At 51.8% G+C, this 276,132-nt stretch overlaps 11 protein-coding genes across 19 annotated transcripts; 6 read left to right on the forward strand and 5 right to left on the reverse strand.

Moving 5' to 3' along the window:
* Positions 1–31,085: 31,085 nt before the first annotated feature.
* CRYGS (crystallin gamma S) lies at positions 31,086–38,091 on the reverse strand. Its single transcript, XM_048313754.1, has 3 exons — positions 37,714–38,091; positions 33,265–33,507; positions 31,086–31,414 (listed from the first exon to the last, which is right to left on the reverse strand). Exons 1-3 carry the CDS (start codon positions 37,732–37,734, stop codon positions 31,142–31,144), a joined length of 537 nt encoding a protein of 178 aa, XP_048169711.1. The 5' UTR covers positions 37,735–38,091; the 3' UTR covers positions 31,086–31,141.
* A 1,417-nt stretch (positions 38,092–39,508) lies between these two features.
* TBCCD1 (TBCC domain containing 1) lies at positions 39,509–50,310 on the reverse strand. Its single transcript, XM_048314449.1, has 7 exons — positions 49,960–50,310; positions 49,709–49,858; positions 48,080–48,446; positions 45,450–45,636; positions 44,307–44,804; positions 40,543–40,700; positions 39,509–39,991 (listed from the first exon to the last, which is right to left on the reverse strand). Exons 1-6 carry the CDS (start codon positions 50,302–50,304, stop codon positions 40,571–40,573), a joined length of 1,677 nt encoding a protein of 558 aa, XP_048170406.1. The 5' UTR covers positions 50,305–50,310; the 3' UTR covers positions 39,509–39,991; positions 40,543–40,570.
* Positions 50,311–50,642: 332 nt separating this feature from the next.
* Positions 50,643–62,276, forward strand: DNAJB11 (DnaJ heat shock protein family (Hsp40) member B11). Its single transcript, XM_048314450.1, has 10 exons — positions 50,643–50,771; positions 51,044–51,200; positions 53,975–54,072; positions 54,971–55,103; positions 56,032–56,174; positions 56,771–56,853; positions 57,372–57,429; positions 57,918–58,029; positions 58,572–58,731; positions 61,898–62,276. The coding sequence occupies exons 1-10, from the start codon at positions 50,704–50,706 to the stop codon at positions 61,960–61,962; spliced, it is 1,077 nt and encodes a 358-aa protein (XP_048170407.1). The 5' UTR covers positions 50,643–50,703; the 3' UTR covers positions 61,963–62,276.
* A 6,040-nt stretch (positions 62,277–68,316) lies between these two features.
* Positions 68,317–70,804, reverse strand: PROCR (protein C receptor). The gene is made up of 4 exons (XM_048315078.1): positions 70,624–70,804; positions 70,281–70,517; positions 69,108–69,374; positions 68,317–69,026 (listed from the first exon to the last, which is right to left on the reverse strand). The coding sequence occupies exons 1-4, from the start codon at positions 70,682–70,684 to the stop codon at positions 68,914–68,916; spliced, it is 678 nt and encodes a 225-aa protein (XP_048171035.1). The 5' UTR covers positions 70,685–70,804; the 3' UTR covers positions 68,317–68,913.
* Positions 70,805–73,075: 2,271 nt separating this feature from the next.
* Positions 73,076–79,368, forward strand: PFKL (phosphofructokinase, liver type). 2 transcript variants are annotated; one of them, XM_048314783.1, is made up of 22 exons: positions 73,076–73,193; positions 73,677–73,750; positions 73,842–73,919; positions 74,005–74,194; positions 74,365–74,530; positions 74,621–74,665; positions 74,751–74,859; positions 75,181–75,276; positions 75,356–75,448; positions 75,753–75,878; positions 75,966–76,030; positions 76,208–76,271; positions 76,358–76,504; positions 76,608–76,678; positions 76,766–76,853; positions 76,974–77,126; positions 77,265–77,429; positions 77,603–77,664; positions 77,997–78,108; positions 78,188–78,287; positions 78,392–78,497; positions 78,583–79,368. In XM_048314783.1, the coding sequence occupies exons 1-22, from the start codon at positions 73,109–73,111 to the stop codon at positions 78,728–78,730; spliced, it is 2,343 nt and encodes a 780-aa protein (XP_048170740.1). In that variant the 5' UTR covers positions 73,076–73,108; the 3' UTR covers positions 78,731–79,368. The 2 variants fall into 2 exon arrangements, with proteins under 2 accessions (XP_048170740.1, XP_048170739.1); XM_048314782.1 differs by having other exon boundaries at positions 76,766–77,126.
* Positions 79,369–82,742: 3,374 nt separating this feature from the next.
* On the reverse strand, positions 82,743–88,626 carry CFAP410 (cilia and flagella associated protein 410). Of its 2 annotated transcripts, XR_007205832.1 has the most exons (8): positions 88,513–88,626; positions 87,905–87,923; positions 87,280–87,326; positions 86,368–86,597; positions 85,346–85,517; positions 84,857–84,950; positions 83,258–83,683; positions 82,743–83,102 (listed from the first exon to the last, which is right to left on the reverse strand). XR_007205832.1 is itself a non-coding variant. In XM_048314908.1 (7 exons), the coding sequence occupies exons 1-7, from the start codon at positions 88,587–88,589 to the stop codon at positions 83,561–83,563; spliced, it is 762 nt and encodes a 253-aa protein (XP_048170865.1). In that variant the 5' UTR covers positions 88,590–88,626; the 3' UTR covers positions 82,743–83,560. The 2 variants fall into 2 exon arrangements, 1 of the variants encoding a protein (XP_048170865.1); XM_048314908.1 differs by having other exon boundaries at positions 82,743–83,683.
* A 10,288-nt stretch (positions 88,627–98,914) lies between these two features.
* On the forward strand, positions 98,915–114,428 carry TRA2B (transformer 2 beta homolog). 2 transcript variants are annotated; one of them, XM_048314128.1, is made up of 9 exons: positions 98,916–99,046; positions 105,247–105,380; positions 108,739–108,901; positions 109,162–109,350; positions 110,139–110,254; positions 111,094–111,177; positions 112,916–112,978; positions 113,432–113,505; positions 114,024–114,428. In XM_048314128.1, exons 1-9 carry the CDS (start codon positions 99,011–99,013, stop codon positions 114,032–114,034), a joined length of 870 nt encoding a protein of 289 aa, XP_048170085.1. In that variant the 5' UTR covers positions 98,916–99,010; the 3' UTR covers positions 114,035–114,428. The 2 variants fall into 2 exon arrangements, with proteins under 2 accessions (XP_048170086.1, XP_048170085.1); XM_048314129.1 differs by lacking the exon at positions 114,024–114,428 and having other exon boundaries at positions 98,915–99,046; positions 113,432–113,513.
* Positions 114,429–120,041: 5,613 nt separating this feature from the next.
* On the forward strand, positions 120,042–143,507 carry IGF2BP2 (insulin like growth factor 2 mRNA binding protein 2). 2 transcript variants are annotated; one of them, XM_048314197.1, is made up of 17 exons: positions 120,042–120,353; positions 120,833–120,893; positions 130,403–130,451; positions 130,784–130,835; positions 131,319–131,382; positions 132,742–133,014; positions 136,695–136,829; positions 136,981–137,103; positions 137,675–137,810; positions 137,982–138,110; positions 138,852–138,875; positions 139,449–139,517; positions 140,263–140,379; positions 140,645–140,719; positions 140,943–141,074; positions 141,354–141,467; positions 141,957–143,507. In XM_048314197.1, exons 1-17 carry the CDS (start codon positions 120,164–120,166, stop codon positions 142,050–142,052), a joined length of 1,839 nt encoding a protein of 612 aa, XP_048170154.1. In that variant the 5' UTR covers positions 120,042–120,163; the 3' UTR covers positions 142,053–143,507. The 2 variants fall into 2 exon arrangements, with proteins under 2 accessions (XP_048170154.1, XP_048170155.1); XM_048314198.1 differs by having other exon boundaries at positions 138,855–138,875.
* A 791-nt stretch (positions 143,508–144,298) lies between these two features.
* On the reverse strand, positions 144,299–154,594 carry SENP2 (SUMO specific peptidase 2). Of its 3 annotated transcripts, none has more exons than XM_048314200.1 (17): positions 154,452–154,594; positions 152,782–152,834; positions 151,987–152,117; positions 151,701–151,767; positions 150,939–151,017; positions 150,186–150,315; positions 149,936–150,030; positions 149,432–149,520; positions 148,767–148,824; positions 147,655–147,718; positions 147,161–147,304; positions 146,867–146,998; positions 146,315–146,518; positions 146,130–146,209; positions 145,373–145,457; positions 145,029–145,124; positions 144,299–144,519 (listed from the first exon to the last, which is right to left on the reverse strand). In XM_048314200.1, exons 1-17 carry the CDS (start codon positions 154,565–154,567, stop codon positions 144,442–144,444), a joined length of 1,701 nt encoding a protein of 566 aa, XP_048170157.1. In that variant the 5' UTR covers positions 154,568–154,594; the 3' UTR covers positions 144,299–144,441. The 3 variants fall into 3 exon arrangements, with proteins under 3 accessions (XP_048170157.1, XP_048170156.1, XP_048170158.1); XM_048314199.1 differs by having other exon boundaries at positions 149,936–150,039; XM_048314201.1 differs by lacking the exon at positions 147,161–147,304 and having other exon boundaries at positions 149,936–150,039.
* Positions 154,595–165,669: 11,075 nt separating this feature from the next.
* On the forward strand, positions 165,670–173,399 carry AMOTL2 (angiomotin like 2). 3 transcript variants are annotated; one of them, XM_048314842.1, is made up of 10 exons: positions 165,670–165,758; positions 166,754–167,553; positions 168,882–169,104; positions 169,588–169,732; positions 169,872–169,964; positions 170,596–170,891; positions 170,994–171,286; positions 171,414–171,625; positions 171,923–172,066; positions 172,236–173,399. In XM_048314842.1, the coding sequence occupies exons 2-10, from the start codon at positions 166,841–166,843 to the stop codon at positions 172,292–172,294; spliced, it is 2,178 nt and encodes a 725-aa protein (XP_048170799.1). In that variant the 5' UTR covers positions 165,670–165,758; positions 166,754–166,840; the 3' UTR covers positions 172,295–173,399. The 3 variants fall into 3 exon arrangements, with proteins under 3 accessions (XP_048170799.1, XP_048170800.1, XP_048170801.1); XM_048314843.1 differs by having other exon boundaries at positions 171,926–172,066; XM_048314844.1 differs by lacking the exon at positions 169,872–169,964.
* Positions 173,400–194,047: 20,648 nt separating this feature from the next.
* RYK (receptor like tyrosine kinase) lies at positions 194,048–249,780 on the forward strand. The gene is made up of 15 exons (XM_048314553.1): positions 194,048–194,351; positions 211,665–211,786; positions 213,481–213,580; positions 213,899–214,033; positions 216,260–216,316; positions 216,965–217,109; positions 221,027–221,127; positions 223,952–224,086; positions 226,550–226,636; positions 239,647–239,716; positions 241,165–241,297; positions 242,075–242,184; positions 244,118–244,277; positions 247,715–247,851; positions 248,749–249,780. Exons 1-15 carry the CDS (start codon positions 194,063–194,065, stop codon positions 248,858–248,860), a joined length of 1,893 nt encoding a protein of 630 aa, XP_048170510.1. The 5' UTR covers positions 194,048–194,062; the 3' UTR covers positions 248,861–249,780.
* The last annotated feature ends 26,352 nt before the right edge of the window (positions 249,781–276,132 follow it).

Genomic DNA, 276,132 nt, shown 5'->3' on the forward strand with positions numbered 1-276,132 from the left:
CATTTTATTGGTTTCCATTGGTCTTGCTCCAGTTTGGCAGCATCTTTTGTACTGGGGTCCCCAAACTGCCCACAGTATTCCAGATGTGGAATACTCACACTGTTGAAGAAATATCCCTTCTCTTGACCTGCTGGCCATGGCAACATCCTGGGACCAACAGCTTTCGTGCCTTACAAACTAAATTATGGCCAAGGGCCAGATTGGCCTCCAGACAAGGCTAGAATACGACTCTATCCTGCTCAGGTTCCTAATTTTACCATTACATCAGTGTTAAAAAACAAAACAAAACAAAAACAAAACAAAACAAAAAAAAAAACAAAACAAAAAACCCACAAAGAGAAAGAAAGTCTTTGATAACTGTAAAAACATTCATAACTAACTCACATTCAGAACACAGTGAGAAGGAAAGACTATGCTTTGAAAATCTACTTTTTGAGATTACAGAATAGCTCCTCTATGCCTTCCCTGGTTAGAAACCAGCCAGGCAATAACAAAGTTTTTCCATGGTTAACAGTTCCCTGTTCAAAACGGAGCTTCTCCTTTCAAAAGTATCCTATTCTCACTTGAATTCGGCTTTTCCCTTGAGGCACGAGGATTCATATTCTTTCCAAAGGGTATTTATGCTGGGATTTAATCCTGTCCCTTGCCATTTGAGTGGCTCTTATAATTTAGACTAACACACAGCACCCTGCCCTCCCAGCTCTGGGATGGCCCTGGCACAAGGGAACGTGTTATGAGATGTCTGAAATCAAGTTATTATCTCTTCCATGAATTGAAACCTTCTCAGAGACAATGTTTTACAGATAAACCTTATTTCCAGGTTTCAGCTAATATCCTAATACTATTTTAAACCCAAACATTCTTAATTCTCCCTTTTCTTGTAGATATTAGCAACTCCTTTGTCCTTAATGCCACTTTAATAACACCCTTGTTTTAGAATTTCCATGGGGTTTAAATATTGTCTTTAGCATTTTAAGCCAGTCTCCAACACTTGCCAGTGTTTCCCAGCTCCTGGCAAACCTCCTGGGAATCTTGTAGAGTCAGAAATGAGGGTGTGATTCTCACTCCCTCACCCTCCCCATCCATCCCTACTGGACACAGGTGTCCCATTGCTCAGTCCAGGCAAGTTTGTGGCACCAGTTACAGAGGTTTTTTTGGCCAAGGCAGGAACCGGTATGATTTGGGCACAAATTGGCCAAGCCAACCTGCAACCGCCTATCCTGCTCATTTGGACCTGGATGCCCCCAGAACTGCCCACCTCAGGAGTTGGCAAAGGCAGCTCAGCAGGGAGGTACAAGCAGAGCTTCTCTGCCCATAGGCAGGTGCAGGGGACTGAGGGGTGGTGTCCTTTTTGGGAGACTGGACCAGGATGTGGGAGGGCAAAGGAGGTGTCCAAAGGATAGAATCCTTTAGGTTGGAAAAGACTTCCAGGATCAGAGTCCAACCATTCCCCCAGCACTGCCAAGGCCCCAGTGACCCATGTCCCCAAGTGCCACATCCACACGGCTTTTCAATCCCTCCAGGGATGGGGACTCCACCATGGCCTTGGACAATGTTCCCAGGGGAGGTGTCATGGGATGCCCAGGAGAGCTCAGCACATGGACACAGCGTGTCTTTTCTTCTTCCTGGGAAGGGTGTGAGCAGTTCTCCCCGCCCATGAACCGGCAGGAGACCCAGAGGTGCCCTTTGATGCTCAGGTGAAGCCACTGTCACTGCAACTCAATTTCTTCATCTCTAATTAAGAGCCTCGAAGCTTCCAACCCCCCTCCCACCATCCTGGTGCCTGGCGATGTATCAGAGGTGTCAGAGCAGGACAAAGCTCTCTGGAGCCTCCTGAGCCTGCAATGCAGGCTCCTTGTCAGCCTGGTCCCATTTTGCATGATGCTGTGATATGTAAATCAAACAAAAGCAGCCCTGGTTTGCAGGCGCACTTTAAATTTAGTATCTCAAGAGCATTGCATTTAGGCTTAATAAAAGTTATGATACGTTGATTAAATACCAGCTGAGGGCTGAAAGAGCACTTCTTGAGCTTTAGAGGGCTGCAGGCAATAAATTGAGTTGCCACCTAATTATTCTGGCTGACTGGGATCTCCACAATGGATCACAAGGCATATTTGTCACAATGCTGGGGAAGGAGGGCGCCGGCCCTTTTAAACTTTAAATTTTTGGGGCCTGGGCTCAATCCTACTTCTGCCCAGGCCATAAAGCACAGAGACCTGCCTGCTCTGCCAGGTTCCCAGCATATGCACTGCAGAGCCGCCACATCTTGCATGAGTTCCCTGGGAGATTTATGCAGCCCATGAATTTCCCACCCCGAGCCAAAAACAGGACAAATTTTGTCCGTAACAGGACAAATTTGAGCCCTGTGTGTGACAGAGACCAGCAAGATGTGTGTATCATCCACCAGCTTCCTGAGAGGAGACAATAAACCTTCTCCACTGCAGAGAAGGGGTGGAGCAAACCTCTCCCAAAGCCCTAACTCAGGGGTGGGCAAGGATGAGCATCCCCACACACTGACATCACACCCTTAACACAACCAGGAGCTCTCTTGGCAACAGGGAAGTTCTGCAGAAGGAAAAGCCTATAATCCATCTGGCTTATCCAAACAGCTTTCTGTGATCACTCACAATCCAAATCCATCTGCCTCAGACTCCGAGGAGAACATTTCTTTGTGGGATGGACCATGTTCAGCAGGGATAGGAAAGCATCTTGGAATAAAAGTTTAAGACACTGGAAACAGATTCCAGGCACAACTCAGACTCACTCTTGCCCTTGGGAAGTCATTTATTCTTCTGAGTCCAAACTTTCCCCAATAAACCTGGTTTTATTCCTTAACATATTCACGGGATAGAATTCCTTAATATATTCAATGTCAGAGTTGGAGTTTTTCTGCATGTGCAGCCCCTGGGACAACAGGGACCCAACCTGTTATCCTTGTCATCGGGGAAACAATTTATCCTGGGCATGCAAGATGATAGAAAGAGTTCTTTAAACAGGGGTACAAAGGGTTGATTCATCCTGAATGAACCAATCCTTTCTTTATTTGGATACAGCTGTGAGCCACTCGTTCCATGTAAGAAATCTGCAGCACACAGGTGAGTGCCAGCATCAGCTCTCAAAGTACTCGACACTTTTAGACTCTCCATGGGGAATGTGCCTCCAGATACATGGATCCAGCCTCTTTTCCACACAGAGCAACCCATTAATGCCCAGCAAGAGACGACTCAGCATCCTGCTTGGGAAGCTTTTGGGATTAGCCCATGACCAATGAGCCAACAGTTACGATGGATCTTCATCCCTTCTCATTTATTCAGGGCTGGGAGCAGCCAGAGGGAAGAAGGGAATTGGTTTGGGTTTTTAACACCCTGCAATAACTTCCACATTCCATGTGTCATTTCCAGGTTCAGGTAAGCGGGAGTCTTTTTCCATCGACTGGCAAATCATTCAATCCCTGAAATGCTGAATTAAAACAATGCCGCAAAATACCATGCTGGTATACATATATATATACATATACACATAACATTATCCTGGATTTTCAAGTGCACTCTAGCAAGGGTGAAAAGTGTAAGGTGATCCAGAGCTGGGTGTCAAGCTCTGCCACAATAGAATTCAAAATAATTGTGCTGTTGTTTGACAGGCAGTAAAATTCATGGTGGTCTATTAAATCAATGGCAATGTAATGTGGAACACTACAGATTAAAAAGAAAAAAAAGGCAGAGTTCACAAAGGGAGGCCATTGGAAAGAATCCCTTTGGAGCTTCTAATAGGGTTGATTTGTAGCAGGAAAGGCTGATACATGCAAGACAGAATAGAGAGAAGGGAAAACAAGACTGGGAGAGAGAAGCAGAAAGAGAAAAAGCAAAATAAATGTAAAAGAGGAGACGAGAGAGGGCGAAATGGGAATGAAATAATTGTAAAGAAAGTACTAACAAGTAGTTATCGTATATAGACACGTCGTTCTTAGCACCTTTCACACCTTGTGCCTGTTTTGTTCTGCCAGCTCCTGGATACAGCCTGCTCCAGCTGCCAGGAAGAGACCGATGGATTAAGGTCAGAAAGTGGAATCTGCCTTTATTATCTTCAGCAGAATTCATCCCAAAGGCAGGAAACCCCTCCAATTTTAGAAAAGGAACTTAAAACACTTGTCTCAAAGCCAGGCTGAGGCACAGTGAGTGTAGAAGTGGTGTTGGAAGAGTATGACTTCCCATGGCTGGATGTATCTTCTCCTGGCTGGAGGTAAGTTTCCAATCCTGATAAGAAACCCAGAGTGTTCACACTCCCAGGGCCAGTCAGGCATTACAGCCCACTTGTGCCATAACCTATTCTAAAATGCAACAGGGGCATCTTGCACCCAGGAATTCTGGTGGCTCTAGGACCTGGGAAATCCCTTTGCATTAAACCACAGTGGCATCATGAGGTTTTCCTTCCCGGTTCCAGGGAAGCAGCTGTGCCAAAGGCGTTTGTGAAGAGGAGTGTGGGTTTGTGCCTGGATGCATTCATTACCTGGAGTGAGTGGGAGCCAAGCCTGGAGAAGGCTGTGCTGGCCATGAGGAGTTCCAACTCCCAAGTGTAGCAGTAGAAGGATTTCCATTTCCTTCAGACACTTGGAGCCTGTTCCACAGCAGTGGCTGAACGGGAGGGAAGCTTTCAGAGAGCCCTTTCGTTGTGAATTAAGAGGCAAACAGTCCTGAGGGATTCAGGAGAGGCCGCTCCAGCAGTTAATTGCTCTCACTGTCAGCATCTTATTTTCCTTGGGAATTTATCACACTTCAGCCCGATCAAGAGCTCCCGTTAGGAGCTCTCAGTTCTAAGAGTTCAGTGGGAAGTGCTGGGTCTATTAGAGCAAAGATCCCTCTAGTACCTGGTGCAGGTGCTTAGAACATCCCACCCCATCATTCCTGCTCAGAACATCCCACCCCATCATTCCCAGTTAGAACATCCCACCCCATCATTCCTGCTCAGAACATCCCACCCCATCATTCCCAGTTAGAACATCCCACCCCATCATTCCTGCTTAGAACATCCCACCCTATCATTCCTGCTCAGAACATCCCACCCCATCATTCCCAGTTAGAACATCCCACCCCATCATTCCTGCTTAGAACATCCCACCCTATCATTCCTGCTCAGAACATCCCACCCCATCATTCCCAGTTAGAACATCCCACCCCATCATTCCTGCTTAGAACATCCCACTCCATTGTTCCTGCATAGAACATCCCACCCCATCATTCCCACTTATCCAAGACTCTTCATCTCAGGGGTGTTTTAGTCTCCGAGTTCATCCACTTGACACAAACTGTGCCAGCTCTCACATTTCCCTTGGTCAGAGAGAATCCAGAACATGACAACATAAAAGAGCCACTTTCCCAAAAGAATAAGCCTCACCATGGGGTAATTACAGCATCATTTAGGAATTAGTGAATTCCACCATGGTTCCTGATGGGACACAGCACCATTGCTGGGAGCACTGGGAGACACGAGGGAGAAGAGATGGAGAGAAACATCCCACTCCTGACACAGCAGAGCGAAGACCAACCAAGACTTTGGGTCATGTCCCCAGTGTAAAAACTGAGCAATAATTATAAATCCCACTCAGTTTTAATAATCCCAGCAAAATGCAAGTCCTTCCTTTCTCACCACAGGATCACTGAGGTTGGAAAAGACCTCCAAGATCATCGAGTCCAACCTGTGTCCAATCCCCACCTTGCCACCAGCCCAGAGCACTGAGTGCCACGTGCAGGCATTCCTTGGACACTTCCAGGATTGGGGACTCCCTGAACAGCCTCTTCCAATGCCTGATAAGTTTTTCCACACAGAAACTCCTTCTGAAGTGGAGGCCTGACCCAGAAGACTGGGACAACCAAGGTTTGTCCCCTTTTCTGGGACAAACAGTCAAGGCAACAAAGATGAGGAGATTTCTACAGCCTCTCTCAAAGACTTAAAACCCTGAGCTGAAAGAGAAAGGCACCAGCTGGAGCTGCACAATGGTGTGAGCAAACCCTTCTTTGAACAGACCCCACTGCGCTCTCATCTCCAGTCGTGAAATAAAACCAGGTGAAAGGCTGGGAGAGCTGGGATTTTTCCGCCTGGAGAAGAGAAGCTTCAGGATGACCGAATTGTGGCCTTCCAGTGCCTGAAGGAGCCGACAAGAAGTAAGGAGAGAGATTATTTCCAAGGGGCTGGAGTGGTAGGACAAGGGGGAATGGCTTCCCACTGCCAGAGGGCAGGGTTAGATGGGATATTGGGAAGGAATCCTTCCCTGTGAGGGTGGGCAGGCCCTGGCACAGGGTGCCCAGAGAAGCTGTGGCTGCCCCTGGATCCCTGGCAGTGTCCAAGGCCGGGTTGGACAGGGCTTGGAGCAACCTGGGCTAGTGGGAGGTGACCCTGCCCATGGCAGGGGGTGGAATGGGATGGGCTTAAGAGCCCTTCCAACCCAAACCCGTAATTCTATGACTCATTAGACTTTCAGCACAGGACCTCCAAAGAAACAGTTTGCTTTTGATTGTTACATCCCATGATTTCTGAGAAAATTTGGTTTGCAAGACTTTCTTTTAGACTTCCGTTTAGACCTCTGCTGAAAGCAACCACCATGCTTCAAATCTGTATGGCCCTTTTACTGAATTCCCTACAGATGAACTTTAAATCCTCCCAAAACTATCATTAACTTACCTGTGGGGACACATCCAAAGAGGTCTCAACACAGAAGATGCTTTGTCCTTCCGCAAACCTCCAACTCATAGGTTCCAAAAAATCAGGATTCCTATCAAATCCACACTCTGCTTCTGCCTAAAGGCTCTCAGGATCTGATGGTTCATTCAACTACAAATTCACTTCTTCACCTCTTATTTCTTCTCACTCTGAAGGACAAAGCCCCAAGTTGTTCAGGCGAGTTTCCTCGTTTTTACAGATGTGTTACATAAAAATTTATGTAAGACTCAACATTACTCCCAAATAGACATATTTGGAATAAATGCACTTGAAATACATTATCTGACTGCTGCTATTTCCTTTGACCACCAATGAAAATGGAAATCTGGAGCTTCCAACTTGTCAAAAAAAAAAAAAATTTAGGAGCAGTTCAACGAAGGATTTTTTTCTTCTGCAATTGTTCAATTAGGACATCATGGACAAGGAAATACAGCTGGGTAGAAAAAAAAAAGACGTCAAACACTTTTAGGATTAATAAATAGGTGTAGAATGAGGATTTGCCTATTTTGTAGACTTGAAAATCAGTGGAATAACCCACCTGGCAAAGCTTACAGGATATGTATGGATCAAGGTATTAAAGATAACCAGATAGGAACCAAACAGCTCTGGTAACTGTGTGAGTCACTGTGTGAAGAGTCACTTGGGATTATGTATTAGGACTGTGCTGTGTCACCCCCGACTAAAGCAGCAGTGTAACTATCCAAGGAATGTTGAAGAGACTTAACACTGTGGATTATAAAGTACTCCTACTTTTGTCTCTCTGGGTTTTTTTTAAATGCATCTTCAGGCGTGCTTAATTATATCATGTTTAAAAGTCAGCCAAGTCTTGAAGTTACATTCCACAACAAAAAAAATTAGGAGTTTAGCAAATGAATGTGCTGTCCTTTGGATCCCACTGTAAAGAATTCCTTCGGTTTGAACAGCGCTGTTGTCAGCTGAGAATCTGTCACTCGCTGGCGGTGTGCTTTCACCACCTATAAAACACAATTCATACAATAAACCCAGGTATTGCAGTGGTAATTAAAATCCAAAAGCAATTAGCCTTTTGTTTATTTCACTTGGGAATCTGACTAAAACCTAAATGAGAAAACCAAAATAAAAAAATCTCCAGCTTAGGCATAGTCCCAGATGCCTGAGTGATGTCCTAATTAAGCTGTATTACAGCATCACAACATAAGCCTGCCCACGTATGAATGTATAGATGTACGTGTGTGCACTTCATTATGTGCTGCGCAGCCCTGACAGCCTCAACAACTCATTCTCACCATCCCAGCAGTGGCAATTGAGGATTGAAGCACCAGAGGGGAAAAAACACCAACCAAGTAACCTGCCTAAGGCTTTCCTAGAAGGACTTGGGAATGTGCACGTTCATCTCTGAGGATGCAAAGGCTCTGGAAGCTCCTCTTGAGGGAGATTCCTGTAGGATTGCAGGTGTTGAGGTTAGAGGCACCCAGGTTGTGCAGAATGAGGGGATGATGTGTCCGAGCTTGAGCAGGGAATTGCCCACACAACCTTCATCGATTCAGAAGGGTCTCTCGTGGCCTGAGATTTGCCCCTCCTGACCCACAAAGGGAGGTGGAAAATCCTTTCTTCAGACCCTCAGAGGCGACCCCTTCAAAGAAATTTCCGTCCTAGAATGGTTTGGGTTGGAAGGGACCTTAAAGCTCATCTCACGCCACCCCCTGCCATGGGCAGGGACACCTTCCACTAGCCCAGGTTGCTCCAAGCCCTGTCCAGCCCAACCTTGGACACTTCCAGGGATGGGGCAACACCAGCTTCTGTGGGCACCCCGTGCCAGGGCCTCCCCACCTTCTCAGGGAAGTGGGTTCAAAAGTCCTTGGACATCATCATATGAATGAACTCCAGTATTGTGGAGTCAACTCCCACAGATTGCTGGTTTCATCCTTCCAGAACCTTTTAAAGTTAGAGCAGACCAGGCTCTCGGCAGGAGTTGGAGACATCCAGGATGAGGTTCTGGCCACGGGTGCAATGCCTAAATGGAATCAAGATAGGAGAAGGGCTGTTTTCCAACTGCAGCTGTGCAGAAGTACAGGCCTGGGAGCAGAAAAAAGGGAAATTAATTATTTCTGAAGGACACCAGGCCCAAAAACCCCTCTGGAAATGCTGTACCCAGCCTCAGACTAAATAATACATCGATGACATCAACTGCTTGACTGTGGATTTCAAAGTCACACACAGGAATATTCCTATGCATAAAAATAACACCCAACCTCTTCCTTGTGCATTATTAATATCAACCCCCTTGATTTGCATAACTGCATCGTCCACGTGTGTGCATCCACAAATTCACCTGCAAATGTCTCCAGGAAAAATGGCAGGATCAGTGTTTGCTGTCAGTCTGGAGTGAGGAGTAGCACCCAACTCCAGCAGTCAAAGGAGGAATAAAACTCGGGACTGTTAAACCCAAACAGAAGCATTCAGGGTTTGTATTTGTTTGTACACTATTTAAATAGTTAAACTGCAGTTTATAAGGCACAAGTAAAGGGAACACCTTCAGCTTTACATCATTCTTTCACGACTTTCACAGATGCCAAGCAAGGAAGGCACCAGTGATAAACCATGGGAGAGGTGGGAAGTTCTCGGTCTGTCCTGTTATGGCTGGAAAATAAAGAGACAGGGATGAAGTGTTGGATGTGGGCAGCTGGGAAGAGTTGGACTCGCCTGATTAACCCCCCAAATAGCCACTAAGGACCCTTTTTAAGGAGCTGCCTCCCCACATAGCAGTTTGGTGACAGATTTTTTGTGTGCTGGATCTACCCAACCCCACGGGAGAACACCCCCAGCCCAGTGCCACGTGTGGCACACTGGTGACGCCTCCAACACTCCACTTGGGTGCCACTTTGCAGAGCAGACACTGCTGGCAAAAGCACATTGTGTTATCAGCTCGAAGCCACTCTCAGACCCCCCAGCCAGGAGTTTGGCCCTTGTGCTCCAGCCCTTTCCATTCCCCACCACCCTCTACCTGTGGCAGGCATCCAAAACTGGCAGCAGCATTCCAGAGGGGGAGCGTCCGCCTGGCTTTTCTGAGGGGTTTAATCTGTTCAGATGCTTTCCAAGAAGTCTTCAGCAGCCCAGACAAGCTTGACTCTCTGGTTTTTCTAGATGTGCCCCAGCTACAATTCCCACTTCCAGCCATTTTTCCCTCTCTGGGGATACTGAAGGAGCCTTCTTCATAACTCGATTCTCATACGATTACGTTGATGCTCATAATTTGTGTTGAAACCAATCGATTCTTTGTCCTATTTGTTATAATCCCTCCTGACACATCCTTCCACCTCTTTCCCTGTCTTCTTCCTGAGTTGCCCTTGAGCTGAGAGGTTTGGGATGCAGAAGCCTGCCCAGCTCTGAGCATGGACCCACGTACAGCCCCACAGAAGTCCCTTGCACCCTGAATTATTTTATGACTGGTATTAAATAAATCTCAATCTCCGTGTAGCACCATCCAATGAGAAAAAATAAAGTCATTTTCCCTGCAAGGCCAGAGACTCTGTGTTTTCCCTTCCTCTCCTGGATGATCAATCCCACTTTTTTAATGCTGGGAGCATTTCAAGGCACAGGAGAAGCCACCAGCTATAACAAGAACATGCCTGGTGAAGCCTCCCCACCTCCCAGCCAGCTGGGAGCCCATGCAGCAGCTAAGCCCTATCCAGGGGTTTATGTGGAGCCTTTGTGCTCCATTTAGCTCACAGTGAACCTCCCAAAGGACATTTTCAGGGAGTAAATGCACCGAGAGGTTCGTGTTTGCAATTCCATGAAGCCCAGGCTCAGGGATCTCACAGCACTACCTGCTACTCCCCATCCAGAGCTTTATTTTCACGCCCTCTAAAATGTCAAAAAATTAGCATGAGCTTCCACTGCCCATGAAAGAGTTAATCCAAATCACCTGGATGTGAGAAAAAAAATCCCCCAAACTCCAAAAAGATCCCAGACATTACTGCAGCTTTTCCCTTTTCTGTTTCTTCCATCTTCCTCCACCTCCAAAACATTCATTTTGCTCTTCTCTTTGATGGAAGAACAAGCTCAAGCTGAGAAAGGGATAAAATAAACCCAAATAAAAAAAAAATAAAGAAAATAAAAATAAATCCATAACAAACCCCTCTCAAATACTCACCCTTCAAAAGGATAAAATGGTTTCAATTTTGGGCTGTCTCATTCACTTCCCTCCCCCCTCCCTCCCTAGGTGTGTATCCATATCTGCAGATTTAGAGAGGGGTTTTTTTTAGTATTATTATTTAGTTAATATGAATTACAGGCCTCAAGCTGCCTCCCCTCTAAACCCAAAATGAAGCAGCTCTCTTTTTTCTCTCTTTTTTTTTTTTTCCCCCTCTTCTTTCCCCCTCACCAACACGATTTACATTCTCAATGTAATGTATTAAAAAGTTGACAGGGCCGAAAGGATTCACATGATGTCGGCTAAGAAACCCAATTTCCATGATGAATTGCCCGGAGCCCCTGAATCACAAACCATTTTTTCCGCTGCTCAGAAGTTGATTTTTTTTTTTTTTAAATCTTCTTAAAGCTTCTCTCCTAATCTTCGGCTAGAAGAGATGGGTGAAAGGATTTTTTTTTCTAAACTAAGGAAAGTATTAGCATCTTGGTTGTTGTGCATCAAATTTGAAAATGCAAGGTTAGTAATATTTCAAATCGGCTACGGTCCAAGCCACTTGATAAGTGTGCTTGCTGTCTCTGCCTGGCTCTCCCCCCTTCCCAAGTTTCTCTTGGCAGGAGCACGGCGTTACGGCAGCGGCCGCATGTGCGAGTGTGCGCCGGGCGTGGGGTGGGGTGCTGGGAAAGGACGGTCACCCCCCACTCCACCTCTCCCTCCTCTTGTTTTCCACGATTTCCAGCACAGGAGACCCATCCCCCATGATTTGAGACATGGCAAATCAAGCGGCACCCAAAAAACAGCCAAATGCGCCTAATGAGGTTTTCCTTTCGGAAACGAGCGCTGAGCTCTTCCCTGGGTGCTGGGATTGAATCCCGTGCTGGAGCAGCGTGTCCTGCAGGCACGCTGCTGTGAATATTTGTTTTTAAATGAACTCCTTCCCTCCATGGAGTTCCTGGGAAAAAAAACCTGCAGAGAGGAAACGAGTCATTTTGCCCACTCTAATGAGCTATCCAGCCATTCCCAACAGCAAGGTCTTTAATGAGATTTCCCTCCCTGCTCCCTGCCTTCCCCAGCATATGAAAAACAGGAGGTGATCAAGGATTGACTCTGTGGATGAAGGGAAGGACAGTTTCTTCCCTCAGTGCTGCCACTTCCAAACTGCAGCGTTCCCGTCTCCGTCATTTCTAGAGCGCTCCTGCTGCTCCCCCAGGCAGGAGGAAAACCTTGGCAGCCAGAAGATGGAAATGCTGCCCAAATGCTTGAGGCTCTCAGGAAATGGCTCACGCCCCTCGTGCCAGATCCAAACCCCGGGAAGATGAAGCAGCACAAACATTAAGGACTCCCAGCAGCAAGTTCTGCATACAAAGAGCAGGGTCAGGGACAGGGCTGGCACAGCAAGGCTTTCCCAGGGAATGCATTGCACTTTCCCCTTTATGGTCCAAGACAAAAGGGGTTTGAGGGACACTAAGAATACTGTTGGGATCTAGTAGAGGCCATCCCCTCACGCCTGGCTTAGCAGAACAGTAGCTCACAAAGGTGGCCCAGGAATTTATCCAGAAGACCCAGCACAGACCTGGGCTGACCATCCAGGGCCATCAGAACCAGCAGCTTAAATACACACAAAGGAACACGTCCTGCTCTCCATTGTCAACCTGCTCCCTTCCTAGAGTCTCCTTGCATCAGAAGAGACCCCAAATTCCCCTACCTTTGGGATACAAAGGTGGTGCAAACCCACTCCTGCAGTGCTGTCTCACTTTGGCCACAGCTCTCCACACCTTCCTCCCACTGCATTCTCAACCTCTTTTAGCTCTTCCCCTACATGCCTAAAGGCAAGGAGTCAATTGTAATCCATCATTTTGCATATAAATTTCTCCCCCTGTGGAATAAACAACACCTCTGCTGTGCCAGAAAAGCAGCTGCCTCAAATGCCAGGTTTTTCTTACTGGGAGTGGTTCTGTTATGGTGTTATTGGCAGGGAGGTGCTGGAATGGGGTGAGTCTCGTGACCTTGGTAGAGCTGCCACACGAGCCTCCCCTACCTCTGGGTCACAATTAGCCTTTCTCAGAACTGATTGCACCAGCCTATTTAATTTTTACTCATAAAATCCCTCCCTGGTCACCTCCAAGTCGGGATCAGCTCTGGGAGCAAAGCCAGAATCTCAGGCGGTCGCCATCCTTGCACAGAGACCTCAGGGCATCACAGATTTGCTGCAGGTATTGGAAACAAGTCTGAGGACATGAGAGAGGCCACGGTGGCCTCTGGGATCCATCTGCAGTTGAGCAGGAGGGATTGGAATCGATGACCTTGGACACCTCTGCTCATCACATGGGACCTGTGAGTTGAGGAGCTGGAGAAGGAATGTGCAGCCATTCCTGTGTGCTGAGAGCACGGCCTCAGACCCTGCAGCTCCTTATCAGCTGTTCTCCCACTTGCCCTGTGGACTCCAAGACTCTCCTCTCCCTTCAAATACCAGCCTTCCTCATGAGGAAAAACATCTCCTTTTCTCCCAAATCCAGCCTCCGTATTTCAGCACCCATTTCGCCCTTCAGCACCCAAATGCCCGAGTTTTGGAGGTTGATTCCTAGAGTATGTTGACAAGACTCTGGACTGAGGCACCCTGGAGCTTCAAGCAAGCCTGGTTTTCTTTGCCAGAGCTAATGGTTGGACTCGGCGATCTTAGAGGGGGTTTCCAGTCTCTGTCTGCTGGTCTCATGCAGAGCTGCAGGATCTGTGCCCAGCAATTGACTCAGCCTCTTTCCCTGGTGCCATCATTACAGGGAGGTGATCCCGAGGATTAGGTCCCAAACATAACCCTGATATTCCTTTCTTGCAGGGTCAGAAGCTGGTTTTAATGCACAGCTGCCCAGATATTGGGCAGGTCTTCAATTCAGGAGGGTCATGAAAAATTCCAGCCCTTACAGGTTTAGGAAAACACAGGAATTCAGCAACCAGGCTTAGGAACTGATCAAGCTGAGCTCCACTCCTGCAATCATGACACTTCCCTGGATTTAGCACCAGGAACATGTTTATGAAGCAGCAGCAGGAGAGCTATGACCCCCTAAGCATCTCCAGGAGCTAATCCAGTCTCCTCGGGCTGATGAAGGCTCCCTCCTGTGCCCTGAGCTCTCAATCCTGCATGGTTCTGCCCTCATCTGTTCAGAGGGTTTGGGTGACACTCCATATCCCACTGCCCCCTCCTGCTCACAGCCACCCCCACACCCAGACAAGGGCATGAAAGAGCTGATGCACATCACGCCAAGACGATGCAGAGGCTGAGCTTGAGAGGACTGTCAGGACACCTAGAGAAGGTGAGAAAATTCACCTGTGATTGCTGGAGCACGGCAGACCCCATACATTGAAAGCATTTTATTGGGAGCCATGAGACCTGTGTAACTTAAGGAGTTTTCCTGTGTATTCCAAGGGCTTGAGCAAATTATAACAGGCAAAAAAAGCCCAGAGAACTGGTTCAAATGAAGTCACCAAAACTCCAGTTATAGCAGGGAGAAGTATGGAAGCGTTTTTCTTAAATGTAGTGTGTGCTGCCATCTTTCAGGGAAGCTGTGCCTCCCACTATCCCAAGAGCCAAGCAGGTAAATGCACATTCCCAGGACCCTGACAAGCTACAGAACCTTCTCAGGACATTTTTTCCTCTATGGCTGAAACATGTTCTGGGATTTTTATCATTTGCCTGCTCTGCACTCACCAAATCCATGGAAGCTCTTAAAAAACAGCACATCATTCCCTTCGTCCTTCTCCAGACAACGCCACAGAACTCAAATGGCCTCTGCTCCCTGTGGGATGTCACCAGAAGCATCACACTTTGCAGCCAAAAAGCAGCCACATCATGAAAGCACGAGTGAAGCCATGTCCATGGGAGAAGTCAGGTCTCTCCACGTTTTAAACTAAATAAGAGATATTTGGATTGGATATTAGAAAGGAATTCCTCCCTGTGAGGGTGGGGAGGCCCTGGCACAGGGTGCCCAGAGAAGCTGTGGCTGCCCCTGGATCCCTGGAAGTGTCCAAGGCCAGGTTGGATGGGGCTTGGAGCAGCCTGGGCTAGTGGAAGGTGTCCCTGCCCATGGGAGGGGGGGTGGAACGGGATGGGATGATTTTTAAGGTCCCTTCCAACCCAAACCATTCCATGATCTTATGGCTGGATGTCCAGCTCGGAATTTGCTTCACACCCAAGCTTTAAATTTAGTTGCTTTCAGAGCATGTTCCATCTGGATTATGGTTTTCATCCATGAATTTCAGAGTAGCAGAAAGGCTGACGACCAGCAAATCACACACAGCAGGGTCATTGCAGTGAGGTTGCCTCTGTACCACACAACAGGAAGCTCCACTGCTGTCCAAGGTGGGATGAGCTGAGAGCCAAGGACAATATCAGCACAAGCAGTGCCCTCACCAGCCATGGCACAACCCCTCAGCACCACAGAGCCCACCCAGTGCTGGCACGGGCTCCACCAGCAGCCCCTGACGCGAGGAGCTGGACCAGCCCGAGGCCCATCCTAAGAGACCCCTCAAAAGATGGGGCAAAGACAAGCTAAACACAACAGATGTTCCAGGCCTACCCAGGAGAAAGGCAAGACTGGAGACAAACAAGGCTGCAGCAGGGACTATGCCAGGAGCAAACACCCAGATCTGGGCTTCAATGGAGCTCCTGAGCCCATGGGCAGCTGGGTGTGTGTAGGGCGGGTTCCCAGGTGAACCTGCTCAGGGCAGTCCAGAGGCATCAGCACACTCAGGGCTCTGCCTTTATGCCAGGGCTGTCCACAATACCAGCGCTGACTCCCTTTTAAACAGTTTCTAAATCTATAAAAACGCACAGAGAGCATTGAAAAGTCTGTATTTCTTATAAGAAACACACCTGGGCACTGAGAAGTTGGAAGACCCTCCTGCTTCAAAGTGTGGCACAGAAATGCCTCTTCCTCCCCAGGAGACCAGGATCCCTCCCCAGCTTCTTGCCCTCCTTTCTATGAAGGACAGAAAGACAAGGCAGGAGGATGTTTCCCAGCTCAGCCTCGGGCTGCTGGAGGAGAAGCAGGAGCCTCAGCCTCCTGTCCAGCCATGCGGGCCAGGCAGAGCTCCCTGGCTGCTCTGGGTCCGCAGGCAGCTGCCGGTGACTACAAAGACAGCAGCAGCCTCCAGTGGCCAGCTGGCAAACGACACCAGCGTGGCCAGTGTTCCACACAAACGCCAGCGTGGCCTGGTGGCCAATGTCCCATGGTCAGCACCAGTGTGGTTTCATCCCCAGTGTCCCATGGCCGCCACTGTGGCCTGGTGGCCAATGTCCCATGGTCAGCACCAGTGTGGTTTCATCCCCAGTGTCCCATGGCCGCCACTGTGGCCTTGTGTCCAGTGTCCCACAGCCAGCACCAGTGTGGCCTTATGGCCAGCGTGGTTTCATCCTCAGCACCCCACAGCCAACACCAATGTGGTCTTGTGTCCAGTTGTCTCACAGCAAACACCGGTGTGGCCTCACACCCAACACTCGAGTCCAAGGTCCCACGGCCAACACCAACGTGGCCTTGTGTCCAATGTGCTATGGCCAGCACCAGCGTGGTTTCATCCTCAATGTCCCACTGCCAGCACCACTGTGCCTTCATGTCCAATGTCCCGTGGCCAACACCAGCGTGGTCTCATGTCCAGCATCCCATGAAAATGCCAGCGTGGCCTCATGTCTGATCACCCACAGCCACCATCGGTGTGGCCTCACACATGGCATCACACAACACCAGCGTGGTTTCATGCCCAGGGTCCCACAGTGAATTGCAGTTTGGCCTCACATCCAATGCCCCAAGACCACTCTCAGTGTGGCCTCATGTCCAACATTCCCTGGTGAACACCAGCGTGGCCCCATTCCTGACATCCCACAGCAAACACTGACACGGCCTCACACCCCAAGTCCCACGGCGAACACAAGTGTGGCTGTGCACCCCGTGTCCTCCATGCGGCACGTCCCCACCATCCCCTCCTCTAGATCCAAGCCCACAGGGGCTCACAGCTGGCCCAAAGCCAGGAAGATATCAATCATTGAATCATGGAATCACTAAAGTTGGAAAAGCCCTCTGAGATCATCGTGTCCAACTGTTCCTTCAGCGCTGCCAAAGCCACCGCTGACCCCTGTCCCCAAGTGCCACATCCACATGGCTTTTAAATCCCTCCAGGACTGGTGGGAACTCCACCACTGCCCTGGGCTAGTATGCCAGGGCTGGACAACACTTCTGGTGACGAGTTTTTCCCAACTAACCTATCCAAACTTCCCCTGGTGCAACCTGAGGCCTATTCCTCTTGTCCTGTCACTTTTCTCTGGGAGAAGAGACCAACACCCTGATGAAACCTTTTCTACCAAAAAGGCAGCTTTTTATGATGAAAGATGACTCCCAGTCCTCAGTGCCACCGTGTCACCAAGGCCCTCAGTGATCTCATGACACTGCTGTCCCTGCTCTGGGTCCCCAGGTCCTCATCCTGGTTTTCCTTCTCTGCTGCACAGGGAACATCTTGCAGAGGAGGAGCCCACCCAGGTGCCTGGACAAGCTGCAAAAGAGGAGTGGATGAGCTGTTTTCTTGTTGTCTGCTTTCCCTGAGTCCTTTGAAATAATCACAAACACAGCAATTATTGCAAAGATAAAATGCCAAGGATTACAGAATCCTCACAGGCAAAGCTCCCCATCAATTAACTAAACCAAGACTTGCTGTTAAATATAATCCGCTACAGGAAGCCAGAGCAAGAGACAATTAAAAATTTTTTTAAAAGGCACAACAAATAAATATTTGTGGAAGAAACAGATGGGAAGGAGAGAGGAGAGATTGTTTTCAGAGATCAGTATCATTTTGGGTGGTTGTATGTCACATGCAAGCACCAAAAATATCTCAGCGTGGGGCAAGCCGAGTCACAGCGTGAGGTTTCAGATGTAACTGAGGGACTTGGGGTGCTGTGAGTTTTGGGGTAACACACACAAAAAAGATGGGTCAGGGTTTTTAAAAGTAGTGTATAGAATTGGGGTACTCAGTCCAGTTTAGGGACTCATCCTGGTGTTTTATCCTCTCCTCAGTCCCCATGTCAGCGCAAACTGCGCTCCTCTCCGGGGAGGGCTGAGTCTGGGGCATGGTGGAGGGGCTCTTCCCCAGCCCCCCTGCTCTGCCATCAGGAACTGATTACTGCAGCCAGCTGAAGTTTCTCCCAGTTCAGCCCAATTTCTCCCAGCGTCATCATCCCCTTGGAACCGAATGAGCTGCCAGCCTCTCCAGTGCACTCCGTCTGGGAGCAGGGGAAGCACCACCCAAACCTCCTGCAGCAACCACAGGTTGAGTGATTAATTCCTATTTTAATTAAAGTTTTGCCTTGTGACTCTAGTCAGGAATCAAACATCGATATCATGGAATCAGAGAATCACGGAATGGTTTGGGTTGGAAGGGACATCAAAGCCCACCTCACCCCCCCCTGCCATGGGCAGGGACACCTCCCACTATCCCAGGTTGCTCCAAGCCCCGTCCAACCTGGCCTTGGACACTTCCAGGGGGAGATGCCGACATGAAGTGAACACATGTCCTTCTGGGGAGCCCAAAACCAACACACCTGGCAGTGGTGGGCACTGGTGAGCACCACGAGGCTTTGGAGACACGTCCATCAAAAGCTGTGGGCTCCTGTGGCATTTGGGATTGCACCTGTATGGAAGCCAGCTCGGGTGGATGTGCCACACAGCCTCAGCACCAGGTTGGCACCTGGAACAAGGATAACTGGCCCATGTGTGACCAGATTTGGGGTTATCGCTCAGATGAGCCTCTCGTTTCTCTTTCTCCTCCGTTCCTCTGTCCTCTGCCAGGTGTTGCACCACGCCTGCATTCTTCCTACACCCATGTACAGCGCCGAGCACAAAAACCCTCAGTGCTGGGAGAACCAGGAGAGCCCTGGGCTCTCCAGCCAGTTACAGCCACATCCCAAACCTCCTCCTCTGCTTTGCCTTCCTTTGGAAACCCCAAGCTCTGCTGCTGCAGCAGAGACAAACCATAAGGGACTATGAAAAAGGTGAACAAAAAGTTGGAAACGCTCTTAAATGACGGCTCAGGCTGGAAATGCAAGTCTTCTGTTTGTTTTTCTTTGTAGCCCACCCTGAATATCCCTGCTAATTTTCTGACTATTGCTGGAGTGTACAGAAGAATTGCTGAAGACACATTTTCCTAACACACACATTACACAAAAGGAGATTATATTTTAGCCTCTTTTAGAGACTATAAAATCAGATTCATCCTAACGAAAGAGCAAATAAAAAGGGGTTTCCCTTTTCTTCCTCAATCTCTTGGCATTTCTCCTCCTGTGGTTTTATTCCTCTCCTTCCCCCCCCCCCCCCCCCCCCCTTCTTTCTCCCTGTTATCTGTGTTTCTTGCTCATTCCAACTTGATGACATGTTGCTGGGACAACTAAGTCTTGTAACCTTCTTAACTTTGCCATTGTTACTGCCTGGAGTGTATTTAGGAGGAGTGTTTTAATTTCTTTTCGAATGCGCAGCGCCTGCCCCTTTGGAAGATATTAGAAATGGGAAAAGGGGGGGTCGGGGGGGTGGAAAAGCTTTTCTTCTCTAAATGTCTGCTATTCAAATCACCTCTTTTTTTATTTCCTTTAAACCCATCATTTGTATGCTGTAGGTCGCTGCTTTAAAACCCGGCTCGCTGTTGCTGAAAGGATCACCCGTATAATGATGTCATCCATATTCAGCCGGAATCTTGGCGCCGCTGGAGCCCAGCGCTTCCCTCCTCTCCCGCTGGAAGCTCAGCCGCGGGCTCCCCACCGCTCCTCGCTCTCCCAAAATTTCCCCGTGGGAATGAGCGGGCTTGGATGGGGATCGGGGAAGAAGGGGGTCCTGGCGGGAGGTGCACAGGGAAAGATGCCGTGATGGACAGATTATAGAGCAGCAAACAGCACAAACTCCTGGTTTGGAGACTGTTCTGGTGGAAGGTCCTTCCTTGGGGTCCTGGAGGGTCCATCCCATGCTGTCACTGACACTGCAGGAGAGAGAGCTGGGGGGGTTCACCTGGAGAAGAGAAGGCTCCAGGGAGACCTCAGAGAGTCCCTTCCAGGGCCTAAATGGGCTCCAGGAGAGCTGGAGAGGGACTTTGGAGAAGGGCCTGGAGTGACAGGACACAGGGAATGGCTTCCTGCTGCCAGAGGGCAGGGATGGATGGGATCTTGGGAAGGAATTCCTGGCTGTTAGGGTGGAGAGGACCTGGAAATAGTTGCCCAGAGAAGCGGTGGCTGCCCCATCCCTGGAAGTGTTCCAGGCCAGGTTGGACAGGGCTTGGTGCAACCTGGGTTAGTGGAAGGTGTCCCTGCCCATGGCAGGGGGTGGAATGGGATGAGTTTTAAGGTCCCAACCCAAACCATTCTGAGATTCTACGATTCTGGGTCTGTCCTGGCTGTCCCAGCCCTGCCAGCCTGGGAAGAGCCAGGTCTCACACATGGAGCAATATCCCAAGCCCACCTGGATGCCCCCTGCCCACTCCAGTTTGTCTTTATTAAAATCCTAATTGTACACATGTCATGCACAAAATCCCCCAGCCCCTTCCATGTCAGCCCTGATGTTTCCCTGACACACTCATTGTACCTGGATCAATGCTCTGTTAGCAACTAATTGATCTTTTATTAACATATAATAACTTACTTATTAAATAGAAATTAAAGACTTAATTGCAACACTTAATCTAGAGTGGCTCGGTACATCACCCTCATAAGCATAATGTATAATTTAATTAATTGGCAGAGCTGATAATAGCATGTCATCTATCACCAGCTCTCCTGACCTGGGAGCTCGTTGCAGCCCGAGGTGTTTGCCACCGATGCAAATACGGGACTCTCCCAGGAATGGTGCCGTGGGATTTGGGATATTCTGGCACAGACACCTGCAGGTGATCCCCATCCTACCAAAATGCACTCAGAGAATGTGGCCACTGGCCAGGATCGATCACAAATCCGTTCTGAAGTTTATCTGTGGAGAAGGAGAAGGCTGATGGGATGGACCAGCTCATCCCAGTGCTCTCCAGTGCTGGCGGAGGAGGATGCAGGGACGTGGTTGTGCTGCCTCTCTCCTCCCTCCTAGCAGAGATTTCTCTCCAAAAACAGGATTCAGGCAGCATCCCCCAGGTGGGGAGGTGGCCCCACATTCCTTGGACTAACCAAACAGGGATTGATTTTCCCACTGGTCACTGTTCCTTCTGTGCCTGCTCAAATTTGGGTCCATGCACCATTTTTCACAGCCAGGCACTCACATCCTGCCCCCCCTTCCCTATCACCGTCTCCCAGCAATAAAGAATTTCATTTTAAAAACTGAAAGATTTAATTTAAAAATACAAAATGGCAAAGGGAGGGTTTTTTAAATAAAAAAATAAAGGTAAAGAGATGATGGTTGGAACAAAATGTTCTAGAAGAAAGCTGTTCCCTTGGGGTTTCTTTTCTTTAAGCTTTGCATATTACAATTTGAAATTTTTGTAAAGAGATCCCCATTTTATATTCACACTGGTAGCCTGAATTTAAATATCTCTCTCACCTGAGATTAATACAGGCTTCACCCTGAATTACTTCCCAGCTCTGAAGTACAGCTCTGGAGAGCTCAACTCTCCACAAATTCACTTCTCTTTTAGAAGCATAAAAGCTTATGAAATATATGAAATATTAAAATAACATGTGTGCCAGGGCAGAGAGGGGGAAGGGAAGGCTGGGTCAGTGCAGGGGGGCTCCTTTGATATGAAAACACACTCTTCCCTCAAATGAAACCACGGATCTGTGAGCGCAGGACAAGAGTCCCATGAAACACCGGAGGCGAAGATTCCAGCCCACAGGATGATGCTTCTCTTTATTTTATTTAATTATTAAGCCCTGCAATCCACGTTGTGTGGGGCAGAAATCATCATTCCCCTCTGCAATAGAAAATATCAGGTTTCTCTGGAGCCAAACAAAATATTCCCTGCGAACCAGGTTATAAACAAAGTTGTAAATGCTGGCTCCTTGTCAGGCCAACTCGATAATAACCAAATCCACCTGATGGGGGGGGAAATGCCTTGTTTAGATGCTGAGCACCCATTAGCTGATTGCCACAGAAATCCAGCAGTTTGTAGAAGGATTTAACCCCTGAGGAGCTGTCAGGCTGCTGGGAGAGGCTGGCTGGCACAGCAGCAGGGTGGGCAGGGCAGGGGGACATCCCAGTCTGCCCACATGGATCCCCTCTCCTCCTGGGCTGCGGCATTCCCTGTCTGCTGTCCTGGTTTTACTGACTGGAGGATGTTGGTGCTGTGAAAACCAGCACCCTGCTCACCCCGGGTTTGCTTTCATCCTCTGCATCTACAAAGAAATCAACTCCATCAAATTCGGAGTGAGATGATCTCTAAAGTCCCTTCTAACCCAAACCATTGCACGAAAATTAAGCTGTTTTCTTCTCAAACACCTGCTGGTCCCTGGTAGTCCCTCGCCCTGTCCCCACGTCTCTTTTTCCCCTCCTTGGTGTTTTTCCATGTCCTTTCCTCCCTGGCTGTCACCATCAGCCTGCACAGCCCAAAGCAGGAGTCCTGTCCCCAGCTGGCAGGGAGAACAGGAGCCGAGACAGGCGAGGTGATGCAAGGTGGGACCTCATGGAGACCCAGCACTGCTCAAATAAATTCCCAGGAGCTGGAAGTCCTGCAAATCCCTGTTTGCTCATGAGCCATGAGTGGAAGATTGTGGAATCACAGTCATGGAATGGTTTGGGTTGGGAGGGATTTCAATTTCATCCAGTGCCACCCCCTACCATGGGCAGGGACACCTTCCACTATTCCAGGCTGCTCCAAGTCCCATCCAACCTGGCCTTGGACACTTCCAGGGATCCAGGGGCAGCCACAGCTTCCCTGGCAGCTTCTCTGTGCATCTGCAGTGAGCACCAAGCCCAGGAAATGGTGGCCCATCTCCAGCCTGGGACATCCTGGATGTCCCCAAGGCAAATGTGGTGTCTGCCAAAGTCAACTGGACAGGCACATCTTGGGAGAAGTCATGATGACAACACAAGGTTTGCTCTTGATAGGACGAGAAGAAATAGTTTCAAGTTGAATCAGGGGAGTGTTGGGGAAGATGAAACAGGAAAGCCTTACAAATATGGTTGCCTGACAAAAGATTTTGGGAATATGAAAACTACAGGCGACATCAAAATGAAAGCCACTTTTGAAATACCAAGTCTTAGTTACTGAACAACTGGAAAACAATGGTATGGCCACTGAAGGTAATCCCCTCTTGATTGAACAATACCCTCTGCTTGCAAACAGGTCCAAGGGTCAGAGCAGACCCTACTAGCTCAGCAGAAGGGGTCCAAAGAGTAGTTTTTAGAAGTTAAGATGTAACACTCTATGGTAATATAAGAACTCTTATAGGCTGTATGTAAATGCTATAGGATTTGTATCTTGTATTAGATTGGTTAGTGACAATTAGAATATTCAGTACAAAAGATGATTTATTGTATTGTAACCAGGACTTCACCATTCCATTCTATTCTCATCACTTCTTCTTCACTCTCATTCCTCTCGCTCTCTCTCTCTCTTACCTGCTTACTCTCTTGCTCTCTTGGACCTGCTCAGAGCTGCCAGCTGCAGCTCCAAGCAGTGCCCCTGTACCCACGCCCTTTGCAATAAACCGCATGTTCCAAGATCTGACTATAGAGATCTCGTCACTGTCCCCGTCTACGCCCTGTCCAGACTGAACCCCAAAGCTTCCTACAGGGAGGTTCAGGTTGGATATTGGGAAAGGTTCTTTGTGGAAAGGGCTGTCCAGCCCTGGCACAGCTGCCCAGGGCAGTGGTGGAGTCCCCATCCTGGGAGGGATTTAACAGCCGTGTGGATGTGGCACTTGAGGACATGGGTTAAAGGTGGCCTGGGCAGTGCTGGGGGAGCAGCTGGACTCAGTGATCTCACTGGCCTTTTCCAAACTAAACCTTTCCACGATTCCATGATTCTACAGCAGTTTCTCCTCGCTGCAGCATTTCCCAGGCACCCGAAGATCCGTGTGCGCTGCTCCTTGGGAAGGTCCCCAGTGCTGCGGCAGAACGACTTCAGTGCAGCTGCTCCATTCTGCCAGCTGCAATAAATTCCTTTGCTGGCGCTGCTCGTCTGAATCGAATATAGTTTATTTCATTTTAAGAAGTCCTTTTGCTTCTTTTTTTTTTTTTCATTTCAGGAAAATGAATGTTAGAGCCAGATAAGAAACTATAGTCTGCTTTCAAGAAGGTTACAAGAAAACTGCATCTTGCATTACTAATCCTTTATCTTTCATGTTAACAAAAAGATTACTGACATATTTTTGAATGAAAGAAAATAAAATAGCAAACGCATCTAAAGAACTGTGTAACTTTCATGCAACACACAAATCGGTTGTTAAACGGGGCAAAAAAAAAGGAGGAGAATGAAGGGGAAATTCATAATACATTTCCCTTTGTAAAGTGAGCAAATCAACTTTCTGTAATAAGAGAAAACTAGTGGAGGACTAGAAGATGCTCCTTTCATGAGCAGAAAACCAGAAATCCAGAGGCTGGATTCAGGCAGCAGGGGAGGAAATCTCCCTTGCCCAGGTTTTCCAGGGAGGGGACCAGGAGATGCCAGCTCTGGCACAGCTGACCTGCTGCATCCCACAGCCCCTTCCAGCAGCTCTGGCTCCAAGTAGCTGTGGATGTGGCCAAACTCAGAGGGAGGGCGAACATGTCCCACCACAGGGACATGTCCAGGACAGACGGCCATCAAGGACAGCCGGGATGGTGGCAGACGGAGCTCGCTGCAACCGAGCCTAGTGGAAGGTGCCCCTGCCCACGGCACGTTGGAATGAGATGAGTTTTAAGGTCCCTTCCAACCCAGACCATTCTGGGATTCCATGACTCCATGATCTCCGTCCCCCCGCGCCAAATCCACCCGGGAGGAGCTCTCTGGTGCTTCTCTTCCAAACCTCCCCGGAAATCCTAGCCCTGATCCTCAGCCCTGCTTTGCCAGAAGAAAACATCCCCCTGCCTTGGCACAGAGTGATTCATTAGGAAACCCATAATTGAATTCCCTGACCATTCAGTTCTAAAACCCCTTTGATCGAGAATTAGTTAATTACATTGGGCCCGGTCTATTCCTTGTCACAAATTTCGCCCATGTCCCCCAGATATGCGGCGGCAGGATCCGCTCCGCATTGTGTCCTTTGAAATGCATTTAGGAGCCTTTGAAGCTCTCCCCCCTTAATGACGCATTGTTCGTTAATAAGTTGCCTGTAACGTTTCCCCATTAGGAAATAGCTGTCTGCGGCTCACTCGGGCTTCAGTGAGGAATAATAATCCAAATGTAATTGATAATGTTGGAGAGTAAATGGGGAGAGGCGCTACCCGGGGAATGGGCTCGAGCGGGGCGCACGGGGAGAGCGGGGTCCCCGCAGCCTCCCCGCCACCGCCCGACCTTGGGCGCGCTCGCCCCGCCACAAAATCCATTTGACTTTGAGACAGGGGCTCGATCAGGACTCACGGAGCCTGATAAGAGCCGGGGAGATCGCAGGTGGGGAGTGTGGGCAGCCGGCCCTGCCCCCAGCACGCTGGCTCTCTGGGAAGGTGAGAGGAGATAAGGAGCATCTGGAAGCGTGGCAGGAGAGGAGGCAGATCGGGAGATAACGCTGAGATGGGGAGATCGCGCCGCGCTCGTCTCGGCAAGGACGGGTTTAATGAGGCGGCTGGGGGGCTCCGCAGAGGAAGGTGGGGACGACACTTCTTCTTCTCCTCTAAGACCAGAGCCCAGTTGTGCTCTCTCCAAGCAGCAGCAGCTCAACAAAAAGCCTACCCCAGACTCCCAAAAAAACTCCTTTTTTCCTAAGGTCGCGCCCCGCAGCAGCAGCAGCACCTTGGTGGGGCTCTGCCCAAAGAACCGCCCCCAGCTGCTTCCTGGGGTGTCCGGGCCTCCTGGGCATCCTGCATCCAGGCAGGATCCTGCCTGTTCCCTGCCACCTGCAGCTCCCAGCCACAGGGATTTCACCCTTCCTTTTGAAATAATTGTTGTTCCCCCACCCCCAGAAAAGACCAGGTCTCCAGCGGGAATGTGCCAGGAGAGACTTCCCCGCTGTGTCTCTGCAGATGCCCTGTCCCGGCTGTGAGGGCAGCTGTAGGATCACGCTCCTGCCATGGAAAGCTTTCCTTGTTAAACGTCCCTGGGCGACTCCAAAGAGTTCAGACAACAAAAAAAGCTAAGAAACCATAGGGAGGTGACCTGGATATGTAGGAAATCCAGCTGGGAATACCTGTCTAGCCAGGCAGGAGCATGCAGGGAGCAGTAACAGAGCAGGAGAGGAAGCTCCTGCCTAAGCTCTGGCCCAGCAGCAGGACGGTGGAAGGGGATGCTGTTCCCAACTCTTCCCTGCTGCTTCCCCCCACAGCCTGCTGTGGTTTTGCCTCTGCAGGGAGGAAGGGAGCCCGTGGGGAGGGCCAGCCCCAGCCCATCCCTCCTGCCGTCCCTCCAGGTGGAACATAATCGGGGCTGGGAATTCTCAGAGCCTTTCCTCGCAGCATCATCCACTGGAGGTGCTCAGGCATGCAGCGCTTTTCGTAAAAACGGACCTAAAATCCAGAAAGTTTAAACAAAAGGGTTAAATATTTCCCTTTCCTTCTCCGTCCAACCCCAAAGCGATGAATTTAGGAGTTAGGAAAGCTTCGGTTTGCTTTAACTCCTACCAAAATAACCTTGAATTGCTCTGTTTTGCTCCGACCTCCTTCAGCATCCCCCCAGCCCTGCTCCCTTGCACAGCGCTCCGGGCGCACATTCCCCGCACATCCCTCTGCCCGTACATCCTCTTGCGCATCCCTCCGCTCCCAGGTCGCTCTGCCTTGGAATCTGCTCCTGTCGCGCATCCCTCGCAAGGTCTCGTCTCTTCCGTTTGCTTCTACTGCCCTCTGCTGGGCTCTGGCAAAGGCAGGGATGGCGCCCTGGGAAGTGCCCTCTCCCTCTTCCTCTGCTCTCCTGCCCTCTCCTCTCCTTTCCCTCTGCACTTCTAGGGGATCTCAGAGCCCCATTCGGGTGCCACCATCCCTCAAGCCCCTACACGCATCCTGGAGAGGCAGCTCCCTCCCACGGCACCGCTCACGGGCACGGCCAGCCCGGCACATCTGGGTGACAGGACGTGTGTGACAGTGGCCAGACACTGATGGAGTCTCCAGAACATCTGTGTGTGAGACATACAAACCAGCTCCAAAGATCCCCGCCCAGATTTGGGCCAGACTTTCCCCACAGGCTCAGATCAGGATGGAAGGAGCATCCTGGAGCCACAGCTCAGCTGGGGCCAGCAGGGAACGCACAGGGTGGGTCGCATATGAAACAGAGGAAAAAACAACACCTGGGAAGAGTTTTTGCCAAAACCAAAGCAAGCGGGGGCTGCAGTCACTGGGGAGGACCTCCAGACTGCCCAGGCAGGGGTTGAGGTGGAGCCTGAATCCCTGATTCAGGGACTTGGGATTCAGTGAGGAGACGGTGGGAAATGCAGGATCTGAAGTGGCAGGGCTCCAAGGGAACCAGATGGCAACGAAGCGCTGCCCTGAGTCACAGAATCACGGAAGAACAGAATCATAAACCATAGAATCCTGGAATCATAGAATCACCAAATTGCAGAATCATGGAATCGTGAAATCACAGAATCGTAGAATTGTTTAGGTTGGAAAAGTCCCCTGAGTTCCCCCAGCACTGCCAAGCCCACCCCTAAACCGAAAATCAAGACCTAAAAATCAAGACAGATCAAACAAAAAGATTAAACACCTCCTCTTCTTTCTCCATCCAACCCCAAAACCATTAATTTTTGAGTTTTGAAAGCATTGTTTTTCTTTAACTCCTACCAAAGTGGCGTTGAATTGCTCTGGTTTGCCACATGTCCCCAAGTGCCACATCCACACACCTTTTGAGCCCTCCCAGGGATGGGAGGGGAGGGACAGTGGCTCTCATTCAGGAGTGATCTTTGTGGCAGAACAAAGGTGCATCAAGGTGCTGATACCTCGAGACCAAGGAGCATCAGCAGGGCCTTGGGGAGCAATTTGGGGGAGGTCAGAGCTGAGTTTGAGTGTCCCACTGGGGCTGTGCAGCAAATTCCAGGCCAGATCCCACAGATGTGCTGGTCCATCGCAGCGACATCCATGACCCACACTGGGCCACCACCAGCCAGCTCAGGAAAGGAACAAATTGGCAGCATTCAGAGGAATATTCTTCATTTCCAAGCATATAATATCTGCCCTCTGGCAAAATAACCCCCCCTCAGCTTTTTGGCAGCTTTTGCTTTTCATCAGGCTGAAGTCAAGGTGGAAAAGGGAAGAAACTGGAGATCATTTGCCTCGGAGAACTGGGGAGATTTCAGCAGATTGAGGCTCCCCTGTCTGCCACCGCAGCTTGGAAGGGCCAAGGAGCAGGACAAAGAACAAGGATGTCCTGGAATCCACTGGGGATGACCAGCTCCAAAGGGGATGTTCTTTCCTCCTTCAACACAGAGCCACCTCCCACCATTGCCCCATCCCATCCAGACCTGCTTTCCGCAGCAGCTGGGGAAAAATTTTGGGGGAGAGTGGCACAGGAAGGAAAAGAGGGAAAAATTACAGCAGGTCCTTGGGCACCAAGGGGATGGAAATGAAGGTGACTTCAAGATTTCCAAGCCAGCCAGTGCCCCTCAGTCACGGCCGGCACTGGGCAGGTTGAGGGGGGACAGACAGACCTCCCTGCAGGTCTCTGCTTCCAGAAGTCCTCACACACCCACCGGATTACAGACGATGGAGGAGAGGAATGCCTTATACCAATTAATTCCCAAAGTGTAATTAACATCTGGGCCTGCTCCGTGTGATCCCCAACTGCTAATGAAGCATGGCACCGCTTTAATTCCTGCTACGCCGCACCATCTTCTCATTAAATCCAGGAGCAGGTTCCATCACATTTCCCTTAGAGGGAAAAAGAGAAAGAGAGAGAAATGGAGCAGGATTTGTCTCAATGAAATGTGATAGATTAGAGTTTGCTGGATAAAGAAAGTAGGGATGGGGGAGGGCATGGAATGGGAAATTTCATAGGTGTGTGCACGTGGGCATCTGGATATTCTCTCTCCCCATGACCTCCTTACACCCCATCCATCAGCCTGGGGTTGGCTTATTCCAAGCAGCAGAGCCTCTGCTCGTGTCTAACGGGCCCACCGGACACAATCTGCATGCCAATTACTGGAGCAGACCCCCTGATACTGGGAAATGGAAATTAGCTGTCAAGGAAAAACCGGCATCAGCATGGCTGGGCTTGGATTGCTGCGCTCCCCGCTCATCTCCACGGGCGCCCTGCTCCGTGTGCTGCCATGGCCAGGGAGCCCCCAATGGAAAAAGTCATCTGGAACAACAATAAAATAAAAACTAATGATAAAAAAACCACCCAAGTAGCAGTTTATTGTTATTTGTGTCGGTTGCAAACATTGAGGACACAACGTTCACCCAAGGGCAAGAGCCTGGAGGACGAGGAGAAGGGGGCAAGACTTGGGATAACTGGGTTTTAAAAGTGGGGAGATAAGCAGCGAAAGGGAAGGACATGGGAGAACACCACCTTGAGGGCAAACAAGATCCAGGTCTGGCTTCTCCAATGCTCCGGGGTGGATGCACACCAGCAGCAACAGAGCTGGAGCATCCCAAACCCACCCAGTGCAGGGCATGCGGGATGGGGACAGGGGGACATTCCCCAAAATTAGGGTGGGAGATGGCTGGAAATGCACTGGGTGGAGATTTTCCATCCACAGCAGGGACAGCAACAGGCTCGCTGTCAGAAAAAGCAGGAGTCAGGCTGTGCTCAAGTTGCTGCCCTCAGAGAGCTTGGCCAGGAGCCAGGGGGGAAAGGGGAGCTGGAGCTGGGGGCAGGTTGGTCCTGGAGAAATATTATGGGGGAAAATGCAGTGAAACCCAAGCGTGTTGCTGGATCATCTGCATCCTGCTGATCCGTGATGGAGAGGAGCGGAGGAGGGATGCAAGTGGGTGAAGATGCATCACCCTTTGCAGGGAAGGCCTGGAATGGGGCACGGGGCTAAGGGAGAGGGGCAACAGCAGGAGGAGGAAGAGGGGGAAGGAGAAGAAGGAAGAGGAAGAAGAAGAAGGTGACTTCAGCTCAGCTTTGTGCTGGGGGAAGTCCAGGGGGCTGGAGCTGCCCCTCTTGGCAGCTCCTTCCCACTCCCCAGCAGCAGCAGCGTTCCCGGGAGGTGGCAGCTCTGTGGCCTGACGAGCACCACTTACCCTGCTCCGTAATAACCTCATACATCAACGGGCAGAGCGTGCGGAGCGTGGCTGGGAGGGCTCTGCTTCCACATCCCAAAGCCCCTCGGCTCCAAGTGCAAACAGGCTGCAGGTCCCCAGGCTTCCCAGGGGAAGAGTGCCCAGCCATCAGTTATTCCTGAGTGCCTGGGACCTGCCTGACATCTGGCAGCATCGGGCAAAATGGGATGTTCCTGGTGGCAAACTGGGCTAACTGGGAGTCCCCTCTGCTCCCTGCACACCTCTGGTGTCCAGGGAGCTCTTCCTGCCCTTCAGGATCACTCAGCAGCCACCTCCCATGGCAGGGCAGCTCCCAGAGGCATTTGCTGCCTCTGCCCCACATCCAGCCTGCTCTCCTGCTTCCAGCAGCCTGGCTCCATGTGGTGCCCAGCCCCAGTTTAGGCAGCTGAATCCCCTGTCTCACAGCTACAGGGGACATCCTGTACCTGACACACTGGGCTGCCAGGGCCCCCAGCATTCCCCATGGATATTATGGCTGTCCCCCTCCTGCTCCATCTGGGATCTTCACTTTTTTCCCAGTCCTGTTGCCCCGTGCGTCACGAGAAGGACAAACTCCTCCAGTGCAGGGCACCTGCTGCCTGCTCAGGGTCTCCAGGAGGACGCATGGCGCTGATGGAAACCTCATCCCTTCCCGCAAGCCACCACGGAGCAGCAACAGAGCAGGCAGGGACTCCACAGGGACATGACAGACAGAGCCACCCACAGCCACCCCCCAAGACTGGAATCCAGGGATATTTGGTCCCACTGCTCCACCGGAATGGCCAAGCTCCAGCTTCGGGATAGCCTTTTCCTAAAGGAACAGTGCGACAGAGGGCAGGGCATGGGGAAGGGGGTGCCAACGAGCCCCTTGGGGCTGGCGGGGGGTGTTTTGCTCCGAGAAGGCTCCGCTCCACCCCAGCTCCCCCGAGGCAGGACAACCCGCACGCAAATCCCGGGAATAAAGCAGGACGAGGCGGAGCTGAGCGACTCAGTTGCTTTATTGGGGGGGTGTGGCAGGCCCGCTCACGGGGCTGGCTCACTCGGAGATGCTGCGGAAGGACTGGACGGCGGGGCTGGCCGCGCCCCACTCCACGGGCTTGCGGTACTCCCCCTTGGGCAGCACGTACTGCCGGCCCCGGTAGTTGGGGTGCTCGTAGAACACCCAGACGCCCTCCAGCACCCTGCAGGCGTGCACCTCACGCATGTGCCACTCCTCCATGATGGAGGGGCAGTCTTCGGTGGCTTCGAACATCTGCCCGCCAAAATCTCCCTTCTCGAACACCTGGATGTGGCCTCGGCCTCCGCTTGGCTAGAAGGAGGGAAAAAAAAAAAAAAAAGGGGGAGAGAAAAATCACGGAGTCGTGGAATGGTTTGGGTTGGAAGGGATTTAAAGATCATCCAGTTCTACCTCCCTGCCATGGGCAGGGACACCTCCCACTGTCCCAGGCTGCTCCAAGCCCCGTCCAACCTGGCCTTGGACACTTCCAGGGGTGGGGCAGCCACAGCTGCTCTGGGTGACTTCACTGGCAACCAGAGCATCGGATGGAGGCACTGACATGTCCCAGCTCTGACATGGGGGCAGAGTCTGGGCACAGCCAGACTCAAATCAGGTACCAACCACCCCCAGCACACCAGGACAGGGCTGAAATCTCACGTCAGCCCCCAAAAGCACAGGGAGAAGCAGCTGGGGTAAATTTTAACAGAGCATCACGTGCGAAGAGGGTACAGAAGAACCGAGCTGGAGCAGAGCAGCTCCGTGGGGAGGAAGGCAGGGATAAGGCTGAGGCAGCAGTGCCAGGCTCGCTATCCCGGGCGGGCTTGAACCCCTCAGCTGCTCCACATGAGCATCAGAGAGCCAGACTCCCTCCAGTCCCCGCTCCTCCGGGCGGAGAGGAGTTTAATGAGCTGCTGACCCCGGCGAGGCCGTGTTGCTGCAGAGGCAGCGCTGCTTCCCACCGGGATTGGAAGCGCTCCTTGCCCGAAGGCACCGCGGCAGCGTTTAATCGGCAGCTGCCTGGACACCTCTTCCCCCTCCTCCCCAGCCCGCTCCCTCCTTGCCAGCCCCAGCCGAGCTCTGCGAGGTCTTGGGGTCTCCCCAGGGCAGGAGGGAAAGCCAGGTACCAGGTGGATATGCAGGATAAGGCTCCCACATTTCATCCTGGTGGAGGAAGCTGTGCTGCTCTTACATGCCGCACGTGTTCTGGCTCCATGTCTTAAGCCAGATCAGTGCTCTGAACGCGCTGGAAACTTTCCCTGCCCTGTGCCAAGGGATTTAGACCCAGCTCAAAGCCAGAACAGGCTCAGAGGGGCGTTAGACTCCCAGGTGGAAAGGCAAAACGCGTTGTCAGCTGTGAGATCTGCTCCGTGCAGTGGGAATTCACGGCCGTGCTCCAAGTCAGCAACCCACAGATCACCAGTGTCTGCCCCACTGCTGGCAAAACCTCAGCAGCAGCTCTTCATCCACAATCCCAGTTTTAAAGGATGCTGCTCCCCACAGGCTTCCCAAAAGGATCCTTCCCTCTGTTCCTGTCTCCCCATCATCAGTTAGGAGGGGATGAGCACACCTCCTGTGCTCTCCTAATACCAGGAGGCACCAGGCTGCTCCAAGCATGGCCAAGGAGGGCTCCAGGCATCCCTCCCGTTTCTGGGCACTCCAGGGCTGCTCTGGGGTTGGTGTCTCCACGCCCAGAGGGGTTTGGTGACACAGATTCAGTTCCCTGTGTCAGAAGGGAGTCCGGGCTTGCTAGAGAGGAAACTGCCCCTCATTCCAAATGTTCCTGCAAAGTCTACATCCCACTGTTACAGGCCTTGAGCGTCTTGGATCAGTCGGTTACATACCAGGGAAAAGGCAGGAGGCAAACTTTGGAGCAACCTGCCTGGACACCAAAATCCCTAAAGGAACACGCCGATGAAACGACACTGCTGTTCCTATGGAAACCCACCCACACTCAGAGGGATCGGCCTTTTCCCACCGCAATCCAGAGCGGGAGAGGTTCACCTTGTCCTCTCACCAAACACCTTGCTATTCCCAGAGCGGGACTGTGGGAGCAGCCACCCCCTCTGCGGTTCCCCAGGAAGACAGGCACCGTGTTTGCCTGGGGGAAACCCTCCCACGATGGGTGGAAGTGCAAGCATGCCCTGGGGAGGGGTGACACCTACGATCTGGATGTACTTGCAGGAGCCCAGGCGGTCGTTGAGGCCCATCCAGTGGTGGTAGTCGGGATACTCCCCGTGGGTCAGCACGTACATGTTCCCAGCATAGTTGGGCCTCTCGTAGGCCACCCAGGTGCCTCCATCCACACGGATGGAGTTGCAGCGGCTCAGGTAGGTGTGGAAATCGGGGCAGTCGTTGTCGCACTCGTAGTAACGGCCGAGGAAGTTCTTGTCTTCGTAGAAGGTGACCTGAAATGAGCAGAGGGGGAAGAGTGGGGAGGTTCCTCATCCAGCACGTCTCTGTATTCCAGCCACACCACAGCAGGAAATATCTGAAAGCAGAGCCCTCGAGATATCAGAAGTCGTCAAGCCCAGCCATGGAACGGCACCAGCTGCAGTCAGTTCACCAGTCTGGCCCCAGTGCCTCCAGCTGCCACCAGTGTTCTGCCCTTCCCAGACCCTTGTTCTGTCCCAGTCCAACCCAACACTCCCTTGGAGAAGTCCCTGTCCTCTTTCCAGCAAAACACTATCAAAACAATTCTCTCCCACCTTCTCTAGATCAGGAGTTCCTAAATTACAGCCGGGGAGCTGCAAGAAGTCAATGGAATGTACAAAGCAGATTTCTGGGCACATGGGTGGGTCTAGCAGCGCTGGTTTAGCAGTTGGACTTGACACCTTTAGAGGGTTTTTCCAGCCTTAAAGATTCCATGATTCCCTTTATATTGGCTTACCAAGTGTTTGCAGCGAGATCTTTACTGATAAAGGGGTGGAGAAGCCTCTTTCTTCCCGGCTCATGTCTTCCAGCTCATCCTTGTTCCCGTTTGAACAACCCAAAACTCCCTGTCTCAAAACTCACTGCCCAAAGCTGGACATCACACAAGATTTGCCCATGCCAGGAGAAACTAAGAGAGCATTCCACGTGTGTGGTGGGTAGCAGTTTTATGGATATCCAAGGACTGTATCTGTGGCTTGGTTGCTGCAAGTTCATGAAACCTCTGACAAATCCACAATCATTTCTTTCCCAAGAGCTGCTCTATAGCCGGGCTGCTGACCCCAAAGCACTTTACCCTGCTTGATCACAACCTGCCTTGAAATGATCTTGGGAGCTGATGAGCAAATCCCATTCCTCCCACCCAAGGCAACACCCACCCAGCCAGCCCTGGAGAAGAGACCCAGTTTCCCTCAAAAATCCCTTCATGGAAATATTGCCAAGCCCTAGACCAGACCAGTCCTTTCTTTTTAGCTCCTCCCAGGTGACAGTTACTCATCAAGAGTTGCTCTTGTCCAAAAGGATTCCCAAACCATCGTGTCTATCTTGATTACAACACCAGAAGCTCTAAGGAGAATCTTTCTGGCCACACCCAACATGCAGTGTCCCGCAATCCATTTTTTCCCATAGTTGGGCTATTAATATCCACCACCACCACCATCTGCTGTACTTCACCCACAGCGCTGTGGCTACTGGTATCGACGTAACCTCCCTGCTCTTAAAAAAAAATCATCCATTGCCAGTGTTTCAACCCAAATCCAGGACAAGTCACTCACCTTTTATTTTTAATCATTTGTTTGGTGCTAAAAATTAAATGAGCTGGACTTTTGCTGGAGCTGGTTGGTCAGTGTGTCCCACCAGCCTGACCAAGGGATCTGGGGAGTCGGACTGATCATGCCAGAGGATTCATGCTCTTGATTTTGCAGCCTGCTACTGGACATTTATTAGGATAATTCTATTTTCCCCTTAATTTCAAGGACTGATCTGCCATCACAAAGCAGTCGGTGCACACAAAACAACCTGTCCCCCAAAATCCTGACCAAGCTCTTCCCACCTTCACGCAGTGGAGAGCTGGGAATCGCTCCGACCTTTCCAGCAGTGAATAAAGGCTGTGAAAGGAGAGCATTGAAGTGCCCAGTCCCTGTTTTCCCACTCTTGGGCAGTTAACCACGGTGGCCAGGTCTTCCCGGCCACAACCCACTGCCTTTTCCAGATCCTGCTTCTGGATCATTGTCCCTAAAGGTATCGCCCAAAAAAATCTGCTGGCCTGACCCAAAGGCAACACCGAAAGCTCTGCTCGCTGGGTTTGGCAGTCACACACCACCAGTCACTCTCTTCTTGAAGCCCTTGGTCAAGGAAGCCACAGCACCCTGGAAAACCCTCTGCAGGGATTCATCTCTTCCCAGCTCAGCATTATCCTCTGCTGGGATGGCTGATCCCTCTCTCCAACCTCTGTCCCCAAGCTCTGATCCTGTCCCGCTCCTGTCCACGCAGCGAGTGTCCAACATGGTTGATAATGAACTCTGCCCAATGTGGATCTGCTTTCTGGGCAGAGGGATCCTTGGAGGAGTTCAAGGCCAGATTAGATGGGGCTTGGAGCAACCTGGGCTAGTGGAAGGTGTCCCTGCCCATGGAAGGGGGTGGAACTGGATGAGCTTTAAGATCCTTTCCAACCCAAACCATTCTGGGATTCAGTGATGTTCCTTCCCCACCCAGCCTAACACAACCAAACCAGAGCCTGGCAAAGCTACCTGATGTTTCCAGGGAGGCATTTCCCCTGTACTTACAAAACCACAAAGCCAAAGAAATCCAAAGGCACATTAAGGATATGGCTGTTCCTACAGACCTGTGTCCAACCAAAGTGCTGCTCCCTGGTTTAATCCCAGAATTTAAGGGATCCTGCCCACCCCCTGTCCAGCACGGCCCTTCAGACACACCCTCAGCTCATTTCAGACCTTCGCTTCCCAGTTTTCCTGCATGGATTCAGGCACCAACAGAGCAGGTTGATGTTTTCACCCCTAGAATAACTACAAGTGAATTACAGATTCCAAACCCAGACTTGCAGCCTTGTTTCTGTCCCCTCTCACTTGCAGGGAAACCACCTGCCTTCAGCCATACCCTCCAGGAGCTCTGCTCCCAGCACTCCCCTGTTAACCTCTCCCTGCCCAAACCTTGCCTTTTGGGGATTTCCAGGCACACACCACATTTGCCAGAGCAGATCTTCCTTGCAGGACTGTAAAACTCTTGCTTTGGTCACCTCACCTGAGTTATCACACATTTCTTTTCAACAGCAGCTTAGTTAGAAGAAAACCCATAAAAAATATCCAGTAATGCTTCCTCTGTCAGCAGTGATCCCTTTCCAGAGCAGATCGCTCACTGGGGTTGTGAGAAATGGTGTTTAATTCCCTACTTTGCCCTTTTCTTCTCCCTGGAATGTGCTAAACATAAGAGAAATAGGAGATAACTCCTCCTGGCCATCCTGCTGCCCCTCAGCAGCACATACTCCGTGAATTCCCCGTAGCACACTCCAAGGGCACACGGCTTTTGGCACGGGGAAGGCAGAATGTGCTCAAGGCTTTCCAAGCTGAGAGGAGACTCGAGGATGGAGCAGTTGCAATTCCCCAGCACCTTTTTTAGGCACGGGTACAGAAAGTGTGCACCCCTGGGATCCAGGAGCCACCAGCACACCCTCCTCAGCTTCCCAGACCAACAGCCCAACCACTGAGAGCCACAGAGCCAAAGGACATGGAAAAGCCAAGAGCAGATCGTCCACAGCATTGCCCAGTGCCTCCAAACCCACTGGGCTTCCAAACCCCCTTGGGTCTTACAGTCTCCATAGGCAAAAAGGGAATCCAGCCCAAAAGCAAAGCTCAGATCAAGCTCTTCCCACAGCCTCCTAACAGGTGTTTGACATTCCACAGGGGACACTGGCCCAAGTCCTCGCCCTCCCTTCCTTCCCCAGCTGTTTCTCCCTGCCCAGTCCCGGTAGCAGTTCTGTGGGACCAGCCAGCTCAGCTTTGCTAAACTCAAGCCTGAGGAGCTGGATCCCCACCTGGGATGTCACTCCAGCTGAAGCTGAGCTTCCCGACCTACCTCCTCCTCCAATTTCAGTTCATCCCTGCCGACTGCACTGAATCTCAAGGCCTGTGGGCATCCTGTATGCATCCCTCAGGGAACACCATTCCCTTCGGTGCTACTGCCATTGCCCAGGAGCCCTCGTGTCGCAGCACCCCCTCTGCTCCACCATGGAACAGGCATGTGGCAGCTCTGCTGGTGCTGGGAGTCAGGCTCTCCCAAGGCTCCAAGAGAGCTTTCCGTGAGACTCCGCTCCGAAAGCGCAGTGATTCCCTGCTGGCACGGCCCCCTCCACCCCCTATTTCCAAGGCATCAGATCCTGCTGATTTAGAATCATTTCAAAATGCCCCCTCACCAGTCACTGCGCCTGACTCCATCCTCTGGCAGAGCCACACCTAGAGGAACCAGCCAAAATCTGGGAAAAGCCTTGGGAGGGCTCAGCTCCAGCTTCCTTCCATGTGAGGAGGGATTTCAAGCATCTCCCCCTGCCCACATGCTGACAGAGGGGGAAGCTGTCAGCAGAACAAAGAAAACAAAGTTTCTCCACAATTCATCCCTGCTAAATTCTGCACTTTTAGCCAAAATCATGAATACACTGCAAATAAACTTACCTTGGTTCCAGCTCTGGACATTTTCCGTTCCAGCCAAGCTCCCCTGTGCCGGAGGAATGTCAGCAGCTGTTACAAACAGCCAGGATCCGAGGTGCCCTTTTTATAACGGGCTTGTTTTAAACCAGACAGCCGCTTTGTCATGAGAATAGGATCCAAAAATTGAGTCAGTGATTCTGAGGCTATAGCCGATTTCCAGAAAAGCAAACAGGATTATGGAATAAAGGAAGGCTTCGCCATCCTCCCTTTGTTACCATTTGCTGAGTCAGAACACCAAAACTCTGCCAAATGCACTCAAAACACACAGCCCCCTGCCAAGTCTGGGAGGACGGGGGGGTAATTTGGCTGCTCCCTGCCTTCCAAGCTTGTTAAACAAGAAGGAATCCTCGTTGGCCCTTAGAGACCCCACCCCATTTGTAAGGAGGGCACACAGTATTTATCAGGGAATGTTCTGGTGCAGTGAAGGATGCAGTTAAGGAATGATAAACAAGTGCTCAGGGCAGACACCAGAGGCTCGCAAAAACCAGCTCTGCATAGAAAGCTCTCAATGGAAACATCTGTGGAGCAAAGAGGCTGCAGATTTTCCTGGGACACCCTCAGCTGGAGCCACACTGCTCCAAACACCTCCTGACACAGAGGGAAAGAAGGATGTGTGGCCACCTCCCCACCCCCCACAAAGCGAATGATTTCACACATCAAGCAATTCCCAGATTTCTGATTGTCTTCGCAAGTGTCACAAATTCAACTCCAAACTCTCAGCCCAGCACCTGAGGTTGGAGGAGTTTTCCCTTCGGCCGCTCTCCGGCCCTCGGAGCGGGGAGGCCGAGGATCGCTGGCTTCCACAGCCACCCCCCCGCCAGTGCATGATGAAAAACCACCTCTGCAGCTATTCAGTGCCCCAGCCCAAAGGCTTAGCGAGACAAAGGGACACGAATTTGGCACAGCAGCGCCCGAAACACGCAGCCCCTCTTTCAAATCTGTCAGGACAAGCACTCTCGCAACAGCAGCTCTGTAAATGCAGGCAGATGGGAGAGCCCGGGGCACACACGCTCAGCAGCTACTCCTCTTCCCATTTTAGGAGCCTTGAATCACCCAGAGCTGTTGCTCTCACTGAGGCCACTTGATTTAGTTTTTAATTGCTGAAGATCAGAGTTCAAGCATGAGCTGGGTTCTGTCAGCAGGCTCACGGCTCAAAGCTGTGGTCACTTTGCACATCCCTCCTTAGAGGTTGGTTAAATAGAATAAACTCATCTTACATCAACAGAATAAATATAAGAAACTCACCTCACCTGCCTGCCCAGGAGCCAAGGGAGAGCTTCAGAGGAATTCTGAGGCTGTGCACTCCAGAGCACTGTGCCTTCCCCTCGCTCTCAGCTTGGATAGCTCTTCCCAAGGCACCACCAGCTGCTGCCTCCACTCATCCATGCAATGCCTTTGCCTATTTTCCAAGCTTATTTAGGTGCTCAGCTATGAGCCCATCTCCCCAAAACACATCCCACCAGCACATGAGAATGGTGCTTATTCAAGCTGGTAATCTTTATGAAAATTATGAGATAGGAATAGGGCTTGTACCAAAACCTTGTGCCAGGACAGCCTTCAAAGCCTTCAGCTCCATGGCTGAAGCTTACAGGAGTTTGACTTCCAGCCTGGCAGGACATACATTCTTTTTTTGCCCCACTTTCCTCAAAAATTAGCACTTTCTCCCTCTGACAGGTTCACATTCATTAAGATAAAAGATGCTGTGTCCCTCTGAGATCAGCTGTACAGGTAAAACCCCTTCCCTAGGACACATGGCAGGTTTATCCAACAACTCTGGTTTATTGACATTTGTCAAAACAGTGCAACCATATACAAAAATTCATCTTCACAAAAGTGCTACATTCATATTAAAAAAAAAAAAACCTGTTGGATTTCATTCACAAAAAATTTAAACATTTCTTTTTCACATTCATAGAAACAGCACAGCTGGTTTGTACCATGAGGATGCAGGTGATGCCCAGGGCCTGCACCCAGCTTTGTCCCAGGAAACCTGGTGTGCTGGATACCTGCTCACCACAGGCACCAACTGTGGTGACAGCTCTGCAACAAGGCACACTTCATCTTCTTCCAGTGGCAAGCACCTCTCAGTCACCAACAGGATGGCTACAGCACATTCCTGGGAAGGCAGGAATGTGAGGGAATCCCAAGGCAGCCGGGTGTCGGATCCAGTGAGTGCAGGTGGGATGGCCACAAAGTCTTAATGAGAACTGGGCTGAGTGGGTCACTGCCCGTTCCCAGAGCTCTGGAATAGAATAAAAGGAGTCAATTTTACTTCTAACACCAGCAAAGAAAAAGGGAATTCAAAGGCTAAATCAAAAATAAAACAACTTTTTAATGGTTTGAAACATGCCATGGCAGAAGAGCACGAGAAGGGCAGGTCTCCAGCTCCTAAACCACTTCTGCTTGGGAAGAGGAAGTGAGAATTATCCAAGTCTCACTGAAAGAACTACCCAAAGTCTCACTCAATCCTCATTAGCAAAAACTGAGATGGGTAGACATCAATACACAGAGTTTCTTTGGAAGAGCAGCTATTCCAATCATTTTTATACCTTTTATCCTTTACAGTTGCCTCCAACAAATCAAACTTGACAACAAGGCAGTGCTGAGGACACAGATTTCAGCTGAAAAGGGGTTTTGACAGGAAAATAAGAACTAAACCCAAATGCCAGGCTCTTGGGAGAACATTCCCTCAACAGACTCCTACTTTTCCTACCTCTGCCTCGGCTGTGCACACAAACATGGGAGAGCTCTTGAGGAGAGAGAAGAAGCAAGAGAAGGAGGCCTTTTACTCACCTCCCCTTCCTTCTCCTGCCCAGGAATGTTATCCTGCTGCCTGCTTGCAGCCCATGGCAGGAGGGACCAGGCTGTCCAGCTGCTGCCAGTTCCCCGTCTGAACCAGCCACTCATAGAATTTGTTTTCTACCAACGTCTGGAACTGTTTCCTCTGATCCCTGAAATGGAAACATCAGCAGGGAAATATGGAAAGATCACATTTCTTTACAGTGTTATACTTCTGCCACCTCTGCACTATCCGAACAAGCCTCCAGATGTATCGGGAAGAGCCAGGCTTGGTTCCTGAACCTTGCAGGGACAGCCAGAGAAGGTTTTTACCCCGTGAATGTGATGATAATGAACCCCAAAGGCAGAACCTGGTGGAGTTGGAGAAGTCATACAAAATTCCCCATCCCACGACCACAACCACCCTGCTCCAGGGCTGCCTCCACTTTCCCCTCAGAGCACAGCTGAAAAACTGTCTGAAAAGGGAGAAAACTAAGATTAGCAACCAGTGCTCAAGCACTAAGGACACGAAATTCTGTTCCCACAGCACCCGAGAGGATGGAGATCAGGGAAAAAAATGCACCTATAAACACTCCTCACATCGTTCCCGTTGCTCATTATCAACTTTTGGGGTGTTTTTGGCCAGCCCAGCAGTAACAGGGTGGGCCACTCAGCTCAGGCTAACTGGCACTGGTCAGATGCCCAAAAGCATCTCCGGAACAGCATCCCAGCCCTCTGGGTTCAGCTCACATCTGGAATTTCTTAAGCCAAAGGTGGCACAGGTGTTGAGTAGTTTACACAATTCATTTCTGAACACCAATAAAACATGAACATTTTTCAGTATTCTGGAGATTTTATGTGGGTTTGCTTTGAACCCATTCCTAATTTGATGTGCTGACCCCATTCTGTACTGGGAAAAGCAGGAAACCAGCTCCAGAGGAGACTATGAAGGTGATCAGAGGGATGGAGCACCCCTCCTCTAAGAAAAAGCTGGGATATTTGGGATTGTTCAGCCTGGAGAGGAGAAGCTTTGGGGTGACCTAATTGTGGCCTTCCAGTGCCTGAAGGAGCTACAAGAAAGATGGAGAGAGAATATTTCCAAGAGTCTGAAGTGACAGCACAAGGAGGAATGGCTTTCCACTGCCAGAGGGCAGGGTTAGATGGGACATTGGGAAGAAATTCTTCCCTGTGAGGGTGGTGAGGCCCTGGCACAGGGTGCCCAGAGAAGCAGTGGCTGTCCCATCCCTGGAACCATCCCAGGCCAGGCTGGACAGGGCTTGGAGCAACCTGGGATAGTGGAAGGTGTCCCTGCCCATGGCAGGGGGTGGAATCTGGTTGGGTTTTTAAGGTCCCTTCCAATCCAGGCCGTTCCATTCAGTTCTGTCCCATGTATCCACATCCTTTTTTTAAGTTAAGGCTGCTGTCTGTATGTTCTCTTCCATTTGAGCCATTCCCCAGGGTTCTGGGACACAAACTAACCCAAATTCCTCCCCAGTGAACACAAAAGCAGTCACTTCTTTCTTCCCTTGTGGATTTATCTTCTCCAAGAGCTTTTTCTCTACCTTGATCTGCTACTGACCCTGAAAGACTTTCTGTCTGATACGCTCGGAAAATGAATAAACAGGATTTTATGCTTTTGCAAGTTGCTCCTCAAGCTGTCTTCTTGGTCCTGTCTTACGGGGGTTTTACTTTCAGCCTGGCAGGATTTACATTCTTTTTCTGCCCCACTTTCCTCAATCAGACAACTTCAACTTCTTGAAAGATGTCTTCTTATTTCTAACACTCTCTTTCACCTTCCCACTTGAGCACAGCAGCTTCTTTCTTCCTACAAGCCTGATATCCTGTTTGCTCTAAGCTTCCTACTTGTCTCCCTTCTTGTTTCCCTGCCTGAAGGAGACAACAGACTTTTCCCACTGCCAGCTGCCCAGTTTGTTTTCAACAAGCTTCTGAACTTGCCAGAGTTTTCCCCCTTTTATGGAATAAGCAGCGAGCTCTTGCCTCCTGTGACTGTGGCAGACGATGGCAAATCTAAGCACATCATCCCTATTTCCTCACATTTCTTTCACAGGGAGGTTCTGACGGGCCAAACACCTTCCCAAAACTGTGGTGGGAAGCAGCAGCCCTGGGAGAACAAGAGCTGGAGCAGGAAGCACCATGGGTGAGGCTGACAGACACAACAGATGACTCCAGCACAAGGGCTGAATTCTCTTCCCTCTCTGCTGCACCTGAAGATTCAGGGCTGGGAGTTGGGAAGGTTTTCTGTCCCCACTTCTGGGTCATGACTGCTCTGCCACCCTCCTCCTGTAGCAAAATCCCACCCTGGAATCCTTTCCCTCTCCCCAAAGTGCTTTTTCAAACAGCACCTTCTCTGCTCAGCACAGAGGCACCCGGATTCCAGGAAGGAACAAGGGAAGCCCAGGGAGCTCCTCCAAAACAAGGAGCCATCAAATGAGCCAGAACTCCTCAGCCTGGTACAATGGGAAGTCTTGACAGGAATGCTTTCCTATTCCATGTTTCCCACAGGATAAACTCCTCCAAGATCACTGCTATCAGCACCCAGTCACACACCCCTTGCCAGCCATCAACTGACACGGGAACAGAAAATCTCCCTAGTTTAGGCATGCTTTAGGGAAGAAAACTTGTTCTCATCAAGTCTTTACAGAGGGATGTTGGAAAAGGGGTTTTATCCCCATTCTGTGCTTGCCAAGGAAGCTGGGCAGAGGATTCCATGTGATCTGCTCCAGAGGAATTTAAAAGCTACTGCCCACAGGTGATCTGCTGCAGTGATCCGTGTGCACACTCCCAGCTCACCTCAGCAAGGGCTGGGATGGTCATTCACAGCTTCAATCCCAGGGTGAAGGCTGGGCTAAGAGGGACCCCAGGCAGCTCAGGGTGCACACCCAGCCCTGGCCCAATCCACTGCCAGGGTGGATCCCTCCCCTCGGCAGTATCTGGGAGTGCCTTTCTTGGAAACCCACAAGCTGGGAAAATGCAACCATGAGACAGCACCTCCTTCAGAGCAGCGTGGGCAAGGGAGGGGATCCTCCCCCTTCACTCCACCTGGTGAGGCCCCACCTGCAGAGCTGCCTCCAGCTCTGGGATACCCAGCACGACAAGGATGTGGGGCTGCCAGAATCCAGAGGAGGCCACAGAGGTGTTCCAGGGCCTGGAGCCCCTCTGCTCTGGAGCCAGGCTGGGAGAGCTGGGGGGGTTCACCTGGAGAAGAGAAGGCTCCAGGGAGACCTTAGAGCCCCTTCCAGGGCCTAAAGGGGCTCCAGGAGATCTGGATAGGGACTTTGGAGAAGGGACTGGAGCGACAGGACACAGGAAACGGTTTCCCAATGCCAGAGGGCAGGGTTAGATGGGATATTGGGAAGGAATTCCTCCCTGTGAGGGTGGTGAGGCCCTGGCACAGACTGCCCAGAGCAGCTGTGGCTGCCCCATCCCTGGCAGTGTCCAAGGCCAGGTTGGACGGGGCTTGGAGCAGCCTGGGATAGTGGAAGGTGTTCCATGTCAGGGGGTGGAACAGGATGAGCTTTAAGGTCCCTTCCGACCCAAAGCATTTTGGGATTCTACAACTCTGAGCTATGCCTGTGAGCATTACTCTTCCCACTTTATCAAGCAGAATCCCAGGATAGCTAATTCCTAATGCTCTAGGACTGCCCTGCAAGACATGGCTCACACAACCCAACCCACCCTTCAAGGATTTCTGTAGAACCCCATCCAACAACCCTCTCTGTCCACATGGCCGAGCTCTGCCCTTCCTGGGGGTCACTCACCTGCTCAGCCCTGCCTCCTTCACCATGCGCTGCCACACCTGGACCTTCTGCTCCCGCTGCCTCAGCACCTCCTGGTACTCCGGGGGAAGCCCCCCTGGTGTCTCCACGGTGTCTCCTTCCATCTCAAAGGGGATCACAAAGGTGTAGAAGTCCGAGGGGGGCAGGAGCCGGAAGACGCTCGTGTCACCGCTGTCCCCGCACACCAGCATGGGGCTGTCCCAGTAGTTTGGCAGAGTGGCCAAGCCCACCTGAGCCATGTGGTCTTCCAGCATGGGATAATGGGTGTGGAAAGGGGCAAAGCTGACTGCCTGGTTCCCCGAGAGGATGAGGGGCTGCGTGGGTGTGAGAGTGTGGAAAGTACAGCCGGTGGTGGACGAAAGGGACAAGCGATGGCAAACCACGATGACCTTGATGTTGTCACAGCTCTGGACGTGGACTGATGTCTCCACAGGGCCCAGGACAAAGGTGCTATTCCGGCACTTCTCGATGGTCACGGATCTGCCAAAGAACCACAGAACCAACAGGGTTGGAAGGAACCTCCATCCAGTCCAAGGCAGGGTCACCTGCAGCAGGTGATGCAGGACCATGTCCAGGTGGGTTTGGAATGTGTCCAGAGAGGGAGACTCCATGTCCTCCCTCAGCAGCTGTTGCAGTGCTCTGCCACTCTCCAGGGAAAGAAGTTCTTCCTCATACTGAGGTGAAGCTTGTTGTGTTTTAGTTTATGGCCATTGCTCCTTATCCTGTCGCTGGCACCTCTGAACAAAGCCTGGCACCACCCTCTGGCACCCCCTGGACATCTCTGCATGGATTGATGGGATCCCCTCTCAGTCCTGTCTTCTCCAGACTAAACAGCCCCAGCTCCCTCAGCCTTTCCTTGCCAGGGAGATGCTCCAGTCCCTTCCTCATCTCCACACCCTCCCCTGGAGCCTCTCAGGAGCTCCTTGTCTCTCCTGAGGAGCCCAGAGCTGGACACAGCACCCCAGATGTGCCTCACAGGGCTGAGCAGAGGGGCAGGATCACTCCCTGACCTACTGAGAACGCTCCTCCTAATGCCCCCCAGGGATCCCATTGGCCTCCTGGCCCCCAGGACACGCTCATGGTCAGCTGGGAGTCCAGCTGTGTGCCAGGAGAACCCAAACTCACCGCAGAGGGGACAGCAGGTAAATGAAGGACTCGTTGCAGCGATGGATTCTGACGTGAGCCCCCACCAGAGTGTCCGAGCTCTTGGCCAGGGTCTGCCTGTACACCTGGCTCATGATCACCATGGGGGACACCTCGGGCACCACCCGGGCACTGCAGGCAATCTTGGCTCTCCTGGTTGTTCCTTCCACTGCAAAACAAAGCCCACAAAAGTTCAGGGTCCAGCAATCCCCCGGGAAAATAATCAGTCCCAAAGTTCAAGGATGGTACTTGTCACACCAGTTACACCACCCCCGATGCCTCCTGGGCAGGTCAACAGCATGAGGCACCAGAAATTTCAGAAACCCAGAGACACTGAAGGATCAAAACCACTTCAAGATTACTTAGGAGCAGCCAAAGCCTCCCACAAGTTCCAGCCAGTCCCGAGCAAGGAACCTCTACTTCCACAAGCCTGTTCCTGAACACAAGACTCAGCTTAGCAGGAAGGTCCTCAGGGCAAGCTTTAAGCAGGAATTGTGGGTTTTAAAAAGGGAAATGCTCCCTCTAGGACACAATCCTTAAGCCCTTCCCCATGCTCCCTAACCCACTGCCTCTCTTGGGATCCTGCACCAGGGAGACAAAACATGGAGTTAAATTCCTTATCCTAAGGGGGAAAGGGCCTTGGCTCCACTGCCATGTCCCTGAAGGAGAGGGGCTGGATTGGAGACAAGGAAACCTAGACCAGGTCCCCACTGCCAGATCCCTGATCAGCAACAGCAGCCGAGTTCCCATTTCTGGGTTTTGGGGTTTTTTTTTTCCTAAATTTTATTTATACTATTCACCTGTATTTCTTTTTCTGTATTCCTGAATTCATTTCTGTAGTTCTAACTTTCTACATTTCTATTTTCTGATTTCTCTGTGTTTCTGTATTTCTATTTCTGTATCTTTCTATGTATTCCTACATTTCCGTATACTTCTCTTTCTATTTTTCCATATTTCCATTTGCCATATTTCTGTGTATTTCTACATATTTCTATTTTGCCCATCCCCATTTCCTCCACATCCCCATTCCCCCCCCACATCCCCATTCCCCCCCCACATCCCCATTCCCCCTCCACATCCCCATTCCCCCCCACCCCCATTCCCTTCCCACATCCCCATTTCCCCTCCACATCCCCATTTCCCCCCCACCCCCCTTCCCTTCCCACATCCCCATTCCTCCCCCACATTCCTCCCCATTCCCCCCCACATCCCCATTTCCTTCCCACATCCCCATTACCCCCATATTCCTCCCCATTCCTCCCTCACACCCCCATTTCCCCCATCCCCATTCCCCCCACACTCCTGTTTCCCCTCCCCATCCCCTTCCCACATCCCAGTTCCCCCCATTTCCCCCCACATCCCCATTTCCCCCCAACCCCATTCCCTTCCCACATCCCCATTCCCTTCCCACATCCCCATTCCCCCTCCACATCCCCATTCCCTTCCCACATCCCCATTCCCCCTCCACATCCCCATTTCCCCCCCACATCCCCATTTGCCCTCCACATCCCCATTTGCCCTCCACACCCCCATTCCCCCTCCACATCCCCATTTGCCCTCCACACCCCCATTCCCCCTCCACATCCCCATTTCCCCCCCACATCCCCATTTCCCCCCCACATCCCCATTCCTCCCCCACATTCCTCCCCATTCCCCCCCACATCCCCATTTCCTTCCCACATCCCCATTACCCCCATATTCCTCCCCATTCCTCCCTCACACCCCCATTTCCCCCATCCCCATTCCCCCCCCACACTCCTGTTTCCCCTCCCCATCCCCTTCCCCCATCCCAGTTCCCCCCATTTCCCCCCCACATCCCCATTCCCCCCCATCCCCATTCCCTTCCCACATCCCCATTCCCTTCCCACATCCCCATTCCCCCTCCACATCCCCGTTTCCCCCCCACATCCCCGTTTCCCCCCCACATCCCCATTCCTCCCCCCCACATCCCCATTCCTCCTCCACATCCCCATTTCCCCCCCACATCCCCATTTCCCCCCCACATCCCCATTCCCTTCCCACATCCCCGTTTCCCCCTCCACATCCCCATTTCCCCCCCACATCCCCATTCCTCCCCCCCACATCCCCATTCCTCCTCCACATCCCCATTTCCCCCCCACATCCCCATTCCCCCCATCCCCATTTCCCCCCACCCCCATTCCCTTCCCACATCCCCATTCCTCCCCCACATTCCTCCCCATTCCCCCCCACATCCCCATTTCCTTCCCACATCCCCATTACCCCCATATTCCTCCCCATTCCTCCCCCACACCCCCATTTCCCCCATCCCCATTCCCCCCCACACTCCTGTTTCCCCTCCCCATCCCCTTCCCCCATCCCAGTTCCCCCCATTTCCCCCCCCACATCCCCATTCCCTTCCCACATCCCCATTTCCCCCTCCACACCTCCATTTCCCCCCCACATCCCCATTCCCCCCCAACCCCATTCCCTCCCACATCCCCATTCCCTCCCACATCCCCATTCCTCCCCCACATCCCCATTCCTCCCCCACATTCCTCCCCATTCCTCCCCACATCCCCATTCCTCCCCACATCCCCATTCCCCCCACACTCCTGTCCTTCTAAGACCAACTTCCCAGCAGTTCTTCCCACCTTGCTGTGCCCACGCCAGCTTCTTCCCAGCCTTGAGGCAGACAGTCATTCCCAAGGGATTAGCGGTGAGGGAGGAGCGCAGCCAGCTCTCCAGCTTGGGCAGGGAGAAGGCTTGGGCCACCTTGGAATACCCATTGTGGCCCTGGCAGGGCTGCCTGAGGGCCAGCTCGTGGAGGGGCCAGACCGTGCGGGAATTGCTGTGGGTGCCCTCGAGCAGGAAGCTGAGGGCACACACGGCTTCGTAGGACACCAGGCTGCTGCAGCTGGAATGGGAAGAGGCTGAGAGCTGCTCGGGCTGGAGCAGCAGCTCCAACATATCCAACAGGTGACTCTGCACAAAGGCAAGGTGCTCCTGGTCGTTCCAGTTCTGGAAAACACACAAAGGGGGTGAGTTCTGGGAGCTGAGAAGCTCCCTGGACATCATATACACAAGTCCTTGCTTAGAATGCTGCTAAAAGAAGGAAATCCAGTCAGACACAGTGCTCATTCCTGCTCTGCTCTTCCGAAGATGGAGAGACACCTCCCCCCAGAAACTCAAAATAAAACATTTCATTCCAGCTCCAACACCACGTATTTCCCTCTAGACAGCAGCACCAGGCTCTGCTACAATCCCAGACAAATCCAGGCCGCTCCTGCTGGCACTGGAAGGCAGGAAACAAATCAATAACTGACACTCGAGGTCTTGGAGCTGCTCCATTGGAAAATCCCTGCGGCTGGGCCAGACCTGCGGCCAGGATTCAGTGCTGCCTTCCAGGATAAGAAGCAGAGGGTCATTTCTCCCCAGCGAGTGCACCAATAAACCAAACCCTCTGAAAGAACCCTTATTTCAAATTCTAAAAGGCTCCAGCCCCCCCCAAAAAAAAAAACAAACCAGGAGACTGGAATTCTGGCAGAGCTTAACAAAGCTGAGTTTTGCTGAAGGAACACACGGCTGTGATTACACCTTCTCCTCACCACCTTTGTTCAATGGCTCAGCATCAAGTTATCCAGCTCCTATTTTTCATGATTCCAGCTTGCCCCAAGCTGCATTTCATCAGCTCATCCTGCTCCGTGCCAGAATTCCAGAGGTGTGCATGGCCTTACAGAGGGCTGCAAATTGTGTAATCCATTCTCCCACACAGGGACACATCCAGCTCCCTCCTTCTTAATTACCTGGCAGTATTTTAAAAGGAAACAGCGTTTCCACGTGGCTGATCTACAGCTGAACAACCAACTCCCCTCTCAGAAACAGAGGGTGATGGCAGGGGACACCCTGGGATCCAAAACCCCACACTGGACCATGGGAAACACACTATGAGCATGAGGAAAGCTTCCTGCTTGACTAATAAAGCAAAGAGGCTGTTGCTTCTTAAAGGGAGACTTGCCAAGACTCTCAGGGAATTTTCAGTCGGCTTTGGACTCCAGGAAAGTCTCACGGAAAACTTTAGAAAACCTTTTTATAAGCTGCAGAGAACACGCCAACTTCACTTCGTTTACTACAGAACAGGAATTCGGCAACCGCACCCTTGCTCACACTTTGCCACGGGTGAAACCCTGCCAAGAACAAAGCTGCCCCTTTCCAAGCCCCCTCAAGGAGCTCCCCACAGCGAAGAAGCCCCTGCAGGCGGAGAATCCCACAGGCACGAGTACCTTATTCCCGCCCGCCGATTTCCCGGTCAGGCTGGGAGACTTGGTCCTGGGGCTGGGCCACTCGTCCCCGAGCAGAGACCTCCGCAGGGAAACCTTGTGCAGCTGCTGGACGTACAGGAAGAGCAGGAACTGCAGAGTGTCCACGGAGAGCTGGAGAGCACGGGAGAGACACAGAAGAGTCAGGTTGGGCCGGGCTCCCCTTTAGGCAGGGGCCGGGCTCCCCGTGCCTTAGGCCGGCTCAGGGCTCTTGCCTTGCTCCGCTCCCGCTCCAGCTCCTCGGCGCTGGCGCAGGCCGCCTCAGCCTCGGCCCAGCGCAGGCGGAGGGGCGGGGCAGGCCCGAGGAGGCCGCGGAAGAGCTCGAAGTAGAGCCAGGCGATCTCGCGGCTCAGCTGCAGCTTCCCGCACGCGATGTGCCGCCAGCAGGGCCAGCGCAGCCGCGGGAAGCAGCCCTGGTCCGCCCGCGCGCGGGCGTAGGCGGCCGCCTTGCGTAGGTAGTGCGGGGTGAGGCGGGCGGGCGGCGGGGCCGGCAGCGCTCCCACCAGGAACGGCTCCGTGCGCACCCACAGCCGCACCGGCCCTGCCGCCGCCATCGCCATCGCCGCCGCCGCCGCCACTTCCGGCTTCCGCCGCGGGCACCATAGAGACGGCCCTTCCCGCCCTCCGGGAGCCGCTGCCCATTGGCTGCGGCTACCAGCGCGGGGGCGGGAATAAGCAATGAGCCCGCTGATTGGCTGTTGGGAAGGAAGTCACTCTGCAGGGATGGCGGGGCGCGGCCGGCGCTCACGGCGGCGACGCTCCGGCAGGCGATTGGCCGGCGGCGGTGAAGTGTGAGCAGCCCATTGGCTGGCGGCGCGCGGCGGCGCGCTCCCATTGGCTGGCGGGGAACACCCCGCGCTCCCATTGGCTGGCGGCGGCCGCCGGGGCCGGGGCGCTGCGGAGCTGCCCGGACGCGCCGCTCCCGCCGCTCCCCCTCAGCCGGCAGGGCCGGGCCCGCCATGGCCCCCGCCTGGATCGGCCGCCTCTGCCTCCTCCTGCTCTGCCTCTGCGGGGAGGCCGCCGCGGGGTGAGTGCACCCGGGCCTGGGGGGTTCCGCCTCAGCACCGGGCCTTCCCCCTACTCAGGGTCGGCGGCCGCGGCGCTGAGGGGACCCCGCTCCCTTCCCCTCATCGCTTTCCTCTCTCCTCTTTCCCCTCGCCCCTTTCCCTTCCCGTCTCCCTCCCATTGTCCTCACCCTCTCATTCCCCTCTCCCTCCCCTTCTCCCTCGTCCCCGCTCTCCTTCACCATCTCCCTGTTCCCCTCTCCCTTCCCTCACCTTCTCTCTCCCCCCACGGCAGGAGAGACTTCTACAAGATCCTGGGAGTGTCCCGCGGCGCCTCCATCAAGGACATCAAGAAGGCCTATCGCAAACTGGCGCTGCAGCTCCATCCCGACAGGAACCCCGACGACCCCCGGGCGCAGGAGAAGTTCCAGGACCTGGGCGCTGCCTACGAGGTGAGGCCGGGAGCCGGGAATGTCCTGCCCGGGCTGGGGAGGGTGGATGGGGCTCGTGATAAAACAGGCTGGAGCTTGGCCATTGAGACTCGTGAGGATTCATCCTGTAACGTTCAGGGCATGGGGAAAGGAGGTTTGTAGGGAATGTGGAGGCTCTTCCATAAGGTGCAGCTGGAATCCAGCCTTCCCCTGTTAACACGTCAGATTCCATCTTCCCCCTGTTAATATATTGAATTCTATCCTGCACCTTTTATTATCACAGAATCCCAGGTTGGTTTAGATTGGAAGGGACTTAAAGATGATCACATTCCATCCCCTTGCCGTGGGCAGGGACACCTTCCACATCCAGTTCCCTTTGTTCCTTCTCCTTCTCATCAATCTCCATCCTCCCCCTATTACTGCACCAAATTCCATCCTGCCCCTGTTAGTACATCCAGTTCCAGACACTCTCCCAGAGGAAAAACAAAGACAGAGGGGATACCAGGTTGCTTGGAGAGCTCCTCCTCCTGCCAGAGGACAATGCAAACCTCGGCTCTCTCAGCCAGGAGGAAGCCAAGGCACCGGCTTAAAGTTGTTTGGAATTTATTGGCAGTTCCTCAAGGAACAAGTGCAGGTGCAGCAGCTCCAAGTGTGCGTAGGGCCTGGCTGGGATTGAGCTGATGGGAAGTGGAAGGTGCTGGCCTTGGGCTTAGAGGATATTAAGTGAGGAAAGTAATTGTGGGTCACAGGAGGATTCCTGTTATTCCATGATAATGTTGTGGCATGCAAATGATGCCTCACACTAATAGCAGGGTGCATTAAATAAATCAAATCTAGATTATTGTCTTGCCCAAAGGTTTGAAGCCAAATCCTGCTTTCCTTGGCTGTACGTAACACAGTGATGGAATGCAGGCTGTTTCTTCCATGTTTCCTGTCCTCCTTCTGTCACTGTTGGACTCCATCTGCTCCTGCTCTCCCCTGTGCAGCAGAGAGGCCCTGAGGTGCTGAAAAATTCCATTAGCAAAACTTCCTAGCGGTGACTTGCTCTTTGTGGGGGAGGTTGGGGTCCTTTGGGAAGAATCCAGCTGCAGGGGAAAGGGTTTGTAGCCTGGCTCCTGCTTCCATCCCTGGTGCTCCTCAGGTATGCAAATATTCCTCAAATGAGGAAGTGAGAGAGCCAGCTGGAGTTTATTTCTCTGTGTGGAGAAAGAAAACTGTTGACTTCAGTTGTGTCTCAGAGCTGGGACCCTTTTTGAGGTCCGACTTAAATAAACTGGCTTAATTATTACAGGGAAAACGAATGTAAAGAAATTTTCTGTGGATAAAAATAATTCCGTCATTTGCAGCACCTCAGGATTGATGCATGTGGGGCTGTGAGCTTGGTGCTGCTTCTGTGAGCTGGCATCTTGTTGGCACTTCATGCTGGGAAAGGATTTCTCTTCCTCGAGTTCCAGTTGATTTAAATCTTTGCCAGCAGTTGAGATTATTCTTTCTGTTTAAAAGCTGGGTGAAAAAATGGTTGTAAAATCAAACCAGAAATCCACTATTGATTGGGGGGGGGGTGGGGTTTGGAGGAAGTTTTTGATGCCCTGTGTTTAGCCAGGACAGCTTGGGAATACTTCTGCTGAATTAGCTGTGAGTACAGCGAGTTGATTTGATTGTTTTGGGCAAAATGGAGCCAGAATTGGGTGTCCCTTATAACCTAAACCAGAATTTTCCTCACCATAAAGCCTCTATTAACAGCACTGCTGCTCAGGGTCTGGGTAGCTGATTATGGCAAAGCTTTCTCCAAAAAATTGAGGGGAAAGTAGGTTAATGAACCTGCTCAGTCTCTTCATTTTCATGGGCTCTGTGATTCCAGCCTGGAGCAGCGTGGTCTGAATTCAGCTGTTTCAATTAGGAAGGAGATTGATCCCAGGGGAGGGAGCTGAGACTCTTCTACAAGGATGGATTTGGGAGGAGTTTCCATGGGAATCTCAGGTGGCAAAGGGAGAGCTGAACCCTTAGCTTCTGGGTGAAAGCAGTGAAGTCAACGCTGATTTTTTCCCTGTTGCTGGCATTTATCAGTGGTTATAATTCCACAGAACCTCAGGATGGTCTGAGCTGGGAGGGACCTTAAAGCTCATCCAGTCCCCTGCCATGGGCAGGGACACCTTCCACTATCCCAGGAGGCTCCAAGCCCCATCCAGCCTTGCCTTGGACACTTCTAGGGATAGGGCAGCCACAGCTTCTCCAAACACCCCAAATACGGCTTGTTTTCATCTTTTAGCTGCTTTTCCACCTGTTGAGTCACATCTCCACCTGTTCCCACTCCTGTCCAGCCTTCTGAAAGCCAACCTGGCAACTCTGGCCTTCCCAAATATGATCAATGGGACAGGAAGGGCAAGGGAAACTAAATGTGACCAGAGACTTCTGCATCTCTGAGGCAGGAAAGAGCAAATATCAAAACTCAGGAAATAGAATCGATGCTTTACAGTCTTAGAAGTCATGGCTGAGACACGGGGGTGGTGGTATGTGATTATTTGTTCCAGCATGTCCTGCTTTGTAGGATTTGAGTTATTCCTTCTGTTTCTTTTTTAATATTTAAGATAAGCTCAGTGTTTACATTTTCTGTGTTGCTCCTGCTTTTTTAATGACCGAAACGTGCTTATTACGGGCTTCACTTTTCTAGACAGCACAGCGAGCAGGGCTCCTGTAGTGTCCCCAGTGTAAAGTGCTGGGGGCCTTCAGAGCCTTGTCCAACACCTCCCCTCAGCTCCAGGTGAAAGCCTTTCCTACATCCCTGCCTTTTCCAGGTGCTGTCAGACGAGGAGAAGAGGAAGCAGTACGATGCCTACGGAGAAGAGGGCCTGAAGGATGGGCACCAGAGCTCCCACGGAGACATCTTCTCCCAGTAAGGAGGTTTAACCCCTTTGGGCTGTCCTACAGCTGCTGCTCTGATTCTGTGATGCTCAAGCACCCCTTTGACAGAGTTTTTACCTGGCCCAGAGTCGCTGATGTGCGAGTTGAGAATTTGAAGGAATACGTTTCCAGTGGGTATCCCACATGCAATTTCCAGTTTTGGTGTGCACCACTCCTTGCTGGAAGCAGGAACCAGTGGAGACTTCCCACGTGGGCACCTCTGGGCACTGTGGGTGATTTTTCAGGTGCAGCACCTGCTTCAAACATGTGGAAACTTTCTCAGGTTAGCTGTGTGTGATTGGGCTTTAACCTGTTGTCACACATCACTTTGGGGACACTTTTCCTTCTGTGTTAACTTGCACAGCACCTGTAGAATTTGGAGCATTAAAAACCAAAGGCACTTGCACATTGCTTGGACAGAACCTGATTTTCTGCCCCTTTGGATAAATTTCCTAAAATAATTCCAGAAGTTGCTCAGCTCCTGTAATGCTGGGTGAGGACTTGCACTGCTGCTCTGCTCTGTTCTGAGGGACGATATGCAAGATTCCTAGAGTGTTTTCCTCATCCTTGTTGTCCTCAAACTACTGATAACCAACTTGCTAGCAGTGACTTGCAGTGCTACTCAGAGTTTACACCTTGTGGTGGTGGCAGCTGAGCAGCAGTGCAGTGTGGAAAGGTCAGATTTTGAGTGTTCTGCTCCAAATCTCATTTTCCTTAGTGCAGAAAACTCTTCCAAAGTGGCTGCTTTGTTTGAAGGCTTTAGTTGTGTTCTGCAGGAGCAAAGTGAGGCTCCTAGGTTTACTCTGGAGCTCTGAGGAGGCTGTTCTTTAGTGGAGTAGAAGCATTTGCCCAGAATTCCTTCCTGACCTAATCAATGTGCTTAACTCCAGCTTCTTTGGGGACTTTGGCTTCATGTTTGGAGGAAACCCTCGCCAGCAAGACAGGAATATTCCCCGAGGAAGCGACATCATCGTGGACCTGGAGGTCACCCTGGAGGAGGTGTATTCAGGAAACTTTGTAGAAGTAAGTTCACTTATCTCGGTGTTTCCAAGTGTTCCCAGGTTTGAGGTGCCTGACCAAAGCTCAGAATATCTTCTCCCCAAAAATAGAGCTGAAATAAATGCTCTTTTTCTGTGTCTGGCGGTGCAGGATGTTGTGGTGCTGTTTCCTGTAGTTTACTGAAGAAACCACACATTTATTCACCTTTTGCATCTGGCAGTGTCTCCATAAAGTGTGATAACACTGACTTATTGGCTGTCAGTCACCAGCTCAGCTTGATTAGTGCAGCAGCCCAGTTGGAAGAGGTGGAAATTGTCCCTCTGTAGAATTTAGGGATATTTGAGGGGCTGTTCATAAGCTTCAAATTCACTTTGCAATTCTTGCAAAACCACGCTGAGCATTTTTCAGTCTCCTATGGCCAAACGTGTCACTGCAGGTTTCCAGATGATATAACTGAGAAGAGTATGTGGAAAATTATTATCTTCTTTTAAGCAAGCTCCATCTCTGGTGCTGACAATTCCTCCTGTCTGCATGTTGGCTTTCCACTGCCTGGTTTCATGTTGTGGCTGTTGGGGGAAGTCCACATAATTTCCCCCTTGTGTGGGACAAGGAAGTGTCATGACCAAAGCATGGGGTGTTCCATCCTAGGGTTACCTTTCCTGTGTGGAAAAGTGTGGAAAAGGAAAGAGAATGGCAAATAGTGATGTCAGAGAGAGCTTTTCTGGTGTTTAATGTGTGATCACAAGGTGAACACTTGTCGGTGTTTTGCTGAGGCCACATTTGGAGCTACTGTGGCAGCACCACACAACAACACGTCCCTGCCTGTGGCATGGGGCTGGAATTAGATGATCTTGAAGGTCCCTTCCAACCCAAACCATTCTCTGCTCAGAGGAGTCCAGACCCTTGTGGAGACCCAGGAACGCTGGCATCAACCTCTCCCTCTTCCCTGCAGGTTGTCAGGAACAAGCCAGTGGCAAGACAGGCACCTGGCAAACGGAAATGCAACTGCAGGCAGGAGATGAGAACCACCCAGCTGGGGCCTGGGCGCTTCCAGATGACTCAGGAAGTTGTTTGTGACGAATGTCCCAACGTCAAGTGAGTTTGGTGCTCTTTTCCTGCTCCACAGAACCATAAATCCCGTGATTTTATGTAGTAATACAGGCGTGTTTATTCCAAAACCCACCTCTAGGTGGGGGAACGAGCCTGTATTCCCAGGGAGAACTGGGGACTTCGGGAAGGCTTAACCCCGGCTTCTCATTTCCAGGGAGCCACTCTTTATTCTTCCAGCAGAGACGGCCACCTCTGTTGGGTGTAGAACTCCCCAATTTCCTCTGCCAGCCTTTTATTCCTTGCGCAGTCACACTGCAGTGGAAGTTCCCCAGCTAAATCTGAACGGGAGGCACACAGCTGGGAGCAGCTGGATGTGGAATGCCATGCTGTAGTCACACACCCTGATGCTGACTGTGCATTTGGGAGCTTTTAACTTCACCTTCTCTGCTCCCTGAGTCTCAGCTCACCCAAAAGGCAGCTCTGACCCACTAGGTTTAGATGTGAGCAAGGAGAGCACAGGTGTGAGCTTGCGGGGGTGTTCTGCTCACCCCGGTAACACAAATGAAAAGTTGAGGTGAAGTTGGAATAAATAAATAAATAAAGTTGAAAACTGAGTGCTGGGTTGTTCTTCCCACTTTCAGGCTGGTGAATGAGGAGCGGACGCTGGAGGTGGAGATAGAGCCAGGGGTGAGGGATGGCATGGAGTATCCCTTCATCGGGGAAGGTGAGTGTGTGCTCAGCTGTGAGCTGCTCCTCTTCCGTGGTTCTCTGGCACTGGCAGTGCCCAAGCTCCCCGTGTGGTTGGAAGTGCTGTGTCCTCTGCACGTGCTGAAATCCAGGAGTGTGTTCCTGAGTCGGGGTAACACAGTTCCTTAGCTGGGAGTGGGGACGTGCACAAAACCAGCTCTAAATCTGATGTTTCACATAACACTTGAGCAGGAGCATTTGTTCCAGGCTTGAGCATGTGAAGGCATCCCCTCTGCCCAAGGAGATGAAGCCCTTCAGTGACTGAAGGACATCATTAACATGCAGACAGCTCTTCCAGAACAGCAGAGCTGTGACCTTGCTGAGGCAACACTCAGAAAGTCCTAAGCTCTTTAAGCAGAATTTCAGTCATCCAAAGATCACTTAGTCGCTTTTTTTCCCTTTGGCTTGTGAGCTGCAAGTCTGTCACAGCCTGCTTGTCTCTCCACTTGTTCCTAACTGTTTCCTTTAAATGAAGCTTTCCTTTCTCCCCCACAGGTGAGCCCCACGTGGATGGGGAGCCAGGAGATTTACGCTTCCGAATAAAAGTCCTTAAGTAAGTCTCTGGCCTAGTTAGGCTCTTGCTTGGCTAGGTGAAGCTTGCCCTTCAGCAGGGCAGGTGCAGGCCTGGCACTCAGGGCTGTGCAGGATGCTCAACCCTCATAGTGCTGGAGGAGCTGGATTTGATGCTGTTAAAAGTGGAATTATGAAAGTATCTTAATTTTTTTGGCTTGAATTCACCATTCAGATGAAATATCCTCTTTTTCCTAGCACACAATCTCCCTGTTGTAAGGAAATGCACTACTAAAAAGATTGCTGTGTGAGTCAGGGCTTCTTGCCACACCTCACCACTCAGTGTCCTAGAAATAGAAAAGGCATTTATCAGTGCATATCTTACACAGGAAAATGAGGCTAAATTGGATTCATTCCTCACTTCCCTTCCTATTTATGATTTCTCCAAACTCCCAAACAGAAGGAAAGAAGCTCGAGGACCTGTTTCCCCTCTGGGGAAGGAGAAAAGTTCAATGGCTCTTCTTTCCCCAGGCACCCAGTGTTTGAAAGGAGAGGAGATGACTTGTACACGAATGTGACAATCTCGCTGGTCGAGGCACTGACAGGCTTTGAGATGGATATTGCCCACCTGGATGGGCACAAGGTGAGGCCCAGGGTGTTGTGTGTATCCCACATTCACCTGCAGCTCTGTGCTGAGGCTTGGCTTGCTCAGGGTCTGCTTATCTACAGAATTCCCTCTGCTAGAGCATTCCAGGCCAATTCCCAAGGAGCCAAAATGGGCTCTCTACGAGGGTTTCACAGTGTGTGTCTCACTTCCAGGCTGTCCCAGCAGTGGGTGGTGTTAGTCCTGGCACATGTCCACTAAAACTGCCTGGAGCCATGGGATATTGCTGGTTTTGGCAAGGAATCAATGCCAGGTTGAGCATTCCAGTGGGTTGGAAAGAGCGTTGGAGTGCTGGGGTGCACACACAGAACATGGACTGTCCAGGGAGGTGGTGGAGTCCCTATCCCTGGAGGTGTCCAAGGAACATCTGGATGTGGCCCTCAGTGCTCTGTTGTGGTTGATAAGGTGGGGATCAGTCATGGCTTGGACTCAATGGTCTTGGAAATCTTTCCCAACCCCAACGATCCTGGCATCCTGATCTTGTAACACTAATAATGTTCTCAAATTCCTTTTCTCCCCAGGTTCACATTGCCCGGGATAAAACCACAAAACCCGGCGCCAAACTGTGGAAGAAGGGAGAAGGTCTTCCAAACTTTGATAACAATAACATCAAAGGCTCCCTAATAATCACCTTTGACGTGGAGTTCCCCAAGGAGCAGCTGACGCCCGAGCAGCGGGAAGGTGCGTGTCCAGAGCCTACCTGAACCTGGCACAGCTCATCCAGGGGCTGGAGCAGTCAGGAGGGGCTGTGCTGTCCCTGTTCCCTTTGTCCAACATAACACAGTTGGCTGATGGCCTGTGATTAACTCCCACTTCCCTTGGAAGCAAGGAGGCTTGGCTGCCATGGTTGTGGCTGAGGTTGGGATGTGCTGCTGCTGGAATGTAGCTCTTGGCAAGTTTGCAGGTGCTTTGTTTTGGAGCTGCCCATCTGTTTGACCCCACAGCCTTGCTGGGCTTAGCCTCTGTCTGCTTTGCCTCGGCTGGAATGGGATCACAAAGAGTTTCCCAGCCCCTGCTGCTACTTTCTTGGAGGCAAGACTTGTGGAAATCCCTCTGCTGCCGAGGGTAAGGAATGTCACGCTGCGTCAGGAGGAGGGTTGTTCCTCCCCACAGCTCCTTCCACCCTCTAGGAGAGATCTGCTGCTCATCTTCAGTGCTCAGATGGAAACCTGATGAACCATGTAGGAATCCTGAAATGGCCAGGAGGGTAAATCCTGTACTCCTAGCTGGGAAATTCCTTGCTCCAGCAGCCTCTGCTGTGCCTCACAGCAGCTCCAGCTGCTCTGTGTCAGAGTAGGAATCAAGGGCCTCATCCTCTGTCACGGGACAAAGATATTGCTGGCATGTACACTGCAGCTCTTCAGGAAATCCCCATCCCCAGAGCTTCTCCCAGGGCTTCTTCTGAAGCCTGAATGCACTTCTTTTAGTGGATTTCCTGGACTCCTCAAGTTTGTAGTGAGAAGCCAAGCCCTGAGTGGGTTTTATTTCACCCTTGGCACTTGCCGCTGCCTTGGCCACACTGTGCCAGCTGCCGTGTGCAGTCCAATTGGTGGCTGCAGCTCCAGACGTCCTGTGGCTCTTCCTGCAGCTCTTTGGGCTGAGAGGTCTGCTCCTCTAGGCTGGGCTTAGAGTGAGGCTGGTTTGTGGGTTTATCTGGGCTTTCCCCCTTGTTCCACGAGTGTTGTGCAGGGCACAATGACCGCGTCACTGTGAGCTCTCAGTCCAGGCTCTGCTTCCCTTCCAAAAGCTCCATCAGGCAACAGCAGCTCTGAAACAGGTGTGAGGTTATTCCAGCTGTTGCTCTTAGCAGTTTAGAGGACACTGGGCAAGGAGCAGTGACAGAAGCCTCCATGTTTTTGACAGAATTGCTCACACAGCCCTACGGATATCCGGGAACAAAAAGATGATGGCACTGGCATGAGTGTGTCCAGGCACAGGGCCTTGGGTGTTCCTCTCCCTCCTAAAGCAATTCCACATTTCCCAGGGGAAGGTGACTGGGTAGGCAGTCAGATGCCTTTCTGTGTGCTGGGTGTCTCCAAACATCCGTGATTTCAGGAGTTTTATGAGGGAATAGGTCTATCTCTGTGTGAGGCAGCAGTTCAGTGTACACATTGAATGGAAAACTGTAGGCTGCAGAATTCAAAACATCCCTTTTTTCCTTGTTGTTGGCAGTGGCCCTCATTTCTTATCTCCTGACCACATGTCCATCTCCTGGGGCTGTCAGAAGATACTCTGGCTCTGAGAGCACCAGCCTGAGCTTTGGAGTCACAGAAATAATATCCCTTCTTTCCTGCACTGGGAATTGATCGCTGTTGGTCAGAGCTGCCTCTCCCTCTGTGCTGTAACCTGTCACTTTTTGTTGGTAGCAGCAGCATTTCAAAGGAAAAATTGACTTCAGGCTCCAGTAAAAGGTGCCTGAAGTGCAGTAGCACCAATTGTTAGGATTCCTGGTTGGAATTCCTGATTAAACCTCGGATACGTGTTGAAATATCCTGTGCACTACTGAGGATGTCCTTCAGGCAGCTGCCAGAGGTGTGGGAGCTGCCCGGAAATGAGGTGTGGGATGGTGCTAATCCCACTTTCTCCGGGGTTCCTGGAGCACACCTTTCTCCAGCTCCAGCCTTCCTTTCTAAGAACCACACATCCAGGAGCCACATCCTCTCACCCACCAGCTGGGAAGTGACTTGGAGCCTCCTCTGGATGCAGGAGAGGAAGCGAATTTGCCTTGGAAAATGACCTGTTCCCAATAATGAGCAGTTCCTGGACAGGGGTTCATTTTGTCCTGGTGTTCCTGAAAAGATTTCAGGAATCTCTGGCCATCAGGCAAGGAGCATGAGAAGTTCTTGCCTGGCAGAGAGACGGCCTGCTTCCAGTTACTACTTCCAAGACTGTTTTCCAGTATTTTAACACAGCTACTGTGACCCTTGTGCATCCCATCACTGGTTTTCAAGGACAGTAGAATGTGTAGCCAGAAAGGTTTAAGGATAGACAAGCAGGACAAGGGTTGCAGGGAGACAGACTGGTTTTTAGCAGGATTTCCTGAAGGGTTTGCATGCCTGAAAGGTTGGAATTTTCTTCTGTACAAGTAAATTGGTTGGTTTCATTACTGATAGTCGATCTAAACCTCCCCTGGAGCAACTTGAGGCCCTTTCCTCTCCTCCTGTCCCTTGTTCCTGTGAGCAGAGCCCGACCCCCCCCGGCTGCCCCCTCCTGTCAGGGACTTGTGCAGAGCCACAAGGTCCCCCCTGAGCCTCCTTTGCTCCAGGCTGAGCCCCTTTCCCAGCTCCCTCAGCCTCTCCTGGGGCTCCAGCCCCTTCCCCAGCTCTGTTCCCTTCCCTGGACACACTCCAGCCCCTCCATGTCCTTCTTTTAGTGAAGCTTATTTGAAAGTTACCCACAGTGCTGGGAGTTTCCCTCTGGTTTGGGTGCTGTTTTGGGCTCAGTGGTTTCTGAGGCTGCTCTGAGCCGTGTCCTGAGGGGTCCCAGGGCAGTGAGGAGTGACCAGGCTGAGTTCATCAGAGGGGACTCCCTGTCTAATCTCTGGAAAAACAGTGACACATCCATCCTTGCCACTCTGCTTCCTCTGCTCCTTGTGGACTTGCCCTTTAAGCAGCAGTGGAGACCTGCCAGCCCTGCCCTGTCGTGCCGACCCCAGGAGATGAGCTATTATGGATTTAAGGGCTGACTCACCCTTTTAGCCTGTTTGGTAAGAACTTGATACCGACAGATCCTTGAACTGCCAGTTCCTGGGAATGCTCAGGATTTCAGGAATGGGGAAGAAGCGTTGGAAAAGTCATCCTGACATCTTTGCTGTGCTCTGCATGTGACATTCTCCCTTCCCTTGCAGGTCTCAAGCAGCTGTTGAAGCAAGGATCAGTGCAGAAGGTCTACAATGGATTGCAGGGATATTGATGTGAGGAAAACTTGGACTTCCCTGGAAATGCAAAGTCAGATTTGTTCACGGTCTTTTCTCCTGCTCACTGTAGAAGGGGGAAGAGGGAGGGGGGAGATGGTTGAGGTTTAGCTCATTTTTGGTTTGTAAATTATGGAAGTGCTCAGAGTTTGAGGAAATACTTTTTCAGGACATAACTGGTGCTGCCTATCATGTTCCACGTCCTGGAACAACAGAGATTCCTTGAGCAGGAAAACATAGGTGGGGAAAAGGAGTTTTAAATTCCACACAGATTGGAATTTCTGGTTTTTAAATATATTTTGATGTGACTTTTCTTGGCCATCTCAACCTATTTTCATAGCTGCTCCTGCTTTTTATGTCCTTCGTGTAAATTTCTTCCAAATTCCTGTTGTTTTGGGGTGATATTTTTAATCCCAGCCCTTCCTCCCCTTTCTTCCCCTCTGAGTTCAGAGTCTGGTTTTGGGGCAGGAATATTGATGCTGTTGGGAGTGCACTGGGCTGTGTTAGGCCCCACAATTGGTTGGGAAAAGAGTCTCTCAAGGCCTCTGTGGGCTCTCTTAACTACCAAGTCCCAAAAGTCAACGCTTGGTTTGAAATTTGAAGTTGCACCAGCTTAGCAAAGACTCCTTGGTCATGGTGGAACTTGGGAATGGCTCCTCATGGCCTTGGTTGTCCCTCGTTGCCCCCACATGGAACCAGTCTGGAAAAGCTCCCTCCCCTCCTGCGCTCTGTCCTCCGTGAGGACGGGTGAGGCTGATGGGAATAAAGTGTTTGTTGGAGTTGGAATGGCAAAACCTCCCTGGTGATGTGTTTCTGGGACAGATCTGGGCTTCCCTGTGCCAGGCAGCAACAGAAATCATGGAATCAGTAAGGTTGGAAAAGCCCTCTGAGATCGAGTCCAACCATTCCCCCAGCACTGCCAAGGCCACCACTGCCCCCATCCCCAGGTGCCACATCCACACGTCTGTCAAACCCCTCTGGGAATGGGGACTCCACTGCTGCCCTGGACAGCTGTGCCAGGGCTGGACAGCCCTTTTAGGGAAGGAATTTTCTGTCAGATCCAATCTAAACCTCCCGTGGAGCAACTCGAGGCCATTTCCTCTTGTCCTGTCGCTTGTTTCCCTGCAAGAAGAGCCCAACCCCACCTGGCTCCAGGCTCCTTCCAGTTTCTTCAGGGATCTTGGGGGCTGTAAAGTGGGATCCTTGCAGCTTCTCCCTACCCCATTCCCTATTTGGGAAGTGGATGGGCTCTGGTTTGCCTACAGGGAAGTGTTTGCTGGGAAGCAGCAGATGCAGCCTCAAGGTGGTTTTGTTTTCAGTTTATTCCCTGTTTTCCTTCCTTGGGAGCCAGAAGCAGCTCAAGGTGGGCACAGCCCCTGTGTCCGTGGTGCCCTCAGTCCAGCAAGTCCCACCCACCCCTGCAGCTCCAGTGGGAGTGACGCAGAGGAAGCAGCAGCCCCGGGAAGATTTCCTGTTGGATCCTGTGTACGTTTGCCTTGGCAGAGCACAGCAGGGGCTTGGGGAGCAGCTGAAACAAACCTGCAATGCCAAACCCTTGCTCTCTGCTGCTCCTCAGGATCCCTAAGGATAACGTGGTAATCCCAGCTGAGGCTGCTCCCTCTGCCCACCATGCCCAGTCTTTTCCGGGTGCTGCAGGCAACTCTGCCTCTGCTCCCTCTTCATTTAAGTTCCTAGGAAACCTCAGATTCCAAAGAAATTCCTTCCTGTATCCCTGTGTGTGGGGCTGTTTCCTCTTACTCCAGCTCCTTGCAACCCTGCTCACCTGTAGCAATAAACCCAAAAAGCCAGGATTTCACCCCTAAATTCCAGGTTCTCCTGCAGGGGAAGGTGTAACCCCCAGCAGCAGCCAACAGGTTTATTTTGGGCCCGAGTCCTTGTTCCCACTGCTGCTTTTCCTTTCTCTGCTAATTCCTTTCCTTCCTGTGGTTTGTTTTTCTTGAATTGTGGGGCTGGACTCTTTGGAGAACACAACAATGGCTGCAGAGCCCCGGCTTGCACAGCAGCAGGGAGGTAAACAGGAAAAAAGCCCCAAATTCCAACCAAGTCCCCCTGCTTCCTTCCACCCTTTTCCCCCTGCTGTGGGGTGTGTTTTGGAGCCAGCACCCAACGCCTTTCCCACCTCCACACAAAGCTTCCAGGGCTTCCATGCTTTTGCCCAGCAGCAACAGCAGTGTTTGCTCAAACATTCCCACTGGTTTTGCTTCTGGCCCACTCACGCTGTGCTTTTTCTACGGTCATGGGGAAATATTTGTCCCCCAAGAGCTGGGGGTGTGGAGGATGCTCGGTGTCCATGGCATCCTCTGTCCCCTTCTCTGGTGACACAGAGCTGGTGGGAGCCAGTCATGGCACACATGGACTCCTTTATCCATAGAAATGCTTCCCACGAGGTTTAGGTGTTCACACCTTGGTCTGGCACCAAAATGTAATCATGACCGTGAACCTCCAGACTGGGAATTCTGTAATGCACAGCTTGAATTTCCAGTCCTTTCTAAGCAGCACCATTCCCAAACTGGAACAAATAAACCCAAATTTCCTGTGCCTCTTTTAACCTAAATCCTTGGAACAGAGGGGATTGTGAGGGTTCAGATGTAGGCATGCTGTTCAGTTCTTCTAGGAAAACACTCCTCCTCGGAATGCACTTCCAGATGTCCATGCTGCTTTGGGAAGGCCTGGCTGAAACGGGGTCCTGGTTTATTCCTGAAGGGAAATGGTTTTCAGCACCTGCAGGAGCTGCCTGTGTTCCTTCAGGGCCTCAGCACAGGCTGGCCTTTAGATGTCATCACCTCCACCAGCGCTGCGTTCCCACCCTTTGGCTGGATCCCTCCCGTCCCAGGGGAGGGGAAGGAGCAGATGGGATGAGGATTCCATAGCAGGTTGATGACAGGAGGGAGTACAGGGCTCAGATCCACGTTTCCATCGTGCCCTGCAGCCTTGTCCGTGTCTTCTGTCCCTCCACAGCCTGGGCTGGCTGCGCCCAGAGCCGCATTCCCCATCCCAGACTGGAGGGTGACGTTTTGGGGCTGCTCCAAGGAGTTTCAGCCCTTGGTATGGGGGTCTTGGGAAGGAGGGCTTTGCTCCCAATGGCTTCAGTCACACCAAAGGCTGCTCCCAACTCTGGGAAGTGGGTGGAAGTGTTCCCAAAGAGCCATTTTTCCAGGGAAACTTCTCTGCAAGCGCAGTGTAAGCAAGCATAGGTTTTTCCACAGAAAAATCTTGTTTTTTCATGTCCTTATCTCTGTCGAACCTTTCTGCCCCGGGGCTGAGCAGTGGAGGAAGGAGGGGGAAGGGGCTGGTGCCAGGAGAAGGCTGCTCTGAGCACACGTGGGTTTGGAGTGGGCCTCCAGCTGGGAAGGGAAGGTGAGGGGATGATTCCTCGCTGGAATCCTTCCTGTGATTCCCAGCCAGCAGCCCCCATCGCTGCTTGCCTGCACTGCAGGAGCTCCGGAGCGGTCCCCAGGGAGAGGGCAGCCCTCTGGGGCAGGGCAGAGGTGTGGGATGGGTGGTACCTGCTGCCTTCATCCTGCCTGCCCTGTATCCCTGCTCCTGGCCTGCAGCCAGCTCTCTCCTCCCGTTTCCTGCAGCTGACCTGGGAGGTGAGCAGGAAGGGAAGAGGGCAGCGCTGAGCACCGACCACCCTGCGAGGAGGGAGTGGCCAGCACGGCCCTTCTCTGTGCTGGGAGGCTTTTCCAGGGAGCTGCTTGCTTCCATGTGGGAGTAGGAGGCTGCTAGGAAGCAGATCCCAGCCTCCATCCCGAAAAAAAGCGGATCCCCTCACCCCAGTGCAGCCCCTGGGGTTAACAAGTGTGTCCCAAAGGCAGGAATTAAAACATCTGGGGCTGTGACCTCCGGGAATTTGGAAGGACGGTGTTTGTTTAGTCCTGAAAAGCCACAATGACACCAGTGCAGGCTCCGAGTGCGTAAGAGGTGTTTACAGGGATAATTCCACTTCCTTCCAGATGGATCCCATCAGCCCCACTTTCTTTTCCCCCTCCCACCCCAGCAGGCACCAGAGCCCGTCACTGGTTTTGGGCAGCCCCTGGAGCCATCCAGCCCTTTGTCCTGGGGCACAGCAGCTCCCAAAGGACATGGATGGAGATGTCAACCTTCCAGAGGGAGATGATGTCCAAAAGGGAACAGGGTGACCTGCCCACCCCATCCAAGTTCCCCATGGCATGGGGGCGAAGGGCTGGTTCCTGGCACATGGGCATTGCCTCACTGGAACGAGGATCGAGGCTTGGGCATCTTATCTCAGCCCTTACCCAAGACAGCGATAGGGGAGTGGGCTGAGGGAAACCATGCGTGGAGAACAAAGCCTTGCCCGGCAATCCCTGCAGATAACCGGGATGGGAGCTGGTTGAAGCTGCCAGAGGTTTCCTGCAGAACCCAAAAATCCTCTGAGGAGAAAATGAAAACCACCCCTCACTGATGGGATATGCACTGGCTCCTGTCCCGAGCTGTGATCCGGGGTGGAAGAGTGGCCAAACTTGGGAAGGGATGAGCCACGAGTGTGGCTGCCGGCTGCCAGGAAGCTGCTCCGTGTCAGAGCAGTGGTGGAACGGGAGCCCAGCTCCCAGTTCTGGGGCAGCCGGGCCACGTGTCCCCACCTGCCACACCCAGCCAGGCCTCGGTGGCCCCGCCATGAGGCACTTGAGGATTTTGGGGTGAGGAAGGGAAATGTTGGGGCAACAAATGGTGATGTTTGGGATGAGGAAGAGAAATTTTGAGGCTACGGCGTGCTGGAGGTGGATGTTGCCACCAGAACCCCTCTGCTGTTGGCCAGCACATCCAGGTCAGAGTCGGTCACTGCCAGGGATGTGCCTTGGGATGGAGGTGCCAGGTTTGGGGGTGTTGCCTATGGACACCGATGGAGATGAGGCTGTTCCTCGGGGTCCTGCACTTTTGGGAGATCCTCACTGCCCCAGCTCCTCATGGAAACTCGAGAGCAGCAGCAGAGTCAGCTCCGTTCTGGAGCGTTCTCCAGACACAGGGGGGCTTGAGGGCAGGAAAAGGTCTTTTCCAGAGCTGGTTGAGGTGGAGAAGCTCAGACTTGCTCCTCTGTCCAAAAGATGACACATTTCTGCAGCAAAAAGCAAAACAAGCTCCGCTGTTCCAGGCCTCCCCCCAGTGTCTCCCGCCTGGCTCTGTCCTAGATGCCATCCCCGCTCCATCACGGCCTTGGGAATCCCACAGCATCCACGCTCACCCATCCCAGCCGGAGCAAGGGGCTGCACCCCAGGGAAGGGGGACTAGCAATGGGAATCACTCCAGGTCTTGGGGACCACGGTGCAACATCTGCAGGTAGCAGAGATGCCCCAAGTCCGAAAGCCAAAGCAGAGCCGGGAATGCAGCGGTTTCTCCCAGCTGGAAGGGATTGAATCCCTTTGTGGGGAGCAAATGCAGCACGTGGGACCTTCAGCACTGCCCTGGTGTCCCCAGCACTGCCCTGGTGTCCCTGGGTGCCGGCAGCAGGGACACGGAGCGCTCGGCCCACAGCACAGCTCCTGCCAAGGGCGCTGCTTCGAGGGCCGAGCGATGACGTTCCCGTGCCTCATCCGTGTTGTTTTGGATTCTCCGGCCTCTCGGAGCCCGCCAAGGGTGGGGAGCGCCCCGGCCCCTGCCCCAGGAGCCCGGGGGTGGCTGGGGGCCAGGGTGATGAGATGTGGGCTTTGGAGACCTCCTCCTCCATCCCTCCAAGAGGACAACCCCTAAGGTCATCTTCCCATCCCTTCTGTCCCTCATCTCTTTTCCCATCTTCCCTCATCCCACCCTGTCTTGCTCGCAGGGTGTTTAGAAAGGAAAGAGCTGGAAGCTAATCCAGGAAAACCTCTCTCCTGTGCTGTCCCCCGCCAGCTCCTGGCTCATCCCCAGCCCTTCCTGCCGCCACAGGAGTGGAGATGAGCGGGAGAGCTCAAAATGCCCTTCTGGGTGAGAGGGAAACGTGGCCAAGAGTTTCTATCGATGCAATCAAAGTTTAAACAAAGAGTTTTTAGCTCAGATTTGGACTGTGGAAAAGCGAAACTGTCCCCTCACAGCTGTGTGTGCTTGACCTCAGCGTCTCACACCAAGCGAGGAAATGAAAAATGTTGGGAAAATGACTTAACTGAGCCAAAGCAAAGCTGGGAAAAGGTTGGAGTGAGCTCAGGAGGTGCAAAACCCTCCTGAAAACATCACCAGTGTCTTTCCAGAGGCCTGGAAAACTTAGCACACAACCCAAGGTCTGGCACAGGGGCTGGCAACACCAACGAGCCCACCCAGCACCAGCAGCCGTGATCCAGGATGGATCCACAGCCCCACATCGGTGCTGCCGAGGGGAATGAGAGCAGCCAGAGGTGTGGGGGGAGCTGATGGGTGGTTTTATTACACAAGGTGTGACATCCTCCCTCCATCCCCACTGGAACAGGGATAAATGAGGGTTTAACAGCATCCTTTTAACCATTCCATGGCTGTTTCTCCTGCTGCTTTTCCCCCCCACGTCCCTCCCCACCATTTTTCCATCCGTGCCCAGTGTTTCTGTGTGGTCTCAGTGCATTGCCCAGCATGGGGACCGTCCACAGGTCTGGGGGCTGCTGGAGGGGTCAGTGCAGCTGGGACAGGACTGGGAAGCCACTGGTGTCCTTGGGGAGCAAAGCCTGTGGCACTGGGAACGTGCATCCCTCGGGAGGGATGGCCTTGGTCCCTGCCTCCACGGGGGGATGATGGATCCATCCTCTGTCTCTATGCAGGAATGATGGATCCAGGCCCTGCCTCCCCAGGGTGATGGTGGATCCACGGAGAGTTGCTGGATCCTTGGGAAGATGATGGATCCATCCCCTGACTCCACGGGGAGATGATGGGTCTGTCCCCCGCCTCCGCAGGGTGCTGATGGATGCACAGGAAGATGACGGGTCCGTCCCCTCTGTCCATGGGGTGACATGGGCCAGCTGCCCACGCTAGCAGCTCCCTCCTGTGCACAGGAAGATGCCCAGGGCCATGCCCAGCAGGGCGAGGCTCCCCAGGATCAGCCCCAGCACCAGCGGAGCGCGCGATCGGCCGCTGACTTTTCCTGCAAGAGGCGAGAGGGACGCAGGTGACGACTGGGCCACGCCACCGCGTCCCTGTCCCCCACCCCGGCCCCACCACGGACCTGTCCTGGCGCTCTGAGCCTGCAGGATGCTGACACAGGTGGTGTTGAGGAAATACTGCAGGTCCTGGGTGGTTATGGGGTATTTCATCAGCTGTGCCTGGGCGAAGGCGGCCACCGGGAGCTCGCCGGGCCAGCGCCGCTCCCAGGTGGCGTTGGGGACGTGGAAGCTGAGGAACGCCGTCCTGTTGAGGGTCACCTCGTAGAAGCTCTGGGCTGTGCCGTTGGGGAAGAGGCGGCAGCCGAGGTGGCAGCACAGGTGCTGGGTGACTGCGGGGACAGAGGGAGGGGACAGGGTCACCACACTCCCACCCTCAGCGCCCCGTGGCCCTCACTGGGCGCTGAGTTCGCACAGCCTCAACCTCACACCACCCAACCCTCCCGCAGCTTTGCTTCTCCTCGGTTTGGTCATGGCAGTGACTTCCAGAGGCTAGGATTATTTTCTCTCCCTTATCTCCGCACAGCACAGCTCCGGTTTTACAGAGAGGGAGGGTTTGGGCACAGAGCTGCTCGTGGCTCTTGCGGATGGAGCACAGGGACACCGGCAGGGGTGGGGTGGGTCATGCCAGAGACCCCGCGGTGACACCGGGCTCCCCAAGGGTACAGGAATGTGGGGCCGGGGCAAAACCGGTGAAAGAAAAGGAAAAGGAAAAGGAAAAGGAAACGGAAAAGGAAAAGGAAACGGAAAAGGAAAAGGAAAAGGACACCCCAGGCAGGAGCAGCAGAGGTGACAGGGTTAATGGAGCGGAGCAGGCAGGAGCACGAAGCCATCGCCAGCAGCGTCCCACAGCTCCCACAAGCTGCGGGATGCAGGCAGGGAGCAGCCAGAAAGTGAGCAGGATGCAGGCAGAGTGCAAGTGGGGTCCAGGTGGGATGCAGGCAGAGCACAGGCAGGGAGCAGGCAGGGTGCGGGTGGGATACAGGCAGGGAGCAGACAGGGTTCCTCCCCAGCCCTTTTCCTGAGGAGCAGCAACAGGTTGAGCATCATCCCGTTCCCAGGGTAAGAAATTCCCGGCTCCACAGAAGGACTCCCTTTGCCCACAGAGTGGTTTTGCACATGCCCATGTGCCCATCCCTTCGCCCATCTGTCCCTGGAGAGCCACCCCCATGCCCCGGCAGCGCGGGAGAGGCTCCCCTTCCCCGGGGGCCCGCCCCTGTCCCCCGGGTACCACTCACAGTTGATCGGTCTCTCCATGTGGAAAAGCTTCACCAGCTGCCTGAAGTTCTTCAGGTAGGTGATCACGTCGTTCCGCCGCCGGGCCCAGGCGTCCGGAGGCTCCAGCGGGAGCACCTGGGTGACATTCTGCTCGTCCAGGAGGTGGCTCAGCTCCCCGTTCAGGCTGGCGTTCCCCCGGAACATGGCATTGCCCCTGTACACGCGGGTCAGCTGGAGCATGGTGAAGGCGAGCGGGGCTGCGGGAGACGCGGGACATCACCGACCGCCCGTCACCCGCCGTGAGCCCCGTGCGCCCCCAGGCCACCCCCAGCATCCCCGACCACCGCCGTGTCCCTGCCTCACCCGCCTCCTCCGCCCCGCAGCCCAGGGCCCCGCAGAGCAGCAGCAGCAGCAGCAGCAGCATCGTGGGGACGGGCACCGCGCTGGGGACGTGCTGGTAGCCCCACGGCTGGCCCGGCACGGAGTTCAGCGTGGGCACCGCGCTGGAGACGCGCTGGTAGCCCTACGGCTGGTCCATGGGATGTTAAAGAGGGCCGGGTAGGTGGGGCTGTGGGAGGAGGAGAGCGGGACTCCGGCCAGGTCTCTCCCATTTCCTTAACCCGAGCCACCCGCACCCCTTCCATGCCGGATATGCCGGGCCCCGCGGCGCCTGAGGATGCAGGATGAGGCTCCGAGCTCCCCCGACACAGATGGAACTGGGCGAGCAGCCAGCACCTGACTCAGTTTCCCCATGCCTTGGCTGGGCAGAGCCCCGTGCCACTCCCCTGGGGGATGTGGGAGACCAGGGGGACACTGTGATGGGGACCATTCCCAGGGAATGGGGAGGATTGGAGGGAGCAGCCTCGCAGCACCGCGCTGCACTCACCTGGTGTGGAGAGGGCACCCAGCAGCAACAGGACCTCCCTCCCTGGAAAGGGGTGACACTCTGGGTAGCTGAGCTGGGAGGTGGGGGTGAGAAATCCATGGCAGGGCTTCCTCCACAGGTTTGTTTTTTAATTACACCTAAAATAATTATAAATTAAAAATCTTAAAATGCGAAATTTCTAATAAAAGCTCCAGCTCATCTCATTGGCAGAGCATGGCACAGCCTGGGGTGGCACATAATGGCATCCCACAGCCTGCTATGGCATGGAATACTGTCATGGAATGGTTTTGAGTGGGAAGGGACCTGAAAGCCCATCTCATTCCACCCCTCCCATGGGCAGGGACACCTTCCACTGTACCAGGCTGCTCCAAGCCCCGTCCAACCTGGCCTTGGACACTGCCAGGGATCCAGGGGCAGCCCCAGCTTCTCTGGGCACCCTGTGCCAGAGCCTCCACACCCTCACAGGGAACCATTCCTTCCCAATATCCCATCTAACCCTGCCCTCTGTCACTTTGAAGCCATTCCCCTCTGTCCAAGCCCTTGTAAATAGTCTCTTCTCCAGCTTCCTGGTGATTCCTTCAGGCCCTGCAAAGCCACAATGAGGTCACCCCAGAGCTTTTCCTCTCCAGGCTGAACAATCCCAGCTCTCCCAGCCTTTCCTCCCAGCAGAGCTGCTCCATCCCTCTGCTCATCCTGGAGCCTCCTCTGGGCTCTCTCCAGCAGCTCCACGTCCTCCCTGTGCTGGGCCCCAGGGCTGGGGCAGCTCTGCAGGTGGGGTCTCCACCTGAGGGGGCAGAGGGGCAGAATCCCAACCCCTTTCCTGCTGCCCACGCTGGGGCTCAGCCCAGCACAGGGGGGTTTCTGGGATGGGCCATGGCCAGCCCTCACCAGCTGCACCCCCAAGTCCTTCTCCAGGGGCTGCTCCATCTGCTCATCCCCAGCCTGGATTGATCCCGGGAGTTGCCCCGACCCAGGGGCAGCACCAGCACTTGGTGCTCTTAAACCTCATGAGATTCCCATGGGTCACTTCTGGAGCTCTGGATGGCCCCTCCAGGGAGTGCCACTCCCCCTCAGCCTGGTGGCACCTGCAAACCTGCTGAGGGTGCCTCGAGCCCTCTGGCTGTGGCAGTGATGCCGATATTGAATATCACTGGTCCCACTGCGGACCCCTGGGACACCACTGGGCACTGATGGCCATCGGGAGTGGCCCTGAGCCACTGCCCCTCTGGATGTGACCATCCAGCCAATTCCTTATCCATCTAACAGTCCATCCACGGAATCCAGCTCTCTCCAATGCAGAGAGAAGGATGTTGGGTGGGATTGTGTCCAGGCTTGACAGAAATGTGGATAAATGACATCCATAACCCCTCCCTTGTGCACTGAGGGAGTCACCCCAGCAGAGGCGGCCAGGGGGCTGGTCAGGCAGGACTTGCCCTTGGTGCAGCCGTGCTGGCTGTCCCGAATCACCTCCTGTCCTCAGCAGAGCTTCCAGGAGGGTCTGCCCGCTGATCTTCCCAGGCACAGAGGGGAGGCTGACGGGCCGGTAGGTCCGGTTCCCAGGCTCCTCCTTTCCTCCCTTTTTAAAGATGGGGACAAGGACTCCTTTTTTTCCCAGTCACCTGGGACTTGACCGGACAGCCAGGACCTTTCAAATATCCTTGCGAGCGGCTGTCCAGCTCCATCAGCCAATTCCTCCAAGACTCTGGGATGGACACCATGCAGGATGGCGCGCTCCGGGATGGCGGGGCATGTGCCCACTGGCCGGCACGATATGGCACACCATGGCGCGACATGGCGCGACGCGTCACCCTGCCTGTCGCGCCGCCGCGGCGGTCGGGGCGTGTCCCGGGGCGTGTCCCCGCGGTCCGTGCGTGTCCCGGGGCGTGTCCCGGGGCGTGTCCGCGGTCCGTGCGTGTCCCGGGGCGTGTCCCGGGGCGTGTCGCCGGTGCCGGGAGCGCAGCGATGGCGGCGGCGGAGCTGGAGCGGCTGCGGATGGCGGGGGCCGGGATGGCCATCGCCGTCCTCACCAGCGGCGGCGACGCGCAAGGTGCGCCCGGCGGGGCGGGGCGGGGGCTCGGCCGGGCCCGCGGCCTCCCCGCGTGTCCGTGCCCGCGACCGCGACCCCCGGGGCCGGACTCCGCGGCCCGCGCTCGTCCCCGGGGCGGGCGGATGGGGACCCCCCTCCCGTGTGCCCCACACCCGCGCCGCTGCCCCGTCCCCGCCACCCTCGGGCCGTCGCCGTGGGAGGGCAGGGGCCCCACGGGGGGAGCCCCACGGAGGGGGTGTGTCCGTCCCTGTCCCCGTCGCCGTCCCCCCCCCCCCCCCCCCCCCCCGCCCCACCCGGGATAAGCAACTCGCTCCCGGGCAGTTTCTCGTCCCCAGGCCCAGCTGTGCGCTGAGTTTCCTCGGTCTCAGCCCACGTGGCTCCCCGCCCACTCAAGGAGACACCTCAGGGTCACCTATAGGATCCCATCCCATGTGGGGCTCAGGATCCCATGGGAATACTCCAGCTCACATATCACTTTTCCAGGCATGAACGCCGCCGTCCGTGCCGTCACCCGCATGGGGATATACGTGGGAGCCAAGGTCTTCCTCATCTATGAGGTTGGGGTACCCCTTGCTCCCCATCATGGTTGGGGGGATCCACCCCCCTGTGCCGGGGTACCCCTCACCTCCACCCTCTGCTTCTCCACAGGGCTACGAGGGGCTGGTGGAGGGGGGTGACAACATCAAGCAAGCCAACTGGCTCAGCGTCTCCAACATCATCCAGCTGGTGAGGATCACCACGGGGCTGTGGCACCCCAGATCCCAGCCCCCCAAACATGCGTGACGAGCCGCATGCCGCGTTCTGTCCCCAGGGCGGGACGGTGATCGGCAGCGCCCGCTGCAAGGCCTTCACCACGCGTGCGGGCCGGCTCCGGGCCGCCCGCAACCTGGTGGAGCACGGCATCACCAACCTGTGCGTCATCGGCGGCGACGGCAGCCTCACCGGCGCTGACATCTTCCGCTCCGAATGGGCTGGGCTGCTGGAGGAGCTGGTCCGAGATGGTGGGTGAGCCCCTCCCAGCCCCGGGGGTGTAGATGGAGGTGTTTGAGGGTGGTGAGGTCCGGAGGGTCACCCCGGTGCTGTGACCCCAAGGAGGGCTGGGCTCCGGCCCCACGATGGTGGGGACGTGAGTGCCCTGAAATAACCGGTGTGGTGGCTGTGACCCCCCCAGGGCAGATCAGCGAGGAGGTGGCGCGGGAGAACTGCCGCCTGAACATCGTGGGGCTGGTGGGCTCCATCGACAACGACTTCTGCGGCACCGACATGACCATCGGCACCGACTCGGCGCTGCACCGCATCATGGAGGTCATCGACGCCATCACCACCACGGCGCAGAGGTGAGCGGGACGGGGCTGGGGGCTGGGGGCTGCACCGCCCCGGCCATCACACCCACCCACCTCCTTCTCTTCCCACCCGGGTCCTTGCAGCCACCAGCGGACGTTCGTGCTGGAGGTGATGGGTCGCCACTGCGGGTAAGCTCCCGTGGGTGGGGAAGCCCATGGGTGGGACGGGATGCCGCGTTTCGGGGTCAGCGCTCCCACCACCGTGTCCCCCCAGGTACCTGGCGCTGGTGTCCGGCTTGGCCTCGGGCGCCGACTGGCTCTTCATCCCTGAATCCCCTCCGGAGGACGGCTGGGAGGACCTCATGTGCGAGAGGCTCGGGGAGGTGAGGGGGGGTTCCTAGCATCCCATCCCCTGTTCCCCCCCGAGGTGTCCCCGCAGGGGCCCGGGCTGAGCCCTGCAGCCGGTGCCCGGCCCCTGCGAAGCTTCGGGAGCTGCCGCCATTGTCCCTGTGAACCGGGGCACTCAGCCGAGCGCAAATCCAGCCCTCGCGTGCCAGGGGCAGCGCTGGCTCGGGGGCTCGGCTGCCCGTGACCTGAGCCACCCCCGGGGCAGCACGGATGGCAGGGAGGGGAGGGTGCTCACACGTGGCCCACGGTGAGCTCTGGCTGAGCCGTGGTGGCCCTTTGTCCTCCCCTCGTGCCAGACACGCAGCCGGGGCTCGCGGCTCAACATCATCATCATCGCCGAGGGCGCCATCGACCGCAGCGGCAAACCCATCTCCTCCAACTACGTGAAGGACGTGAGTGACCGCCCCGGCACCGCCCTGGCACCCACGGACACTGGCCAGTCCCCAACGTGATGTCCCCTCTTCCCCACAGCTGGTGGTGCAACGCCTGGGCTTTGACACGCGGGTCACCGTCCTCGGCCACGTGCAGCGCGGAGGGACCCCGTCCGCCTTTGACCGCGTGCTGGTAGGTCCAGGGGAGGACACGGAGAGGGGGAAGCCTGCTCCTGCCATCCCTCTGCCCAAAGGAAAGGATTTGCCAGCCAGGGTGAGGCTCGGATGGGCTTGGCCTCGCTGTGCTGGGCAGAGCTGTGCACCCGTTTCTCCTCATTTACTCCAAATTTAATGGATTTTTAAATAAAGCCATCGGCTTTCCAGCAGTGAATCAGCAGCCACGTGGTTTCCAAGCCTGTGGGAGGGAGCATCCCTGAGCATCCCACCCAGCTGGCACTGGTGGCCCCAGTGTCACAGGTGCCCCTGTCCCTTTGCAGAGCAGCAAGATGGGGATGGAGGCGGTGATGGCGCTGCTGGAGGCCACGCCGGACACCCCGGCCTGCGTGGTCAGCCTCTCCGGGAACCAGTCAGTGCGGCTGCCGCTCATGGAGTGTGTGCAGGTGGTGAGTACCGGGGAATTTGGGTGGGGGTCCCCCTCCTCTCCCTGTGAATGTGCGTGTCACGGTGCTGCATCTTTCTCCTGGCCCAAGACAAAGGATGTGCAGAAGGCCATGGATGAGAAGAGGTTTGAGGAGGCCATCCAGCTCCGTGGAAGGTGAGGAGCAGGGACCAGGACTTGGGGAGACATCCCTCTTGGATGGGGGCTTCTCCTTGTGGGGAAGCTGTTGGCTCCTGCAGCCAGAAGGATGTCCCCAGTCACACCCCAGGGGCACTGGGGAGACTCCCCCTTCTCCCAGATGTGCCTTGGGGACATGTCACCGTGTCCTTGCAGGAGCTTTGAGAACAACTGGAACATCTACAAGCTGCTGGCACACCAGAAGCCAGCTCAGGAGAAGGTGAGGGGTGATGGGGAGCAGCAGGGCACACCATGGCCACCTTGGGGACACGCAGGGATGTGCTGTTCCCATCCCTGTCCCCGTAGAGCCCCTTCAGCATGGCCATCCTGAACGTGGGAGCGCCGGCCGCCGGCATGAACGCTGCCGTGCGCTCGGCCGTGCGCATCGGGATCTGCCAGGGACACACCGTCTACGTGGTGAGCGACGGCTTCGAGGGCCTGGCCAAGGGGCAGGTAAGGGGACAGTGAGCCTGGGATTGTCCCAGGGGATGGGGTTGGGCTTGGAGGGTGGCAGGGGGGGCTCTTCCCACCCCTAACCCGGCGCTGGTGCCCGCAGGTCCGCGAGGTGGGCTGGCACGACGTGGCGGGATGGCTGGGCCGTGGCGGCTCCATGCTGGGCACCAAGCGGTGAGTGCGGCCCTGGGGAGAGGGGCATAGGGGAGAGGTGTTCCCACCATGCTCACCCCACCGTCTGCACCCCCTTCCCCACCACAGGACGCTGCCCAAGACCTGCATGGAGAAGATTGTGGAGAACGTGCGCAAATTCAACATCCAGGGGCTGCTGGTCATCGGGGGCTTTGAGGTGCGGCGGAATCCTCGGTTCAGTGGGGGCCGGGGTGGCTGTGGGCGTCCCAAAGGAATCTCTCTGGGATGTGGATCCGGCTGCAGGGCCAGCATTTCCCAATCCCTCGGCTGCTTGCAGGCGTACGAGGGGGTGCTGCAGCTGGTGGAGGCGCGCGGGCAGTACGAGGAGCTCTGCATCGTCATGTGCGTCATCCCTGCCACCATCAGCAACAACGTGCCCGGCACCGACTTCAGCCTGGGCTCCGACACGGCCGTCAACGCCGCTATGGAGGTGAGGGACAGGGACGAGGACAGCTCACGGGGCCGCCCCGCTCCACCACCTTCCATCATGGCCTGGAGTGGCCGATGGCCCGTGCTGGGGAAGCAAAGGTGGCTTGCCCTGGTGTGACCTCCCCTGCTTTGGGCACAGAGCTGCGACCGCATCAAGCAGTCGGCGTCGGGCACCAAGCGTCGCGTGTTCATCGTGGAGACCATGGGGGGCTACTGCGGGTACCTGTCCACGGTCACCGGCATCGCCGTGGGTGCCGACGCCGCCTACGTCTATGAAGACCCCTTCACTATCCACGACTTAAAGGTGAGTGGGCAGGAGCGGCTCTCTGGCTGAAATGAGAAGGAAAATTGGGGAAGGGAGGGCTCCAGAGCAGGGCAGGAGCTGTGGGAGCACGGCCATGCCGTGCAGATGCTGGGTGGATGTCAGGACCGGAGGGCTGCGGGATGGCTGCCGGCATCCTGGTGTTCGTCTTGCAGGCCAACGTGGAGCACTTGACTGACAAAATGAAGACAGATATCCAGAGAGGGCTGGTGCTGCGGTGAGTTGGGGGCCCTTGGGGACAGTCCCTGCAAACCCCAGCCCCGTGGCAGGGAGCAAGGCCAGAGCTGAGCCCTTCCCATGGCCAGAGAGGGTTCTTGGGCACGGTGAGGTTTGGCACAGTGGGCACACGCTTGGCCGTGGGGCCGCTGGATGCCTCCGCTGCTGTCCCCACCCCAGCCCCAGGGTCCTCTGGGGGACACAGGCTGGGGCTCTGGGCCTCAGGGAGAACAAAACAGCACAAAAAAGGCATTATGGGAAACAAAGGAGGACAATGCCCTGGGGATGCTGGAGAAAGGAGCAGCCCCCCAAGCCCTTCCCTCTGCCCCCCAGCAACGAGAAGTGCCACGAGCACTACACCACCGAGTTCCTCTACAACCTGTACTCCTCTGAGGGCAAAGGCATCTTTGACTGCAGGATCAACGTCCTGGGCCACCTCCAGCAGGTACAGGGGACGGGGTGACGTGGGCCACACTGGCCCTGAGAGCTGGGCAGGCCTGACATCCCCATTTCTTTGTCCCCAGGGGGGAGCCCCAACCCCCTTTGACCGGAACTACGGGACCAAGCTGGGAGTGAAGGCGGTGCTGTGGATGTCGGAGAAGCTGCAGCAAGTCTACAGCAAGGGTGAGCCGAGGGCTGGGGTTCCCACGGAGGGTGGGGGAGGCTGGTGGCTGCTGCTCCAGGCTTCCAGGCTTGGCCCCCAGTGAGGTGGGGTGTCCCCCTCCCAGGGCGTGTGTTTGCCAACTCTGGAGACACTGCCTGTGTGATCGGGCTGCGGAAGAAGGTGGTGGCCTTCAGCCCCGTGACGGAGCTCAAGAAAGTCACGGATTTTGAGTAAGTCCCCATGCCCCAGCGGTTCACTATCTCCCAGGGGACCCTTCCCGAGGTGTCCCCTCTAGAGCTGTGTCCCCCTGCACAGGCACAGGCTGCCCCAGGAGCAGTGGTGGCTGAACCTGCGGCTGATGCTGAAGATGCTCGCCAACTACCAGATCAGCCTCACCGAGTACATCTCGGGGCAGATGGAGCACGTCACCCGCCGCACCCTCAGCATCGAGAAGGGCTTCTAGTCCCACCAGCCTGACCCATAGCCCCTGCCGTGTCCTCTCCGTGCCCACATGCTGCTGGGGGAGCACTGTGTCCCCTCTGTTCTCAGTAGCCCTGTAGCTTTGCCATCAACCCCTTACAGCAGGCAGAGCCTGGTGCTGGCTCCCAGAATGGCACAATCCTGCCCCGAATCACTGCTGCGGGGTCTGGTCCCTGTGCGGATGCAGAAAAGTTGCTTGAGCCAGCCGCGCAGCCCAGACCCTTAATCTTCCCTTAATAGTTTATTATTATTTAATGATGGGGTATTTTGAGTCCTTATTTAGCGGCTTGACCGCCTGAGCCAACTGCTGCTGCTTGTAGTCGCCTGCCCCACGTGCGGGAGGGGAGTGAGAAGGATGCGGAGCCATCCCGGAGCGGGTCGGAGCTGGTCCCGGGGGCTTCTGGGTGCCCCTGAGCCCCGGTGAAGCTCCATCCCCCGTGGGGGTCTCGAGGGCTGAGCACGGGGGTCCTGGCGAGCCCCTGTCCCCTTGCATGACGCTTGGCTGCGACCGTGGCCGCAGGCGCCGTGTCCGTCACCTCACCGCTGCTCCGTGACCCCCGGATCCCGCACCGCCCGCGGCGCTGCTGCTCTCCTCTAGAGATAAAACCTGCTGGAGCCAAACCTGCCTCCTGGAGTGGTCATTGCAGGGGGGATGGGCGGCAGGATGAGGGCGGGGTGGGGGGGACAAGTAAAGCCCGATGGTTTTCCCAAGCTGGGTTAATGCCGGGCCAAGAAGTTTCCTGGTTTTGTACATCCTCAAAGCCTGGGAGAGTGGGACCACAGGCAGCTTCGGCTCCCTGTGCGGGTCGTGGTGAGTGCAAGGTCAGCATCCTTTTGCAATTGCTTCACAATTCCAGAGAAATATCACTCGTTTCCCACCTTCAAGGGAAGCACCCAAGTGCTTTAGGGTGGTGCTGTGCTTGTTTGTGAGGCAGTTTCTCAGGGCGCCGGCCAAGTGTGCTGGCCTGGCCGAGCTCCGCGCGCTCGGGCTGCGCCAGACAGTCACAGGGAGCCCCTTTCCCAGGCCATGTCCCTCCTGGGGCTGTCGGCTGACGGCTTCAGCCTCCGGGCCAGTGCCAGCACCAGGATGCATCAGAGTCTTTGGGGTCAAACATGCCGTTATTTTGTCCTCCCCATGGAGCTGTCCCCAAGTGAAAGCTCCCCCTGACCAGCCCCCTGGCCGCCTCTGCTGGGGTGACTCCCTCAGTGCACAAGGGAGGGGTTATGGATGTCATTTATCCGCATTTCTGTCAAGCCTGGACACAATCCCACCCAACATCCTTCTCTCTGCATTGGAGAGAGCTGGATTCCGTGGATGGACTGTTAGATGGATAAGGAATTGGCTGGATGGTCACATCCAGAGGGGCAGTGGCTCAGGGCCACTCCCGATGGCCATCAGTGCCCAGTGGTGTCCCAGGGGTCCGCAGTGGGACCAGTGATATTCAATATCGGCATCACTGCCACAGCCAGAGGGCTCGAGGCACCCTCAGCAGGTTTGCAGGTGCCACCAGGCTGAGGGGGAGTGGCACTCCCTGGAGGGGCCATCCAGAGCTCCAGAAGTGACCCATGGGAATCTCATGAGGTTTAAGAGCACCAAGTGCTGGTGCTGCCCCTGGGTCGGGGCAACTCCCGGGATCAATCCAGGCTGGGGATGAGCAGATGGAGCAGCCCCTGGAGAAGGACTTGGGGGTGCAGCTGGTGAGGGCTGGCCATGGCCCATCCCAGAAACCCCCCTGTGCTGGGCTGAGCCCCAGCGTGGGCAGCAGGAAAGGGGTTGGGATTCTGCCCCTCTGCCCCCTCAGGTGAGACCCCACCTGCAGAGCTGCCCCAGCCCTGGGGCCCAGCACAGGGAGGACGTGGAGCTGCTGGAGAGAGCCCAGAGGAGGCTCCAGGATGAGCAGAGGGATGGAGCAGCTCTGCTGGGAGGAAAGGCTGCGAGAGCTGGGATTGTTCAGCCTGGAGAGGAAAAGCTCTGGGGTGACCTCATTGTGGCTTTGCAGGGCCTGAAGGAGCCAACAAGGAAGCTGGAGAAGGACTTTGGACAAGGGTGTGGAGTGACAAGCCAAGGGGAAATTACTTCCCACTGCTGCAGGGTTAGATGGGATATTGGGAAGAAATTCTCAGCTGTGAGGGCAGAGAGACCCTCGCACAGGGTGCCCAGAGAAGCTGGGGCTGCCCCTGGATCCCTGGCAGTGTCCAAGGCCAGGTTGGATGGGACTTGGAGCACCCTGGGCTAGTGGAAGGTGTCCCTGCCCATGGGAGGGGTGGAATGAGATGAGCTTTCAGGTCCCTTCCCACCCAAAACCATTCCATGATCCCATGATTTCAGTGCTTTTCCCCTAACTGGACACATTTTAGGCTCTGGAGGAAGATGGTAACTATTGTTTCTTCCCTGGACCCCTGAAATAGCAGACCTTGGTGATGGAGGCAGCATTGCTGCTCTTGAATGAGTATCTGCTCTGGAGACCCCAGGCAGAGACTTGGGGTGGAATTCCTGGGTGGAATTGGGCTCTTCCACTATCCCATGTGCCACTCCACTTTGGGGGAACCCCAGCCCACTCCTTCCCTCCCTCCCTCAGCCACGGGCCTCACACCTGCCTCACCATCAGCTCTCAGAGTCCCTGAGGATGGTTTGAAGGGAAGTGGCTCTGCAGGGCCGCTGGCATTTTCCACAGCTGGGAATCATCTGCGTTCACCGCTCGATATTCCCGGCTGAGGCAGGGCAGGGTGAGAGCAGGTCACGTGGAAAATCTGTCGGCAGCACAGCTCTGCAGCAGCCAGGTTTAGGATGTGAATGGGGACAGGGGTGCCCCCAGGCTCAGACCAGCTGCACATTGAGGGACAGGAGTCACTGCAGCCCTCATACCTCATTTCCACCAAAAAAAGTACCTGGAGGGCCAAATTCCTGGGAGAAAATGGACAGGCACTTGCATTCCCAGGATGAGCAGGAGGGGATATGACTGTGCTCCCAGACTTCCCAGCACATCCAGCCCACCCTGAAAAGAGGGCAGAGCAAACCTCCAGGAGCATCCTGCAACGCAAGGCAGGCTGTCAGGGCCTGGAGGGGCCGGGCTCCCACCAGGGTTTGCTGGGATGCTGCAAGGAGCAGTTGGGAGCTCCAAGGGCAACACCAGCAGCAGCCAAGGATGACGAGCATGGCACATAGCCAGCGAGCAGCCCAGTTTCTCCAGAAATTGAGTAAGTGTGGCCTCAAGGGCACAGTGATTGCTCCACCAGCCCCATGACCAACAAGTCCCGATGGACGCTTCCTTTGATCACTTGCATCCCAGAAAAGCTGGGGGGGTCCAGCTCACCCCAACAACAGCTCCCCTGCTCCTTGACAAGGACAGGCCAGGGGCCTGGGAGAAGACTTGCACTCAGCAGGGTGAGTCTCCCAGGCCCTGGCTGTCAAAGGAAGTGTGGGACATCATAAATCACACAACTGCAGCTGGGTTTAACACACAAGGCAAGAACGAAGGTCATTCGAGGAGTTAAAGGCATCAGCAAATCTCCCCCCAAGTGACGAGGTTCAAACTGTGTCCCTTCCCACCAAGGTCAGGCAAACAGGCTTGTGGACACAGGGCTGTCAGCATCTCTGAGGAGCATTCCTTCCTGGCAGCACAGACATTGCACAAACAGGGCCAGGGGGGCCATGGAAAGGCCACATCGCCCGTGCAGCGCTGGGAGGCACGGAGGGCTCGTGTCCCGTATCTCGGGGCCATCGTCCTGCCCATCTGCACTGAGCTTTCCTCAGCACCTCTTTTGCTCCTCGCCTTTGCTGCGGTTGCCAGAAGGTTCCCAGACAGCCCAGTGCCCCTGCAAAGCAGCACTGAGAGCAGGCTCACCGTTCCAGAGGCGCAGTGAAGCGGGAAGGCGCGGGGCTCCCAGCCCTCCTCCTGCTCCGAAGGGCTCACAATGCATTCCCTGAACCAGAGGTAATGGAGCAGTGCCCCCAGCCAGGCCTTTGCTGAACTCCAGCCACCACTTACACGGCCTTGAGGGATAATTGGGTTTATTTGGTATGTCACAACAGTTTAGTTTGGATTTAACAGCTCTGTAAAACTTGGTAAATGCAGTTTTATCAGTTAAAGAGCAACAGCCACCCCTGATGCCTGTGCAAAGCAGGCAGCAACGCTCAGGGCATTTTAACTGGGATGTTTCCTTAAGCTGCTCTAATGCCTGCAGGGAACGTGTGGGTGAGAGGACAGCTGAGCATTCAGCACCTGGGAGTCATTTCTGGTTCACCTAGGCTGCTCCGAGCTTTCCTTTGGGCTGCTCTGAGCTTTCCTTGGGCTGCCTGACCACCACAGCAGGTGCTGTGTGCACCAGCAAGGACCTGAGAAGTCAGCCAGGAGCTGGAAGATAAATTAATAACTGGCCATTGACCTTCACCACCTGCACCAGACAGTTCTTGGTGACGATCTCAGGAAATGCCTCCCTGTCAGACTTCACCAAATCTCTGTGGTACAGAGTGCCCTCAGAGGTGCTGTGCTGAGGGTCAGAGACCTACCTTCCCAGCCATCAGCAGGCTCTGCTCCCCCTCGGATCACACAGCACCTCTGGCTGCAGCCTTGTTCCCTTCTGCTCTGCTGATCTGCCTGCAGCTCCCATCCAAGAGCCCCAGCCACACAGGGTACAGTGACAGAGCCTGCTGCACAAGCAGGAGATCTCCAGAGAAGGAGCATCCCAGCCCAGCCCCTTGCACGGGAAGCAGAGCAGGGAGCACCGAGGCTTTGGCTGCAGCCAGGGATGTGTGGGCAGGACAGCGCTGGGGGCTGGGGCTCCAGGGAGGCTGGAATGGGGGTGGGCGTTGTCACTCCTCCTGCAACTCCTTCTGGAAGGCCTGGAGCCTCCTCGCCACGGTCTGCTGGATGATCTCCAGCCCCTCTGCGTCCAGTTCCTTCATGAGAAGCAGGATGGCATTCAGGACATTGTTCTGTCGGGACAAGACAGACACTGCTTTGTACCAGCCAGCCAGGACAAGAACACTCGATTTTCCCTGCTCTTTCTAGGAATTCCTCCACCACCACCACGACCACCGCTGGCAGCAGTTTGGAACAGCCACCTGCAGCCACGGGAGCGGGACTAACAGCCGAGCCCTCGGGGCAAACACAGGCAGAAGCTGCATGCGGCACGTGACGAGGCTGGAATGCAGGACAAACCCATCCGCCCGGCCCTGCGCCGGCTGGCCACACGCCTCTGGCTGCCGGCCACGCTCCAGCCTGGCTTCTGTAAGGAAAGGCACATTCAGGAGCTGCCGCCCTCGCTCCCCAGCGTGTGTAGGATGGGAAAGGACAGAAGCCCTCTGCTCTGAGGAATGAGCAGAGCTGGTGCTCTGTGCAAGGGACCCTTGAAGGTCCCCAGCCCTGCTACCACCACAGGACCACTGCCAACACCGGGCCGTGGTTCTGTCAAACCATGTCTTGAAGAACTCCAGGGAGAGATTCCACAGCCTAAATAACTGTCCTTCTAGGGAGAATCTTTTGCCCAACATCCAACCTGAACCGCTCCAGCTGCAATGGGGGACCATTTCCCCCTTTTTTAATGGTCAGAGCCTGTGGTGCTGCTGTAAGCAGCTAAGGCAGAGTGAGGCAGCGTGGGTTAGATCTTGCGCTGCTGATTGATGTGATGGCACCAAGTCCAGCACTCAGCAATTCCCAGCTAATCACCAAAATCCAGGTTCATCCAAGGCCACACGATAGAGGGGGCTGAGCAACCACCTAAGCTTCCTGTTCAGCAGATCCTTCCCAAGGTTTTACCCTCCTCCTTCTAAAGAAACACTTCCTAATGTCCAGTCTGAACCTCCCCTGGCACAACTTTGAACCTTTCCCATGTCTCCTATTGCTGGATTCCAGGTAGAAGAGCTCAGCACCTCCCTCCCCACATCCCCTCCTCAGGAAGTTGCAGAGGGAGATGAAGTCACCCCTCAGCCTCCTTCTCTCCAAACCAGACAAATTCAGAGCCCTCAGCTGCTCCTGGACATTTCTTCCAGCCCGGCATCAGCTCTGTTCCCCTCCTCTGGGGGTCATCCAAGGTTCTTCACATCCTTCAATGCTGAGGCTCAGCCCCACATACAAGGAAAAGCAATTTGTCTTTAAAAGATACTCACTCTCTTCTTGTGGCTGCAATCTGTCTCTTGAGGGGAAAAGGAGGAATATTTATCCCTGGGAACAGGCTTCATATCAAGCTCCTCCTGAGTTTTGCTAAAAAAAGGGAGGAAAAGCAAATGTTATTATGACCGGCTGGGAGAACCTTCCTCTGCCAGGTCAATCCTTCCTCATCACAGGCAACCATGCAAGGAATAAATATCCAGCTAGAGGACTCCAGGAAATGGACTGGAGCTCCCAGATGAGAGAGGATCCATCCCTGACTGCACATGCAGCTGGTGAGCTCGAGTCACCCCCCCACAGCACAACCTGTTTGGCAGACACAGAAGCAGCCCCAGCAGTGCCACTGAACCAGCACAGCTCCACTGCAGTAACCAGAACAGGCCTGCACCGGCCTGCAATGCACCCTGCAATGTCAGGGTCCTTTCCTGCTACACGAGCTCAGCCCAGAAACGCAGAAACAGAAACACTGGCAGCTCCCCAGCCCTCACTTTGTCTCCTCCAGGCTGCAGCTGAGCAGCTCGCTCCGGGGCTCCGTCGTGGCTCCGGCAGTGCTGGATGTGGAGGATTCAGACCAGCCGTTCTCCACACTCCTCCGGGCTGGGGGGGCCGTGATCTCCACGCCATCCACCAGGGCCTGCGACAGCTCTTCCTCTGTCACAGCTGCAAAGGCCACAACAAACACCTGCTGCTATGAACTGCAGCAGCCCAGGGGAAGAGCATCTCTAACAGGGCAGGTTCTGCTGCTGCAGAGCTGTTCCCAAGGGGTTTGGTCCAAAAATTGTCTGGCATTTTGCTTTCACCCTCCTCCTGCAGTGAAACCTGTGCAGGAGAATGCTGGAAGCAATCACCAGCCTCTCAAAGTGAGAAGGGTATCAGGGAGGGATGCAAACATGCTTTGCTGTTTTTTGTCTCTGGAGAAGGCTCCGAAAGCCACCAAATTGCTGCTACCGGATGGGAAATAAAAAACAGAGCAGCTTTTCTACAGCAGCAGATGCAGTTCTAGAACCTTTGTCTGGCCACAGCAAAGAGAGAGCGCTAAAAACCACTAATTAGTGGTACGGTTTGAGCTATAATGAGGCACTCATTCCTGCTACAGTGGGGAAGGGATTGGGAAGGGAAGGGAAGGGAAGGGAAGGGAAGGGAAGGGAAGGGAAGGGAAGGGAAGGGGATAGGGAAGAGGATAGGGAAGGGGAAGGGAAGGGGATAGGGAAGGGGATAGGGAACGGGATAGGGAAGGGAAGGGAAGGGAAAGGGAAAGGGAAAGGGAAAGGGAAAGGGAAAGGGAAAGGGGATAGGGAAGGGGATAGGGATGGAGAAGGAAAAAGGGGAAGGAGGAAGAGGAAGCAGATGGGAAAGGGGAAGAGAAAGGAGAAGACAAAGAGAGAAAACAGCTTAGAAGCACTTAATCTAACCAACCCCTAACACCTCCTGACTCTAGGAAAACTCAAAGGACGCCTTTGAGAGCAGCCAACACATCCCCATTTTCCTGCTGCAGGTGACCAAAGCCCACCCTGGTTGTCGAGCTTCTGCAGGCTGGGCAGGTTGCGCAGCACGGTCATGCGGTAGCGGTGGGGGTCAGGCCCGCAGCAGGGGTTCTCTGCCAGCCACAGCACCCGCAGCCGTGGCAGCGCCTTCAGGTAGAACAGCTCATCCAGGCTCGTGATGTTGTTCTTCCTCAGGTACAGCTCGCTCAGGTTCTGGCACCGGTGCAGCGGCTCGAGGTCCGAGATGCCGTTCACGCTGCGGAGACACGGTCAGAGCCCACCGCGCCCTCGCTGCCCCAGCCAGCAGGGAGCACAGCACTTCCCTCTCCTGAAACTGCCTCACCCCAGCCTCACCCCAGCCCGTGGCTTGTGGCATTTCATCTTTGTCAACAGAGCGAAGAATTGGAAGGGGCATCACTCTGCTCTGCTGAGGATGACAAAGAGCCTCTGCTCCCCCCAAACCTGCCCCCTTTTCTCCTCAGACCCACCCAAGGAGAACCCATGTAAGATTCCCAAGTTAAAAGGCTTGGATTTGCAGGGCATTGGCTCCATGGGATCCCCAGGGTAAGTGAAAGTTGGGTGTATTATGGAAAGGAGAAGCTCAAAGAAATCCATGAAATATTTCAACAAGCATTTTGGAAACAGGCCACATACAGAGGCCAAGAAGATCCCTGTCCAAACTGTGGAATAGAACTTCAGGAGCAACAATCCTAAGGGGTTTTATCACTTGTCAAAACAGGGAGTATTTTCTCAAGGAGCACAGGGAATGGTGCAGAGGAGCTACTGAGGAATAATCATTTCTGTATCCCTGCTGCTTGAGAAGTGGGGCATGAAGAGCCAGGCAGCTCACACACACAACCCCAGCAATGTGGGAAGAAACCATCCCCAGGAAAAGGTGAATTCCTTGCCCTCTCCAAAGCTGGCAAACTGGCATTCACCTGAACGTGATCACCTCGATGTTGGGCAAATCCCGGCATATGGATATCTGGGCAGGAAGAGACAGAAACAACAAGTTGGCACTCGTGGGGGAAAATACAAATAAACCCAATAGAAATCACAAAAAGCACCACCAGGAATTTGGGTTTGCTTCAGTCTAACCCAAGCTTAACAGCACCAGAGATTTTCTGACACAGCAAGTGCAGCGTCAGCAGCTCCTCCGGCCTCTGCTCAGGAGTGGAAGTGCAGATACCAGCCAGCGTCCCATTGTTCTTCTGCTCCAGCAACTCTGCAGCCTCCACACGCAGGAAAGGCTCCCTCCCACCCCTGCCAGCCCTCCCTTAGCAACAGAACCTCATCCAAAATCACCACAGAGGTAGGACTCGGGGTCCTGCTCTCCGGGGCTTCATGCTGGGCCTTGGAGAGAAATTTTCCAATGTGGAAACAGAAGCAATCCCTTTTTTTTTGTAGTGTGAGACGCTAATCAACCCTGAGAAGCCCTGCAGCTCACAGGCAATGGGCCAGCCCAAAGCCAGGCCCTCCCCAGTGCCCTGCCAACCCCATCGCCTCCATGGTGTCCCCACTCCGGCTGCGGGCCCAGGCTCCTCTGGCTCCTCCAGTACTTACATCTGTCAGGTGGCTGCCCCTGCGAGAGGAGAGGGGGGTCAGGGAGAGCACAGCAGGGCTGAGCCTCCCCCTGCACCCCCCCCAGCCGGGGTCACAGCCCCAGCTCCCAGCCTGGCCCCACCAAACAGCTCCGGCACAGTCTGTCACAGGCCTTGTTGTGCCTCCCCTTCTCCAGCCCTGCCCGTTCTGCCTCACCGGGCCCTACCTGACCCCCCTCACCCAGCGCTGCCTGCTCCCCACTCCTGCCTGTCTGCCCTTCCCCAGCCCTGTCCCGCCTCGCCATCCCTGCCTGACACCCAGCCCCAGCCCTTCCTGCCCTCCCTCCATCCTTGTCTCCCCTTCCCAGCCCCGTCTGAACCCCCCTCTCCATCTCTGCCTGTGTCCCCAGCCTCAGCCCTGCCTGCCACCCCTCATCCATCCCTGCCCGTCCTCTCTCCTGATCCCTGCCTGTGCCCCCACCCCCAGGCCTGCCTGTCCCCTCTCCATCCCCGCCCTCCCTCCATCACTGTCCTCTCAGCCTCATCCGAGCCTGTCCTCCTTCGTCACCCCTGCCTGTACCCCCCTCAGTCCCTGTCCCCCGGCCCGTCCCTGCTTGTCCCCGCGCCCACCAGCAGTTGAGGCGGCGGACGCCGTCGAGCGCGGCCGCCTTGGCCTGTGCCAGCACGGCCGCCCGGCTCAGCCTCATGCCGGGCCGGGCCGGGCCGCGCCGCGGCTGCAGGGGCGGGACCCGCGGCCTCAGCCCCGCCCGGCCGGGGCGGCTCCGCAGCTCCGGGGCTGGATTCGCCTTCTCCCCTCCCCTCCGCGGGCCGGGCCCCGCCGCAGCCCCCGGGCCCCGCCGCAGCCCCCGGGCCCCGCCGCGCCCCGCCCGCCCGAGCGCCGCTGCGCAACGGGCGCGGGTTGAGGTGGTTATTCGTATTTACGGATAAATCTTATTAGTCGTTTAATTATATCTTATTAGAGAATGGTTTGTACACAGAGCTACGCCTTTGTGGGTGTATATTTATGTGAAGGGATCATCATGGAATCGTGGAGTGGTTAAAGCCCGTCCCATCCCGCCCCCTGCCATGGCCAGGGACACCTTCCACTGTCCCAGGCTGCTCCAAGCCCCAAGGTCCAACCTGGCCTTGGACACTGCCAGGGATCCAGGGGCAGCCACAGCTTCTTTGGGCACCCTGTGCCAGGGCCTCACCTCCCTCACAGGGAAGATTTTTTTTTTTCCCCCTAATATCTAATCTAAACCAACTCCTTCAGTTTGAACCCATTTCCCCTTGGAATAACACATAATGAGTGTGTAATTTTATATCTGACTTCACACATATACTCCCATATACCCCTGTATCTATATATGTATGAAGTGTGCATAAATAAAATAGGTCTAAATTTTCCGTAATAAATGTATCATTTGTGGCTTCTCACCCATCCCTGCCTGCTCCCCATCCACATCCCTGGCCCCCTCTCTCCTCAGTTAGTTCCTAAACATTCCAACAGGTGATAGTTCAGCCCCTGAAAAATATGTTTCGTACAAATAAGAGTTAATGACTCTCTCAAGAATGACTAATACAGCACTACAGTTTCTTACTCCTCTTATCCCATGGGGCAATAAGAAAACTAACACTCACCTTTGAACCAGCCTTTGGAGTCAAGCGGTGTAGGACTCGTTTTTACAGAGCCTAAGTCCTTCAGGAATCCTCTCCTGGACTGCTGGGCTTCTACACCACCGTCTGATGTGGTGTAGGAAAACCTCCAGTTTGTATCTTCAGGGGTGTAACAGCAGCAGGTGGTTGAATGGGAGAGCTGGAATAAAAAGGTCTGGAGAAGCGGTGTGTCCAAAAAAAAGGATTAATGCAGTGCTTCCCAGCATTTTTCTGAATGTTTCCACCTTATTCAGCAACAGAAACAACTGCAGGGTGGGGGTTGGGTGTTCCATGTTTGGTTGTGTGGGTGTTTGGGTGCTGCTGCAAAAGGAAGGGTTCAGGTGTGTGGATGGGACACTTAGGGACATAGTTCACAAAATCACAGAATCATTACAGCTGGAAAACACCTCCAAGATCATCATGTCCAACCTGTGACCGATCCCCACCTTGTCACCCAGCCCAGGTCACTGAGTGCTATGTCCAGGCATTCCTTGGACACCTGCAGGGATGAGGACTCCAAACCTTCCTGGGCAGCCCCTTCCAAGGCCTGCCCACCCTTTCTGTGAAGAAATTCCTCCTTGATATCCCACCTGAACCTCCCCTGGCACATCTTGAGGCCATTTCCCCTTGTCCTGTCCCTGTTCCCTGCGAGCAGAGCCCGACCCCCCCGGCTGCCCCCTCCTGTCAGGGAGTTGTGCAGAGCCACAAGGTCCCCCCTGAGCCTCCTTTGCTCCAGGCTGAGCTCCTTTCCCAGCTCCCTCAGCTGCTCCTGGCACTTCAGACACATCTTCAGTTCTGTTCCCTTCTCTGGACTCACCTCCGCCCCTCAATGTCATTCCTGGACAGAGGGGCCCAGAACTGGACACAGCTCTTGAGGAGCCTCAGCAGTGCCAGCACAGGGGACAGGCACAACCCTGGGCCTGCTGGACACACTCTTCCTGCTACGAGCCAGTGGCGAACGTGGTGGTGCCAGGTTAATGGTTGGACTCGATGTTAGAGGGCTTTTCCAGCCTCAATGCTTCCATGATTCTATGAAACATGTGGAAGTGAACCCTTGTTTGTGGTGATGGTGATGGCCTCGTGTGGGAGGAGAGGGGTGGCACTGAACTGCCTTCCCTCCTGATTGCCACGCTTCTGGATAAGGGAAGGGCCGAGGGATGCGTTTATTGGGATCAATGGGCGTGCACTTTTCAGGAAAAGTGTGGGATAAGCGGGTTAGGCAGATAATCCCACTGCACTTCCCTCTCTGTCTCAGCACTTAGCTGCCATCACTCCCACAGACAGCCAGGACGCAGGTGGTGCGTGAGGATTTTAGAGCTGGATTCGCAAGCACTTGGAGGCAGATGGAGCAATTCTTGGAATTCTTGGGTTTTCTGCATGCAGCTGTCCACAGGCCGGCTGGCATGAGGAAACTCGGATCTGGGCACTTGGGCCACGTGTCGCTGAGGGCAGCAGCAGGACCCGAAGAACAGCAATATCCATGCCTTTGTGGTACTTTTGTTCACCGAATCCCGGGCTGCTTTCACTTCCACTGGAACATGGAAACACCCAAGCATGATTCCAACCACTCAGCTCTGCAATCCCAGCCCCAGCCCTGCATTGCTGCGCTGTTGCCAGCCAAGTGTGTCCCTGAGACAGGTTAAGGAGATTAAGGAATCACCTCTAGATTCCACAGAGAGATTTTTGTGCTCATCCCACTGGAAAAAGCACAGGTCAGTCAGTTTTACCGGCACTGTCTGCTCTGACACCTCTCCTGAGACTGAATCAGACACAAACATTTATTTCATTCAGGTTAATTAAATAAAATCTATTTTAATCCCCAGTTTAATTCTGCAAGTAGTAGCAATAATCATCTCAGGCAAACCTCTGCCCCAGTCTTTTAAAAAGAGAGCAGTTAAATAATGCATTTAGGCTTGTGAAGTGCATGGAGAGAAGAACAGGAGAGCCTCTGAGGCCTGGGACCACGTGGCCTCTCCAGGCTGCGCAGGATCACCTACAATCACATCCACATCCTGCTCACAGCCCTGCAGTGTCACTAACAGATCTTTCAATGTTCCAGAGCAGGGGTCAGATCTCCCCACAGCCCTGATGAGGCCTCTCCTCACCCCCTAATTCCTGGTGGTGGGTTGTGGTCACTTTTTGAGTCCGGGAGGCAGAGAGCAAAAAGCTCCTAGCACACTTGGGCTCATATCTGAAGTACCTTCAGTCAGGTCTGTACTACGCAGCAGCCTCACATTTCCTTTCCAGCTCCATATCAGTGTTTTATAAAATGAGCCAATTAGAACCTGTTTAACGGATTGTGGAGGGCCCAGGAGAGCCATTTCCTGCACCTAATCCTTGTCTGTATTTTTTCCTCTCATTTCCAACCAGGACATTTGCTGTGATCTGTGATTCCTTTATGCAAGGTCTCACAGCTCACTTGTGATTCCCACAACAGCCTCAGAAGGAGAAGTTGGGACCCCCAGACTGTCCTGGCTACTGAACTGAACCACCTGAATGTGCTGTGGGATTGCTGTTGGAGTGTGAGTCACACACAGGGAATTTGAAAGAGCTGGGAGCTGCCAGGGATAGTGATGACTGCCCTTGCTGCCAGTAGCAGCCACACCTCCACACTGCTCTCCAGGCTTGTCACTGTCACCGATGGGTGTCTGCCCTGCCGGCTATCATGGAATCGTAGAATCACACAATACCCCAAGCTGGAAGGAACCCACAAGGATCATGGAGTCCAACTCCTGGCCTTGCACAGGACACCCCAACAATCCCACCCTGTGCCTGAGAGAGTTGTCCAAACTCTCCTTGAGCTCTGGCAGCCTTGGGGCCATCTGCGTTCCCTGGGGAGCCTGTTCAGTGCCCCAGCACCCTCTGGGGGAAGAACCTTTTCCTATTATCTAACCTAAATCTCCCCCCAGCGCAGCTTCCTGACATTCCTTCAGGTCCTGCATGGAGTGGTTTTGTCTTCCATTGGCCACATCAGATCTCACTAACACTTTGGGGAGATGAAGATTGGCAGGGCCTGTATGGACACGACCTCTTGAGTCCTGGCAGCTGGGAGGGCAACCAGAGCCACCTCTCCTGGTGCAACCCCACTCTGCCAACAGCAGTGTCATGTGTTCCAGAAGATAATCCCTATCAAGCACCATCCTGGTTAAGAAAAGCTGTTAAACACCATAGAAGGAGCAACATGGCTTTGGGAGAGGCATTCAGAGAGTTTTACCTTCCTGCTGTCCCAGAGAGGTGGTCAGCCCTCCTGGAGATGGGCTCTGCTCCCTGCCCTTTCGTTTTCCTCGGAAAAGCCCCATGTGTTTGAGAATGTCTCATTTCTGAGCAACAAGTTGTTCCTGTAACTGCTGCAGTGTGGGGTCACGGCAGGCTTGGCCATGCTGGAGTTCCGAGGATGCTCGTGGCAGCTCTCCAGCAGTTCTTCCACCCACGGGACATTCCCTGTGTGCAGCTGCCACTGCTCTAGGTCCAGAACACCGTGAGGGATCACTACTTAGATGTTGCCAGGAAAAGCCAGGGTTTGGCAAGAGCCAACAGAATAATCATGTCGTCGTGATAGATGGAGACAGGCACGTCACACTGGCTCTGTCAGTTTTCAGTTTGGGAAACATCCCCTCTTTAGTCCCTCTGAAGAGCCAGCCAAGAGGAACACCTGTGTCTACAAAACACTTCCAGAGCCAGGGAGGCAGATGAGCACTCCAGGGCCAAATTAACAGAGGAGCTTCTGCAGAAGTTTTGGGAAAAAAGCTTTGGAGAGGATTTCCAGGAAAGCTCCTGCTCCCTCTGGTATCCCCTATGACCACACCAGCACTAGCCCTGTATCACCAGAGAGCAGCTGTACAGACACCACAGCCACACCTGAAGCCACCTGGGGACACTGCACAGCTCCAGTGGCCTGACCAGGATGAAGAATTTCCCAACAGACAAGATCTGTCTCACCCAACAAGTATGAATTCCCACAACAGACATCCACATTAAAGGGAATTCACAGCCAAGTGCACAGAGTGAGTATTGAGGGGGCGGAGGTGAGTCCAGAGAAGGGAACAGAGCTGGGGAAGGGGTTGGAGCCCCAGGAGCGGCTGAGGGAGCTGGGAAAGGGGCTCAGCCTGGAGCAAAGGAGGCTCAGGGGGGACCTTGTGGCTCTGCACAACTCCCTGACAGGAAGGAGCAGCTGGTGAGGGTCAGACTCTGTTCCCAGGCAACAAGTTGTGGACTCAGCAGTGTAAGGTTTATGGGTGGGCTTGATTTTTCCAGCCTAAATGATTCTGTTCTGCTCTGCTCATTTCCATCTGCTCTTTCAGCAGGAAGGTGAGCTGGCACTTGGGGATAAAGGTTATTCCTAGCAGGATCTCTGCTCCCCTTCCAGCAAAGAGCTGCACAGGTGCTGGGCATGGCAGAGCTCTGGGCAGCACAGAGCCAGGAAGGGCTGCAGCAGGATGGCAGTGGGAGCTCACATGGAAAAGGAGCCACACACACTCCAGGGAAAAGCTGTTTGAGAGCCTGGTCCATCCCCCTTGGCAGCAGAGCCGCCAACGTTCACTAATGATTCCCAAGTAATGTGGTTCCTGTTGCTCTGGAAGCGTGTCCATGTGCTGTGTGGGTGGTGTGGGGGCAGAGAGGCGGAGGGGAGCGGGAGCTGCCAGGCTGGCTCTGCAGCCACACGTGTGTGCTGCTGGAAAAAACAAACTCCTTTCCATAACTTCCAGAAGTGTGGCTTTTTCAGCCTGCAGGTCAGTAGGCAAATGCCACAACCCCCACCTGAGCATCCCTGTTTGCCTTTTACATGGCAAACATGGCAAATATAGCAGGTGACTCATTCCATCGGTCCTGAAAAGAAACTGTGCAGGTTGGTTTATGAAACTTCCATGATGCACTTGGAATCAGGAATTTAAGTAGTTCCCACTTTTGTTTTTATAGGTTTTTTTTTTCTTTGGTTGGTTATCTGTTGAAAAAAAACCATGAAAATATTAACATCAAAACTCAATCTCAGGTAGCACAGATTAGCAGGACCTATGGATGGGCTTCAGCATTTGCTCAGCTGAGGAGCAGCCGGAAGGTTTCCACCAGGAGTTGATTTGGATGTAGTCAGAGCAGCCCAGAGACCTCAGCAGTGTAGGCACGAGCCACTCTTCTCCACTTGGGATCAATTTTGGGGATTACACATAACTGGATAGAGGGAAATTGCTGTTTTGGGAGCTGTTACAGCAGCTCCTTGCCACAAATGTTTTCTACTCATGATTTTTCACTCACTCTTTGTTCTTAATCTTTAATCTTCACTTAAATGTTCTTAATCGTCACTTAATCTTTGTTCTTGCATGACACTGACCTCCTAAGGGGGGATGTGAGGAAGGAACAGGATTAAGAGGTGAAACAACTTGGCTGCAAAGCAGCATTGTCCTTTGCAGATCTGGGTGGAGAAAAGTGCTGGTTCAACTCCCTGTGCCTCTTTGTGCCCTTCTCCAAACCCTTGTTAAATTCCCTATAACTCCCACTCCATTTGGGCTCCCTTCACTAAATCTTCAGAAAGGAGGAAGGCAAGAGGGAGCTTCCTGGCCCACCTTGACTCTAATGTTCTGCCCTTTTCCCATGTTTTTTGGTCTCTTCATAAGGGAGGGACATATCATCTTGATTCCTTCAGGCTCCTTCCTGTGCATCTTGCAGCATCACACGCTCTGCATAAAGAAACATCATATTTTACTTTGATTTGCAGATCAGCAGGATCCCAATTCCCATGTAAATGTATTCACAGGATGTGTGTTATTGGCAAAAGGAACTGATAACAGCTGTCTCTACAGAGCACTGGGCACAGTGGAACTTGCTCCTTATTTTAGCATTTCAGCCATAACCATGAGGCTGTTTCTTCTCATCCTGTTCCCTGGGAGCAGAGCCTGACCCCCCCCCGGCTGCCCCCTCCTGTCAGGGACTTGTGCAGAGCCACAAGGTCCCCCCTGAGCCTCCTTTGCTCCAGCCTGAGCCCCTTTCCCAGCTCCCTCAGCCTCTCCTGGGGCTCCAGCCCCTTCCCAGCTCCCTTCCTTTCCCCAGACATGCTCCAGCTCTCAATGTTTCTCTTGCTGTGAGGGCCCAGAACTGGACACAGCGCTCAAGGTGCCTCACAGGTCCCAGCACAGAGGGACAGTCACTGCTCTGGGCCTGCTGGACACACCATGGCTGGGACAGCCCAGGGGCCATTGGCCTCTTGCCCACCTGAGCACACCTGGGCTCACGTCCAGCCACTGTCACCAGCACCTCCAGGGCATTTTCCAGCTTGCCAGCCACTCTGGAGTTGCACAGGGCTAGTGTGACGCAAGGGCAGGACCTGGCACTTGGCCTTGTTGACCCTCACCCCATTATCCTTAGCCCATGGATCCAGCCTGTCCAGATCCCTCTGCAGAGCCTTCCTGCCCTCCACACTCCCACCCAGCTTGGTGTCACTTATGAACGTAGTGAGGGTGCCCAATCCTCTCGTCTGGATCATGGATAAAGATATTAAACAGGGCCCAACACCAAGCCCTGGGGTTCCCCAGTGGTGCCCAGCCCAATCTGGATGTAACTCCATTCCCACCACTCCCTGTGCCCAGCCATCAGCCAGGTTTTTGCCCAGCACACAGTGCACCCATGGAAGCCATGAGCAGCCAGTTTCTCAGGGAGAATGCTGTAGGAAACAGTGTCCAAGGCACAGGTGGGACTGTTAATTGAGCTGTACAAGGGGTTTTACAAACTCTGGCAGGTATATGTCTGTGGAGACATGGCCAGGAGGCCCCCAAATCCAGACTGACGTTGGAATACAAGCTGGAAGTGGCCTAAGCAAACAGAAGAATGTCTCTTCAATCCAGTTTCACTCCCTGCAGAAAAGGCTGCCTCTCTGGGTGCTGCTGGGAGCAGGGAGATAATCTCCTTGGGATCATCTCACACATCTGCGTCACTGCTGCAGAGGCCAAGCACTGCAGGCTCAGGTGTTCCCCAAAGGCAGGGAGGCTTCCCTAACTCATGGTTACCCAAATTTAAATGTGAAGGAAAGGATCAAAGCATGCTCAGACCAGCTGTTTCTTTTCCTCCATGCCCTGTTCTGCTCAGAGTATTTTCAGGAGCATTGGGGTGTCTGCCACCACTGGGACAGGGAAGAGGCCCTCATTCCAGGAAATTCCAGATGATTTCTCCCTGCTGGTGTCTTCTTGTCCCACTGGTGAAGGGGAAGATCTTGAGGAGAAGTGGGCAATGCCTTGCCCTGCAGTGAGGGTTGTAGGCAGAGTTTTGGGGTTTACAGTCTCTGAGGGTCGAGTACTGCCTAGATTTGTAAATATAGACCAAGGGTTGGAAAACAAACGTCGATTAAACTTCCTGCAACAAAGGCAGAAGGAGCTGAGGTCACTCGGTCTGTTCAGCCTGGAGAAGAGGAGGCTGAGGGCAGAGCTCATCAGGGGCTGCAGCTTCCACCAAGGGCAGCTCCAACCTCTGCTCTCTGTGACCACAGACGGGACCTGAGCTGTGTCAGGTGAGGGTTAGGCTGGGTATCAGGAAAAGATTCTTCCTCCAGAGGGCGGTCGGGCACTGAACAGGCTCCCAGGGAATGGTCATGGCCCCAAGGCTGCCAGAGCTCCAGGAGCGTTTGGACAATGCTCCAGGGACAGGCTGGGATGGCTGGGGTGTCTGTGCAGGGCCAGGAGCTGGACAGGATCATCCCTGTGGGTCCCTTCCAGCTCAGGATCAGTGTGTCAGTAACTGTGCTGTAACAGAAGCAAAGCATTGAGGTGAAACTATTGACATAAAAGCCCTCTGTGGTATTTTTATACCAGCAAAAGCTGCGAAAATACTGTTCACCTTCCTCTTTGGCTGATAAATTCACCTTTGTGTTCTGGGGCTGGCAGAGAGAGGGAAGGCAGCCAAACAACCGCTGGCTTGTCTCTTCTCACGAGTGATGGAAATGGAGCTGGGGTTCCCCCTGGGTGTCTCTGTAGTGATCACCTGGGAATGCATCAGCGATTTGCTCTCTTCCCTTCGCACTTTGCCTCCAGCCTGCTCTCCTGCCATTCTCAGCTGCTGCCACTTCTTCAATCTGTGTGGGGAATGGCACCAGGAATACCCCTGGCAGCCAAAAATCCCACCTAGAAGAGGTACCGACCTGTTCAGGTCTGGGCTTTGCTGCTTGTTAACAGCACAATGGGGCATGCAGGGCATTACCGAGCCCTCACTGCACAGGAAATGCATTTCAGTGGAGAAAAATAGTCACTACTGGGATGTCAGATGGTCACTTCTGGAGCAGGATTATGTCCTGCAGCAGCAGCTTGTGGGATAACAGGTGCACTTTCAATTTGAAAAAGAGTTGGTTTAGATTAGATATTAGGGAAAAAATTGTTCCCTGTGAGGGTGGGGAGGCTCTGGCACAGGTTGCCCAGAGAAGCTGTGGCTGCCCCATCCCTGGAAGTGTCCAAGGCCAGGTTGGACAGGGCTTGGAGCAGCCTGGTACAGTGGAAGGTGTCCCTGCCCGTGGCAGGGAATGGAAATGGATGAGCTTTAAGGTCCCTTTCAAACCGGACAACTCTGGGATTCACTGGGATGAGATGAGCAGGTGCAATGTCTCCTCCTGTCTTCCGACTCCAACCCCTGTGCAGTGTTGTGGTTTGAAAAGCACTGAAGAAGTCTGTATTTTGGTTAAACCACAGGTGTGTATTTTAAGTCCGAGTGGTCCTCTCTGTGTGGGCGTCCTTTGCTAATCCCTGCACAGTCCTGGCTCTTTGGGGCTGCCGGTGCTTTACTGGTGCTGCTTCTGACATAAAACAGATACAATGGAGAAGAGGTGTTTGAGACGCTCCTCGTTCCACATGTTTTATGGAGAAACAACGCCAAGGACGGGGGAAAACCCGCCGTTTCAGCGACGCTCTGCTGCCCTCGAGCGGGTGACTAAGAAACACGCCGCTCTTCCCTCCCCACGTGCTCTGAACTAATGCTTTAACACTCAAAAAAAGCCCCTCGCAACCACATTTTTAAAGGGTTTCCGCGGCCTGGGGAGGGCGAGGGCCACGACCTCACCTGAGGGGCGGAGGGGGCGGGGCCTCGTGGGGGCGGGGCTTCACGGGGGCGGGGCCTCGTGGGTTCGCCTCACGGGTGCCCGCGGGGGCGTGGCCTCAACTGGGGGGCGTGGCCGTCGTACCCAGGGCGGTAGCGGCTGAGGGGGCGCGGCCTCGCCGGGGGCGTGGTCTCTCCCCACAGGCAGCCTCAGCTCAGGGCGGGGGCGTGGCCTTTTCTTCGGGGCGGGGCCGTGTGGGCCGTGGCTCTGGCGGTGGGCGTGGCTCTGGCGGTGGGCGTGGCTCTGGCGGTGGGCGTGGCGTTCCCCTCAGGGGCGTCCCGCTGGGGGCGTGTCCTGCCGAGCGCGCGCGCGCGGCCCCGCGGTCTCGTCACTTCCCGCGCGGACGGCGCTGTCGCCGGGGTCGGTCGTGTCCGGTTCGGGCGGCGGCGGGAACGGTGGGACGGGACGATGAGCGACAGCGGGGAACAAAACTACGGCGAGCGGGTAATACACGGAGCCCGAGCGCGCTGCGCGGCCGGGCCCCCTTTCCCTCCCCTCTTCACACACCCCCATCTCCTTCGGGGGGCGCCGGCGCCCCCGCGTTCCCCCGTGTTCCCCCTGTGTACCCTTATGTCCCCTTTCGCGGGTGGCGGAGCCTCCGCGGGAGCGGAGAGGAGGGTGAGGCGGCGCGGCGGGGGCAATGGCGGAGGGGCCGCTCCCCGCGTGAGGTGCCCGGCGCCATCTTGGGCCGGGACCGCGCGCGCCCGGGAGGGACAAAATGGCGGCCCCGAGCCCTCAGGGGCCCCTCGTCCTCCATCCCACCCCTGCGGAAGGGGAATCCTGTTATTATCCTCTCTCCAGAGCCGCCTTGCAATCCACTCTTGAGTTGCTCTCTAATTTAGACTGCTGTTCACTGCCTCTCGCCTGTAACAATAAGTGCTCCTCGGGCCTGGCGTCCGGGTGGCTCGGGCTCTCCTCTAATTTAAACTTGATAGTTGGAGGCAACCCCTTCGCTTTGTGAAACCTGCAGCAGATACCTCTCAAGACTCGTAGTTTCGGCAAGATCTCACTGTCCGGATGGGCATTTTATTAATGCCGAAATAGATGACTTGCTAAGCTTCACGTTTGTGATGCACATGTGCAGTTGCTTTTTATTTAGTGGATCAACCTTGTTTGCCTTTGATGCCTTTAATTAGGGTCAGTACTGTGTTTTGGGGGTTTTTTTCAGCATAATTCAAGTATCTTGCAGCAGCATCGGAGGGAGCTGTGGAGGTGATAAATTCCTAAATTTTGAACTGGAGGGGGCGAGAAATAAGAGAACGTAGTAATTCTGAGCGATGTCTTTCTTAGAATACGATTTTATCTTATTAATTCGCTAGAAGAGGCCGTAGTAATTGGTGTTTCTACTTCAAGGTAGGTGAGATCAGAAAAATTTGGTCTCCAAGGGACTAAAAATGGGAATGAATGGTGAAAGACAGGGATTAAGGAATAGACTCGTGCCAGCGCCAGTGTTATCTTTTCATTGATATCTTCATTCACTCTGGCGTGTTTTTAGTGAGGGGCTATTTTTTGCTCAAGGTAGATTTTTTGTGTGTTAAGTTTTTTTAAAGTTGCTTTAATTGTTGTGCAAGTCGGACTGGAAGCCAATTTAGTCTTAATAAAGTTTGCCAGAATTACCTGTGTTGTGTTTTCAGTCAGAAAGAGTGGAAATAATAAAGCTTTTGTAGCAAAGTCTTTTTGCGTGGAACATAATCGTGCAGGGTATTGGGGCACAGAAATTGTTGTCTGCTCCTTTTTTATTTTTTTTAATTGGAAAAATGTATTAAAGCATTTATAGGCAGTCTTTGCCAGTGCCTAAAATGAGTTATGTCTGAACTTTTGTGACTTTTAAGTAGGTAAGTTTGTAATGGACTTGTAAAGCTGAAATGATAGAGCTACACACCTGCTATTCCAGACTGGAGCAGGGATTGGTTTTCTTTCTGCTCTTGCCAGTGTTATTTATGAGGGTTTTTTTGCTTACTTAAGGCTTATGTTTTACAGAGTCAATGGCTTTTCTGCTTTTCCAAGCTGGAATCTCTGCAGAGTAGAGTGTTTGGATAAATAATCTGGAGTATGACTACAACTGTCTTAAACTGTCCCAAGTGCAGGCTGCCAACAGGAATAGTGCTCCTGAAAACATGTTCCTGTTCTCTCCCTTAGTAGTGTTTGTTCTGTCGGTCAGATCTGGGAATTCAATCAGCTGGATCTTGTTTTACTCCCATTTCCAGCTGCATTGGTTTGCAGGCTTGACTTGATTGAGTCCTCATGGCAGTTTGTGGGATGAAGAAGAAATTCCAGGTGCTTTCACCAGGAATGGGACTTGGTTAACCAGCAGCACGAATTTACACTGGCTTAGGGCATTTTTAAAATGGGAGGGGGGCATAAGAAGATGAAAAAAATCCCCACTTGAATTCTCTTTTACAGCTTTATGCTCCATAATGGAATGAACTCTAGAAACTTTTTGACTGAAGAAACTATAAATTACGAAATGCTTCTAATAATTAAACACTGGAATATACTTAAGACACTGTTGTTACACTGCAATGCCATGGTTTTCCAACTTAATTTTGTTTTCATTGAAATTGTTCTCACTGAAGCACATGGGATTCAGGCATGGAGGGGTTGGAAAAAGACTAGTTAAAGGCTAAATTAATTAATCCTATCCTGTGAATTAGTTAATTATGACAGCAGTGGCTTGTTATGTGGTCAGAAGCTGTTCGTACCTGAGTCAGGGTGGGGGGGGTTGTTTGCGGGTTTTTTTTTTTTATGTATATATGCTCAATTTACAGATTGCTTACAAGGTATTTAATACCTGTATTTTCAAAAAGGAGTGATTTTTGTTACTAAATTGTGGGAGAAGGAGGTCTGAGGAAGCAGTTTGAGATTAGAGACAAGTTGATCACTTAGTGCCACCAAAGGGATGGACCATTCCCTGTGTTCCTCCCTCACCAGCTGGCACTTGATGGGACTTCTTGGGGAGCTATGCCCAAACCTGTCAGAAAATAATTTAGATTTTGCTGGTGGATTAATTTCCTGCCATCTTGGGGCACTGGAAGAGCCCACAGGGTCAGTGGCAGAGGTGGTGGGAGGAAGCTGTGGCCTGATTTTTCAAAACACACTGTGTTCTTTCTGTGTGGAGTTTGGGAACCTGTAGAAAGGGATGGTTCTGCTCTCCCTCAGAGTGAATCCCCAGCTCCCCCAGCAGTGATCTCGTGTCCCTCAGGGAAAGAGAGGCAACTGTTCCCAAATGGAGAGGTTGGGGAATGTGGAGTCAGCACAGTGACACCTTGAATAAAGGGGCTGCAGATCTGATAATGTCCTGTGAGGCTGCACCTTTCCTTAGGAAAACAAGTGGAAATACAGAAGTTCATAGGAGTTTATGATTATAAAACCTTAATACTTTTATTTCTCTGTATCTTACGTTACTGGCTGAAATTTGTAACTTCCGTTCCTGTGAGGAAAAACGTTTGGATCTCAGAAGTGCAAAGAACTGTGGCCATCACCTGCTTTTCAGCTGCTTCTGTCCATGGAAACCTTTCCTACCTACTGCCCCCCAAATAATCCTGCTTTGGGACATTCCCTGCTCAGAGTACATAGCTGTAGCACTCTTTGTGAATGTGCTTAGAGCTGTTAAAATCATCCCTGCAGTATTACACTTTGTCTGAACATGCTCAAGGTCTGGAAAGAACCATTTGGAATCCACAAGCCTGGACTTCAGGGCTTCCACGGGAATTCCAGAAGCACCCAATGAAGGGGAAGAGCTGTTGTTAAAGACCAAGGGATCTGGGGATGGGAGTTAAATTCACATTGGACAAACGTAACGTTAGGGGGAAAAAATGGTTATTGTTTAGTGAATACCAGTCTGGATCTGCTGACCAGCAGTGCTGGAATATAGGCAAGGTAAAGAAGGTTGTTTCTTACTCCTTCCCCATGTCATGCCAGGAGCACACTTTGGCATTTTTAAATCACTTAAAATTTACAGAGTGAAAGAGCAAAGAGTAGGAAAAGAAAATGTAAAGAACAACGAAACCAGATGGGATAAATGAGCTGTGGGAGTGACTGGTGTGAACCCTCAAGGGTGTTAATTAAATTTGCAGTGCTGCAGGCCCCTGGTTCTTGGAACTTTGGATAGGGAGGATTTCCTGGGGCTTGGGGTGGAAAAGGGACAACTTGGTAATTTTGGGGGGTTATCACCAGTCCTGGTGATACCCAGAGCAGGTGAGGTGCACTGAATTCCTCTAAGGTTGGAATAAAGAAGTGCCATCATCCTGTAAAGTTTGGTGGGTTGAAGGATGATCTGGAAAAGAAAGTGGATGTTTAAAGACTGGGAAATGTGAAGTGCAGAGGAGTTGAATGAAAATAGGCCAGCTGTTTAATTGTTTTGATTTAGGTAGATAGTTGTCTTAAGGACTTTCTCTTCCCAGGTTTCTGCTCAGTTCCTCAAGTGTCCAGATTCCACATCAACCTTAACATAATACAGCAAAGATTGCCTGAAAAATGTACCAAATATATGAAGACTTACGTGTTCTCTACTCATTTCTTCAAAGCTTTTTGACTTCTAAAAGCTCTGAAAAGGGTTTGGGGTCTGTTTGTGGGCAAAATCCTCCCAGCTGCTTCCCTCCAATCCTGCATTTCTCCTTTTCTTTCTGGTCTCAGACCACCTGTATTTGGACACAGCTCCTTCTGTTTAGCCCAGATTATCTTTTGTGAATTGAAGTGTATTTCCTCAAGTGAAGAACAGCCTTAGTTTGGGTTTTAGTCCTTCTTCAATCTTGCTTTGTCTAACTTTGTTAAAGAGCGAAGACTTCTTATGGCAAAATTAATATATTAACTCAAAACTCATCTCTGTGGAGTGTTTCCTTTGGAAGGTAGTAATGGGTTTAGGTTAAATTAGTTAATTGTAACTTAAATTGCTCTTTAATATTCCCCCTGCCCTTTGCAGTGTTAGTACATGGGGGAGCTGTAATTTAGAACAAGACTTTAAACATTTGTATTAAGAATATGGCCTTGATCAACTTTGTGCTGTTTCTGTTGCTCTTGGAACGAATTGCAAACCTGCTTTATCCTGTAAGTCGTGTTCCTTTCCCCTGTACGGTAGGGAATTGTAAACAGGTAAAATTCAGTTGAAGTTGAATGGATGTGGTTGAAGCATGATTAAATTTCGGGTTAGCAAATTAATTTCTGAATGCTTAGTGGATTCCCATTAAGTTGGTGTTCAGAGATGTTACAAAGATAAACCAGGGGATTTTTGAGAGAAATCTGGTACCCAGTGTCATTAGTGAGCTTTCTTCATCAGAATTTACACTAAATTTAGGATTGTTTTTAGAAAGAAGGATAATTCTGCTGAATTTAAATTTTTCTCTAATATCTTGAAGTTAAGAATACTTTCTAGTGTGTTCAGGTGTTTTAAGGTATATGACTAAAGCCAAGCATTATACTGACTTAAAAATACATAAGTTGAAACTGCTAATTAGGTCATGTCACTGCCAGAGAAGATTGCCAGTAATTAACAGAGCAGGTGGGGTGTTACTCCAGAGCAGTTTGGAGTGTGGGGCCCACAAGTGCAGTTCTGGTCGGTGGGAAATTCAGATTTCTGTAGAAGCACAAAGCCTGCACATGTAATCCCACTTGTGCAGGCAGCTGGGGGTGTGTGTTAAACCTTCACACCAGGGCTGCCAAACTGCAGGAGGGGCCCAAAATTCAGATAATTGTAGTTCATGGAAGGACCAACCACGCTGTGCTTTCTGCATTCAAAAGCACATCCATCAGTGACCGCAGCAGGACCTCACTGGAGTCACTCCTTGTTGATTTTGTCTCAGTGTGTGGCTGATAGTGCAAATTATTTTGAGTTTCCTGATGCTGCAATTCCTTAGTAGGTACTCAGTTGATCCAGTTGCACTTGCTATTAAATACAGGCATAAATAGCAAATTCAGCTACTTAGGGCTAAGTTAAACTGAGTTGACTGAACCTGTTGATAAAATTGTAGGGCTTTGGTAGATTCAATTCTTGAACTGCATTTATAGTAAAAGTCCACAACACTTTTTTTTTTCTAGTTTCAGTTTTGGCACTAGCTTTTATCCTGGAGTTCTTAAATATTCTTCATCCTGTTCTTTTTCTATTAAGGTTAATGTTGAAGAAGGAAAATGCGGAAGTCGCCATTTGACAAGTTTTATAAATGAGAATTATTTGAAGCTCAGGAATAAGTGAAGCTGAAATTTGAAAAAAAAGAAAGTGAATGCATGCTAATTATCAGACCAGAAGTCCCACTTGTAGAATATTGAGCAATTTGTGTGAAGTGGGGAAGATGAAAGAAGTCAGAATTTGAAACGGAAGAATGAAGAAAAGGAATAAAAATGAAGTTAAGATAAGAAGTAATCTGGAATCTGAAAGCACTACGCTAAGTAATTACTAGTCTGTTTATGTGTCCCTGTATATTTTGCTAAACATGCATGCATTATCTGTTTAATAGCAAAAGTACATGCAGGGTAAAGAAGTGTCTACCAGGGAAAAAAAAAAAAACTCCTTAAAAATCTAGGCAGTGCTAATGCCGACTGCCCGGACACATAGCTATGAATATTTACCATTTATTTCACTGGAGCTTGTTTACAGCCCGTAGGTGAACAAGGAATTGTGTACAAATTAGGCTTTCAATATCTGCGTGCAGGAATCCCGTTCTGCTTCCAGAAGCGGAAGTGCTCATGGGTCTGGCAAGTCGGGGAGGCACACCCCTGCAAGATCTCGCTCTAAGGAGGATTCCAGGCGCTCCAGGTCAAAATCTAGATCCAGGTCTGAATCCAGGTGAGTTTGCTTCTTTTACCTCTTCCTCCTCCTCACAAGTCAGATGATTGTCAGAGGTGGCCCAGCTTAGCCAGTTCTGTTTCCAGAGTTAGTGGATCTTCTGTGGACATGGAATACAAAGGGGTGTGTGTGGTTTCAGGATTGGGAAAGCCAAATTATATAAATTTAGATAATTTTGCTGCTTCTTCCAACAATTAAGTCAGCTGTGCAGGCTTGTATCCTTGCTGATACACTTAGGAAGAGCCTGCCTTTTTATCTCTTGGAATGTTGACTTGTCTCTGAGCATGGAGTACTAGGAACTCTAGGTCTTAGTTTTTCTGTGCATTAACAGAGTTTGGTGCGTGAGCACATTTCCCATTTTAAGTCACGTTTGTGTATTACGTTTCCTCACTGGAAGCAGTGATGTTCCTGGAGTAGTGGAAAGAAGCAGTAGAGATAAATGTGACTTTCACAGTCTGACATTTTATATACATTGATTTAACTTGAAAATTAACAGGGTAGGAAGCTTTGAATATTAGACTGCTCTGCAAGCTCTCCAGAAAAGTTGGGGAGAACTTGCTTATTGTATTTATGTGGCAGCACAAACCTCCACATGCCTTTTGCACTGTGTTACCTCTCCTGATACTCACCTGCCAATCAAGCTGTGTGCAGGGTCAGAATTCATCTAAAGAGAGTAGATAGTTGACTCCTGACTACAGAAATTAATGTTTTGATCATTTCTTTACTCATTTGTAGGCATTCAGGCTGAAAAAAGTAAAGTTTCAGCAGTGGGGTTGCCAGGTGAGCTGTTCACAACACACTTTTGATGTGAACAAGCAGTGAATTGCCAAAGCCTGGGGGGCAGGCTGGAGGAAGATACTGTGCTGTCAGCAATCAAAAACACTTTTCAAATAGTGTGTTAAATCTTGCAAAATCCAAGTGAAAGGCTTTTGTGGAAGGGAAGGTAGTTGGGAAGCTTTGACAGCAGGAGAATGGGGTTTTTTGTTTAATTCAGGCACAGTCACAAGTGTCATATCATGCACCTGGCAGTCCCTGTGGTGTAAGAAGAAACGTGTCAAATGAATAAATACTTGTTAGAGTAGCACCATCAGAGTGTGGAATTGGAGTGACCTGTGCAAGTGCCAGCAGCCAGAGATGGTGGGGCAGCTCAGGAAAGGTCCAGTCCCAGATCCTGCTCAGGGCACTCAGCTCTGGGCTCAGACCTTGCTGTCAGGGCTTTATCCAGTTGGGGTTTGAAAACCTCAGGGGAAGGAGGCTGCAAACCACATCTGGGGAACCTTTTAATATTGAAACAACAAAGTCAGGATGCCCTCCCAGCATATCCTTCTGCCCCTTAATCCGTATGACTCCAGGGATTCCATACTCTTTAAAGCACCATGTTTCCCGCTTGCAGAATAACCACAATACTGAGTAAAAATGCAGTCACAGAATGTGTACAATTCTGAAGAAGCAAATACAGTATGTGGAATTTATGAGAGACCTGGCAAATCTTACTTTTGCAATAAACTGTCTTTAAATAGTACCCTGGCAACTGACTTTCTACTTTTAGATGACTAAAAAGTAGAAGTTTATAACTACCACGACTTCCTGAGCATTTAACAGCTGTCTAGAAGATGCCTATGGCTGGAAATAATGGAATTACATCCCAGAGTTAGTGTTGATTATTAGATTTGGACAGAATTGTGTCAAGGCACATATTTAGAAACAACATACTTTAATCTCTGTTCAGTGCTGTCACACATCGGGATGTGGTCACGGGCAGATCATTTAACTCTGGCTTTCCCCAGAGAAATAACCCTGTGATAACTTCTATATTTCTTGGTAGTTTCTGTTGCAAATGTATTTTTGAGTTACCAGCTTTATAAATTAAACTTTGATTTGGGAACCAACCTGTGTCCTGGTGTTTTTATCAGTTGGGGTGTGGATATACTTGATTTTAAAATCTACTTTTACTGAAGTTTGTAGCTCCTATCTTTGGCTGATACCATTCTGGTACCTGAAATGTCAGTTCTGTGTTTGCCGTAATTATTTTTTTTCCTGTATCAGTGGCTGAAATGTGGCTGTGTGCATGTGTAGAGCTTCTTTTTTTATTGATATTATAATTTCTGTCCTTTTTTTACTGCTTTCCCAGCTTCAGGGAAGTTATCTTTTTGTTGTTGTTGTTGCCAAAAATAATGTTTTCTTTATAAATACACAGTAAGAAGTGCTGTAATGGGAATTAATTTCTCCTGGACATGAATATGTATTTTAAGTTGAGCTGCTCTGGCTCACTCCTGATGAGCTTGAAGGTGTTTTTTGAGGAGATAGACTGTACAGTTTGGCTGTCTGGTAACACTTGGTGAGAAATCCTGGAAGAAGCTGTTAAATGCTCAGGAGTAAAAGCAGTTAAGGTTCACAGCTTCCTTCATGCCAGTGTGGTGGTGCTGCTGTGGAATTAGAGGAAAGGGACATTTAAGACACAAGAGCCTGAAAATCAGCAATTTGTGACTCAGATCCATTGACTGTTACCCTGTTTATTGCTCTTCTTAGCCTTGCAGGGGTTTTTCTTTGGAGTGGTGTGAAATGCAGGTTATTCAGTGCAGACCAAGGTCAGGTGTAGCCAGTGCCCAGCTTCTCTGCTAGGATTGGCTGTCATGGGAAGCCTGAGGCTTTGAGAGAAGGAATTGAAGAGTTTCAGACCCTCCTGTCCACAGAGCTCATGATGTAAGAAAAAATTCGGGGGGAAAAAGGATTAGTGAGCAGTTGCACCTTTGCATAAATGCACTTAAGAGTGTGAACATGTAAATATTCATGAACAAGCAGTGCTAAATAACTGCTGAAATACGAGCAGGTAAATGAGCCAGCTCAGGCTTGATTTCTTCAGATTGTGTTCAGCTCTGTTTTGGGGGCGTTTGCCAGACTTTAAAGAGTGCATTTGTTTTTCAGTGTCACCCAAGGCAGCACTAAGGGAGTGCCCCCCTCAGTGGTGCATGCTTTGTGTTAAGGCATATTTACTGTTCCCCTTGTCTGATACAAGTGAAAAGAAAGCCCCCCCACTTGTTTTTACCTAAACACTGTGACTATTCTAAGCACTAGTGTGTCACACCAAGGTAGCTTTGTTGAAGGAAGAGCTGACTGTGATCAAGTGGAAGTTCCTGGGCTGCAGCAGGAATGCCCTGAGAGCATCTGCAGTAATCTGATAGTAAAGATTTAGCACGCAGTCCTTGAGAGTAGTGAGTAAATGGATTGTAGCTGAGGTATGTGGTACTGCAGGATTTTGGAAAACAATTACTTGAGCTTTTTGTGACTATCTGATGGATTTTTGAAATGGTAAACACCCAAACAAGCCCAGCGCTGTACTTTCTCGTCTTTCGCTCAGGTCTAGATCGAGGAGGAGTTCCCGCAGACACTACACCAGGTCCCGCTCCCGGTCCCGCTCCCACAGGAGATCCAGAAGTAGGTCGTACAGTCGGGACTACAGGCGACGGCACAGTCACAGCCATTCCCCCATGTCTACTCGGAGACGTCACATTGGAAACAGGGTACGTGTGTGAGCGATGAGTCACGGTCCTGGATGCATCCTGGAATCAGTCTCTGTTTTGTGAGAAACACAAAGGGGTTTTGTGAAAGGCTTATGTTCTGTAGGTTGAATTTATTACTATCTGTTAGTGCGTGACCCAAATCTCAGCCCCACCTTTGTTGTTGTTCATCTTGAAGCTCTGACAGTCACAACTTGAGAAATACCTTGCACTGCAAATAAACCCAATTTCATTCTAACATCTGCCCGTGTCCCTTCCTTTAGGCAAATCCTGACCCAAACTGTTGTCTAGGAGTGTTTGGGCTGAGCCTGTACACTACAGAACGAGACCTGCGAGAGGTTTTCTCCAAGTATGGGCCCATTGCCGACGTTTCCATCGTGTACGATCAGCAGTCGCGGCGTTCCCGAGGGTTCGCGTTCGTCTACTTCGAGAACGTCGAGGATGCAAAGGAAGTAGGTTGGGGTGCACAGTGTGTGCCATGTTTGCTGGGCTCTGAGATCCTGGGGTGTATGTTTCGTCACAGGGTATGGCCAGGGGAAACTCACAGCCTGAAAAATACTTGGAATCTCATAATCATGGAATTTGGGCTTAGAAGTGCTGCAGAATGAATGGGGAATTGTGTAGTCACCCAGCAGAGAATCCTACACTCACGCCAGTCCTTGTAGAGCTGCCCTTTATGGGCTGGAACAAGGCTTATATTCTGCATAAACTCCACTCCTGAAAGTCCAGTCTTTTTCACATCTGGCATGAAGGCTTCCCCATTGGGTTGGAGCTTGGGGTGTAGGTCCTGCTACTTGGCAGACAAAAAAACCCCAAAACACAACTGTTCTGGGTTTTTTACTTTTTATTTATGGCTCTGATATTATATTCAAGGTTATGGTAGCTTGAAGGATGTATTTGAATACCTTAGTGGTGTTCTTATAACTTGTAAATGCTTTATGTTCTGTGGTGGAGTAGTTACATCTCCCTGCATCAGCATATTCAAAGGTTGCTCTTAATCATGTCAGAGCTGGAAAAATTGCTCAGTGATGTTCCTTCCAGGATTTTAGTGCCACAGAAGTCACGTTTTTCAGTGGTTACTGGCACTTAAGTCCAGCTGGCGTAGAGTATCTTAAAAATTAGATTCGCTGCCTCCAAACTGAGCCATTTTAGGACATTTTAACGCTTAAAGCAGTGGTTAGAAGTTTGTGTTGTTGCTTAAGTTCATAGCTACAGCTAATGCTCTTCTATCACTCTTCAGGCAAAGGAACGTGCCAATGGAATGGAGTTGGATGGAAGAAGGATTCGGGTAGACTTTTCCATAACAAAAAGACCTCACACACCTACCCCTGGAATCTATATGGGACGACCCACTTAGTAAGTTTTATCTGCGGTTTTGGTTGTGTTTTCCCCTCCCCAAACCAGTACAGAATAGGATTCACTGTTCTGTAAAAACTCCTTGTCCCCTCTGAGAGACCTGATTTTGGGTGGTTGTCCTGGTTTCTTGGGCTTTTGCATTAATGCACAAGTTGTGTTTCCTTGTTTATGGCTGCTGTGCTGGACACTGAAAACACTACCCATGAGCATCAGTAGTAATGCATACGTCACCAAGAAGATACTTTGACAATTTATAAATTAGTTTAAGTAATTTTCCTATGTACCTTCAAATATTCATGTCCTTTGCAAGCTCAGGTTTTCAAGAATGAATGAACAAACACTGGTGTGTGGCTCAGTTAATATTTGGGATTAGCAGTTTACTGTGTTCACACACTACACTTCTGACTCCCAGTTACCAGTGTGTAAATTGTTTTCCCGAGTCATTCCCCAGTTCATTTCCCAAGACTTTTAAGCTTACTGGTGGTTATGGTGATGTTGTGTTTTTTAATCAGAAAGTTGATTGAAGGGGGAAGCATTTTCAGAGTTAAAAGTGAATGAAGACTTGTCTCAGAAGGGAATTCCTCATGTGCCTGTAATACCAAAAGGTGGAGGTTTATAGAGGTTGAGGAAAATAACTGAGAGTTCAAGCATTTAAAAAGCAATTATTTAAGTATTTCTGTTCCCACCTGAACTGGTGGGAAAACAGGAGTGCTCAGTCGTCCAGCTGTGAGGATGGGAAGTAATAGTATAACCCAGCTTAAATAGTGTGAATTTAACAGACTGCAGACAAAGTTAATGTTTTGTATCTTAGCAAGTGCAATTCTCTTCACTCCTTGCAGCGGCAGCTCACGGCGACGAGATTACTATGACAGAGGTTATGACAGAGGCTACGATGACCGTGACTATTACAGCAGGTCATACAGGTGAGCATCTTTGGAATATTTGATTGCTTTTTAAACTCTGCTCTCTCACCTACCTGTTCATCCTACATAACTATTCCAGAATATTGTTGCACTCGCTGTCATTCTGGAATCTTCCTGTGAAACGTTCACCAAAACGACTGCTCAGTACAAATCAAATTGGTTGGATTGGTTTAACCTGTGACCTGTCTTAGTCCAAAATGTTTTCTGAATCTGCACTAAGTTTTGAAAAACAAAGTGTTCTTTGTATTCTCATTTTAGAATCTTCGGTTGGTTCATCCTTTAGTACTGAAATGGTGCAGATTAATATTTGAGTTGGTATGTTTTGTGCACAGTGTAGTAGACAAAAAGTGGGACATTTCAGTGGTCCCCAGTATCTCCTGCTGATAATTATGGCACCTCAAATGTTGCCAAAAATAAGGAATTGGGGATTGGAGCATGACCTGTTCTGTATTGGACATCTGCTTTAAGAGGCTTTTTTAACACCCCCTGTCAGGTTGGTTGTGTGTGTAAACACGGTTGGGGGTGCAGTTGGCTTTGGTGATAGAGAAATTTGTTTCCTGCATTTTCCAGCAAATCCTTGTCCCCTGCAAAATCCTCACAATTTCTGGGACACTGTTAAATTGAACACAAAGATAAGAGTTGATTTTTTTTCTGTCTTCACTACCAAATGTTCCTGCAATTGCAGAATTCTGTGTTAAAAGTTATGGGCCCAAGTCTTCAGTGCTTAAGTGGTGCCTTTTCATTCTGACAGGGGTTTGTGGATTGGGTGATTGGGTCAGGAGAGAGCCTGTGAGAGTGACCTGCTCTAGTGGGAGGTGTCCCTGCCTGTGGCAGGGGTGCCCCTGGCTGGTGTTTAAGGTCCCTTCCAACCCAAACCGTTCTGGGATTCTGTGAATAATTATGGAGCCACAAATGACTTGTGTGTGGCTACTTGAAAAATGTCATGGTCTGCTCCTTTCCCCTCCTGCAGACACTGGTTGGTTGAGGGAGAGGGAAGTGTTGGTATGTTGTGAGTGCTTCCCTGAGGAAGGAAAAGTTGGAATTGTTCAAGATGCAGTGGAGCATTGCATACTCCACCCTAAAAATTCCGTTGGTAACAATTCCTTTGCATTCCCAGCCCTCTGTGAAAATAAAGCCTTAAGGGAAATGCAGTGTCAGATGGGAATTGTCCTGGTAAAACTTCAATTTCTCCTTGTTGCTGTGGGAGGCTTAATTTTGCCTGAAAAAGTGTCTGTAAATGAAGGAATAACCTCTAAAAAAAGCAGTCCCCCAAAAACAACTGCAGAAGACTTTAAACTTGATTTAGTCTCCTGGTAAAGCTTTGCTGATCTGAATCTGAGGATTCAGTCCAACCAGTCAATATTAATGCTGTAAGATGTTGTTTCTGTTCTCTGTAGGAAGTTACATCACAGTTCTTGTTTAAATGAGACTCTAAAGTGTTAAAATGTCAGGGTTGGGAGGGTTTTCCCTGCTTCCACCTTGGAATCAATATTTTTCCTTATGACAGTGAGTTGATTTTGCTACTTGAAAATATTAAGTCAGAAGGTTCTCCTTGAGTAGATAAGTGTTTAAAAATCAATATTAAATGAAGTAATTCAGCATCATCCAGTATAGGAACTAATGTTGTCTTTTCTTCCCATCATTTTCTTACTCTGATGATGGGGTTTTTTGTACAGTGAACTTTTTGTTTATTTTTTAAATTCCTAATAGTCGCTCTGCTTTTGTTTTGTTTTCACAGAGGAGGAGGTGGTGGCGGCGGAGGAGGCTGGAGAGCTGTTCAGGACAGGGATCAGTTTTACAGGTGTGTACTCAGTGGAACAAGGCAAGGGAGCACAAAACTTGGGGGTGCCTGGATTGGAGGGCTTTGGGGGTACCTGGCTGTAGCACTGACTGCAAGTCAAGGGAATCTTCACCTTGGACAAATAATTCAGTTTAAAAGTGAAGGTGGATTTGGTTTACCCTGCTTGTGTGGGATGCTCCTGGCTTCAGACTAAATTCACATGAGAGCAGATTGTGAGTGCAAGAGCTTGTATTAGTCAAAAATAATACTGGTAACAAAACCTGGTAACAAAAAAGAGAATTCAGATCTTTGCTTTGTTACCCTGTAGAAATGTTGATCAGGTCTTCCATGCTTGTTCACTTTCCCAAGTGCATTCCTGAGAGCAGGATGGGGTTAGAGGGAGCCACATAAAGCTGCTGCCACTCACCTGTGCAGGTTTTAACAAAAGGATTGTTTGTGTCACCCCTGTCACAGGAGGAGGTCACCATCGCCATACTACAGCCGAGGGGGCTACAGATCCCGGTCCAGATCCCGATCCTACTCACCTCGTAAGTAGTCGTGGACTTACAGAATGGTTTGGGTTGGGAGGGACCTTAAAGCTCATCCCATTCCACCCTGTGCCCTGGGCAGGGACACCTTCCATAGACCAGCTTGCTCCAAGCCCCATCCAACCTGGCCTTAACTGGGCCTGCCCCAATCACAGAGTTCACCTCTCCAAAGTAAGTTTCCCATTCCCTGAACTTCTTTTGAGCTTCTTTGTCCACTAAGATTGACTTTGGTGTGGATATTTTATTGAGCCACAGTTCCTTCGATGCTTCATTGAACAACTGGCAGCCTTGAGGACAGAGCAGATACTTAGTTTGGAAAAAACAAGTGATATAACAGCCCTTGTTTTGAGTCTGAGATCCTGTCTCTTCCTCCAGAACTCTGTTAATGAAGGAGTTTGGGAGTTTGGTTACCTCTAGGACATCAGGCTCAGATTTGGTGCAGGTTTGAAGATAGGCAGTGGGTTTAGTCAGGAATCTCTCAATCCTTGAAGTCTCACTGTTGGGTTTTTGTCTTTCAGGTCGCTATTAAAGCATGACACATAGAGGAATTTCTATCTACAGCCTTTGAGTTGAAATTGCAAGTTTGTGGACAATATTTTTTTATTGTCTCTTCTGTTTAACCAAGTGACAGTGCCTAGTGAATTAGGTGACTTTTACACCTTTTATGAAGACAACTTCTGTGGTGTTCAATGCTGTTTCATTCTGCATATTTGTGTAGTTTGGTGCTTTGTTTCCAGTTGTGTTTTGAAAGGAGTATGTTTTGCATGTATTTTTTTAGTCTCCATTTTGACTCCTGAAAGGTTTCTATTGTAAAGACAAAAACTGTTCAGTTAGTTTTTTCTACTGATTCCAAGTTATTCCCAAGATCCAAACCTGTGTAAAATGCTTTCCGAAAGTGAGAAAATAAAATAAAAAGAAGTTTGTTTTTTTCTTTTCCTACTTTTTTTGCCAAGAAAACAAAAACACTGAAGTAATCCCAGGGCAAGTGCTGTCCATTCCTTCCAGGAAGAACCAGTCTTTGGGTGTCCCACAAGTAAATTGCACTTGAGGTGCTTCTTAAGTCCATTTCTCACTTGTGAAATCAGCACTGAATCCCTCATTTGGGTGTTCAGCTGTTGCCTCTTGTATTTAAAAGATTTTGGGCCAACGCTTCATGGTGTATCTGTCATACCACGTAGTGAATTTGTGCTCTTGGATCCGTGAGCCAGTTATTTTTTAATCTTGTGTTGGAGGAGCTTTCCACATTGGTTTGTGGTGAGAATGTGGGGTTTTGTGGAAATAATGGAAATTTCTAGACTCAAACCTGATGATTTCTGTGGATGTAGGGAACAAAGTTTGAGGAATGGTGTCGTCATGCAAAGGAAGGGACTGAGGGAACAGGGCTTCAGCTTTCTGGAGAGGAGGTGCCCAACAGCAGCACAGCAGGTGTCTCAGGGATTTACAAATTATCCAGGTGTTTGTTAAAACTTCCCTGTTTCTACTGTCCAGAGTGGTCAACAGGACCATGGCAGTAATTATTTTTAATTGTCTGAGCAGTAACAGCCCATTCAGGGCTGAGTTGGTTGCTCGTGGTGACACATTTTTTGGAATGTGTCGCATGGCTCCTGTGCTGAGAGTGTCCCAAATCCCTGTGCCAGGTCCATGCTCAGTGTGAGCATTGGAGGCCATGGTGCATCACGGAATCATTTCATTTGGGAAAGCCCTCTAAGATGGAGTCCAAGCATTCCCCAGCACTGCCAAGGCCACCACTGACCCGTGTCCCCAAGAGCCACATTCACAGGGCTTTTAAATCCCTGCAGGCATGGGGACTCCACCACCTCCCTCAGCAGCTCCTTCCAATGCCTGACCCCCCCTGTCCCTGAAGAAATCCTTCCTGATGTCCCACCTGAGCCTCCCCTGACCCAGCCTGAGGCCGTTCCCTCTCCTCTTGTCCCTGTTCCCTGGGAGCAGAGCCCGACCCCCCCCGGCTGCCCCCTCCTGTCAGGGAGTTGTGCAGAGCCACAAGGTCCCTCCTGAGCCTCCTTTGCTCCAGGCTGAGCCCCTTTCCCAGCTCCCTCAGCCTCTCCTGGGGCTCCAACCCCTTCCCCAGCTCCATTCCCTGCCGTGGATGTGCTCCAGCCCCTCAATGTCATTGTGAGGACCAGGGGTGCTGGTAGGGCTCAGATGCAGGTGAAAATTCCGCCAAGGGTGCCAGAGGCAATGGGTGTTGTCCATGAGAGGCAGCTTGCTGAGGTGCACCCCACAATCCCCGTTAAAGCTCCTCCTGGGGTTTGTGGAAGCAGCTGCTGGAGCTCTGCTGTGGGGAGAGCCTGTTGTCCAGCATTTCCTGCTGCTGAATCATTCCAAGGGCGCTCAGTCCAGGAACAGCCCGGGCTCTGATGCTCCCAGGGTGTAGTGTTGCCCTGTGGCACGGCTGACCGGCTGCTGTGGGGTGTGGTGTGCTGGAACCCCCAGCTGCCTGGCCTGGTGCTGGGGCAGCAGTGAGGCAGGAATTACCCATGGGAGTGGGGAGCATACCCTGACCCCCAGCATGGATCCCACTAGGGCAGTGAGGAATTCTCCACCAAAGCAGCATCTGCTGGCTGGATGTGGCAGGCTGTGCCCTTTCCTGACCCGCTTTCCCGTCAGCAGAGGACAAATAAAAACTTTGGAAGCACATGGGGGGGAAAAAGGAAACCGGGAGCTGTTTGTGCCGCTGGTCTCTCCCCACATGTGCAGGTGCAATTTCCTCTGGGGCAGTTTGGGTCTCTCTCTGTATAGGAGATGCTCCTGTCCCTGCAGCATCTCCTGGGTTTCCCTGGGCACGAGGAGGGGCCCTAGAGGGATTGTGGAGCTCGGAGCTGCACAGTATCGGGGCAGTATCAGTTCGGTACATCCAGGCACAGTAGCTCTCTGCTCTTCATGGAATTCCATGAGCTTCTTTGGAGCGCAGAGAAGCTGATCCTTTCAATTTTCTGCTTGGACCCTCCTTAGTGCCCATCTCTGGCAGCTGCCCTTTGCTCCACACTTGGTTCCCAGAGATCCATAGCATTGACGTCACCTTGGGAGAGTCAGCAAAACTTGGAGCCTGTTGGGAAGGAGCTACTGGTGCCTGTCCACCGTTCCCATCGTTAATGTCTCGCTCGTGCTCGGCCCCAGTGCAGGTGTAATTAACACAGGCACTAATTTAATTATCCAGCCATGCCAGTGCCTCCACCTTGGCATTTCCAACTGTTACAGGCTTGGAAGCTTCCGAAACCTAATTTTCACTCATGTCGCAGCAAAGGGTGAGCAAAACGATTGAAACCAAATGGTGAATTATTTTCTCAGCTCTGCTCTTCCTGAGGGATAATCCCACCTCCCAAGGTGGGCTGCTTCCATGCCAGCTCTTCCCTCACCTCCTTAGTAGCTGCACCATTCTCTCTCTGGGAGGTTTCTAAAAGCCACAACCCACATTTCAGACGGTTCATCACCACCATATGAGGGACATTTGGGATCTGCCCAGCCTGGAGCTGCCTCGTGCCTTGCTCAGAGTGGTGAGGGGCAGGTGGGATCTGCTCCAGCAGCATGTCCCAATCCCACTCTGCTGCATCATGGCACAGAGTCACCTCTGCCACACGCTCGGGAGAACAAAGGAGAACAGACAGAGTCCTTTCGTGAAGGAAATGGGTTCATTTTTAGGACAGGGTTTGTTTTGGCACCACCTCCCCTGTGCAGTCTGCACCCAGAGGTGGGTCCCCATGGAGCAAGGAGCAGCTGTGTTCCCACCTTGTTCCCAATCCCGACAGTGCAGGGGTGGGATGAAGCTCTGCTGAGATTCTCTGCATGGTGAATAGTGAAAAATATCCTTAAGGATTCAGGGAAAACTTGCAGGGCCGAGAGGTGAGGCAGGTTCCTCCTTTTCCCACTGGATTACTGCAACTTCCTGGGGTAACTTCTGGACCCTCCACACCCATGCTGGCTCAAGGCAGGATCCTCCCTCCCCCTGCTGTCCCTTCTCTGTCCTGTTCCCGACACCCTCTGGGGATGTGGGATCCAAGGAGAGATCCCAACACAGGTGCTCCAGCCTGCTCCATTAGCAGGAGCCCAAACAGTGCCCTGAGTGCAAGTCCCAGTAACACCAGTCTGCCAGAACAGGGCGATGAAACCTCGTGGATCTCAACTGCCTGCTCCAAGACAGGCTTACCAAAGGCTCGGGACAAAATGGAGCTGTGGGCCAGGCTGTTTGTCCTGAGCTTGCAGGAGACTCAGGAACCTCCCCCAGGCCGGCACCAACGTGGATTTGGTAGTCCCAGATGTTTGCCCAACCTCCTCCCAAAACCTCCAGCTGAGGAGCAGCATCTCCTCCTCTATCCAATCAACCAAACACTCCGTTTTTTTCCTAGTTTGTCCTGTTTTTTCAAGGCAGCCCTTCGCACACAGCAGGTTATCCTGTCCTTTTCCAGACTAAACAAACTCTCCTTCAACCTCTCATGGCCTTTTGCTCATTTTATCACCCCTGCTGCCGCATTCCAGACTCATTCCATGCCAGCATCTCTTTCCAGGGAGGAATGATCTTGCCTACAAGGCTGCCCTTGGAAGATGTTTTCCCTTTCCTGCTGGATCGTGCACCAGTTTTAGGACCATTTTTTCCGTGTGGTTGCTGCCTCTCCAGCTGTTTTGTACCAGTGCTCTGAAATCTTCCTCCCCAAAGCACAGACTTCCCTTGAGCATCACATCTGGACCAAGACAGATCCACCAAAACTGGGAAACAGTATCAGCTCTGTAGGGCTGGGAAAGCTTCTGCAGAAGTTTGTTGAGCACTTTCTGCAAAGCCAAAAATCAGGGGCAGGAGGGATGAGCTCATGCAGGTAACTGCAGGAGACTCCTCTATTACATCCAGCTCTGTCAGAAGACTGGATTGGGGAGCAGTAAATGAGTATTGCATCCCATGGGCACTAATTAATCCCAAAATCTCGTGTTTCTCCCACTGCTTCCCAGTTGCAGCGACCTCACACAATGAACCAGCAGCTCCCTGCCCCATTCCTGTCGATAGCTCATCCCTGAGGAGGCAGGAATGACCTGAACAAGGGGAAGATCTTTAAAAAAGACTTTATCAACCCGTTTCAGCCTAAAATCACCCCAAAAAATGTGCTGGGGATGGAGGAGTTGTGAGCACTGGTGACAAATGACAGCCGGGCAGGAGCCATGCTGAAAGCAAAGCCGGAGAAATCGGAGGAGAAGGATTCTTCTGGCTTTGCATCATCGCAACCCAACCACATCTATTTTTGCTGTAGGCATGGCATCGAGCACCCGTCACCGCTATTCCTACTCCATCCATCTCCGTATGCCAGGGAAGACTGGCAGTGGGATGGAGCAGCAGGGGGAGCGGCGGTTGAAGTGTCCTTAATTGCCTTAAAATCTGGGGAATTCAGATTACTGCCCTTCACCCCCCCAAGCACAGGAAGGGACGCCTGGCCCTGGACACAACGCTCTGTTCCACTTGTTGCCCAACCAGCCAGGATTATTCTGCAGCTTATTTCAGTCTCCAGTCGTATCCTGGATGCGCTTCTGTGAGGATTAGGCTTTTATTCTCAAAAGGAGAGAGAAAAATGTCACTTAACCTGCAGGCAGGTGGTGACACCAGCTCCTGGTGACCTGAGGACACCCTTCAGCAGAGCCCCAGAGGCTGCAGGAGCCTTCTACCAGCGGGCTGAGACCGTGCACAGCTCGTGGCTGGAGTGTCCAGCACCGGCTTGGCTTCTCCTGGAGCCCTTCTGACAATGGGATCACACGCAGTGATGGCTGGTTGGATCTGGGTTGGGAAGGGTTTGTGCACTCTTGTTTTCCAAAAAAAGCATTGTAAAACATGTATTATTTATATTATTTATCATGTTTATTTATTTCTTCGTTTTAATGGTATTAATTAAATAATTACGTAAATAAATATATAGGTAGAAACAATTATTTCTCATTTATTTCTTTACTTTGGTTCCTGAGAGGAACGGTTTTCCTCTCCCTGAAGGAATTCCTGAATTCCTGTGGTGGATTCTGGGGCAGAGTTTGGGGATGGCTGGGGTCGTGGTAATGAGATCAGGGGTGATGGGTGCAGTGGGTTCCAGGGCAGAGTAGGGTTTGGGGGTGCTGGGCTGTGGTGGTTTCCAGGGCAAAGAGGTTGGAATGATGGGGGGGTGGTGGGTTCAGGACAGAGGGAGGGGTTGGGGGTGATGGGGTACGGTGGGCTGCAGGCCAGAGGGCTCGGGGGTGCGGGGAAATGGAGGTACCGGGGTTCAGTGCGCTCCAGGGCAGAGCGGTTGGAAGTGCTGGGTGCGGTGGGTGCCGAGGCGGGGAAGGGATCGGGGTGCTGGGTGCGGGGGGTTCCAGGACAGAGGGATCGGGGTGCTGGGTGCGGTGGGGCGGGGGCGCTGGGCTGCAGTGGGTTCCCGTACAGAAGGGCGGGGGGCACAGGGCCGGTGCCCCCCCGGCCCATCCCGTCCCCACGGGGGTCTGGCGGCTCCACCTGCCCCCCCGCGGGGCGGCCCCGGGGCCGGGCCGGGCCGGGCTCCGCCCGCTGCTGTCGGAGGCTCCGCCGGGCCGGGGCCGGTGGCGCAGAGCGGGACCCTCCCGAGCCCGCGTTCGTCCCGCTCCCGGGAGGGGAGGAGCCGGGGGGGCTCCCGGGGAGGAGCCCGGGGGGCTCCCGATGAGGCGCCGGAGGATGAACCAGCTGTACATCGGCAACCTCAGCCCCGCCGCCACCGCCCAGGACCTCCGGCAGCTCTTCGGGGAGCGGCAGCTGCCCCTGCCCGGCCAGGTCCTCCTCAAGTCCGGCTACGCCTTCGTGGACTACCCGGACCAAAACTGGGCCATCCGGGCCATCGAGACCCTCTCGGGTGAGCGACCCCCCCCCCCGCGCCCCCCGCATCCCCACCGCGACCCCCTCATCCCCTCCCCCCCGACGCCCCCTCCCCGGGCATCCCCCAGTCCCCCCTTCCCTCCCTCCTCTCCCTCCTTCCCTCCCTCCTCCCGCCCCGGCTCTTCCCAACCTCGCCTCTATTTTTCGCTGATTTTTTTCTCCGATTTTATTGGGAGCCCCCGGGGCGCGGCGCCCCCCGGCCCGCCGGCCCGCCGCCCCCCGCCGCCCCCCGGGGACCCGATTACGAGGTGCCCAACCCCAACTCCCCGGGGGCGCCGAGCGGGGGGGACCGGGGGCCCGGGGGGGGGGCGGGGGGCGCGGGGACAGCCCGGGGGTGCCGGGGGGGTGGGATACGATGGGATCCCATGGGGTGGGATCAGGTGGGCCGGGATTTGTCGGGGGGATGCTGCCCTGCCCCATCCCGGGGGGATGCTGAGCGCCCCGCTGTCTCCGCAGGGAAAGTGGAGCTGCACGGCAAAGTGATGGAAGTGGATTATTCCGTGCCCAAAAAGCTCAGGTAACCCCGCGCCGTCACCCCCAGACTGCCCCCCGATCCCTGTGTCCATCGCAGCGGGACGGGGGGCGCGCCGGGCGCTCCGGGAGCGGGGATGCGGGGGATGGGGGGGGCGGCGGAGCCCCGTCGGTTTTACTTTCGCTCCGGAGCGCAGCGCGGGGGGGAGGGGGGGAAGGAGCTGCCGGCCCACGGCCGCGTTCCCACGGGCGGGCACCCCCGTGATGCCTCCCCACCCCACGGTGCCCACCGCTCCCGGGTTAAACAGCCGCTTATTTAGCAGGAAAACACGAAAAAAAAACCCCTTTCCCCTCACTTTCCGCGGCGTGGACGGAGGTTTTTCCCAGCAGCGCAGCCACCCGCACCCTTAGGGATGTTATTTTTAGTCGGCAATTCATCAATTTCCCCTCTCCAAACACCTCATCCCCCCTTTTATCCAGCCGGAGAACCCCCAACCCCGAAGCATTTTCCACTTAATGCATCGCGGCGAGCGCGCCCTCTCATTTCCATCAGGTGCCCGAGGCTGGCCTGATGAGCACACGCGTTCCACAGGGAAAACAAACCCCGCGACCGTGTGGCGTAGCCTCATCCCGAGGTTTATTCCCCCCCCCCCCCCCCCGTCATGTGTCGGGATAAAAGAGGGGAAAACAAAAATAAATAACCCCATCGTCTGCTCCGGGCGGGTAATTCGGGGCCGCTTGGCGCGGAGGCTTGGCCTGGGCTGGGAGGTGGGGTACGGATTTGGCCCGGGATTGCTGCTGGGGTATTAATTTGGAAATGACGGGGGGGTTGGAAATGCTGTTGTGTAATTGAGGCTTACGGGGGGGGAATGGCTCGTGCCCGGCATCACGTGTGCCGGAGTGGGATTTCGTCTTCGGCAGGGATCGCACACTCCCTTACCTTCAAAAATCCATCCAAACGAGCTGTCCAGAAATACCCAGGTGTGACATTTCGAAGCTAAACCTCTTCAGCAGCCTCGGGTTGGGCTGCCGGGGACTTTGGAAGAGGGATGGAGCCAGAAATTGGGAGTTTGGGGCCGTAGTACAGAGCCAGGGCTCGACCTTTACCATGTAGCAGGGGATGTAAACAAGGAATTCATCTTTAAATTCTCCCGTCGGGGCTGGGGTGCTCCTGCTTTTCCTCCCAAGTTTTATAATTAGAAAAAAAGCCATTTAACCAGCCCAGAAATAAATACTGATTTATTTTACATCACTCTGTGTTCAGCTGGCTCCAAGTTTTCTATTCCCAAGTTTCTTCCGATTATCGAGATCTAATTTAAGCTGATATCTTTTTATGCCCAGCTCAAGAAATCTACCCTGCTTTATATTAATATCCCCAGTCTGGGGGGCTGTGCCCTGACTCAGTAAATTATAGATTTTATTTTTGTAATGTGATTTTCGGCAGGGAACGGAGACTCACGTGGTTGTGTTTATATCCCCCCCCTCCTTTAAATTTGTAGAAAATCCAATTTTTATGGTCGTGGTTGAGTCCTGGAGAGACGCTGGGATTTCAGAGAGTGAAATGGTAAAAATCTCCCTGTGACTGAAATGAATTTGGGGGTTATTGGGGTTGGGGAACCCGAGCTGCGTTGGCTCTCACCCCTGGGCATTCCTGCGTCACGGGGATGTGAGGAGGTGCCGATGCCCAGCGCTTCCCTCCGTGCCCGACTTCACCTGGAATGCTTAATTTTTATATTAAAATCTAGCACAGATCTGGGTTATCAATATATTTATATACCTATAAATACATTTGGATAAGGAGCGGGCTGGAAAACCCCTGGGACATCTGGCCACAGGAAGGAGGGAAGGGAATTCCTCGAGGGGAGGTGCTGGCAGAGGGGATGTTTCTGTTTCTCCGAAGGCAGGAATTAGATGTGACAGCGGTGGGAAGGAGCCTGAATCCTGCCCAGTCCATCCATTCACCTCCCACAAGTTTAAAACCAGCTCTTCTGCTGCCATCCCGATGATCTGGGCTCCTGCAGGAGGGATCCAACAGCCTCACAGTTGTTTTTTTCCCCTTGTATATGTTGGATTGTGCCTCGGGGAATTAAAGAAAAAAAAAAACCACTTTATTTTTTAATCAACATTTTCTATTTTTAAGTTTTTTTTAAATTGATTTTAAACTCAGCAGGAGCAGGGAATACTTTTATTTGCTTGAAGCAGTCCCACTCCACAAGTATTTTGCTCTTGGAGCGTGGCCGTGGGGGAAGCAGCAGCATCTTCCCCCTTAAAGATTGGTTGTATATCCCTACAATCGTTAAAAATCGTGTTAATGGAAAAGAAAGAAAAGAAAGAACATACAAAGATAGATAAAAAGAAAGAGCATTTAAAAAAAAAAATCAGGATTGGTTGTGAAAAATGAGAAGTAAAACTCGGCTACCCCAGTGCTGACTGTTATACAAGAATTGGATAAAAATGAGGAGTTTGAAAAGTAGCAGATCTCCAGTTATTGTCCTCAAACCAGTCCCGTTTTGGGGGTTCTGGTTGGGAAGGTGCCTTTTAATTTCTGTTTCTGCCGTCATTGTCAGAAATGTGAAAGGAAAGCACGTGGGAGATGGGAAGAGCAGGGAGAGGAGCCTGGAAATCACTGTGATGTGAAATGATTATCTAGAAATATCTCATTGTGTGTCAAACTCGGGTGGTTTTGCCCCAGAGGAAGGTGGCAGGAGGGGGAGTGGTGCCAGTGCCTGCCCGAGGGGCTTTGCTGGGGGTCATTTTATGGCATTTCCTCCCGTTTCAAAAAGAATTACCCTTAAATAATTCTCTTTTGAGCATCAACTCAATTCTCATTTCTTCGTGGTTTTGCTTTATTGATTATTTACTTATTTCCCTGTGTTTTTCAACCCATAAATGCTGGTGATGTTAAGGCTGGGGATAAACATCCAGGCCCTTTGTTCTTCCTCTGGGCACCCCATCTTTGCTTTCCTTATCAATAATTGCCTGTCGTTAGTGAGATGCTTAATTAGGAGAGAGGAGTTCCCGTGCACACCAGTTGCTTTGGCAGGAAAAGCCCCTGGAACCTCCCCAGGTGTGTCTGGAAATGCACACGGGGAGCAGAATATTGAATTTGGGGTGCTAAAAGTGGGGCTGCTCTCAGTCCTAGTCCTGTATCCTTAAAGAGAGATAGTTTGAAACTTTTAGCGTCTTACAAATTGATACAAATTAATAATGTATGGTGGTGTGTTTCAAGTATTTGGTAGCTTTTATGTAGATACAAATAAAAGATATTACCTGTATAAAAACAGTATATAAAAGCTACTTTATATATATATTTATATGCATAAAAATATACTCCTAATACATATTTTTATATGAGATATATGGACCAGATGAGCTCTAAAGGTCCCTTCCAACCCAAACTCTTCTATGATTCTATATTTATGTAAGTTGATATGAAACATTTATAAAAATATATTCGATTACATAAAATGCACAAAATATTCCTATATAACATTTTATAAGACGTATTTCTATACAAAAAAGAGACTTTATATATATATATATATTTATGTATAGACATACATATGAAGTTGCCAGGGCAATGCTGGTCACATCCAGGATGGGAAACCCCCCTCCTGCTGCCCACTGGATGTGTGCCCAGTGTCCCAGAGGTCTGGGATGTTCCCAATGGAGCTGGCCAAGAGAATCCCCTTGGAGTTGATCCTTTCCCAGACTCCAGTGCTGGCTCTGACGAGGGGTGACGCTGGTGCTCGTTTCTATTTTATTTTATTTTATTTTATTTTATTTTATTTTATTTTATTCTATTCTATTCTATTCTATTCTATTCTGTTCTATTTTATTATCTGTTTGCAGGTGTGGGTGAACTGGGAGTTGGTGGTGTTTGAGTTTTGGTTTTCTTTAGTTTCCTTTCCACTTGGGTCTTTGCTTCCATGAATTTTCTGTCCTTTCTTTCCCCCCGTTTCTTTTCCTCAATTTCCTTTCCCTGCTTTCTTTTGCCCCCTTCTTTTTCCTCCCATTCTTTCCCCCCTTCTTTTCCACCTTTTTTCTTCTTTTCCCCCATTCTTTTCTTCCCCTTTCTTCTTCCCCTTTTCTTTCCTTTTTTTCTCCCCGTCTTCTTTCTCCCCTTTCTTTTCCCCTTTTTTCCCCTTTTCTTTTCCCCTCTTCTTTCCCCCCTTCGTTTTCCCTCCTTTCCCCCTTTCCCCCACCTTCCTTTCCTTCTTCTTTTTTCCCTTATCTTTTTCCCCCTTTCCTTCTTTTTTTCCCCTTTTTTCTTTTCCCTTTTCCCTCCTTTATTCCCCATCTCTTCTTTTCCCCCTTCTTTTTCCCTCCCTTCCCCTTTCCCCCCCACCTTTCCTGTCTTCTTTTTTCCTTTCTTTTTTCCCCTTTCCTTCTTTTTTTCCCCTTTTTTCTTTCCCCCCCACCTTTCCTGTCTTCTTTTTTCCTTTCTTTTTTCTCCTTTCCTTCTTTTTTTCCCCTTTTTTCTTTTCCCTTTCCCCCCCTTTTCTCCCCCTTCTTTTTCCCTCCCTTCCCCCTTTACCCCCACCTTTCCCATCTTCTTTTTTCCCTTCTTTTTTCCCCTTTCCTTCTTTTCCCCCTTCTTTCTTTTTTCTTTCCCCTTCTTTCTTCCCCCCTCCTTTCTTTCCCCCCACCCCTCCCATTTATGTTTTCCCCTCTTTTTTCCCCTCTCCTTTTTTTTCCCCCCTCCTTTTTTTTACCACCTTCTTTCCCCACTCCTCTTCCCTCTTTTGTTTTCCCCCCTTCATCTGCCGGGGCGGTGACAGATGGGCCGCGATTCCCGATTCCCGTCCGTCCCTATTGTTGATCCATCGCAGCTCCGGGGGCTGGAGCGCTCCGGTGCCTCGGCAGGACGAGGCCGGGGGGGCTTTACCAACGAGGAATTTTAATTCCTTAAGAGCGTCAGGGCAAAGCCCCCAGGCTGGGAGGGGAACTGGAGCAGCAGCGGCCTCCACGCTCCTGGCAACTGGTGGAAACTGGAGCAGTTCTTTAATGCTCATCCAGCGCTCACAGAGCTGCTGCTCCGCAGGATCTGCTGCTGGGTGGGCTTGAGTGACAGCAAAACTCCTCCAGGACAACGCCAGGAGACCCAGAAAATAGATATAATAATGAGCAATCACAAATCCAACAGCCACTTCCTTCCCTGCCCGGTCAGGGGACTGTGGCTGGCTCAGGCTCCGAGCTGCTGGGTCTGGAAAATTCAGCTGGGACAGAGTTTGGTCCCTGCCTGATGATGGGAATCATTTTTTTGTAGATGTTTCCTTGCCTGGGACAAACATTTCATAAAGCAGGCAGAGCCCCCACTGGGTTTTCAGCATGTTTTCCCTTTGCTTTTTTCCCTAGTTCTCTTGAAAACTGATTTTTATGGAAAACAGGAGGTGGCAGAGAGTGTTTTCTCTGCCCTCAGTGCTGATCCGAGGTGGAAGGTGATAAAATCCCTTAAGCTTTATTATAGTAAGATATTACAAAGCTTGAGTAGGAAAAAAATCCATGTTTTTTAGGGCAGAGAGTGGTGAAGCCATCCTTTGTATTCCATTATATTAATTATATACCATTATATATTATTTTTCTTTATTATTGTTTGGTATTACTGTATAGTATTATATTGCTATATTATTTTTTTGAGGTTTTTTAATTATATTTCAGGGCTATTTAAGCCAGCTTGCTTCTGGTTCCCAAATTCTTGTGGGAGACAAAGCCCCTCTGGAGCTTCCCCTTGACTAAGGGGTGGTTGGGTGATCCGTGGGGCCAGCAGGGAAGATCCAGGGATCCATTGTGGATGTTGGGCAGGGAGCTGCTGGCATTTCACACCTTCATGTTGTTTTCCTTCTCGTCCTTCTGTGTCCCTGGATTTCAAGAGGGTTGTTACCTACTGTTTCCCTGGAAGCTACAGGAGGGCAGGAAGCCAGGCTGGAAAAAGTGGGGGGATGTGCCAAAACCCCCTCAATCCTCCTGATTCTGGGGAATAAGCCCTAAGTTTTAAGGCTTTTCTGTTTTACTGCCTGGTTTCAGCAAGCGCAGGTAGCAGGCACGTGGCAGCGGGGATGCTGGCAGGCGTGGATGGCTGGGGGCTTTTCCATCCCCTTTCCCTGCAGGATTGTGATGTCAGCCCTGTGATTCTGCTCTAATGGATGCCTGAAATGACACACAGCTCCGTCCTGGATTATTTCATGAGCCCACTTTACCTCCTCACTCACTGCTTGATCCTCCCTGTGCTGCCGGCAGCTCCCGGTACCCAAACCCCAGCTCTGGGGTGGAAGAGATGCTTCCTCCTCGAGCTGCTGGTGAGCAGGACCACTTTGGGATCAATTTAGAAGGGGAAAAAAGCAGGTGAACCTGGTTTCTTTAGCCCTTGAAGCTGGTGAGGCAGCGAGGTGGGTGTGTGGAGGTAGGGAAGAGCCAGAGGGATGCAACTCTCTGGGTTATCCGAGGGCACTCGCTACAGCAGAGCCAGTTGCATCACACACTTGAGTGTTTTTCTCCCAGCTGGTTATTAGGATTTCTTTTATTTTTTAAATCCCCACCAGTCTGCTGCAAAACAGGGTGGGTGAAACGTGGCTGCTGTGCCCTCATGAGCTCCTGTGCCGGCGTTTTGTGTGTGCCCTGGAGTCAATCCCTGGGGTTTGGGAGAGCGAGGAAAATGAAACTAGAGTCAGAATCAGAATAAAAATCAAAATAAAGGGATTTTCTGCCTCAAAGTTGCCCCCGGGAGTGGTGTTGGTGAAGAATGGCCCATTCCCCAGCCCTGGGAATAACACATCCATCCGTCCTGGCTCTGGATGTACATGCCTGACTCCATCAGTGATGGCTGTGTGTGGTCCAGCACTGCTTCCACCAGGTGTGCGATTCCAAGAGCCATAAACACACCCAATAGGAATAATAACCTTATTTTAAATGCTGAGTGGTGATGCTGAGCTGCTGGGAATGCTGCCCGTGGGAGCTGAAGCTTGAGTGCCCTTCGGGTGTCTTTAGATGCCCTGCACCAGTTTGGACGGACGCTGGAAGTGGGAATATGCCGCAGTGTCCCATTGGGAAGTGGGGTTATGTGGCACCTCGCTTGTGATCCTTCTGTTTGGGTGTTCTGGGAGGTGGGCCAGGAGGGGTGAGGCAGCACCTTGGGAGACCAGGGCTGCTGTGATATCTCCCCTGGCATCTGCCTTGGCAGAGGAGTAGGGAAATTATGGCCCTGGAGCAATCCAATTCCAGGCAGGGCTTTTCCAGGAGTGGCAAAGGGACCGTGTCCAGCCGTTGTGCTGGTTCCTTTTGGATGTGCCCCTTCCAAACGCCATGTGTCCCCTGGGCTCCTGGGCTTTGGTGACAGGTGGGCTGAGCCAAATGAGCCCCAAAAGGAGAGCGGCTCCTCCGTGGTCCAGCCTGGGGCATCCCGATGATTCCCACACTGGGAGAGGAGGATGGCTGCAGGGATGCTTTGGCTTGGAGCTGAGCAGTGGCACCTTGGGATGAAGGTTGGTTTGGGTCTGGGAGGTGGTGGGAGCGACTGGGCAGCGTGTCTGGCTCTCTCTGGTGGTTTGAGACTCGCAGGGATTTGTTCAGGCACTCCGGCCTCACTGTGTGGCACCCATCATCCCAGGAGTGGGATGTGTCTCTTGGAGCTGGCAGGAGCGGTCTCCTGGGAGCTGAGTATCCCGGCAGGACCTGGGCATCTTAAAATAGCCCCTCTGGGAAATGCTGGTGGGTTTTAAAAATGAAACATATCCCATTTTCTGGAGTGGTCCCTGTGGAATGTTTGTACTGGGAACAGCGTCGGCCACGGACGGGTGACAAGGGCAGGAGAAGGGCTCAGGCTGTTGGTGGACAGAGCAGGATCACCACTGCCAGGATCTCCCTTGGGCTGGCTCCTCCTTCCTGCCGTGGGTGGTCATGGCTGGGGGTGGGGTAGGACAAACCCTGCTCCTTCCCTCACAGGGATTCTGGGATTCCCAGCTGGGAAATCCCTGGTGGCAGCTGGGGACAGGAGCCTTTTCCTGAGCACGCCTGCTCAGCTGGATCCCAGCGCAGGGTTTGTTGTCCCACTGACCATCCCTGGCTGAGCAGCCCCAGGAGATACCAGGCTCCCTGGTGGTCTCACCTGCTTGCCCATGGTCCTTCTCATGGGATGAGCTGTGGGGTTTGTCTTGCCCTCACAAACCAGATTTCAAAAACCATCCTTTTCCCTGCCTTTTCCTCGCTGGCCCCAGTGTCTGGCCCCAAACTACCTGAGGAACTCTTTATCTGCCAAAATTGTTGGCAGGGGCTCAGGGTTTGTGAGAGCATGAGTTGTGAGAGCAAGGACCAGAGCTGGAAGGTCTTGTTTCCCAGCAGCTGAAGATTGTTGGTGGGATCAGGTTGTCGATGTCTTCTTCCACCTCCTCCTGCCTCCTTGTCCTGCGGGATTTGGCCCAAGGCTCCTGGGTGTTGGTGGCCATCAGCTGGGACTGCTTCTGCGTTCCCGTGGAACTCCCAGGCTGGTGGGACCTGTGCTTCCAAGCATCCTCCTTGAACTCATCCCAGGGAAAAGGAAAGCTTCACAAAACCAGCTTCCAGCTGCTGATCAGCTCCTGAAACCTGGCTCTGTGTGTGGGCATGGGGAAACTTGGTCAGGAAAGCCATCCCTGGTGCTGGGAGGGGTGGTCCAGCTGTGCTCTGCTCAGAGCGTTGGAGCTGGGCTAGGTGAGAACATAGGACAGTGCTGTGCTTGGAGCTGACTGGCTCCAGGCAGGCTTGGGAATGCTGATCTGGGTGGCTCGTGGATGAGCTCATGGCTTGGCTAGATCCTGCATGGACGGGGCTCTCACTGCCCAAGCACATCTCACAGCCAGGCTGGGGGGATGTTTGGGGGCTGCTGCCCTTGGCAGTGCTTCCTGTGCAGCCACAGCCAGGTGGGGAATGAAGCCATGGCCAGGTTAGGAATGCAGCCACAGTTTGGGAATGCAAGCATGCCGACACTGGGAATGAAACCATGTCCAGGTTGGGAATGGCACCACAACCAGGCTGGGAGTGAGCCATGGCCAGGCTGTCATGTGAGTTTGGAAGTGCCACTGGACAAGCTTGGGTGTGTTGGCCATCTCCAAGCTGGGGCCTCCAAGGATATTTATTTGGGTTTCCCCAAGGAAAGCAGCCCCATGTTGCTGGGAAGTGGTGGGCCTCAGCTGGATGTACTTTTGGAGAGCTCCCCTCAAGGTAGATCAGGGCAGGCCATGGTGGGGCTGGGGGTCCCGTTCCCAGCCCCGAGCAGCGTGGGCAGGGCTGTCCACGCATCCTGGTGTGGTCATGACTCTGCAGAGGCTCTTTTCAGGAGGTTTCCTTGGAAACCTGACAGCCAGCATGAGGAGGGAGCGTTCCAGAGAGAGCTTCAGTGCCTGTGGTGACCAGGGCAAAGCTGGGAGAAATGACTTTCCCTGGGGATGAGCTGCCCTGGCTCAGCGTGGGAAAGTGGGATGCTTTGGAAAGCTGTCAACAGCTGCTGTCTGATTCCCAGAGAGGCTTTTCCCTCCGCCCTGAGGTGCCTGCAGACCCTAACCCAGGGCTTTGTCTTTGCAGGAGCAGGAAGATCCAGATCCGAAACATCCCCCCCCACCTACAGTGGGAGGTAAGAAGTGGCTGATCCCAGAAACGTCCCGTTCATCTCCGCCTCAGGCAGCGTGAGCTGTGCTGCTGGAGCACGTGGTCTGCACATGGGCCACCCTGTAACTTCCCAGTAACCTCAGGAGGGAGCATGAACTGGGCTCCAGCTCCTGCCTGCTTGTGGGTAGCAGAGCTGTGGGCCAGCTTTGAGCGGTGGGCCAGCTTTGGGATGATGGGATGCAGGTGGGTGGAGGCACTGGAGTGGTTGGGTGGTGCTGGACGGTGTTTGTGGGTGGAGTGGGCTCTTGCCCTGCCTGCTTGGGGCCTCACCTGCCCGGTTTGCTGCTCTGTCCCCAGGTGCTGGATGGCCTCTTGGCTCAGTACGGCACGGTGGAGAACGTAGAGCAAGGTAAGATGGTCCAGCGTGGTCCTCATCCCTGCAAAATTCCCAGCGCTGCTCCCCAGCTCTGCCCAGGCTACAGGAAGCTCACTGGGATGAAACCTGATTATCCCAGTAGCACTGGTCTGAAATGGGTTTCCCTTTGAACACAAACCCTGCTGGTGGAGGTGGGGCTACCTGTCCAGTGGTGCGATGTCTTGGGCCACCCATCCTTCATCCCTGGGAATGCTCCTGGTCCCTGAAAAATGGAAAAAACTATTATCCCTGCAAGCAAAAATGAGCTGAGTGTAGCTTGGGATCCACTGGTGGGTCAGGGATGTCCAGCCTTGCATCCTGCTTGGATCCAGCCCAGTCCTGCAGTGCCCAGGCGTGCCATGGGACAGGCATCTCCCTCCCCCCATCCCAGCTGTAGCCCCCTCCGGAGCGTGTCGGGAGCAGCCGTGACACCTCTCCCATCCCTGCTCCAACTCTTCCTTCTCTTGCTCCCCGCAGTGAACACAGACACAGAAACTGCCGTTGTCAACGTGACCTACGCCACGAAGGAAGAGGCAAAAGTGTGAGTGGGGTTTGTTTGGCTTTGCCCGTAATTTCACACCACGCCAGCTTTCCCAAGGAATCCCAGCTATTTTCCAGGCTTCTCTAAGCTGTCCCACCACTGGGCTGTCTTCTGCCTTCTCCCCTGGCATGGGAGATGGGGTAATACAAATCAGGGGTTATTTCAGAAGGGGAAGGGTCATTCCAAGCAAAAGGTTTTATTCCAGGCTTGTAGAGACGTCAGCCCTGTGCTGGAGACCAGCCCTAGGAGCAAATATTGAGCTTATTATTATTATTAGCGGCCAGGGTGTTTTTGATATGATCAAGAGTAGATCCCAGGCCCCGGAGAGCTTTTGTGAGTCCATTTGTTGATGGACATTCCACCAGCTTCCCATCTGAGTTGACCCCTCATGGCATTGGGTAAGTGAGGACAGAGATGGGGACAGTGATCTGCTGGTCCAGGAGGGCAGAGGAGAGTCCTTCTTGTGCGTCCAGCCTCAGCTGGGTGTGCTGTGGACCACAGATAAACATGACATGAGTGTCTTAGAATCATGGAGTCCCCTGAGCTGGAAGGGACCCACAATGATCACTGAGTCCAAATCCTGGTCCTGCACAGGACAGCCCCAAAAATCCCACCGTGGTCTTGGCATGTGTGGCAATAAAGGAACACTAAGAGTTTCCCCAACACAGCAGTGCTCAATGCTTTGGGATAAGAGGCCTTTTTGAACTCAGGAAAGGGATGATGAAGCTGCAGAAGTCCTCAGAGGACGTGGGGTTCAGGCTTGGCAAGGAGCTGCTTGTGATCTGTCAGTAGCCAAAGTGGGATGTGGGAAAGCTGCAGCTGGCACCGGCGTGGCCGGACATCGCTGCTGAGCAGGGGCTTGGGGAGTGAAGAGTCCCAGTGCTCCCTCCCAGCCTCATCCAGCCAGGAAGGGAGTTGGGGTTCCCAACAGAGGGGGCACCACGTGCTGCATCCTTCTCCCTGGAGCAGCGGTGGTGGCTGGGAGCTGCCCTTGTCACCTTTCCATGTCCAAAAAACCTGTGAGACCATTCCCATGCTGTGTGGTAGCTTCTGGCAAGGACTTTGCCCTGGTGCAGGGGCAGGTCCCTGAGCTGCTGTCCCACCTCTGCTGGCAGGAGAAGTCATGTGCCAGCTTTGGCATGACCCATGTGGAAGGGGACGATGTCCCGCCAGGTTATGGGGCTTGCTCCTCATGGGAAACCTGTGGGGCTCTGGCTTCCCATGGCCACCTTCTCCAGACTGGGGAGGGAGGAAGACACAGGTTGGGAAGGGCCCATGTTCTACGTGTGGTGGGGGTACTGGAGAGGACCCCATCCCCGGGAGCCCCCTCACCACCGCCCGCATCTCCCTGCCTTGCAGAGCAATAGAGAAGCTGAACGACCACCAGTTTGAGAACTATTCTTTCAAGATTTCCTACATCCCGGATGAAGAGGTGAGCTCCCCTCCGCCCCCTCAGCGATCCCGCCGCGGGGGCCACTCTTCCAGGGAGCGGGGCTCCTCCCCGGGGGGCTCCTCGCAGCCCAAACAGCTCGATTTCCCACTGCGGATGCTGGTGCCCACGCAGTTTGTTGGTGCGATCATAGGAAAGGAGGGCTTGACCATAAAGAACCTTACTAAGCAAACCCAGTCCAAGTAAGTACTTCCAATGGTTTTGTTTCCTTCTGTAGGGTGCTGTAGGTCCCAGCTCGGGTTCTCCCTGCACTGGGGGCTTTGGAGTGCCAGCCACTGCTGATTTCTTGGGGTGCAGCCTTCAGGGGGTGGTGGCAGAGCTCAGGTCCTAAACCATTCCTGCTGGCCAGGGTGGCCTGGGTGCGGCAAGAGGGGGATGCACACTGGAAAAGGCCTGGGATGAGTTCCTAAAGCCTCATGAGAACAGCTGGGGGTGAGGCTTTAGGGAGAAATGGCAAGTTTGGGGATAAAATCCTAAAGGGGAATCCTCGGTGCAGTGGTCTTTGTCCTTGGGATTTGCTCATTCTGCAGCATCCCATATGGGCTAGAGCTGTTGAGGGGAGAGGGATGCTGTGGGAGCCCTGCCACGAGAAGGATGGCTTTTGTAACTGTTTGAAGCCTTTTTCAGCTATTAACGTGTTTATTTTTGAACTAAAAAAAGGAAAAAAACCAAAAAGTGGGATTGTCGTGCCAAAGTTTTCCATGTTTCTCATGTTGCTGTTCTCCTGATCTCACTGCTCATTCTCTGCATGGTTTTCCTGCATGGTTTGTTCCTGCCCAGGTGTGTTTGTGTTTAACCCAAAGCTGTCTTCTCCTGTGCTCATCATCCTGAACCTGGTGATCCCATGGGATGTAGGACTCCTGTCCCAGAGCATCCTAGTTCTCAGAGGAGATTTTAGAGGCAAATCTTTGGTAGTAGTGTGGCTGGAGGTAGAAAGATGGGCCAAACCCTGGCACTGGGTTGGCAGGAAGAGGTTTGTACGGAAAGGGGGCAGAGGAGTAGGGAGAGGAGCTCTTGGAGCCCAGCTTGCCCCAGGGCGTGGCCACCTGGTAGCCATGAGCAGATCCTGGTTGGCCGCAAGCTCTTCTTCTCCAGGTGAGTCCTGGTGGGAGATGAGCAGCAGGTGTAGCTGCATCCTCACCACCCTAAGCCTGGCAAGGAAGGTGGGAAGGTGCTGGTTTCTCCCAACCACGAAGCCAAACGCTGTTGCTTGGAGCAGTTTCTGCCACTGAATTGTCCCTCCTTGTGGACGAAGACCCGGTGCCGTGGAGGAAGGCCGTGCTCAGTGCTCTCCCCTGCCCTACACATAGTGGGGCACTACCTCTGCTCAGGTTTGGGCGAAGGGGACCTCAAGAATCCGTCCCAGGCAGCCACAGGAGCCCCTGTCCTTCAGCTTGGGTGTTATCTCACACTCCATCCCTGCCCGGGCCACCCTCATCCACCGGTGTGATGATCCGAGGGTGACATCCTGTTGCCCGGTCCCTGCTCCTCCCCAGAGCAACACTGGGTTCTGGATTCCTCTGGTCACGTTGGATTTCATCCCTAGTTCCACACAGAGAGATCCCAGAGATGCTTCTGAGCCCCGCGGAGCGAAACTGTCCCCAGGCTGAGCCATCTTCTTCTTGAAGAAGCCCAGACCAAGACCCCAGCCCACCAGGTGACCTTCCACAGCCCTTGGAACTCCATGAGGAGAGGATCATGGCTACCCAGCAGCCATGGGACTGCGATAACCCTACAGGCACACTGTATTGTCCACCTGGAGAGGGCTGTGCCTCGTGGCAGCCATTCCCTGACGCGTTCCCAGCACCCCGTGAGGTCTCTTGGAGGCTTTTCCTGCTGCACCATAGGCAAACCTTGTCCCCCCATCCCTGGTCATCCCTCCCGGCAGCACCTGGTGATGGGGTGAGGGTGCTGAAGGTCCCTTCTCCATCCTCCTGTTGGAATGGAGCAGTTCAGCAGTGGCACTGGGATGTGCTGGGAAGTCCAGAGCTCTCTCTTCTCCAGCTCTCTGGGGGGGTACGTGCCTCCTTCCTTCTTCTCTCTGGCGAGTGAGCTCGTGCCCACACATCCAGACGTGGGATGGGTTGGTCAGCCAGGAACCTGTCTTGTGCCCCTCTCTAAGGCTTGTCCAAGGTCCTCATCACCTCAGTGCCTCCATCCAGGCCTTTCGTGGCGCTTGGTCCCTCTCTGGCATGACGGCTCTGCTGTGTCCTCATCTCCACCAGCCTCAGCTGCTCATGCGTCCAAGGAGCTGCGTGGCTCCCATCTATGGGGTTTGTTGGGATTCCTCATTGATTCCCCCTACCTTGGGAGCACCAGCCTGGTCTGTCGTCGCCTCACGTGGCCATCATGACGTGTTCACCCTGCCCCCGGCGAAGGGGTGGCAGCAAGTGTCCCTGTACCTGCTGGGAACGGATCCTCCAGGCCAACCTGAGGGAGCACCTCAGAGGGCGTCACTCAGCACACGGCTGGGTCACCACGGGCTGTCGACATGGCCAGAGGGTGCCAGTGTTTCCATCATCGCTTTGCATGGTCCACTCAGCACCAGTCTCCTGCCTGAACAGCTCCAACTGAAGCCACGGGAGATCTGCAGAGACGGAGCCTACGAAGGGAATCGTGCTCTGTCTTCGCTCCCTGCTCAGTGCTTGGATGGAACCACTCTGGGGCCCCTTTGGAGCGGGTGGGGTTGGCTCTGCCCTTTTCTCGGGGAAGGCTCACCCAGCTGCTCCCCTTCCACTGTCCTCCGTGTTCCAACGTGCTGGTTCTTGAGCTCCTGGAAGAGTTGACCTGTGCAAACCCACCGGGACCCCGCAGCGTCCCAGTGTGGCACTGTGTGGTGACTCTGCCCTGCAGCCCTTGGCCTGGCACATGCAGCAGCACCCTGGATGATCCCGGTCGGGACGGGACGTCGGAGACATGGCCAGAGGGCACCCACCGTGTCGGAGCTGAGCGCCGGCAGCATTCTGGAGTGGCTGAGCTGCCACTACCACACCTGCTCGGAAGATCTGGCCCTGGCTGCAGCAGTGACAGGGACACCAAGGTGGTGGCCGATGGCAGGATGGCCGCACAGCATCACCCTCCGGTGGGAAGAGCGCACAGACTCGTGCGGAGAAGACGGAAAGGTTCTTCCCCCTGTTGTCCAAGGCGCGTGGTTGAGGTGCGGGAGTCTCCTACCCTGCTTTCCTCTCTCCCTCTCTCTCAGGGCTTTGCCAGGTACGGTTGAGCGTGAGGAGCGAGCTGGAGGCCGTGCCTCCTCCCGCCATGAGCTGAGGGAGGACCAGAGGAGTAGAGCACGGTCCCTGCCGGTGCGCACGGGAGCCTTCTGGTCTCCCCTGGAAGGGCGTGAGTACCAGCGCTGTTGTTGCCGGGTGCCTCCGTGTCGTGACAGACGCTGCCCATGGGTAAGTGCTCTCTGTCCCGAAGGACGTGGTCGCTGGACAGCCTCGGGTGTTCTGCAGAGAGAGGCAGAGGTCGGAAGGGACCTCTGGAGGCCTCTAATCCGGTCTCCTGCTCCAAGCGGGACTGGCATCAGAGATGATAGACCAGGTTGCTCAGGGCTTTGTCCAGTTGAGGATTTGTTCTGCCCCCTTGATGCATTGGTTGATGTTGTGACACCCCTCAGCTTCCAGGACCTTGGGTCCTACAGGCGAACGCGGCCCAAATCTGATCCAAACCACCCGAAACCAAACACTGCCTGGGCTTGTGTGAGCCGGGTGATGGTAGATGCACCTGAGACCCAGGTTCACCCCAAAGCTTGAGCAAGTGTTGAAATGAGTTTTTCTCAGCTCCTGAGCTCTCAAAACCCTCTGTGTGACACCAGACCCATCTCAGGGGCTCCTCTCTGCTGGTTGTTTCGCCGCAGGGTTGACATCCATCGGAAGGAGAACGCCGGCGCTGCCGAGAAGCCCATCACCATCCACGCCACGCCGGAGGGGTGCTCGGAAGCGTGTCGCATGATCCTGGATATCATGCAGAAGGAGGCTGACGAAACTAAATCGTGAGTGCTCCTGGCTCAGCCAAAAGCGTGGTGGGAAATGGTGGTGGTGGTCCTTCTTTCCACCACATCCTTAGTACCTGTGGCTGGAAATTTCTATTTCCTGCCTGGCTGAACCTTTAGATTTTTTTTTTTTTTTTTAATTCTATTTTAGAGCAGAAGAGATTCCCTTGAAAATCCTGGCACACAACAGCCTGGTGGGGAGGTTGATTGGCAAGGAGGGCCGCAACCTCAAGAAGATTGAGCAGGACACGGGCACAAAGATCACCATCTCCCCGTAAGTTCTTGTCACAGGACCAGGGGCAGTGGCTTCCCACTGCCAGAGGGCAGCGTTAGATGGGATATTGGGAAGAAATTCTTCCTTTTGAGAGTAGTGAGGCCCTGGCACAGGGTGCCCAGAGAAGCTGTGGCTGCCCGTGGATCCCTGGCAGTGTCCAAGGCCAGGTTGGAAAGGGCTTGGAGCCTCCTGGGCTAGTGGAAGGTGTCCCTGTCCATGGCAGGGGCTGGAACTGGATGCGCTTTCACGTCCTTTCCAACCCAAACCATTCCATGATGCCATGATGAAATGATTCCGTGAAATCCTGGCGAACACCAGGCCACCCCATTCCATCCAACATGGTACAAGCAGTGCTGGAGCCAAAAAACAGAGCAGCTGTGTCCTCCCGTGTGCATTCCCCATCCCGGGTGGATGTTCCTCATCCCACGTGGATGGTGGTGGCAGGCAGAGGGCATGTGGTTCTCACATGGTCTCGGGGGGGAACCCTCAGCTGTGATTTGAGTTTTTCTGGGGTTTTTCTTGACTTGAAGAAGGAGTGTAACCGTGTCTCTGGATTTTTCCCATGGGGCAGTTTGCAGGATTTGACCATCTACAACCCTGAGCGCACCATCACGGTGAAGGGCAGCATGGAGGCCTGCTCCAACGCCGAGGTGGAGATCATGAAGAAGCTGCGCGAGGCCTACGAGAACGACGTGGTGGCCGTCAATGTAAGCTCAGCCCTGCCACCAGGGCCGCTCTCGCTGCAGGTGGCCAGATGAGAACTCAGAGTGGAGGTCAATGTGTTACAACAAGGGTTGGGCCTCGCTCATCACATCCACACTGTTGAGAAGCCCAGGACTCCACCTTTCACACCTTTCTCCGTGTCTTTCCTTTCCCAGCAACAGGCCAACCTGATCCCAGGACTGAACCTCAGCGCTTTGGGCATCTTCTCCACAGGGCTGTCCATGCTCCCGTCCACCCCAGGGGCCCGAGGGGCTGCAGCTGCCACCCCGTACCACCCCTTTGCAGTAAGTGTGAGATGTTCCTGGTGTCTGGAGTGTCCTGCCAGAGCTGTTGGGTTTGGGTGGACACCGTAGCTGTAGGAGCCACCTCATGGGGAGCTCTGACTCTCAGCCATTTGGGGAGAATGCTCATCACAGCAGCAAAGTGGAGAGGACAGGGAATGGAGGTGGCTTGTCCCTGCTTGAAGATCAGCTGCATCCCTGTGTTGTGCTGAGCTGGGTTTCACCAGTGTTTAAGGACCGGCTGTGTCCCAAGGGTGCTGCTCTCTGAAGAGAGCATGGAAAAGCCATGTAGGTGGTCTTCAGTCCTGACCCCAAGCCCACCACTGGGTTGTGATGGTATGGAGTGGGTTGTGCCCTGTGGGTCTGGTCTTGGTGGCCACCAGAGCCCCCTCGTGTGGCCACAGGGCGTGCAGGGGACAAGCAGCCGCCCTGTGCATCCACTGCCATCAGTGGATCCCTGCCCTCGCATCCAGGGGTCTGTGCTCGTGGGGAGCCAACCTTCACCCCGCCTCACAGGGGAGGGTTCTCCTCCTTCTTGGGGTGCTGAAACCTGGGCAAGGATGTTCACAACCCCTGAGGTGACAGTGGGCAGGGATGGTGCCGTGCCAGGAGAACAGGATGGCCAAGGTGCTGATGGAGATGGTCCATCCCAGGTGCTGTGGGCTGTCTCCGTTAGTCCCTAAATAATTTATTCCGAGCTGTGGGTTAATTTACCTGTGCTGTTTTCTTTCCCTGGAATGTCAGCAGCAGAGCGGGCGGAGGAGGACGGTGAGTGCCAGGAAGGATGTGGGGGGGATGTGCTGGCTCTGGGGGGCTCCAGGAGGGTTGGTTGGTCACTCTCAGCCTGTGGAGGGGAGGATGCTGTGCCTGTATCCACAGCCTTTGGGAGACAGCTGTAAGAATTATTTATGGGTGTGATGGAGAGGAGCAGGACAGGTCTCCTGAAGCGCCTTTTTTGCTGTGGGGTCCTTCACCCCAAAGCTTTGTGTGGCCTTTTTCAAGCGCCCCTGGTGAGGTGAGAAGGGGACCTTTTTTCTGATACAACCGTTAGCAGTATGCAGCCGAAAAAATGCAGTGGGGAGGGACTGGGCTTAACTGGGAGCTCCCACCCCCATCCCAGCCTCGTGCTGTGCCACAGGCGCAGGATCCGGGCTGCAGCTCATCCTTGGATGTGCCTGGAGTCTCCTGGGGGTATTCAGGAGATGAGGGGTGGTCACTGTGTCCTTGTGTCGCTCATGCTGGTGACACACTCCCCATGTCGGGGTGGGGGTAGCTGGGAAGGGGCTGGCACCTTGAGGACGTCATTGATGTCACTGACCCTCATTTTCTCTCCCACCACAGGGCTCCTCAGCCTATCTGTCAGGTCTGTACGGAGCCCCCCCAGCCGGCGCCTTCCCCCATCAGCACCCCGTAAGTTTCCCTTCCCCAACAGTGCCCTGGCACCTCCTGCCATGAGGTCTTCCTTGGGCACGTTGTAGGAGGGCAGGCAAAAAGCAGAGAGTGCGTGCCAGGACCACAACCCGGCCCAACTTAACCCAACCCAACCCAATTTAACCCAGTTTAACCCAACCCCACCAAACCCAACTTAACCCAATTTAACCCAACCCAATTTAACCCAACCCAACCAAACCCAACCCAACCAAACCCAACTTAACCCAGTTTAACCCAACCCAACCAAACCCAACTTAACCCAGTTTAACCCAACCCAACTTAACCCAACCCAACTTAACCCAACCCAACTTAACCCAACCAAACTCAACCCAACCCAACTTAACCCAACCCAATTTAACCCAACCCAACTGAACCAAACCTAACTTAACCCAACCTGACCCAACCCAACTTAACCCAACTTAACCCAACCCAACTTAACCCAACCAAACTCAACCCAACCCAACTTAACCCAACCCAACCCAACTTAACCCAACCCAACTTAGCCCAACCAAACTCAACCCAACCCAACTTAACCCAACCCAACTTAACCCAACCCAATTTAACCCAACCCAACCAAACCCAACCCAACCCAACTTAACCCAACCCAACCAAACCGAACCCAACCCTGCCCACCACCTCTTCAAACCTGGAATGCTGGCAGAGGGAAGCGACCCCCTGATCCAGCTGTTCCCCTGACCCTCTGGCTCTTCCGTGCCCTTTCCAGCTGCCAGAGCAGGAGGTCGTGAACTTGTTCATCCCAACACAGGCGGTGGGGGCCATCATCGGGAAGAAGGGGCAGCACATCAAGCAGCTGGCACGGTTTGCTGGTGCCTCCATCAAGGTGAGCAGGACTGCAGGGCTGGGCCAGGGCTTTGTGCCTCAGTTTCCCCTTCCCACTGCTGAGGGCAGAGAAGGGAGCCCTTGGTGAATAGTTTTGCTCCCCAAATTAGTAGAAACCCAGTCCTGCAGCATCCTGATTGTCACCGCTGCTTGGGCAGGGGCGTGTCTCTGCATGGGAGGTGTCCCTGCATGGGGGCACATCTCACACAGGGAAGGTCTTGCCTGAGGAAGGGTCACACTCACACTCCTTCCTCATCCCTCCGCAGATCGCCCCGGCAGAAGGTCCAGACGCCAGCGAGCGCATGGTGATCATCACGGGGCCACCTGAGGCTCAGTTCAAGGTGCGGTGGCCACGGGGTGGGGGCTGGCTTGGGGACATGGGCAGGGGCAAGGTGAGAGCATCCCTTTGGTCCCCACCATCCCAGGGGGGGCTTCTCAGCTTGAGTACCACGGTTCTGGTGCTGCCAGACATTGGCACATCATTGCCTGTGGGAGTGAAGGGCCCAGCAGGCCACCTCCAGGACACTGCCCACCACCTTTATGTCCCTTTTGTCCTCTCTCCAGGCCCAGGGACGAATATTTGGGAAGCTGAAAGAGGAAAACTTCTTTAACCCGAAAGAAGAAGTGAAGCTCGAAGCCCACATCAAGGTGCCTTCCTTCGCCGCCGGCCGCGTCATCGGCAAGGGTGGCAAGACGGTAGGTGGGGGTGTGGGGGCTCCCACCTGCCTTGGGAATGCAGAGCTGGACCTCCTCTATCTCCCATCACCTCTGTCCCAGTGCTCCGTGATATCAGTGATGTCTCGGTCCCAGCCCCATGTCCTGGGGGATGGCTTGGGATGGCAACCATCCCAAGGGGGAGAGGGTGTGAGCCACAGCAGCCTGGTGCCACGTGCTGGCTCAGAGCTGGGGTGGCACCAGCAGTGGAGGATTTTGGCTCTTCCGCAGCAAAACCTGAATCTCTGTCGTTTGCTCCAGGTGAACGAACTGCAGAACTTAACGAGCGCAGAAGTCATTGTGCCGCGAGACCAAACCCCGGACAAGAATGAGGAGGTCGTCGTCAAAATCATTGGGCATTTCTTTGCCAGTCAGGTAAGGTTTGGCCATGGCTCTCCCAACATCCCCAGTTTAAGGAGAGCTGCCAAGCACAGCGTTCCCTGAGTGGCTCTGAGTGGTTTCTGTGCACCCAGGATGCACTGAAGGGGTTTTTGCCTGCATTCAAATTAAAGATTGGCTCGATTTAGCCAAAATCTGTGCCTGGGATGCAGGGTGGGAATTGGCTCCTGCATCCCAGCTGGGTGCATGTACCAGGCTGGGTTTCTGATTGCAGGAGGGTGGTGACACCCCAAAACCGAGGCTCTTGAGTGATGGAAGAACAAGTCAAGCCTTTGCTTTAGCACATCCTCATTTCTCACAGAATCACTTCTGTGCTTGCCCTGGGGTTAAAAGCTGGAGGGTCGTGATGCTGTTGCAGGGGGCTGACACTGCTTGGGCTGGGCTCGGCTCTGGTGTGGCTGGTGGTGTGGGGAGGGAGCCCAGCCTCTGGTGGCCTCCCCAACCCCCGTTTCTTGCCTTGCTCAGACTGCCCAGCGCAAGATCAGGGAAATCGTGCAGCAGGTGAAGCAGCAGGAGCACAAACACGCTCAGGGAGCCGCGGCCTCGCAGCACAGCAAGTGAGGCTCCCGCCAGCACTGCCCGACGAATGTAACCCCCCGCCAGCGCCGGACCCCAGCAGGTCAGGGGACAAACCAAAGACCCCCGAGCCCTCCTGCAGCCAGGCTGTGCAGAACCGGGGCACGGGGGGCTCTCTCCATCCCGCAGCTTCCGCCTTACTCCATCGCCGCCCCGCTGCTCCCCCGTCAGTTGGACTAACACAGGCAGAGAGAGGTGGTTTTTATTTCGGAATTCTCCCCCAACCCTGCCCCTTCCACCCAGGAGGAGCTCGCCCGGCCTGGGGGGCCACGGCGCAAGGCGCTCGTTAATTTAGAATTAATATATCGATAACGAAACTAACGCCGATTTTTAAGTTTTGTAAGATTTTATTTTTTAACTCACTTTTTAAAAAATTTTTGGGGGAGGGGGCTGTTTGTTTTTAGTAAAAGCAGGCTTTTCTAGAGGTTGAATGGCAGGAGCTGGTCCATTGGTTCTCTAATGCACCGTAGAGCAGAGCTGTCGGATCGCCAGCAGGGAAAAAAAAGTATTAAAAAACTGTTAAAAAGCGATTTCTGAAGGGCTTTGAGAAGAGCAGGGCCTGTAGGAGCCAAGAAGATTCCTCTTGTAGGAATTGTTCCTCTCTTTCACACCCCCTTTCCTCTTTGCTTTGGACTCCAAAAGTGGGGTTTGCATCCGTTCTGTCCCCCCTTTCTGTCTGTCTGTCCTCTCTCCATCACTGCCCAGCTCTGGAAAATGATGGGCAGCACCAGCCCTGCCCGCTTTGGGCTGGGATCTTTGGGGAAAGATCCCTGTTGAAGGGAGAGGAGGGGGAAATGGGTGAAAAAAATGGATTTCCAAGAGGTTGTCAGCCCAGGGCTGGAAAACCCAACCAGCAAAATTGGCTTCAAATGAAAAATAACCCAAATAACTGCCCCTGACACACACACACACAAAAAACTACCTCAGGTTTTCGTACCTCAGCACCTTGTGCTTGTGTTGCCCTTTTAGAGATTTTTGTACGCCTTGTAAAACTGATAGTTGGAGCATTTTTTTATTTTTGTAATAAAAAAAAAAACGAGTTGGAAAAATGATCTCGACCAAGTCAGCTGCGAGGTGGAAGAAGGAAACCATCCCCCGTGTCCCAGAGCTCTTCCGTAGTCTCCTGCAAGCCGAGAGCCAGTGGCTGTTCCTTTGGAGAAAGCTTAAAAAATGGTTAAAAAGCAGGAAAAAAAAAAAAAAAAAAAAAAGGGAAAAAATAAAAAAAGCCAAACACACACACAAAAAAAAGGGTTTAAGGAAATCAAAGTGCCGGATGGAAGCGGTGAAAGCCGATGGGCAAGAGCAGGGAGAGGAGCTGAGGTGCCGGTGCCAGCGCCGCTGCCCTGGGCTGCGAATCCGTGTTTTCCTCTACTGCAAAGTGTTCTGTGAAAACCAACCCGAGACACCGAGAACAAAGAGAAATATATCCAGCTAACCAGAGCCTGAGCCTGCTCTCCGTTGCCTTCTTTGGGGTCCCGTGCGCTGGTCACGGCTGGCAGTTCCTCCCTGCTGCCGGGGAGGGAAGGGCTGGATGGGGGGGAATTTGGGGTGGGGGAGGGTCATTGGCACTGCCAGAAGTAGCTTCACCCAGGGACCTGGGAAGTGTTGCCATCATGAAGCCACCTCTGCCTCCCTCCCTGCACATCCCTGGCAAAGCTGAAACGATGGAACATCAGTGGGGAAAGGCGCCAGATGGGGCTGGGATGGCCTGTGGGGCAGGGCCTGGGGTGCTGCTGGGTGCCACAATGAGGGAACCCCACTCCATGAGCCCCAGAGCTGGGCTCTTCCCTCCCACCCCTCCAGCCCTGGGAATGCTGCCATGGGAGAGTGGCTCTGGTGGCACCTGGGACACTCAAAACTGCAGCCCCAAACCGGGAGAAGCAAAGGGAAGGGGAAAGGACGCCTAAAACATTCCCAGCTGCTGCGTCCTCGTGCTCGGATCTTCCGCAGCCTCAGGGAAAATTAATGATCCCTGGTTAATTATTGGTAAGGATAAAACACGAGTGGCTTTGGCATTGTTTGTCCTTTGGAGAACCTGCCCCAAGGTTGTGGCAGCTTGAACCAAGCAGTGAAAGCAGAGACAGATAAAGCCCCGCTGCAGCTCTGCCAGGATCTTGTGGATCTTTGGGCCAGGAGCAACTCAGGGATGTCCCCAGAGCCAGCAGGAGAGGAGAGACGCCCTGTTCTTCTTCAGATGGGGAGCAAGTTAAAAACCACACAGAGACAGCAAATCGGTTTTCAATTAAAAAATAAATTACTCTATTAACAAGTAACGTTCCCATACAATAAGGCTCTTACATAAGTTAATATTTATCTTATCTTAACCTAACCAATAAGAAATAAATATACTACTCTTTTAAAGAACAGTGTTTTTCTAACAGTGCATGTCTCCCAGCAGCTGCTGATGGATTATTTCCCACACCATCTTCCTGCGGAAATAAGGCATGTGCTCCTGAAAGGAAACGGGAAAAATCCATCACATAGGAAGCCAGAGGAGAAAGAGGCAGGAAATCTCCATTAACACCCAGGGAATTCTTGAAGGGGAAGCTGCTTTTGAGCACCTGCCATTTGGGTACGAGGTGGGTTTCACACGAGGGTGACACAACCACCCAGCAAAACCCCATTTCTTTACAGGGACTTTTATTAAAGATCACCACACTGGAAAATAACCAGTGGCTGAGTGGTCTGAGCTGATCCAAGGGGGAAACCTATTTCTCCAAGAGACACAAAAGCCAGATATCCCAAACCACTGGCTGCAGCATCCTGGTGTTGGAATGAGATGGTCTTTAAGGTCCATTCCAACCCAGACCACCCTGGGATTCCCATGATTGAGCATCTTGCCCAAGAAGCAGGCAGCAGACACGAGGAACAAACCCTCAGGCCCTGCCCCAGCTGCTGTGCAGCTTCCCTGGCTCCTGCATGCGTGTGGGAAAGGCTGGAGTTGTTGACACCTCCTCTCACCGGGGTGAAGATGATGGGTTTGTCTCTGGTGATGAAATCGGCGAATTTGCAAACAAAAACGCCACAGTCACTTCCATTACTTTGTTGAGGGATTTCCTGAGGAATACAAAAAGGATGGAGAGACCTTTTAGGTGTCTTAAAAGAGCAGCAACGTGGTCGTAGCACACATTACCCACACCTACTCCTGAAAACCTACTTCCATAATCCATTTACCACTCCCAAACCCAAGGAATAGTCCCAGTTAACTGCACATCATCTCCCTCCTCTGCTTCCCTGGAAAGTGTTAAACCCTCTGTGACAAGGAGTTCCAGCTCCCATCCCAAATCCAGGCATTGCTCCCATACCTCTGCGCCCAGACTGCGAAGGGTCCACTCGGAAGCAGTCAATTCAATGTTTCTTTTTTCCTTGCTTTCCTCTTCCAGGTATTTTCTGTTGAAAACAACACACAATCACTTTTCACCTCCCAGATTTAGGGAAAAAACAAATGAACAAAAAAAGCTGGTGAAGGGTGACAGGAAGATAAATGGCAGTGAAATGCCAGAGGATCCTCACAGCAGTGGATTTGAGGAACGTGGAGGAAAAATCCCAACCTTAGAGACACAGTGAGAGGCTGTGAGTGGGGCTCCCCAGGGCCCAGCACTGTTTAATATCTTTATCCATGATCCAGATGAGGGGATTGGGCACCCTCACTACATTCATAGGTGACACCAAGCTGGGTGGGAGTGTGGAGGGCAGGAAGGCTCTGCAGAGGGATCTGCTCAGTGCTCTGGGCTGGTGACAAGGTGAGGATCAGTCACGGGTTGGACTCAGTGACCCTGGAGGGCTTTTTCAACCTCAGTGATTCTGGGATTTGTCTCTGTGGGGCTGCTCTCACCCTACAAAGCTGCTGGGTGAAGGGATTTTACTGACAAAGACACGTGAGGATGTGCAGCACATGTGAAAACCTGCACCTCTGACACTCCGGGGGATTCAAAACACTGAGCAGAACTGATGAGGTACAAAGTGAGGAGTACCATGTGACAGGGCAGAAACACTTTTCACGTGGGGAGGGGAAAAGGCCTCAAAAACAACCAAAAGGGATTAAAAAAAGCAGCTACTCACAAGACAGTTTTACAAATGTGGTCTCCTTTCTGTCCCAAGGAGTCGAAGTATTTGATGGCTTTCTCTCGGAGATCTACGACCTGGGGTTAAAAGGTGATTTAGACAAAGCACAGCCAAAACATTAAAGGACTTTGCTTGCTAGTTTTGTCTCCCCTTCCCCTAAATAAAAAGCCAGTGTGACTCACCAGCAGTGTCCAGTGAATTCTGAGGTGAATAGGCACCAAGAGGACATCGTGCTTGAAGATATCCACACCTTTGGTCCATTTCTTTACTCCCTTGTGGCTTGTAGAGCTTAGCTTGGAATAAAAGAAGGTATTAAAAGCGTAGACTGCTGGATATCCTTCCTTCTTGCTTCTTTCCACCAGAAGACTCATGTAGAAATTCACGATCTGGAGCAGAGAGAGGCAAATGGAGATGTGAAATAAGATACTGAACCAAAAAGACAGCAACATGTCTGCTGGCCACCCTGGAGCTGAGAGAACTCCAGCTGGCAGCTTTTGCTCCCAGAATTTTACACTGGGTGCCCTGTGCTGTTGGGTAAAGCCCCTGCACCCACTCCAGTAACCCAGACTGACTCCTGGGAGCTGCAGCAGCCAAGTGAAAGCTTCCAGAAACACCAGCCCACACAGCACCCAAAATAAGGAGTGTACAGCTATTTCTGGGCTGTGCAGTGCAGCTCCTGGAAGACTCCTGTGCCCAGGGAAGGGGGATTTCCCAGGAAGTGCAGGAGCACGTACGCTGTCGTTGAGCCAGCCCAGGGGCTGCAGGGTGCAGATGTCCTCACGGGTGACTGCGAGCTTGAAGGCCCTGCTCAGGACATCCTCGGGCTCACCACCGTCAAAGGCAGCAGAGATCTCGCTCTCCATGGCCTGGAACAAAGGATTTCATGGGGAAGGGTTCATGGAACAGCACATGGAGCACACCAGCCCCTCAGGCAGCCTCCAAGTGCAGCTCCACTGCCAGAGCAAGGGGTGTTGCAGGCCTTTTTGCTGAACCAGCCACAGCACTGGCTTGCTGCTGAGCCCAGGTACCTCTGTCAGTGGAGCCAGGTCGTCTGCTGGCCTTTCTGGGCATGGCAGAGGCTCGCTGTCCACAAAAAAGAGGTCTTTGGACAGGACAGGTGTCACATGGAACTGGAATAACTTTCCTTGGGGGACTTCAGCTTCACGCTGGCCCTGCCAGACACAGGGACAGGGAGTCAGAGAGAAGCACGAGGGGTTTGCTGGGGGACAGGGCAGAGAATCCTGCATAGAACTGGGAGGGTTTTGGTACACACACACCAGCAGCAAACCCCAAAGTCTGACTGGTGACTGCATTCCAACTGTGCCCGAGAGGCAGGACTTTCCTTGGGCTTGGACTAACATCCAGAACCCCAGCAAAGCCTCCCCACACAGGTAGCAAGCTGAGATCAAGGTAAGTATTTCTAATTTCCACACTTCCAGTTTTATTCTGGATCTCAATCCTGAGCAGAGATGAGTTCTGTTTTCCTAAAAACAAAGTGAAGTAAGGACTAACTCAAGCTTACCACTGAAGCAGCTCGTTTCTCTCGTTTCCCCTGTCCACGAGAGTCTTCTGGTGGTGTGTAGTAGCTGTCAGGAGAGAAAGAGAGGTGAGCTGGACATCCACACTGCCCCATGAAATTCCCCAAAATTCACCTTCAGCCTAAGAAATGCTTTTCCAAAGCTGATTCTGACACATGACAACACCTCAGTTTCCTTGCCCATTCCCAGATTAGGATAGATGAAGAGCTGGAAGCTTTGCAAACTTTCTTCCACCATCAGGTGCCAAACTCCTTTTGTTTCTCAGTTTTAATCTTTGGAAAACAGGGAAGCAACCAGCACTTCCTCAATCAGGTACTTTGTGATCTCCTGGTGACAAATCCCACTCCACCAGTTATTTCCTCTCTTCCCTTGAGCTTCAGGAACAGGGACAATTTAACTCAGGACAAACACACACCTCAATACAGTGCTCATGTCTAAGGGGGAAAGAGAACAGGGACAAAATCACCCAAAACCAGACCTGCCACAACCAAACCTCTCTCTGCCCCATCTGCACTCTCTCCTCTCTCCTCTGAGGGGAGGAAGAGGAGGGCACCAAGCTGCCACACCAAAATCCCTCCCTGGAGCCACAGCCAAAAGCCCCTTTCCATGCACAAGGAGCCTCCTGCACTCCCACTGTGCCACCACAGAGTCCACGGGCCCCTGATGAGGGAGCAATGCTCCCTTTTTGGTCTCCTACTCCAACCCAAGGCATCCTGCAAGCCTCAAAAACTGCCTCAGTGCCCCCAGGCTTTACAAGCTCCCTACTTCTTTTGCTGAGGATCCAGAGGAAATGCAAAGTGAGCTCGTTAACAGTGTGGCACAAAGACCCTCGGGAGCAAAAACGGATTCTGCAAACACAAGGACAACTTGGTGTGGCCACCACTGTCACCCTTACTTCCTTCTCCCAAAAAACACCCAGCACATCCCACAGCTGCCCAGCTGTGACAGGGGAGCTGATTTGAGGGACAACAGGCAGTGAGCAATTCCTCAAAGCAGCTGCTCCTCTCGCCCAGCACTGAGACACTGAGCAGGATTGGTCTTCTGGAGGCTGACAGAGCCAAAAGAAACAAGAGCCATGGTTAAAAGAGACTCTCACCTGATCATGACACCTCTCTGAGGCAGCTGGGGGCTGAAAACATCCCCATGTTTGACACCTGCAAGGAAAAGCAGCATGTGAGAACAAGGAGGTGACTTCCCATTGCAGCAGCTGCACAGAGCTCTCGGTTTCTGGGTGACATCACAGACATTTCATCAGCATTTTCAACTTAGAAGCTCAAACTCTGGCAACCTGCTCAGAAATCATTTCAATCCCCATATGATCATGTCATAAAGGCCAAGATATAAAAGAACCAGACGAGGGGATTGGGCACATTTAAGCAATGGACAGGGGAAAAAAAAACCAACCTGGGACAATATTAAACATGTATGTAATTAGTTTACTTGGTTTGGCAGCTCTGCTGTCATGGAAATAGTCCTGTCTAGCATTAAAAAGGGATTAAAGTGCAGCTCTGAGGGTGCAGAGTCAACTATCCCCCTCCTCTGGTACAAAAAAACCCAGGTAAAACAACCTTCTCCTGTGCAGTGGGGTCACAGCCAGCTACAAACTGTACTGCTACAGTCCCAGCTCTCAAATCCCATTTTAAACCAATTTTTCCCCTTCAATAAAACCCTCACAAACCCAGTTTAGCCAATAACTACTTGGAGGAAATGCCCTGTTTGGGCTGGACTTCCACCTACAGAGTGGATCAGAGGGATACTCACTGGTCTTTCCTGGCACAGGTGGAGAGGCACGGCTGGATTTTCGTTCTTTCAGGGGACTCCCAGTCATCCCTGGTTCCTTGGCTTGAACTCTTTGGTGTAGCAGAAGAAAAGGACAGAGTTTGTACAGGTGATTTGTTACCAGTGCCCATCAATTCACCACAGAGGACAGGGCTATTTGTACACAACTGGCTGAATGAAAGCAATAGAATATATGAAGTAAAATTAGGCTGTTTAATCCTTAACAGAACCGTGCTGTCACTGCTTCCAGGACCAGATGCAAAGGGCATTTTGAGGAGTTTACATCCAGAGGTTTGGCCACCTTCAACCCAGGCACAGTGAACATACAAGAGTCAGATTTGCTGTCTCCACCATTCCAAAAGAGGCTCAGTCATTACATTTGACTCTCTCCAGAGCTCTGAGAGTAGGAAACATCAACTCCCCTGCCCTTCCACATACAACAAACCCACCACCAGAAAAGTTAAGGGTTGTTTTGCTGATAATTACTTGTTGAGTCTTGCTAGCCGTGGAGAAGTAAGTTTTCCAGAATATTTTTCCTTGAACAGACTCAAGAGCTCTTTGTATTTCTTGTTTTCTGCTTGCTGAACATCCTTGCAGAAGGGAAGGGAAAAAAAAACTTTAGCAGGCATTCCCATCCCTTCCTTTTGTCTCAGCCTAACTGTGCAGGAACTCTGCAGCTGTTTCATCCCAAAGCAATTCCCTTCTCCCTTCCCTTCTTCCCTTCTCCCCACTTCACCTCTTCAGCAGCACACAAGGGCCTCCTGGTGCCGCTGCCTCTGGGGGAGTTGGGACCTGGCTCCTTAATGGGGGGCCTGGGAGTGACAGGACTCTCTGGAGCAGCTTGGATGTGGTTATCCCTGCTTGGGCTGAAAACATCAAAAGGCAGAAGAAATGGTATTCAGAGAACATTCAGAGCTCCTGATTTATTAATTAGGTTTGAATTAGCACTTCCTGATTCAAGGAGGCACAGAAGGCTGCCCAGGACCGTGTCCAGGAGGGCTTTCCAACATCTCCATGGACAGACTCCACAACCTCTCCAGGTGACCTGGGGCAGTAGCTGAGCACCCTCAGAGGGGAAAAAAAAAAAAAAGTGTTTCCCAGTGGAATTCTCTGGGGAAATGGGAATTCTCTGGGATTTTTTGTGGTTGTGGGTTTTTCTGGTCTCAGCCTCTTCCCAAGTTCAACACTTCCTCCTACCACAAGAGGTGAGAGTATTGACCTTGTCAATCTTCCTCTGATCTCCTGAGTCTATGAACTATCTGGATTTAAAGAGAACGTTTAAAATTGGTTACAGGCAAGACACAGCTGCCTCTCCACAACTGGAGAGCTCCCTCAGTATGGCTGCCTGGAGGAGTCCCAGAACACCCAGGAAAAATGCTGCTCTGTGGACACAAAAACAAATGCTGGGCAACGCAGGCAGTTCAAGGATGAAAGTGAAAGGCAAGAAACCCTTCAAAGGAGGAGTGAAAGGCAACAGAAGGATTTTTACCTCAGGTATGGAACTCTCTTGCAAAGAGAGGATGGTGTTTCCTCAGTCAAGCACAGCGTGGTGTCACAAGGCATTTCGTCTAGGAGAGAAGAGCACAAGCAGTCAGCAACTGGTCAAGAAAAAAAAGGAGTTCTACGAGTTTAAAGAGCTTCACCAAAGATAAATTACTTTCATTTTATCCCTCACGTCCTAATATTATTTGCGTTACGTTGCTTCAGGATATTTTCATATTGGCAACTACAGAATGTCACCCGCCTAAGCCTAATAAAAAAGGGTTCTGAGGCTCTACTACCTAAAATCAGCATTTATAACAATTTCCTTCTGGCAAGCTGGCAGTGGGACACACTAGAACTGCACCCAAGGCAGTTAATATCTGGGCTCCACAACCATGTGAGCATCCTGGGATAAATCCCAGGACATGCCGAGTTGGAAGGGACCCGCAGGGATCATCCAGTCCAACTCCTGGCCCTGCACAGACACCCCAGCAATCGCAGCCTGAGCATCTCTGAGAGCAGTGTCCAAATGCTCCTGGAGCTCTGGCAGCCTCAGGGCTGTGCCCATTCCCTGGGGAGCCTGTTCCCAGCCCTGGCTCCAGTCCAGAAGCAATACCAGGATGCAGGGAAGAAACAGAGCTCACCCTCCACTATTCCTGGATGCTACCCAGATATTTCACCTCCAGCAACCAGCCCCCAGCCTGGGCAGAGCTGCCCAGACACAGCAGCAGGAGAAAGGAATGAGTGAAGGACTTGCTATCAGCCTTACCAGGTTCTGTTACAGCCTCATCCTCTGAAGATGCTACAAACAAAGAGTCAGAAGAAATGTGCACAACCTGAAATAAAAACAAGCACCAGAATGAGCATAACCTGAACGTGAATCCAAGCAAACACCTCACCTTCCTGAAAGTCAGTCAGCTCTGTCTTGACATGGTTTTGCTGGGGTTGCAGCAGAAGGCAGGGGGACTGATGGCACCACTTCTGTAATACAGGCTCTCACACGTGCAGGGACAGTGGCAGTGATCCCCCGAGCTCCCCACAAAATCCTTGCTCACCTCATCTTCAGACTCGGAGAAGGAGAAGTCATCGCTCTCTTTTGTCTCCTGGCTTTTTCTCGTTGCCTCAGGTGGCAACTTGGCAGCCACAGAAACCTCTTTGGGCTCCTCGTTAGCCCCAGAGACACATTCTGGAAAAACCACACCACCAGGCCATAAAGAACGGGACTGGAAACAGGAATTGGGATTTCTGCTTGCACCAAAGCCCAACTCCTCGATCCCATGTGGAGCAGGTAACTCATTCCAACAACACAGCAACAGCCCAGCAGCACCCCCCACCCCATCACCGGGGACGTTGTTCCCAAGTAGGGATTAGGAAGCTCCACATCCCCCATGGAACAGCAACAGCCTTGATTTAAACTGCTCTTTGTGCTGCTCAGTGCCAGAGAGACCTGGGATATCCCGTGCCCTGCCCCAGCCAGGAGTTATCCTTGGTGCAAATACACGGCCCTCCTAGGACAGGAAAAGTTCTTCCCTGCTTCCCTTCCTCCCTTCATCTGACACTTGGGTTTTAGACTCACAGAGTCATTAAGGCTGGAAAAACCCTGTAAGGCCATCGAGTCCAACTGTTCCCACAGCACTGCCAAGGCCACCATTGACCCCAAGTGCCACATCCATGAACAGTGGCACACATCATCAACAGGCCCATCAACAGGAGACCCCCTCCAGCCACAAGAACGGCTCAAAAATCCTCAGTTCCAGCAGCAATTCGGAAGTACAAACTCCAGAGTTATCCAAGGCACCCCAAACCCAAGGAAAAGCAGGCACATTAACTCTCTCTGAGAGGGGCCATACCTGCTTTCTGCTTCTTTGCAGGAATCTCAGGATCTTCCACACATGACAGAACGCTGAGGGAAGAACAGACAGAACAACGTTTTGCAACCACAGCTCAGCTCCCAGCAGGCTGACTCCCCTCCACACGACCCAGATTTCCAAAGGTGGCTTCCCTATTTCCCCAGGATCATCTCCCAGAGAGTTAATCATCCCACTAAAGCAGACCAGGCCTCTTTTTCCCCTTCTGTTAATGCTTCCTCATGTTTGATGCTTGTTCCTATCACCAAAAAATTCTTTAATATGCAATGCTTTCCTCCAGGAAAGAAGCACTCCAGAGGTCACCAAGCTACCCAAGTTCATGTCACTACACTGAGTTGCAGAGGAAAGTTTAAGTGGAGCAGGAAATGAAAGGTGGGAAAGCCAGTTCTGCTTCCACCCACTCCATAGCTTCCTGCTGAGTCAGCGCTCAGGAACAACTCCTTGAAACAAATACCAGCCTAATCGTTTCTCAGAAGCCTAAACCCAAGTATTTTATCAGTTTATACCGTCATTAAGTCCGGTAAAAACTCCTCCTGCAGGAACTGAGCACAAAGAACATTCCTATTCTCTTTTCTATTTTTTCCCCCAAGAGTTAATTCCTTCTGAGCTGCTCCTCAGTGAAAACTGCTTGTGCAACACGTGGCTCTTTCCAGAGACGCTCCCTTGCCTCTTTCACTCTGGAATGGGACACTGACCAAAGCCTCCTGGAGTAAGTTCCTCCCGGAGGGAGCAACCACACTCCCCAGCCCACAGGATGCAATCCATACATTCCAAGCAGCAGGCAGGGAGATGGTTCAGCCATCATCACTAGGGACGAAGTGGTTAATGCCTAGGAAGACACCCTTCTTCCAGCCACTTCACATCTCTATCCCATGGCTTCCCTCCATCCAACACATCCCTATGGGTGTATATACCCTTCCCTGCTCCTCCAACACACCTGCTCCAAATCCCCACCCCTTTTCTCCTTTTCAAGCCCCCACCATGCAGGTGGGAAGGGAAGGAGGGGCCAATGGATTTATTGGGAACACCTGGGACACACAACCAGCTCAGCATCGGGAATTTATCAGGAGTATCTGGGACCCACAATCACCTCTACACCAGGGTCTGTCCACAGACTTACTGGGACTATCTGAGACTCACATACACGTGAGCACATGCGATTTACTGGGAGTATCTGGGACCCACAACCAGCTCAGCATCGGGGATTTATCAGGAGTATCTGGGACCCACAATCACCTCAGCATCGGGAATTTATCAGGAGTATCTGGGACCCACAATCACCTCAACATCGGGGATTTATCGGGAGTATCTGGGACCCACAATTACCTCAACATCGGGGATTTATCGGGAGTATCTGGGACCCACAACCAGCTCAGCATCGAGGATTTATCGGGAGTATCTGGGACCCACAACCACCTCAACATCGGGGATTTATCAGGAGCATCTGGGACCCAAAATCACCTCTACATCCTCATCTGCGGACAGACTTACGCGGAACATCTGGGACCCACACCCACGTGAACACCTGGGATTTATCAGGAATCTCTGCGACCCACACGGGGGAGCCGCGGGGGCGTGCGGACGCCGGCCGGGCCGAGCGGAGGGGCAGCAGAGGCGGGGCGCAGGCCGGAAGCGCGGCGGGAAGGGCTGACCTGGGGGGCAGCTTCTTGCGGAGCGAGGGGTCCGGGGCGAGTGCCGGGGCCGGGGCCGGGGCCTGGCGGGCGGCGTCGCGGAGGGCGCGGAGGACGGCGAGCAGCCATTGGTACATGGACCGCGCGCACTTCCGGCGCCAGGCCCCGCCCCGCGCCGCCGACGGCGGCCACGCCCCCGGCAGACCCCGCCCACAACCGGCCGGGCCACGCCCCCCGCCCCTCGGGCCACGCCCCCCGCCCCTCGGGCCACGCCCCCCCGCGCCCGTTGGCTGGAGCGATGCGCGCGTGCGTTTGCCAACACTCCGATGCCAAAATTTGGGCTATTTCTGCCCGTTCCGCCCCTATCCCGCCCCGTTTCTTCCCCCCACCCCACCCCAAGCGGGCACTGCGAGCGCTACCACGGCTGGGTCAGGGGCTTTGCCCTCTCCGAGAGTTAGGGGTTTTCCCTACTCCAAGAATCAGTCGCCGGGCTCTGGTGGAGACCTGGCGTGGGGAACTCGCCGGGGGTCCCTGCGAGGTGCTGGGATTTGCTTGGGCATTCCCCGAGGCTCAGGACCTGGCGTGGGGAACTCGCCGGGGGTCCCTGGGAGGTGCTGGGATTTGCTTGGGCATTCCCCGAGGCTCAGGACCTGGCGTGGGGAACTCGCCGGGGGTCCCTGGGAGGTGCTGGGATTTGCTTGGGCATTCCCCGAGGCTCAGGACCTGGCGTGGGGAACTCGCCGGGGGTCCCTGAGAGGTGCTGGGATTTGCTGGGCATTCCCGGAGGCTCAGGACCTGGCGTGGGGAACTCGCCGGGGGTCCCTGCGAGGTGCTGGGATTTGCTGGGCATTCCCGGAGGCTCAGGACCTGGCGTGGGGAACTCGCCGGGGGTCCCTGCGAGGTGCTGGGACTTGCTGGGCATTCCCCGAGGCTCAGGTGCTTTCCCGGGGCTCCGCGGGGCAGAACCCCCCAGCATCCCAGGAAAAGCAGGGACTGTCCCCTGGGTCTCCCCCGCCTCCCTCTCCCTGCCCCCCGGTGCGGAATCCCCTCCCCGGCTCTCACCGAGCCACGCTCGGCTCACGGCGGCGCTTTCCGCTTCTGAACATCGTGCTCGCCTGCTGCTGTCGCGACGGAACCGCGACCGAGCCGCGACCGAGCCGCGACTGAGCATCAACCGAACCGCGACTGAGTAGCAACCGAACCGCGACTGAGCATCAACCGAACCGCGACTGAGTAGCAACCGAACCGGGACCGAACCGGGACCGAACGCGGCCGCGAGCCGAGGCTTCCAGCGCGAGGTGCGCGCGGTGCCGCGGGGCTCGGCCGGTCCTCGCTGCCCGGAGCCCCGGGAGCGGCCGCGCTCCCCGCTGGGCGCTGCCCGCTGCGGCCCCGCTGGTAAATGTGTTGCGCATCCCTCAGAAGTCACGGAGAAGGGATTTTTTTGGGTGCTCGGGAACAACTCAAGGAGCCCAAGCCAGTTCAGGGGTCCTGTGGCCGACTAAAGTTACAGGTTTCCCGGGAATATGTAGCTCTTTCCTGATAAATTGGCATCTCCTGGCTAATAAATGCACGTAGCAACTTGAGTCCGGAGTGCGCGTAAAGGCGGAGTTATCCCTCGAGCATCCCGTGCTAGAATAAAGTGATGCCTGCTCCTTAATTGGTGTTGAGGCGTTTTATTCCCGAATTTCGGTGACAAAAGGGGTTTTTAATGCTTCTCCTGTTGTTTCCCAGCTGCTCGCTCCAGGCTGGCTCCAGCATTTTCCACAGGAGAGAACAGGATTTTTAAAGGGAGGAAAGCAGGGAGGAAAATGGGCAGATTAAAGCGCTTTGGGGTAGCTTTCCCAACAGGAGGTCCCGCAGGGAATCTAAGGGGTGGTGGGGTCCGGATTAATAAAAACGACCTTCCTGTATATTTTGGGAGTTTAATTCCCAGGCTTCAGGCCTCAAGGAAGGAGCCTGAGCATGGATGCAGAGCCCAGCAGAGGGCACGGCAGCCCCACGCAGGACCTGCAGAGCCTCCCGTCAGTCCTTCCCTCATCCTCCCGGGACGGGGGAAGAAGAAGGATTTTAGGGCTGTTAAATGATTTTTAACGCCTGTGATTGGATTTTTGTGAGCTGAGGACGTGTCCGCGGGGTGGGAGTCATCACTGCACATCCAAATCCCTGTAACCTGTGCAGCTGGAAGAGTTTATCCCAAACACAGGGTAACTAACACGGAATTACATGAGCTGGTTCTGTTTTCCGTGGTGTTGATACGCAGACTACCACGATCTCTGAAACAGCAATATCCAAATACACGAAAAAATTACAATTTAATTAAAATAATGCCACCAGGCTGAGCGAACTTTCTTCTTGTATTGCTTTCCATGCAGCGAAAGTTTCCGTTTTTTCCCGAAAAACACAACAACGAGTGTCTGCGTGTTGTAACTCCTGCCATGTCTTCCCAGAGCAGTTTGACGTCGGCTGCATTTCCCAATCCCTGTATTTCTACAGCTGCTGGTTCCCTCCATGACTTCACCCTTGCTCTGCCCCCGAGCATCTTGCTCAGAGCACTGACGTGTTGTGACTCAAAGTGATGACATTTGATGCACCCAAAATCCAGACTCCAGCTCCTGGCTGTTCCTGGCTAAACAGACCTGGATCACATCTGTCCCATCTCCGACCCCAGAGGGAGAATTTCCATAAATAATTATTAATTACGGCTCATTTTTTCTGCATTGCTCAAAGTGTCTCTGCCTTTAGTGTAGCTTCCATGTGACAGCAGTGGGGTTCCAGTACCTGGTGTTTCAAAATATTGGGATAACAAGGTAATTCCAGTGAGGTGTTAATTTGGGACATGATGGGTGATTTTAGAGATATAACAGCAAATAGGCTCAATCTGTCATTTAAATCCCTTTATTTTACCTGAGTGCAGGATGCCAGGTGGAAGAGCTCTGCCTGCAGGGTGGTGGTTAACCTGGATGGAGGGAAGGGGAAGGTGAGGAAAAGAAGGGAAGGGGAAGAAAAGCAAAGGAAGGGATGGGAATGCATGGGATGGGAAGGTAAAGAAGAGGAAGAAAAGGAAGCAATGGGGAGGCAAAGCAAGGGATGGGAAGTGAAGGCATGGAAAGGGAAAACAAGGCAAAGAAAGGCAGGGGGTGGGGAGGAATGGGAAGGCAAAGTAAAGGAAGGCAAGGCAGGACAGAGGCCACCTGAAGCAGCCTGGGTAGGTCTCCCAACCCCATTCTGAGGACAGGATGGGAAGTTCCACCTGCCCTAATATTTCCCCACCTCCCACTCCCAGGCCCTCCCAGCCAGGAGATGAGCCCATGGTGGGCAGAAGATGCCCAGGATGAGCAGCCTGATGCCAGAGGTCTCCTGGAAAGAGCCTGAAGGCATCTCCACTCTGAACTTGGGAGCCCTTGGGAATTCTGCTGGTGTGAAGACAGAGGCCTCCAGCCTGCCCAGTGTCTGGGCTGGGCGACAGCAATGGCCCTCCTGACACCAGGTCTCCTGAACCCCCTGCTCCAGGGGTTTATCCCTGACCCTCTTCAGTGTGAGTAAGGAATTATCCTTGACCACTTCCTTCCAGATCCACCACTCCTTATCCTGTTTCACCAGCAGCTGCTGGATCCCTGGACCCTCAGATCCCTGGGCGGTGTGCGGTGATCATCTCCCTCGGGATGGCTTCTCCAGTGACTTCAGATGGGAGTTGCCAAGCCAGAAGCCTCAGAGCACTTGGGAAAGCCCTGGAAAGGGAAGGTGCTGGCTTCTGGGAAAGGGCTGCACACTCAAAACAACCCTGGCAGTGTTCAAAGAATGCTGAAGCCATCCACATTAAAGCCAGTGTTTACTGGGACAAAACCAGCTCCTGAAGGCTGCATCCATGTCCCAGCCATGAGCTAGCTGCTGGAAGGTCCTGGACTGCTGCTGCTCTGCCTGATGATGAGTAGGGGAAAGAGAGCAGGAGCACAAGGAACTGCTTGCAGGAATGATGTGATGTACTGAGATGCAAACCCTCAATCACACAAGCCATGATCCCGCATCTGTATCCCATGGAGCATCCCCACAGCTCTGGGGAGCTCTGTGAAAGCTTGGGCTGCAGGAGGGGAGCTGGGGTGAGATTTTGGGGCAGGCAGCTCCACTCGTGCCTGATCATGGGCTGCACTTTGGGATAAGGAACAGGTTGCCTGGGGAGCTTGTGGCTTCCCCATCCCTGGCAGTGTCCAAGGCCAGGTTGGATGGGGCTTGGAGCAACCTGGGCTTGTGGAAGGTGGGTGGGGATGAGCTTTAAGGTCCCTTCCCACCCAAACCATTCCATGATTCTGTCATCTCAAGCACAGTCTTTCCTTTAACTCCCACCGTCACCAGGTGATTTATTTCCTTATCGGTCCCTCCACTGCTCTTCCAGAAACCATCCATGAATGCAAGCCAGAGCATCCTGCTGGGACAAGCCACCGGCAGCTGGATTTGGAGCAGAAGTGGACAAACCACGTGTACCAGGTGAGGTCCAGTTCCTCTTTCTGTGGTGTGGTTTGCAGAAAGATGAGACAGGAGCCTTTCTACAGCCCCTGACCCTTTCAGAGGGAGGGTATTTCCAGCTCACAGCAATTTCTGAGCCCTCTCATTTCTCACCCTGCAGGGACAGGACAACATCGCCCAGAAGAGGCTGCCCAGAGCCCCATCCAGCCTGGCCTTGGACACTTCCAGGGATAGCAGTTCCCTGCTGCCTTTCTCATGGCCCCTACAAAATCTGTAAACCAAAATGTCACTGTCAGACAGCAAAGCTGGGGCTTCTTCTGGGCTGGGACATGGGACTGGAGAGGATGGGAGTGCTCCTGCTCTCTCAGGGCAGGATGGGAGCTAACAGGTATCGACACAGCGTGCTGAGCACCGCTCTGAGCCCGGGGGTCTCGGGGCTGGAGCTGGAGCAGAGGCTCTCTCCGCTCCCGTGGGCTCGGATCCAGCACTCGGTTGATGCAGAGCGACCCTGCCTGACTCAGGCAGGAGCAGGGCTGAGTCTTTCCAAAAGAAAACCAGCATTAAACTCTGCCACAAGGCTCTGGCGACCATATGGAGCTGGGAGAGGGGTGGGGGCCAGGCCTGACCTTTATTGTAGGGAGGGCAGCGCCGCTGACCCTCTCCCTGCCCCCCAGGGTGGCTGTTCCCAGGCCGCTCAGGTTGTTCCACAGGGCTCTCTGCGAAATAAGACAATTAAATCCTTGAGCCCAGGTTTTAGTGTTTCCATGTGCAGCCAAGTATCTTAATCTGGGCTGTTTGGGGAATTTTTATCCCGTGGATCCCTTGGTATGCCTGGAATGTTTGCTTTTCCTACTGTGTGCGTGTGTTTGAGGCACTCCTGTAAAAACAAGAGCTTCCTGCCTGCCTTGTAAATCTTTCCTTGATTGGCAGAGTGGCCTTTGGTGATTAATCAAGGGGCACGACGGAGCTGACACCCTCCAGGAGCTCGCTCCTTGCAAATCCCCGCACGGCGGTGGGAGACCTGGGAGGGGACCCCGGGAGCTGGCTGCTCTCCAGAGCCACGTGGTGACATCGGTTTTCGGTAAGAGCCTGGGAGAGGAAGGACTAAACGGAAATTCCAGAGAGCTAAGGAAATGCTCCAGAGGGCCGGGACTTCAGAGGCATTTTCTATTGTATCATCAGGCTGAAACATGCGGCTCTGCTGGGGGGATCCGCTCGGTGGCCAGCCAGACCTTCCCACCTTGGCTGGGCTGGGAAGGAGGAACTTCATTCCAACCAAACCTTCCCTCCTTGGCTGGGCTGGGAAGGAGGAACTTCATTCCAACCAAACCTTCCCTCCTTGGCTGGGCTGGGAAGGAGAAGAATTGTCCCAACCAAACCTTCCCACCTTGGCTGGGCTGGGAAGGAGGAGATTTGTCCCGTGGGAGCCTGGTGGAAACTTGCCATGGGAGAGTTCAGCACTTGGCATTTTAGAGGAAATTGTGAGATTTAGCAGGAACTTTTTTACAATGAAGGTGTTAAAACACTGGCACAGGGTGCCCAGAGAATCTGTGGCTGCCCCATCCCTGGAAGTGTTCCAGGCCAGGTTGGACAGGGCTTGGAGCAACCTGGGCTAGTGGAAGGTGTCCCTGCCCATGGCAGAGAATTGGACTGGGTGACCTTTAGAGGTCCCTTCCAACCCAAACCACCCTGTGATTTGCAAGTTCTGGTCTTCCCACTTTTTCTCTTGGCTTTTGCCCACTGCTAGAGGCAGGACCTGTGCTGTGTGCCAGGCAGGGCCAGGGCCAGGGCCAGGATGAGGAGCTCCAGGAACAGAGCACTGTGAGCAGGCAGCTGAGCCATGGGAGGCAGGACAGGTAGGAAGGAGCAGGGGAGCACTCGGGACACGCAGGAGCACTCAGGACACACAGGAGCGCTCAGGACACACAGGAGCACTCAGGACATGCATGCTGGCTGCTCCCTGGACCACAAAAAGATGATCTTTAAGGTCCCTTCCAAGCCTTCCAACCCATTCTGGGATTCTGGGAAAGAGCATTTCAGCCACTCACAGCGGTGACAGTGTGGGCAGAGCCCTGCAGCCTCTCCCTGCTCTTGGACAAACTTCTCCCGAGGCCCTGCCCGTTTATCCCGCTGGATATCACAGGTGCTGATGATGGGTCCTTCTGGAGCCCGTTTCTCCACACCTGCAGGTTCATCCCTGCTCCATCTTTCCCAGGCAGTGTTGGGTTTGAAGGTGCTGCTCCACCCTCCACCTTTACACCCATCTGTGCTCCCTCCATGCACCTGCTGGAGGATGCTCTTCGCTGTCCCCTCTCCACACCTGTCCCGAGGCCACTCCAGCCTCTCTCCCAACCATCATCAACAGCAGAAGCTCAAAAACTCATGGCAAGAGAGTCTGTGGGTGTTTTCCAGGCATTTTGTGTCCCCAAGCAATGATCCCTGGGGCCATCCAGCCCTGTTAGCTGTGACCATCCCGGTGACACCCTCACTGCCACGGTGCCAGGGGATGTTCAGTGCCATCAAGGTCACCTCTCTGTCTGGCACGTTGTCCCCTCGTGTTCTTCCCACCACAGATCCCAGCATGGCTCTGGTGTTCGGATGCAGCTGGCAATGATCCCAGAGGTGACACAGGGCTGCTCTGTCCCACTCTGTCCCACTCTGCGTGGCCTCCTGGTCACCTCTAATTCATCACCACAGAGTGGCTGCAAGTCCCCAGCACTGGTATGAGCCAAAGTGAGCAGGCAGCAAGGGGGTGAAGCAGCAAGATAGTGACAATTCCTGCTGTCTTTGGGATCCTGGGATGAAGAACAACCCCTGCCCAGCGCTGCACTGGGGACAACCTGCCTTTAAAGTGTCATCACTGGGCACTGGAGTGAACAGCCCTTTTCTCTCTCCTCAACCTCTCCTGCTCTTCCAGTTCACTTGTTCTGTGTTAGGGAACACAAGGCCGAGCTGATTCTGCCCTGGCTGCATCCCTGGCAGGTTTTTCTCATAGCCAGGAGGATGTGAAATTCCTTAGGGATCCAGAGGTGTGCTGATTTTCACCCCTGCAGAGCAATGGGGACCGGGGTGTCTGGCGTCCCTCTGCCCCTCTGGGTTCTGCCCCCTCCTTCTGCAAGTGGTGGCTCCAAATTAGGGTGCAGATCCCACACATGGGCCTGGGGAGGGGGCACGGACCCATCCATCCACCTGGATGTGCTCCAAAGTCAAGTGGGCAAATGTGGCCAGCGAGGAGGTGCTGCTGGTGGCCACCTGCCTGTGACACTGTTTCGGTGTCTCTGTCACCCCACACTCTCACCAAGCTCTGGGGCAGGGGATGGAGCCTCCCCCATCCTGGGGGTTCCCTGCCAGGTGGGCAGGAAATCACACCCAGCACTTTGAATTTCTCAGGAAAAAGAGAAAATTCCTCAAAGGTGGCAAAACAGCAGAGAGGGGCTTTGCTATGGAAATGTGGGGCTGTGTCCCCTGGGGCTGGTGGCTCCTGGGATCTCGCTGGGCTCCACCTTTGTCCCTGCTGGCATCTCCTTGGCAGCGCCCTGGACAGGGTCCCACTGGTGCTGGCAGTTCAGGAACAGGGAAATAAAGGAAAGCAGAAAAGAACAATTTAACATCCAGGAATGGAAATGACTCAGGGGGATTAAAATGCAGGGAGGATGAGAAAGAGGAGGGTCCTGGCCGTGTTTTCAGCCACATTTTTCCCCTCACAAAATTCCTAAGAAGGGGCTTTGTGAAGGTGCCTGTGGCATCATCTCCCTGAGTGTTTGATCGAAGAACTGTGGCAGAAGTTCCTGGGAGTGGGGATGTGAGCATCACCAGGAGCATCTCAATCCCACCCATGCCCTCCCCAGTCACACTGAGGAGTGTTCCCTGTTAGAATTTTGGGACTGGAATTCACCCTGCTGCACAGCAGCACCCCAGGCTCCGTGGGAACACATTCCCAGGGTGGGATCAGACCTGGGACACCCCAAAATGATGCAGATTTCAGAGAGAGGACAGGGAAGATGAGCTGGCCTCAGGCCTGGCAGCTCATGGAGGTGTCTCCAGGAGGATGGGATCCATCTGGCTGGGATGCTGCCCATGGGGATCAGTTCCCTTTGGGGGCAGCCTGCGGAATCCTGGCACTGGGAAATGGCACTTGTGTGATTCCTGGCACTCCAACTCTCCTTCCCACGTGGTTGCACTTTGAATCCAGAGTTTGGGACGGAGGCAGGTACCTGGAGGGAGCTTTAACATTGCCATGGAGAGGTTTGAGGGGTTCATCACGGTCATGGGACACTGTCACTGGGGCTCACTGGCCACGGGACGCTGTCACCACTGTCACCATCACCCCGGGAGATGTGCTGAGGCTGCAAACCTCCTCTCCATCCCAGGCACCTTCCTCTGCCCACAATGCCCCAGTTTTCCAGGCTCAGCACGGCTGAGGGCTGAGGCATTTTGGGAGCCCGAAGACAGCCGAGGTGATCTCATCCCACGAGTATTTTCTTGGCTCACTCTCCTCGCTCCAACGCCTCGGCGATAAGGCTGGGCTGAGGTCAGTGGGAGGGTTTGGCATTGCGGAGCCGTGTGTCACCCCATGGAGCCTGGGACACGGCACCTGTGCTTCCCTGGCTCCAGCCACATCCCTGAGTCCCTGCCCCATCCTCCAGGATGCTCCACCTGGGCAGAGGGTCCGTGCAGGCAGCCAAAGGTGCCACCACCACTGCCCACAGGTCCGGCTGCTATTTCACCTTCTCCTGGGGAAAACGAAAAGGTTGAGGCTTTTCTTGCCTCCAGCATTAGAAAGAAGGAGAGGAAACTCTTCAGATCACTTTCCAAAGGGGTGTTATCAGCCCAGGAGGGGTTTCCTGCTGCCAGAAATAGAGCAGTGTTAAGATAGGAAGGGAAGCAGGATGACACAGGCATAGATAAGGCTGGGGGCATGAGCCAGGAGAGGAACCCTCGCTGCTGGGGGAGCTGGGCTGGCTCCCCTGGAGCTCAGCTGGGAGCCCCATCCACCTGGGAAAGAGCAGGGCAGAGCCACAGCTGGGTCCTTTTGGAGGTGCTGCTGCTGGGCTTGGTATGTTGGAGTGGTGCATCATCCATCCATCCATCCATCCATCCATCCATCCATCCATCCATCCACAGAATCACAGACTGGTTTGGGTTAAAAAGGACCTTAAAGCTCATCCTGTTCCACCCCCTGCCTGGGGCAGGGACATCTTCCACTATCCCAGGTTGCTCCAAGCGCTGTCCAGCCTGTCCATCCATCCATCCATCCATCCATCCATCCATCCATCCATCCATCCCTGTGGTGCTGGGCCTGGGCCAGTGTTTCCAGACTCCACACATGCCTGGGGACACAGGGACCAGTGCTGTGCTCTCATCTCCTCCCCACACAAAACTAGACCCTCACTGGGGCTTCAGGACTGGTGCCAATTCCCACATTTCAACCTCCATCCATGAGGATTTGACTTGTCACTGGGAAAACTGGGCTGGAAAACCTGTTTCTTGAGCTTCCAGGCGCTCCTCTTCCTCCAAGCACCGACTCCATCTCTCTGCATTTTCTTTCCATGCTCCCCTGCCCTTGAGTCCGGTACCTGCTACACGCTGGAGATTTACTTTTTCCCCATTTTTGGGGAGATAACCCAGAGGGAGCGAGCTGTGCTTGCAGCCCTGTGCCTGCTATTGCACCCCGGGTGCACCAGAGCATGATGGAGCAGCAAAACAAGGAGACGAGGCTGGAGACCCCCGTGTCCCCCTCCCCAGATCAGCCTCCCGGCTCTGTGCCAGTCAGAAGATGCCGAGTTCCCTCAAAAGAATGGGAGCTTAATGTCCCGGAGCTAATAAGCAATTTTCCCCTGCACCTGCCTCTCCCTGCCGCCTCCCCTCTGGCCATCTGCCGTCTCGGGGCCTCTGGACTCTGCACTGACAGCCTGGGGCGCCCAGGGCCGAGACGGGGCTGGTGTTTCACTGCTTTGGGGCTGCTCAATGTCCTCCCAGAGATGAGCCGGGGTGCTTTGAGGGGGGAGTTTGGTCCCTGATGGCATCCTCCATCCCTGTCAACCCCCCCAGGGAGGTGGGTGGCAGAGCCCAAAAGGGGAAAACAGAGGCTGGGAGAGCAGCGGGGAACACCCAGAGGTGCCAAGCCAGACGCGAGCTGGCAGGAATTATTGCATCCACAGGGAGCTGGCATCCCTAGCCAGGGGGATGTGAGGGTGGAGGACACAAGGAGGTGATGCAAGTGGGAGGAATACGAGGAGAGGGATGTGAAGAGGGGATGCAAGGAGGGGGAAGGTGAGGAGGAGGAATGCGAGGAGAGGGATGTGAAGAGGGGATGCAAAGAGGGGGAAGGTGAGGAGGGGGGATGCGAGGAGGGGGATGTGAGGATGGGAAATACGAAGAGGGGGCCATAAGGAGGGGGATGTGAGGAGGGGGATGTGAGGAGGAAGACACGAGGAGGAATGTGAGATGGGGAATGAGAAGATAGGGCTGTGAGGAGGGGGATGTGAATAGGGGGATGTGAGAAGGAGGATGCAAGGAGAGGGACACGAGGAGGGGGGATGCGAAGAAGGGGAATGTAAGGAGGGGGATGCGAGAAGGGGGGGCCCGCGGGGGCAGAGCAGATGGGGCCGGCAGGCTCGGGGTTGCCCCGGCCCCGCAGACAAAGGCTGGGGCAGATTTACGGCCCGGGACAGCTGGCGGGCAGAGCCGCCCCCCCGCCCGCAGCTGCCGCTCCCGCTCCCGGCCGCGCTCCTGCGCGGCGGCGGCCCCGGGGCGGAGCGGGGCGGGACCGGCCCCACATTCCGGGCATAGCAGCGCCCGGCCCGGCCCCCGCGGCCCCGGGACGCCCAGAGCCGCCGCAGCACCGCTCCGCTCCGCCATGCCCCGGTGAGTTCTGCCGCCGGGACCCCCGACCGGCACCGGGACCCCCCGGCACCGGGAATGCCCCGGCACTGGGACCCCCCTGACCGGCACCGAGACTCCCCCGACCGGCATCGGGACCCCCCAGGCACCGGGAGTCCCCCGGTATTGGGACTCTCCCCCGACCGGGATCCGAGACCCCCCCCCGGCACGGGGATGCCCCTCGGAGAAAGGACGCCCCCCCGCCACCGGGAACCCCCCAGCAGGGATCGGGACCTCCCTCAGCACCGGGACCCACCCGGACCAGCAACCCCGGGACCGCGACCCCCCCTGAACCGAGATGCTCCCAGCACAGGACTGGGACCCCCCCCCCGGGACTGGGACTCTTCGACCGGGATCGAACCCTCCCGGCCCAAGGAAGCCCCCAGCCGGGACTGGGATCCCTCCACGGGAAAAGGACGCCCCTCGGAACCGGGATCCTTCTCCCTGGGACCGGGACGTGCCCCCCTCCCCGGCACTTGGACCCTCCCGGGGAAAAGACCCTCTCCCATGCCAGATCCACCCCCAGGGACTGGGAACCCTCCCGGCACTCTCCAAACCGGGACCGGAACATCCCCACAACACCTAGAAGCCCCCCGGAACAATCCCATGACCCTCCCCACGGTCCAGGAGGGTCCAGGACCTCCATGTCCGTGGCCGGGGATGCGAGGTCCTCCCCATCTCCCGGTGGCTCTGTGCCCGGTCCCACGGGGTCGCTCCATCCCCCATTCCCGGGCCAGTGCCAGTCTCGGGTCCATGGGGCGCCAGCTCCGGAGCCAGCCCCAGCTGCCAGCCCCGGCCCCGGGTGCACCGAGAGTGCCGGCGCTCGGCCACCCCACCGCGGGAGGCTGCTCCGCTCTCCCACTGCCGCCACGGGATTCCACTCCTCCGGCACGTCCCGGCAAACAACCCCGAGTCCGTCAGGATCCGCGCCGTGTCCTGCCCCGACTGCTTCCCGACAATCCCGTTTTTCCCTCTTGCAGGTGTCTCGGCGTGGCCAGTTGCTGTTGAGGTCCCCCGGGACGCCCTTCTCGGGTGGAAACGTGGCTCTGCCGCCGGCACGGACGGACATGAGGACGGCGGAGGACTCGAACGGGACGGTCCTGCACCGCCTGATCCAGGAGCAGCTGCGCTATGGGAATCTCACGGAGAACCGCACTCTGCTGGCCATCCAGCAGCAGGCCCTGCGCGGCGGCGGGGCCGGCGGGGCCGGGAGCCCCCGCTCCTCCCTGGAGAGCCTCAGCCCGGAGGAGAGCCAGATGGTGCAGCAATCCACGCGGCAGGAGCCGCAGGGCCAGGAGCATCACTCCGACCACGTCTACTTGGAGAACAGCGTCTATCGGCTCTGCCCGCCCAAGGGCGAGGAGCTGCCCACCTACGAGGAGGCCAAGGCGCATTCCCAGTTCTTCGCCTCGCAGCGGGGAGCGGCCGGCACGGGGGTCCGGGCTGAGAACGCCCCGCGCGGGGCCGAGAGCGGGGCCCGGCGCCCCGACGAGGGGCTGAAGGACCTGAAGCACGGCCACGTGCGGTCGCTGAGCGAGCGGCTCATGCGGATGTCGCTGGAGCGGAACGGGGCCAAGGCGCAGAGCCCCATCAGCGCTTCCCACAGCTTCCCGCAGCTCTCCCGGCAGCTCGTCCCCCTGCGCGGGCAGCACCCCGAGGGCACGGAGCCGCGGGGACCGCCCCCGGAGTATCCCTACGTCATCCCTTCCCAGGACGCTTACCTGGCTGAGCCCCGACCCTGCTCCCGGGAAGGGCCTGGATTTCAGCATCCCGAAATCAGGTAAACTGTGGCCCCCGGGCTCTGCTTTTGGATGCCTCCCAGGAGTGTCCGGGATGGATGCTTGGAACTTGCAGGATGTGAAGGGCAGTGGGGGCGCAGAGCAGCTGCTCTTGTCCTCACTGGCTCAGGCCATGGGGGTCTTCTGGGAGCCCCCCACTCTGCTCCTGTCCCCAGTTCCCCCAGCACGGCTAGGCTTTTCCAACCAGTGATGAAAATCCCATTCCCTCAGCAGACCCTGCCCCCTCCCCATGCACCGGGAGGAATCTGGGGGTAACTTAGAGGTTAATCTAGGAGCTGGAAACAGCCCAGGAAGCAGCTAAATGTGGAATAGGTATGGGGCAGGGCAGAAGACAAATATGCTCCCTGCTCCACAGAAACCCATCCCATGGTCCTGAGCTGGGAATGTCCATGTAATTCAGAATTGCTGCCGAGCAGAGCCTGGGCTGGTGCCAGGTGGTCCGTGTTCCCTCTGGCAGCTCAATGCCTCTGGAAAAGCCCCAGGCTGACTGTGAGATGGACATCTGGGGGTTCGGGCATTGCCTGGAATTTGAGGAGGTCTGGAAACAACCTCTTCCAGTGTGGAAAATGATGGGAAGAAGGGAATTTGTGGCTCGATGAGAGGACACGCTGCTCCCAGCCCTGCTGATGTATCCAGGCAGAGAGCGATAGCATCTCCAGCAGGAAAACCTTCTCCTTCCAGGGAACAAAGAGGGGAAGGGGAGCTGCGAGGAAGATGTATTTATTCTTCCTTGCTCCGATATCATCCCGCAGGAATGCAGGCCCTTGGCAGGCAGCCCGCGGGGGAGCGTAGCGGGGCCAGGCTGTGCACAGCCACCCTGCTCAGGGTATTCCTGGCGGGATGTTGTTGTGGGATGCTGGAGCAGTGGCACAAGGGGCAGCCAGGCTGTCCTGGCCCCTCCAAATATAGAAAGGACGTATCCATAGTTGGGCAGTGAGGACCTGTGCCAGCAGCCCTTGCTTCGCCTAGAAAATAAGGAAAATGGGGAACGCTGCCGACTTCCAGGGTGCATCCTATACCAGGCTGCCTGCAGCATTCCCAGGAAGAGAGGAGCCTGGGGGGTTGGGAGTCCATCCAGACCCACTGGCCCGGTCGTGGAGGGGTCAGGTCAAGGCATCTCTGCAAGACGGGATTTGTGGTTAGAGAGCAAGCGCTTCCCAGCTCTAAAAAGCAGGATAGGCACTTCCCAGAGCCTCCCTCCTCCTTTGAGGTGACTTGCAGGCACCAGCACGTGCTTGGTGGGATGCTGGAGTTACAGCCAGCTCTCCCACCCTGCCAAACCTTGACACCCTCTCTTCCCCCGCTGCAGGGTGCTGCCCACTCCGGTGCCAGCCGCATTCCTGCCGCTGTGTCCGAGCACACTGGGTCCAGCCGGCGTGGAGGCCCTGGTCAGCGCCCAGGCGGTGTCGGCCGGCAGCCGCCTGGCCCGGGCAGACGCCGTCCTGCGGGAGAATGAGAGGCTCCAGCGAGAGAGCGAGAAGCTGCGGCGGGAGCTGGAGAGCTGTGCCGAGAAGGCGAGCCGCATCCAGAAGGTGAGGGAATGGTGGCAGCCCCTGCCCGGGGGATGCCTGACCAGCTGCTGTGAAAATTCAGCCCCTTTAGTGATTTAATCCCTTCTCCTCCTCCCTCTGGCGGCTTGTTCCCCTCGGAGCAGCTGCAGCCGGGACTGGGGAGAAGGAGCCCATTCTCCAGTGACCCTCTCCCTCTGCCTGTCCCCCCATCCCAGCCGCCACAGAAAGCCCTTTGTGTGGCCTTGTACAAGGGGTGGCTGTTCCCCGTGGCCGGGCTATAGCAGAACCAAAGTCTGTGGAGAGACTCTTCCATAAGAAAAAAGACAGGAAAAATCAGTTCCCCCCCCCCCCCCCCCCCCCCCCCAATATGTGCTGGGGATCAGTTTGGGGTACACTGAGCTCCTCTGGCAGCTCTGGTTCGGCTGAGCACCCCAGCGGAGCTTTGGCCGGCATGTCCCTTTCCTTTCCTCATTCCATGAATATCTAACCCTTCCTCCACCCCAGCTGGAGAGTGAGATCCAGCGCATCTCAGAGGATTATGAAAACCTCGTCAAGGCGTCTTCCAAGCGGGAAGCCTTGGAGAAAGCCATGAGAAACAAGAGAGATTGTGAGATGCGACGGCTCCAGGATTTCAACCGGGACCTGAAAGGTGAGGGACCCTCTGTGTCCCCATTGCTGTGGGTGCTCTGTGTCCCCTGGCTGTTTCCATGGGAAACCAGGCTTTCCCCACTTCCTCCAGCCAAAATCTTGTATTTAAATCTTAATTGGGTTTGATTGTTTTGGACCAGAGCGGTTGGAATCGGCGAACAAGCAGCTGGCCAGCAAGACCCAGGAAAGCCAGGAGAGCAACCAGGGCAGCGTGGCCAAACTCCTGGCACAGAGTAAGTCCCGGGGGACACCCATCCTTGCCCGGCTCCCCGTGGCATCTGCGAGCGGGGCTCGGCTGGAGGAGGAGGCGGGTGTTGGGCAGCAGCTCTCGCCCTTCCCCAGGGGGGATGGAGCAGCTCTTGGCGCTGGACTCGAGCCATTAATCCCGGCGGCCGGCCGGCGGCGTGACCCGCATTCCGCACATTCCTGCCGCAGCGCCGGCTCTTCCAGCACTGAGCCCGCACTCCCGCCCCACGCCGGCCCGGCCGTTCTCTGCTTCCTCCCTCCTGCACTTCGCAGCCGTGCCAGCCTGGGCTTTTTTGGGGGAAAGTGTACCTACATTTCAGCAGAGAGACGTGGTGTTTCTGTTAGCAGGAGGAATTGCCTCCCCTTCCCTAAGGTGGCTGGATTCGTGCTAGGCAGGTTTCACCCTTCCCGAGCTAAAATTTAGGCTGGAATGTGGCACGTGGATGCTTTTGGCCATCTGCCCAAGTGGCTGGAATGCCCCTGACCCCCATTTGATAGAAGATCTGGAGGAAGGGGTGGCACGGCCAGATGTCGGGGAGCAAAGAATCTCTGCAGGGCTTCATGGATCAGCCTTAGGGAAGCCAAATGTCTGAGACTTGTGGGGGTTTCTTTTTGCAGGCTATGAGCACCAGCAGGAGAAGGAGAAGCTGGAGCGGGAGGTGTCCCTGCTGCGCAGCGCCAACGAGGACCAGCGTCGGCGGGCAGAGCTGCTGGAGCAGGCGCTGGGCAGCGCCCAGGCGCGGGCAGCCAAGGCAGAGGCCGAGCTCCGGAAGAAACGAGCCTACGTGGAGAAGGTGGAGCGGCTGCAGGCAGCCCTGGGCCAGCTCCAGGCCGCCTGCGAGAAGCGGGAGCAGCTGGAGCTGCGGCTCCGCACCCGCCTGGAGCAGGAGCTGAAGATGCTGCGGGCTCAGCAGGTGGGTGCTGGCAAGCCACAGTGGGTCCGGCAAGGCACGGCGGGTGCTGCGTCCTCCCAGCACCTCCTCATCCTCGCCGGGGCTTTGTTTTGGCTGCTGCAGAGGCAGGCAGGCGCTGCGGGCGGGGGGACGCCGGAGCTGAGCGCCCACACGCTGTCGGAGCAGCTGAGGGAGAAGGAGGAGAAGATCCTGGCGCTGGAGGCCGACATGACCAAGTGGGAGCAGAAGTACCTGGAGGAGTGCACCATGCGCCAGTTCGCCATGGACGCCGCGGCCACGGCGGCCGCCCAGCGCGACACCACCCTCATCAGCCACTCCCCGCGGCACTCCCCCAACAGCAGCTTCAACGAGGACCTTCTCCTGGCCAGCCACAAGCACCAGGAGATGGAGAACAGGTTAGTCCCACCTTGCCAGAGGCATTTTGCCCCCATCAAGGTTTTTTTGTGGTCTGGTTGGGCAGTGCCTGGATCCTTCTCTCCCTGTCCAGCTCTTCTCCCAGCTTCTGCCTTTCCTCCTCTCCAGGTTAAAAGCCCTTCATGCCCAAATCCTGGAGAAGGATGCTGTCATCAAGGTCCTGCAGCAGCGCTCGCGGAGGGACCCCAGCAAAGCCCTTCAGGGCTCCCTGCGGCCGGCCAAATCCGTGCCCTCCATCTTTGCCGCCTCCGCCGCCCCGAGCTGGCCAGGGGCTGGCCAGAGTGACCGGTCATCTGAGGGCAGCTCCCGTGGCAGCACAGGTACACAGGGACACCTGTCCGCTCGCTACCTTCACTTGGCAGTGGGGACATGCTTGCAATTTTCCCCTGTGGTTTTGGAGTTAAAGAGCTTGGGGAGGGGGATTTCCTCCAGGAGCAGCCAGCAATCACAGAATCCCAGAATGGTTTGGGTTGGAAGGGTCCTTAAAGCCTATCTAGTTCCACCCCCTGCCATAGGCAGGGACACCTTCCACTAACCCAGGTTGCTTCAAGCCCCTTCCAACCTGGCCTTGAAAACTTGAATCCCTTGCCTTGAATCCATAACAGACTCTCCTTCAGCAGGCAAAGCCACCGCTGAAGGGACAGCAGTGTCCACTGCCCTTCCCTTGCCATCCCACTCCAAGCACGGCAGCAAGGACGGCAGCACGCAGACAGACGGAGCGGCCGGGAGCAGCGGGCAGGGCGAGGGCACCGGTGTGCTGGGTGAGTCCCCCCGGATGGCACGGGGCAGGGAGTTGGGAGGCCCCAGCCCGTGGGCTCAGCATGCCTGGGATGGGCTTTGCACAAGCATCAGTGATTTTTTAAGGCATTTTTAAGGCCCTAGTTGAGTGGGGTGGGTTCGAATCACTGTGAATCCCTTCTTTCTCTGCAGAGAGCTCGGCTGCTTCCAGAGCCCCAGACCTGTCTGACATGGTGGAGATCCTGATTTAGGGCCGCCCCGAGCTGCACAGTGGCCTCTCCACCCTTTCTGCCAGCATGTCGGGATGGAGAAGCCTCTGGGAAGGAGGGACCGAGCCGGGAGCTCAGCGGTGTCCCCTCGGCCGGTCTCGGCAGTGACTCCGGTGTGTGGGAGGGTCACTGTCCCCCTCGGTGCCCACACGGGTCCCTGGCTGCGCGGGGCGCGCTGGAGCCCGGGGACCCCGTGGTGGCTCCATCCCCATCCCGGCTCCATCCCCATCCCAGCTCCCACCTCTGGGTCTTGGCCATCCACACCCACCCAGGTGCTTGGCTTCCAACTGGAAAATCCCTCTCTGATCGCCTGAACTGTACCCACAAGCTGAAGTCTGCGCACGAGGGCAGAGCCGGGAGGGATCTTCCGTGGGTCCCATCAACCACCTGGATCCACGTGGCCAAGCCGAGCACCAAACTTCCATCACCTGCATGCTGCTCCTGGGTTTTCATCACGGGTGGGCGAGGGCTTTGTGATGGGGTGGCAGTGAAACAAAAATGACAACGGAGGGAATGAAAGGTGGAGGAAAAGCAGAGGTGAAAGGCTCCGAGGGTGCCGATGGAGGCAGCGGGATGTGCTGCCCCTCTCCTGGCTGCATCCCCCAGCTACTGGCAGCTGGCTTCTGCCCGTAGCCAGCGCCGACATCCTGCTCCTCGGAGCTTCCCATCCTTGCCCTTCATGTAAATATATATATTTTTCTTTATTTCTTTCCCCTTTCAACGTGTGCATTTGCTGGCCAACTGCATTTTTTATTTCTCTCTCCCCAGACACGTAAAAAATGCGTTCGGTTCTCGTGCATTGTTTACAAAATGGAAAAGAAACAAAAAATTATGAAAGAGGAAAAAAACCCCCAAACCCCATGACTTAATATATTTTATATTAATATTGGTATTTCTTTTTAAGTATTTTTTTCGTGCTGTGAACTTTTTTTCCTGCCAAAGATGACAAGTTCTCGTTTGTGCGTTTTAAGTTATCTTTAAGTATTTAAACATAAACCTGGCTGTTTCGTTACGCCGCCCTATACCGAGATTGCTGTAGCATTCCACTTGGTATAACAATATTTTAATAAAAAAACCCAAATATTGATTCATGGATTTTCTTTTCTTCCATGCCATGGGGAGAGATGGAGGTGCTGCCAGGGGAAGAGGGTTTGGGGCTGCTGACTCCCTGGTTCACATGTCCTTCCCAGCTCCCCCAGGCAGAGATTTGGGGTGCAGCTACATGGGAGAGGAGAAAAATGCTCAAGAGCATTTCTGCATTCCCCAAAATCCCATTGGGATCCCATTCCCCCCAGCTTCATGGGGGAAAAGGATGGAGTTGCCTGAAAGTGTCAATGTACTTTCCTTCCTGCTCTGGCATCCCTGTGTCCTTGGTTTCTGCATCCTCATGACGCTGCATCCCTGTGTCCTCAATCCCTGTACCCTGGTGTCCTTGATCTGTGCATCCCATAACTGCATCCTGGTGGGATCCTTCTCCTCTTCCTCACAAAACCCCTTCCTGCCCTCCTAAGCCCCTGCCACAGGGACTCCCTGATGTCTTCCAACATGGATGGACCTGGTCCTCAAGCTCTCCTTGGCTTTGGCAGCCATCTCCAAGCCCTTCCCCCTCTGCTTGGCTCCTTGATCTTCCAGAAGACCACAAGTTTTCCAGGTGTTGGACTTCTATTTTCTAACACCTGTGGTGTTAATGCTTCCCAGGGAACATCCTTGGGGACTCTGCACTCTCCAGCCAAGCAGAGGCTTTCCCTTTGTGCATCCCTTGGCATTAACTGGCAGCTCATCTTTGTTATCCCACTGTCCCTGGGGACTTTGTGCTCTGCAATGGGGTTTAGCTTGGATTATGTGGAACAGCAGCATCAGAAACCAGTTTTGCTGCCAGCTCCTCCATGGAATCACAGAATCACGGACTCATGGAATCGTTTAGGCTGGAAAAGCACTTTTAAGATTATCAAGTCTGACTGTTAAGCCAGCACTGCCAAAGCCACCACTAAACCATGTCCCCAGGTACCACATCTACATGTTTTTCAACACTTCTGAGGATGGTGATTCCATCCCTTTCCTGGGCAGGATGCCTTAGGACTTCATCGAGGATCACTGGTCTTGGTGGGACAGCGATGCTGAATCTCAGCTCAGCCCCACCCTTCCCACTCAGGAATCTGGAAGGAGTGGGGCTAAAAGATGAAAATCTGGGGCAGGTTAGGGAGACTTGGAGCAATGCAAAGCTCGGAGCTGGGATCCTCCTTGCACCCATGGCTTCTCCTGGGTGTTGCAAGCAGGAAAATAAGCTCCGCCCATGCAGAAGGACGAAGAGGACCCTGAAACGGGGCCAGGGATGGGCAGAAGAGGGTGGGAAGCTCGCAGGGAATTGCTGAGGTTGGGAATATGTCTGGAGGATCCTGGCAGCCTCCAGCCAGGGCTGTACCTGCCCTGCCTCCCCCAGCTCCTGCCGCTCCAAAGCCCGGGAAGGCCGGCAGCATTCTTGGCATTCCACAGCTCTCACACCCCACGCTTTATTTACCCGAATCCGGATGCAGATTGGCCTGGCTGCAGGTCTGGTTGTTTGCAGGGAGCTTTCTGGGACCAGGGATTCAGGAAATGGGCTCCTGTTGAGAGCTTTGCCCATTGATCCTCACCCGCAGGGCTCTCAGTCTCTGGCAGTCAGAAAGAAGTACAAAGCCCATCTGTGGATCCAGGAATCGGGCCATAGGGAGAGGATTCCTAAATCCAGCAGGAGGTCCCGGCTCCTCCTGCCACACTTTCCAAGGAGCCTTGTGCTTTGGTAGGGATGCTGTTCAGCCAGAGCAACACCCGCAAGGAGCTCCACACCTTGGCCGTGGAAGCTGCTGTGGGGGTGTGTTTTCACCTGCTCCGTCGCTCTGTCCTCACAGGCATTTCCGTCTGCCCTTCCCACACTGTCTCCCTGGATTTCACCATCGGCATTGCCTGGACCCACTGTCCTTTACCCCATGTCCTTGTCACCATGGCATGGCTGAAATACCACGTGGGAGCCAAACCTCCTGCTCCCATCCTGGTGCCTGTGATCTCTATGTCCTTGATCCTTGCATCCTTGTGTCCCTGCATCCCTGTATCTTTCTGTTTCTGTGTCCTTGATCTCTCCATACCTGTATCCCTGCATCCCTGTGTCCTCAATCTCTGCAACCCTGTTACCTGGTATCCCTGTGTTCTCCCTGTTACCCGGTATCCCTGTGTTCTTGTTCTCAGCATTCCCATGTGTCCTAGAGCCCTGTATCCCTGTAGCCTCAATCCTTGCATCCCTGTCCTGGGCTCCCATGCCCTGGAAAGGGGTGCTGGAGATGCCTGCAGAGCTGCTGGCTGGGCTGGCACCTGGATGCAACTCCTCCTGTGGGCTGCACATCTGCATCCCTGGAGAGATGGGAAAGGGCTCTGCTCCAAGTGCCACCAGTGTCACCTTGGTGGCTTTGGGTGGGATGTCCTATCCCAGGGTAGCAGCTCTTGTGGGTGACAGGGAGATGGCTCCACTGCTCCAGGGCTGTCTGGGGAGTTTTGGTCCCTCTGTGGTCACAGTGGGCTGGGACAAGGCCAAGGATCTCCTTGGGGTTCCCTGGCCATCCACCAAGCCCCATTCCCAGCAAGGAACACCTCGTGCCCTTGGTGCCACACCACAGCAGCCTCTCTGCAGCTTTGGTTCCTGCGTTTCCTCATTTCTCTTTGGAGAACGTTGGAACTTGGTCCTTGGATCATCCTGGAATTTTGGAAGGTCCTTTGTGGGCCCGGGTTCCTCCTCATCCTCTCCTCGTGCAACCCCCCCTCCTTTTCCACTTGCTGAATGCTAGAGCTGAATGGGGAAAGACAAGCTCATCACACCCTCCTTCCTATGGGAAATGGTTTAAAAAACCAAAAAATCCTCACCGGAATTTGGGAGAAAGGGAATTTCACCCCCCTTCCAAATAATCCTGATCCTCATGGGGGAAGTCTGGCAAGGCTGTGGGCCAGCCCTGCAGCCGCTTCCCAGCAAACCAGTCAGGCAAACCGGGTGCTTTCTCTCGCCTCAAGTCCCAGCTTGCTCGTTGGACTGGCAGGAATGAAGCTCTCCCCGCTGGTCCTGCTGAACCCTTCCCTTCCCCCTCCCTCCCTCTCTCATCCCACCCCTTTCCCGGAGGTCCCCCAGGCCTCCAGGCTCCTCTCTGTGTCCAGAGCTAGTTGGGGGCTGCTCCCTGGGCTTTCTTCTGCCAGAGGGTCAATGCTCCCTTCCCAAATTCCTTTCATTGGGCTTCACATTCCATTGCAGAATGAGCCACCCCAAGGTGTCCCCTCCCTGCAGAACATCAGCATGTCTTGATTTTTGCATTCCCATGACCCTGCACCCCTCCGTCTTCAATCTCTGCACCCCTGTGCCCTCAGTCCTTGCATCCCTGTCCCCCTGGCTTCCCATGCCCCTGTGAGGGGGTGGCTGGAGGTGCCTGCCGAGCACTGGAGATGTCTCTGTGGCAGGGATGGGATGGCAAGATGGGGGTTGTTATTTAGGGGTTGGCCATGACACGCTCCGGGATGCTCCATCCACTCAGCCTTGGAGCATGCCTGGGAGCTCCCTCCCCACCGTCCCCAGCCCCAGGTCCTCCTGAAACCCTTCCTCCAGGACCCCTGGTGGAGTGGGGACTGTCCAGGTGTCATGGTGGGGCCGTGCTCCTGCTCTCACAGCCAGGATCAGCACCAGGGCTTTGCTGGGCTCAGCAGAAGCGGTCGGACCCGCGGTGCGAGCGCGGCAAATTCCTCATTCCTCTTGCCTGCGCTGTGCTGCCTGCCTGCCATCTTTGCATGCAAACAGTAAACAGGCTGTTATTATCCTGGATGCTTTGAATAACTGTGGCTATTTTTTCTCTTCCCAGTATTCTAAAAAGGCAAAAAATTCCCTGCGGTTTCTGAGTCAACTTTTTTTCCTCGCTCTCTTTTCTTTCCTTCCCACCACCTCTGTGACCTTGAAAAACCAGGCGGATGAGCTCCCTGGCTGTCTCTGCTCGCACCCGCTCCCCAGCTGTGCTCCGGCTGCCGCTCCCGCTGCTCCCCATGGCCGGCAACAAGGGAATTCAGGGCTGAGCCTGGTGGTGGAGCAGCACTGGCATGGCAGTGGTGGGCAGGATCTGGCCTGCTGGGCATCTTGCTCATCTCCTTCCCTGGATGAGGAGCTAGGGATGCTCAAGGAGGTGTTAGGGATGCCAGAGGAGGCTGGGGATGCTTGAGGTGCTGGGGATGCTGGAGGTGGTGGGGATGTTGGAGGAGGATGGGGATGCTGAAAGCACTGGGGATTCTGGAGGTACTGGGGATGCTCACAGATGCTGGGAATGCTGAAGGCGCTGGGGATGCTGGAGGTGCTGGGGATGCTGGATGTGCTGGGGATGTTGGAGGAGGATGGGGATGCTGAAGGCACTGGCGATTCTGGAGGTGCTGGGGATGCTCACGGATGCTGGGAATGCTGAAAGCGCTGGGGATGCTGGAGGTGCTGGGGATGTTGGAGGTGCTGGGGATGTTCATGGGTGCTGGGAATGCTGAAGGCACTGGGGATTCTGGAGGCACTGGGGATTCTGGAGGTGCTGGGGATGCTGGAGGTGCTGGGGATGCTGGAGGTGCTGGGGATGTTCATGGGTGCTGGGAATGCTGAAGGCACTGGGGATTCTGGAGGTGCTGGGGATGCTGGAGGTGCTGGGGATGCTGGAGGTGCTGGGGATGTTCATGGGTGCTGGGAATGCTGAAGGCACTGGGGATTCTGGAGGTGCTGGGGATGCTGGAGGTGCTGGGGATGCTGGAGGTGCTGGGGATGTTCATGGGTGCTGGGAATGCTGAAGGCACTGGGGATTCTGGAGGTGCTGGGGATGCTGGAGGTGCTGGGGATGTTGGAGGTGCTGGGGATGTTCATGGGTGCTGGGAATGCTGAAGGCACTGGGGATTCTGGAGGTGCTGGGGATGCTGGAGGTGCTGGGGATGTTGGAGGAGGATGGGGATGCTGAAAGCACTGGGAATTCTGGATGTGCTGGGGATGTTCACGGATGCTGGGAATGCTGAAGGCACTGGGAATTCTGGATGTGCTGGGGATGTTCACGGATGCTGGGAATGCTGAAGGCACTGGGGATTCTGGAGGTGCTGGGGATGCTGGAGGTGCTGGGGATGTTCATGGGTGCTGGGAATGCTGAAGGCACTGAGGATTCTGGAGGTGCTGGGAATGCTGGAGGTGCTGAGGATGCTCGAGGAGGTTTGGGATGCCCAAGGATGCTGGGGATCCTTGCGGTTCTGGGAATCACTGAGGTGCGGGGGGTGCTGGAGGTGGCCAGGGATGGTGAAGGCACTGGGGGTGCTCCGGTGGGTGCAGCTCACACAGACACCTGGGGCAGGGGCATGGGATGCTGCCTGTGCTCCTTGCTTTGCATCCCCAGGAGCTGGAAGGATGTGGGCAGCTGGGGGTTGAGAGGGACATGGGAACAGCCTGAGCATCCAGCCCTTGCAGGCAGCAAGTATTCCCTGCTTCACTCCACAGGTCCCCTGACAGGTCTGAGACTCCTTCCTTCTATTTCCTGCCTCCTCATCCTCCCTCTGAAAGCTTTCCCTGGACCAGGGCTTTTGGCACAGGGTGGTAGGGGCCAGACAGAGCATGGGATGGTGTGGAATGGCAGGAACGGGAAGGGAAGGGAAGAGAAGGGAAGGGAAGGGAAGGGAAGGGAAGGGAAGGGAAGGGAAGGGAAGGGAAGGGAAGGGAAGGGAAGGGAAGGGAAGGGAAGGGAAGGGAAGGGAAGGGAAGGGAAGGGAAGGGAAGGGAAGGGAAGGGAAGGGAAGGGAAGGGAAGGGAAGGGAAGGGGCATCCTGCTAGATCTGATGGAGGGGTTTTTTGGTTGCTTGCTGAGTTTAGCTGCAGCAGGAAAATTTGAGAGGTTTGTGGCAGGTCCTGGCACAAAGGGCTGGATCCAGCATGGAGCGAAGGGCAAGTCCCTGGGGCGATGGGCCACGTCCCACCACAGGGTGCTGCAACATGCTCTGGCCGAATATCTGGAGGGAACCAGGGATTAATTAACTGGATGGAGAAAAATTGTGGTCATTAGAAGCTCATTTGGAAGCAAAGGGGCTTGGAAAGGGCACAAGGCTCTCAGCACTTCCTCAGCTGGACAGGGAAATGACATCCAGCCACAGGAGACAGAGACGGCCGGAGCCATCGCTCCAGGCAGGGAAAGCCTTTAAAACCCACCCAGCTTCATTTCCCAGGTCTCTCTCTCCCAGCACAGAGTCACTGCACACTAATGCTGCTCAGGCCATTTCAACTGAAACTTCAAGTGTTTTCCCATACAGAAGTGCCTTGGTTTCTTTTTTTTTTTTCTTTTTTTTTTCTTTTTAAATTTAAAAGACTTACCTTCTTCCTTCCAGGAAAAATTGGATGTTTGGCCTCTCTGCCCACTGCAGGGGAAACATGTCATTGTGATTTTCCTTTCCTCTCCTCCCCCCTTTGGACCTGAAACTCTTCTGAATAAACAAGAGTTTAAGAGTGCATGTTGGTTAATGAAAGAGAAGGGGCCCATATCCCACTTCCCCAGAAAATCACAGAAATACTGAATTTTCGGGAAAACATTTGGCTTCAGGCCAAAGGAAAGTTTTAACTCCTGACACCTAAAATTGTATATGTACAAAGTTTCCTTGAAACATGGTCGGGGGGAGAATCACTTTCCTTGAATTTCCTAATTTTTCATTCGAGAAAGCTGGAGAATAAAAAAATAATCCAAGTTTCAGGGAGAAAAACACAAACAGAGAAAGGCAGAATGTGAATTTTGGCCTCAATGGAAAATGACACAGGCTGGAAAATATTCCCACCCGCATTTTTACAGCCTTAAAGTGCAATCCTGTTATTTTTTTCCCTCTTGCATAGGGTCCAGCATGAAGTAACACTACCCAGCCTAGAGATCCCATGGCATGTCGCAGGAATTTGTAAGCAACGTTGTATTTGCCGAGTAAACAGGGGTCGGGACAGAGGGTAGGTCAGGGCCACGTGTGTCCAGAGCCACTGGAGAGCAGCTCCTGCCACTTTTGGGAAGGGAGGGCAAGCCCCCACCACCCTGACAGGCCATCCTGGAACTCCAGGCATGTCTTGGATCTACCAAAAGTTTAGGAGCGTGTTTCCGAGGCAACCAAAACATTATTTTTTCCAGCTGCCAAAAAAAAAAAAAAAAAAAAAAAGGTGGAATTAGAGAAAAAAAAAAATGGAACCATCAGAGGAAATTCTAAGAAAATGAAATCAGACGGAAAACTGGCAGGCTGGTCCCTCTCCCTGGCCCTTCCTGAGGAATGTTGGATGCATACAAACAGGGGAGATGCTCGTGGTTGTCTCCAAGCACACCAGGGCTGCCCTGGCCAGTCAAGGCTATTCCTGAGCTGCTGCCCCATGCCCAGACCAGGAGCGGCTCCATCCCGGAATAGAGCCCCCCATGGAGATGTTACCCCCATGGCAGCTATTTTGGGTTGTGTGCCTGCAGAGTTAAATGTGTCTCCAGCACCCGGGAGGCTCCATCCCTGCAGCCCAAACACAGCTTGTCCTGCCCAAAAGCCCCAACATTTTGGTGCTCGCTCCTTCCTCTTCCATCCATTTTCCTCCCCAACTCCCTTGGCTTTGTGGCTGTTTAATCAGCAGCTTTGCTTTCCATCCCCGTGTTCAGCTGGCTTCAAGGCTGAGCAGTGCGTGGAGCCACCATGGTTTGGGAATGCCCATGGATCAGTGGGGAGGAATGCTCAGCATCGCGCAGCACCCCAGCACAGGGCTCACCAGCAAATCAGGAAGACTGGATTGCAAATCCCAGGAATTTTTTTGTACTCTGCTCTCTTGTTTACGGCCGCTTGCAGGGTGTAATCCCTGCCGTCCTCCTCTTCTATGCCAGGCATTTGCTGGCAGCGATTCCCTGCCCTGCCACAGAGCTGCATCCAGGAGAGTGTGAGGGAAGCTGGGCAGACAATGCAGGAAAATCCACTCTGGCTTTGCAAGGTCCAAAACAGCTGTAAGGGAGGAGAAAACCCATGGAAAAGAGGGATGTGTGCCATGGCTGCAGCAGAGCTCACGGAGGTGGCTTTGTGGTCAGGGGAACAGGAGTGAATGGGAATGGATATCTCCCTCGGGACTGCTGCACCATGGGCTGGCTTGGGAGGCTTGGAGAGAGTTTGGAGAAAGTGTCATTCTGTGGTGAAGCAAGACAGTCAGTCCATCACATCACCCCACCTTGGCCTCCGCTTGCTTCCAGGCGGGAGAACCAGTCCCAACCCTTACAAACCATATGCTCTTCATGCTCCACCAAACACCATCCCCACTCCCATGGTCCAAAGACCATCTCCAGTCCATGGTCCATCTCCACTCCCAGTGGCTGGTGCCCTGCTACATGGGAGAGCACTGAAAACAACCCCGAAGCTGGAACATTTCCAGCTCCACAACCTCTCCTCGCTTCAGCACTGGGGATCTCTGGGGCTAGAACGAGGGATCTTTGGGGTGACCATGGCACAAACACGTAGGGATGGAATCCTGAGCAGTCCTGTTGTGCTGTGCATCCCTCTGGCTGCCCACACACACACACAGAGTCATGTGCTGCACAACCGAGGCACGGCTGTGCACGTTCCCGGCTGTCACATCTCACTCACAGGCCAGGGAACAAAATCCTGGGATGACAAAGCAGAATTCCAGGGTGAGCTCTACCACCATAAAACAGTCTGGAGAAGGGAGAGCTTTGGGGTTACCCAACTGCAGCCTTCCTGTCTCTTAAGGGGCTCCAGGAGAGCTGAAAGAGAGCTGAACAAGGGCATGCAGGGACAGGACAAGGGGGAATGGCTTCCTGCTGACAGAGGGCAGTGTTAAGTGGGATATTGGGAAGAAATTCTTGGCTGTGAGGGAGGTGAGGCCCTGGCACAGGGTGCCCAGAGAAGCTGTGGCTGCCCCATCCCTGGAAGTGTTCCAGGCCAGGTAAGACAGGGCTTGGAGCAACCTGGGATAGTGGGAGGTGTCCCTGCCCATGGCAGGGGGTGGAACGAGATGCGCTTTAAGATTCCTTCTAACCCAAACGATTCTGGGATTCAGTGACTCCCTCCTGGAGACAAGAATTTGCTGGGTAACCCCGTGTGCTCCCCAGGCTTGACTCTCAGAGCATGACTAGAAAGCGCTGGCTGCCTCCAACGTGCCGAGGCAAGCGCTGCCTCTTCCTGCAGGTTCTGCAACAAACTGCTGGTGCTTTGCCTTGTGCAACACCTGGAGCCTTTCCAGAGGCTCGGCAGGTAGGGAGGTATGGGAGCCTGTGCCGGGAATGCTGCCGGCTCAGCCTGCGGTCCCGCAGCGTGAGGTTGCTGCTGAGCCCTGCTCCTGGCACAGCGGGTTGGGAATGCTGCTGCACTCACCCCCTTCCCCAGGAGCAGAACCAAGGCAGATTTTATCGTACCTTATTTTATTTTATCCTGTTCTTGAACAGTTACCCAGGGGCTGGGGAAAACTCTCCTCCTGTATTCAGGTTTTGTGCAAAAATTCCACAAATTCTTTCAAGACTCCCGGACTTTTTCAGCTTCCCTGCAATCTCGGGGCTTCACTGTCCTCCAAAACATGTGGAACGAGCAGCATTTCCTGGTGTTGAAATGCTGATGTAACAGGGTGGTGAATCAGTGGGGATCTTTCTGCCCGAACCGTGTTGTATCACTGTTAGTGCTGAAGTTTTGCTATTTTAATCCACAAAGCCCCGCACAATCCAGCCGGAGTAAATGGCGAGTAACCCCGCCATATCCAATTTCAAACCTAGGAACTGGTGAGAACTGTATTAATGCAAAACTATTCTGGTTCATGGGACCCTGCTCCAAGCAGACGGGATGCCATGCAGTAATCCAAGCGGTGTGTAACATTATAAAGTGTATAAATAGCCCTTGCCGGGTGTGTCGGAGGGGCAGGGGGAATTAGAGGAGCTGTGTTTGCCTTGGAAAGATGAGCTGAAAGCCAGCGGTGGGCCTGGGGCTTGAATTCACACTCAGTCCTGGCTCCTGCCATGTTACAGACACTAAAACAGGTTGGTTTTGCTTAATACCTTCAGCCTGCACTGCCTTTTCTGGGTCTTTAAGTAACACCCATCAAATTGAGGTGCCGGTCCCTAACTGCTGGTCCCCTTCCCTGCCACTGGCTCACCGAGGATGGGTTTGGCTTCTCCAAAATTAGAGCCACCTGATGCCTTGAACCCAACTCCTCAGCCAGCAGCATCCTCGTGTTCTCCCAGCTTTTCCAAGAAAAAGCTGACACAGCTGCAGATTGAGGAGCAGAGGCCATGGAGCCACCAAAACAAGGACAAATGAGTCCCCAGATGCCATGGCATGACGTGGGGAGATCCTTGGAAGTGACAGGGGAGCCCATCACCCTCAGGTTATGGCAGCCTGGTCACCAAGGGCCAAGTCCTGCTCAGATCCCAGCGTCCCCCTCCTCCAGGGTGAACGAACTCCAGTGCTGGAGTTTGGAGCGGACACTGTGTCCACATTCTTCAGCCCAGGGCCGGGAATGTCAGCTCCTGTCCTGACGCCAGGAGCCTGCATTCCTCCCCCATGCTGCTCCCAAAGAATGCCAGCCCGGAGGGTGCTGGGGAGAGGGTGCCGCTCGCTCCGGGGGGATGAGGGGAGACTTGCTAAACCCGCAGAAAAGCCTTTCCCGAGCTGGCAGAGACGGGCAGGGGTTAGCACATGTGTGCTGCCGTGTGTTTACTAAACACTGCTCCCGGCGAGAGGGAATGGCTGGAATTCACCCCCTCGCTCCCCACCAGACCCCAAGGACATGCAGGCGGACCAGGGGAATTCGCTCCTCCAGCCTGTTGCCATGGCTGCATATTTCAGAGACTCAAGCAGTGAAAAAAATAAAAGAAGGAAACCAAAACATTTCAATGGGAGGGAAGAAAAATAGGAGGGGAAAAAATGCAGAAGAGTAATGAGAAGGACGAGCGAGTCCAAGAAATGGATTAGATCATCCTTAGAAACTGGTGTCTGAGGAGTTCTCCGTAGCTCAGGCTGTTCCAATATTTACTGTGTGTTATTTAAACCATGACTCCTGGCACCAGCTGGGGCTCCGCAGCACCGCGCACTGCTCGGGAACATTGTTAAAAGCTGGTCCGGGGCTCCAGGAGCGCTTGAGAGGGGCTGGAAGCAAAACATCCCTGTTGGCTGCGGAAGGCAGCCTGCTCCAGATGAGCTGCTGGCAGGACGGCAGCGGGGCTGTATCCCGAGAGCAGCACCCAGCGCGGAGCTGGCAAACAGCAGTGTGGGATGTAAACTCCTAAGTTATAGGATCAGATCCTTGGAGAGGCTGAGCAAGGACAGGCAAGGGCTGGCTCCAGCGTGAGAATGGAGCTGAGGCAAGCAGCGAGCCCAGCCTGAGAGAGGGTGAGATGCACACCTGCAGGCGGGAAGGTATCCTGGCTCCTCTGATCCTGGAGGGATTTGTTGCTATCGGTGCACTAGGTATATAAAACCACTCTGTGGGCAGTTTTTTATGAGCAGGTTTTGGCACATGGATTGCTACCTGTGCTTCGTGTCCGTGACACTCTGGAAGAGCATCCCTTTCTTGTGCAGAGGCAATGCACAGCATCGTGAGCCTGGAGTTCCCACTCTGGCCAGGGTGATGCAAGTCTGGCTCATGTATCCCTGTGGTACCAACTGGAGTTTGCAGGGGAGCCACAGGCATGCCAGAATCCAGCTGGATTTAAAACCCTGCAATGATCGGCACCTTTGGCTCCCATATCTCCTGGAGGAATCTGGATCTGCAGCAATGTTTATTCTCTCGTGGGATTCCCACTGTTAATTATGAGATATGGAACGATGGTGCCACGGTCTCTGCTCCATGCCAGGAGTGCCAGGGCTGTCTGACCACATGCAAGAGCTGGTCTGGAGCTGGATGCGAACAGGAATTTCCCAAGGGACGAAATCAGAGAATCAGGTTTAGGTGGGAAGGGACCTTAAAGATCATCTAGTGTCACCCCCTGCCATGGGCAGGGACACCTCTCACTAGCCCAGGGTGCTCCAAGCCCCATCCAACCTGGCCTTGGACATTTCCAGGGATGGAGCAGCCCCAGCTTCTCTGGGCACCCTGTGCCAGGGCCTCCCCGCCCTCACAGGGAAGAATTTCTTCCCAAGATCCCATCTAACGCTACCCTCTGGCAGTGGGAAGCCGTTCCCCCTTGTCCTGTCCCTCCATGCCCCTGTCTCAGGTCCCTCTGCAGCTCTCCTGGAGCCCCTTTAGCCCAAGAAGGTGCAGCGAGGCGATCCCGGCTCCTTCCCGTCCCTTCCCAGGATCCCTCAGCCTGAGGGTCCCTCTCCCGCGCCGACAGCGACACCTGGCGGCCCGCTCCGGGGCCCGCGAATCCCGGGGGCTGGAGCGTGTCCGGGGCAGGGAATGGAGCTGGGAAGGGGCTGGAACCCCAGGAGCGGCTGAGGGAGCTGGGAAAGGGGCTCAGCCTGGAGCAAAGGAGGCTCAGGGGGGACCTTGTGGCTCTGCACAACTCCCTGACAGGAGGGGGCAGCCGGGGGGATCGGGCTCTGCTCCCAGGGAACAGGGACAGGAGGAGAGGGAACGGCCTCAGGCTGGGCCAGGGGAAGTTTAGATTGGATATGAAGGAAAATTTCTTCATGGAAAGGGCTGTCCGGCCCTGGCACAGCTGCCCAGCTGGTGGAGTCCCCACTCCTGGAGGGATTTAAAACCCATGTGGATGTGGCACTTGGGGACATGGGTCAGCAGTGGCCTTGGTGGTGCTGGGGGAAGAGTTGGACTCTGTGGTCTTAGAGGGCTTTTCTAACCAAAATGGTTCTATGATTCCATCTTTATATTGCGTTTAGTCACCCACTCCCCATGGCAGAGCGTGGCAGGGGTGTTTTCCAGCCAAGGGCTTTTCCCCATGATTCATTAAGGAACATTTCTCCCTGTCTGGTTTCATTCTGCTCACAATAATGAGTCTTTCATGACAACCCCGTTGCATGTTCAGGACAAAGCTTATAAATGAGGGATAGGGAATCTGTTGCCCTCTCCAGGAGGGATTATCAGCATGGGCAGTGAGATGCAAATATCACCAAACTTAAAGCGGTTTTGAAAGTGAAATGCATGGCTGTAAACTGTCCCTACAGCTTTCACCCCATAAAAATGCCTGTGGATGGTTTTCCAAGACCTGCTCTTTGCTTTTTTGTGGTGTTCAAGAGATGTGAAGCAGCAGAAAGTTCCTTTCCAGCTGACCTAACCTCACCCTGCCCCACGAGGAGATGCCTCCAGTAGGAAACAGGGGATGGGATTAACTGCTGTGACCCATTAGTGTCCAGCCCTGTCACCCACAGCTCAAGAAAATGCTGAAATAAGACCTATGGAAGTGGTTCAAGGTCAGGCTTCTGCTTTACAGGGAAAACCCAAGGAAATGCAGCTTATTTTTCTCATGCAAGAGAAAAAGCTGAGCACAGTGATCGCAAAACAATAAAATTCCCAAGGAATTTTGCCACAGTGGAGACAAAATTCTAATCAGATTGTGAAAATGTGTGAGGATCCTGCAGCCATCATCCAAACTAGGGCAAGACCTGGCCCATGCAAGTTCCTGCTTCCAGGATCCCTTCTCACTGTCTCTGGGGCTTTAGAAGATTTCCTAGCACAGAAATCAATGTGGGAATACTGGATGTTTTAAGAGAAGCATTTAAAAATGTTTGGGATTTTTTTTATTTTTTGAAAGAAGTTTTCATTGAATTTTGGTATACAGGGCTTCATGTGGTGGGAGCTGCTGGAGAGCAAATGGTCTGGCCAGGAAATTTCAGATTCTGAAATCACCCACGAATGGTTGGATGGGAGGAGAACAGGTTGCCTTTCCAAAGCCTTTTTCCTGACTCTTCCCACAATTTCAAGATGAGGATCTATGAAAACACAGCAGCACTGAAAGAGCAGAGCCAAAGGCACAAAGCATTTTAATGAGGCAAAAACATCCTGCTAAGTCTTTTGGTTTACTGGTGTTGAGCCCATTCCAAGCCCAAAGAAAAGGACTCCGAATCTATTAAAATAGTTGGCTTGTGGGATCTGCAATGTAAGCGTGATTAAAATCCATCTATTTTTATCCATATGAGAATATATCAGCCAAAGGAATCTGGTTTTTTTAAGAAGTAAAATATATTTGTCTTCAATAAAAGTGTGCAGGTGAGCTCAGTGGGTAACAGCATTGCCCAGTGCTGGGAAGAGAGAAAGGTACCTGGCTTTGCTGCTTCCCAGCCCCTTTGTTGGCTGGTGCTGGTGACATTCCAAGAATTGTAATGCCACTTGGACCGAAAATGGGAGACGAGTTAGATCTCTGAAACCTGAAGAAATTCAGGCTTGCTGCAGCCCAGAGCAATCTAAACCCTGAGAGGAGGGGGAGAGTCCTGCTCTCTCCTGCTTTTAGTTTTGATGGATCCAGGGGCTCCACAACCTCTTCTGTAGAGGGTGTGGGATTTGCTCAGTACTTCTTTCTGCTTCTCATTTATCCCAGTGAAAATGGGGATTTTAATACTTTCTCAGAAAGAAAGTCACATAAGTATTTTCCACTTCCTGGGCAAATGCTCCAATTGTGCTTTTGTAAAAGAGGGATGAGATACAGTGACTCCTACAATTAATTATCTCCATTCCTGTATTGTGTGTGGGCTCTGAAAAACCGTGGTAAACCGTAAACCAGCTCCAACTGCCAGAGCACAGGGAAACACTTGCATAAGTGACCTGTAAAACACAACCACATCAGTTTATAACTGCTGCTCTGGTGGCTTCCCAAGGGAAAAGGGGAAGTCATGGAAAGGACTGAGCTCTCTGAGGATGGGTGCTGCGTTTGGAGTCGTGCTGAACTACAATGAAAGGTCTGTTGTTTGAGCAGAGACATAATAAAACCCCTGGAGACAAAGTTTGAAGGATCATTTGCACTGAAAAGCCAACAAAAGACCAAGCAGGTTCAGGTGCCTGCTTTCTTTCTCTTCCCCCTCCAACAGATACTCACCCGATTTTCCCTCAATTTTTCCATTGAAAATGGTTTTATTTGTAATTTTCTGTCCTGTTACCAAACTCACCTGAGCATCAAGCTCTGATTGAGTTGTGAGCTCTGTTCTGAGTGCAGAACAAATTTTAACAGTATGACAAGCCTTGTTGTGCAACATCCATGGCCCCAAATCCTGGCATCCACTGGCAAGGAACACGCTCCCAATGACACACATGCCAGCCAGCAACCCCCGGGTGTCCTGGGGAGGGAAGAGGTGAGACAGCCAGCCCCCAAACACAAACAATTCATTTCATATTTAGCAATATCATGGCATGCACACTCCCCTTATAAGGCAAACACAAGAATGGCATGTGCCTTCCCAACCACATGCTGAAACCATGTTCTGAGGCTCTGCTCTCCCCCAGCCTCCCTCCCTTGCTTAACGCCACAGCAGCTCCAGCCAGCTTCATGTTCCCAGGATGTTTTTTCCATTAAATGCTACATTTCCAGGAACTTGTACACACATTTCCGTCTGCTGCTGTGTGAGTGACTTTTCCTCTCTGTATATCCCAGCCTGAGCAGTCTGACTCTGCCACAGCGGAGCAGCCTTCCTTCTCCAGGGCAGCTTTATGGGCCTGTGTGCACAATTAGGAAACAAAAGAAAGGAAAAATAGAAGTCTGGTGCAAAGGGGAGCAGGTTGGAAGTCTGAAGGCTTTTATCTTTGCCTCAGTGCTATTCCAGAAACAGCGGACACCAGCCTTCCCAGTGCCTCCTGTTTATAGTTGATGAAAAAAAAAGAGTTTGTGGGAAGGTCTGTACATTTTAAACTTTGAAATTTCAGCTCTTCCCTCCTCTGGAAGACTCCACGGGTCAGTGCTGATTGGAGTGAAGCCATCTGTGTATTTATATTACTCAATATGTTGTCCGTTCCCTCCTTCTCAGTACTCCTCAGGCAAAGGGATGGAAAATTCAGAGATGTGGGAGAAAACGAGCAGCAAGCCCCCAGTTTGTTCCATCCTGATGAGAGGAGAACTGGAAATCCTGGGGCACCTTGCTCTGTGAAAGACAGAAGTGGGAAACCCCTCAGGAAATGGCAGGAAGTGGAGCAGAGCAAATGAATGGGTTTATCCCTACTCAGAGGTGTATGGACACATCCTTGCCCATGGAAAGGGGTAAATAAATACTAAATGAAGAGGAACACTAAATAATAAAGGGGTCAATCAATACTAAATTGCTTAGGAAGCCTGCTGCTTGCACAGGCTCAGCTGTGCCATCTTTTCCTAGGTCTCCTAAATCTGAAGCCCCTCTTGCCCATTTCTAATGCCCGTCCACAAGCAAAACCAAAGCTCCAGAGGATTTCTGCAGAGAAGCCTTGTGGGCAGAGGTCCTTGTGCAAACGATGAGCTGAAAGATTCCTGGGCCACAGAACCAACGTGCAGTTGTGTTGGAAGCCATCCAAGCACTGAGGTCACCTGGTACTCATAAAGAAGAGAAGCTGCTTGAAGGGAAAAATGTTGGAAGACTGATTGGAAGAGGCAGAAGGACTTCATTCCTGTGTCTGTGTGAAGGGGCCAGCTCTCCTCTCCAGGGAATGCTGCACAGTCACTTAGAATCATAAAGAGGAGGTGGGAAAAGCCAGCCCCTATCGCAGCAGCATGTGTGAGCGAGTCTGGACATGGAGCAGTCATTCCCAAAGCCCTGTCTCCCATCTCCCAGCACCCACGTAAACATCCCTATATCGTGTGTCTTCAATGGGGCCCTCATGTATCAAATTCCCATCAGTGCCATTAATTGTCAGCTATTTGCTTTTACAGATTTGTTTTACATCCAGAAATGAATCCCAGCTCTTCTGTGTCTCTTGGGACCCGGTCGTGGTAAGTGCTGATACAATCAGGCTGGGAGCACACGCAGTGAAGCATCCCAGTGTCTATCCAAGCAAAACTTTTTCCATGTGAGTGCTGCGAGTTCACAGCTATTGCTAGCAGCTTGCCACGGACAGACTTTGTGTATCCTCTTGCAATATAATCTTCCCCAGAATGGTTTTGAAAGACTGTGAACTCGATCCTGCCAAAAATAGTCTGTGCAGCCAAACAAAATCAACACAAGATCTTCAGTGTTTGAGCTGGCCCGTGAGTTGCATTTTTCACCTTTTTCCAATGAGATGTTTCTTGACATCCATGAAACCTTCATTTGGCTTCTAATACCCCCAATTATCCTTGCAGCCTGCATTTTAATTACAACATCAGAGCCGGGCAAGCAATTGGCTTCATGGGCAAGAGGGGCCCAGCCAGGCTTGTAGCCCCGTGCACAGGCTGGCAGCTGCAGCTCAAGAATGTGTTTATTTGTGTTTGGTTTATGTGGTTTTGGTGACCTTTTGTTAAAATCAGCCAGCGGCTTCCAGGAGGCAAAGTTACATACTCACTGAAAAGAAATGCAGGGAAATAATCCTGCACAGGCCCTTCTGCTGAATGTCACATTTGTGCTGAATATCGTGTCCTTGTGCCCAAGGCAGGGGTGGCTGAGGTTAAGGTTAAAGTCATGTTATCCATGGTGGCTGCACGGATATTGTCCCTTTGATCCTTGTGAAGAAGTACAGCCCAGAAATAAGTTTGGGGAAAATGGGGTGCAGTGGAAAATGGATGTTTGGGTTCCTGTGGGTCCTGCCACCATTACAGGGTGTTACAGCTGAGGAGTGTCCGTGTTTTTCTGTCTGTCCTTCCAACTCTTCGACAAATTCATGGATAAAAAGAGCTGTTTGTCTCCTGCCTGGTGCCTACTCCACGTTTTTGTCCTGCTGGGCTTGTCCAGCCTCCAGAGAGCAGCAGCAATTTCTGCTGTTCCTTTACGCTCATTGTGAGTGAAGCAGGGAGCTCTCCAAGTGATAAATCCATGCCAACACTTGCCTGGCTTTGGCAGTGTCTTCCCACATAAGCTGCCTGCTGATGTCACCAGAAAAGGGCATCAAAATTTTGCTTGGTCTCTGGCTGGTGAGCCTCAGTCTTGGTTCCGATCACACCAGATACCAGACGTTGTCTGTCTGTCCGCGAGTCCCTAAGTGAGGTGCATCAGAAACCACGCGGAGTCTGGGATTTAGGCTACGTCTGCAGGGCAAATAAACACAGATGCCCAGGCGCCGGCTTTCCAGGCTGAGGAAATGGCCTGTGGAAAAGCTGTGGTGTGGAGGGCTCTCTCAGCAACCAGCACTGTGCAGCCTGGACCACATCCCCCAGCTACAGACCTGCATGTAATTTCCAGCTCCATTCCAGTTTGGTATTTTATTTTTTTTATGCCTCACACTGTTTAAGTAAGTGATGGTCATTGTGGGGAGGAGTGTGAGCAATTTCTCTTTCACCCCAGCAATTAGAAGAGCAGAACTTCCTACACACCTTCCACTCTTATGATTGTGAGCTGAAAGACTCACTGATTAAATCCCTCCATGGCCAGTTAGCCTGCAGTGTCCTCCTGTCATGGTGTCCCACAGGAAAAAATTCCTCCTGGCAGGTCAAGAGGGAGCGTAGAATCCAAAGCCATTAAGGGATTTAATGGTCATAAGTGAATATTGTGATGCTTTTGCTGAAAATCTCAACCAAGCAGGCAGCTCCCAGTGATGGATTTGCTAAGAGCGAAGCTGTCGCTGCTCTGGGGATTCCAGAGGAGCTGGAGAGCAGCCAGGTGTGACAGCAGGTAGGAAGGTGACAATGCAGGTGGCTCTTCAGCCCAGACGAGTGAGGAAGGAGGTGTGTTTAGGTCAGCAGCCAGCTCAGAAAAACAAAACCCCCTTCCTAAGCCAATTGGAAGAGAGGTTTTGTGTTTCAGGGGAAAGGTGGACACCTTGAAGAAGGGTTTTGCACCAAACTACCACAGAAATCCTTTTGAAATTCTGTACAGCAGATGATTTTGGGAAAAGGTCAGGAATGTTTGTATAGGAGATTCAAAGCCTCACACTGGAATTTAATGTTGTTTGCATCGTTGGACTTGATTATTATTGCATTCTTTTAAAATATATCAGCTGTCAAGCAGCCCTGCTGCTGGCATTCCGTACTGTAGCAGAACAGGAGACGTGTTTACAGTTTGGATTTTACTTCAGGATTGTTACAGGCAGCAATGGCTTGGCTGGACTTGAAATCACCATCCTCTGTGGGCCAAAGGCCCTTTGTTACAGCTAAATGAAATGCTGCTGCTGCTTCTTAGCTCTGAAAGGACTGTAAGATAAAAAAGCAGATTAAAACATTAAATATAACATCAGTATGTTTTATATACTTATAAACAGTGTATTTAAAAAAACCCTTATTTTTTAGTTTTAAAAAAATGACCAAAAAAGGAAATTCTCTTAAACTAAAACACTGGTATTCCAGCAGCATTTCCAGTCGGGAAAGCTTCTGAGCAATGTGTTGGGGTTTGGGTAGTGGGGGAGCTATAGGAGTAGCTTCTTTGAGAAGCTGCCAGAAGCTTCCCCTGTGTCAGACAGAGCTGATGCTGGCTGGCTCCAAAACAGACTTCTCATTATTACAATCTGATTAGTAATAAATTCCATAAATCTCCCCAAATCAAGACTATTTTGCCCACGACAGAAATTGCTGAGTGGTCTCTCCCTGTCTTTATCTCAACTTAGGAGCATTGTATTTTCTGTCCCCTGTCCAGCTGAGCAGGGTAGTGATGGAGCAGCTCTGGTGGGCACCAGGCATCCCACAGTCTGTCACTCTGGGATTATCTTTTTTCCGGGATATTTTGGCAGAGCATTTCCAGTCGTGGCTGTGACCCCCTGGCCCATCCTGGATAGATGGCTGGGCCAGGCCGGGAGAGTTTTGGGATGGAGGCAATGACAGCTAAGGAGGAGCATGGGGATGTGCAGGGTCTCAGGGTGAGCATGACCCGGGTGACCTCCAGGATGGGGTCAGAGGCCATAAGGGACCTGGAAAAGGCTCTGGAGATGCTAGTCAACAGTGGCCAGACATAAGCCCAGGTGTGCCCCTGTGGGCAAGAGGCCAATGGGTCCAGCAGGACTAGGGCAGTGACTGGGCACTGTGAAGCCCCTCCAGTGCTGTGTCCAGTTCTGGGCCCCCACAACAAGAACCACATTGAGGGGCTGGAGCATGTCCAGGGCAGGGAACAGAGCTGGGGAAGGGGCTGGAGCCCCAGGAGCGGCTGAGGGAGCTGGAAAAGGGGCTCAGGCTGGAGCAAAGGAGGCTCAGGGGGGACCTTGTGGCTCTGCACAAGTCCCTGACAGGAGGGAGCAGCCGGGGGGGGGGTCGGGCTCTGCTCCCAGGGAACAGGGACAGGAGGAGAGAGAACGGCCTCAAATTGTGCCAGGGGAGGTTCATATTGGACATCATGGAAAGGGTGGCCAGGCATTGCAAGGGGCTGCCCAGAGAGGTTTGGAGTCCCCATCCCTGTAGGTGTCCAAGGAAGGCCTGGACGTGGCACTCAGTGCTCTGGGCTGGGTGACAAGGTGGGCATCGGTTACAGGTTGGACCTGATGGCCTTCGAGGTCTTCTCCGACCTCAGCAATTTTGTGATTCTGTGACCGGCACCACGCAGGGACCGGCGATGTTCTCCCTCCTCCTCTTCCTCCCGGCGCCGGGCGGGATGCGGGAAGAGGCGGGAAGAGCCGTGAGGGGGATCCCGCCCCCCCCCCCGTCCGCGCTGAGGGGGCGCCCGCGGCGGCGGGAGCGGCGCGTGCGCGGGGCGGGGCCTGGCGGCGGCCGCGCCGTGCGAGGGTCCGGCGGGGCGGGGGGTCCCGCCCGCTTCCCCCCGGCCCTGCGTCCGTCCCTCCGTCCCCGCGGAGCGATGGTGCCGCGGCGCCGGGAGCCCGGCGGGGGGCGGCGGGGCCGGCCCCGTGAGGCGGCGGGGGAGGCGGGCGCGGGGCCGCGGCGGGGCCGGCGGGTGCGGGGCCCGCGCCGCCATCTCCTCCGCCTCCTGCCGCCGCCGCCGCCGCTGCTGCTGCTGCTGCTGCTGCCGCCCGCCGGCGCCCAGGGGCAGCCCGGCCTCGGGCCGCACGCTCCGGACTGGCCCCCCAGCGGCCCCGGGCCCAGCCTCAGCATCTACCTGAGCGAGGAGGAGGTGCGGCAGCTGATCGGTGAGTGCGGCCGAGGGCGACACGGGGCCCGGGGGCAGTGCGGGGCTGAGGTGGTGGGGCTGGGGTGGGGGGAGTTCGGCCGCTCAGGAGGGGCTGAGGGGACTTCCGCGGGCCCGGGTGGAGGTTTGGGGGGCTGGAAAAGGATGGGGGGCTGTGGGACTGGGCTGGGAATGGTGGGCGTCAGCGGGACTAGAGGTGGCTGTGGGGTCCAGGAGGTGCTTGGGGGTGTCTGTAGGAATGTTGGGAGGGAAGCAGATCTGGGGATGCAGGAGAGGATGGAGAGGGTTGTGAGTGGGGATGAAGGATCTCCAGCTCATGAGAGGATGGGGGTCTGCGGGACTGGAATGGGAATGGGTGAATCCAGAGATCTGTGTGGGTTCTGTGGGAGTGGCTGTGAGTGGGGATGAAGGATCTGGGCTCAGGAGTGTGGGGGGCTGAGGCACTGGAGTGGGGATGGTGGATGTCAGCAGGACCAGGGGTTTGCTGTGGGAACTGGGGATGTCTGTGGGACTCCTGCAAGGGACGCAGATTTGGGGGTGCAGAGGAGGATGGAAAGGGTCGTGAGTGGGGATGAATCCCCTCCTGGAGCTCAGGAGGGGATGGAGAGCTATGGGACTGGGGTGGGGATGGGTGATATCAGGGATCTGTGGGTTTTGTAGGACTGGGGTCACGGTGAGAATGGACGAGTCAAAGGGGTCTCTGTGCTGCCTTGTGTGTGTGTGGTTGGGGGAAGAAAAGGGCACAGGGCTTCACCCTTATGGTGAGGGACTCCCCAGGTTGAAGGGACCAGGGGTGGTGTCCTGTGGGAGCAGGGTAAGCCCTGGAAGAGGTGAGCTCAGGCCCGTGATTTAATTAGCCAGGCGAGCAACATGCAGAGGGCAGAGAGGAGACCTGGCAATAATTGGGTGTGTGTGTGAAAGGAATCTTAATTTCTAGGCAGGCTGACAATTGCTGCGCAAGGACTTGGAGGCAGTTCCTGAAGTCCCCCATCTGGCCTGCTGTGGAAGGCTTTCACAGGAGCTCTGTGCTTGGAGAGTCTGACTTAAACAAAGATTTGTTTTCTGTAGGCTTTGGCTTGCATAGCCTCTTGTTTAGAGTTGGTGGCTGGAGTCTCAAAACAAATCTGTTGGTGTCCCCGGTGATTTGTTTTTCCCAAGTGCCCTGTATCTCTGCAAGCTGGAGAACTGGCAGTGCAAGACTTTATTTACGTCAAATGGACAAAATAAAAATATCTCCAGTTAATTTGCACTCTGTGAGCACACAGCTGACCCAAGTCAGGGGATCTGGGAACTGAAGGACACTGTAAACATTTTTCCCTCATGGTTTACCCTGGTGATCAGTGTTCTGCTGTTGTCATTTGTACGTGGCACGTGCTTGCTGCCAGATTCTCTGGTACAGATGGAGGGTGAAAATGTCTGGCTTGCTGGTGAGCTGGGATTCTAAATAAGTAGTTAATCTTGGGAGTACTGAGTGGTAAGGTTTGCACTCTGCCTGGTCTAGTGCCTGAAATCTCTGCTAGTTGGATTTGTTCAGGCTTCTCTGGCCCACTGGCATAATTATTCATCATGAAGTAGCAACTGAGGAGGCAAGATGTGCTGTTACTATTTTTTAAGTGAAATTCCTTCCTGTAGCCTCCCTTACGGGTGTCTATTACTACATGGCTGAAGGCACTTAGTACTCAGCTGTCTGTAGCTGGTTTATATCACTTTAAATATCTGACATGAATAATCTGTTCTGCCTCTGTGACCCCAGAGACTTGGATAAATTGGAATCTAATGTGGAGGTAAACTGGGGCTTCCTTCAGTTAGTGGGCTTCAGATCACTGGAAATCTGTTGCAAACTAAACCTCCAGGATCTAAATTGTGTTGTTGGCATGAGCAGATTTAATTTTAGGGGTATCCTCTACACACGCTCTCTGTTGTAGGCGAGGTGTAGTCTAAGGAGGCATTTAGACACGGGCCAATTTACCAATAACTTCATGTATTCCCCTGGCAGAAGAAAATCCAGAGGGACAGACAGTTTTGTTCCAGGTCTCCATGATTCTGAAAACAAGCCCAGCTGTTTCATATGTTCCATTTTGTAGTGTCTGATTGGGGTTTATATACAATCAAGTTCATGGTTTAAAGCCATGTACTGATGTGTGAACTTGCAAAGAGCAGAGAGGGGGTTCAGCTTCTGGAACTTCTCTGAGAAAAGCTGTGGTTCAGCGGATGCTGGGATAGTCAGTCACGGGGGATAGGAAAATGAGGTTGCTTGTGAAGTGTTAAGTTCAGTGAAGCTGCTGATAGAAACTGGATTCTTTCCCCTTTTGTCTCTAAACAAACTCTGGTCTCTCCTACTGTCTTGCTGTGGCTGAACAGAAATTCTCAGACTTTCTGAACTGCTCATAAACCCAAATCTTACATGGAGTTACTACAATTACTACAGCCTGTGCTGTTTTCATGCTTCTAAATATCACCCCTATACATCTTTAGGTAACAAATTTCATTAGGAATAAATGTAAGCACGCATGTGGCTGCTGAATCAGTCACAGACAGCGATGCAGAGCTGGAGCATCCCCAGGGTCTGGCGGAAGCTCTGTGGGGCCGTATCCCCGTGCTGTCTCTCCAGCAGCCAGGCTGATACGGTTCAGTGGAGTGTCTGATGCTGCTGCTTTCCCCAAACCCGGCGTTCGGTGTCTTGCAAAACCATGGGCTGTGTTTTAATCAGGTTGTGGCTCTTGTAAGAGAAACTTCTTGCAGATTATTTGTGGCTGCTGTTCTTTGTGGCATGGAGGAAGGACAGATACGGTGATTTATAGTGAAAGCTGCCCGCTGCTTTTCCTGTATGCTCACAGCAGATTTCCACTGTCGGGCTGTGGGATTCTGACCATGTGTCTGCCTTAGGAGGAATTGTTTTGAAGTCTTCAGGACTTTATGTAGAAGAAAACTAGAGGAAACTGGCTCGTCTTGTTGTGTGAGGTGGATTTCTATTTCGAAACGCTGCAGAGTTCTTAGGGTCTAAAAGCAGGACTTGCTATATGGCAGGCAGATGGTGTCTCTGTCAGAAATATCTCTTGCCATTCCCATGGAAAATATTCCCAGCCATCCAGACTGCAAGCCTTTGGGAAAAATAATCTGTGGTTTTCACATAATTGAATATGTCAGATTCCACTTGCACCAGGCAGGATTTGGAGATAGAGGGGATGGAGGTAGGAAGGGAGTTGGTTGAGGGGACTTGGCTGAGATGACTCCAGCGATGGCAGCAGGAGCCAGAGGCGTCAGGATGAGAGCAGTGATGAGGTACAGGGTGAGGGAGAGCTGGGGAGGAGGAAGGGAAGTGCTGCTTTTTGGGGAGAGACATCCAGAGCACCACAACCATTTTAGGGGTGTCTGTGAACTCTCTTGGCGCCATCATCCGTAGCTTTTTGGAGCTGGTTCATATGGAGAATCTTTTTTGGGCCTGTGCTTAGACCTGAAGAAAGTTTTGTTAGTCTTACGCAGTGGCTGTGCAGGTGTGATAACACCACCTGATCCTAGCCCTTTTTCCAGTGGTGCTGAACACACAGGTGGTGTGAAGTTAGTGATGAGTTACTCAGTAGGAGGCCTCTACTTGATTTAGTGACTGTCATTCCAGTTTTCCAGTGAAATCAAGATGTGCTATTTGCCTCATGTTGAAATGCTCCATTGTTCTGCTTTTTACAGGATCATGGGATGTGAAGGCTGGTATATCCCTGTTTTGCAGGTAGCAATCTAAGGTTTAGAGAATAAGGTAGAAAATATTCATTATTATTAGATAGGTCACTCTAATAATTAAGGATTGGATCTAGTCTGTTTCAATACACAGTGTTATTTGGCACTTTGTGCATTCGTGGTGTATCTCTTAGACCTTGACTGTGAGTTCCCAGCAGTTCTGAGCTCAGCCTCACGGGAGACTTCAGGATCTACCCTCTGATTCTGAGGACCAGAATCAATAGCTGCCTGTGAAAACTTGGCTTAAGCAGTTCTCCTGGCATTGCAGGCTGTTCTTTTGCAGCATTCATGGCAGCAACAAGGTGCTTAAGCAGCGAGGACAATCCTTTCTGTCCCTGCAGGGGTTTTTTTGGAGACTACATGCCTTTCAGCTGTAAAATTGGTCTTGTGGATAGCCCTTCTATCACATGGCTCTGGGTCTTTTTAGAGGTCTGGTCTGAATGTTAACTGAGACTTGAATCCCATCGGGGGGAAATACCACCACAGCTAGGGGCTATCATAGTGCATGTGTATGGGGGGCTAAATTAGAATTGCAGGGGAATTTTAAAGTCAGAAGTCCTACAGTGTTTACATCGAGTTTCCAAATTTAGTGTTCTCTGGCCTGGTTTCTTCTGAGTAATCACTGAATGCTGTCTGTTGTTAGTTTTATATTAGCAGTCACTTAATTACAGAGTTAAATTAATTTCACTTATGTGACTTTTACTTATGTGTTCTAGGATTTCATTAAAAGCCAGTGTGCAGTTTACTAAAATGAGTTGCCTGGCTGGAAGATGCAACATTGATGCAAAATCTATTACAGCAGAGGATTGTTTGTTTGGTTTTTAAATTGTGCTGCTGACTCACAGAGTGCTTGAGGTTGGCAGGGACCTCCGGAGGTCATCTGGTCCCACCTCCTGCTCAAGCTGGGCCACCCAGAGCTGGTTGTTCAGCACCACATTCAGGAGCTTTCGGACCTCTCAGAGGATGGAGACTTCACCACCTCTGTGGGCAGCCTGTGCCAGTGCTCAGTCACCCTCACTGTGTGAGTTTTTCTTGATGTTCAGGCAGACCCTCTGATGTTCAGGCAGACCCTCCTGTGTTTCATTTTGTGCCCCTTGCCTTGGATCTTGTCACTGAGCACCGGTGGGAAGAACCTGCTTCCATCCTCTCTGCACATGTCTTTGATGAGATCCCCCTAAGCCAGCTCTTCTCCAGGCTGAACAGCTCCAGCTTTCTCAGTGTCTTCTCATGGTAGAGGTGTTGCAAGTCCCTTTAATCCTCTTTGTGGTCCTTGACTGAATTCTCTCCTGTAGCTCCATGGCTCTTCTCTTGGGGAGCCCGGTGCTCCAGGTGTGGCTTCACCAGGGCTGAGCAGAGTCCTGGGAAATTACAGGCCAAATGCAATTTTATATGTTAGAAATGGAGTCTAAACATCATCTTATTGCAGCAGATGATCTTAATTGTCTTCATTTTATACTGTGAAACAGCTTTGTTGATGTCACTGTTTTTAGGAGTTGGCCACAAGAGTTCACATCAAAAGCGCTTTATGGTACTTGCACGGAGTCTATAGTGACTGGAAATCCTCTTGTTCCTTCGTTGCCTGGTTATTATGAAAGGGAGCTGAAAGCATGTATTCTTTGTGATTCTTGAAAGGCTTCAGGGCCTTGTTAAAATCCCACTCAGCCTGTGTTGGACAGCATCACAGTCTGGAGTACCACCAGCCAGCCAGTGCTGTGCTCTGAGTGAGGGCTGTTAGCAGCACCCAAGATCATTCTCCATGGGAGTTGGGGAACTCACAGATACTGGAAAAAATGCAGCAAAGAGCCTCTAAGGTTGCAGGAGGATGGAGGAGTCATCCCCCAAGGAGCAGACATTTGAGTACCCCAAGGTGTGGAAGCAGATGTCTGTGTGGTACGTGACTTACAGTTCAAGATCAGGTTCTGTTATATACGTGTTCTGAAATTTTCATTTCGTAGCTTTTAAGTGCTTGGCTCTGAAGAACAGAAGCTTTTTTCCATGCTGTATTTTTGCTGTGGTCCACATGCCCGTCTTTGCAGGAGTACAAAATCCCACTTCGTGGCACCAGTAGAAAGGGAAGATTTACATAGGTGCACACGTGGATGGAAAGCCTACTTTTAATCCTGACAGACGCTATGCACTGAAACAAAACTGATCTGCTGGAAATGTTCTGCTATATCCAGTGAAGTGCAAGTGCTGGTTTTAGGATAATGATTCTGTTACCTCGCTCTGAAAAGCCCTTTAACCTGCTGACAGTCCGTGATGGGTGCGCAGTAGCCGGTGGGTTTGGAGTTGCGGGCAGGTGTTACCCAGCCTGCTCTGGAGCAGTGGGGCTGGGGACAGGCAGATGTTCAGGGCTGTGTGCAGCAGCAGCAGGTCGTGACAAGTTCCTGCGTTGTGGTGTCGAGCAGCCTGTGTTCGTTCTGGAGCCTCCCATTGTGCCTGGCTGTCTGTCTGTCTGTCTGATTTACCTGTGTTCATTCTGGAGCCTCCCATTGTGCCTGTCTGTCTGTCTGATTGACCAAGTACCATGCTTCACATCCATATTGAGGCTTTAAGAACAAGCTGCAGTTGGGGGTCATCTGGCCCTTTCCATTCTGTTACCTCCCCTTTAGCTTGCAAAGTTAAGTAACAGTGGACCGCCATTTCTTTGGATATGTGCAAAATCGTATAATCCACTGCAGTATTGGTAATGCTTGCAAACCTGCAGAAGAATAAACTTCTAGAAGCTTGAAATAGCCAGCAGAAGGCCTTCCTCCTAGAGAAGGCAGCCTCTGGCCTGGATTAGGATTGCTTTGAAACCATATTCTGTGATGCCACTAAGGCGGAAGTCTGTGAAATAAACTTCAGTCCTTGTGTGTGTTGATCTGCTCAGCATTGCTGAGGTGGGTGGTTGATACCTGAATCCTGCTTTAGCACATCAGCTGATGTGTTGGGATTTAAACTGCTGGGGGTTCTGTCCGAATCCTGCCTGGAGAAGGCTCTTTCCTTCTGCAAACTGGTGTTCAGGCAGGACTGTACGGGCAGAGCGCGGCTGGGCTGCCTTGTGCAGCTCTGTCTGTGCTCAGGCCTGGGAGGAAACAGCCATTTCAGCTCCCCAGAGGCCAAGGTCTGTCTAGTGATAAATGTTTGTGGCTCTTGTAACATTTGTGTGTCAGGGACTTGGAAGAAACCTGACCTCGGAGACTGAAGGCTGTCCTGATGGTGGTGGGGGGAAAAATTCCCAAAGCTGCATTCCTCATTGCTGTGGCTTTACACCTGCATTCTGTTTGGCAGCATCCTATTTATCCCTGTTGATTGTTTGGCCTCTTGGAATACACGCTCTCTTTCTCCCTCCAGTGCACTGACAGAATGGGAACAAGAGAGAGGAAATGGAGGCACAGCTCCCTGTGTGCATGCGAAAAGCCAGCAAGAAGGGCTCAGGATACTGGGAGGAAGGCAGGGACCGAAACTGTCCCTAAACACCACCTGCTCAGAGGGAAATACAAGAGATAGGGATCGTGTTCACAGGCATGAAAAATCCCAGGGTGGTGTTTTCCTGAGAGTGGGAGCTGTGGAGGCAGCTGTACTGTACACTCTGGGTATTTTAAAGGATGAAGCCTCGTGTTTTTCTCCTCCCCTTCTGCTATTCAGAGTTGTGTTTGGATACTGGAAAAGCTGAATTAATGAGACAGATTCCAAATGTGTTGATTCACGGTTGTGTGTGCTGAGCTCTAGTGAAATGGCTTGATGACTAATTCCTACCTGAAACTGTCCAGACTGGAATATCATGGAGGCTCCTACTTTCCCTGCAGTGTTTAGTCAGAGTTACTCCTCTGTACTTTAGTGTGCAGGATTGAATCATACTCGAGCTCTCAGCAGCGAGAGCAGGAGGTGCGTGCAGGCTGAAGTGCATTTAATGAGTTGTGCCTGATGAATTGAGTTCTTTTCCCTTTTTCCCCCGGAATGGCAGCAGCGCCAGCAGCTCCCATGTCGGGATGAATGCTAACACACTCTGCAAACGCCTTGTGATGGCACAAAGGGCTCGATGGCAGAGGCTTCAAACGCATTATTCCTTTTCCATCGCTGCCTTTGTCCTTCTTTCAAGCGGGTAACTCACATATTTGCACTGACTGCTCCAGAGAGCTGGGAGCAGAAGCAACAGCATGAAACTAATGCGATGCTTTAGAATTTCCCTGCCACTTACTGGGTGTTGAATAGCTGTAATTAAATTAACCAGCATATTGATTTCAGCACGCTGCTTGGGAAAGAGCAGAGCAGGAACACAGGCATGGGAGCTGCTGCTTGGGAGGCTTGGAAAGCTAGAGCAGGCTGATAAACTAATGATGGTTATCCTCTCCAGTCTGTTTCGGCCTTTATGAAATTAGTTGATGGCCTTGCCGAGTAATTCCTAATCAAAGAAAAAAATATTAAGCTCTGTGGGTTTAGAGATGGCCACAAGAGTGAACAGACCTGGCTTAGTCTGTTTAGAGCTTGGTTTTGTGTTAAACAATCTGTGTCACTCTGATGAAAGTGTTCAAAACATCTCAAAAGATGTGGACAGTCCATTATCCCTTCAGCAGTCCTGTTGGACACAGAACCAGGAGTATGGGCTTCAAGGCTGAGAGGCCTGAAGCACTGAGGGAGGGGGTGTACCAGTTCTTCCTAATTAATGTTAAATTTATCTGTACTCTGTTGGGTACTCATTACTGGAATAGCCATGGCACTGGCAAGGGACACTGTTCTGGAGGTGACTTAGGGTCTTGCCTACAGGGATGACTAAATCAACATGTGGGTGCATTAGTATAACTAAATGAAATAAAAATAAAATGGCACAACTTCTGTGGGTAGGTGACACTGAACCACCACAAACACACGTTATTCACGAGCCCAAATGACATCTGGCATACCGTGGTGGTGGTGTTTTAGCTGGGAAGATGACAGCAGCTCCCTTCTAAAGCTTTGGGGCACTACTGAGCACTTGATCAGAGGTTGTTTTATTTTGAGGGCTGTGCTCTTGGCAACTGCAGTTCATGAGGAGTGAACCTTTTGGTTTTCTATTCTCAGTGTTAGCTTTCATTCTAATTCAAAAGGAGCATCAAACTTCTTATTACAGTAATGATGAGATTTGCCATAGCTGCTAAGTTAAATTTTTATTTCATAAGTACACTTAAAAATAAAGTTATTCTATATTTTTCCCTAAAGTTAGATTTATTCTTTTGTATTATAGAGTTTCCTTTCAGTTGCTTCCAGCCCTGTACCTTTGCCATTCCTATTCCCACTTGTCCCATTTCCCCTTGCCCTCTGTGTAGGTCGTTGCCACTAATTTTCCTCTGCCTTCAAGTATCCATTTTGTACATGTCTGCTGCATTTTTCCTTTGGAATCAGCGCTTCAGGTAACTCATATGCACCATCCTACCCATTAAAGCAACGTGGCTGCTGGTTTTGGTGAGAGTTTACTAGTTTCTCTTTTTTTCCTTGAAATGGCCAAATTTCATTTAGAAAGGTGCTCTCAGGAGCAGAGTTCACTTGCATTTTGCTCTGAGGTGAGATATACGGTTTTGGTTTGGGTTTTTCCCCCCAGTAAGAAGTGTCATTTAACTTTTTCTGCAGGGTCTTTATATCCTACTTAGCAGAAAAGTGGAGATTTTTTTTCTGTAGGTGAAGGAGAGAAAAACATGGTTGAAATGTAATTGTTGTTGTTGTTCAGAGACAAAGGGTAAGCAGGTGGGTCCTAGGAACAATAAATATCTTCTATTTAGTATGGATCGAGTTAAATATTGATTGTTTTTCAGCAGCTGGCATCTCCTAGGGGAGCTTCTTCCTGTGGAAGTGAAGAAGTCCTCCCTCTGAGTTTCCAAAAGGCCTTTCAGTGGAAAAAATCCCATTTGCCTGGGGTGTTGAACTTGCAAATGGTATTTAACAGCATCAGTGAGGTGAATTGGGGGTGAACTGCCTGTGAAGATTCACAAGGACTTAATGAGAGCTCGTAGCTAAGAGTTTTTCTCCTGTTTGCTGGATGTTGGGAGACTTCCTGCTAAGATTTCCTGCCGGGGAGTCTTGGTTGGTTTTCAAGGGTGCATTAATTGCCTTAAAGATATGTTGAGTATTTCCTCAAATGGAATGCCTTGCACGTTGTATTCCCCCTCCAGCTCATGAGAAGTTAACTCTGCACAGGTAACAAAATAACCACAGCCCATGTTCCCTCTGCTGCTGCTCCTTGGAGCTGGGTGAGCTTGCAGAGCTGTGAGTATTGCTGGCTTTGTGCTGCTGCTTTGTCTTTCGGCTTGACACTGATCACCATCCTTTGACACTCCCTGGTGCCTGTGTTAGGAGACTGAAAAGCTGCTTCTTCATCATCTCCACGTTGCTGAAGGTTTAACTTGGTTTTGCCCTGTTTCATTTTTCATCAGTCGTCTTTTCCACAGACTCCCAATCTTTAAGGTGTTTAAAAACAAGTATTTCAGCCCAAAATCCTGACCAGCAACTCAACTGGCAGACTGTAGCTTTGTGGAAAGCTTAAGTAAAAATGCAAATGGAAGGCTGTGGTCAGTTACTTGTTTTATTAAAGCAAAGTTCACTTTGTTGTTGTATGTACTGGATATGTACAAATAGGATGTAAGAAGGTTTTTATGTGCCTGTATTTTCAGATGCTTAGTATTGCATCCCAAATAGTTTGCTATTTTCTGAACTAAATTGATCCATGTGGATCAGCTTGCATCTTTTTTCTTGTATCTTTGAACTCCCAGCTGTAGTTTCAGCCCTGGGCAAGCTGATTGTTGAATTAAGTGCATTGAAACTAATAAGGCTTGCTCTGGGAACGTGTTCTTTCTACCCTGTAAAGAGAAGAAGTTTCAGTAGTCAAGAGCTGATTTTTAATCCTTCAGTCACGTTTCCTTGTGTTTGGGCTGTATTTTTCAGTGGACATTTGCAGAACCTGCTGCAAAAAAAGCAAAGTTCAGCATTTAAAGTCAGTGTTTCAGACTTAGGGTGCACTTTAAATGAAAGGAAAATGGAAGTAAAAAGAAGCTGTCTTTCTTCAGCAAGGTAAATTGTCCAGTGGCAGGAGAATCCAGTGTGTTTATGGAGTGGGATGAGCAGGCTTGGGAGGGGGGTGACGTTGGAGGGGTGTTGAACCTTGAGGTTTGTACTCTCTCATGTGAGTGTTCATCCTGGAGTGGAAACTTCTGGTCTGGCCAGAGGACTAACCCAGAAGAGCTGCTCAGGAGCAGAGGCCTCATTCTCTGGAGTACGTAATAGAACAAATAAAATATTTATTTAAGGATCATAATTCACTGAACTGGGTAAATCTTCCCTATTAATTGGTTTCAGTGGCTGTGAGCCAGGATCAGGAGTGGCTCTGCTCTGGGAGGGCTGTGGTGGTTCGATGTCACACTGCAGAGATTTCTCAGCTGCTGATGAAGAAACTCTTTTAAATTACAGACCAGAGCATTAAGAAAACAACCCCCAATTTCACTCATTTCTCTGCTGGAGAGCCACTGGACAGATAATTATGTCAGCTATTGTTACCAGACTGCTTTTAATGAAAATGCTGCTTGTTGCAGTATTCTAGCCCTAGTCTAGTAGCAAACTCTTGCATTGCACACTCATTTTTGATCTCCCCATTTAAGACAAAATCTGCCCAAATTATGTTACAGAGATTTGAAGTGATTTAGTAATGAAGTGTAACCCCAGGTAAGAGACTCCTAAACACTGCTGTCATGTTTAAGAAGAACGTGTTAGAACTGGTGCATGTTGCAGGATAGATAAAAATAAAATCCAATTTTCCCATGGTGGCAGAGGCAAGCTTCTTTTGTATATTGTGCTTAAAATGAAAAAAAAAAAAAAAAAAAAAAAGAGTTGAAGCTAGACCGCATTTGCACAAGGGCATTTGAAAAGAAGTGTTTTGTTAGGCTGCTAGACTGACATGATGCAATTTTGTCATGAACACAAGGGCTGCCCAGCATCCTTGGCATCTGGGAATGAAAGTTGGCCTCTCCCCTTCCTTTCTGAGCTTCTTCAGATGTTTTGTTATGTTAAACAGTGCAAAGAATGACAGACTTTCTCTGTGCTGCTGCTTAAATTTACCTTTTTGTTTGCCTTCAACTTTAATTTATTCTTTCAACTCTGTGCCCAAGGTACAAAGATGGGGAAGTTAATAATGAGATTTAGAGGTTGCCTGGGTAAAAGGGTGGTGGTTTTGCCTTGAAATCCAGGCAGAGCATTGCTCTGAACTGATTTCATGTGTGTTGGTGTAGGTTAGTCAAGTCCAAGTAAGGAGAAACCAGATCCTTCCGTGCTGTGCGTTGTCTGCATATGGACTTGTTTAGGGAGCTTTGCCAAAGCAAAGCTGCAGCCCAGCTTTTCAAACTGGTCAGCATCGATCACCAATATTCTGCTTAAACCAACAGAAGCCTTTTGGAAAAGCTGCTTTTTCTCCTCTGCATGTTGTGATATTTCTTTGTAAGATTCTCCACCCCTTTCTTTATGTTTTGCCATTTTGTGTAGAAAATGATTGAGGAGCTGCCCATTTCCTGTAGCTGTTTGTATTGCATCTGTGTTTTCCTCCTAGAGCCACCTGTTTTCTCCTTTTATTATTCCATTTAGGACACAAGACATTAAATCCATCTTGGATTTGCCCTACTTAGTGCAAAGGAAGAATTGAGCACCTTCAGAGGAACCCAGCATCTTGCAGAATGACGTTTTCCCTCCCCTCACCCACCACGAGGTTTAGGTTTAGTAGTGTACTGAGCATTCTTGAAATCTGAAGCAACTGAGAAACTAGAACTTATTTCTCTTTTCCACTGCAACCTGCTGCCTCAGCTGCTGCATCTTATGCTGCTGCTGATTTTGAAAGAGATTTACATTAAAAAAGTGAAAATTTGAGGTCGCTGCTTTAGGCTGTGTATTGACAGTGACCTGCTTCACTTGATGCCATTTTTCTAAGCTACCTACACCCAAAGAATGCTTTGGAAAAACCTTACAGTATCCAAATGAATTCACAGGACTGTTTTAGTATAAGCTCCATCTAAGTGCTGCTGCAGTCTCACCCTCCATGTGGGATACTCCTGGGCATCCTCACTAATCCAGGGAGTTAAACTCACTGAGGAGTGTTCCCCCACTTGTTTCCTCTCCCTGCATAGTGCCAGCTTGACTTCTTGCACTTGGCTTGCTGAAGGCTTGAATAAGGAACGTTGCCAGGCATGTGTGAGTGTGCAAGTCCGAAGGAAAAGGGGGAAATGCAGAATTGAAGCAATTCTGAGTTAAACTCCAGCTGTCATGGTGAGACTTGGATCCCACACCCCATCAGTGAAGCACGGCTCTGGCTCTCATTGCTGTTCTCTGCAGTGCCCTGTGTGATTCCTGATGTGTCTGTACCTTCCCAGTGCCTTCCCTTGCAGCTGGAATGTGGTGCAGCTCCTGGCATCGCCGGGATCGGGATTGGCACTGGGCTCCCCTGTGGCAGCAGAACACACCTGCCTGCCTGCAGCACAGGCCGGGGCTTTTTCTCACTGGCAGGTTCAGCTGCAAATTTTTGTGTGTTTTGCTGGCCTGATTGAGATAAATTATACAGAGAGAGTGCTTGGGGAATTCAGGATTGAGTTGGGGAGTCAGTGAGGGGATGAAAAATTAGGAATGGAAGGGTGGTCTGGAAGCAGATCTGTCCTGTGGTGGGTTGGAGATGGGGAGATGGGAGCTTGCTTGTCTGGGGAGGACCCTGGTTCTTAGCTGTCCATGGGAAATAGAATTTTGTCTGTAGTTCAGTGTGGAAAGATGTGCTAGAGGAAATGTTTTAATTGCTGATAAGCTTAAAAGGGGAAATTACTGTACAGTATTGAAACACTGACTATTTCCCAAGGGCGTATCTATTGGTTTCCAGGCTTGGAGAAAGCATTGACCCAGATTGCTAGGAGAAGAAACACCTAGTGAGAAGCAATTGGAAGATACTGCCTGTGAGTTTAATCACAGAATCATGCAAAGGTTTGGGTTGGAAGGGACCTTAAAGCCCATCCCATTCCATCCCCTGCCAGGGGTGGACACGTCCCACTAGCCCAGGGTGCTCCAAGCCTCATCCAACCTGGCCTTGGGACTTCCAGGGATGGAGCAGCCACAGCTTCTCTGGGCACCCTGTGCCAGGGCCTCACCTCCCTGGCACAGAGAATTTCTTCCCAGTATCCCATCTAACCCTGCTCTCTGGCAGTGTGAAGCCGTTCCCCCTTGGCCTGGCACTCCAGCCTCTTATCAAAAGTCCCACTCCATCCTTCTTGCAGAACTTCCTAAAGTTTGTGATCCACAAACACTGGAAGCACAGAGGATCTGCCGGTAAAGGGTCACTGCGTCCTCAGGTGTTAATCCTTCCCTAGACACTTTCTTTAGCTCCCTGATGGCAACAGGACGCTGAGCCAGACAATCTTGTGCCTTTTTTAGGAATTCAGAGCTATAGGACAAAACCTCTGAAATTATTTTTCTGTGCCAGTCTTGAAGCATAATATTTTGAAGCAATACAGCACAACATTGATTCTCGTGCAGCTCTTACATTTTGCATGTGAAATTCATATAATTAGTGTCTCCTGTTAGAGTGGAGCTTTTTCTGGCAGTACAGGCACAAAGCATCAGTGTCCTATAGAATGAAACTATTCAGTGTTGTACCACCACTAAAGCTTAGAGGTTTGATTGATCTTCTGTAGGGTAATTTGGTTTTGTACACCTTTAGATGATACTGCACATCAAGATACTTCTGACAGCTTCAGTTAGGATTGCATTTTGTATTACTTTTATGAAGCTGGGTTTTTGCAACAGGCAGTTTTATTGCCGTGTGCCCATTTGATTACAATGACCTGTTTCTCTACAAAGTTTTTATTAAATCAAGGATTATCATCCTGAAATTCTGAAATGTTTTTGTGAACCTCTGGTTGCTGGGACCATTTATCAACAAGAGAAGGTTTTCTTTATTCTGGAGGCAGCTTCCTTGTTCCAATTTCATTATTTCACATTGCTAATCCTTTTGTTTTCCTAATTTTAAAAACAATTTGTACTTAATGGGGCTCATTTGAATGAAGGTTATGCCTTTAAACCTTCTCATCTTGATTGGATCTAATGCCAAGTGTCTGATAGTTGTGAGCTCTTCTTCACACTCCTATGTTTTCTAACTCTTGAGTTGAGTTTCATGTATAAACATGTAGACATGTAAAATGATCTGGGCAGGGATTTTTGAAGTTTGCTGTTGCTTTTATGTGTTTTCAAAGTTGGGGTTTTTTTTCTGGGTCTGTGTTGGCTTCTCCCTCCTCGCTAGTTTGCTGGTGGATATGTTTTTGCATTTCCCATTTATTATTAAGTGAAAATAGGGACTATGTGTACAGGGAATATTGAGCTTCTCTTTTAGATACTGTCTGAGGCTGTTTACATTCAACACTTAGAGCAGCACCTGCATCTTTTTCTGCTCAACATCTTGTGCAAGACAATTCCTTCCTGGAATTACTCCATTATCCTGATTCCTTTCATGCATCCAATCTTTGGGGTTCTCCCCTTTGCCACCCCCCCGTACCTGTGATTAAACTGTGGGGGTTTGGTTAAGTTTTGGGACCCTTATGAGCCAGCAGGGATTAAAAGTATTTAACAGCAACAAGAATGAAGAGGAACATCTTGGCTGCATTTCTGTAGCTTGTGGAAACAAGGTGGATTAAGTCAAGTTCTGAAATAAGGGAAAATGTCACTTTGTACTGATCCATGCCTGGCTTTTGCACTAAACAGGAGGAATTATTTCTTTTGAGCTGATGCTCCCTTTCTTCAAATACAGCGTATCTACACAGTTCAGTGGTTAGCTTGGATTTATTTTTCCTTAATTTCTTAAGAAAACCCAACCTTTCATGATTTGCTGGATTCTTGAAATGACTTCAGGATGCCTTAAATGCTGTTGTCTTGAAGTCACAGCCTCTCTTAATATTCTTGACTTTCTAGCCATAAAAAAAATAATTCATGGAATCACAGAATGGTTTAAGTTGGAAAAAGCTCATCTAGTTCCATCCCCTGCCACGGGCAGGGACACCTCCCACTTGCCCAGGTTGCTCCAAGCCCCATCCAACCTGGCCTTGGACACTTCCGGGGATGGAGCAGCCACAGCTTCTCTGGGCACCCTGTGCCAGGGCCTCCCCACCCTCGCAGGAAAGAGTTTCTTCCTAATATTCCATCTAAATCTCTCCTGTTTCAGTTTAAAATCATTCCCCCGTGTCCTGTCACTGTCTCACTTTGAAAAATGTCTCCCTGTTTTTTAAGAGCTCTCTTTAGGTACTGGAAGGCCATGAGGAGGCATCCCAGAATCCGCTATCTACGTTCCTGTTTGTACTGTGACTGATTTGAACTCCATTCCCTCAGTGTGGAATATTCAGTGTCTGATTTACCCCGTTGTTCTCCTGGCATGTCCAAGAGCCTTGATAGCTCTTGGAGCACTGGAGGAAGAGCTGTATGAGACAAGGCCAAATGGTACTGACTGCAAATCCAGTGTGGTTTTGTCCTGGAGGATATGGAGCTGGGATTAATTTTACCCCTGCAGGGAAGCAGTGCTTACTCTACCACTAATTGCTCTTGACACCCAGGGCAAGCTGCAGGGTCCTACTCCGTGTTCAGCGTGACCTTGGATTGTGTGCTATAAAAAATAACAGCAGCTGCAGTGTTTATAATATCAGGGTCTGTGTCTTATTTAGGGAAATGCACCTTAGTGCTCTGTAATGAATAGTATTGTGGGGCTTTCAGGTCTCTAGGTGTGTTTAAATGTTCAGAGAGCAAAGGGTAGCCACAAAATGTTACTATTGCTGGGTGTACAAATGTCACCTCTCAGTCTGTACGAGGGAGAGTGACTTTTTACACGAGCAGACAGTGATAGGACAAGGGGGAATGGTTTTAAACTATAAAAGAGAGATTTAGATTAGATATTGGGAAGAAATCCTTCCCTGTGAGGGAGGTGAGGCCCTGGCACAGGTTGCCCAGAGAAGCTGTGGCTGCCCCATCCCTGGAAGTGTCCAAGGCCAGGTTGGATGGGGCTTGGAGCAGCCTGGGTGGGACTGGATGGGCTTTAAGGTCCCTTCCAACCCAAACCCTCCTGGGATTCTGTGATCTAATTACCTTGAAGCTAATTCCATACTGCTTAGGTGTCTTGGGCTCAAGGAATGAGCTATTCCAGAAGGAATTACCTATGATTAACCGGCTGATAATCCAGAGCAGTTTGGTTTGAGTGAACACAGTTGTAAACAAAACGAGCCATGATTCCCAGAAGCAGAACAGGGGATGTTCAGGAGAGCCTGCAATGACTCTCCTGGATGTTTGTATGAAAAGTTGTGTTTCCTTCCACTATATTCCAGCTTTTACCTGTTCCTTAGGCTGTGGCACCTCTGAAGTGATTGCTCTGTAAGGCTTTGGAGCACTCTGTGAGAGCTGACGTCTGTTGGCCTTGGTCTCCAAACCTGCCTTGGAATTTATGGACTGGGGGAAGTGTTTGCTTGAACTTGCTGTGGAGCTGCTGGTCCTGAAAGCTGTTTGGTCCTGAAAGCTGTTTGTTCCAATGTGTTTGGTCCTGTTCTTCCCTGTCTTACTCTTCTCTTTCTCCTTACAGGTCTGGATGCAGAGTTGTCTTACGTGAGGAATGATGTGGTTAATCACTATGCCTTGTCCTTCAATCTCCTCATACCCAGCGAGACCAACAATCTCCACTTCACCTGGCATGCCAAATCCAAGGTGAGCAGGCATGACTTCTGCTCTGGTTACTTGAGACATGAGCTGTTCTGCTTGCTGAATACCCACTGCTATCTTTTAAGGGTTTTTTTCTTTGCAAAAATTAGCATATGCAATGTGCAAAATACTTACTTATATGACTGCGGGCAGCAGGTTAAGATGGTATACGTCCAAGCTGTTCCCTATTTTAGAAAGTTTAAGCACTTATTTCAATGTATTTTGTACTTCTTGCTCCTGGCAAGGTCCATGTATGCATGCAAGCCACTGGCTGTGGAATCTCTTCCTTTGGTGCATTGGACACACAGAAGGGCAGCCATGAACTAAAGCCTCTGGAAATCATACATAGAGCAATTGTTGTAGAGATTTCTAGAAACATATGCTTGGAGACATGGAGAGCCTATAAAAGCAGCATCCAGTATGTTATTACTGAGCCCTGATTAAATGGAAAGGGTTTTTATGTCACTTAATCACTATGCCTGGAGCATGCAGCAACAGCTGTCAGAGAGATTGCATATGCTCTTACATTCTGAAGCATTTCCAGTTACTTAACAATTTATTTTCATATATGAAATGATCTGTTTAGTCTCTGCCAGATGTTCATTCTGGTTTTTTTAAACTTGAGTGATGGTTGTTCTGCCCTTAAGCAGGAAAGGCTGCAGGAGGAGCAGTAGCATTAAACAACTCCACCAGTGCAGGTCCTGAAGATTCCTCCTGCCACTGTTGTTCCCTTTGAGATGTAACTTGTTAAGAGAAGTGACTTTGGGCCTGCAGTGGAATTGGGTCAAGTGCCAAGCAGCCCTGATACCATATTCCACATGCACAGTGACACTTCAGTCACTTACCATTTGAGTAGGAGTTCCCTTGTCACAGCTTCAGCCGTGGGCTGCCTGCATCACTGGCCCTGCCCTGGGTTTCCTTGGGCCTGGCTGTGAATTGTGAGGAGGGATTTTGGAGCTTGTGGAGCCCTGCTTCCCATTCCTGTGATTCCACCCATCAGCATCTTCCATTCTAGCTTGGTGTAGTGCAGCTTGGAGGAGCTCAGAAACTTTGTGTCTCTTCTCTTGGCATCTTGACTGAAAAATAAATTCATAACAGAAGTGAACCCTATTATGTTTTAGAAAGGGGGAAAAACTAGCTATTGGGGCAAAGTCAAACAAATTCATTCAGCTGAGAGTGGAGGGGTAGGATGAATTTCCAAGATCTTGTGACTTAAGAGTAGGTCCTGTACTTTTTTTTTGAATGAATGTTTGCAGAGTCAGCTTCTTAAGTGGAAACAAAATCTTGACTATAGTTGAATAAACTATTTCTAAGCAGTTTTGTTTGTAAAACTGACTGGGGGAGGGGGAATTTTTTGAATTCTTACGGCTTTAACAAACTGACTTTTGAACAAGTAAGTTAAAAAGTATTATCAAGTGAGGTTTGTGGGGGAATTTTTTTTAATACAGCACTCTGAATTCTGCCCCGGATTTTAAGAGCAGTTTCTCTTTTGGCTTTCTTAATTTGAACTGTCACAAAAGTCTTGATACTTAAATGTCACATAAGAAACTTGCAATATGGATGCCTAAAATTACCAGCACTCCTTGAAAATGATGTATGGGTTTTTATTTTCAAGAAGAATTATGAAAAGGGATGCTGCATTTCTTTTTACTCCTGGGCAGATTTCTGATGTGTTTTCTCTCTCCCAACTGTTGTTACAGGTTGAGTATAAACTGGGATTTCAGGTCCATGATCCCATGGCTATGGCTCTGCCCCAGGCCAATATTTCTCTACAAGGAGAAGTTCCTCGCACCCTCTCAGGTAAACTTCCCACCCCCATCCAGCTCATGGATGAATAATGGTTATTTAGCCACAAATGCAGTTTTAATAAAATGCTTAATAAAATTGACATAAATTAATTTAAAATCTGCATCCTTTAGTGCTCTGATAGCTGAAGTGATGAGGCGTGAAGTCTAAAATAGCATTTCTTGGTATGGAGTTCTTTATAATGTGCTACTTTATGATGTTCATGATGTACTTCATGAACATCATCTCAAAAGGCCCTTATTTAAATGTTCTCTCATGCCAGTGTCTGAGAATGGCTCCCACTCCCCTGTGACCCCTGTGTTGTGTTCACAGTGTTCCGTGTCGAACTCTCCTGCACTGGCAGACTTGACTCCGACGTCACAATACTGATGCAGCTCAACTTAACAATAAATTCCTCAAAAAACATCACAGTTTTGAATTTCAAACGAAGGAAAATGTGCTACAAAAGTAAGAGATTAAGTTTCAGATATTTAAAAGTTCTTGCTGTTTAAGTATGATAGGACAGGGGAGTGGGATGGTGCATGATCCAGGACAGGAGTAAGAGAGTGAATTTTGGGGAGGATCAGAAGAAACCAGGTAAAATTCTGCCTTTCAGAGAGGAATGGGGACTTCTGGTTAAAGCAGAAGCTGGTGAATGAACAACTTTCCCCAAGAGTTCTGCTGCACTGACTGACCTTTTTATAGATATATAACAAAAAGCATTTTCTCTGTGTTTGGAAAGAAAAAAGCAGTTGCCTCAAAACTGCAACATTCTGAGGATTCAGATTGTTCTAAGAATTACCAAGAAAATCTACTTACCTTATAGATTGGGATAAAATTGGCTGTTTAGTGAGTGTAGGAGGTGTTAGTCTGTTGGATGTGAAGTACAAAATGATCTTGGGACATGATCCAGATTTTGGAAATCCTGGACTGACTCTTCTGTGTTACCACTTGGGAATCTGCAATCGTAATTTATTCTTGGATTGTTCCTGTTTACTGTTGCTGCTACCTAGAATTTTCATAGTATTTTCATAGGCATCAGAAGAAAATTATTTTGGAGAATCCCAAGAGCTGTGCCCTCCTTAAAAATGGCTGTGGTGTCCCACTCCTAGGCAGTATTGGGGGATGGCCACCTCTCTCTTTGCATGCCCCTCCTGCCTCTGTTCAGCTTACTTGGAGCCTTTGAGGACAGTAGCTGTCATTCCAAAGGGAGGTTTATCACTTTTCTTGAGTATAAATTCTAAGGATAAACTTGTGGAAGGTATGGATGGAAGAGGCAACCATTCCTTGTAGCACATAACGTTGGGATACTCATGTTCCATGCATTGAGGCTTCAGGAGGACCATTCTTAATTCAAAGTGTGTATCTCCTTCTAGTAAAAATGGAGGTCTGGCTGATAATGTTGATGTTTTTACCTTTATTTCGTGTTTTCCTGGGTGTTTTTTCAAATACTCCAAGTGAGGGAAGTCAGCCCTGCTGATCCATTCACAGCTTACTGAGCTGTGGATGTGTGATGGAGCTTTCCATAGGCACCACACAATTCTCTGGGCGGTGAGACAGAGCCACTGCCTGAACCATCAGAAGTGCTCCTTACAAAGATCTCATTTCTGCAGGTTCATAAAAACCAAAAAAAGGCTTTGTTTGGTGTGAGTTGATTGGTGTAGAGCATACAGGGGGTTCTGATTGAATTTAATGCATAAGTTAGGAATATGCAGGAACATGCTAGTGGTTTTGCTCAGGGGATTCCTGATAGTTCCTCCTCAAGTTCAAAAAAGGGATAAAAAAATAAAAACTCTGATTTTTTCCCTCCCTTGGCTTTTTCCTCCCTTTTTCCTAAGCTGAACTGGCTTACCAAGGAGTGGGAAGGGACTGTGCTGTGTTGGACACAGCCGGGAGTAGGAAGGGGGATGTGCAAGTGGGATTGTGCCTTTGCAGCCACAGAAATCCATGGGATTCCCTCAGCTGCCTGCAGATCCTCAGGGGGGTTCATCTGCAGGCATCTCCACAGCCTGCATCCCCCAGGTTTGCACTGCTCCTCTTGGTAACCAGACTCAGAGGAAGCTTCATGAAGATTTACCCACTTTCTAAAGGACATGAGCTGAGCATTGGCCTCCTGCCTTCAGTTGCATATTTATGAGTATTTAAATGGATATCTCCTTTTTCATCTTGTTTTAACTCTTTAACTCCTGACTGGCATCAGCTGAGAAGGCACAGTGTCCGTGGCTGCATCTCTGATCCCTTCCTAGGATGAGCAACATTAGACTGGAGCCAGGATTTCCTCCAAAAGATCAGGGCAGTCTTGACTGAACATCCCAGGAATGATTTTCTCTCCCATTCAGAACTGATTCTGTGAGGTCTTTGTTTAGTGCCTTAGCAAACATGTATTCTGCACCTCTTCTTTCTGCTGCTTTGGACCTTGGGCAAGCTGCAGGGTTTTAGATGGATTCAGGGGGTTCAAGCTTTGCCTCACTGGACATGTGTGTCAGTGGTGAAATACTTGACCTCCTGTGTGTTTCAGTGTGATTTTAATTCTACCATGGTTAGGTATTTAAATGGAAATGTGTGGATAAGTGTAGTCCTCGAGTCAGCTCTCCTTTTTGGAAAAGCACATCCGTTTTTCCATACCTGAGGCAATGTGAAGGGCTGCAATAATAAATGTACTCCAAACTTCATGGCTTTCTCTCATCTCTTTAGAGCTCGAACCAGAAGTCAAATCTCCAACAGCTGATAAAAACAGCAGCAAGGCTATCTGTAAGTAATCCTGAATGTACAACTTGGGGTGTAAAAACTGAAAAACTTGATATGTGCTTTGATTCCACAGCTTTCCCCTATGAAAACAGTTCCCAAGTAGTCTCTGCTATACCCCTTACTGCAGTGGTTTTTTGGTAATTAATTGTTTTAACTGGTGAAGAGGAAAAAAACCTTTTCCAAGTCTTGTTAAAACTTTCGTATCACATCTGAGGGGCTCTGGTTTCCGTACAAGACTCTGATCTATTTTCTTGACCTTAGGACCTGTCTGGTTTGCTGTTCACTATTGAAGGAATAGAATGAGGTAGTTTCCTTTTCTCCCCTTCTAGCTGGAAACGTCGCTGTCTGACTGTGGCTCCATAATACCCAAAATGGGAGCGTTTTTGCCAAAATGTTGTTGGAAAGCAGTGGGAAAGAGTGCTCAGTGCTCTCTTTACCTCCCACTGTCTCTTCCAGGGTAGTTGTTCTCCAGGATTCCTGATTGAACATTTGGGGTGGCTGAGGCTGCTGCCTCTCCCTGCCTCCAGCCCCTCTGCTTGTGGTGCTGTAACAAACGAACAAAATGTCGTTTCTTGGAGGTTTTATTTGGGGTTTTTTATTGGTTTTTCTCCTTTTCGAGGAGGATTCAGTAACTTTCCACCTCTGTTCCAGTCGATCCTGTAAACGCAGCTCCTACCACTTCGACCCGGGTGTTCTATATCAGTGTGGGCGTGTGCTGTGCTGTGATATTCCTGGTGGCAATAATCCTGGCTGTCTTGCACCTCCACAGCATGAAAAGGATAGAGTTGGATGACAGGTATGTGTTCAGGCTTTCCCAGTGTGGTTTTGGGACTCCCAGATTTGTGGGAGTTTGGTCTCAGAATGAGCACTCTGGGGTAGTTTGCAATTTCTGCTCCCAGTGGCAATCTGTAGCAGATACTGCCTGGGTAGGGTTGTGGTAAGAGCTGTGCTGCAGAAAGGCAGCAGTTGCAGGTGCTCTGCTGTTTATGAGGTGGAAGGGTTGTTCAGGTTTTGCCAGAATATTTGTGTGGAGGGGGAAGATTCCGACAGATCTGCAGGGATTGTCAGGATTGAAGGAAAAATTGACTTGGGCACACTGGAAAGGCAGGCTGAGAGAGCGGGGGGTGTTCATACTGGAAAAAAGAAGGCTCAAGGGAGACCTTAGAGCCCCTTCCAGTGCCTAAAGGGGCTCCTGAACAAGGGCCTGGAGTGCCAGGACAAGGGGGAATGGCTTCCCACTGCTGGAGTTCTTACCTTTATTTTACCTTAGATGGGATACTGGGAAGAAATTCTTCCCTGTGAGGGTGGGGAGGCCCTGGCACAGGGTGCCCAGAGAAGCTGTGGCTGCCCCTGAATCCCTGGCAGTGTCCAAGGCCAGGTTGGACGGGGCTTGGAGCAACGTGGGATGGTGGAAGGTGTCCCTGCCCGTGGCAGGGGATGGGACTGGATGGGCTTTAAGATCCCTTCCCACCCATAACATTCTGTGATCCACAATTGTGTGAAAACATTTGGGTTTTACTGACATCTGCAGGAGACTGAATTTCAGTTTTCCCTACTTTGATTGATTTTCCAGTGTTCACTTTGGCCTTGGGGTGCAGTCTGAGCATTACAACTGCTTGGTTTTAAAACTAATAATGTTGGGCTCTCCCAGATACATTTCCAGTCCGGAAAAACTGTAGCACATGCATGGGAAAGGGACTTGTAACATGAGTCCAAGGGCATTGGAGTGGGGATTAAACACCGAGGAGAAGGGAGGCTGGAAGAGCAGGTGGACTGAGGCTGTGTGAACAGCCTGCATCAGATGCAACTGTTCAGGAGCAGGCAGTGTGAAACTGGATCCTTTGGAAAACAGTCAGCCTGTGGGTGGTCACCCCTGTGAAAGGATATCTTGAACTAAAGGATGTCTTGAACTGCTTCTGTACTGCCTGCAGCCTCATGGAGTAGCTTTATCTTTTCATCCTCCTCTTTATCCATTCATCTGTTCCTTTCAGTTTTCTCCCTGCCACTCCCTCCCCTGGTGTCCCCAGCCCATGTGGCTTTGGTGGTGCCACTGCATCGAGCAGTTGTGGTTTCTCAGTTGATTGTAACCAAATGAATTTCTCAGCCTTCCTCAAATCCTTTGTGCCTGATTGTCTGATTGAGGGGTTTTAATCAGCTGAAGGTGTTAAAGGATGTGCAGTTTGCTTTAATTCAGAAAGGAAAAACGTTACATTTATAGTGTGGGATAGTGTCATCTGTGAGGTTTTGAGGTGGCCAGCCCAGCAGTGTGATCAGGTGTCCTTCCATCTACTCCATTGCACTGGATTTCTGTGGAGATACAAGGTAAAAATCCTAAAAAAACAGCTGACCTTCTGTGGAGATAAAGCTAAAAATCCATCTAATGTTAGTCCTCTTTGGATTGCAGGTGTTAATAATTTGCTCTGAATCACTGTATATCCTGCTAATAAATTCTGATAAATTCAGGGGGCTTCCCCTGTCTGTGGGAGGGGATTGGAACAAGATGATCTTCAAGGTCCCTTCCAACCCAGACCACTGAGGGATTATATGAAGTTTGTGCAGCTCCTGGGGTTTAGCTCTTCAAGCACCATGAGATGATGACTTTTTTTTTTGAGCCTGAAGGTGCCTGGCCTGGCAGAACTGTGGGTGTGCTGCTGTGTAAAAGCTGTGCTCAGGCAGTGCCGGAGCAAAGGCGTAACAGAAGCAAAATGTGCCTGAAAATCAGGAGCTGTGGGGTTTGTTTTGAACAAACTCACCGAGAGAAGCAACAACTTCTCATTTGGTTGTGAATAATAATCTCAGACTGTTTCTGTAAAAGGTTTGTGAATGGAATATGACAATGTCATAAGGGTTAACGACCTCCCAGGAGCAACAGAGCCTGGAAAACCCACTGGTGCTCTTAATTTCAACCCCCAGAATTAAATAAAACCGAGGAGGGTTGTTAACTGGAAGCTCAAGTCAGGCAGCCGAGTTTACAGGCTGCACATGGATTATTTAGGAACATTGTATTGGAAAGTCCACAGCAAATGCTGCAAATCTCAGAGCAAAGGCACTGGAAGAGTGCCAAGGAAAACTGGCATGGTTTAACAGCAGGATAATGGGAGTCATTAAAGCAAGAAGGCATCATTCAAATAGCTGACAAAATATGCAAGTGAGGAAGCTCAGGAATTGAGTTAAACCTAAAACCCAGAAAGAAGCCAACCCAAAAGGGAGTTTTTCAAACTTGCAACAGGCATTAAAAGAATAAATAATTCCTTTCTCACACTTGCCTCCAGCCAAAGGAATCCGCAGGGCTGGTGGGTGATCAGGTTACAAAAGGAGTTTCCAGCCAGAGCAAGAAAAGGAAGTGCAAGTTGTGCCTTGGTGTGTGATGTGGACACCATGCCAAGACCCTCCTTCCTGGGGAGCTCGCTGCAGAGTGCATCATCCTGAAGCAGCTCATGGATACTATAGTGGGAACAGCTCAAATAAGCAGCAATGAATTGCCAGCACCAGAGAATATTCATTCAAAAACTCTGAAGGAAGTTAAAGGGGAGTAGCTAGACCAGCATCTGTGGCTTTTAGCCTTGTGCTAAATGCTGTGTTGGAATCCTGCACCTGGAAGCCAGGGAATGTGGGAATAACTGTAAAAAAATGGTTCCAGGGAGAGATGGAGGTCAGCTATAAATGAGTAAGTTTGTATTGTGAGATTCAGTAGATTCTGTTCCAAAGAAAAAATTCAGTGGGTGCATCCATGGTTATGGTATAATGGGGAAGAGTGGACTTGGATTTCTGTTTTTTAAAGGAAGCCTGGCTTCAGAGGTAGCTGTGGGCCTGGAGGGCATCACCAGCCATGTCTGACAGTCCTGCAGGGGGTGGCTGGCACTGCTTGGTCAGTGCTCAGCAGCAGCCCAAGAAACATTAAATGTTGATTATTTGGCAAAGCAGAGGTGATATCCTAAACCAATTTCCTCTTTGTCCTCCCAATGCAGTCAGCAGTGGAGAAGCTTTGAAGTTGGATAAAAGGGGGGGGGGATGTTTGTGTGTTTGGAGGGGGGAACATCAGAAAAGCTTCTGGGCCTGCCATCTGACCTGCTGACAGGTTTTTGGTCCGTTACGGCTGCAACAGCCCTTTTTGTAGGGTTTTGATTATGAAAATAAGGCAGAAATCAGCCTGCTGTGGTTTAGGCTGTGGTTCACCTGTATCATGGGTACTCTGTGGCCCCCTGGTCGTTCTGCCCAAAGAAAGCATCTCAAAAAGCACATTTTAGGTGGTGCTGGAAGGGGCAGCAAGGTACCCTTAGGGAGGGGAGTGACAAAGTAGGGTCAGTAGAGCAGTTTGGGCTGTAAAACAGAGCCCTCGTCTGAGTGGGACATCAGTGCCATGAGAGAAATGTGTGCAAAGCTTCTCTAGAATATAATAGCTGTTCTTGGTGTGACAGGGTGGTTCTGGTAAGGAATGTTTTGTGACTTTGATTGTTCAAAAGTGAGGAGAAGTACTAGAAAATAGAGCAAATTCTGGAAAACAAATAGGAGGGAGCTGTTCGTGCTCAACAAACTGTAGTGCCAAGATTTATGAGTTACCTGAAATATATTTTCATGTGTGCGAGACTTCAAAAACTCTGCTCATTTCAAGTCTTGCTTGGAAAATCGCCTGATTTTCGCCTCGGGAAGTTAATTTGGAATGTGTTGGAGTGGCAAGCAGCGATGTTGATGTGTAATTTTGTTTCCCAACAGCATCAGCGACAGCAGCAGCTCGCAGGGGCTGTCGCAGCCCTCCACGCAGACGACGCAGTACCTGCGGGCTGACACGCCCAACAACGCCACACCAGTAACCAGTAAGTGTTAATCTAAGCACAGACCCTCCTGCCACACTGCTTTGGTGTCAAGTACAAGAGGAGAGCATGAATAATCCTCTGGCTTTGTCACTTTGCCTCTTGAATTCACGCAATGTGTGTTTTATCCAGCCATGCCATAGTCAGGAGTGAGTTCGGGGGCGTGTGAGTGGTCATATGAGCATGAGACTGTGTTTGTCCCTTGGGTTATTTTCCCTGCACCCAGAGCAGTCAGCCAGCTAGGCTTCACCAGTAGCTGTGAAGCATCTGTTCTTTAACACTGGGAAGAATCTACCTCGTGCAGTCCAAGCAGAGAGAGAACAGGATGTATCCACCCAGCCCTGGGATCAGTTACCAAAGCAGATGATCGATCCCCTGTGCGTGAATCCTGTTGTGTTACTCTTTTCATCGCCTGTTGCTTTCAGCTGTGCTTGAAGTGATACCAAGTAGCTGAAGAGAGAGAGCAGTGAGTGGAAAGGAAGGGTGGCAGCAGTTTCTATACTGATCTGGTAACTGATACCACAGAATCACAGAATATCCCAGCTGGAAGGGACGCGCAGGGATCATCCAGGCCAGCCCCTGGCCCTGCACAGACACCCCAGCAGTCCCACCCTGGGCATCCCTGAGAATGTTGCCCCAGCCTCGGGGCCGTGCCCATTCCCTGGGGAGCCTGGGCAGTGCCCAGCACCCTCTGGAGGAAGAACCTTTCCCTGATCTCCAACCTAAACCCCTCTGACACAGCTCTGGCCATTCCTTGGGGTCCTCCTGTCCCTGGGCACAGAGACAAGAGCTGAGAGCTGCCCCTCAGGAGGAGCTGCAGACGGAGATCAGGTCTCTGTCTCCTCCAGGTTGAACAGACCAAGTGCTCTTGGCTGTGTTCTGAGTTAATTCTGTAGTTAATGAACGTATTTATTATCTGTGGAATTTTTACTCCTCAAATTATTGTCTGGTGGAGGACTATCCCATCCAGCACTGCTCCAGGGAAGGGACTGTTCCAGCTGGAGGGAAGGTGGCCAGCATAGGGACACACACGGGGTTTTTTAAAGCACCCCAAAGTCTCTCCCACTGTCCTCTGATGGCACTTGGTGACAGTGACTGTCCCATCATGAGGGAGCGCAGCAGAAAGGTTGTCATTACTCTCAGCCCTCCTGTGTTCTCCTTTTTTCCTCCCCATGTGTAGAAGCAGGTGTTTACCTGAGGTTGAACTGCAACTCTGGGAGAGATTTGGCTCGCTTCTAAATTGTTCTGTATCTCCCTAAAAAAAAAAGGATCTTATTTGTCACCTGAGTTCATCTTTCCCTCTCAAAGAGCTGCCTTTAAAATTTATTTCTTAAAAGCATTAAATTAAAAACAGTCTTTTAAAAATTTAATGTATGGAATGTTAAAAAAATTCCTTTTCACAGGGTTTGGAAGAGACCTTATCCTGCAACTTATTCTAGAGCTGCTTTCCCTCTTGTCACCTGAGTCCTCCCCAGCCTTTTTATTTTCCATCTCTTAGAGTCACAGAATCATTTAGGTTGGAAAAGCTCTCCCAGATCACCAAGTTCAGCTGTTCCCCCAGCACTGCCAAGGCCACCCGTGTCCCCAAGTGCCACACAGCTTTCAACTCCCTCCAGGAGTGTGGACTCCACCAGCTGGGCAGCTGTGCCAGGGCTGGACAACGCTTTGGGGAATGGGATTTCTCCTCATGCCCAATCTAAACCTCCCCTGGCACAACTCCTGGCCCTTTCCTGTTGTCCTGTCCCTGTTCCCTGGGAGCAGAGCCCGACCCCCCCGGCTGCCCCCTCCTGTCAGGGAGTTGTGCAGAGCCACAAGGTCCCCCCTGAGCCTCCTTTGCTCCAGGCTGAGCCCCTTTCCCAGCTCCCTCAGCCGCTCCTGGGGTTCCAGCCCCTTCCCAGCTCCGTTCCCTTCTCTGGACACGCTCCAGGCCCTCAATGTCTTATCCCAGCTCAGGCTGAGCTGTTGATGTCCTGTCAACCTCAGGTTTTTTGTTTGGCTTTCTAAGTGACACAGGTTAATTCAGCTGAGTTCCAGTTGCTGGAATGTTGTCTCCCAGAATCCTCTGGCCAAGGGCAGGGGACCAAGCCCAGGATGATGGTTCAACCCTCCTCACCCTGCCCAGTGTGGTGGCCAATGTGCCCAAGTGGCAGCTGTTTGCTGGGAGCAGCCCTTGCTTCTCAGTGTCTCTTACCTGCTTTGGGACATGCCCAGTAGCACTGGAAGTGGTGAAAATAGGAGAAGAGAAAAGGTTGGATGTGTGAAAGAATCAAGATTGACATTCCTGGTCATTTCACAGGTGCATAATTTTGTTTTCAGTAACGTTTAAATTTTGAAGAAAGTATTATCAGAGTAATTCTCAAGATTTCTCTAATGATTCATATACGTGTACAAAAATATTCCAGCTTTTCTGACTCTACTGGTATATCCAAATGTCTGGAAGTGCCAGAAGAGGGCACTGGTAGTTTGTTAATGCCCTGCTGAGGTAAGGCATCTTCCCTGCTCCAAGTTTTCCAACACTCTCTCTATTTCCTCCTCCTGAGGGCAGTGCAGTGTTGATCACCTTCAGTACAGGAGTTTCCTTCACCTGGAGTTAATAATAAAAGTTGTTTGCATGACACTACAGAGAATTCCTGTGTGATTTCTTTCCCTGCAGATGATTATTCTTGTGGTTTTTGTTGCTTAATATTATCATCTTTCTAAAATTAATATATAACACATTTAAGACCGTGCTGCTCCGCTGTGTGTGGAGCCATAGGTGGTGCAGAGGTGAAGCCCTGTGCCTGTTCTCATTCCAAGGGTATTTATGTTGGATTGTTTGGCTCTGCTGGCTCCTCAGGTTATCCCACATTACGGATAGAGAAGAATGATCTGAAAAGTGTCACTCTCATGGAGGCCAAAGCTAAAGTGAAGGACATAGCCATCTCCAGGGAGAGGATCACCCTCAAAGACGTGCTCCAAGAAGGTATTTACAGCACTCAGACACTTCATTCCTACCACACTGTGTAGTTACATAAATAGAAATACATATTTATTGGCAGATTTTTCTGAAATCATTCAGGGATGACATTCCTGATCTTCATAGCTTTGGTGGAGGGGAGGAATGATGAGTTATGTTTGCATTTGGGGTGTGGGGGGTGGGGAAAGCAGCTTCCAGAATTCATTAGGCTGGGGGAGCGACCAAGTGTGCTCAGTAAATCGTTCAGCTTGTCTGCCTTAATGAGCTGCTCCCTGAAGTGAAGGGTGGCTGAGGAGTGAGGTAAGCAGTCAGGGCTCTCAGTCAGCAGCCAAGGTAACTCACTTTTGGGAGCTCCTACAGGAGAGCGGCTCTTAACAACATAAAAATCAAAGCAAAACCAACCCAAAGCCCAGAAAAACTTCAATTGTCCAAATGTGGTGTCTCAGTTTGATAACTTTGATTTGGAAATCTCATCAGCAGATGCAACATTTACAGGCCTTATATAAAAGATTCAGAGATTACCTGATTGTTTTCACGGAATATCGTGAGTTGGAAGGACCCACAAGGATCATCCAGTTCCTGAGTTATTCACTCTTTGTTTAATGTGCACTTCAAAAGTGTTCATGCACAACATGAATTGATTCTTGTTGATACTGAGTTTGAAAAATAGCCTTAAATATTTGGTTTTCTTTGTCAGTCACCTTCATTGCTGCAATTTTGAGTCTCTGTTCCCTGAGAAATCAAACTTCCCAAAGCTGGAGATTGGAGATAATCATCCTTTGGAGACAGAATGCTTTGCGTTAATCTGAGCAGCAATGGAGGATGTTCCCATTCTCGTTCAGTGAACCTCTGAGGAGGCAGCTCTGTGCTCACTTCCAGTGTGGGCTCTGCAAAAACCTTCCTTGGCGTGTGGGATGCGCTTTGTGTTCCTGTGGGCTGCCTGGAGCTGGGATGCTGGGAGTCATCCATGACTAGAAGTGACTCAGTGCCCCAGCAACGCTTCAGATGTTTGGTGACAAAGCTGCCCTGTTCTGCCAGATGAGGCACAAAGAGCTGTTGAATGCAGTTTGGACCCAGTTAATCCTGGGATCTCATCTCTTAGCCTCCAGCTGTTAATTTGAGTCCCAAGCTTCGAAAGTTAATCACAGAGTCATTAAGGTTGGAAAAGCCCTTTAAGGTCATGAGTCCAAACACTCCCCCAGCACTGCCAGTTTCAGCCATGTCCCCAAGTGCCGCATCCACATGTCAGAGGACTTAAAAGACCTGACCAATTTTAGGTCAGGATCGCAGCAGTGTTGGGTCTCTGCCACTGAAGAACAAAAGAGCTTCAGAGGGGAAGAAGGGGATAAAGTAAATGTGTGCATGGAACTCAGATACATTTTATGGATCTGGGCCACAGATTAATTTTAAACTTCAAGTAGTTTCCGTAGCTTCACCTGCTTTAACATTTTGGAAATCCGTATTTAGGCACTTTTCTCGAAGTGTTCAAGAACCAAGACAGGAGGGTTTTAGTTGCTTCAGTAATTCGTGGTGTGTAGTTGTGGTTGCCTGAGAGCCTCCCGAGTTCAGCTGCTGCTTAGTGAGATTGCAGTGTGAAGACCCCTGTCATGCAGGGTTTCCTTGCAGCCCCAGGGTAGGTGACAGAAATGTTGCACTGCCCCTGTTTAAGACCTGTATTTCATACTATCAAAGATCTTTCAACCTAGTCAGGGAGGAGGAATGCCTGGGAAGGGGCTGTAATGCTGGAATAGACTGCGTGGAGATGATGCACACCTTGGTGCAGAAAGGTTTTGCCAAGCTGAGCAGTAAAAACCAATTAATTCTCTGTGTGTTGCCAGTTGTTCTCAGCCCAGCTCCTCAGAGTAGCTCCTCTTCCTGCAGCAGCATCAGTAATGTCTTGTGAATGGAAAAATGTTGGAGACTCTGAAAGACCCCCCCAAACAAACCCAGCACCTTCCAGCTGAGGTGAAACTTTAGAATAATGTGATGCTGGTTATTTCAAACTGTTCCATATGAGCTGGCTGGCCAAAATTCCTGTTGCCTTGTGAATGTCCCCAAAAAAAACTTGGTCCTTGTGAGAAGTGCCTTGGCTTAGAATTCCAGACTGGGTGGGTGAGAAAAAGGACCTGGAGTTCTTAGTGCAGGGAGTTGACTGAAGTGCCACAAATAAACCATCATCATATTGATATTTAATTTCACTGGACTCTGCTGCTATCACTAGTTCACTCTCATGCTTGTCCCCTTAAGTTTTATTTATGTAAAACTTCAGCATTTGCTGCCTGTAATTGTGAATCCCCCTCATGCTGGAGAGTGGTTGGGTTCTCTCTTAGTGACTTTTTAGGGTTTAGGGACACTTGAATTGCAGTTACTCCTCACTTTCTGCTGTGAAAGGTGCTGTTTGCTTAAGACACTCCTAATGTTATCAGTGTTTCTTAACCACACAACACTAATTGGATGTTCTCTTCCTAGGCACGTTTGGGCGCATTTTCCATGGAATTCTAATAGAAGAAAAAGACCCCAGTAAAGAGAAACAAGTTTTTGTCAAAACTGTTAAAGGTATGCTGGCATAAAGGAGCGGGTTTGTGTGCAGGTGTTTGAATTGTGCTGCAGGCTGAGGGTGCCAAAGCTGGCTTTACAACAAACCCCTTCTCCCCAAAACACGCAAATGATGAAAAGCAAAAGCAATTTGGACGCTTCCTTCAGCCACAGAGAACGGCAATCTTATATGGAAGAAAAATGCATGTGTTCTCCACCAGTGCCTTCAGTCATTGCCCTTGAATACTTTTGTTTATTATTCTTCTAAGTAAAAATTATATTGGTTTTTTTTCCCCTGGTATGTCATTTGTCTTCCCAGTCACAGCCCTGTCCCCTGCAAATTGCTGAAAAACACCTGAAATGCCTCTTAAAAATCTTTGACAAATGCATGGCTGTACAAAAGACAGAGCATAATTTCTGCCCTCCTTAAGGTTTGCAACAGAAGCGTGAGAACTGGCATTTAGAACTGAATTTATCCAAACAGAGCGCCTGTGCTCAAGAAATAGCTTGTTGGAGTGATTGAAATGGGACTAGGTAGACTTAAGGAACAAGGTAGGTGTAGATGAAAACCATATTGCAAATGTCCTACGTGTCTGTCACATGTATCCTACATATATCCCTACATTACACGTATCCTACTTGTGTCCCTTCCTCTGCAATCATCACAAGATCTCTGGTAGCTCACAAGAGTTTTGCCGAATTCCCAGTACAGTGGTTGTTTTACAAGTTATTTTTGTCATTTCAGTTGGGTGTCTTATTGCCTTTGGTTTTTCATTTGACAAATTCTTTAATTATTTCTTGCAAAAAAAATAAGTGTCTGTAAGAATTTCAATTCATTCTACTTTTTTTTTTTTTTTTTGCCTGGCTATTAATTTTTGAAGATACTGATTGAGAAATGGTGAAGCTGCTGAATTCTGTTGTTGAATCTTTCTGCTACCCATTTATTCTCTGCCACCTTTAAGAAAAGTATTTTACTTAAGGGAAGCAATTGCCTTGGTCTGTTTCTGACACAATCAGATGCTTGTGCTGCTCTTTTCTCTCACATGTCCTAGAATCATAGAACGAATCATGGAACGGTTTGGGTTGAGGGGGGACCTCAAAGCTCCACCCCTGCCGTGGGCAGGGACACCTTCCACTAGCCCAGGTTGCTCCAAGCCCCGTCCAACCTGGCCTTGGACACTGCCAGGGATCCAGGGGCAGCCCCAGCTTCTCTGGGCACCCTGTGCCAGGGCCTCACCACCCTCACAGGGAGGAATTTCTTCCCAATATCCCATCCATCCTTGCCCTCTGGCAGCTTAAAGCTTGTCCTATCCCTCCATCCCTTGTCCCAAGTCCCTCTTCAGCTCTCCTGGAGCCCCTTCAGGTGCTGGAAGGGGCTCTGAGTTCTCCCTTGAGCCTTCTCTTCTCCAGGTGAACACCCCCAGCTCTCCCAGCCTGGCTTCTCTTATTTAAAAACAAAAAAAAATCCTTCTTTCCAGTATTTTGGGTACATTTTCTGAATTCTGCCTTCTTCTGTTCCCTTTCCCTGCCAAACAGTTCTGTCTTTTTTTTTCTTGACTCTTATTTAATATAGTTCCCAAAAACTTAGCCCTTGGCACACAAGCTACTTTTTCTAGCATTGGATTAAACAACCCAATAACATCTGTCAAAAGTGATCTTAATTTAGCTGCCCCCCATGACCTCTTATTGAATTGCTTTCCCAAAATGGGACTTCCAGTGGACTCCTCAGTCCATAATTCTCCCTTACAGTGGCTTGTGTCGGTGACACAGCCATGTCCTAAAGGAAGAAAGCTCTTCCCTTTGCAGGGAAGGATTTGCTGCAGTGAACTGGAGCGAGGTCTTCAGAGAGTGATGGCATTCGTAGGATCCCTGTAAAGAATTTCCCAGCATTAAAAAGGATCTATATGGAAAAAGTGTAGAGTAGGTTTTGCTGATGCTTGTGGGGCTTGGGCAGCAGAAGTTTGCAAGGAAAACAACTGTAACATCCCCTCGCCTCACAGCAGCTCACTTGCAGTGCTGATATTACACAGCTTCATTTTCACACCCTGGCTGTGATTGCTGTGTGTGCAGCTGGGACATGTAATAAGTTGGGAATTTGATCTCCTTGGAAGAAAAAACCTGCAAAACTTCTCTTGTAACCAGAGTTTTTCCTTGATCTCATTCAGTGGCCACACACACACTGCTGTTCTGGCACGAGCAGGAGCAGGGCAGGACCATAAAAGTTTGATGGATATGAGAACATTAAACTGACTTAAGTATCTCTTTGCTGAAGGCAATAAAGCCTGAGGGTCATGGAAAATAGACAAGGAATAAAGGTTTTGTCTGTGGAATTAAATTATCCCTTCCCAAAAGTACGAGCTGCTCCAGAGCTGTCTTGTTTTACCCAGAGGTGCACTCTGAAAATGATAAAAGGAAGTCCAGTGGTGCCCCAAATGTCAGGAAACAATGGGGAGGGGGATGGAGTATTTCAGGTCTTTGGAAAATGTGAACTGAGGTTTTTTTAGCAGGTACTGTGAGGAAGAATAACCTCCTTGAGAGAATAAGCACTTCATTCTTCTCACCAGGGTCAGAGCTTGAGAAACTGAAGACACTGCACTGGCTATTCTGACATTAGGGGAGTTGTTATGGCTTTAAACCTGGAATTTCAGGAGAATCCTAGAATCCCAGAAGGGTTTGGGTGGGAAGGGACCTTACAGCCCATCCAGTCCCACCCCTTGCCAAGGGCAGGGACACCTTCCACTGTCCCAGGTTGCTCCAAGCCCCATCCAAACTGGTCTGGGACACTTCCAGGGATGGGGCAGCCACAGCTGCTCTGGGCAACCTGTGCCAGTGTCTGACCTCACAGGGAAAAATAAATAAATAAAATTGTCCTCCTTATGTCCAATATAAATCTACCCTTTTCTCATTTAAAAATGTTGCCCCTTGTCCTGTCCCTGCAAGCCATGATCAAAAGTCTGTCTCAGTCTTTCTCACAATCCACTTTTTAGTGCTGAAAGGCCACAGAAAGGTGTCCTTGGAAAATTTTCTTCTCCAGGCTGAACCCCCTCAGCCCAACAAGTGTTACAGATGGGCCTTGAGCTGTGGTTTGTGGGCTGTTAGGAGAAGAGCTCTGCTCCACTAGGACAGGTGTCAAGGTTGTGCTGTTCAGGGAATGGTTTCTGGATGAAAATCCATGAGGAAAAGTCATGCCCTCAGTGCCTGTCACAGTGGATCTCTTCTCATGTGTCCCTCCTTCAGCTGTCAGTGTATTACAGCATCCATACCCTTTCAAGAGGGGTTATTTCCAATAATGTGGACAGAGGGAACGTGCTGTCAGTTTTCCCATTTCCTGTGCCAGGGAAGGTGAATGCTGTGGCTGTTGTGCTCATCAGGCAATAGTCACATCTGTGGGTATTTCCTGCTCTGGATGGAGAGTGATTGCAGCCTTGTCAGTTTGTCTTTTCCCTGTATTCTTTCCCCATGGTTGATTGTTGCCCTCAAAGGACCATAAGCACAGATAGTTGACTGCAGTAACTGCAGCAGCCCTTCGCACTTTCCTTCCCTGGTGTTTTCCTGAGCTCCAGTGAGATGCAGAGCATTGCTATAAACCAGGAGAGTGCCCAGTGAAAACAGGATCCCTGGATTTCTCTGAGCTTTGTGCTTGCTCCCCTTCTGAAGTGATCTGTTCTTAATGGAGTCAGTAAGACGTGAAAACCGAGAGAGCCTGGACCTGCCTGGGAGGTGGAAGAGCCCATCCAGGGAGTTCCCAGGAATATGCTGTATTCCCTCTTGTCTCAAGCTGGGGTAGAACTGTTAGGTCAGACTCTCAAAGGGCAAGTTTGAGCCTGATTAAGCAGTATCAGTGCAGGGGGTGAACAGGTTGGGGTGTGCTTGTTCAGCATGATCTGACTGGTTTCTCCTCCGCCACAGAATTTGGGGTCTTTCGTTTGAACGCTTCATGAAGTTATTGAAGTACTTTTGAAGTGATTTGGTGATTACTTGTTCTGTAGCTCATAAATTGATGGGATGTAAAAGTTGGAGATGCTTCTCTTGAAGTCTCAACACCACATCTCTTATAAAGGCAGGCTGAAGGAGGATTCATCCCTGGGTTTCACTCCACATCCTTGAAAGAGTTTTTTCTTTCATGGAACTTTAGTTCACTCCAGGGAGAAAGTTGTAACATGCCCGTGGCAGTGATAAAGTTTCTACGTGCAGGTTCATGAAATACATGAGTTTATAAAGTTTTTTTCATGCTATATCATCTGTGTCTGGGTGCCTGAGCCTTCTGATATGTGCAGTGCCTTGTGCCAAGGAGGAGAGCTTAAAAGGAAAATGGATCTCTCTCGGCTTTCTTGAAGCTCTGATGACTTCGGACTACAAAGATCCCAAGCCCTGGGGAAAAGGTGTGACTTGTTCAGCCTGTCCCTACATCCTTCATGTTGGCCATACAGTTGTTGTGTTGTCTTTGCACTTTACACTTCCACTGTGTTCATTTGCTAGGCAAGGTGCTCAGAGTCATAATTACTTTCACACTTAGACATTTCAATGGAAAATCCACTTTCGTTCTGTCTTCAGACACTGATGAAGACTGAGGATGTGTGTCATTGCTAGAAGGAACCAAGGATTTGTTATCTAGAATATTTGGGATTCTGGAATCTTTGGATCAACACAACCTTAATAAGTTTTTTTGGAAAGATGAGAGACTTAACTGGCATTTGCTTTCTTTGTTGTTTTTTTTTTTTGTTTTACAGAAAAACTGTGTTATGAGGGTGAAATGCTTCACTTTCCAATCTGAGGTTTCCAATCTCTCTCAGTGTTGGAAGTGTCTCTGATGGCATGTTTCTCCAAGCTGGCATTGCATCTCTTGCCAGTGTCTAACAGATCCCTTCTGCCTTTCTTGGGAATTATTTACATCATCTGATGTCAGAGGAGGAAAAAACCGCACAGGTTTCACCTTTGATTTAAAGAACACATTGTTTAATGGTGCTTTTCCTGTGAAGTAGAAAATTCTTAGCAAAACAAATGGAATTGTGTTATTCCAGGAACATACGAAGTGAGGGTGAGCTGTGCAGAGCCCTGACTCATTTAGGATGTTCTGGCCAAGGTACACTTTTGGTAAAAACAACCCAGTGTGCTGTTCAAGATAACCCGGCTGCTCCCATTTCATGTTCTAACCACTTAACATTTTTCTGATGTACAAGGAAGGAGTGTTTGGAAACAAACAACCCATGGAAAGCACTGGAAACAAAGTTGGTGTGTGACCAAGGTCAGCTCTTTAAACTTCATTGTTCTACCAACTTGTAACAAAGCTTTGAGTTTTGTCATCTTAGGTCACTAAAAGACTTTCAGCATTCTGGGCTATCTCTGACATTTTACTCTTTAGATGTTTTTAATTTATTGCTGATCTAGTTAACAGGAGATGCCCCTGGATCCCTGGAAGTGTTCAGGCCAGGTTGGATGGGGCTTGGAGCATCATGGTCTAGTGGAAGGTGGCCCTGCCCATGGCAGGGGGTGGAGCAAGATGAGCTTTAAGGTCCCTTCCAACCCAAACCATTCAGTGATTGCAAGATTGGTGACCCTTTAGGACTTCATGCACTTGGGAAGTGTAGGAATAGAAATCCTGAGAATTCAGGCCGTGCCAAGGAGGAGGAAGCAATAGGAGCATTTAGGGGACTTAAACACCTCTGTGCTAATCAAGGTGAAGGTTTCTTGTTCACATTAAACATATACCAGAACTTGGAGCATCCACAGTTGTTCTGAATAGGTCATGTTTAACCTGATGGAATTTGCTATTCTGGGCAGTTCATTCTTAAAAGTACAGCCTTGTGAAAACAGTTCTAAGTTTAAGTTCATACCTTAAACATACGGTATTTGAATTAATTGTTCGAAGTATTTAACTTCCCAAAATCAGAGTGCGGGATCCTGTTTCAGAATAATATAGTTTATGCCAAAAAAAAATTAAAAATCAAGAGCTACTACTCATCTGAGCTAAATTCTTGAGTTTCTTTATAAATGAAGATACTTGAATTTAAAGAATTGGGATAGTTAGCAAATTTCTGAATTTCAGATTTCTGAAATTGCTGGATAAAAATGCACTCGATTTGTCATTTAATCCTAGTTCTTCAAGAAAATACCCTGAGACACATAAAGGAGTACAATATGCTTCAGAAAATACTGAGGGGGTGATTTCCAAAGGATTGTACTACATCATTTAAAGATTTGTTATTCCATGTGCTGAAAAATACTCACCTGCAGGACACTTTATTTACATACAGTTAAAATCCCTGCTTTTGTATATCAATTTTATCACCTGCTTCCCCTTGACCCTTGGGTCATGACATCAGTCATGTCTCTCTTTCCCACTTTCACTTTGCACTTAACACTTTCAGGTTCATTTTGAGTTAAATGGATTGTTGAACAAAGAGCCTTTTACTTCTTCCTCTTTGCTGCTGCTTCTTGGATTCTGGTGTTACTGTTACACAGGGAACTAAGACTATCCCCAAACCCTGCTTTTCTCAGCCCTTCTCTGTGGTTTAAAACTGCGTGTGCATTTGTAATGGAGGAAAACCAGAACAGCATTCCCTATTTTAGTAGTGTCATGTTGACTCACTCCCAGGATTTATGAAAATTCAGCTTGGATTTGTCAGTCTGAGCTGCCTTGCTTTGCAAAATAGACCCACGTGGTTGATATTTGATGCCTGGATACCAGGATTGGAAGAGAAATCCTGCTCTCTGGAGCTTTTAGCAGGACTAAGTGTGGTTTCCCGTGCTGTAACCTCCTGCTGCTGTGGTGTGGAGTGCATGTCTTACCTTTACAGGAGACTGGAATTCCGTAGGATGCAGGGCTGCCTTGGAAAGCAGGGGGATGTTGATGTGTGGAAGTGAGGACCTGAACACCTCCTGCAGCTCCGAGCTGCAAACAGGAGCACGGTGTCCTGTGCTCAGTCCGTGGCAGGAGGAAGCATTGGATGCTCCACTTGACCCTGTCTGACTCCCAGGGCCTCTGGAAATTTTAAAACTGAAATATTTTTTATATGTACTTTCCTTCCTGCCTATGAAAAAGTAGGTTGGATCATGACTTCTTGCATTCCTTTGATGCCTTTTCCTGGTCTTAAAATCAAGAGTCATACACGGTTAGAAGGGGAAAAGGGATTTTACCTTGGTATTTATTTTTAAGGATCCTTAGGTGCACACGTCCAGGTCATATGCATTGAGATGCACCCCGCTGAGTATGTGTGTTCCCCCCCCCCAACATTGGGTATAACATTATGGGTGTTACTAATTAGCAGATCTATCAAAGATTCCCCAAGGAGAGGCTCAAGTGAGCCCCCCTCCCCAAGGAACCTTCCCTGGATGGTTCTATCTTGGTTTACAGAAGGTGTTCTGGAGAGCACCTTGGGGTCTGGGGCACACTGATCCCTGGCTACGAAGCTTCTAAAATGTTGAGTCTCTCATCTTGACAAACAAGGCCAAGAATGTAGGGAAAAAGCACTGAGAATACAGAAGTTGTAAAAAGGTATAACAGGGGTATAAAAGAAAAGGCAAAAATCTTCATGGCATCACTTTAGCATCCTTCTGGTGAAGGAAGGTTGTGAAAGTTACCTGATAGGAGCATTAAAAATGTCCTGTGCAACAGATGTGAGCACGGGCGTTGAGTTTCTTCCAAAGACTCGTGTAGAGGGGTTAAAGCAATACTCAGGCATGCATTCTCTTTGAACTGGGGTGAAATTCTGCCTTGGGAGCAGTTCTGCCTAATTAATTACAATGCAGAAGCAGCAGTAATTAACAAGGATGTGTTGATACTGGGAGCATTTATCACCTGGAGCTGTTCTAGTCCTGCACTCTCAATTCCTGTGGCCACACTCAGTGACCAGTGTGCCTGCCTGTGTGCCTGTCACCCTTCAATAACTGGAGCTTGTGCACTTGGGTTATTTGGCAAAGCCCACAAGGCTGAAAAATAATAAGGGTAATAGAAGCTTGTGAAAACAGGCAGGTGTGTAGAAAATGGGCTGTGTAAGTGTTGTGATGTGGGGGAATATTACTTTGCAATATGAAGCAGGAAGAGGTTCACAGGGGAACAAGCCATTACAAATGGTCCAAAGATGAGAAAAGCTGCAGGTAAAACATCTTAAATATTGCTGTTGGAAACATTCATCAGAAGCCTTGGAGCTCCTGGCTGTAGCGTTTGCTGAGGTGCTTCTGACAGGAGTGCTGAGAGAATCTGCTGTTACTGCCTGTAGCAGGCTGTGAGAGGGTTCAAATGTGACTTAGTTCAATTTTGAAACCTGTGGTTACATGGATTTTCAGGTTCTTCTTTGTCTTCTGAAGAAACAGATTTCAGTGACCACTCTACAATCAGAAGTCTTTTAAACTGTAGTGCTGCCTGAGAGGGGGTTGTAGTGAAGTGGGTATCAGTCTGTTCTCCCAGGGAACAAGGGACAGAACAAGAAGAAATTGCCTCAAATTACCCCAGGGGAAGTTTAGGTTGGATATCAGGGAAAATTTCTTCCCAGAAAGGGCTGTCCAGCCCTGGCACAGCTGCCCAGGGCAGTGGTGGAGTCCCCATCCCTGGAGGATGTGGCACTTGGGGATGTGGGTTAGGAGTGGCTTTGGCAGCACTGGGGGAATGACTGGACTCGATCTTGGAGGGCTTTTTCAACCTAAAGGATTCTGTGATCCTACTTAAGCTGTGTTTTGCTATTTTGGGATTCTGGGAGGTCTGACTTACAAAGTGACTCATGAAAGCATCCAGCTACTCAGTTACCCTCTGCAATATCCAGGTAATTGCTGCTTTTCATCTCTGCTACGTCCTTTGGGGTGTGGAGTGACTTTTCCTAGCAAAGCAGAGCCTGGTGCCCTGCAGCTGATGAGTGCCTGGTCTCAGAGCAGGCAATTTCCTTCAATTTAACGTCATCACAGAACTTCCCTGAGATCTTTTCACCTGATGTTTCATGTGGTTGATGAGTGATGATGAACAAAGATTTTAAAATACATTTTTGCAGCTGGATTTTGAGAAGTTGGTAAAAATGGAATAGGTGTTTTTTCTCCCTTTGAACCAGGCAGGGCCCCAGCACATCCCAGCACAGAGGGATCAGCCTCTTCTATAAAATCAACAGTGCCAGGAGCCCCATTGTGCCTGGCTGCATGCAAATCCTGTGATATCAGGAGATAAACCTGCAGCTCTGTCAGAGCTTGGAATCCTGCCTTATTCTTGCTCTGGGCCTCAGGGCAGGCTTTCACAGCCAGGCTTTTGGGTAAAACCAGGGCTTGGAGAGCACCTTCCTCTCTGGAATGCATTTACATCCATCTCAGTCTTGGTTTTAAGCACCTTCTGAAAGTTGGACTTCTTTGGTCCTAATTGAACATCTGGAATATTACTGGGTGTTACATCTTCCTCTGAACTCACCTGAAGTTGCTGCTCTTTGGTTTCTCAGCTGCTGGTGCGTGATCACCTTATGGAAACCTGGCTGTTCCTCACGACCATCCAACTGCAACTCCATTCATGGCTGAGCACTGACATGTTCTTAATCACAAATAATGTAAATACCTCAATTTAGCTTTTTTCACGGCTTTGAGGAAGTCTTGCAACAAGCCCTTGTTGCCTCGCCCTGGAGCGCTCAACTTAAATTCAGGGCTGTTCCTGGTGCCCAAATTTAATAAATGGGAAACTGTGACCTCCTCAGTTGTGTCTCCAAGCAGCTGCTGTAATTTCAGAGGTTTCTGGCTCTGTGGGAGGCTTCCCCCCCCTCCCCTCTGTAGCTGCGTGTGTGGCTGTGCTCATATCCCACAGCTTCACAGATCTGGGGCAGACAAAAGGAGCCGGAAAAGCCCATGGGCATCCCGTGGGTTTGACAGGATCCTTCCCCTGTCTCCTTTGAGTGGCTGCACAAACAGCTCTGAGAAGAAAACGAAGTGTAACACTCAGGGATTGACACAGCTTGGGGAATTTGGGATTCTACGTTGGCCCAGGCAGGAAGATGAAATCAGTAGGATTCATCTCAGTATGTCCTTGGAACAATGTCTCACCGAGCTGGGATTGCTGTGGCACAGCAGTCACTGGCTAGGCTCTGGGACTCTGGTTCTCTTATCAAAGCTAGAAATGGTGGGTTTGCTGGATTGGTTTTAAGGGTTTTCAGTACAGGATGGTCAGATTCACCAGGCCCTCACAACAAAAATGTCAAATTTCCAGAATCACCTTTGTCCTGGTCTGTGAGGATCTGTGTGTGGGTTGCTCAAAAGTGGTTATAGTCTACTAAATGTGGCAGAGTTTGTTTAACTGAACTTTCTTCTTTGTGACTGATGAAAATGGCCTTTAAAGGAAGTCTGATTGCAGTGGGGACTGTTGCAGTAGCAGTATTTTTGTGTTGTTTCCCCCTTTTGACAAGAATCACTCCAAGAAGTGGTGATTAATATTGTGTTTTGAATTATATCTAGTACAAACCCACAATAATCAAATTGTGTGGTGATTCGAAATTGGCACTGGTCTCAACTGGGGGAAGATTAGCCTTGAACTGCTATTGTTTGCTCTGAGTCTGTTGAATTTGTTGGTGTTGGGTACGGTTTTTTCCATGCAGAAAACAAGGAAATAATATTGATAAGCAAACACAATGTGGATGGTGGGACTGTTTCACAAGATAAGATTTCAGTTTCCTTATATACTCGCCTGGGAGTCAATCGTCCTTTTGGGTGCTCAACCGCTGTAACGTGGAGAGAAAACAACAGAACGTCACAGTGACCTGCTGGAAACTTCCTTGAGTGCTGGAAAGGGAAAGGCATCGGCCGAAGAGCTACCATGAGGAGATGAATGAATGGGTGCATTGTCCAAACCAGTCTGACTCGTTCTGTAGATTTTAAATCCACTCTTAAACAATCTCTGATTGAAAGCTTCAGATCATTGCTTGGTGGCTCTTATAATTCAAAGCAAACCAGTTCAGCAAGGGCCAGAGGGTGTGTGAGGAGTTAATCAGCTTAAACTCACACCCAGGAATCTCTTTCCTCCCTTCATCATGTGCTGGGTGAAGAGGTTGAGGTCTTTGGGCCCTGTAATTAGTGCTTTTACACCTGAAGCTCTGTACAGGTAACCTGCTCCTCTGACTTACCAGAATCTGCTTTGCCACCTCCATTTTTAATGCTGGCTTGTAGAACTGCCTGATTCAGTCATTCAGGGCTGTGTAACTTCGTTTTAATGTAGGATCTTGGTTTTTCTTTCCTCTTTCCAAGCCTTTTGCATCTGTCTCATGTGTATCAAATTCATCAAGTGTCCAGCCCACAGGGGTAGGACCTTCTCTTTTTCATGCCTCTGTTGGAGTGCAGACCAGAGACTTCAGCTGGCCATGGCTTAAGTGTCTCCTGCACTGCAAGAACCTGTTCATACCATCCCCACATATGCACTTGTTATCAAACTGAGGGATATCTGGCTTTGTTGGTGTTGGAAAACCCCCCCCAAGGCCATCGAGTCCAACCATTCCCCCAGCACTGCCAAGGCCACCACTGACCCATGTCCCCGAGTGCCACATCCACACGGATTTAAATCCCTCCAGGGATGAGGACTCAACCACTGCCCCAGGCAGCCTGTTCCCATGTCTGACCATCCTTTCTGTCAAGAAATACTCCCCAATATCCAGCTTAAACCTCTCCTGGCCCAGCCTGAGGCCATTCCTTCCTGTCCTGTCCCTGTTCCCTGCGAGCAGAGCCCGACCCCCCCGGCTGCCCCCTCCTGTCAGGGACTTGTGCAGAGCCACAAGGTCCCTCCTGAGCCTCCTTTGCTCCAGGCTGAGCCCCTTTCCCAGCTCCCTCAGCCGCTCCTGGGGCTCCAGCCCCTTCCCAGCTCTGTTCCCTGCCCTGGACACGCTCCAGCCCTCAATGTCCTTGTAGTGATGAGCCCAAAACCACTGGTTGATGTATCCCATAATATACCGCAGCCATAATTGTCACTAATTTAGTGGCACCTCTGGGCTTCTCCAGAGTGCTCCCATCATTCTTCACTCAGCCAAAGTTGTTTTCTTTTGCAGGGCTCAGGCTCAGTTAGGAAAGGGTGTCAGGGCTGTACAGGGAGCAGGATCAGATCTTGAAGGAGGGAAAAGAGCAGAGGATTTCTTGCCTATTCTTCCTCCCAGGGCAGTAAAACCTTGGCTTGACTCATCCACAATGTAAATTCCCTCTAGTGCAGCAAGGAGAGCTCATTGGGCTGTGCTGGGCTCTCCTGTGCCAGCTCCCTGCCAGAACTAGTCCCAGCACGAGGGAGAAGAGGAAAATGCTCCCAGGTGTGAGGAGGGTGGGATTGGGAGAGCTCTCGTTGACATCTCCTTAAGCTTCCCTGGAGGTTCTTGCCACCAAAGGGGGCAAAACCCCCCAAATACACAAATGGTGGTGGGGAAGGGGTTCCAGGCACCACTTGTGCTTCTGCCCTGTGGATGCTCTGGTTGCTGTGGGTCACTGGAGTTATCACAGGTGCCTGAGTTTTAGCTGGCAGCAGTGAGTTTTATTTATTTATTCATTTTCAAAGGTGGGGAAGAGAACAGCAAACAGTTCTAAGGTTACCAAGAGTCAAGTGTGTCAAGCAGAGAGCATGGAGATAAGTACATCTAGACATAAACAGCCTCCAGCCATGGGGCAGTAAACAACTGTACCTGCAGTGGTAACTCAGCAGCAAAGCAGTGTCCTCGGAGCACATCCGTGGTGGGGAAGCACTTGGCACATCCCACTGCTTCCATGGGCACCAGTCCCGTGCAGGATGGGGATGGGACCACACTGCCCAGTGCAGCTGGCTTGTGCCTGCCCAGAAGCTGTCAGAAAGTGCAGAGCTACACCCTGCCAGCACCTGGAATGTGCTTGATTTCCTTTCTGGGCTTCACCCCACTCCTTTCAGCAAAAATGAGCCTCAGAACTTGGCCTTGAACTTCGGGGCTTTTTGTAAGTGCCATTTTAAAAAAGGAGGCAAACAAGTTCTGTTCGTGCTCAAATGACCTCAAGTGACTTGCAAATCTGGACCGAATTTTAATTAATGTGTTGATTTGTTTCCAAAGTTTATCTGTGGTTCCTCTCTCCCTCAGATCAAGCCTCGGAGGTGCAGGTGACAATGATGCTGACGGAAAGCTGTAAACTCAGAGGGCTTCACCACAGGTAGGGCAGGCAGGGCTGGTGGCAAATCCATGTCCCTGTGAGGTGGAAGTACCTGGGCTAAAGCTCCCTGGGAAGAGGGAGCTGTTTGTTGGGAATTCAGCAACACTTCTGTAGAATCACGGAATGCCAGGGTGGTTTGGGTGGGAAGGGACCTTAAAGCCCATTTCTGCCATGGGCAGGGACACCTTCCACCAGACCAGCGTGCTCCAAGCCCCGTCCAACCTGGCCTTGGGACACTTCCAGGGATGGGGCAGCTCTGGACAACCTGTGCCAGGGCCTCACCACCCCTCCATGGAAGAATTCCTTCCCAAGATCCCATCCATCCCTACCCTCTGGCAGTGGGAAGCCATTCCCTGTGTCCTGTCCCTCCATGCCTTGTCCCAAGTCCTTCTCCAGCTCTCCTGGAGCCCCTTTAGGCCCTGGAAGGGACTCTGAGGTCTCCCTGGATCCTTCTCTTCTCCAGGCTGAGCATTCCCAGCTCTCCCAGCCTTATATAGTAAAGGCCTTGCCTAAAATACAGGAGTAGCAGGTTCTTGGTGAAACATACTTAAAATAGAAACCAAATGAACCTGCCCCGCTCTCATCATTCCAAATGAGCTCTTGTCCTCCCTTTTATAAGGCAAACTCTTTAAAAAAATTCCAAAAAGCTTTTCTCCCCTACCCTGCCTTTAAAGCTGGGACCTTCATGGGTCTCTAGAGCTCATGGATGTGACACCTGGCTGTGAGAAATCTTCAGGAAAGAGCAAGAAAATTCAAAAGTCAAAATTAAAAACAATTGTAAGTCATTGGTGACTTTTACTAATGGTTTCCAATGGAAAATACAGGTATTTTAAAAAGTGATTAATGGAAATTGAAACTGTATCCAGTTTGGTTTGAGTTTCTATGAATTTGCATATTGATATATATATATAATAATATATTCCTTCTGAGGAAGATGGGCAGAGTCACTGCAGCGTGGGGGTTACCTGAGCCACAAAAGGCTTGGAAAGGACCTTTAAAGTGGCTGGTTCAGAACTCAGATGTTCTGTTCTGTCACTTTGCAGTGAATCAAACATGATGTCGTGACTTTTTTTTTATTAAACTGCTGTAACGGAATTATATGTTTTATATCTGTAGTTGATTTAGAATGCTACACTTAGCAGTTCAGGATATAGCACTTCTGAGTACAAATGGTAACCTGTATTCACAACAGTTTATGTCAGCCCTCTTGGACCAAGTGAAAACATTTGGAGGGTTCTTCCTAACAGGAAAGTAGTCAAATATTTTGTTTATTAAAAGAAGTAATGTCTAGGGCTTCAATTACTCGGACACGTTGTGCTCTGCGTCTCCTAATACAAGATTCAATGCTTTTCTTCCATGCTGAATTAATTTTGTTACCACGTTTAGGAATCAAAAGTATTTTTATCAAATTCCAGTTCCATAAGGTTAGGAATTTCTCTGTCTTCCAGGAATCTGCTGCCTATCACTCATGTCTGTATAGAGGAGGGAGAGAAACCAATGGTGCTGCTGCCCTACATGAACTGGGGGAACCTTAAACTCTTCCTGCGACAGTGCAAGTTGGTGGAAGCCAACAATCCTCAGGTACCCTCAGGCATGGGGGACTTTGTGCCCATTAAGTCTCCAGTTGGTCTGGCACCTGAGTTTGTGCCACCAGAGGAATGGTTGTGGCACTCTCCTGTTTGGTGTGACAGCAGGAGAACTGCAGAGGTGGCTCCCCAGCAAGTGTTTGCCTTGATTCCCACCAGGAAAACATTCCTGGCAGTTTATCCTGGGTGTTCAGAGGGCAGGAAGCTGAGTCACATCTCATTAGGGTAGGAGCTCAATCAATGCATCCTAAAATAATATCAACAAATAGAGAAAATCATGGATTAAGTTAGGGGAAATTGTGTATGGAGAAATTTCAGATTTACTGATACTACTTTTGGTATCCCAAGCTATAAATGCGTGGAAGATTTTAATTACGATGGGACAGTGAAGTTGCAAAAGGAGCTGCAGGAACAGCCTTTGACACTAGTTTTGGAGAGCAAAAAGGATTTTGACTGGAAGTAAGCTGGTTTCCAGGGAAACAAAGTGAAAAAGGTGTGGGAAGAGGGGTAAAATGGACCATTTTTGTCTATGTCCACCTCTAATCAAAGGAAAAGTAGATACAAAGAGTGAGGCAGTTGCAAGATGGGAGTATTTTCCCTTGGCACATCAAAAAAAGAAGTTAAAAGTGAGGCACCTCCATGAGTGTCAGTAGGTGGTCGTGTCTGTGAGGACTACAAGGGGAGGGGAGGGGGCACTGGGATCCAGCAAACCCAGTAACCCTGCAGGTGCTGGGCTGAAGGGGCTGATGGTTGCTGCTCTGGGCTCTTGCAGGCCATCTCCCAGCAGGATCTTGTACATATGGCCATCCAGATCGCCTGTGGGATGAGCTACCTGGCCAGACGGGAGGTCATCCACAAAGACCTGGCTGCCAGGAACTGCGTGTGAGTACTGTCCCCTCAGCAGCTGCAGCTCCCTGCAGTCAGCCTGAGCTGCTCTTCAGAAGGCAGGTTCTGGGTCACTGGTTTGGTCCGTGAAATTGTTTTCCTCCAAGCCAAGGAGAAGCAGGAAGAGTGGTTTTAAAGGACACAGAACATCCTCTCTGTAAATGCTTCAGCTGGGTTTGTCTATCACTTTTTCAAAGGCTTGGAAAGAATTAACGCTTCCCTTCAACTTTAATAAATCTTGGAATATCTTTGACAGTTTATCAATGGATAGATTTTTGTTTGAAGTTGGTTTTCTTCATTTTTTTCCCTTAAAAACTGAGTTAAAGACTTTGTTCCTTGGTAGATTTCTTAGTTGCCAAATGATGGATAGATGCAAATGTGCTCTGGAATGGCAGGAATGCCAGAGTGGGGTTTGAGACCATCTTCAGGCTGGACTATACCCCAAAATGCAGAGATGGAGGTGTTTGGTGGCCTTCTAGAAACCCAGTCACTCAGTGACCACCATCTCTGCTCACTCTCCATCTGCTCTTGTGCCATGTAAGGGTGTTCAGGATGAGAGATTCTGTTCCTCATTTCTGCTGCCTTTCCTCACTGGTGAGCACACTGAGGAGGAAGTGGGACCACAGGAGACAGAGATCACAAACATCAGGGACATCACCTGGAGCTTGATGTTTGGAAAGAGCAAGAGCTGCCAGTAGCCAGGGTCCCCTGAAGGACTTCGTTCCACCTGCCCCTCCTTGTTCCCCAGGTTTGCTCTGGGTGGTGAAAGGCTGGGAAGTGCATCAGACCCGTGTCCTAATTTTGGGAAGGGAGCCAGGATTCCAGTGATCTTGGCAGGTTTAAGGGAGGAAATGCTTTTGGTCTCATGTCCCTTTGACACAGTTGGGTCTAATTACAGTGGACATGAGGATTACACAAGTCAGGGCTCTCTAATCGCTGGGGAACTTCCCTTTGGATTGCATTTGTTTTCAGATGGGTCTTCTAGGAAATTCCCTGAACAATGACTAGATCCTGGTCTGTAAATTTTGAGGATAACAAACTGGCCTGAAAGTACATAGAGATAAGATAAATAAAAAGGTATCTGAGATAGTAAAGAGGGAACCACACAGATTGAGCATTTATATTTCATTTTTCTCATCAAAATAAATAAATAATTGGCAAGATGAGAAGACAACAAAAACCATTTTGTTACAATGCCCCCAACCCAATGTTCCTTCTGTATTTTTGCCCTACAATGCTGAAGCCAACATCTTTGCCATATTCTGACATCATCTGTTCATGAGAACACTGAACTTTATTACACACAGTTTTAAGTTCAAATAGTTTGAATCACACCCCAGAGGGGGCAAATTCTCTGAGCTATCTCAAGTCATCTTTTCTTCATTAAAATAAGTTTCCCTTAGTACCCTGTTTCTGACAAGCATCAATATCTCTTGTGGAGGGAATAAACAGTTTTTCACCAGATGGCTTGATTGGAGACAAGCTTTTGGACCACAAAGAGAACTGGTTGCTTAAAGAGGTTACTGGCTCTTGCTTTGCTTAGATCTTTGCCTCATTATTGCCACAGAAGTACTAGAGCTAAAAGGTGTTTAATTGCTCTGATAGGGCATCTCCCAAGGAGCAGGAGTAACTTGAGGCAGTTACTTGTTTGCTTTAACGGTATTTTTTTGCACTTGTAAATGTTTGGTTTTATTTAATCAAGCCTGCTGATTTCTTTAGTGCTTATCAGTTGGCACAGAATAAATAGGTGCTGTGATAATATTTGCTAATCACAGAGTAAGTGTGTCTTGATGCAGGAGAGTGCCAGTGCTTGAGATGTGGATTAGCACTCCCCAGTTAGATCCTGAGTCTGCAATTTAGGGCTGAGCTGAACTGTTTGCTGTGAAGCTGTGCTGCTGGCTTGGCTGAACGTGCTGTTCTCTGTGCCCAGCATTGACGATGCACTGCAGGTGAAGATCACGGACAACGCGCTGTCCCGGGACCTGTTCCCCATGGACTACCACTGCCTGGGGGACAACGAGAACAGACCAGTCCGCTGGATGGCTCTGGAAAGCCTGGTCAACAATGAATTTTCCAGTGCTAGTGATGTGGTGAGGTTTTTTTCCCCGCCTCTTATATTTTGAAAATGTGTTTTGTTGACATTTTTCTCTTTTATCAGCTGTTGGAGAATCACTGAATCCCAGAATGGCTTGGGTTGGGAGGGACCTTAAAGCCCATCCAGTTCCACCCCCTGCCATGGGCAGGGACACCTTCCACTAGCCCAGGTTGCTCCAAGCCCTGTCCAGCCTGGCCTGGAACACTTCCAGGCATGGATCAGCCCCAGCTTCTCTGGGCACCCTGTGCCAGGGCCTCACCACTCTCCCAAGGAAGAAATTCTTCCCAAAATCCCATCTGATGCTGCCCTCTGGCCATTCCCCAGTGCCCTGTCCTTCCATGCCTTCTCCATAGTCCCTCTGCAGCTCTCCTGGAGCCCCTTTAGGCACTGGAAGGTGCTATGATGTCTCCCTGGAGCCTTCTCTTCTTTGGGTGAACCCCCCCAGCCCTCCCAGCCTGGCTCCAGCGCAGAGGGACTCCAGCCCTTGGAGGATCTCTGTGGCCTCCTCTGGACTCACTGCAGCAGCTCCACATCCTTGTGATGTTGGGGACCCCAGAGCTTGAGGCAGGGGATCATGGCACTGGATAGATAACAGTGGCCTGTTCAGAGCAGCATCTCTGCACCCACTCCTGCATCAGCTGCTCATGGCAGATGGCTCAGGGCTCAGTCAGGCCTTTTGTGCACACCCACATTGCCCCTTGCTCCCTGTTCCCTTGGCAGGAAACACAATCAAGTTCAGGGAGCTGTACTGGAACTAGTCTGCTTTTCATAGAATATTTCAAGTTGCAAGGGACCCACCGGGATCATCAATCCATCTCCTGGCCCTGCACAGACACCCCAACAATCCCACCCCGTCCCTGGAGCATTGTCCCAGTGCTCCTGGAGCTCTGGCAGCCTCGGGGCCGTGCCCATTCCCTGAGGAGCCTGGGCAGTGCCCAGCACCCTCTGGAAGTCAAGATGGACATCCGTTGTTCCCCCTGTGCTCTGTCTGCTCAGCAAAGATCTGGTCAGGCACAGCTTCCCTTCATGAATCCACACTGGCTCTTCCCAGATGTCTCTGTGCTTCCTACTCATGGGAGCGAGTTCCAGGATAACAGGAGCTCCCTAACAGTAGCAGGAGCTGATGTTTGACTATGTGGCCCATAGTTCCCTGGATCCCAGCTCTTCCAGAGGATGCCTTTATTCCAGTGACCAGGAACCTCCCCTGGTGGGAGGTGACCTTTCAAAGATAAGAGCACTGTTGCAGTGACCTCAGCCTGCTCCCTCGGTGTCCTTGGATGTCTCCCATCCAGGATGGTGGTCAGGTGCCAGTTTGGGAAATTTTAGAGAAGTTTTGGTTGTTTTTTTTTTCCTCCTTGGTCTCTGTACTAGTGCTGCAGCCACATAAACAACAAGGAAAAGAAGGAAGGAAGGGAAGGTTCCAGCTCTGCTCCATGTGTATTCATTGGAAAACACGTGGGGGTTTGTGTTACACCAAACTTTAAGACAGAAAAGGAAATGGAGGTTGCCTGTAAAAGCATGTTTTTAGAGTGCTAAATGAACTCAATTAAATGGTGGGGTTTTTTTATTTCTACTTTTTTTTTTTTTAATCTGGAACATGAAAGCATTTGCTGTTTGTGAGGACTGGGAAATCAAAGCTTATGTAACAGTGGCAGTGAGATGTGGAATTTTATTAGGATGAGTAAATCTCAGTAATGTAACCATTTTTGAAAACTCCAATGCAATTCAGCATCTCTTCCAGCCCATTTTAACCCAGAAGTCCTTTTTTCATTGCACAGGGATAAATGCCACCCACCTTTTAACACACAGTTCTAACTGCAGACACGTGACCATCTGAGTTTCGTAGAGTTCAAAAGTGGACAGTTTTTCTGGGTGTAGAAAACACCATCTGCCCTAAGTATCAGCTTTGCATCTACCTGGACTCTTTTCACAAAAAGCTGATGTCAGATGTTTTTGTGGATTTGGTAGGAACAAACCCATTCCATGTAACAGGGAACGGGTGATGAAGTATGGTACAAACAGTGTCTGCGTCTGCAGAGATGCCATGGGACGTGTTCCAGGCTTGCTTTTTGGATGACTTTCCTTCAAATGTGTTCGCTGGCTTGAAACTTTCCCAATAATGTGTTGCTCCCCTGCCAGCAGCTCTATCAGTCAGCCAGAGTGTAGGAAAACAAACCACGATTCCTGCTGAATCTTAATTCCGTGGTTTTCCTGCTGTTGGACATGAAGCTCTGCATTTCTTCGTGCTATTTTTATGCAGCTACCTATGGAGTTAGAACAGCTGTATTCCCAGAGTGGTTTTGCTTGAATCACTCTTTATCTCATCTTCATGACCACCCCTTGTCCCTCACCACTCTTCTCCACCGCGGGTAAAAAGGGGCTTTATATCCTTCTGTGGCTGTTTGGAGCGTGGCCACATCTGCACCCCTGCCCTTCTCTGCCCTTCCCACCTGAAAACATTCCTTCCCTAAGGCTTTGCTCAAGTGGTGGGATTTCTCTTGATTAAAACAAGAATCGTGTGAGCCTTGCAGGATTCTGCCCCTTTTTAATAAACGATGATGTGTAACTTGAGCAGTGAGTCACAAGCATGCAGTGTCAGCCCCATTTCTGTTTGCTCTCCCGGGTCTCTGGATACCAGATAATAAATCATTTTCCTTGTACTCAGCTTATGCGTGCATTAATTGATGGATTTTTCATCACTTTGAGCTCCTTCTGGCAAGGATTGTCGGCTGAATGTGTTGAATGCTGATCCAGCTGTCAGGTTTGCTGAGATGAAATCTCTTTTTTTCCCTGAGTCCTGTTCCTGAGCATACTCTCCAAATACACAGATGATTCGGAATCAAAAAATTAAAATTTTATTCAGTCTGCTCTTCTGAGCCTTTGAATTTCACAGACTTCTTTGAGGCATTTTGAGACATTTTGGAGAAGTAAAATGTAAAACAGTAGATAGCAGTTTTATACTAGACAATGGTGCAGTGTTCAGTTTTGTTTAGATTTAGGTGTTCTGTAATGTCTTGTTAAAAAACACATGATTTTTAGCACTGAAATCTTAGTGCACTAAGATTTTAAGTTTAGTTCAACTTCTTAGAATCACAGGTTGGTTTGGGTTGGAAGAGACCTTAAGACCATCTGGATCCTACCCCCTGCCATGGACAGGGACACCTTCCACTAGCCCAGGATGCTCCAAGCCCCATCCAGCCTGGCCTTGGATACTTCCAGGGATTGGGCAGCCACAGCTTCTCTGGGCAATTTAACGCCAGTTCTGTGATTCTTAATTAGCCTAATTCGAGACACATTGAATTTGGTTATATAGAGCATTTCTGTAAAGCTTTCTTACTGTGTGTAATCTTCCTTACAGCTGATTTGTGCCCTGCCTGGAGGAGCTCTGGGGGTTCAGCATGTTTCCTTAATGCCTGCCCTGTTCCTTTGCAGTGGGCCTTCGGGGTGACGCTGTGGGAGCTGATGACCCTGGGACAGACCCCGTACGTGGACATCGACCCCTTCGAGATGGCAGCTTATTTAAAGGATGGCTATCGAATAGCTCAACCCATCAACTGCCCTGATGAACTGTGAGTGCCTCTGCTGGGGAAGGACAAAGGGGCTGCTTTGTGTTTGGTGTGTTAAGCCAGGCTGGCCGAAGAGAGAGCTGGGCTTGCCTTTCCCTGCCTGTTTGTTCTGCCTGTCAGACAAACCCTGCGGTAAACATTCCTCATGGAGCACTGCCTCCAGCTCTGGGGATGTGGAACTGATGGAGCGAGTCCAGAGGAGGCCATGGAGATACTCTGACAGCTGGAGCCCCTCTGCTCTGGAGACAGTCTGGGAATGTTCAGCCTGGACCAGAGGAGGCTCCAGGGAGACCTTAGAGCCCCTTCCAGTGCCTAAACAGGCTCCAAGAGAGCTGGGAAGGGACTTGGGACAAGGGATGGAGTGACAGGACAAGAGGGAACAGCTTCCCACTGCCAGAGGGCAATGTTAGATGGGATATTGGGAAGGAATTCCTGCCTGTGAGGGTGGGGAGGCCCTGTCACAGGTTGCCAAGAGAAGCTGTGGCTGCCCCATCCCTGGAAGTGTCCAAGGCCAGGTTGGAGGGGGGCTTGGAGCACACTGGGCTAGTGGAAGGGGCTGGAATGGGATGATCTTCAAGATCCCTTCCCACCCAAACCATTCCATGCTTTTACGGCAATTGAGCAATTTCCAGTGACCTGTGTACTGCTCCTGCCTGGATTGCCATGGGTCATATCCTAAATCAACCCAGCACCTCTGGTCACAGCCCCTTTGCTCGTCATTCCTGGTGTCCATCCTTGGGAGGAGCTGTTCAGCATTGTGAACCGTAAGATCCAGGGCTCCTTGTCGATCTCTGGTTGCCCAGCCAGTTTTCCAGTGGCAAATGCTGTTTTGCCTTTCAGGCTGGGGCTGTGGTTGCCTGGCTGACGTTCCCCTGTGCTCTGTGTGCCTCTGTGTTGCAGGTTTGCTGTGATGGCCTGCTGTTGGGCCCTAGATCCTGAGGAGAGACCCAAGTTTCAGCAGCTGGTGCAATGTCTCACTGAATTCCACGCAGCGTTGGGAGCCTACGTCTGAAACAGCAGCAGAAGGTGGAATTCCCTGCTTGGGAGAAGCCATGGCATCCATCTGCAGCTCCATGCATCCCTCGGACTCGCACACGTGATGTGTATAAAGCAACACTACAGGGAGAAAGCACTTCTTCCAAAACACTGTGCCTTAGAATGCCTTAGTAGTCTCAAGTTTTTTTGTAAGACCTCTTGGTGTTGAATATTTTCTAGATATCACTTTTGCTAAGTTAAATTGAGACCTTTTGGTTTGCCATCAGGATTTGTAAAGTGTAGAGATAGTGAACTGAAACACGAGATTTGGATGGACTTTGCACTCTGACAACAGACACGTGATTTTTTTCAGAAGGGTTTATGGAACTGGTGGAAAAGTGAGGAGAGGGGAAATGAAAAGCCACACTGCAGAAAATTTTCCCTGCTTTTAAAAAAAAAAGTTGAAACTGAATCTTTCTGACCAGCTCTAGTGTTTGTACTTGTATGTATCTGGAATAGCTTTTTAGTATCAACTTCTTCTATTTTGAGACAACAGCACATTATGGTTGGATCCACACATCTTACCTTTTAACCCGTTCACGAATGTTCTTGGAAAAGCTGGTCTTCAGGATACAACATCTCCTTTCTAAAGTGATGATGTAAAAGTGATCCCAGTTTACCTCATACAGAGAGTGGGGAAGGTGGGGTAAAAATGGTGCCCCTCCTTTCACATCAAAGGATTTTTGAGATGGTTTTATGTGCTAACTAAAGGCCTTCAGAGAAGCGCCAGAGCAGCCCCTCCTGGGTGGGAGTCTGTCACCTCAGGCTTCTGCAGTTTCTCTTGTTCAAAAAGGTACTGGTTGTTTTTTATGGGCTTTTATGGCCTGAAATGGGCTTAAATATATAAATATATATTTGTAAAGACACTTGCAGAGTAAAGAATGTTTTTCTATTACACCTAATGTGAAAGCTTGGTCCCTCACCTTGCCCTTTGTGTGGATTGTGCACGTTGGTGGTGGTTAGGTTGGAGTTGGCAGGAAGGGAAGATGGATAACCTGCCTCCCTGTGGAACTGCTCCCTGAGACTTCAGGTGTTATCCTGCTGCCTTCCTTAACCCAAAGATCCATTCCACCCCGGGTTGTTTTAAGTTGAACATTGCCTAAGAGGACTGAGCCTGTTTTTTCAGCAAAATATGTGATAGATTCAGGCTTTTTCTATGTGTAACGAAGTTACTTGCAGGATAGCTCCCAGTTTTCCTGGTGAACTGGAGGCTGCATCCTCTGCCTGGTGGCACCACGAGGCGGGTTGTGCTTCAGCACAATGTGGGGCATGAAGAGTTGCCTTTTGTCTCTCCCCATGTGCAGCCGAGCACCCGCTGCCTCAAGTGTTTGTGCAACTGCAGGGGTGGGACATTGCCCTGACAGGCTCCGGAGCCATCGGAGCATTTCGGGAGACTGCTGTGCAAGTACGAGCAGCTGGATTTGGCTGGGTCATGCAGATGTGCAGCTTCTGTTCTTTCTGCAGTTGCTGAAGAAAATTAATCCTCTCTAATTAGAGTCACGTGAGGTAGAGCCTTGTGTGGTCTGTGTCCCTCAAAACGCCGGAGCTTTCCTGTCTATACTCCAGGGTTTGGTACCTGTGGCCAGTGACCCAAGCCTTGCTTTCTCCTGGAAGGAAGTTTTCCTGCTGGCTCAAGTTTGGGCATGTTGTGATAGGCTGTGCTTGCCTGACAGAATTGGAACTGGTTTTGTTTGGTTGAGTTTGGAGTGGCTGAGTGTGGGGACAGCAGCAGGGCTTTGGGTGTGTGGTCTCTCCATTCTGACCTGGAGAACTGGTACCAGTGGCAGGACTTGACAGTGACGTGGGTGTTGAAGTCAGCAGTGGCAGTTCCTGACATCCAGGTCAGTGTTGCAGCGGGATCTGTGGAGATCACAGCTCTAAAAGTGAGGTTGGAGAACAGCCCAGGGTGAAAATGATCCACCTGTTCTATGTGCCCAGGGCAGAGTTGCATGCACACAGGATGTGTTTTGTGCAAGCTCTGCTCACACCCCAGGGGTGTCACAGGTGACATCTGACCACTGTGGGCTGCACGTGGCTCAGGGATGTGCTGCACCTGGACCTGCTCCACTCAGAGCTGTGGGAGCGGGAAGTGCGTCAGCTTTCCCTTCCCCAGGCTGCTGCTCCCCTGCTTTCATCCACAGAGACTGGGAAGTGGTTCAGTGTGGGTCAGGGTACAGATACAACTCTTAATTTTGGAAATTTGCTTTCGTTTAATCAGGCTTCATCTACAGGGATGAGGCTGCCACCTGCTCCACCCAGGGCAGTGGTGGAGTCCCCATCCCTGGAAGTGTTCAGGAAACAAGTGGGTGTGGCACTTCATGATACTGTTTGTTGGGCATGGTGGGCTGTGGTCAAAGGTTGGACTCAGTGATCTTGGAGGTCTTTTCCAGCCCTAATGATACAATGATTCTACGATAGGCATTCTGCTGATAGCAGAGCTACCTTGAGTAGATTCCTTGCAGGGATTTGTTGTACCTGAGACTGCAAATAACTTTTCCTGCTGGGATTTTGCTGCATGTGCTGTATCTTATCTCCATGGGCTTTTGGGGAAACTCTTGAGGAGCAGGTCACTTGGGTAGAAGACTGGAAAGACAGACTTCTGGAAGGAGAACATTGTCAGTAACTTCTGGTCTTAAAGAACATGGAAAAGTCTCAGTGTGACCCTGGATGGAGTGTGGCTGGGAGGTGAGGCAAGGAGATGAAGAACAGAAAGCTGTGGTTACAGGAAAGAAGAAATGAGGAAGATTGTGGCTCCCAGGTTTTCTTTCTTGGGAGGGTAATGCCAGAAGTAAAGACGAGGCAAGAACGAGTAAAAGGCAAGAGGTGTTGAGCATTAAGTCGGTGGCTTAGGTGGGAAGCCAGCGAAGGACAGAGTGGGGTGGGATTCCCTTTGAGGACAGAGGGCAGAGTTCTTGGGTGGACTCAGATGGAGGAGTCACTCTGGAGTGAAGGATCAAACCATGGAGAAGGGAGAAGGCTGAGAACAGACAGGGCTTCGTAAGTGATGGTTTGAGAGCTGCGGAGGTGTTCAGGGAGATGAAGGGCACCTGGAAACAGCGCTCAGAGAATGGCTGCACTGTGGTTTTTCCATGTAACTCAAGACACCTTGGAGGATCAAAACACTTTCCTTGTTCAGCCTCAAGTCCTTTGTTTCCCATGGTAGCTGTGTCCAGATTTGCAGCCAAGGGCGAGGCTGACATGGCAAAAGAAGGTGGGAATGAAGAGGTGACCTTGTTTTATTTAATTATTTTCTTCCCTAGAGTTTGACACTTGGAATCAGCTCCCCAGAGTGTTCAACAACCTTTGTGCTGGGATCTGAGAAGGCTTCCTGCTATTTTGTCTGGGAGGACACATGATGTGTGCTCTAAACTACAGTGTGGAAAGGTCAGCTGGTGCTCATCAGAGGCAAGTGGAAATACTGCCATAACAGCGGAATTCCTGTCAGGGCATTGAGTTGAAACATTTTTGTGGTAGCTGATGGATGGGAATCATTTTGAAGAGAAGGAAGATTAATAACAATAAGGAGGAAAAGTCACCAATCCAAGTGCTGGTGTTAAAACCCTCACCCAGCACATGAAGGGCGCCCATGCAATCCCACTGGGAAGCAGCGCCCTTGGAGTATTTTGTACCTCACATCAGATATTTTTTCAGCACAACACATGTGCAAATGACCCATGGATTTTGTGTGCTTGAGGCTGTGGTAACTCAGCTTGAGAAATCCCTGTCAGGTGAATTCCTGCTGGTGCCAGTGGATTGTCACAGGATGCTGTTTGAGCTCAGCACAGGAATTTCAGTGAGGAGCCATGGGAAGAAATCAAAGAAATGTGTTTAAAATAAGCAAAAGGGCTCTGATAACTGGTGTGAAGGATTCGGTATCTCCACAGAGTTCCTGATAAGGAGCCGGCCTGGCAGCTGGAATCTGCAGAGCTGCTGCTGGGGGAGTGAGGCACTGAACGCCCTGGCACATCCAGGTTCTTCCAACCAGATAAGGACATTCCTGCAGCCATCCGTGGGCTCCACGCAGTGATGCTCCTGGTAATTGCTGCTTCCTCACGGGTGAGGATGTGGAGAACCTATCTTTGGGAGTGGCTTGCAAATATCAGATGGAAGTGGCATTGCAGAGAGGGAGCATTTTGGGGTGGAGGGAATGTGCTTTATTCCTGGTGGCTCAACCCCGTTCCTGTGCCTGTCCTGACCTCAGGCTGGGTCTTGCTTGGAGCAACATCTTAGTGCTGCTGAGAAGGGACTTGTATTGCTGTGCAGCAGCTCTGAGCAGGAGGCAAGGTTTGGCTGGAAGATTTGGTGGAGGGGAGGAGTGTTTTGGGTCAGTTTTTGGCCTGATTTGGAGCTGAGTGTTGGCTCAGGACTCAGCAGAGCTTGGCGTGTTCTCACATGACTGAACTTGATGTCCTGCTGCCGGACATGGTGGCTTTGCAGAAGCTTCCAATGAAAACATTCTTCCACTAAGAAATCAAGAATTAGACAAATTTAAACAAAATAACATCCCCAAGTGTGTTTTTGAGTCATCTGCCAGCTCCTGTGCATTCCTAGGGTGGGAGAGGCTGGATCACCAACCTGTCTCGTCCTCTCCCTCCTTTCTGCTCTCAGCCCCTTCTGCAGCTCCGGCTCATCCATACTCTCAGCTTCCACCTGGGTTTCTTAAACAGGATCACTTAGTTTATTCTAGCTCTTTCTTTGCTTGGGAAGTTTTATCTCAGGCTCTTCAATTCTGTTACAATCCCATAGCTTTGGACCTGGCGAGCTGGGTTATGTCTGGGAGAAACCCTTCAGGATCCAAGAGCTCTTGCCTTGCCTTGCATCCATGTGGAGCCAAAATGCAGAGCAAGCAACCAGAAGCCCTGGCACTGGCTAGGCTGCAAGGAGTCCCTCAGCCCAAGCTGTTTGGCTCATGGGATCAGACTGGAACCAGCTGGTAAGAGAAGGATCTCTGTGGTTCTGCTCACGTCAGCCTGGAGATGACACGATGTCTGGGACCTGTCCTGATGTGGGAGAGACTCGGAGCAGAGGCTGGCACTTGAGGCTTGCTCTTGGAGCTGTCCAACACCTTCAAAAGAGGCGTTTTCACTGTTGGAATGGGTTTGAAATCCCAGTTCTGTGCAGGTCCCAGGCTTGGCTGCCCTGTAAAAGCCAGTTGCTCTAAGGGTGGAAGTCAGGGGAGGTGGCTCCAATATATTTGTGAAGCCTCTGGAACAGACTTGGAGAAGGCTGGAAGCTGAAGCTGTGAGTGCTGAGTGCATTTCAGCTACAAAGCCAATCGGAATCTCCTCTGGACGTGCCTGAGATGCGATAGCCTGCGCAGGATGCAAATCAAGTGCTGCAGCCAACATATAAAAGATGCTTTCAAGCTCACGTGGTCCTGAGACTGCTCAGCCCAGGCCCTCTGTGTCCCACCTCATTCCAGGCAGCCTTGGGTCAGCACTGCTGTGAGCACATCTTGGTTCCTAAAGCCCCTTGCCCACAGAGAATCCAGCTGTTCTCAGTCTTTCCAAATGGAGCAGAGCTGGTGGGACTTGTAAATAAAGCTGCCTCCAAGCCTTGTCTCTGAGCCAGGAGAAACTCAGGGGTGGATACACCTCCCCTGTGGAGTCAGGCTGAGGAGGTTGGGGCTTCAGCCTGGAGAAGACAAGGTTGTGTGGAGATCTGAGAGCACTACAGGGAAGCCAGAGAGGGACTCTTCATCAGAAACTGGAGTGACAGGACAAGAGGGAGTTGATTCAAACTGAGAGTAGGTTTAGATGGGATATTGGGAAGAAATTCCTCCTTGTGAGGGAGGTGAGGCTGCTCCTGGATCCCTGGCAGTGTCCAAGGCCAGGTTGGATGGGGCTTGGAGCACCCTGGGCTAGTGGAAGGTGTCCCTGCCCATGGCAGGGGGTGGGATGGGATGGGCTTTAAGGTCGCATCCAACCCTTGACATTCTGGGATTCCATGTAGGAAAAGTGCCATGCTGGGGGTGATCGATGCTCTACAAGGAAAAATAAATGCATTGTCTGCCTGTGGTGATGCAGATGGGACAGAGGTTGGGAACAGCTCTCTGGGAAGTGCTGAAGCAAAGTGAATAATAGGGTTTGATGGAAAAGGCTTGAAGGAATAGGGAAGTGGAGCGACATGCAGACATGTCGAAGTCTTAGGAGGTGGGGAGACAGAAAGCTGCTGTGGAAAGAGGATGTTGATACCATGGGCATGACGAAAGGAGGACCTGAGCAGGGACATGGTCAAATACCAGGGGAGAACAGCTATGTTGGCCTGACAGGAGGCTTCAGGCTCTATGCTGGGTAAATGTCATGTTTGGAGTATCTCTTTTTATGCATAAACAGTGTTTCATGGAGCAGCTGGACAGGACACCCCTTGGAAAGAATCCAGGCTTGGTCCTGGCTGATGCACAGCGCCAGGCATGGAATTAGGAGAGAGCTGCTCTGTACCAGTGACCAAACTGGGGTTGGATCTGCAGTCCTGCTGAGCAGGGAAAGAAAAAGAGCAAAGGGGGTGAAAAACAGGGGGAAAAAAACCCCCAAACCAATGAAAAACAAAAACACACACAAAAATCCCACAGCTAAACTAGTATTTAACCTTGAAAGAAATGGTGGCTGAGGCTGCCTTGCTGAAGGATTTATAGGAGCATAAGGAATGGTGGAAATGCAAGGCCAAGGGAGGTTTAGATTGGATATTAGGGAAAATTCACCAAGAGGTTGGTGAGACATTGGAACAGACTACCCAGGGTAGTAGTGGAATTCCTGTCCCTGGAGGGATTTAGAAGCTGTGTGGATGTGGCACTTGGGGACATGGTTAGAGGTGGCCTTGGCAGTGCTGGGGTGGGGTTGGACTCGATGATCCCAGAGGGCCTTTCCATCCTGCTAGTTGTCAGTTAGCAGGAAATAGCACAGGGGAAATTAGACATGGGAAGAGGGAGTTGCTGGCAGCATCTCTGGGGTTCGTGGGAGTGGGAAACCTGTGCTGCATCTGCAAGGGGCCCTTCCAGAGGGTGCCATTGCAGATTAACGACCAAATTTTACTTCTGAAGCAGAGGAGTGGTTTATTACAGGACTGAGGAGACAACTGGCCTTGAACTCTTACAAAACCATGAAGGGATGGTGAAAACCCACTGAAAAGTTTGCTGGCTTGATCCTCTCTCCAGCAGGATGGTGCTGGCAGCTGAGTTGTGGGCCCAGCTGGTCTACAAATGCCCTTTGTAGCCTGGCTGATGGCAGCAACTGGGGTGGGAATCAGGGCCGTCTCCGTAAAAAAGGTGTTTTCAGTGCCAGTGTTCAGCAGAAATCCCGGCTGTTGCTCTTGGAAGACAAATGAAGCTTCAGGTGACCCCGTGCCCGTCCTTCCTTCTCCGACGTCATGTTACCTCAGCATATCCTGGTCCTACCTGCAGAGGCCATTCCTCACTTTGTTTTGGCACCATTGGGATATAACAAAGAGCGTGGATTCTGGGAAGAGCTGTGAGCTCCAGCTCTGCTCAGCTTTTTGGGAAAACAGGATCACACGTCAGAGCCAGGTTTGGGTGTCTGCAGGGAGTTGTTGTGCCCTGGGGCATCCGTGCTGGATCCTCGGTGCCGGTGCCCTGGGATGGTGTTGGCTGCTCCCCAATCCCTCCGTGGTGCCAGCGCTGCGCAACGTCAGAGCCTTGGCTTTTGGGGTGCGTCCTCCAAAGACTCTCAGCCAGAAAGCTGTACCTGGGAGCAGCAGGAATGCTGCTTCCAAGAAACAGGAGGACTTCCTGAGACAGAACCGACCACAGTTGCATTGCTGCCGCAGGTCTGAAGACGTGTGGTCACCCAGGCTGGGGCCACCTCTGGAGCGGCTTCTCCTCCTTAACCCTGGTGTGGTTCCTGGACCCGCAGAGGAGATTCTGCTCCTTGTTCTAACTTTACTTACCAGATACAATCCCATTCCCTTGGATGTTTAAAAATTAGAGTCCAAGTAATTTTCGGTGCAAAAGTCTGATGAGGAGCAGCTGGGGGGGCTCAGCCTTGAGAAAAGAAGGCTCAGAGGGGACCTTCTCACTCTGTCCAATTCCCTGAAGGGAGGGTGGAGTCAGAGGGGTTCGGGCTCTGCTCCCAGGGAACAAGTGGGAGCGGCCTCAGGTTGCACTGGGGGATGTTTAGGTTGGATATTAGGAAAACATTTCTTCACGGAAAGGATTGTCCTTTTACAAGGGCCAGGAGGCCATAAACACCCAAACAATTCCTGGTGTGGGTAAACTCTGCATTTACCTATCACTGCAGTGAAATTTATCCTCTTTTCCCCTCTCTGATCCGTTCCACAACACCTCACATTCAGTTTCTGGCTGAGGAGCGAGTGACGTTGTCGTGGAGCATTGGAATTACAGTAAGGCTTTACAGATAAATTAAAGTTAATGCAGCTCCTGACCCAGGTGTTAGGTTTGTCCTTTTCCCTGGTGGAACACTGCTGTAATGAGGAGTGCCCCACACTGTGGACAATTATCCATACTGGAAAGCTTCAGCATGACTCCCAAACAAGGGAAAAAAGACCTTAATAATGAAAAGCTTAATGCCCTCGGTTGTACACGCAGGGTTTTGCTGCAAGAAGGGACTTGTGGATATTGTCTCCGAGTCTATAGAAACACATCATTCTCTCAAAGCTCCTTTGTTCCTTTGGGTAGCCCGAGCCATGCTGGGTGTGTGTCTCTAATCTTGAAATCTATGAGCTTTAAGGAAAAAATTAAGTTAATTAAAGCAGTTTTTACATGTATTGTCAGGCGCTGCTTCTGAGTGTGGGACCAGACTGCCTGGATCCATGATCACTGAAATGCAGGAATCTCTTCCCATTATCCCTTCCCAAAATCTGCTTAATTTGGACCAGAGCAGTTTGAAACTCTGGTGTTTAGGGAATTAATATCCTATTTCTCAACATGTCTGCTCAATAGAAGCCGAATCCCAGGGGGAAAATTGGGAGCCATAGGAAAGAGAGGTGGGTGGGAGAGCACATTAAGCAGCCGGCACTCCCACAAATATATTTCCTCCTAGCGAGTCGTTGATGAGGTGCTCTGGATTTGCAGGAAGCTTGAGTGCTGCCACTTCTTTTTATCTCCTTTCTGTGTCCTGGCAGAGTTCATCTGACAGTAATTGGTGGCAGGTTTGTGTTTTCCTCCAGCTGCCTGCAGCAGAAACTCTCCCTTCCCTTCACTGCTGTCAGTGAAGTCGTGGTTCCAAGGGCCTTGGTGCTGGGACCCCCATGTGGAGCTTGTTGGCCCCCCATGTACATTCCTCAGCCAGAAGCAACACCTTGTACCACTTCCAAAGTTCATTTGGGCTTCTTTCACCTGACATTGGTGCTGGGCAGGTCCTTGGGGTTCCAAAACCTGAGGCTTTCCTGGTTTATCTGTCCCTGTGGGGTGAGGTGGCTGCGGGCCCAGAGTCCAGGTTTGGTGAACTGGTGTTGCTGCCCGTGGCAGCCACCACAGATTGGATGTCAGAGCCACAGAAAGCAGCAGGAAACTGCCAAATGGGGCTTTTTAAGAATTGCTTTAATTTGCTCCCTTAAAAATCCCAAGGTCTGGAGTCCTGTCCTTACGTGAACACCTCATCAAGGTGCTGCAGCAAGTTCCCAGCCCTGAAAAACCAAAACCTGGAACACAAATGGGCTCTAATAGGGAAAATATCTTCATGAATGTCATTTTATAAAAAAGATTTAATTCGTTTTGGGGTTTTTCCCACATTGGAGGAAAACTCTTTTCCTTCACACGTGGCACAGATGCCGGTAACGCGTCAATCTTTGAGCATTGCCAGGAGCTTGGACACCCCCAGCACAGGAAAGAAGGAAATTGTTTGTGTTTGACTGCAAAAATACGGTAATCTGGGAGGCCATTTGGTGGAGGAAGCAGCTCTAAGTGTCGATTAATTGCTCAGAGTTTGTTTTTAATTTCCCAGTCTCATTCTCATTTCATTCTTTCCCTGTGCAGCCCACAACCCTCCCTGTGCTGGGCTGAACCCCAGCGTGGGCAGCAGGAAAGGGGTTGGGATTCTGCCCCTCTGCCCCCTCAGGTGAGACCCCACCTGCAGAGCTGCCCCAGCCCTGGGGCCCAGCACAGGGAGGACGTGGAGCTGCTGGAGAGAGCCCAGAGGAGGCTCCAGGATGAGCAGAGGGATGGAGCAGCTCTGCTGGGAGGAAAGGCTGCGAGAGCTGGGATTGTTCAGCCTGGAGAGGAGAAGCTCTGGGGTGACCTCACTGTGGCCTTGCAGGGCCTGAAGGAGCCAACGAGGAAGCTGGAGAAGGACTTTGGACAAGGGATGGAGTGACAGCACAAGAGGGAATGGCTTCAAACTGAAAGACAGTGGGTTTAGATTAAATGTTAGAAAGAAATTCTTCCCTGTGAGGCTGCTGAGGCCCTGGCACAGGGTGCCCAGAGCAGCCCCATCCCTGGAAGTGTTCCAGGCCAGGTTGGATGGGGCTTGGAGCACCATAGACTAGTGGAAGGTGTCCCCGCCCCTGGCAGAGGTGGCACTGGATGAGCTTTAAGGTCCCTTCCAACCCAAACCATTCCATGATTGCATGTAGACAAGCCACTCACTTTGCTGAGCTGCTGTGTCTCCTGTTGCAGGCCTCCACAACCTTTCCAGGAGCTGCAAAGGGCAACTCAGAAACCACAGGAGAAGCTTCCACGAGTCTCTTTGCTTGCAGCAGATGGTGCTTGTAAGGATAAGGGCACTGTGTCCTAGGAGGGGCTGGTTTGTCCTGGGCTCTCCCTTCAGGGCAGTTCTGCTGTCAGGAAGTATTTGGGGCTACTATGAGTTCCTCTTTTGGGAATTCCACCCCTAGGAAGCTTCAGGCTTGTTCTGCCTCTACCAGCAGTGAGGTGAGCACGTGCCATGGGAAAGGGATGCTCTTGGAGAGCAAAGCCCACATTCCCTGGGACTGCTGGCAGGGGCTGCTCCAGGTGCTCCCTAAAGGTAAATGAGGGGAAAAAGGCTGGACAGAGACCCCCTTTCTCCCAGCACAGGAGGACCTGGAATGTGCAGCCCCCATGGGTGAATCCTGGTGGGATGTGGTGCAAAGCAACCTCTCTTCTCCCTGCCCCCATGAATCCTTTGCAAAACGTGGCTGTGGCCATCTCACCCACCCCAGGATTTCCTTCATCAGGGGTCTCTTTAGGGTAAATTCCTCTGTAATTGAGTCCTGCAAAGCTGTCAAATGCGTTGTAAACCCAATTGGTGTGTGTGGGCCCCCCTGCTCCAAAGAGATCCAAAATTTCCTGAGCCCTTTGGCCACACTTTGGGGAGGGAACGCTCAAGTCCTTACGTAGTTGTGCCCTGCTGGGCTGCATCCTGGCTCCACTGCGCAGGGTTTGATGCCACCAAAGGCTCATGAACTTGCTTGACATGTTCAAAACGTGCTTCCCTGTTGCAGCTTGTGCCAAGCTGTCCCTGTGGGTGGCACATTCCAGCCTGGCACGCTCCAGCCCGGAGAGCCTCGTTCCTTGGCTTGTCCAAACAAAGGCAGGTGGCTGATGTGCTCGGCGAGGGAAGCAGGAGCGATGCGCCGAGCTCGGCCTGAAGGAAACAAACGGGTGGGAGCTGTACCCTTTGTGGGGAGTCCTCCAGCAACAACAAAGTTGTTGGTCAGGCTGAGACCTGGGCAGGGTCCAGAGAGACGTGGGAGCAGCCAGCACAGCTCCAGTGGCCCACGGGGCAGCTCCTCCACATGCTCTGGGCAAACAAAGCAGCACGTGCGTGGCAGCACCAGTGCCAACACTGGCAGGAGGCAGCGAGGGCTGGCAGGTTGAAGGCACCTTTTCTAAGCTCCCAGGAATGTCAGAACCCGGAGCAAAACATATCTGCATTATCCTTTGACCCCAGCAAGGTGTGGAATCCCCGGGAACGAGCTGGCTTTGCTCCCTGAATGTCCCTCAGGATTCCAGCGCAGCACTGGGTCACCTGTCGCTGCTGCTGTGTCCAGGGCTGTTCCATAAGAAGACAGTAGAGTAGATACTATGAAAAATTTCGTCACAGAAAGGGTTGTCAGGCATTGGAACGGGCTGCCCAGGGAAGTGGTGGAGTCACCATCCCTGGAAGTGCTCCCAAAACGTGTGGGTGTGGTGCTTGAGGCCACGGGTTAATGGTGAACTCTGGTGCTGGTTGATGGTTGGACCTGGTGACCTCGAAGGACTTTCCCAACCTTGAGGATTCCATGACCGTTGGGAGCAGGGCAGTAAGGATGCTCCCCCAGCACGCAGAGGGATCCTCCAGCCCGGCAGCACAAAGGACAGTCCCACCTGGGCTGGGAGCAGCAGGCAGGTGTCACCTGCACAGCCAGGCCATCCCCGGTGCCGCAGAACCTCGAGAGGCCGTGCCCTGCTGGCATCCCTGGCTCCAGGCTGGGCTCACGCCAGCGGGGGGGTTCCGTGTGCTCCGGGATAAGGCCGAGCTTCGGAACATCCTCCCCGTGGAGCTGCTGGGTGTTTGTTTGCTGACGGAGATAGAGGCTGGCATGGGCTCGGCCGCACGTGGGGCTGCGGCTCTTGCGCAACGCCATGAGAATGAAAACAAACCCCAGTCCTTCCTCTTCCCTTCTCCCCTGGCATTTAGTGGAAATGCTGCTGGGCCTGGTTGGTGTTTTTATGTTTGTTTGTTGCTTTCTGTCTGGCCAAAGTCCGTGTTGCTGCAGATTTTCGGTTAAGCTTTTTCCTGGAAAGCTCTGCCGTGGAAAAGGAGGAGTGCCCAGGGAAGACTTGGGGCTCTGTGCAGGTCCTTCAGGGGAGGTAGTGGTGGGATGCACTGACCAGGGCTGAAACAGGGCCATCTCCTGGACTGGAGTTGTCTCTCTCTTACAATAAAAGACATTTCATAAAAGTCTGTTGTCTCTCTTTTATAAGCCCCTGTAAGCACCAAAAGACTGCAGTAAGGTCTCCCCAAACTTTTTCTTCACCAGGTGAACACCCCTGGCTCTCCCAGCCTCTTGGTGGCAGCTGCTGCTCTTCCCAGTTCTCTGTTCCTCTGCTCTTGTCCCCTCCAGGCACAGGTGTCCAGCAGCCCTGGTGGGGAACCATCTTTCATTATGTGTTTAAACATGAAGTGTTTAAAGTGTCTTGTCAGCCCTGGGCAGGTGCTCCAGGAAGGTAGGCATGATGTGGTTGTGGCTGTCTGGACTTTATGTTGGATGTTCCCCCTGGACCCTTCTCGTGGAGCTGTTTCCTCCAGCCCAGCCCCTTCTAACCCAAGCCATGCTGGATGCCCTCATTAGACCAAAATAGAACAATGACTTCCAGGGTTTTCCTTTGAGAGTGTCTTGAAGGGGAACAAATGGGAAGGACTCAAATGGGCCATCTGCTCCCCTCCCATCCGGCCACGGTGGGCCAGGCCCTTGATGCGGGTGGGTGAAAGGCGAGGTTTGCCAGGAGCATTGGTGTGAAGGGCGTGAGAGGGGCAGCACACAGGGGCCCATTGAGCCCCACCACACCAGGGACCCACTCAGGTGGAGAAGTCAACAGAGCCCATGAGAAAGTGCTGTCCCTGCCAGCCTGCTGCCCCTGGTGCAGCTCCTGCCCTGGGCACCTCTGTCTTCTGCTCTGAACCCTGGCTGGGCTGTAGGGCAGGGACTGCAGCAAACACAGTGAGCTTGGATTGGGCCTGACCTGGTCCTCAGAGCTGGGGAAGGGAATCCTGGGAGCGGGGAGCATCTCCTGATGTCCTGGTTAGAGGCAGGACCTCACCAACAGGTATTCCCATGGGCAGGGTGAGTTACAGGAGCCCTGGCACAAGGAGATGCCAGGGCCTGGCTCTCCTGTTGGTGCCTGGGGTCTGGCATTCCCAGCCTGGTGTGGAGGGAGTGGGCAGGACCTGGACACTGGCCAGGTCTGTGGGTGTGCTGTGCCCTTGTCCCCGGGCAGTGCTGTGTGTCCCATGTGCTTCCCTCCTGCACCTGGCGAGACACAGTTTGCCAGCAGGATCCTGAAGCTGGAGTGGGAGGCACACCAAGCTGGGAGATCTTCCCAGAAAGCAGGGCACAAGCCCCACAGGGTTTGCAGCTTGTGCTGGAGCTGTCACATCCTTGTGGGCTCCTGTCTCTGGGTGCTGTAGATCGTGTTTCTCTGACCTCAGGTGCCCTCCTGGCTCTGCGTGTTTGGTGAGGAGTGAAGGTTGGGAGGAAGACTGGTGCCCTGCTGGTGCCCTGCTGGTGGCTCAGGTTCTGCTCTGCTCACAAGGATGTTTCTGTCTCTCCTCTGGCCCTGAGGGCCCCCAGGTCCTTGTTGAGCCCAGCCTGGGAGCCAAGTTACATTGGCAGTGCTGGGTGACCTTGGTGTTAGCAGTTCTTCCACCTTTATTTTGGCAAAAGACAGGTCCTGGCAGCCCTGCTGGCAGTGGGGCACCTTGTGCCTGCAGGGGGGATGGGAAGCTTGGCATGCAAAGCCAGGACGATGGGATGGTCAAGCATGATGACAAGCAGCAGCTCCCTTCCTGTTTTCCAGGAGTCTTTCCAGCTGCTCCCTCAAGTTGGTGCCAGCCTGGCCATGTCCCAGACATTCCCTGTTGCCCAGACTCTTGCTGTGGGTCGGGACTGAGTGTCCTGAAGATGTTTGTCTGCTCCAGGAAAAACCCCAGAGCTGAACCTCCCGAGCGGGGAGCGAGGCCTTGGCTGTGCCACTCCTCTGCAAGAGGCAGCACGTTGTGGCCTCTGTCCCTGTGCTGGGCAGAACAGGGAGGGACAAGCCCCGGGCCTGTTCCCAGCACTGCACATCTCTTGGCACACGGGATAACCCTCCCACGGGCTGGAGCCATGAGCGGCCGCTGCCAGCGCTGTGCCCCCTCCAGCCCTGTGCCCTGGCCACGGTGGGTCCTGCTGGGCGAGCACAGGGGCTGCCGAGCGCTGGGGGCTGCCCGGGCATGACCCAGCCCTTGCCAGGGATCAGGCTGGGGATCAGGCAGGGTCAGGTGTCCAGGTGCAGCAGATGGGTTGGTGCAATGTGCCTGTTCCTGCTCGGCAGGGAATGTTACTCACCTGCCCGGGGAGGCACACGCACTCCATGGCTTGGCACCTCCTGCCAAGCCTTAATCTCCGTTGTTTGACAGCTGGGGAGCTGCTGACGTCAATGCCATGGCTCAGGGGGCTTTTGGGGAGGAATGGGCAAGTCTCCGCACACGTGGGCTTAGCAGAAAAACACCGCGCTGAAACCGCAGTGGGAGAGCGCGGGGAAGGAGGAGCAGGAGAAAGGACAAGGGGTGCAGTGCCAAGGGATGCCGCTCCTGGGCTGATTCACAGCCAGCTCTGCCTGGCTGGGCACCATCACCGATGCAGGAAAATGCCACCCTGTGTGTCCAGCTTGCTGGGGATCGCTGCTGGATTCCCTTCCCCTGCCCGTGCTGAGGGTCTGATGTGCCCTGGAAGCATCTTGCTGATCCCATGGGGCCAGCTGGGATCTCTGCCGTGGGCAGCTGGGTGTTGTCTGCACTGCTGGGTGACAGCGGCTCTCCTCTCATCCTTGTCTCAGGGCCTAGGGAAGAGGTGTGGGTCTGTCCCTCCCTTCACTCTATGTCATTACAGAAGCTGCTCACCCCTGTCTGGACATGGCTGTCCTGCCTCAAGGGAACATTTCAGGATGCTCCTTGGAAGCCATGCCCACGTCACTTTTGGCTTTGGTCAGCTCAGCTCTGTGGCTTTCCTCATGAAGGAAATAGGCCACATGAGTAGGTTATGGGAACCACACCCTGTGTCTCCTGTGGACTGATCCTTCCTCCACGAATCCACAGGTACCCAGGGTGATCCATGTGCTAATCGCTGGTCTGGGGAATGCTGAGCATCCGTTGTTTCTCCTTGCAGGAATGGTCTAGGTCCAGCTTCCGTGTGTCTGTCTTGCAAAGTCTCGCTTATCTTTGGAGCCTGCATAAAGCTCTCTGGAGAGTCTTGGCTGCTTCCACTTGTGACCTTAGCAACACATCCTGATGGCAATTGTTCTCCAGGCTGGAAATCCTGTCTGCTCTGCTGCAGGACTCGTGGTCCCCAAGCAGCTTGAGGTCTTGGGCCAAGGCAGTCAACCCTTCCTGCAGGGAAATCACTCTTGTCCTGTGGCACAGGGCAGCCACCCCTGGCACTCCCTGGGCTGGGCTGCTCTGCTTTAACATCCTTAAAAATCTTTTATCAAAAAAAAAAAAAAAAAAAAAAAAAGGCAGCAACCCAGGGAGTGAGGAGACAAAAGAAGAGGAAGTCAGGAGTCACCACAAGTAGCTCCAAAGGGATTTTTTTTTCCTGGCTTAGGAAGCAACTTGGTGGCAACTGTGCTGAAGCTCAACCTAGGTCATACCTGGGAAGTGGAAGACCCTGAAAGCCATTCCAGGTCCTGAGCTGAAAGCCAGGAGGGGCAAAGAACCCTGTAAATAATCCACTTCTCAAATGTAAGTTGTTTTCTTTTGCCCCTCACCCCTGTCAGCACAAAAGAACCTGAGTAACCCTGGAGTAAATTACTCCACATCTTGCCTTAGGTTGCCTTTGGTTATGTTTGCACCACTGGCATGGGGCTGTGTTGCTTCCTGAGCATATGTTTTTGAGGCCTTGGAAACTGAAAGCTGGATGAAATCCACCAGGCAAGGGTTTTAGCAAAGTGTCTGAGTTTTCAGATCTCTGGGGAAATACTGGTTACGGCTTGGTCCAGAGGAGGGGAAATAGCACAAGTTGTGCCATGGTCAGTTTTTCTGGAGAAAGCTGGATTCCTTGCTGAGATTAGTCAAATGCTGTGATTCAGCCCTCCCTCAGCAAATGAGGCATCCAAAAGTATGCAGGGAGTTTCTCTTCCTTTAAATTCTGCTCCAGAGGGTACAATGTGGGCTGTATAACTCAAACTTCCCTTCGAAGAGATAAAAACTGCACTTGGTTCCCCAAAAAGCCTCCCTTGATCACTTTTCTTGAACAAGCATCCTCTGTGTATCACATTACCTTCTTGTCCCCCTGGCCCTGGGGTGCAGTGGCAAACCCCACTATTTTCTAGCTGATATTCCAATAATATTTTCTGTCTGATATTCCAGCCAAGGCTTCACGTGTGCAAGTTTCTGTAGCTGGGGGTGTAGGACATGCTCTGCAGCCCAGCCCAGGCTTCGGAGACCCACGATCAGTTCTGACCATCCCAAAGGCATTTTGAATATCAAAATGATGAACAAACCAGAGAAAATTACCAGAAGCGTGCCAGAAGCTTCCCTAGAAACTCAGCTGGGAAGACTCAGGAGAAGTTCTGTGTGCACCTTTAGCAAGAGGAGGCTGAGGAGGAGACATGATGTTTTGGTTGAATAAAATATGAATAAAATATGAATAAAAGGTGTTGCTTTCTCTTACAGACCTGACCTACTGCTCCAATGACCCTGGCACTGGCACATGCTGTGATTTTAGCCACGACTTAGAAAATTTGGGCTCACCTGAAGTGTCAGGGAAACTGAGACAGGGAACTGAGCGATCCCATGGAAAAGATGCAGCCTGGTGGCACAAGGGTGAGGGGTTAGAACGGGGCATGGTGTTCTCTGGAATCCCTGAGCGCCCTTGTCTGTCAGAAAGTGGGATCTGTGCTTCAGGTTTGCTTTTGGGCTCATCTCTGTAACCCCTGTGAGTGGTGTGGGGGTCAAACTGCTGCTGGTGCAGCTGGGTTTGCAGAGGCTGAGGGGATCCTGGATTGCTCCCTCTCCGAAACACCCCCAGCCTGGGTTTGGGCTGAGCCTACCCCTTCCCCAGGAGGGGCTGCCAGCCTTGGCTGGATCACTGCACAGGAGGGAGTCACTTAATCACTTCCACTGCTGAATAGCAGCATCTCATCAGGATTTGGCTTTCTCTCTGAGCCAGAGTGGCAGATGCCACCTCCCTGGTGGCCAAGGACCAGGGGTCCCAAACCCCTCTTTGAGACACTGATGACCCAAAAACATCAGCACAGGCTCTGCTCTGTTTGCTAAAGAGCTCCCAGGAGCCAGGGATTGTCTGCCTGAGAGCTGGTTCCTTTGGCCTCTTTTCAATCAAAAATCACATGTTTTCCGTGGAGGAAAAGTTGTGAAAAGCTGACAACTGTGAATCCAGGGGTTTCGGTTCTGCTGTCACCCACCTTGGTGACGGAGCTCTCCCTGGGCAAAGCCTGGCCAGGCTGGGTCAGTCTCCTGTGTCCTTACGCACTCCAGTGGTTTTGCAACACACAATTCCTTTTTCTTGTTCTTTCGGCTCTGGGAAGAGCACAGCTGGTGCTGAGAACCCAGCCCAGCCTTTCTGCTCATGGCTTCCTCTGTTTCGAGCAGCTCCGAAGCACTCACAGGCACTGTCCCCTCCTGGGCCTCAGCTGCCAGGACTGATCGACCCTGCCACGCTGGCCCTTGTCAGGGTAAGGTTCCAGATGTGGAACACAGAATCCCAGACTTGTCTAGGTTGGACAGAACCTTAAAGCTCATCTCGTTCCACCCCCTGCCAAGGGCAGGGACACCTCCCACTAGCCCAGGTTGCTCCAAACCCCAGGGATGGGGCAGCCACAGCTGCTCTGGGCAACCTGGAATATGTTTATGGAGAGATCCCCTTGAATGAATTGCAGAGGGCTCTGGGATAATTCAACTCCCAAGAAATGGAGGGAAGAGACGAAGAAGGAGGGAGAGGTCAGAAGGAATTTCCCATCATTTGCTGCCTGGACCACTGAGTGTTGCACGTCCTCAGTGCTGAGATGGAGGTCACAAGGAAAGAGAGGCAGAGCTGTGGGATAGTAGAGGAGAAAAGTAACGTATTTAAACACCAGACTCTTCGAACCCAGGCTCCTTAGCCTTTCTAATCCCTCAAACTGTGCTCGGTGCTCATCCATTTCTCCATACCAGGGGCTGACACTTCCCTGACCGGTCATTTCTGAGAAACGGCCTTTCCTGTTCACTGAGGTCATCTGACAGAACAGCTTTTATCTGCGGCTGGTTGTGTGGTTTGGGAGTTTTTGCTAGCAGAGAATGTTTTGGGAGGAATTGTCTTACTCTATAAAACCTCCTCTTCAGCCCCAAACCCAGCAGCTTTCAGAGAAAAATCAGAAGGGGTGGGTGAAGCTTCCCCCCTCGCTCTACCCACCTCCCTGCAGATTTCCTAAATCCATGGAACTGGGTGGGGGAGGCTGTTCTTTACTCTCAAAAATGCAAGGCTCAGCTTGATTGTGCCAGACTCTTGGCCAACCTGGTTTCTGTGAGCATGAAAGATCTCAATGAGAAGCTCTCCCCACCACATCAGCCGACATGAAAACCTGCTTCTGGAAAAGTACTTTCTTCCTGCCTTTTAAAAGCCAATTGCAGGGTGTTCCTGGTGGAGCCCAAATATTTTCCAAGGGATAAATAATTATGTTTAATTAGTTTTCATTAAGGTGACGCCAATCCACCCTTCTCTTTGGAAACTCAGCTTCTGAAAGGGCTTGAAAACAATGAAGCAGGGAAAATATTGTACCTGTACCTCACTCGTTTCCATCTGTCATGGAAAAGGACCACCACACTCCCAAACTCCTTGGGGAAAGGGAACAACAGATTCCACATGAGACATCCATCCCTCCCTAGTCATGGGAAGCCATGGAGTCTCCTGCTGGGGGACACGGGGGTTTCCCCTCTGGCACCTGTGTTGCATTGTCTGCACAGCCAAGCTGGCACAAACCCAGCTGTGGCCGTAGATCCTTGGTCCTCTCTTGGCATACGACTGAGTCACTGGTTTCTGTTTCATGGAATCGTCATTCCATCTGGAACATTAAATCCTAGAATCACAGAATGGTTTGGATTGGAAAGGACCTGTCCATCCCATTCCATGCCCTGCCATGGAACGGGACATTTTCCACTAGCCCACGTTGCTCCAAGCCCCGTCCAACCTGGCCTTGGACACTTCCAGGGATCCAGGGGCAGCCACAGCTTCTTTAGAAACCCATTCCTCTGCTTGAATCTGTGATGTTTGATCAAAAAATGGTTTCCTCGAGTTCTGCCTCTTACTGGTCTCATTTCTGCTGTTTTCCATTGAGCTCAAACACAACACATTCCCATTTAATGGAGGAATTGAAAATGGGAGCAAAACCTCTTTGGATCTGCTTTTACCTGGGTGCACACTTGCTTTGGGCTTTTCTCTGCTGCAATCATTGATTTTCTTCCCATGTGCTGAATCCTTCCCGAGGAGAACCCTTCCTACAAGAGTTTCTTGTACACGTGTAATGATGGGAGAAAACAAAACCCACCACCCAGATGTCTCCACACCTCCAACTGTGCTACCAACACAGCCGCCTCTTCGTCTGGTCCGGATCCAAGCCCCAGCAGCGGCAGGGGAAATTCCCAGTCCAGAGGAAGCCATACCAGCATTCCAGTCAGCCTTTTCAAAATACTTGCTGAGGAAGAGCACACACCCTCTGTTTGAGTCCATCGAGTGTCCTGTTTACCTTTCTTCTTGGACGCTGCAGGAGAATGTCCCTGTATCACCTGGCCTACGAAAAAGGGAATTATCCATGAAGGCTTGAAACAGCCCCTGTCCTGGCACTTCTCAGAGTTGAAGAGGTGCCAGCAGCCCAGGTGAGAATTCCTGGGATGGGGATTGCAAAAGAGGCTAAGAAACATTTGAGACTTGGCACTGCGTGGTGGGGACGGCTGTGCCCTAAGGAGCTACGGGTCCTCTTTCCCTCTTTGCGCCCTGTACGTGTCGGGTTTGCTCTGTGCCACAAGATTCTGCTTCTGTGCATAGCGGTGCTGTCCAGTGAGTAGAAAGGGACTCGGTGCTGCAGAGTTCCTGTTGGCCTGGGAACCCATCAGAGATACCTTGTGCTCCTGGACAGGGAGCAGGAGAGGGGCTGGATTTGCCTGGGTACCTTGTTGTGCAAAGAATGAGAAATTGCTTCTTAAAGGACCTCACCATGTAAACACTGAGTGTGTTAAATCAAACCCCACATCACACTCTGGGTCTTGTGTCCTCACCATTCCTGCGTGATTCCCAGGAATGCTTCCAACACCAAGCTGGCAGCCAAAGCACAGCATCCTGCACACTCCTTCATGTGGATGGGGCTTAGAGCAACCTGATCTAGTGGAAGGTGTCCCTGCCATGGCAGGGGTTTGGAATGAGATGGTCTTTAAGATCCCTTCCAACCCAAACCATCCTGGGATTCAGTGAGTGATCATCTGCCTGCCGCAACCCCAGGGAACCACAGCTGTCCCAAACTCTCCATATGGAACATCTTTGGACTGTCCCAAAGGTAGCTGGGACACCCCACGCTCCAGTGACACCCCAGCCCAGTACTATTTCCCCAGCAAGGTTGTGCCTTCCCTGTGGGAGAGCACTGCCATGCCCTGGCGTGCCCTGGAATGTGTCCACGGGCTCTGGGAGGAGAACCACCCCCGTGGGTGCTGGTGGGAGAAGCGCAGCCCCCACTTGGGCACTGGTGCCCTCCTCACAACGAGGGGCACAACCTGTTGCCCTCCCCCAGGATTTGGGTGCTGAAGGTGATGTTCCCGAGGCTGGTCCCTCCAGGAGAGCTGTTGGCTGTCGCTCAGCGCTCTGTGAGTGGCTCTGCCTCTTATCTCTGGCGATGGAGGGCTGTGCTGCAGAACAAGGAGTCCTGGGCCAGCATCCAGCTGGGGATGCCAACAGCTCTGGACAGGCTGTTCACAGAACAGTTCCTCCCGGTTCGGTGCTGCCGCGCTCTCTTGTGAAACGTCCTGGCTGCACCAAGGATCAGGGCTGGCTCTGGGCACACAGGCTGGAGGAGGCAGGGAAAGGCTGGTTGCCTGGGGAATCCTGCACAGAATCCTGCCCTTTCAACCCCTGTGTGCCCATGACCTGTGAGGAGGATGCCCCGTGTCTTACACCAATTGTTATTTTCCCAAGGGTCTGTCTCTGGACCACGGCACAGCACTGCTCCATGAAAACCCAGAAATTGTCCATCTGGATGGCACCAACTACATTCAAGTGCCAAGGACCCGCTGCCTCTACCCACGTGTTTGATGGGTTGTGCCCACACCAGGCTGTGATCTTTCTCCTCTAGCTTCCACTTATCCCCAGGTTTGCATCACATCCTTGGCATCTCTTCTGGGAGTTTTCCTGGCTGACAGGACAGGTTGGTGTGCCTGTCCTTGGGTCTTCCCCAACATTTTGGAGGGTCAGCAGCTGCTGCCAGTGCCAGCACCAGCAACCTCTGCAGGAGCTAATTTTCCTTAATTTGAGTAAGTTAGGAACCTGCTTCCTAATGCGTGGATGGACCAGGCAAGATCTGCACTGCTTTTTGTGGAAGCAGAGGGGAACTGGCTGAGTCTTAATTCCTCTTAGCATCTTCCCATCACTCTGCTGCTGCTCTGTTTGTGCCCAGACTGGGTTTGAGTTGACATCATTCATCTAAGAGCAAACCTCCTGGTGGGACTGGAAAAGGAGATGAGTCTCCAGGTGCCTATGGCCTTCTGTTGGCATCAAGAGCCCACAGAGAGGGCAGCTTGGATCCCTGGAAGACCCCAAATGCCAGAGCCTCTGGGGATGGGAGGAGATACAGCCTGAGTCATGCGAGAGAGGAACTGCTGCTGTGCTCCACCTATTCCAGTTATGTTCCATCCCCTGCCTCGCTCGCTCTAGCGCAGGAGCAGGCAACAAACGATGAGTCAGGCATTGTCCAGAGAGTCTCCACGGGACAAACATCATGCTATCATCTTTCCTTGGCTATCTCCTCAACAACTGCATCCTACAGCTGGCCTGGCGGCTTCTCCTCCTGTTTTGTTTGCTTCCTCCTGGCCGCAGACCGCTGTCGCTGGAAGGGGAAGCGTCGACGGTGCCTCTCAGTCTATTCTACCTAAATTTAAACCACTATTTTTGTCTTTCCATGCTCATTGTGTTTTAAATTTGGAATAAAAAAGTCACATGAGGAAAGCTGTTGTCTGATGTTTGGTGCCTTGGTGATGAAGACCTCGGGCCAGGACAGCCCAGTCTCACGAGGGACAGGGTTGTGTTTCCTACAGGCATTCCCCAAAGGAGCAGGGGGGAGGCAGGAGCGGGATGGGGTGTCCCATTTCTCTTCCCAGTTGAGTGTTTCCAGTCAAGAGGCTCCTTCAGCAGCATGTCGGCACAGAGATAACAGAGGCGGGCGCGTTTCAGGGAGCGGTTCCCAGAAGTGGGCTGACATTTCTCACTGGTGTGACCTGGGTGACCTTGCAAAAGAAGGAAAAGCCAAGCCAGAGGTCAAACAACAGGAGCAGGCATTGAGGAAATGACCCCTTGCTGAAATTACTGAACTCGTGTGGGTAACATGTCTTTGGGAGTGAGTCAGAGCTTTTCCCTTCATGGTGCTGAGGAGAGCACCGGGGTCTGGGGCTCCTGGTGTCCCTGGGGTGTCAGGGATGCAGGAGTCTGGGCTGAACGGGGTGAGGACTTTGGTGGCTCCTCACCAAAAGAAGGGTAGTGCTTGGGATGGGATGAGTGGGCAGCCCCCACTGAAATCACCCCACAGGCTGTTTGTGAAGAGCTCAACTGGCCCCAAAAAGTGTGGTGGTGTCCATGCAGCTTCCCATTGTTCTGGCTAGACAGTTCCCACCCCTGCCAGATGAAGCCAATTCTCCTTAACTCCAGCTCATGAGGAGATCTGGAGAAGGGAGGGAGCTGAAGGACAACTGTGCAATTCGAAATGCTGACCAAACTCCCCCAGTGGCCTCTACCATCCCACCCCTACGGGGGCAGTGTGTGGTCCTCCCTTCAGGTGAGTAGCTATGGGGAGTTTCCTCTCTAAAGAACAGCAGCTCCTGTCCCTCTCCTTTTGCTCAGGGTGCAGAGAAACTTTAAAATGCCACTTCCAAGGGAAAACAGGCAGCTTGCTCCATGAGCTGGCAGCTCACTCTTGAAATGATTGATTTTGGGAGAGCTTCAGGGGACCACCATTGACCACATCCTTTTTACACTGGAATGTATCTCCCCTTACAGCTCTGTGCTGGGATGTCAAAGAGAGCTGGATGGGGTCTCTGTGCAGCCAGCCAGTATGGATCCAGCTGGTGGGATCTCAGCCATGCCTTTTGCTCTGGAATTAAAACCTTATGACAGATCCTTCATCTGACTGTCAGCTGTCAGACACAGGAACACAATGTTCCCAATTCAAAACAAGTCCTTTCTAAGGTAAGTAAAGTCGAGCCCATCAGGAAGATGGTTGGTCAAAGGAGTTCTTCTGGGTGGGAGTGCTCCATCATGGCTGTCAGAACAATTTACCGATTTCCCTGTAAAAACAAACATCTGCCTCAATTTCTAGGGTGAGGCTGAGCAGCCGTGGCAGAGGCTGAAAAGTCAGTCAGTCACTCTCTCGGGGTGGCTCTGAAGTGGCTCAGGTGGAGTGTGAAGGCAAAACGTGTGTCATGGGAGCTGGAAGATCCTCACCACACCTGCTCCTTGCTCCAAACTCACTCCCTTCTTGTGTGACTCGGGTCCTTGCTGTCCTCGGAGCAGCTGGGAACAGTCAGGTTCCCCTGATAAGGTTATAGTGCTGATACTCCAAGGCACGGACTGTGTGGGCTGGACTTGGTCCAAGGATGTGGTACTGAATCACTCCTTCCACCAGCCCATCCCCGGCACCGTCAAGGGGACACGAGGTGTGGGGTGGGGTGGGAGCAGAAGCATCACCTCCATCAGGATGTTCTTTAAGGATCATGGAATCTCAGAATGGTTTGGGTTGGAAGGGACCTTAAAGCCCATCCAGCCCTTCCACTATCCCAGGTTGCTCCAAGCCCCGTCCAACCTGGCCTTGGACACTGCCAGGGATCCAGGGGCAGCCACAGCTTCTCTGGGCACCCTGTGCCAGGGCCTCCCCACCCTCACAGGGAAGGATTTCTCCCCAGTATCCTATCTAACCCTACCCTCTCTCCGTTCCAAGCTGTTCCCCCTTGTCCTGTCTCCTAAAGGAGAAGAGGAAAGAAAGGATCCTCTTTCCAACACGTTTGACTAGGATACTGTGATTTTCTTTCCATTTGTGTTAAAAATCTAAGAAAAAGAGGAAGGAAAAAAGGGCACATTTTGTTTCAAACCCAAAGCTTTTCACAATCATTTCGAATGCGTGAGGGGGGAAAAGATGTTTCGGAGTCCCCAGCCCATTTTTGAAAGGAAACAGCGGCACGTTATTTTGCTCTGAAATGGTTGTTTAGGAATGTGAGCTAATCACATAAAAATCACATAAAAAAGCCATGATCTAAAGGAAATGTTTTGAAATTGGGAAAGGATAACGCTGCAGCCAACCTGAGATTGCAACTTTCCTCTGCTGATGAAGCTTTCCAAGAACAGAGTTTTTGTCCGGATTGGAGATGAGAGGGGTTGGATGTTCCTTGAGTTCTCCAGGTATGAGCAGCCTGAGACTACAACAAAGCAGGACTCAGATTTCTCAGTTGTTACCTGTTTTCTTTCCACTTCTTTATGGAAAACTGACAGGGGTTTTGGCTTCTCTCCAGTGCTCCTCTGGTGCCCTGGACGTGGCTCCACAGGGATTTGCTCCCACCCAGTCCATGGAGGAGATGCAAAGAGGCCTCTTCCTCCTGTCAGGTAGAAACCAAAAGCTTTAAAAACCATCCCCAGGTCTCCTGTTGACCTATTTTGTGATATGTCACCTTTCAGTGCTGGTTTTCTCCTAATTTGTTGGCCTTTCCCCAAGGTCTTATGGCTCCCCAGTCCAAAACAGATCCCACTGGATGTCTTGCCCTCCGTTTTCCACATGAAAAGAGGTGTTTCCATGAGCTGTGCCCATGGTGACTGCTTGGATGGCTCTCCATCCCCCTGGATGTGATGGTTGGGTGGCTCTCCATTCCTCTTGCATGTGGCTCCACAGATCCCTCCCGCTGAAGTGGGAAGGGCCAGAGAAGGATGGAAACTGTGATGGGACGACTCCTGTGTGTATGAGCAGAAGCAAAACGCCATTTCCACTGGAAAATATTTCAAGGTGTTGCAGCCTTTCAAGATGAAACAAAATCTTTCCTCGCAAAATGTCGGTTCCAGCCATTGTTCCAGTTGGATTTGCCTGTTCCAAGGAAAACAAATTTCACTTGCAATGGCTCATGCCGATAGCAGCTCAAAGTCAGCCCTTCCCTGCCCACACTCAAGAGTTTGGACAGGCTCTTGTGATCCAAAACCTTCTGGCTGTTTTGATTCCAGCTTCTCCAAACAGAAAGTTTCCAGCACTTTTTGTGTGACGGACATTGCAGTTTTCCATCCTGCCCTGGGCAATGCCCGCATTCTCCTCTCGGGATGACGCCCGGGATGGAGCCAGAGCTGCCAGTACCAAGGTATGGCCAAGCCTTCACCTTAATTTTGGGGTTTGAGCTGCTAAAATCTCAGTGCTGGAGGGAACCCTGTGGGAAGAGAGACCCTCCAAAGGTGTTTTGTGTGGGGACGTAAGGAGCTCGTAGCAGCGGCGTCTCCTCGGAAAACCTCGGAGGAGGAATGAAGAGATCCAACTGCTTTGAGCATTCAAAAATGGGTCTGTCAAGCCTGATTCCCAGCTGGGCTCTACAGAACCCGTGTCAGCAGGGCTTGGTGGCTGCCAAACCTCGGCGCCTCGCTCAGAGCCGCCGCTGCCTCGCGTCCGGCCCGAGCAGAGCAGGTTTCATGGCTTTGTCTGGGGTGCACTGATGAGTTTGCTGCCTGAAATCCAGGCTGGGTTATGGAGGGGGGTGACCCTTCCTCGGTGACAGCCAAACCACGTGGTGACACCCCACAGCGTGGGGGAGATGTGCGAGATTTCGAACCAAACAAGGAGTTTCTATGAAACTTCTGAGCAGTTGAAAAACAAAATGGAAAAAAAAAGAGATGATTACACAACTTTGTTGGCATTCCTGTTACCATCATAGTTAAATAAGTCAATATATAGTATAATAAAAATATTTTGCTGACTATTAGTGGAGACTGAAACATTTTCCTTGCAAACACATAACTCTCATTCCATATTTAACAATGCCCAGAGCTTCAGGACTTGCAGCAGTGTGAGTGCAGTCAGAGCCAGAGGTATTAGGAATGAGATGTGCTGAATTCACTCTCGCTTATCCTCTTTTTATTGAATTCAACCTTTTTTTCCAGAGGGAAGCGTACAAGCATCCAAAGTTTGTGGTTTTACTGTCCTTAGCATGGCTTCAGGAGGGATCAGATCAGAGCTGCGATCTCTGCACAGTGCTTGGACCAGCTCTTGTCATGTAATGGGGTAAGAGCCATTAAAGCTTTTGGATATTTTGCTTTTTTTAGCTTAATTTCCATTCAGTGACGGCTGCCAGAGCACTCCAAGGTCTTTTAAAGGAGGCAGAACAGCTAAAGAAAATAATTTCCAAGTTT

The sequence above is a fragment of the Corvus hawaiiensis genome, chromosome 10, assembly GCF_020740725.1.
Source record: "Corvus hawaiiensis isolate bCorHaw1 chromosome 10, bCorHaw1.pri.cur, whole genome shotgun sequence".
NCBI classification, from domain to species: Eukaryota; Metazoa; Chordata; class Aves; order Passeriformes; family Corvidae; genus Corvus; species Corvus hawaiiensis.

What these genes read in the sequence shown, in the direction of transcription:
- RYK (XM_048314553.1), top strand. Translation starts at nt 194,063, where the DNA reads ATGGTGCCGCGGCGCCGGGAGCCCGGCGGGGGGCGGCGGGGCCGGCCC. An exon ending in GGAGGTGCGGCAGCTGATCG is followed by an intron (nt 194,352 to 211,664) that starts GTGAGTGCGGCC and finishes TTCTCCTTACAG; the next exon opens with GTCTGGATGCAGAGTTGTCT. An exon ending in AAACAGCAGCAAGGCTATCT is followed by an intron (nt 216,317 to 216,964) that starts GTAAGTAATCCT and finishes CCTCTGTTCCAG; the next exon opens with TCGATCCTGTAAACGCAGCT.
- DNAJB11 (XM_048314450.1), top strand. Translation starts at nt 50,704, where the DNA reads ATGGCCCCCGCCTGGATCGGCCGCCTCTGCCTCCTCCTGCTCTGCCTC. An exon ending in ATTCAGGAAACTTTGTAGAA is followed by an intron (nt 55,104 to 56,031) that starts GTAAGTTCACTT and finishes TCTTCCCTGCAG; the next exon opens with GTTGTCAGGAACAAGCCAGT. An exon ending in GACGCCCGAGCAGCGGGAAG is followed by an intron (nt 58,732 to 61,897) that starts GTGCGTGTCCAG and finishes CTTCCCTTGCAG; the next exon opens with GTCTCAAGCAGCTGTTGAAG.
- PFKL (XM_048314782.1), top strand. Translation starts at nt 73,109, where the DNA reads ATGGCGGCGGCGGAGCTGGAGCGGCTGCGGATGGCGGGGGCCGGGATG. An exon ending in TCATGGAGTGTGTGCAGGTG is followed by an intron (nt 75,879 to 75,965) that starts GTGAGTACCGGG and finishes TCCTGGCCCAAG; the next exon opens with ACAAAGGATGTGCAGAAGGC. An exon ending in GCCATCCAGCTCCGTGGAAG is followed by an intron (nt 76,031 to 76,207) that starts GTGAGGAGCAGG and finishes GTGTCCTTGCAG; the next exon opens with GAGCTTTGAGAACAACTGGA.
- CFAP410 (XM_048314908.1), bottom strand. Translation starts at nt 88,589, where the DNA reads ATGAGGCTGAGCCGGGCGGCCGTGCTGGCACAGGCCAAGGCGGCCGCG. An exon ending in ATCGAGGTGATCACGTTCAG is followed by an intron (nt 86,598 to 87,279) that starts GTGAATGCCAGT and finishes GTGTCTCCGCAG; the next exon opens with CGTGAACGGCATCTCGGACC. An exon ending in ATTGCAGCCACAAGAAGAGA is followed by an intron (nt 83,684 to 84,856) that starts GTGAGTATCTTT and finishes TTGTCCCGACAG; the next exon opens with AACAATGTCCTGAATGCCAT.
- TBCCD1 (XM_048314449.1), bottom strand. Translation starts at nt 50,304, where the DNA reads ATGGCGATGGCGGCGGCAGGGCCGGTGCGGCTGTGGGTGCGCACGGAG. An exon ending in TGGAGCGGGAGCGGAGCAAG is followed by an intron (nt 49,859 to 49,959) that starts GCAAGAGCCCTG and finishes CGTGCTCTCCAG; the next exon opens with CTCTCCGTGGACACTCTGCA. An exon ending in AATCGGCGGGCGGGAATAAG is followed by an intron (nt 48,447 to 49,708) that starts GTACTCGTGCCT and finishes TGTGTTTTCCAG; the next exon opens with AACTGGAACGACCAGGAGCA.
- CRYGS (XM_048313754.1), bottom strand. Translation starts at nt 37,734, where the DNA reads ATGTCCAGAGCTGGAACCAAG. An exon ending in TGTCCAGAGCTGGAACCAAG is followed by an intron (nt 33,508 to 37,713) that starts GTAAGTTTATTT and finishes TGCTCATTTCAG; the next exon opens with GTCACCTTCTACGAAGACAA. An exon ending in CCTGCAAGTACATCCAGATC is followed by an intron (nt 31,415 to 33,264) that starts GTAGGTGTCACC and finishes CCCTCCTTCTAG; the next exon opens with CCAAGCGGAGGCCGAGGCCA.
- IGF2BP2 (XM_048314197.1), top strand. Translation starts at nt 120,164, where the DNA reads ATGAGGCGCCGGAGGATGAACCAGCTGTACATCGGCAACCTCAGCCCC. An exon ending in GGCCATCGAGACCCTCTCGG is followed by an intron (nt 120,354 to 120,832) that starts GTGAGCGACCCC and finishes CTGTCTCCGCAG; the next exon opens with GGAAAGTGGAGCTGCACGGC. An exon ending in CCTTCCCCCATCAGCACCCC is followed by an intron (nt 139,518 to 140,262) that starts GTAAGTTTCCCT and finishes TGCCCTTTCCAG; the next exon opens with CTGCCAGAGCAGGAGGTCGT.
- PROCR (XM_048315078.1), bottom strand. Translation starts at nt 70,684, where the DNA reads ATGCTGCTGCTGCTGCTGCTGCTGCTCTGCGGGGCCCTGGGCTGCGGG. An exon ending in CTGCGGGGCGGAGGAGGCGG is followed by an intron (nt 70,518 to 70,623) that starts GTGAGGCAGGGA and finishes CGTCTCCCGCAG; the next exon opens with CCCCGCTCGCCTTCACCATG. An exon ending in CATGGAGAGACCGATCAACT is followed by an intron (nt 69,375 to 70,280) that starts GTGAGTGGTACC and finishes CTGTCCCCGCAG; the next exon opens with TCACCCAGCACCTGTGCTGC.
- SENP2 (XM_048314199.1), bottom strand. Translation starts at nt 154,567, where the DNA reads ATGTACCAATGGCTGCTCGCCGTCCTCCGCGCCCTCCGCGACGCCGCC. An exon ending in CCTTGTGTGCTGCTGAAGAG is followed by an intron (nt 150,040 to 150,185) that starts GTGAAGTGGGGA and finishes CCCTTCTGCAAG; the next exon opens with GATGTTCAGCAAGCAGAAAA. An exon ending in ACCTGGCTCCACTGACAGAG is followed by an intron (nt 146,999 to 147,160) that starts GTACCTGGGCTC and finishes CCTTTGTTCCAG; the next exon opens with GCCATGGAGAGCGAGATCTC.
- AMOTL2 (XM_048314842.1), top strand. Translation starts at nt 166,841, where the DNA reads ATGAGGACGGCGGAGGACTCGAACGGGACGGTCCTGCACCGCCTGATC. An exon ending in AGATGCTGCGGGCTCAGCAG is followed by an intron (nt 170,892 to 170,993) that starts GTGGGTGCTGGC and finishes TGGCTGCTGCAG; the next exon opens with AGGCAGGCAGGCGCTGCGGG. An exon ending in CACCAGGAGATGGAGAACAG is followed by an intron (nt 171,287 to 171,413) that starts GTTAGTCCCACC and finishes CCTCCTCTCCAG; the next exon opens with GTTAAAAGCCCTTCATGCCC.
- TRA2B (XM_048314128.1), top strand. Translation starts at nt 99,011, where the DNA reads ATGAGCGACAGCGGGGAACAAAACTACGGCGAGCGG. An exon ending in TATATGGGACGACCCACTTA is followed by an intron (nt 110,255 to 111,093) that starts GTAAGTTTTATC and finishes CACTCCTTGCAG; the next exon opens with CGGCAGCTCACGGCGACGAG. An exon ending in TATTACAGCAGGTCATACAG is followed by an intron (nt 111,178 to 112,915) that starts GTGAGCATCTTT and finishes TTGTTTTCACAG; the next exon opens with AGGAGGAGGTGGTGGCGGCG.